Source organism: Ranitomeya imitator, chromosome 3 (assembly GCF_032444005.1).
Source record: "Ranitomeya imitator isolate aRanImi1 chromosome 3, aRanImi1.pri, whole genome shotgun sequence".
NCBI classification, from domain to species: domain Eukaryota; kingdom Metazoa; phylum Chordata; class Amphibia; order Anura; family Dendrobatidae; genus Ranitomeya; species Ranitomeya imitator.
In genome coordinates, this window is record NC_091284.1 from 378,449,757 (window position 1) to 378,738,114 (window position 288,358).

Sequence of the window (288,358 nt, forward strand, 5' to 3'; positions counted from 1 at the left end):
AAACCATAAAGCCCAATATAGTAATGCAAGCGCCCCAGAGTCCTGGTTCGTTGCAATAATGTTGTTCTTCCACCAGGGGGAGTGATGTTATGTCTGAAGGAAATGAAGGAGATCTGCTGTCCAGGTATCACAGCCACACACACACTTCACACGCCAGTCCACCAGGGGGAGCTAGGGGTTCTATTAGGCCACTCCTCACATAGGGTAAAACTGGAGGGTTGGTGAGGAAGTTAGTCAGTATCAGAAGGAGGAGAGGAGAGTTCCTGGCTGGGGACCGACGAGAATAGGTCTCCCAATCGAGCTGGCTGGGGTGATCCCTGGTCAGATCCAGACTGAAGTCTGAGGAGGAAGGAAAGAAGGACCCGGAGCTGCGCCTGCAACCCATGCGGCAGCATCCTAAGAAAGGACAAGAAAGGAATTGTGCTGTAGTGAGTGAGAAAAGAAGTCATAGCAACAGGAGTGAAACATCAGTGGGAGACCAGCTAGAAGCAGGCTGCCTCCATCTGAAGCGCAGATCTGGTGGCCAGAATACCGAGGGAGTAAAGAGCTCTATACCGTTACTTCAGAGTCTGGCAGGGCAGTTGATTCCAAGTTGGCTGTCCGACCTTTATACCTAAGAAGACACGGTGGCAACTTGTGGGGGTTGGGGCATCTCTAGGATCCCTATAAATAAGCCTCAGGCCATCAGTCATATGGGTTTTGTCCTATCCGTACCATCTGGGGGACAGAGAGAGAGAGAGAAGTAACAACAGTGAGGACCTTATGGTAGCTTATGCAAGTAGGGACCTACTACATTACTGTGCGCAAGGGGAAGGCTATTGAATTCCTCCTGGACAAGGGGACTCTGGATTTGCCTTCAGACCGGCCGGACTCTACCCACCCTGTGGTCCCTACTCTGGACTGTGGATGCCGAACCTTCAGTAAAAGGTAAAGAGACTGCAACCCTGTGCCCTCGTTTTCACTCTGCCTTACACCATCCATCACCTACACTCTGGGAGGCCCTGGGGTCATACTTCACCTGTGGGAAGGTATACCATATAGCTGCCATAACATCACCCCAGCAGACCCCTAAGCAGCGTCGGTCACCCTGACCGAATACCACAGGTGGCGTCACGAACATTATCCCTTTAAAGACCTTTCCCCATCTCATCAACGGACCTCCCGAGGGCCACGGACAGGGTCAGCCGCCGTGACATCCCCATCGACTACAGAAGTTCCCGGTACCGAGTACCCCATTGCCCTACGGGTGGGGGGGTTCCAACAACTTTGGCGTCACGAACAGGATCTACTTAAGCCTGAAATTCGGGTCATGTGCGCCTAACAACTGTGCCAGAGCTGTATTGAACTGTGATTTATTGCCAGGACTGTGTATTGCCATTTCCCGCCAAATCTGCCGCCATTACTGCACCATGAAGAGCGCTGGAGAAGAAGGAGGGCGTGGAGTTGTGGGTGTGAACGAACTGAGAAGCGCGAAAAACAATGGCCCCCCAATCTAAATATTTCTGTACCTTTAGGATGTGTCCGTCAGCAGCCAAGGTCCGCCTCCTGATTCTCCATGGCGGGCGGGGACAGCAAAAACGAAACCGCTCTCCAGAAGAGGAAGGAATGGAGCTGGAGATCGGTGGGAACCTCCGATAAAGAATGGCTCCACACCGACTCCCGTCACCGGAAGACTACACCGGCATGCCACCACTGGAGAGAGTGGACCCCTGGGAGCTGTCAACAGGAGCTCCGTTGCCCGCACCGGCTCTGGCGCTGAACCCAGAGGAGTGGAGTGGCGCCGGAAGAACCACTCCATGTGCTGGTGCTCAGTGTCTCGACGTTCCGGGATCCTACCTTCCTCCCGCCTGTGCCCCGATCACCACTGCGACTGCTGGAACCCTGAGGACTCCGTCACCAGGCCCCGAACTCCGCGAGCATAACCTGGGATCCTTCCCATGGGGAGAATATCGGCGGCATCTGATTGCGGAATACAAGAAGGAGGTTGAACAGGAGGCCCGAGGAGAACTGCTATGCGAATCTCTACTGAAGTGGGGTGTTGTGGTGGTATACCAACCCCAGAAAGAAAAGGGATTTATTCAGGAGATCGGGTCATCGGTGAGAGTCCATGTCACCCGGGATGGGGTGGAGTCCTGCCTGTGCAGAGACAACGCGGATTCCGTCCTAAGCCCCTGGAATGCTGTGACCTATCGCCGGTACCAAAAAGGAAGCAGTTGGTGGGCTCGGGATGTGCAGAGGTGCACAGCTCTGTTGGCAGTGTCTGAAACCCTGGCGGTTGAACTTACCGCTGACACGGCTGCAGTAACACCCGCTGTAACTTGCATCATCCATCAGGCCACTCAGACTTTTATTGCTGCGCACGACCTGACCGTGCATGAAAGACAGGCTCACGGTGTATACCCGGCTCCGGGAGTGATCTTGGATTGGGACCATCCTAAGCCACAGAGGGCTACGTGTCAGGTAAAGCCCTGGTGGAGACCACCAGAATAAACCTCGGAAAACCACAACCTGTAAATAGTTCCTTTAAAACTTTAACTGTTCTTTTGCTTTAAAACCCGTCCAGGGTTAACACTTAAAAGGATCCCTTTGTTTACCCGGGATCCCTATTGTTTCAAGTTTTCATCACTGTTACATAAAAGAACATTGGAATCATCAACTGTGCATGATTAGAACTTGGTTGTAAATAGTTTGCACCTTCTTAAAGGTGCTCTCTACTGGTTTTACAAGAAGGAAGACTTTGCGAAGAAATTGTCCCTGAGGATTTCGTGAAAGTTTCTATTGTCTTAAAGTTTAAGTGACTTACTGATTGTTTGCACTACCTCAGGAAAAAGACTTGTTTTCCCTCTTAAAGGGAATGTTCACTTGTTGCACCTTGCTAAAGAGTGATAATGTTGCCTTAAGAAGTTAGATAGTCATAATGTTTTTACATAGTGATAGTATGTAGTTAAGTAATGATGTACTTTGAATAAAATTGAGGACAAAAGGCCATAAAGTGAACCCGTAGGGGTTAGTGAGTCCTCTGGAAAGCCATAGATAGATGGTTAATAAACTTTGCACTTAAAGAAGAATAACGGTTTTATGAAGAGAATGTTAATTTATTATTGTAGGATAGCACTTAGTAGATAATAGATAGAATACCTGTATGGGTAATTGTATTTCATAGTTAGATAATAATTGTTTTCGTAGCGTGCGCAATGTAAAATAAGTTATTGTTTGCAACGTTCAAGTGTTCTCACCTCCCATAAAGGGAAGCATTGTTAAATTAATTTGTTCATAGCATTTCAAAAATTTTGCATGTCTTTTGCTGATGTACTGTTGTTTTCTTTTTAACGGGGGGGGGGGGGGGGGGGAGGGGTGCAGCACCCCAGAGTCCTGGTTCGTTGCAGTAATGTTGTTCTTCCACCAGGGGGAGTGATGTTACGTCTGAAGGCAATGAAGGAGATCTGCTGTCCAGGTATCACAGCCACACACACACTTCACACGCCAGTCCACCAGGGAGAGCTAAGGGTTCTATCTATTAGACCACTCCTCACATAGGGTAAAACTGGGGGGTTGGTGTGGAAGTTAGTCAGTATCAGAAGGAGGAGAGGAGAGTTCCTGGCTGGGGACCGATGAGAATAGGTCTCCCGGTCGAGCTGGCTGGGGTGATCCCTGGTCAGATCCAGACTGAAGTCTGAGGAGGAAGGAAAGAAGGACACGGAGCTGCGCCTGCAACCCATTGGCAGCATCCTAAGAAAGGACAAGAAAGGAATTGTGCTGTAGTGAGTGAGAAAAGAAGTCATAGCAACAGGAGTGAAACATCAGTGGGAGACCAGCTAGAAGCAGGCTGCCTCCATCTGAAGTGCAGATCCGGTGGCCAGAATACCGAGGGAGTAAAGAGCTCTATGCCGTTACTTCAGAGACTGGCAGGGCAGTTGATTCCAAGTTGTCTGTCCAACCTTTATACCTAAGAAGACACGGTGGCAACTTGTGGGGGTCGGGGCGTCTCTAGGGTCCCTATAAATAAGCTTCAGGCCATCAGTCATATGGGTTTTGTCCTATCCGTACCATCTGGGGGACAGAGAGAGAGAGAGAAGTAACAACAGTGAGGACCTTATGGTAGCTTATGCAAGTAGGGACCTACTACGTTACTGTGCGCAAGGGGAAGGCTATTGAATTCCTCCTGGACAAGGGGACTCTGGATTCGTCTTCAGACCGGCCGGACTCTACCCACCCTGTGGTCCCTACTCTGGACTGTGGATGCCGAACCTTCAATAAAAGGTAAGGAGACTGCAACCCTGTGTCCTCACTATTCACTGCGCCTTACACCATCCACCACCTACACTCTGGGAGGCCCTGGGGTCATACTTCACCTGTGGGAAGGTATACCATCTAGCTGCCATAACATCACCCCAGCAGACCCCTAAGCAGCGTCGGTCACCCTGACCGAATACCACAGGTGGCGTCACGAACATTATCCCTTTAAAGACCTTTCCCCATCTCATCAACGAACCTCCCGAGGGCCACGGACCGGGTCAACTGCCGTGACAACCCCATCGACTACAGAAGGACCCGGTACCGAGTATACGGTGTTCATTTTAGGACATGGTCACAAATCAAAGTCAAACATCAGAAATACTCTGTCTGATACCTCATTCTGATACCTGAGTCTGATACCTGAGTCTGATACTTGACTCTGATACCTGAGTCTGATACCTGAGTCTGATACCTGAGTCTGATACCTGAGTCTGATACTTGACTCTGATACCTGACTCTGATACTTGATTCTGATACTTGACTCTGATACCTGACTCTGATACTTGACTCTGATACTTGACTCTGATACTTGACTCTGATACCTGACTCTGATACCTGACTCTGATACCTGACTCTGATACCTGACTCTGATACTTGACTCTGATACATGAAATTAGTAAAATTAGCTACAATTAGTACCTGGGATCACTTGAGCTTGTGGTGCAATCGTAAGGCCGACGGCTGTAGTGTCTAGACGCAGGATCCGTTTGTTTTTTTTCCGCCGGATCGGTTTTATTTTTCTGCCGGATCCGTTTTTTTACGCCAGATCCGATTTTTTTTATGTCGAATCTGTTTTTTTACGCCGGATCCGGGTGTTTTTACGTCGGATCCGTTTTTTTTTTCGCCGGATCCGTTTTTTTTGCCTGATCAGTTTATTTTTCCGCCGGATCTGTTTTTCTTACGCCGGATCCGTTTTCTTCGCTGGATCCTTTTTTTTACGCTGAATCCTTTTTTTTTCACCGGATCCTTTTTTTCTGCCGGATCTTTTTTTTTACGCCATATCCATTTTTTACGCCGGATCCGTTTTTTTTTTACGCCGGATCCGTTTTTTTTACACCGGATTATTTTTTTCGCCGGATCCGTTTTTTTTTTGCCTGATCCATTTTTTTTTACGCCGAATCCGTTTTTTTTCGCCTGATCCATTTTTTTCTTCCGGATCCGTTTTTTTTACGCCGAATCCGTTTTTTTCGCCGGATCCGTTTTTTTCTGCCGGATCTGTTTTTTTACGCCATATCCATTTTTTATGCCGGATCCGTTGTTTTTTTTACGCCGGATCCGTTTTTTTTACGCCGGATTTTTTTTTTTCGCCGGATCCGTTTTTTTTCGCTTGATCCATTTTTTTTACGCCGAATCCGTTTTTTTTCGCCTGATCCATTTTTTTCGTCCGGATCCGTTTTTTTACACCTGATCAGTTTATTTTTGCGCCGGATCCGTTTTTTTATGCCGGATCCATTTTTCTTCTGCCGGCAGAAAAAAACGGATCCGGCGTAAAAAAAACGGACCGGGCGTAAAAAAAACGGATCCGGCGTAAAAAACTTTTTTTTTACGCCGGATCCGTTTTTTCCACCGGCAGAAGAAAAACGGATCCGGCGGAAAAAAACAGATCTGGCGTAAAAAAACGGATCCAGCGTAAAAATAAACGGATCAGGCGTTAAAAAAAACGGATCCGGAAGAAAAAAATGGATCCGGCGAAAAAAAACAGATTTGGCTTAAAAAACGGATCAGGCGAAAAAACGGATTCGGCGTAAAAAAACCCGATCCGGTGTAAAAAAAACGGATCTGGCGTTAAAAAAAACGGATCCGGCGTAAAAAAAAATGGATATTGCGTTAAAAAAAACATCCGGCAGAAAAAACGGATCCGGGGGGAAAAAAACGGATCCGGAAGAAAAAAATGGATCCGGCGAAAAAAACGGATTCGGCGTAAAAAAAACGGATCCAGCGAAAAGAAACGGATTCGGCATAAAAAAAACGGATCCAGCGAAAAAAAACGGATCCGGTGTAAAAAAAAACGGATCCGGTGTAAAAAAAAACGGATCCGGCGTTAAAAACAAACGGTTCCGGCGTAAAAAAATGGATATGGCGTTAAAAAAAACATCCGGCAGAAAAAAAACGGATCCGGCAAAAAAAACGGATTCGGCGTATAAAACGGATCCGGCGTAAAAAAAACGGATCCAGTGTAAAAAAAAACGGATCCGGCGTAAAAAAAAAAAGGATCCGGTGTAAAAAACGGATCAGGCAGAAAAAAGACGGAGCCGGCAGACAAAAACGGATCCGGTGGACAAAAACGGATCCGGAAAAAAAACGGATCCTGCAGAAAAAAAAACGGATCTGGCGGAAAAAAACGGATACGGCCGACAAAAACGGATCCGGCAGAAAAATAAAACTGATCCGGCGGAAAAAAAAAGGATCGGCGGAAAAAAAACGGATCCTGCGTCTAGAGGCTACAGCCGTCGGCATTACCATTTGCACCACAAGCTCAAGTGATCCCAGGTACTAATTTTAGCTAATTTTACTAATTTCATGTATCAGAATCAAGTATCAGACTCAGGTATCGGAGTCAAGTTTTAGAGTCAAGTATCAGAGTCAGGTATCAGAGTCAAGTATCAGAGTCAGGTATCAAAGTCAAGTATCAGAGTCAAGTATCAGAGTCAGGTATCAAAATCAAGTATACGAGTCAAGTATCAGAGTCAGGTATCAAAGTCAAGTATCAGAGTCAAGTATCAGAGTCAGGTATCAAAGTCAAGTATCAGAGTCAAGTATCAGAGTCAGGTATCAAAGTCAAGTATCAGAGTCAAGTATCAGAGTCAAGTATCAGAATGAGGTATCAGACAGAGTATTTCTGATGTTATTTCTGATGTTTGACTTTGATTTGTGACCATGTGTGAAAGTCAGGTATAAGAGTCAAGTATCAGAATGAGGTATCAGACAGAGTATTTCTGATGTTTGACTTTGATTTGTGACCATGTCCTAAAATGAACACCGTACAAGTACCCCATTGCCCTACAGGGGCGCTCCAACAACATAAACACAGCCTTTCTGGCACAAATGAAAATAAAAAGTCAATGCATTATGGCTCCCGCCTTCTGGGACAAACACATGGCAGCGCTCTCTGCCCCCCCACCTTTGTAGTACATCCCTGCCTCCTTCCTACACACAACACTGACTGGCCTTGGGTTGCTGCTTTTTTTCTTTAGCAAAAAGATAAAAGTTTGCACCAAACACTCACACACGAATAAAGTTTGGTATTCAGACAAACCTCACATACATTAAAAAATGTCCCACTCATCCCAAACCTGGTATTCAGCGGAGGAGGCATACGCTTTCCTTGCTTCAGACACTGAGGGAGAGGTCCCACTTTATTTTTCCGACTTCTCATCTTCCTCCAGTGACACTGAACCGCCACATAGATGCCCCAGGATAGAAACTGAACCACCGCTCATTGCTTCTGACCCTGTATGAACCTCACCCCCTGAAGATTACGAGCCACTGGTTCCTGATTTTGTAGCGCAATCAGGAATCAAATTTGACACCACCAGCCTCACAGAAATAGTCTTTTTCAAAGTCTTTTTTTCTCTGAGGATTTTGTAAACCTCATGGTGGGCCAAGCAAATTTGTACGCCCAACAATTTTTGTCACAAAACAGCCAATCATCATTTTCTAACTGTAGACGCAGTAGAAATGATAACATTTTGGGACCTGGTTCTTCACATGGGGTTAGTGAAGAAGCCAGAACTTCAGCAATATTGGAATGTTGAGACGTTTTGTATAACACTCCAGTGTTCCAAATGGCCATGACCCGAAAACTATTTGTGACCATCCACAAATTTCTGCATTGCAATGATAATGCACGGTGTCCTCCCCGAGGTGACCTCAACTTTGACTTTCTTTTCAAGGTTCGGACTGTTATTGAGCACTTCAGCAACAAGTTTGCTGAGGTGTATGTGCCCCAAAGGTACATCTATGTGGATGAGTCACTAATTCACTTCAAGGAGAGACTCAAATAGCAACAATACCTGCCCAGTAAGAGGGACAGATGTAGAATTAAGCTCTAAAAACTGTGAGAGTACCTCAGGGTACACACACAGGTTTAAAGTTTATGTAGGGAATTACACCCGAATTCAACCCCCTGATTGTCTCCTTGTCCTGGGAGTGAGTGGGAGAATTGTGAAGAATTTCGTGCACCCACTGCTAGATCAAGGTTATCACTTCTATGTAGATAACTTTTATACTAGCATCCCATTCAAGTCCATCTCTGCGTGAGCTACCACAGCCTGCGGTATTGTCTGCAAAAATCAGAGGCCTCCCTAAAACGCTAATTGCGCAACTGCTCAGAAAAGGTGAATGCAGAGCCCAATGTAGCAACAATATAGTGGTGGTCAAGTACAAGGACAATAGGGATGTCATTTTCTTGGCCACCATATATGGTGAATGCAGCGCCCCAGCACTGTACGGTGTACCTCTACACAAGTCTGCAAACCGGACTGTGTACTGGGGTACAACAAGAACGTGGGAGGGAGTTGATTGCTCTGATCAAGTCCTCCAGCCGTACAGTGCCATGAGAAAGGCCAAAGTGTGGTACAAGAAGCCTGCACATCATCAGATGGCAATGTACAATGCTTTTGTGCTATTACAATGTGCAGGCCAGACCGGTATGTCATACCTTCAGCTCCAGGAGGTAGTGATCAAGGCCCTAATCTTTGGAGGTTGGAAAGAAGTAGGTCCCAGTACGTCCACAACTGAAGGTGCTCGTATCGTACCAGGTTAACATTTCCACCGAGAAGTCCCTCAAAGCATAAAAAAGGAAGGTCGCAGAAGAGGTGCCGAGTGTGTTACAGAAAAGGAATACGCAAGGACACCATTTATCAATGTGACACCTGCCCCAACAAACCTGGTCTGTGTATGAAAGAATGCTTCAGACTGTATCACACATACATGGACTATTAAATCAGATATCGATAATAATGCACAGTGTCAAATAAATTGTTGACACTTGTGCCCTTATACAGGAATTAAATCAAGAGGTCCAGTGCATGGAAACATGTGAAACATAGAAGAAAAGGAATGCACATAAAAGAACCAGGAATAACCAGAATTTTGTTTTAACAAAATTATGTTAAGAAATATACAAAAGTATTATAATCCAAAAAAAGGTGATTAGACAGTGAAAAATACCAAAAGAGTGGAACCCCAGGTCAGAGGAAAAAGAGGTAGTTTCAAGATGCCTGTTTATGATTCATCTATAGACCGGGTGAATGTTAGATCAGTGTTAAAAAGAAATAAGACCACTAGTAGACATTACAAAAGCAGTAGTTAAAGTATCCACTGGCAAAAAGAACATAAAGATGGTAAATAGTTACCTCAGACCTGCGGTACCACCACCCCTTAGTGCTTCAAGAAACTAAAAAGCCTAAACCATCCTCTGAATCACTACCCATAGTATTATCCTTCCACTACCAAACCTTATAATTGGCACAATGTAATTGGGAAGGTAATGTATTCCTAGTATTCACTCAACCCAGACTTGTCCATCAGAGACTGCAAGATAGAGAAGTGTGATTCATAAAACCACAGAACATGTTTCCGCTGCTCCAGAGTTCAATGTCAGTATGCTTATGCCTTACACCACTCATTCCGATGCTTGGCATTGTGCTTTGTAATGTAAGGCTTGAATGCTGCTGCTCAGCAATGGAAACCAATGATGTTGCATTCTATATCTACATGGCATCCATATGGATTCTTTCCACCACATGTAAATAGATTTATGTAAAATACCATTCACTTTCATTGTATAATAGTATTGCTTCTAAATTAAATGTGTTCAAAATTTGAAACAACTCCACAGTAAGTAAACATTTCAGTGAGCGAGATAAAATGATTAATTATAGGTCACTAAACCACTAGTGGGAAACTGGTACCGTAATTATCAGGTAATTGCCACACTTAAAAGGAGCAAATCGGACCTGTGGACCCTGGAGATCTGTGTTAATAATCCAGTTTGTTTCAAGTTGGAACCCCTGCATTAGACCTCTGGGATCTCCGAAGCTCTTGGCTGTCAGGCAAGGCTTGACTATCTTCCAGAGGAACACTTGTTGCAGGAGACATTGTGAGCTCTTGTCTGGTCTCGTCCTCGCATGGCGGTACTAGTACATCCATGGGATTACCGTCTCTGTGCGGCTGAGGACACCCTACTGTGTCATGGATGGTCCACCACTCATCATCGATTCCACCATCAGGCATGACAGATTCAGGAAGTGGAGTGGCACCTTCAGGCGACGATGGCGTAGAACAGACCTCAGACCGGCAAGGCCGCAGCATATTTCTGTGAAGTACTCTAGGGGCGGATGCCCCATTCTCAATCTGTACCTTGTAGACAGGGCCATTAGCATACACTCGCTCGATAACCTTGTACGGCTGTACTTCCCATCTCTCACTTAGTTTTTCCTTAGGGCGTTTCTCTCTGACTAATACTCGGTCTCCAGGTTGGAGTGGTAACTCTTGAGTCGGTTTGCGGCCGTATGTTCTTTTTCTTGCAGTTGCTGACCCACCAACCGCCGTATCGTTTGCAATCGTTGCCGATGCTCTTTTACCCATGAGGTGACAGTTCGCTCCATCAGCTCCTCTGGCTGTTTCAAATTCAGCTCGATGATCTCTCATCCAGCTCTTCCAAACAACAGTAGATAGGGGGTATAACCCGTGGTGGAGTGGACCCGATTGTTGTAGGTCCAGACCAATTCTGGCAGATTGTCTGGCCAACACGCCTTCTTATCCTCCTCCAACATTCTCAGCATTTGAAGTAAGGTTCTGTTGAAGCGTTCACAAGCTCCGTTGCCTTGAGGGTGGTAAGGGGTGGTCCGGGACCGCTCGATGCCATACATGTGATACAATTCTTCCATCACCTTGGAAACATGCACCTTGGTCGAAGTGGATGCGCTTTGGGCACCCATACACCCGGATGAAGTCTTGACAGATGGCTCGCGCCGCCGATTCCGCAGTCTGGTCTCTAGTTGGAGTGACTACTGCGAACTTAGAGAAATGATCGGTCATCACCAAACAGTATTGTAGCCCCCGGGCCGAGTGCCCCACGAGGAGATAGTCGATCATCAAGACTTCTAGCGGTTCCTTAGTTTGTATGGTCTGGATGGGTGCCCTCTGTTCAGTACTCTTAATGAGGCCACATACTCAACATTGCCAGAAAACCTCTTCCACCACAAGCTCCAACCGGGAGCAATACACATACCGCTGTAACCATTGGTAGGTCTTTGTGGGGCCGAAGTGCGCTCCGAATTCGTGGGCTTCTTTAGTTACTTCTTGAGCCATTCTTCCTGGGATAACCACTTGCCACCTTATTTCCATATCTTTTGGCTGTTGCCTCTTACGATATAGCGCTGACTCTCGCACCTCCAGTCTATCCCACTGATGTAACACACTCCTCATTTCAGAGTCCAGATCATCTCTCTTTTGTTTGCCAGGCTTCCGCTTTTGCGTTACCCACCATTTCATCTGTCTCAGCCCTCCTGAACGTGTCCCCATTCCTCATTGGTTCTCCCCAGGGACCGGGGTAATGCGCAGGCCTCCCTTCTTGACTGGGCTGCAACCATTGGGGGCTCAAACTTGCGAAAATCTGGGGTTTCCTCCTCTTCGAGTTGCTCATCAAGATTCCCCACTGGAGTCTCCACAGTCACTCTTGACAGCCCATCAGCATTTGCGTTTTCGGTAGCAGGGCGATAGCGGATGGTAAAGTCGAACTTGGCTAGGCGAGCCACCCACCGTTGTTCTAAGGCCCCCAATTTAGCATTCTCAGGGTGGGCCAGGGGATTATTGTCTGTTCGAACTTGAATCTTGGCACCTGTCAGGAAACCTGCAAACTTTTCTGTCATTGCCCACACCAGGGCCAGGAGCTCTAACCGGAAGGAGCTGTAATTGTGAGGGTTTCTTTTGCAGTCTCACAGGGACCTGCTGGCATACCCGATGACTCTCTCATGTCCATCCTGTATCTGAGAAAGTACTGCACTGAGTCCATGAAGGCGACCATCTGTGTACAACAGGAACGGTTGATCGAAGTCTGCGTAGGCCAAAATCGGGGCTGAAGTAAGGGCATTCTTTATAGCCTGAAAGGCCTCGTCTTGTTCCTGTGCCCAGGGGATGCGCTGGGTCTTCGGCACTCCAGCGGTCCCCCTCAGCAACTCATTGAGAGGACCCGCCACCTTCGCGAAGTCTTTAACAAACCGGCGGTAGTACCCCACGAGTCCCAGGAAGGCCTGGAGTTCTCTCACTGTTCGAGGGACTGGCCACTTCTGGATAGCAGCCACTTTTTCTGGCGACGGTAGAACTCCATCTTGTGACACTATGTGGCCCAGGTACTTGATCTCTCTCTTGAAGAGGTGGCACTTCTTTGGCTTCACCTTCAGGTTATGAGCCCGCAGTCTTCCGAGTACCTGTCCAAGCCGGGCAAGGTGTTCTTCAAATGAAGCCGAAAACACAATGATGGCATCCAGATAGATCAGGGTAGCCTCAAAATTTAAGTCTCCCAAACACTTTTCCATCAGCCGTTGAAATGTGCCTGGAGCATTGGAAAGCCCGAAGGGCATCCGGTTAAACTCGAACAGCCCCATAGGGAGGATGAAGGCAGTTTTCTCTTTGTCTTTCTCTGCCACGGCTACTTGCCAGTATCCACTTGCCAGGTCCAGGGTGGAGAAGTACATGGCTTTCCCCAATGCTGTCAAGGATTCTTCGATGCGGGGCAACGGATACGAGTCTCGAACAGTGCAGGCACTGAGTTTCCTGTAATGTACACAGAACCGGATGGTCCCATCTTTTTTCTTGACGAGCACCACCGGGGCTGCCCAAGGGCTCTGACTACTCTGCACCACTCCTGAATCCAGCATCTGCCTCAGTAATGTTTTCACCTCTTGATACATCTTGGGCAGGATTTGCCGGTATCGTTCTCGAATTGGACGAGCTTCCCCAGTCGGTATCTCATGCGTGATGGCTTCAGTACAGACGAAATCCTCGGTGTGACGGGCGAATGCGGCCTGGTTTTCCCACAGCATAGTTTCTATTGCTTGCACACGCTCAGGGCCCAGAGCCTTCACATCCACTTCCATTTGATCAAGGATGACCCGTCCACTCCACTCCGGGGATGGCGTCTCTTCGTCCCCCGCAGCAACTGCTATCGTCCACCCCACGCTTTCTTTCGGTGATAAAGACATCTCCTTCTGACTCACCACCTCACCCTTATGTAGGTACACCAGGGCCAGATCTGTCCCTCGTGGCAAGGTGACCTCCCCGGGGCCCACGTTCAAAGCTCTTATGGGGACATGTCATCGTTGGACCACAGCTATCGTACGGGCTATCATGACTTCTTGGTCCACTCCTCCGCCTACCACAGGCTGAACAACCACTTCCAACTCGTCAAGGTTGCGGTGAGTCCCCACTGGAAGGTATACTATAGTTTCTTGCTCGGGAGGTAGGATTACAGGTTCTTTACCAGGAGCCCCGATGACCCCTACCGTCTGATACGATGGCACACTCTTCTGCGTCCCACAGACGCGGATCAGTCGTTGAAGGGCTTCTTGAGTAGGCTTATGTGTAGTAGCCTTCTTCCAATATCCAGGTCCCCGTTTGGTAAACATAATCTGATCGAGTTCACGTAGGATGTTCATTCCCAGTACTACAGGCATATCTTCCTTGATGGGCTCAGGGACTAGCAGGATCCCTTTTCTCCCAACGTCTTGCACACAGATTCGAATATTCATCCACACGACCCCTGTGACCAGGATCGGTTGTTGGTTGGCAGCAAACAACCGGATCAATGTCTCTTTTTCTGGCTTGGCAGGGTCCTGGAAATGCTGCTTGAAATACACTTCTGGCATCGTTGTCACTTGTGACCCGGTATCTATCAGGCAATCCACTAGAACTCCTTCGAATTCAGCACATAGGATGGGGCTCCCAGCAATCAAGTGTTCGTTATGATATGGAGCGGCCTCTCTCCTCGCCTCCCCTGCAGAGTGCCGCACTACTGCAGGGGTTGGTAGTTTAACGGCGGCTTCCGCTGGCCTTGAGTATAGTTACGACAGTCTCTGGCAAGGTGCCCCCTTCCTCCACATTCCCAGCATTGGATGCCTCCTCCTCGCCGGGGGGTACCTCGAGCCTGTCCTCGTGCCTCCGATGCCCGACGGGAGGGGGCTTGCTCCCACTAATCCCTTATCGGTCAGGCTGAAGTATGGTTGCATGAGTACGGTGGGTCAGACTGTTGTAGTTCCCGCACTCTTCGCTCCATCTGGGTCAGTTTCTCTTGCACGTTGACAAGGGACCGCTGCAAGTCTTGCACCACCTGGACCAGCACCTCCTGATGGTTTGGGTCCCCTCTGGTATTGGCGCCCTGGACACGCATCACCACAGATGCATAGCTTTCTTTTTTACTTCGGGTTACTGTTTCCGCCAGGATTTGATGAAACGTAAGAGCCGGATCTGCCCAGACCCGTTCTGACAGTGCTCGCCTCAAGGATGTGCTGTGCAGTCCCAGAATGAATTGCTCCCGGAGTATCCGATCTTTAGAGCCCATGCCGCCAAATCCATCCGCCTCCTTCCTCTGCTAACACTTCTTGCAGTGCTGTTGCATACTGAGAAATTCCTTCTTCTTCCCGCTGCAGCCTAGAGAAAAATTTGGCGCAAAGGTGTCCGGCGCTAGAAGTCTCGCCGTAGATCTCTTCCAGGAACTTCACTAGCTCCTTCAGGGTACTGCGGGTGAGTTCTGGTTGTAGGCAGACTTTTCTATGGGCTTCTCCCTCTAGGGCAGTTAACGCAATGTCCCCTTCAAGGTCTGGGCTGATGTTATAAATCTTCAGGGTGCTTTGCAGCCGGGACAGTGGCATATTCTTGCCGTCAAACTTTGGTAGCACACTAAATATGGTGCCCATAGGGAGTGTCCTTGCAGGGGTTCCACCAATGCCCACAGCATCTCCATTAACATTAGCATTCCCGCCATTGCTGTCTGCTGCCTCCATCTTGGTGACAGTACCCTGCTCGCAGCACCACTTGAAGCGATGGCCGGGGGACCACCACTGTGCAGGAAGACCACTGTACACTAGATGAGATGCAAACAACAATGGGATGATTTATTAGAAGGCAAGGAATGAAGGGAATGAGGAAGATGCAAACAGGGGTTTACAATGGCAAAAGACAATGTACATGTGTAATCTTTCCTGTAAAATAGCATGGTGCTACAACTATTACAGACCCAGAATATGTCTCACAAGCAAGTTTAAACAATTAACAAATAACGATGCTACTCTATGTATAACCTCCCTGGCCTTTACTAAGCAGGCCACACGGCTCCCGTGTACTGGCTACTGAAGCCTACACTAGGCCTTAACAGGTGCACCAAACAGGAACAGACTCACGGTGATGTTGGGGACTCAGGTCCAGTCCCAGGGGGCCCCCAGAAGTCCAATATGATGGTGTGCACGGCTTTCTGTCAGCTCTGTGAAATATGGTCTTCTCCTTGCTTCTGGATCCAGGTATGCTCCTGGAAACTGTAAGTCCCTTTCTCAGTATCTTCGTAGCTTCACAAACTAGCACAGAACAGTCACCTTTGCTGTACCCGGAAAAGTCTTGCAAATTTCACAAGTAAACTTCATCCCAAGCTGTGGGACCTTTCCTGTAGCAAACAGCACACAGTTCTCTCTCTCTAGCAGCTTCAGCTCACACACACAGTTCAGGCTCAACTCCTCCCCTCATCCTAGGGCAGTTTATCTTCACCGTCTAGCAGGGGGAAGCAGGACATTCCATCGTACCAGACAAGGGGGTGCTGTCTCTTAAAGTGACAGCGTGTTACTGTCCATAACAGCACTACCCTCTTACACAGTCACTGCACTCTTAGGCCAGTCTCACACGTCCAGATAATTCCGGTACTGGAGAAAACGGTACCGGAGTTATCCGTGTCCATGTGTCCATGTGCTCATGTAGGCCATCCGTGTGGGATCCGTGTGATGTCTGTGAGTACGTTTTTAGGGTCAGTGTGCTGTACGTGTGCTGTATGTGTGTCCGTGTATTGCAACAATTTTTACAATTTTAACCCTATGACAGGAAAAACGCACACGGATGGCACACGGACAGCATCCGTGTGCGGTACATGTTTACACGGACCCATTGACTTTAAAGGGTCCGTGTGATCCGTGCACTCCCACGAACACTGACATGTCTCCGTGTTTTTCAAACGGACACACGGTCCATGAAAACACGCTGACATCTGCAGAGACACATTTACTTTATGTGTCTATGTGAGTCAATGTCACCGGTCCGTGAGGAAACTGTCACCACACGTACCGGAGCCACTGATGTGTGAAATCGGCCTTAGCTTGTGGATTAAGCTGCCTTTCGTGAAATGATGGTGTGCGATCAGCCTCGTTGGAAGATACCAACCTGCCATTATTTGTTGCAGAAAGGAGAACCTGATCTCGGCATCAGACTGGGGTGTCTGGAGCCCACAGAAGAAATTGGCTTTGGTTTTAGACCACATAGTGACCAAATGATCATAAATAATATCACAATACTAACAACACTTATTACCAATGGTTACATTATACACAGGAGCACTGTATATAGTATATAGTGTATACTGTAAGTGCACAGGTAATATAGTGACTCACCAATGACATTATACACAGAAGCTCTGTATGTAGTGTACAGGTAATAAAGGGATCGCCAGCGATATTATACACAGGAGCCCTGTACATACAGTAGTATATAGTGTATATACAGTTAAGTCCATATATATTTGGACAGAGACAACATTTTTCTAATTTTGGTTATAGACATTACCACATTGAATTTTAAACAAAACAATTCAGATGCAGTTGAAGTTCAGACTTTCAGCTTTCATTTGAGGGTATCCACATTAAAATTGGATGAAGGGTTTAGGAGTTTCAGCTCCTTAACATGTGCCACCCTGTTTTTAAAGGGACCAAAAGTAATTGGACAATTGACTCCAAGGCTATTTCATGGACAGGTGTGGGCAATCCCTTTGTTATGTCATTCTCAGTTAAGCAGATAAAAGGCCTGGAGTTGATTTGAGGTGTGGTGCTTGCATTTGGAAGGTTTTGCTGTGAAGTAAACATGCGGTCAAAGGCGCTCTCCATGCAGGTGAAACAAGCCATCCTTAAGCTGCGAAAACAGAAAAACACCATCCGAGAAATTGCTACAATATTAGGAGTGGCAAAATCTACAGTTTGGTACATCCTGAGAAAGAAAGAAAGAAAGCACTGGTGAACTCATCAATGCAAAAAGATCTGAGCACCCACAGAAGACAACAGTGGTGGATGATCGCAGAATAATCTCCATGGTGAAGAGAAACCCCTTCACAATAGCCAACCAAGTGAACAACACTCTCCAGGAGGTCGGCGTATCAATATCCAAATCTACCATAAAGAGAAGACTGCATGAAAGTAAATACAGAGGGTTCACTGCACGGTGCAAGCCACTCATAAGCATCAAGAATAAAAAGGCTAGACTGGACTTTGCTAAAAAAAATCTAAAAAAGCCAGCACAGTTCTGGAAGAACATTCTTTGGACAGATGAAACCAAGACCAACCTCTACCAAAATGATGGAAGAGAAAAGTATGGCGAAGGCGTGGTACAGCTCATGATCCAAAGCATACCACATCATCTGTAAACCACGGCGGAGGCAGTGTGATGCTTGGGCATGCATGGCTGCCAGTGGCACTGGGTCACTAGTGTTTATTGATGATGTGACACAGGACAGAAGCAGCCAAATGAATTCTGAGGTATTCAGAGCCATACTGTGTGCTCAGATCCAGCCAAATGCAGCCCAACTGATTGGTCGTCGTTTCATACTACAGATGGACAATGACCCAAAACATAAAGCCAAAGCAACCCAGGAGTTTTTTAAAGCAAAGAAGTGGAATATTCTTGAATGGCCAAGTCAGTCACCTGATCTCAACCCAATTGAGCATGCATTTCACTTGTTAAAGACTAAACTTCAGACAGAAAGGCCCACAAACAAACAGCAACTGAAAACCACAGCAGTGAAGGCCTAGCAGAGCATCAAAAAGGAGGAAACACAGCGTCTGGTGATGTCCATGAGTTCAAGACTTCAGGCAGTCATTGCCAACAAAGGGTTTTCAACCAAGTACTAGAAATTAACATTTTATTTAAAATTATTTAATCTGTCCAATTACTTTTGGTCCCTTTAAAAAACAGGGTGGCACATGTTAAGGAGCTGAAATTCCTAAACCCTTCATCCAATTTTAATGTGGATACCCTCAAATGAAAGCTGAAAGTCTTAACTTCAACTGCATCTGAATTGTTTTGTTTAAAATTCATTGTGGTAATGTCTATAACCAAAATTAGAAAAATGTTGTCTCTGTCCAAATATATATGGACCTAACTGTATGTCCTGACCTCATGTACTGCCCTCATGTCCTGGCTCCTTGTCCTGGCCTAATGGCCTGGCCTAATGCCTTGGCCCCATGACCTGCCCTCATGCTTTGGCCCCATGCCCTGGCCTTATGTCCTGGTCCCATGCCCCTGGTACTGGCCCCGTATCCACAGAAAAAGAGAAAAAAAAACCTTCCTACCTACCTGTGGTCTTGGAGACACACGGAATCCTCTCCCTTCCGATCCGGTGCAGTCGTGCTAAAATTGCCGATGACCTATCAGAGGCCGATGGCTGACATCAGGGCGCCTGTCGAGGTCACTTACATTGGCTGCCTGTGACAGGTACACAGACGTTAACCTCTGATAGGTCAGCTGCTATGTTAACTATTGCGGTGCAGACTTTCTGCACCACAATACATTGCAACTGAATGTGCGTCTTGGTATTGCAGAAAATGCAGAAATGTTTATTTCTAAATTTTGTGCAGTTATATTGGTTTACCTGGTGAAAATAAACAAGTGAGATGGGAATATATTTGTTTTTTATTAAGTTGCCTAATAATTCTGCACAGTAATAGTTACCTGCACAAACAGATATCCTCCTAAGATTATTATTATTATTATTATTATTATTTATTGTTATAGCGCCATTTATTACATGGTGCTTTACATATGAGGAGGGGTATACATAATAAAAACAAGTACAATAATCTTAAACAATACAAGTCATAACTGGTACAGGAGGAGTGAGGACCCTGCCCGCGAAGGCTCACAATCTACAAGGGATGGGTGAGGATACAGTAGGCGAGGATAGAGCTGGTCATGGTCAAGAGTTCAATAATGTTTCATATTAATAATAAAAAGCTACTTTGTTTTCACCATCGTCAGCTGAGTGCTTACATTGCATATGCTCAAAACACTGGCCTCTAAATGAGGATGTACACAATCTCAGGGGTATAGGATTCCCATCATTAAGGCCTCATTTACTCGTCCCTTTATTATAAAAAGGACATGTTCCAACCATAAAAGAAACATACAGAATGGCCCAAATTCATCAAAGCAGAATTCTGACATAAAAAACTTTAATAAGCCAAATAATTTTGGCGCATTCCCTAGCACCGGAACCGGGCGGTATTGTAAGTAAGTATGGTAAGTATACATGCTCCTGGCCACATTGTGACTAGACATGCACAGCTTTGCTCAACACAAATGTAGAGCTACGCTGCGCACGTTTTGTCATAATATGGCCAGGAATATGCATATCTCATGTTTGCAATCACATGCACACAGTGAGGATTCACATAGTGAATGGCACTTTCATGCCAACCTTTTTGGAAGTGCATTTGAACAGCAAGGTTGATTGCTGTTGAGGGGAACTAGGAAAAAAAAAAAAAAAATCTCTATAAATCTTCAGCAGAGCGAGTGTGAGCGAGCTGAGTGTGACCAGAGCGTAAGTGTGGACGGCGGTAAGTGTGACTTGTGATTCAGTGAAGAGGTATTTGGAAAGCCTTTAACAAATACCTGTGTGAATTGGTGTGAGTTGCTGAATTGGGGGTAGCTATATTCATAAGGGTTAACTTAGGGTGGGGGCTCATAGTTAAGGGTTTATAAGGGGCAGCTGTTTGGGGCTCAAGTCCTTTTTGGAAGTGCATTTGAACAGCAAGGTTGATTGCTGTTGAGGGGAACTAGGAAAAAAAAAAAAAAAATCTCTATAAATCTTCAGCAGAGCGAGTGTGAGCGAGCTGAGTGTGACCAGAGCGTAAGTGTGGACGGCGGTAAGTGTGACTTGTGATTCAGTGAAGAGGTATTTGGAAAGCCTTTAACAAATACCTGTGTGAATTGGTGTGAGTTGCTGAATTGGGGGTAGCTATATTCATAAGGGTTAACTTAGGGTGGGGGCTCATAGTTAAGGGTTTATAAGGGGCAGCTGTTTGGGGCTCAAGTCCTTTTTGGAAGTGCATTTGAACAGCAAGGTTGATTGCTGTTGAGGGGAACTAGGAAAAAAAAAAAAAAAATCTCTATAAATCTTCAGCAGAGCGAGTGTGAGCGAGCTGAGTGTGACCAGAGCGTAAGTGTGGACGGCGGTAAGTGTGACTTGTGATTCAGTGAAGAGGTATTTGGAAAGCCTTTAACAAATACCTGTGTGAATTGGTGTGAGTTGCTGAATTGGGGGTAGCTATATTCATAAGGGTTAACTTAGGGTGGGGGCTCATAGTTAAGGGTTTATAAGGGGCAGCTGTTTGGGGCTCAAGTCCTTTTTGGAAGTGCATTTGAACAGCAAGGTTGATTGCTGTTGAGGGGAACTAGGAAAAAAAAAAAAAAAATCTCTATAAATCTTCAGCAGAGCGAGTGTGAGCGAGCTGAGTGTGACCAGAGCGTAAGTGTGGACGGCGGTAAGTGTGACTTGTGATTCAGTGAAGAGGTATTTGGAAAGCCTTTAACAAATACCTGTGTGAATTGGTGTGAGTTGCTGAATTGGGGGTAGCTATATTCATAAGGGTTAACTTAGGGTGGGGGCTCATAGTTAAGGGTTTATAAGGGGCAGCTGTTTGGGGCTCAAGTCCTTTTTGGAAGTGCATTTGAACAGCAAGGTTGATTGCTGTTGAGGGGAACTAGGAAAAAAAAAAAAAAATCTCTATAAATCTTCAGCAGAGCGAGTGTGAGCGAGCTGAGTGTGACCAGAGCGTAAGTGTGGACGGCGGTAAGTGTGACTTGTGATTCAGTGAAGAGGTATTTGGAAAGCCTTTAACAAATACCTGTGTGAATTGGTGTGAGTTGCTGAATTGGGGGTAGCTATATTCATAAGGGTTAACTTAGGGTGGGGGCTCATAGTTAAGGGTTTATAAGGGGCAGCTGTTTGGGGCTCAAGTCCTTTTTGGAAGTGCATTTGAACAGCAAGGTTGATTGCTGTTGAGGGGAACTAGGAAAAAAAAAAAAAAATCTCTATAAATCTTCAGCAGAGCGAGTGTGAGCGAGCTGAGTGTGACCAGAGCGTAAGTGTGGACGGCGGTAAGTGTGACTTGTGATTCAGTGAAGAGGTATTTGGAAAGCCTTTAACAAATACCTGTGTGAATTGGTGTGAGTTGCTGAATTGGGGGTAGCTATATTCATAAGGGTTAACTTAGGGTGGGGGCTCATAGTTAAGGGTTTATAAGGGGCAGCTGTTTGGGGCTCAAGTCCTTTTTGGAAGTGCATTTGAACAGCAAGGTTGATTGCTGTTGAGGGGAACTAGGAAAAAAAAAAAAAAAATCTCTATAAATCTTCAGCAGAGCGAGTGTGAGCGAGCTGAGTGTGACCAGAGCGTAAGTGTGGACGGCGGTAAGTGTGACTTGTGATTCAGTGAAGAGGTATTTGGAAAGCCTTTAACAAATACCTGTGTGAATTGGTGTGAGTTGCTGAATTGGGGGTAGCTATATTCATAAGGGTTAACTTAGGGTGGGGGCTCATAGTTAAGGGTTTATAAGGGGCAGCTGTTTGGGGCTCAAGTCCTTTTTGGAAGTGCATTTGAACAGCAAGGTTGATTGCTGTTGAGGGGAACTAGGAAAAAAAAAAAAAAATCTCTATAAATCTTCAGCAGAGCGAGTGTGAGCGAGCTGAGTGTGACCAGAGCGTAAGTGTGGACGGCGGTAAGTGTGACTTGTGATTCAGTGAAGAGGTATTTGGAAAGCCTTTAACAAATACCTGTGTGAATTGGTGTGAGTTGCTGAATTGGGGGTAGCTATATTCATAAGGGTTAACTTAGGGTGGGGGCTCATAGTTAAGGGTTTATAAGGGGCAGCTGTTTGGGGCTCAAGTCCTTTTTGGAAGTGCATTTGAACAGCAAGGTTGATTGCTGTTGAGGGGAACTAGGAAAAAAAAAAAAAAAATCTCTATAAATCTTCAGCAGAGCGAGTGTGAGCGAGCTGAGTGTGACCAGAGCGTAAGTGTGGACGGCGGTAAGTGTGACTTGTGATTCAGTGAAGAGGTATTTGGAAAGCCTTTAACAAATACCTGTGTGAATTGGTGTGAGTTGCTGAATTGGGGGTAGCTATATTCATAAGGGTTAACTTAGGGTGGGGGCTCATAGTTAAGGGTTTATAAGGGGCAGCTGTTTGGGGCTCAAGTCCTTTTTGGAAGTGCATTTGAACAGCAAGGTTGATTGCTGTTGAGGGGAACTAGGAAAAAAAAAAAAAAAATCTCTATAAATCTTCAGCAGAGCGAGTGTGAGCGAGCTGAGTGTGACCAGAGCGTAAGTGTGGACGGCGGTAAGTGTGACTTGTGATTCAGTGAAGAGGTATTTGGAAAGCCTTTAACAAATACCTGTGTGAATTGGTGTGAGTTGCTGAATTGGGGGTAGCTATATTCATAAGGGTTAACTTAGGGTGGGGGCTCATAGTTAAGGGTTTATAAGGGGCAGCTGTTTGGGGCTCAAGTCCTTTTTGGAAGTGCATTTGAACAGCAAGGTTGATTGCTGTTGAGGGGAACTAGGAAAAAAAAAAAAAAAATCTCTATAAATCTTCAGCAGAGCGAGTGTGAGCGAGCTGAGTGTGACCAGAGCGTAAGTGTGGACGGCGGTAAGTGTGACTTGTGATTCAGTGAAGAGGTATTTGGAAAGCCTTTAACAAATACCTGTGTGAATTGGTGTGAGTTGCTGAATTGGGGGTAGCTATATTCATAAGGGTTAACTTAGGGTGGGGGCTCATAGTTAAGGGTTTATAAGGGGCAGCTGTTTGGGGCTCAAGTCCTTTTTGGAAGTGCATTTGAACAGCAAGGTTGATTGCTGTTGAGGGGAACTAGGAAAAAAAAAAAAAAATCTCTATAAATCTTCAGCAGAGCGAGTGTGAGCGAGCTGAGTGTGACCAGAGCGTAAGTGTGGACGGCGGTAAGTGTGACTTGTGATTCAGTGAAGAGGTATTTGGAAAGCCTTTAACAAATACCTGTGTGAATTGGTGTGAGTTGCTGAATTGGGGGTAGCTATATTCATAAGGGTTAACTTAGGGTGGGGGCTCATAGTTAAGGGTTTATAAGGGGCAGCTGTTTGGGGCTCAAGTCCTTTTTGGAAGTGCATTTGAACAGCAAGGTTGATTGCTGTTGAGGGGAACTAGGAAAAAAAAAAAAATCTCTATAAATCGTCAGCAGAGCGAGTGTGAGCGAGCTGAGTGTGACCAGAGCGTAAGTGTGGACGGCGGTAAGTGTGACTTGTGATTCAGTGAAGAGGTATTTGGAAAGCCTTTAACAAATACCTGTGTGAATTGGTGTGAGTTGCTGAATTGGGGGTAGCTATATTCATAAGGGTTAACTTAGGGTGGGGGCTCATAGTTAAGGGTTTATAAGGGGCAGCTGTTTGGGGCTCAAGTCCTTTTTGGAAGTGCATTTGAACAGCAAGGTTGATTGCTGTTGAGGGGAACTAGGAAAAAAAAAAAAAAATCTCTATAAATCTTCAGCAGAGCGAGTGTGAGCGAGCTGAGTGTGACCAGAGCGTAAGTGTGGACGGCGGTAAGTGTGACTTGTGATTCAGTGAAGAGGTATTTGGAAAGCCTTTAACAAATACCTGTGTGAATTGGTGTGAGTTGCTGAATTGGGGGTAGCTATATTCATAAGGGTTAACTTAGGGTGGGGGCTCATAGTTAAGGGTTTATAAGGGGCAGCTGTTTGGGGCTCAAGTCCTTTTTGGAAGTGCATTTGAACAGCAAGGTTGATTGCTGTTGAGGGGAACTAGGAAAAAAAAAAAAAAAATCTCTATAAATCTTCAGCAGAGCGAGTGTGAGCGAGCTGAGTGTGACCAGAGCGTAAGTGTGGACGGCGGTAAGTGTGACTTGTGATTCAGTGAAGAGGTATTTGGAAAGCCTTTAACAAATACCTGTGTGAATTGGTGTGAGTTGCTGAATTGGGGGTAGCTATATTCATAAGGGTTAACTTAGGGTGGGGGCTCATAGTTAAGGGTTTATAAGGGGCAGCTGTTTGGGGCTCAAGTCCTTTTTGGAAGTGCATTTGAACAGCAAGGTTGATTGCTGTTGAGGGGAACTAGGAAAAAAAAAAAAAAAATCTCTATAAATCTTCAGCAGAGCGAGTGTGAGCGAGCTGAGTGTGACCAGAGCGTAAGTGTGGACGGCGGTAAGTGTGACTTGTGATTCAGTGAAGAGGTATTTGGAAAGCCTTTAACAAATACCTGTGTGAATTGGTGTGAGTTGCTGAATTGGGGGTAGCTATATTCATAAGGGTTAACTTAGGGTGGGGGCTCATAGTTAAGGGTTTATAAGGGGCAGCTGTTTGGGGCTCAAGTCCTTTTTGGAAGTGCATTTGAACAGCAAGGTTGATTGCTGTTGAGGGGAACTAGGAAAAAAAAAAAAAAAATCTCTATAAATCTTCAGCAGAGCGAGTGTGAGCGAGCTGAGTGTGACCAGAGCGTAAGTGTGGACGGCGGTAAGTGTGACTTGTGATTCAGTGAAGAGGTATTTGGAAAGCCTTTAACAAATACCTGTGTGAATTGGTGTGAGTTGCTGAATTGGGGGTAGCTATATTCATAAGGGTTAACTTAGGGTGGGGGCTCATAGTTAAGGGTTTATAAGGGGCAGCTGTTTGGGGCTCAAGTCCTTTTTGGAAGTGCATTTGAACAGCAAGGTTGATTGCTGTTGAGGGGAACTAGGAAAAAAAAAAAAAAAATCTCTATAAATCTTCAGCAGAGCGAGTGTGAGCGAGCTGAGTGTGACCAGAGCGTAAGTGTGGACGGCGGTAAGTGTGACTTGTGATTCAGTGACTTTGGAGTCAGGGAGTTTTCAGGGGAGGAATTACTGAATTGCTGTCTGATTTTTATTAATACTTTGTATTTATTATTTTTTTTTATTGAACTGTTCTGTCTGGTGCAATCCCCATTAGGAAATGTGCTCCACGATTGTTAATGCCATCCAGTGCACATCTTGCCACATGTATGCAGTCCTCGAGCAGCCGATCGAGGGTGCATACTGCTGTGCGAGATGTGAGCACGTTGTGCATTTGGAAACCCAGATTCTGACTCTAAATGTGCAGCTGGCAACACCGAGATCCATAGACAACATGGAGAGGAGTCTTCTGCTCACGGAGCAGACGCTCAATGGGACAGATGAGGGGGGGGATGGTGGGATGGAGCTGCAGGACAATGAAGTAGCAAGCTGGGTGACAGTTAGGAAGCGGGGTAGAGGGAAGAGTGCCAGGGAGGCTAGTCCTGATCTGGAACACCCCAATAAGTTTGCTAAGTTGGCAGATGAGGGGGGTGCCAGTATAGGGGTAGCACTGCTGCAGCCAGGCATGTCCTCTGAAAGCCGGAGGAGTGACTGCTCCAGTAAGGAGGGAAATAGGAGAGCAGGGCAGGCCAGACAGGTGCTGGTAGTGGGCGACTCAATTATTAGGGGAACAGATAGGGCAGTCTGTCACAAAGACAGGGATCGTCGAACGGTGTGCTGCCTACCTGGCGCTCGAGTCCGACACATCGCTGATCGGGTGGACAGATTATTGGGAGGGGCTGGTGAGGACCCAGCGGTCATGGTGCACATTGGCACTAATGACAAAGTTAGAGGTAGGTGGAAGGTCCTTAAAGATGATTTCAGGGAATTAGGCTGCAAGCTGAAAGCAAGGACCTCCAACGTGGTATTTTCCGAAATACTGCCGGTACCACGTGCCACGCCAGAGAGGCAACGGGAGATTAGGGAGGTTAATAAGTGGCTCAAGAATTGGTGTAGGAAAGAGGGGTTTGGGTTCCTGCAGAACTGGGCCGACTTCTCAGTTGGCTACAGGCTCTACGCTAGGGACGGGCTGCACCTCAATGGGGAGGGTGCAGCTGTGCTGGGGGAGAGAATGGCTAGAAGGTTGGAGGAGTGTTTAAACTAGGAATTGGGGGGGAGGGTATTCATTTTATAGGAGGGGAAGATAGTGCAGACAGAGTCCTGGGCACAAATAAGGAAGTTGGGGGTGGCGGTGGCATGGGGGGTGGGGTCAGAACAGTTAATAATTTAAGAAATAGAAGTACAGAGAGGAACATAAAGTGCATGTATACTAATGCCAGAAGCCTCGCCAACAAAATGGACGAATTAGAACTAATGTTGTTGGAGCATAATTATGACATGGTGGGGATATCTGAAACGTGGCTGGATGAGAGCCATGACTGGGCTGTTAACTTGCAGGGCTATAGCCTGTTCAGAAATGACCGTACAGATAAGCGAGGGGGAGGGGTGTGTCTATATGTAAAATCATCCTTAAAACCCATCCTGCGCGATAATATAGGTGAATTTAATGAAAATGTAGAATCCCTGTGGGTGGAGATAAGGGGAGGGGGAAAAAATAATAAATTACTGATAGGGGTTTGTTATAAATCTCCAAAAATAATGGAAGCAATGGAGAATATCCTCGTAAAGCAAATAGATGAAGCTGCGACTCAAGGAGAAGTCATTATTATGGGGGACTTCAACTACCCTGAAATAGATTGGGGAACAGAAACCTGCAGTTCCAGCAAAGGTAATCGGTTTTTGACAATTATGAGAGACAATTACCTTTCACAACTGATTCAGGACCCAACAAGAAGGGGGGCACTGCTAGACCTAATATTAACCAACAGGCCAGACCGCATATCAAATATAAGGGTTGGGGGTTACTTGGGAAATAGCGATCACAAAATAATAAGTTTTCATGTATCCTTTAAAAAGATGTGTAGTAGAGGGGTTACAAGGACACTAAACTTCAGGAGGGCAAATTTCCAACGGATGAGAGAGGATCTTGGTGCAATTAACTGGGACGATATCCTGAGACACAAAAATACACAGAGAAAATGGGAGACGTTTATTAGCATCGTGGATAGGACCTGTGCACAGTATATACCGTATGGGAATAAACATACTAGAAATAGGAGGAAACCAATATGGCTAAATAGAGCTGTAAGGGGCGCAATAAGGGACAAAAAGAAAGCATTTAGAGAATTAAAGGAAGTAGGTAGTGAGGAGGCATTAAATAAATACAGAAAATTAAATAAATTCTGTAAAAAGCAAATCAAGGCAGCAAAGATTGAGACAGAGAGACTCATTGCCAGAGAGAGTAAAAATAATCCTAAAATATTCTTTAACTACATAAATAGTAAGAAACTAAAAAATGATAGTGTTGGCCCCCTTAAAAATAGTCTGGGTGAGATGGTGGATGAGGATGAGGAAAAAGCCAATATGCTAAATGACTTTTTTTCATCAGTATTTACACAAGAAAATCCCATGGCAGACAAAATGTCTAGTGATAAAAATTCCCAATTAAATGTCACCTGCTTAACCCAGCAGGAAGTGCGGCGGCGTCTAAAAATCACTAAAATTGACAAATCTCCGGGCCCGGATGGGATACACCCTCGAGTACTGCAGGAATTAAGTACAGTCATTGATAGACCATTATTTTTAATCTTTAAAGACTCCATAATAACAGGGTCTGTGCCACAGGACTGGCGTATAGCAAATGTGGTGCCAATATTCAAAAAGGGAACAAAAACTGAACTCGGAAACTATAGGCCAGTAAGCTTAACCTCTACTGTGGGTAAAATCCTGGAGGGCATTCTAAGGGACGCTATACTGGAGTATCTGAAGAGGAATAACCTCATGACCCAGTATCAGCACGGGTTTACTAGGGACCGTTCATGTCAGACTAATTTGATCAGTTTCTATGAAGAGGTAAGTTCCGGATTGGACCAAGGGAACCCAGTGGATGTAGTGTATATGGACTTTTCAAAAGCTTTTGATACGGTGCCACACAAAAGGTTGATACATAAAATGAGAATAATGGGGATAGGGGAAAATATGTGCAAGTGGGTTGAGAGCTGGCTCAGGGATAGGAAACAAAGGGTGGTTATTAATGGAGCACACTCGGACTGGGTAGCGGTTAGCAGTGGGGTACCACAGGGGTCAGTATTGGGCCCTCTTCTTTTTAACATATTTATTAATGACCTTGTAGGGGGCATTCAGAGTAGAATTTCAATATTTGCAGATGACACTAAACTCTGCAGGGTAATCAATACAGAGGAGAACAATTTTATATTACAGGATGATTTATGTAAACTAGAAGCTTGGGCTGATAAATGGCAAATGAGCTTTAATGGGGATAAATGTAAGGTCATGCACTTGGGTAGAAGTAATAAGATGTATAATTATGTGCTTAATTCTAAAACTCTGGGCAAAACCGTCAATGAAAAAGACCTGGGTGTATGGGTGGATGACAAACTTAAATTCAGTGGCCAGTGTCAGGCAGCTGCTACAAAGGCAAATAAAATAATGGGATGCATTAAAAGAGGCATAGATGCTCATGAGGAGAATATAATTTTACCTCTATACAAGTCACTAGTTCGACCACACTTAGAATACTGTGCACAGTTCTGGTCTCCGGTGTATAAGAAAGACATAGCTGAACTGGAGCGGGTGCAGAGAAGAGCGACCAAGGTTATTAGAGGACTGGGGGGTCTGCAATACCAAGATAGGTTATTACACTTGGGGCTATTTAGTTTGGAAAAACGAAGACTAAGGGGTGATCTCATTTTAATGTATAAATATATGAGGGGACAGTACAAAGACCTTTCTGATGATCTTTTTAATCATAGACCTGAAACAGGGACAAGGGGGCATCCTCTGCGGTTGGAGGAAAAAAGGTTTAAGCATAATAACAGACACGGATTCTTTACTGTAAGAGCAGTGAGACTATGGAACTCTCTGCCGTGTGATGTTGTAATGAGTGATTCATTACTTAAATTTAAGAGGGGACTGGATACCTTTCTGGAAAAGTATAATGTTACAGGGTATATACACTAGATTCCTTGATAGGGCGTTGATCCAGGGAACTAGTCTGATTGCCGTATGTGGAGTTGGGAAGGAATTTTTTTCCCCAATGTGGAGCTTACTCTTTGCACATGGTTTTTTTTTGCCTTCCTCTGGATCAACATGTTAGGGCATGTTAGGTTAGGCTATGGGTTGAACTAGATGGACATATAGTCTTCCTTCAACCTTAATAACTATGTAACTATGTAACTATGTAACCTGAACAACCCCTTTAGGCTGTGTTCACACGCTGCAGATTTTTCTGCGGGTCCGCAGCGGATTTGGCCGCTGCGGATCAACAGCAGTTTTCCCAAAGTTTACAGTACAATGTTATCCTATGGGAAAAAAAACCAAAAACGCTGTGCACATGCTGCGGAAAAAGCCGCGCGGAAACGCTGTGGATTATTTTCCGCGGCATGTCAATTGTTTGTGCGGATTCCGCAGCGGGTTTCAACCTGCACCAATAGGAAAGTGCTGGTGAAAACCCGCGGAAGAATCCGCAGAATAAACCGCAAGAAAATCCGCAGTGGTTTTGCACTGCGGATTTTCCAAATCCGCTGCAGGAAAATCTGCAGCGTGGGCACATACCCTTAATGAATCAGGAGCATCTGACCACAGCCCGCCTCCTCATTTCTCTACCATGAACAATGCTTTACAGTTTGCACACATTATCATCGCTGTCCCCAATGGGGCTCACAATCTAAATTCCCTATCAGTATGTCTTTGGAATGTGGGAGGAACCCGGAGGAAACCCACGCTAACACGGAGAGAACATACAAACTCTTTGCAGATGTCCTCCTAAGGGTCCTCCTTAGTGGGATTTGAACCCAGGACTCCAGCGCTGCAAGGCTGCAGTGCTAACCACTGCGCCACCGTGCTGCCCTAGAAATAAATACAAGACCACCAATTGTGCAGTAAAAAACGATAATATCAGGGTATAATATAAGGTAGTACCCATCTTAATGATATAGCAGGGGTTGGGGCAACCCCCCATAGAATATAATGTATCCCCTTCATAGGGTATAATTCAGCCCCTCCATAGGATATGTGCCCCCTCATAGAATACAATGTAGACCCTCAGAGTATAATGCAGCCCCACAATCCTTTAGTATTATTGCCCCCTCCTAGGGTATAATGCAGGTCTCCCCTTAGAATATAATGCAGCCCCCTTAGTATAGTATAAAGTAACCCCCCATAGAGTATAATGTAGCCCCCTCATATAGTGTAATTCAGCCTCCTCATAGAATATAATGCAGCCCAACACATGATATACTGTAACCCCTTCATAGGGTATAATGCAGCCCCCCATAGAATGTAATGTAGCCCCTCCGGATATAGTATAATGCAATGCCCTCATAGAATATAATGTAGCCCCCCGCATATAGTATAAAGCAATGCCCTCACAGTATAATGCAACCCCCTCATAGAATATAATGTAGCCCCCTCATAGTATAATGCAACCCCCTCATAGAATATAATGTAGCCCCCTATATAGTATAATGCAACACCCTCATAGAATATAATGTAGCCCCCTCATAGTATAATGCAACCCCTTTATAAAATACAATGTAGCCCCCCCATATAGTATAATGCAACCCCCTCATAGAATATAATGTAGCCCCCTATATACTATAATGCAACCCACTCATAGAATATAATGTAGACCCTCAGAGTATAATCCAGCCCCAGTATTATGTCCACTCATAGAATATAAGGCCCTGCCCATATAATATAAAGTAACCCCCCCATAGAGGATAATGCAGCCCAACCATAGAATATAATGTAGCCCCCTCATATAGTGTAATGTAGCCCCACCTACAGAGTAATGAGCAACCCCCTCATAGGGTATCCTCATATGGTATAATGCAGCCCCACAATCCTACAGTATTCTGGCCTCCCACTAATATAGTATAATGCAACCCCTTAATAGATAATGTAGCCCCCCTCATATAGTATAATACAACTCCAAGCTGGCATTCACAGAAGCACTGATATGACAGGCATGTGGGTGTTCACCAGACCCCCAGCCAACATGGCAAGCCGTCAGCGATCCATTGCCGGCACTCTGTAAATACTGCTGTAAAAGTCACAGCATGTAACAAGTTAACAGCAGCAGGTGGAGTTTGGCCCTATGCATAGTTGTTAGACTCAGGTGGTCAAGTACCACAGCCATCATCTGATGGGAACCATGCAGGATCAGTTCCTGGGCCCGCAGTAAAGTCAGGGAGCTGGTATATAATGTAAGTATATATATATATATATTTTTATAAGTGGAGGAAGGAGAGGGTCTCGGAGGTGCCAGTGTATCAAGAAGATTAGCAGAGTGGTGTGATAGTCACAGAGTGCCAGTCCAGCTGGGGAAAAACAGCCACGCAGAGGAAGAGGGGGAAGGATCATCTCGCCACTCACATCCTGATTAAAATGGCAACATTTATAAAAAAAAAAAAAAAACACTGAAAGAAACCCAATTTGTTTCTGGCACAGAAAAGTGCCCTTAGTCATAGGATAGTGAACAAAGAATAAGCATGGCTACATATAAGGAACACTGACCAATCTTGGATAACCAGTGATTAAATGACAAGCGCAAACAGGTGAGACTAGAAACCATAGGCCGGCAGGAACAATACACAGAAAATTACATTCAAATTGATACATCAATTGTTTCTGTAGTTGATATCATTAGGAAACGTAGAATTTACACGTGGTGACCAACATGCTTCCCTGAGTGCAAGTTCTGTCTTCCAGTTACCACCATGTTTGGGACATAGTACTCTTTCCAGCCCAAAAAACGCAAAGTGGGATAAGTCAGCATTGTGAACAGAGACAAAATGCTTGCATGCCCCATGTTTGTTGCTTATATTAGCTATATGTTCCGCAATTCTCTGTTTTAGTTTCCAAATGGCTTTGTCCCCCATACAGGGCCGTATTTAGAGTTTCTGCTGCCCTAGGCACTTTTAGTGCTGCCTCCCCCTTTGGTGAGTATGACACTATCGGCAGTGACTTTGGCAAAAATCGCTGATGTGAAAGTCGCCTTTTGCAGCAGATCCGACAGTTTTTCCGCATCTGCCGCGTAATGGATCACTTAGGGCAACACTGCGTTCGGCCTCATTCATTCCCTATGGGACTTACAGACATGTGCGGCTCTTGCGGTTTTGCCGCCATCCGGCAAATGCGGTACTTGCAGCAATGAGAAAAAACACTACTAGCAGTGTTTTATGTATCATCGTAAGTGCAAAACCGCAATTGCCGCACATGTTCGCAAGTAGCCATCATTACCTGTCCCTGCACCTTGCTAGCTCATCCCTATCCAACCCTCCCTGACCTAAAACTACACTATAAAGCTTCAGAAAAGCAATTTATTAACTGCCATATTCCTATGATAATGAGGGCTCTAGGCTACGGCGTAGACTGGGACGGGCAGTCTCCGGGTCTCCATCCTCTCTGTGCACACCCTCAGTCCCTGCCTCACTGCCTGTGCACAGACCTCCCTCCACCGCACCCGGTAATCACCGCTCGCAGTAGCATACCAGCAGAGGTGTATCTAGGGTTTCTGGCACCCGGGGAAAGAATTCATTTTGGTGCCCCCCCTCCGCCAAGGACATATGTGATTTGCACACTCAGTCATGTGCCCACGAGCTCCTCTCCCTAATGCTCTCAATGTTCAGTGAAAAACTAAGAGAAGCAGAAGAGAAGCTCGATGTCACAGGACCATAAGAGTATGTGTCCACGTTCAGGATTGCATCAGGATTTGGTCAGGATTTTTCATCAGTATTTGTAGCCAAAACCAGGAGTGGAACAATTAGAGGAAAACTATAATAGAACCATATGCTCCACTTCTGTATTTATCACCCACTCCTGGTTTTGGCTACAAATACTGATGTAAAATACTGACCAAATCCTGATGCAATCCTGAACGTGGACACACACCCTAAGTCTGAAAAATCGCATATGAGTGACGTGTCCATGTGACGACTACTGGAACTTGCAGAGCTGAATCCTGACATCGCAGCTTCTGAATTCTCACAACGCATGCACTGCACTTTTAGGATTCTCCCTTGCCGGTGGACGGTCATGTCAGCACAAGTATGTGATTTGTAGACTTCTGACCACATTCTGACTAGATGTGCCCGGCCTCGCTCAGTTCATTTTCATTGACGGAGGTCACGCATGTCTAGTCAGCACGTGATCGCATTAATGTAAATCCCCAGCATGAGAGAATCCTGACAGCGTGCAGTGTGCACTGTGAGAATTCAGAAGTCTGCAGTCACAAAGAATGACTGCAGACTCATCACAAGCCTGGACATCCCCTTTAAAAGGGACTCTGTCACCTGAATTTGGAGGGAACAATTTTCAGCCATAGGGGCGGGGCTTTCGGGTGTTTGATTCACCCTTTCCTTACCCGCTGGCTGCAATATTGGATTGAAGCTCATTCTCTGTCCTCCATAGTACACGCCTGCGCAAGGCAAGATTGCAGATTGTGCAGGTACAGTATGTACTACGGAGGACAGAGAATGAGCTTCAATCCAATATTGCAGCCAGCATGCAGCCAGCGGGTATGGAAAGGGTGAATCAAACACCCGAAAACCCCACCCCTATGGCTGAAAATTGTTCCCTCCAAATTCAGGTGACAGTGTCCCTTTAAATCTCCTAACATATATAAAAACATGAGAATTAGTCAGTATCACAAATAACATTTACATCCAGGTACCTGATAGATGACGTCGCCTCTGGAGCCGTTCTCCTTTTCTTCATCTTGTCCAGATCCCATGATGAGTTTTCTCATCCACAGCCGTCTCTGCAGACTTCCATCTTCGCCGCTCTTTTGCAGAAAGTCTCCACATGACGCCCTTAAAGATACAAGTGTCATTATAATGCTCCCAAATAAAAAATTGCCCCTCACTATATTGTCTGCACAAAGTATGACCCCCACACTGTCCCTCTTATGGTACATGCTCTTCACACTGTCCTCTCCTTTCTATACCAGTCCCCTCTTCACACTGTCCTCTCACACTGTGTCCCCCTTATAGGGCCCAGTATTTATACTCCATATTTATACTCCATCCTCCCACACTGCGTTCATGCCTCCCCCATCCTCCCACCCTGCGTTCATGGCTCCCCCATCCTTCTCCCCTGCAAGCATGGCTCCCCCATCCTCCCACTCTGCGTTCATGGCTCCCCATCCTTCTCCCCTGCGTTCATGGCTCCCCCATCCTTCTCCCCTGCGTTCATGGCTCCCCCATCCTCCCACTCTGCGTTCATGGCTCCCCCATCCTCCCACTCTGCGTTCATGGCTCCCCCATCCTCCCACTCTGCGTTCATGGCTCCCCATCCTTCTCCCCTGCGTTCATGGCTCCCCATCCTTCTCCCCTGTATGCACGGCTCCCCATCCTTCTCCCCTGTATGCACGGCTCCCCATCATTCTCCCCTGTATGCACGGCTCCCCATCCTTCTCCCCTGTGTGCACGGCTCCCCATCCTTCTCCCCTGTGTGCACGGCTCCCCATCCTTCTCCCCTGTGTACATGGCTCCCCATCCTTCTCCCCTGTGTGCACGGCTCCCCATCCTTCTCCCCTGTGTGCACGGCTCCCCAACCTTCTCCCCTGTGTGCACGGCTCCCCATCCTTCTCCCCTGTGTGCACGGCTCCCCATCCTTCTCCCCTGTGTGCACGGCTCCCCATCCTTCTCCCCTGTGTGCACGGCTCCCCATCCTTCTCCCCTGTATGCACGACTCCCCATCCTCCCCTGTATGCACGGCTCCCCATCCTTCTCCCCTGTATGCACGGCTCCCCATCAGGGCCGTATTTGCCACTAGGCACTTGAGGGCACGTGCCTAGGGCGGCGGGATGCGGGGGGGGCGCCCTTGAGCTAGGTTTTTTCCTTTTTTTTTTTTTTTTTATTTTATAAAACTCCGGGGTCAAGTTTCCGCCCCCCCCTCCTCCCTCCCCCCTTCCCGCCCCCCCCTCCTCCCTCCTTCCCGCCCCCCTCCCTCCCTCCCTGAAGACGTAATACTCACCTTCCTCCAGCGGTGGCTGCAACTGCGTCTCAGCGCCGTCCTGTCTTCAGCGGTCACATGGTACCGATCATTAAGGGTGATGAATATGCGCATATTCATCACCCTTAATTAGCGCTACCATGTGACCGCTGAAGACAGGAAGGAAGACGCTGAGATGCCAGGAAGTTCTGTGCTGCGCGCCGGTGAGAGGTAAGTATGACAGGGAAAAAAGTGGGGTGCCGTGCACACAGGGGAGGAGGATGGGGAGCCATGCATACAGGGGAGAAGGATGGGGAGCCGTGCATACAGGGGAGAAGGATGGGGAGTCGTGCATACAGGGGAGAATGATGGGGAGCCGTGCACACAGGGGAGAAGGATGGGGAGCCGTGCATACAGGGGAGAAGGATGGGGAGCCGTGCATACAGGGGAGGATGGGGAGTCGTGCATACAGGGGAGAAGGATGGGGAGCCGTGCACACAGGGGAGAAGGATGGGGAGCCATGTACACAGGGGAGAAGGATGGGGAGCCGTGCACACAGGGGAGAAGGTTGGGGAGCCGTGCACACAGGGGAGAAGGATGGGGAGCCGTGCACACAGGGGAGAAGGATGGGGAGCCATGTACACAGGGGAGAAGGATGGGGAGCCGTGCACACAGGGGAGAAGGATGGGGAGCCGTGCACACAGGGGAGAAGGATGGGGAGCCGTGCATACAGGGGAGAAGGATGGGGAGCCGTGCATACAGGGGAGAAGGATGGGGAGCCGTGCATACAGGGGAGAAGGATGGGGAGCCATGAACGCAGGGGAGAAGGATGGGGAGCCATGAACGCAGAGTGGGAGGATGGGGGAGCCATGAACGCAGAGTGGGAGGATGGGGGAGCCATGAACGCAGAGTGGGAGGATGGGGGAGCCATGAACGCAGGGGAGAAGGATGGGGGAGCCATGAACGCAGGGGAGAAGGATGGGGAGCCATGAACGCAGAGTGGGAGGATGGGGGAGCCATGCTTGCAGGGGAGAAGGATGGGGGAGCCATGAACGCAGGGTGGGAGGATGGGGGAGGCATGAACGCAGTGTGGGAGGATGGAGTATAAATATGGAGTATAAATACTGGGCCCTATAAGGGGGACACAGTGTGAGAGGACAGTGTGAAGAGGGGACTGGTATAGAAAGGAGAGGACAGTGTGAAGAGCATGTACCATAAGAGGGACAGTGTGGGGGTCATACTTTGTGCAGACAATATAGTGAGGGGCAATTTTTTATTTGGGAGCATTATAATGACACTTGTATCTTTAAGGGCGTCATGTGGAGACTTTCTGCAAAAGAGCGGCGAAGATGGAAGTCTGCAGAGACGGCTGTGGATGAGAAAACTCATCATGGGATCTGGACAAGATGAAGAAAAGGAGAACGGCTCCAGAGGCGACGTCATCTATCAGGTACCTGGATGTAAATGTTATTTGTGATACTGACTAATTCTCATGTTTTTATATATGTTAGGAGATTTAAAGGGACACTGTCACCTGAATTTGGCGGGAACAATTTTCAGCCATAGGGGTGGGGTTTTCGGGTGTTTGATTCACCCTTTCCATACCCGCTGGCTGCATGCTGGCTGCAATATTGGATTGAAGCTCATTCTCTGTCCTCCGTAGTACATACTGTACCTGCACAATCTGCAATCTTGCCTTGCGCAGGCGTGTACTATGGAGGACAGAGAATGAGCTTCAATCCAATATTGCAGCCAGCGGGTAAGGAAAGGGTGAATCAAACACCCGAAAGCCCCGCCCCTATGGCTGAAAATTGTTCCCTCCAAATTCAGGTGACAGAGTCCCTTTTAAAGGGGATGTCCAGGCTTGTGATGAGTCTGCAGTCATTCTTTGTGACTGCAGACTTCTGAATTCTCACAGTGCACACTGCACGCTGTCAGGATTCTCTCATGCTGGGGATTTACATTAATGCGATCACGTGCTGACTAGACATGCGTGACCTCCGTCAATGAAAATGAACTGAGCGAGGCCGGGCACATCTAGTCAGAATGTGGTCAGAAGTCTACAAATCACATACTTGTGCTGACATGACCGTCCACCGGCAAGGGAGAATCCTAAAAGTGCAGTGCATGCGTTGTGAGAATTCAGAAGCTGCGATGTCAGGATTCAGCTCTGCAAGTTCCAGTAGTCGTCACATGGACACGTCACTCATATGCGATTTTTCAGACTTAGGGTGTGTGTCCACGTTCAGGATTGCATCAGGATTTGGTCAGTATTTTACATCAGTATTTGTAGCCAAAACCAGGAGTGGGTGATAAATACAGAAGTGGAGCATATGGTTCTATTATAGTTTTCCTCTAATTGTTCCACTCCTGGTTTTGGCTACAAATACTGATGAAAAATCCTGACCAAATCCTGATGCAATCCTGAACGTGGACACATACTCTTATGGTCCTGTGACATCGAGCTTCTCTTCTGCTTCTCTTAGTTTTTCACTGAACATTGAGAGCATTAGGGAGAGGAGCTCGTGGGCACATGACTGAGTGTGCAAATCACATATGTCCTTGGCGGAGGGGGGGCACCAAAATGAATTCTTTCCCCGGGTGCCAGAAACCCTAGATACACCTCTGCTGGTATGCTACTGCGAGCGGTGATTACCGGGTGCGGTGGAGGGAGGTCTGTGCACAGGCAGTGAGGCAGGGACTGAGGGTGTGCACAGAGAGGATGGAGACCCGGAGACTGCCCGTCCCAGTCTACGCCGTAGCCTAGAGCCCTCATTATCATAGGAATATGGCAGTTAATAAATTGCTTTTCTGAAGCTTTATAGTGTAGTTTTAGGTCAGGGAGGGTTGGATAGGGATGAGCTAGCAAGGTGCAGGGACAGGTAATGATGGCTACTTGCGAACATGTGCGGCAATTGCGGTTTTGCACTTACGATGATACATAAAACACTGCTAGTAGTGTTTTTTCTCATTGCTGCAAGTACCGCATTTGCCGGATGGCGGCAAAACCGCAAGAGCCGCACATGTCTGTAAGTCCCATAGGGAATGAATGAGGCCGAACGCAGTGTTGCCCTAAGTGATCCATTACGCGGCAGATGCGGAAAAACTGTCGGATCTGCTGCAAAAGGCGACTTTCACATCAGCGATTTTTGCCAAAGTCACTGCCGATAGTGTCATACTCACCAAAGGGGGAGGCAGCACTAAAAGTGCCTAGGGCAGCAGAAACTCTAAATACGGCCCTGCTCCCCATCCTTCTCCCCTGTGTGCACGGCTCCCCATCATTCTCCCCTGTATGCACGACTCCCCATCCTTCTCCCCTGTATGCACGGCTCCCCATCCTTCTCCCCTGTATGCATGGCTCCCCATCCTCCTCCCCTGTGTGCACGGCACCCCACTTTTTTCCCTGTCATACTTACCTCTCACCGGCGCGCAGCACAGAACTTCCTGGCATCTCAGCGTCTTCCTTCCTGTCTTCAGCGGTCACATGGTAGCGCTAATTAAGGGTGATGAATATGCGCATATTCATCACCCTTAATGATCGGTACCATGTGACCGCTGAAGACAGGACGGCGCTGAGACGCAGTTGCAGCCACCGCTGGAGGAAGGTGAGTATTACGTCTTCAGGGAGGGAGGGAGGGGGGGCGGGAAGGAGGGAGGAGGGGGGGGCGGGAAGGGGGGAGGGAGGAGGGGGGGGCGGAAACTTGACCCCCGAGTTTTATAAAATAAAAAAAAAAAAAAAAAGGAAAAAACCTAGCTCAAGGGCGCCCCCCCCGCATCCCGCCGCCCTAGGCACGTGCCCTCAAGTGCCTAGTGGCAAATACGGCCCTGCCCCCATAATACATTTTACAGGTCACACAGGCAATGCAGTATACCCCATATTTAGTGTCACAGTTCATAAAAGAAGCAATAGTATATGGAATGTTTGGAGGAATAGTAAATGTACGGGTTTTGTCCAGGGTGTAACGACATTTAGAGCCAGCACATTTATAGAAGCCCATGATATTTACCCAAGTTTGAGAACAAGAGGGTGACTTCAGCATGCTGGGAGATAGGAAACGTGCTAAGGTGAGACCCCTTCTTATTACTACTCTACACCCATGTGTGAGGATGGGACATAATATAGAATCTTGATTCAGGATGGGCAGATATTTAAGTACAAATTTCTTGATGTCATGAGTCGGACATTGGTGATCGTGATGAATGGATGGTTTTTTGGATAATAAGCCCGCCCTATGGTTTTGTGACACTTTTGTGAAGGTTTTTTTTAATGTTAAGAGTGACTGCAGTCCCAAGTGTTTAACCTGTTGCTAATACTAGTGCTTTTCTGATGGAAAACTTTGTAGAACAGATGCATCAGGCTCACATTTATTCACCTTGTGGAACTGCGTGGGTGACATGGTGAAGGTGAGAACTGCTTGAGAGGAGAATGGCGTTACCTGACATCTTTACGGTATAATGATGTCTCAACCCTGTTGGTTTTGGAGTTTCCCCTTGGTACAATCTGCAGAAGATAGCCAAATCTAAAAAAAAAAAACCACTCCAACTTCCAAAAATATTAAGCTTTGATGTTTATGAGTCTTTTGGGTTGATTGAGAACATAGTTGTTGATCAATAATAAAAATAATCCTCTAAATTACCACTTGCCTAATAATTCTGCACACAGTGTACTTACTTATTTTTTAGTAATGCAAATTTGGGGAAAATTCGGCAAAGGCAGCAAATTCAAATGCAAGCTTGTCTCTAGTTTAATATGTACACTGCATTTACTGTATGCACTGGATTGTCGCTGAATAAAGTGGCATTATATTACTTGTATTGTTTTGGAGCCTACAAGTGGTAGGAAACAGGCTCTTTGGATGCAGAGAGTCTCTGAAGGGTGGGGCATTGAGGAAGTCTTTGAAAGGAGAGGATAGATCAGATTAGCTACTATTTCTGCATTGTGTGGCTCCAGAGGTGGTGCAGCTGCTTCATACACAGAATCTCTTAGGTGAGTGTAATTCTGCACTGTAGCTCCAGAGATAGAAAGGGAAACTTACAGCAACACATCTATCATATACCACTTTGATAAAAAAAAAAATAACTAATTCAACGTTTGCCATGTTTGGTTGTTCTTACCTTTAAATGTTTCTTGATTATATTTTTACTTTTTTATTGTATGTGTTAGCTGATATGTAAAAAAAATATATAGTCACGTGGAAGTGTGTATTTTTAATCCAGTTATTCTGTGCATTGAAAGGTCTTTCATTTCCTTGCACTGCTTATATATGATGTAATTTTGTTATGGATTTACTGTTACTTCTGTACTATTATTTCGGACATAATGTAAAGTTATTGATCACTAGTGTTCAAAATTATTTTGACTAAATATTAGACACTATTGCATCCCATAGTTTTGTTTGCCCATGTTAAATGTGATTGTCATGCAGACAGAAAGTTGCTGGTGTTGTTCATGCAGATTAACCATTTCATGAGTGCAGGGTGTTGCGGGCCTTGATTTGCATTTGTCACCAGATTTTACTATACCACTTGCATCCACTACTAAAGCATTTATGCAGGACTATATGTTTTACTGTGGGCCTAAAAAACGAACAGGCGGGTTGTTGATACTTACCTGCCTGCTGTGTCCAGCGCCAATTTCTGCTGGGACAGCGTGGTCAAAGACTGCTACTGCCCACGATTCAGTGGCTTCCACTGACGTTACGTTGATAGAGAAGCGGCTACTTTTCTGCTCAACTCTGTACTGCCAATATCATGGCTAACTATGGGGAGCCAGCTGTTAATCAGCATGAAGTTGGCAGTCACGCCTGTGTCACTGCCGGGTAGAACAGGCAAGTAGTTAGCAACTACCTGCGTGTTAGTTTTTAAGCCCACAGTAAAAAAAAAAAAAATAGTCATGGATAAACCCTTTAAATATACAGTACTCATACTATATCTCTTGGACCAGAGGAGATAGGTGTACTAACTTTGAAAAGTCCATGTAAGATTGGCTATATCATCCTGAAAGTCCAGCTAGATGCATTATTCTGGGTCATGAAATGTGTCTAAAATGTATTATACAATTATTCAGACATAGGTTTTCTCAGTAAACTCACCATCATCAAGGGTAATAGAGCCATATACAGTGGCATGCAAAAGTTCCAGCAACCCTGGCCAAAATTACTGTTATTGTGAACAGTTAAGCAAGTTGAAGATGAAATGGTCTCTAAAAGGCCTAATGTTAAAGATGACACATTTCCTTTCTCTAACCTTGTGCCAAAACACAGTAGCCATGGGTTCTTCTAAACAGCTGCCTAGCAGTCTGAAAATAAAAATGGTGGAGGCCCACAAAAAAAGGAGATGGCTATTAGATGATAGCAAAGCATTTTAACGTTGCCCTTTCCTCAGTTCGAAATGTGATTAAGAAATGGAAGTTAACGTGAATAGTAGAGGTCAAGATAAGGTCTGGAAGATCAAGCAAAATTTTAGTGAGAGATGCTCATAGGATTGCTAGAGAGACAAATAAGAACCCCCACTTTACTGCAAAAGACCTTCAGAAAGATTTAGCAGACTTTGGAGTTTTTGTACATTGTTCTACTGTTCAGAGACACATGCACAAATATGGCCTTAATGGAAGAGTCATCAGAAGAAAACCTCTCCTGCATCCTCACCATAAAATTCAGCTTCAGAAATATGCAAATAAACATCTAAACAAGCCTGATGCATTTTGGAAACAAGTCCTGTGGACCAATGAGGTTAAAATAGAGCTCTTTGGCCACAATGATTAAACATTTGTGTTGAAAAAAAGGGCACAGAATTTTAGGAGAAAAACATCTCGCCAACCATTAGGCATGGGGGTGGATCAATCATGCTTTGGGGTTGTGTTGCAGCCAATGGCTCAGGGAACATTTCACAAGTAGAGAGAAGAATGGATCCAATGAAATTTCAACACCATCTGTAAAAAAGCTGAAGTTGAAAAGAAGATGGCTTCTACAAATGGATAATGATACTAAACACATGTCAAAATCCACAATAGACTACCTCAAAAGGCACATGCTGAAGGTTTTACAATTGCCCTCACAGTCCCCTTGTCTGAACATCATTGAAAATCTGCAGCTAGACCTCAAAATAGCTGCAGAAAGAATGAATGAAAATACCTCAAACAAGAATTGAAAGACTATTGGCTGGCTTCAAAAAGTGTTTGCAAGCTATTATACTTGCACAATGGGGTGCTACTAGGTACTAACCATGCAGGGTACCCAAGCTTTTGCATCAGCCGAGTCTTCTTTTTGCAATTTTTAAAATGTAAAAAATGACAATACTTTTTTCCTAAAATACAAAGAAAATGTGTCATCTTTAACTTTAGGCCTTTTAGGGTATGTTTCCACGGTCAGGAACCGGCAGCGCTTTAGATGCAGCACATGTCCGCTCTGTCCAAAGAGCTGCTGGCTTTTGAACGTAAGTGATTCTGCATGTGTTCATTGAACCGTGTGGAATCACAGTGCCCAATACATTGAATTGGGAAAATTGACATGCTGCGGTCTCGAAAAACGTGCCGCATGTCCGTCTCCCCAGGGAAGCCGGAGGCGTCTGTGCACACATGATGGACATGGGATTTATTCCAATCCCATCCACTATGCTGTAACATCTGGCTGCTATGGGTTGGATGCTGTGGATGTGCGTAGCGTCCAACCCGCAGCATTTATTGACCGTGGGAACATATCCTTAGAGGTAATTTCATCTTTAACTTGCTTAACTGTTCACAATAACAGTACAACAGTAATACCAGAGGTGCAAAAACTTTTATATAACACTGTAATAATCTATATTGTTTGTATTGTGAAATCTGGTGTCACACTCACTTTAATACGAAGTTCAGAATTTAATATTTTACAATGATTCATTCTAAAGGTGATTTTTAATTTCTTATTTATTTTTTAAGTTTTATTATTACACTCACCAATGTGGAAATTGCAACTCCAAATTGTAAAAGTCATGGAATTATAAAAATAAAAGGATCAATAGACACGTTTATGTTATGCAAATGATGAAAATATGGAACAAGGTTTTCAAAACATCTCAGTTTATTCAGTATGAGCACCATGCTCAGTAATACACACACTTACACACCCTGGCATTTTACCAATGTGGTTATTGACAGTTGTCTGAGGAGTGTTCAGTCATGCTGAATGCACTTGGACCCGCAAATCAGCAAGATCAGTAGCGTAGCTACCGAGGGGGGGGCAAAGGGTACGGGCGCCCCGGGCCTGGTGCTCAGAGGGGGCTCACCCAGAGCTACACTACTGTAACTGTTACCTTCTGCAGCAGAGCAGGGAGAATCGATCTCCCTGCTCTGCTGCCGGCCGCTCTGGGGCCCCTGAACAGGCGGGGGGACCGGTGCCAGCAGTGGGCCCCCCGCCAGTCATTGCAGGGTCAGCTGTACCGGCATTTAGCCGATACAGCTGACCGCAACGGTGATGGAAGGAGCACTGCTTTCCCCATCATCCCCCTGTCAGCGTCTGACGTCGCCGACGCTGACAGCGGGCACGGTGAGTCACTGTCCGGCACCCGCTGTCAGGAGATGAGCAGAAGCTCAGAGCAGCGCAGGAACCAGGAAGAAGAGAGGTGAGTATTTTTTTTTTATGGGGTGCTGCCTTATACTACAGAATCTGCCTATGGGGGGTGCTGTCTTATACTATAGGATCTGCCTATGGGGGTGCTATCTTATACTACAGGATCTGCCTATGGGGGGGTCTGCCTAATATTACAGGGTCTGCCTAATACTACAGGATCTGCCTATGGGGGGTCTGCCTAATACTACAGGGTCTGCCTATGGGAAGGTCTGCCTAATGCTACAAGGTCTGCCTAGGGGGGTCTGCCTAATACTACAGGGTCTGCCTATAGGGGGTCTGCCTAATACTACAGGGTCTGCCTATGGGGGTCTGCCTAATGCTACAAGTTCTGCCTATGGGGGTCTGGAAACACATGGGCTACTTGCACATTGAACAAGTCTGTAGGATCCTGTTCACACACCACCAAGAAACTTGAAGACACAAAAGAGCACAGTGAGGTCAAAAATACTCCGTTGTAAAAAAAAATCACAGTAATAAGCAAGTGCTAGTCAAAAGATGGAAAAAACAGGGTATTTAGTTGATACGTTTTTTGCAAAAAAATGTATACTAAGCTGCTCCACCAATCGCCACAGGGTCTGACTATGGGGGGGTCTGCCTAATACTACAGGGTCTGCCTATGGGGGGTCTGCCTAATACAGGGTCTGCCTGTGGGGGTTCTGCCTAATACTACAGGGTCTGCCTATAGGGGGTCTGCCTAATACTACAGGGTCTGCCTGTGGGGGGTTCTGCCTAATACTATAGGGTCTGCCTATAGGGGGTCTACCTAATACTACAGGATCTGCCTATGGGGGGTCTGCCTAATACTACAGGGTCTGCCTAATACTACAAGGTCTGCCTATGGGGGGTCTGCCTAATACTATAGGGTCTGCCTATAGGGGGTCTGCCTAATACTACAGGGTCTGCCTATGGGGGGTCTGCCTAATGTTACAGTGTATGCCTATGGGGGTCTGCCTAATATTACAGGGTCTACCTATAGGGGGTCTGCCTAATACTACAGGGTCTGCCTGTGGGTGGTTCTGCCTAATACTACAGAGTCTGCCTATGGGGAGTGCATTATACAATATAGAGTAGGCCTATGGGGAGTACATTATACTATAATGAGGACTATCTGGTATATTATACTATATTGTGGACCATCTGGTGCATTATACTATATTGAAGCTATCTGGTGCATTATACTATATGGAGGCTATCTAGAGGGGCACCATACAGTGCGGGGAATACAGTGTTGGAGCCATCAAACAGTTTGGAGGCTACTAAGGGGTCAGTATACTGTGTGAGTGGTACTATACAGTGAGGGGGCATTATACTGTGTATAAGAGAGCATCATACTGTGTATAGGGCAGCTGTACAGGGGACAGACTCGGGACATTATTAAATGTAAAGTGGGCACTTATTGTTATAGAGGAACTCAAGTTACTGTGACTATCAAAAGGAGCACACAGGGAAATATTACTTTCTAGGGGGCAAAATATGGGCACTGTTTTCTAGGGCACTTGCACCCAGCATTGCTATATTGTAGAGGGGTGCTTTAGAATTTAGAGGGCACAAAGAACCACACAGCAGGTGCAGTAATAGGGACACATACAGCAGCAGCGGCTCAGTATTGGGGTATCAGGTGCAGTAATAGGGACACATATGGCAGCAGCGGCTCAGTATTGGGGTATCAGGTGCAGTAATAGGGTCACATACGGCAGCAGCAGCTCAGTATTAGGGTATCAGGTGCAGTAATAGGGACACATACAGCAGCAGCGGCTCAGTATTGGGGTATCAGGTGCAGTAATAGGGACACATATGGCAGCAGCGGCTCAGTATTGGGGTATCAGGTGCAGTAATAGGGACACATATGGCAGCAGCGGCTCAGTATTGCGGTATCAGGTGCAGTAATAGGGACACATACGGCAACAGTGGCTCAGTATTGGGGTATCAGGTGCAGTAATAGGGACAGATACGGCGCCAGCGGCTCAGTATTGGGGTGTCAGGGGCAGTAATGGGGACACATACGGCAGCAGCGGCTCAGTATTGGGGTATCAGGTGTAGTAATAGGGACACATACGGCAGCAGAGGTTCAGTATTGGGGTATCAGGTGCAGTAATAGGGACACATACGGCAGCAGGAGCTCAGTATTGGGGTATCAGGTGCAGTAATAGGGACACATACGGCAGCAGAGGTTCAGTATTGGGGTATCAGGTGCAGTAATAGGGACACATACGGCAGCAGCGGCTCAGTATTGGGGTATCAGCGGGATGAGGAGTTTGTGCAGGTTGGGAAGAGATGATGATGGGGCTGGAATGTGAGAAGTGAAATGTGTCTTTGTTGTATTCTCTGCAGTCGAGTCGTTGCTGGAAGGAGTTGTCATGTCGGTCTGGGCCAGATGGAAAAGACGGGAAAATTGACGACTCAATCAGAAAGAACGTCAGCAGTAAGACATATCTGTAACTGTGCTGTGATCTCTTTATATGTTCTGTAGGGCTGATATCTACCACTGACCATAATGGCGGTAATATTCATGTTGGTCTTTGTATAGAGATTATCTTCAGTAACAGCGCGGTCATCTGCTGAGGTTCTCCTCCACTATTAGGTGCACAGCTCAGCGTTACATTGATTTATTTGTGGAACCAGTGGTATGGCCAGTTTTCCCACTGTATCCCATAAGAAGTTTTTCAAAACAATGCTAGGCCGCATGTTGCTCATGCTACTGTGAGCGCTTGGCCTAAACGTACTATCATTGCCTGCAGTGTCTCATGACTTCTCTTCCATTGAGCACATCTGGGACATCATTAGTTGTCAGTCACAAAGGGAAGTGCCAGCTGAAGATTTTGATGATTTACATGCTCAAGAGCATTCAGTGTAGCAGAACATTTCTCTTAGACGACCATTAAACCCCTAAGAACAGTGCAATTTTTCATTTTTGTGCTTTAGTTTTTTCTTCCCTTTAACTCACAATAACTTTTTTTATTTTTCCATCAACCTAGCTGTGTCAGGACTTTTTTTTTTTGAGGGATAAGTTGTACTTTTGAATTCCACCATCAATTTTATCATGAAAAGTGGGAAAAAAATCTAAATGTAAAATAGCAAAAAAAATGCAATTTCACAATGGATTTTTTTTTTACTTACAGCATTTGTTTTATTGTGAAAAAGACCAGGTAGTTTGTTTGTCCAGGTCAGTATGATTGAAGCCATACCAAACATGTATAGTTTTAGTTTTATAAGTGGTGCTATAACAGCAATGCCACAGTATTGCTGGATACTCCTATGAACAGGGCCGAGTATGTTGGTGCCCTTGGCAGATAAAGCAAATTGCGCCCTCCTTTCACTTCCAACATCCAAACCATGCAAACTACCAGTAATAAGGGCTTATACTATGATAATACATTATTTCTTTGCTTGAATATTTAATTAGTTAGATTTTCTGAAATCAGTCACATGTAAGCAACGGTTGATTAAGCCTACCAGTGCTCCATTCATTAATTTAGGAGTTCCAAAAACGAGCTAAGCCCAACGCTCGGCAGCAGTGCCATTGCTCGAATGGAGCGATAGAACCGTGGTTCTCAGGATTGATGGGGGTCTTAGTGGTAAGACCCCGATAAATCTGAAAGTTATTCCTTATCCTACAGATAGGGGATAGCTTTCAAACTTGAGAATACCTCTTTAAAGAAAAGGGGGCAGAGATAGATGGAAAACAAGCAAACACTGCAATAGATTTGTACACTAAAACTAGGGCTGTATTCCCTACAAGGCACTATCATTTGTATGTACAGCCATTTTGTGCTGAAAGATTCCCTTTAAAGGGACTCTGTCACCTGAATTTGGAGGGAACAATCTTCAGCCATAGGGGTGGGGGTTTTGGGTGTTTGATTCACCCTTTCCTTACCCGCTGGCTGCATGCTGGCTACAATATTGGATTGAAGTTCATTCTCTGTCCTCCGTAGTACATGCCTGCACAAGGTAATCTTGCCTTACCAGTCGCTCACGGTCCTATTTCTTTCTGCTCCAAACAGTCATGTCGACATTCCTCCACCTCTTATGTGCTGCCCCTCAATCAATGCGACTGCACATCACCAGCACGCTTTTTACATGTCAGCGGCAGGCTCCACATTGACTGCTGCTAACACACTGTGCTTCTGCCTCCTTCTGCGTTTTTAGCAACCATTCTCTGTATGGGGTGGCCCTATAGCCACAGGTATACCACCAATCTCACTCTCTGTATCAGGCCGGGGTCACGTGAACGACGATTCTTTCATGCAAGAGAATTTTGCCAATTTTGCCAATTACACTCAGATCAAACTACAGTTAGGGCCAGAAATATTTGGACAGTGACACAATTTTCGCGAGTTGGGCTCTGCATGCCACCACATTGGATTTGAAATGAAACCTCTACAACAGAATTCAAGTACAGATTGTAACGTTTAATTTGAAGGGTTGAACAAAAATATCTGATAGAAAATGTAGGAATTGTACACATTTCTTTACAAACACTCCACATTTTAGGAGGTCAAAAGTAATTGGACAAATAAACATAACCCAAACAAAATATTTTTATTTTCAATATTTTGTTGCAAATCCTTTGGAGGCAATCACTGCCTTAAGTCTGGAACCCATGGACATCACCAAACGCTGGGTTTCCTCCTTCTTAATGCTTTGCCAGGCCTTTACAGCCGCAGCCTTCAGGTCTTGCTTGTTTGTGGGTCTTTCCGTCTTAAGTCTGGATTTGAGCAAGTGAAATGCATGCTCAATTGGGTTTAGATCTGGAGATTGACTTGGCCATTGCAGAATGTTCCACTTTTTGGCACTCATGAACTCCTGGGTAGCTTTGGATGTATGCTTGGGGTCATTGTCCATCTGTACTATGAAGCGCCGTCCAATCAACTTTGCAGCATTTGGCTGAATCTGGGCTGAAAGTATATCCCGGTACACTTCAGAATTCATCCGGCTACTCTTGTCTGCTCTTATGTCATCAATAAACACAAGTGACCCAGTGCCATTGAAAGCCATGCATGCCCATGCCATCACGTTGCCTCCACCATGTTTTACAGAGGATGTGGTGTGCCTTGGATCATGTGCCGTTCCCTTTCTTCTCATCATTCTGGTACAGGTTGATCTTTGTCTCATCTGTCCATAGAATACTTTTCCAGAACTGAGCTGGCTTCTTGAGGTGTTTTTCTGCAAATTTAACTCTGGCCTGTCTATTTTTGGTATTGATGAATGGTTTGCATCTAGATGTGAACCCTTTGTATTTACTGTCATGGAGTCTTCTCTTTACTGTTGACTTAGAGACAGATACACCTACTTCACTGAGAGTGTTCTGGACTTCAGTTGATGTTGTGAACGGGTTCTTCTTCACCAAATTAAGTATGCGGCGATCATCCACCACTGTTGTCATCCGTGGACGCCCAGGCCTTTTTGAGTTCCCAAGCTCACCAGTCAATTCCTTTTTTCTCAGAATGTACCCAACTGTTGGTTTTGCTACTCCAAGCATGTCTGCTATCTCTCTGATGGATTTTTTCTTTTTTTTCAGCCTCAGGATGTTCTGCTTCACCTCAATTGAGAGTTCCTTTGACCGCATGTTGTCTGCTCACAGCAACAGCTTCCAAATGCAAAACCACACACCTGGAATCCACCCCTGACCTTTTAACTACTTCATTGATTACAGGTTAACAAGGGAGACGCCTTCAGAGTTAATTGCAGCCCTTAGAGTCCATTGTCCAATTACTTTTGGTCCCTTGAAAAAGAGGACGCTATGCATTACAGAGCTATGATTCCTAAACCCTTTCTCCGATTTGGATGTGGAAACTATCATATTGCAGCTGGGAGTGTGCACTTTCAGCCCATATTATATATATAATTGTTTTTCTGAACATGTTTTTGTAAACAGCTAAAATAACAAAACTTGTGTCACTGTCCAAATATTTCTGGCCCTAACTGTATGTCAAAGTGTCAGCTTACTGTGATCCGATTCTCTTGGATAAGATCACATGTGAGAAACTGGAGAGCAAGATTTCTCCATCTTCTCAATTGTCTGTGTCTGAGTAAATCAGACTGCACTCTGATGTCATCATCGGAGTGCACTCTGATGATTTCCTGCACCCATAGACTTGAGTGCGTGCGGTGATCCGGTTTGCACATCATGCTGCGACTATTTCTCATGCCGAATTGGCATAAAAAAAAAATGCAGATCAGCATTAGTCCGATGTATACGCTCTTGTGAGCGAGCAGTTGCAGATGACAAATCCACTGTGCTGGTCAATTTCCACTTCAGATTTTCTCAACAGCATGTAGGTAAGATTTAGAAAATCAGATCAGTAGGAGTCCAACATCGAGCACCCCCACCAATTCCCTTGGCACTGGGAACTAAGGAATTTGCTCCTCAGACCGTGTGGGATCATCATAACATAGAACCAGACCCCAATCAGAGGAAATAAAACATTCACACTCCTTATCTATGAACTGTTCCAATATTTATGGAAGTAACTGTTTGTCACTCACATAATGGTAATTCTGCTTCACGTCACCTGTCTTATCTATGGCATTTTTCTGTGCTGTGTTGTGCATAAATATGTGATTCTTCAGAATTTCTATTAAGTTACCGTCACATTAAGCGACGCTGCAGCGATCCAGACAACGATCCCGATCGCTGCAGCGTCGCTGTTTGGTCGCTGGAGAGCTGTCACACAGACAGCTCTCCAGCGACCAACGATGCCGGTCCCCTGGTAACCAGAGTAAACATCGGGTTACTAAGCGCAGGGCCGCGCTTAGTAACCCGATGTTTACCTTGGTTACCAGCGTAAAAGTATAAAAAAACAAACACTACATACTTACATTCCGCTGTCTGTCCCCCGGCGCTCTGCTTCCTGCACTGACTGTGAGCGCCGGCCGGAAAGCACAGCGGTGACGTCACCGCTGTGCTCTGCTTTCCGGCTGGCCGGCGCTCACAGTGCAGAGAAGCACAGCGCCGGGGGACAGACAGCGGAAGGTAACTATGTAGTGTTTGTTTTTTTTTACTTTTACGCTGGTAACCAGGGTAAACATCGGGTTACTAAGCGCGGCCCTGCACTTAGTAACCCGATGTTTACCCTGGTTACCAGTGAAGACATCGCTGAATCGGCGTCACACACTGGACTTTCTGCACCGACCAACGATGTCACAGCAGGATCCAGATCGCTGCTGCCTGTCAAACTGAACGATATCGCTAGCCAGGACGCTGCAACGTCACGGATCGCTAGCGATATCGTTCAGTGTGACGGTACCTTTAGTCTATGCCTGATAAAGAGATCTGAGTAGTCTCGAAAGCTTGCAATTTGTTACCATGTTTTCAGGTAGCCATTAAAAGGTATCAACCACTGAGGACTCAATTCTAAATATTTTTTCATCAATATAAACATATATGGATTGATTTTTGCATGATGAGTTGTAACTTTAAATGGTGTTATTTTGGGGTACATCATTTATGACCTCATTTTATTTTTCATTTTTTAATAGGAAGCATACCCACCCATTTTATTTTACGTCCATGTTTAACTGACAAGCAACCTAATAGGTCAGGGACAGAAGTTAATTCTTGATGCTGGATCGTAACTCGTGTCACCTGTGCTCTGCCCCTCTGAACTTAATAAATGACATAGTAATCCCTACAGATCTAGTTACCTGAGAGTCATAAAGGAAATAAATGCGCAAAGCAACAGTGAAACATAGAAGTCATATAATATGAACTCACCCAGTGCAGAGAAAAGAAAACCAAGGAATTTGTAGGAATAATGTATTTTAGAAATAAAAGCAGTGTTCCCGATGAACCAACCATATATGAGCGAATTTTAATTATTGATATAATTTACCTAAATGATAGGATAGGACCTCTCATGGTAGACAGTATAGGTGCAAATCTCATCAAACCCTTTTAGTGGTGTGATGAAATGATTATTTACAACCATAAGGTCATATTAAAATGTGACGGATTTGTTACAGGATTTCTGATGAACTAACACAATTCCAGATTCATGATGCAGAACAGTATTCTGGTACTAAAAACAATATTGTGAACCCGGAGAAAGAGAAGTGAAGGCAATGTTACTCTGCTCAGCGAGACCTGGAACCATTAGGATTTTTAAGGTGTGCTTGGAGAAAGCAGCAATATGGGTACGATAAGCAGGCAATTTAGGAAAGCAATTGGGAATGATTTCTTTATGAAAGCTGGGATATCAGCATCACAAAGTTTTTGAAATGTTAAAGAAATGCCCTTTTAAGATTTCCACCAAAAATGTTAAAGTGTTTATGTGTTATTTTATACATTTATTTGTTATAGTGATGATGCCATTTTTCAATTCACTTTAGTTTAAATGGCATGCAAGATGGCTGCACTTCCTGTTTTCACTTAACAAAATGGCCGCCACAGCTTGAACTGAAATAGTTACATAATAAACACGCTAGTCTTTAGTAATTGCCCTAATTTTCTAATTAAACTAATGTTTGACCAAATAAAATTTTGACCAAAAATCCTCTTATCCTTATATTAATTTTAGCCCCTAAATAACTAGACATGTTTGGGCCTTGATAAGCTTTCTTTTCATCATCTTTTTTTTCCCATCATTGTATTGTAAGAGCCATAGCCTTTTTAATTTTCTGACAATTAAGTTGTGCAAGGGGTTGTTTTTTAATGAGTTACATTTTGGGGTAGTAAAAGAGGACCTGTTACGTGTCCATAAAATGGGGTTGTTGCATTGCCAAAATCCAATCCCAAATTGTTTCAGCAATCCTTGGCAGTCACATATACCTTGAGTCTTGCTCAGGGACACAGTTTTTATGTCTATGGGAGCATGTATGTTAATTTGCAACAAGTACATGCTGAAGATTTATATACATCACTTTGAATTAAAGGGTTAAACTACAAATTATGTACAGGACAATGAAGCTTAAAACAATGTTTTCTTAGGGACAGTTGATACTCTTATTAGGGTAACTGCTTTATTCCAGCAGGAATCAACTTTTAGACATATGTGTTTCACTGAAACACTGCATAGCAAGCTGCAGCTGCATCCCCCTCCTACCTTTATTTTATTTGATGCTTTGAAATTAGAGCATTTTTGGTGATGGGGGGGTTTATCAGAAACTGCAGGCTGTAAGCTGTCTACTGATGTAAAAAAATATATACATGTAGCTTGTATATCTATCTTTCGGATCCTTAAATGCCTCTAAGTTGCATGTTATCAATTCCCTAGGAAAAACAGCAAGGATGACACCTTGAGGATCTTATTGAAGAGCAGAGCGTATGTCCTTATGTCAACTATTTTAAGGGAACCTACCAGTAACACTAACTTTGCACAATCAGAGTCAATGCAGGACAAGGTTAACTACAGTCACATATACACTTTACAGAAAAGCAGATGGTCTTATTATTATTATTATTATTGTAATATGTCTTACGCTTGAGTGACAGGTCTCTCCTCATACACGCAGGCAGGGAGAGACTTGCACTCCACGGCAGCGGATTTGGAGACACCACCGAGGACCCGCTTGTCTGACTACTCCGTCGTGCGTCTCAGACCCTGGCAGCTTTCAAAGTATGTTTTTCCCTGAAATACTGCAGCGTTTCAGAGTGAAACATATCTTGCTGAGTTCATGCAGCCAGTACCTGAAAGATGCTGTCTGTGGATCAAGCAGCATGTATCATCTGTTAGGTTCCCTTTAATTTACCAAATGTTGATTTAAAAGGGATGTTTTAAAGATGCTTGTTTAATATGACTATGTAGCTCTTTAAAAAGATATATGAAGTCCTTTATGACCCCAAAGTGCTACTTCAGCAAAGAAAAATCACATTTAGAAGTTCAGTTAGATGTGAGTTGTAACGATACACTTACAGCTCCTTAGCCTATGTTGTATTCCTAAAGTAGCAGCCTATTCCCCTGGCTTAGTGACAGTGGCCAGTGACCAGATCTAATGACCTGTCGATCAGCCGGTAGAGGGTGCTGCTACTTGGAAATGCAGAGGAGGTTGAGGAGCTGTAAGTGCATTGTCAAGCCCCAATGTGCTTCTAGACTGAACATCAAAAATGTGATTACTCGCTACCGAAGCGACAGTTTGGGATCATCATAAAGGGATCCACTGGTTTAACTTTAAAAAAAGGCTACACAGTCAAATAAATGGTTTAGCGTGAGGGTTAAATTTTATGACTGGTTCCTTTTGAGATATATGAACTTTATACAAGGATTCCCCACACTCTGGATCCCAATATATGTCAGTGCAGGACTCAATCAGCAGCTCTCACTCTGGCAGATCCGAGCTGTCCCATAGCAGACATAGTCAGGATCTATGTTGTAGTGGCAGATGCAAGGGAAATGTATATGTGACATATGTTCCTCTAAATCACCTATTTGTCAGGGATGTGAATAGCTTGATCTGCAGTGATCAAACTGTACACAAAATTTCAATCCTTCCTAGGGGGTCCATAAATCATATATTATGCAGCCAATTCTGCATAGTTCATCTAATATTGCAGCGAAGATGTTGCTTCAAAATATGATTATTGGACAGAATAGTCAATGTAGTCAGAAGATAACTGTAACCACTCATGATGATGCTGGTGGCTTCGATATGTGTTTGAGAAAAGCACTATAGGTGCTGCCGAGACATATTTCTTTCCTCTTTGTCACATTTATCAGATTATTTTCTAAAGTACAGAAAAGTACAATTGTATGATAAAAATACAATAAAGCTTGTAATATAAAAGAACTAATACAATAATGCTACATTTGGTGACATCAAAAACCACCAACATCTGCTCCTCCACAGTTGTCAACTTACGATTTAGTAATAAGCACGTTAACACATATGTTCCCACCCAGACACAACATCCTGCCATTTACTTCTAGACTACAATTTAATCTTTTCACAGAGGTATAAAATGCCTGAAGGCGCTTTGCAGAGCATAGCAGTTTGAAAAGCTTTACTAATGTGCTTTGCTTTCAGAAGCTCGGAATTCCAGTGTATGCAGACTTGTTAGCAATTAGTTAATTACTAGCTTTAGAAAGTCATATATTTCTAATCACAGACTAGCAGTTACACATGTGCCCATACACACTAACAACTGTTTGGCCAACAGATATTCCTCACGACTATCCTGTAGTCATGAACTTTGAGAAGAAAAACCTGCTACCAGACAGCTATATTGTGCTAACAAATGACTGGTAAAGTTAAAATCCAACATACCTGATCTTCCTTGCCCCCGATAACTGCATTTGGGATGGAATCAAGATAAACCCATACACATGGAATAGTCATCAGGTTCAACTTACTTACCTCTAATGTCTATGGCCACCTTTAGGCTGGAGCTAAACATTGGGTCACAAGGCCAAAGTTGTTGTTTTTTTGCCACGGCTACACTGCACAGGTGAATGGGTTGCATAGCAGTCCCTAGGTACCATGACTGGGTCCAACAGTCGCAGTCCTGATACTCAAGGAGACACAATGCGACCCCATTCACCTACATTACTTCACAATGTGGCAGCAACTCAGAGTGATCTTTGGCAGTTTTACTTTTTCAATGTAGAATTGGCTGGAATTGAGATCGGACGCCATGTCGCGTTTGGAGAGCCCCTGATGTTAGGGCTAGCGGAGCGCACAAAATAATAAGATAGATTAAGGTGCGTTCGCAGCCCGGGGTCCACCGTGCAGGGATGGAACCTGCTGCCAAGTAATGACGGACTATATGGCGGTACAAAGGGTTAACTTCACCCTGTGTGAAGGAAGCGGTTAAGTCACAGGGCCGCGGTACCGCACACAAGAACGCAAGCAAGGAGTCACCAAGCTCTGTCCCAAGACTTGGGATCCGAGTCCGACTAGACTACTTGCGCTCGACCGCTAATGGGGTGTCAGCGTAACCAAAGTAATAATAAATGATGCACGAGAGTGCATGCGGTGCCGCACTGGCGGACACCACTAACCACCCAGGCTTGGGTCAGGAAAGCGCTGTGAAAGCGCACGGCGCGCACTGGCGGTCACAGCAATTAGACGCTGTATGGTGTGTAACGTGCTGGTAGCTGAGTCGGGTGCTAGATAGCAATCACCCACCTTCCGCGAACAGACATCCAATAGGGAGGGGATTTTAATGAACGACTTTCACTCACAACACACACGTTTAATGTACACTAGTGCATGGCCGTGTGGTCATGCGCAGCTTACATAGCTGCAGCACATTCAGGACCTTCCAATAAAGGACCAATGGGAACCGCTGCAGCATCTGAGCATGTGACCCTCGATCTCCAATGGGAGATCTCACCCTGGGCATGCTCAGAAGGGAAAAAGCAGGACTTAGATCCCAAAAGCGTCTGCTCGCCGCTGCCCAGCACTGGCTTCAATGGCAGAAGCAGGCAAAGCAGCAGTAACCCTATGTACAGAGTGAGACTGAGCAAGACGCTGGGACCGACGTCTCCGCTGAGCAGACTCCACTGTGGCTGGAGAAGAATGGGAGACCGCAGCAGAGATGGTTCGAGATTCCCCCTGTGCAGAGGCGGGAACTCAACACCTGATGTGCCTAAACAGTAGAAACCCTCCACAAGTGACCCCATTTTGGAAACTAGATCCCCCATGGTACTTATCTAGATCTGTGGTGAGAACCTTGAATGCCCAAGTGCTTCACAGAAGTTTAGAATGCAGAGTCATGAAAATAAAAAATATTTTTTTTTCCACAAAAAAGATTTTTTAGCCCCCAAGTTTTTATTTTCACAAGGGTAACAAGAGGAAATGGACCCCAAAAGTTGTTGTCCAATTTGTCCTGAGTATGCTGGTACCCCATATGTGGGGGTAAACCACTGTTTGGGCGCACGGCAGAGCTCGGAAGGAAGGAGCGCCGTTTTGGAATGCAGACTTTGATAGAACGGTCTGCGGGCGTTATGTTGCGTTTGCAGAGACCCTGATGTACCTAAGCAGTAGAAACCCCCCACAAGTGACCGCATTTTGGAAACTAGACCCCCCCAAGGAACTTAGCTAGATGTGTGGTGAGAACTTTGAATGCCCAAGTGCTTCACAGAAGTTTAGAATGCAGTCATGAAAATAAAAAATATTTTTTTTCCACAAAAAAAGATATTTTAGCCCCCAAATTTTTATTTTCACAAGGGTAACAGGAGAAATTGGACTGCAATAGTTGTTGTCCAATTTATCCCGAGTACGCTGATGTGCCATATGTAGGGGTAAACCACTGTTTGGGCGCACGGCAGAGCTCGGAAGGGAAGGAGCATCGTTTTGGAATGCAGACTTAGATAGAATGGTCTGTGGGCGTTATGTTGCGTTTCCACAGCCGCTGATGTACCTAAACAGTAGTAACCCCCCCACAAGTGACCCCATTTTGGAAACTAGACCCCCCAAGGAACTTATCTAGATGTGTGGTGAGAACTTTGAATGCCCAAGTGCTTTACAGAAGTTTAGAATGCAGAGTCGTGAAATTAAAAAAAAAAATGTTTCCACAAAAAAGATTTTCCAGCCCCCAAGTTTTTATTTTCACAAGGGTAACAGGAGAAATTGGACCCCAAAAGTTGTTGTCCAATTTATCCCGCGTACGCTGATGCCCCATATATGGGGGTAACCCACTGTTTGGGCGCACGGCAGAGCTCAGATGGGAGGGAGCACCATTTGACTTTTTGAGCGCAAAATTGGCTGTCGTGTTTGGAGACCCCCTGATGTACCTAAACAGTGGAAACCCCCCAATTCTAACTCCAACCCTAACCCCAACACACCCCTAACCCTAATCCCAACCCGATCCATAATCCTAATCACAACCCTAACAATAATCACAACCCTTACCCCAAAACAACCCTAATGTCAACCCTAACCATAACCCTAATCAAAACCCTAAATCCAACAAACCCCTAATCCTAATCTCAACCCTAACCTCAAACCTAACCCTAATCCCAATACACCACTAATCCCAACCCTAACCTTAACCCTAATCCCAAACCTATCCCTAATCCCAAGCGTAACCCTAATGCCAACCCTAACCCTAATACCAACCCTAATCCAAACCCTAACCCTAATCCCAACTCTAACCCTAACTTTAGCTGCAACCCTAGCCCTAACTTTAGCCCCAACCCTAGCCCTAACCCTAACCCTAAATTTATCCCCAACCCTAACCCTAGCCCTAACTTTAGCTCCAACCCTAACCCTAGCCCTAACTTTAGCCCCAACCCTAACCCTAAGGCTACTTTCACACTTGCGTCGTTTGGCATCCGTCGCAATCCGTCATTTTGGACAAAAAACGGATCCTGCAAATGTGCCCGCAGGATGCGTTTTTTGCCCATAGACTTGTATTGCCGATGGATCGCGACGGATGGCCACACGTCGCGTCCGTCGTGCACTGGATCAGTTGTGTTTTGGCGGACCGTCGGCACAAAAAAACGTTCAATGTAACATTTTTTTGTACGTCGCGTCCACCATTTCCGACCGCGCATGCGTGGCCGTAACTCTGCCCCCTCCTTCCCAGGACATAGATTGGGCAGCAGATGCGTTGAAAAACTGCATCCACTGCCCACGTTGTGCACAATTTTCACAACGTTGGTCGGTATGTTGGGCCGACGCATTGCGACGGCCCCGTACAGACGCAAGTGTGAAAGAAGCCTAACCCTAAATTTAGCCCCAACCCTAACCCTATATTTAGCCCCAACCTTAACCCTTACCCTAAATTTAGCCCCAACCCTAACCCTAGCCCTAACTTTAGCTCCAACCCTAACCCTAGCCCTAACTTTAACCCCAACCCTAACCCTAGCCCTAAGGCTACTTTCACACTTGCGTCGTTTGGCATCCGTCGCAATCCGTCATTTTGGACAAAAAACGGATCCTGCAAATGTGCCCGCAGGATGCATTTTTTGCCCATAGACTTGTATTGCCGACGGATCGCGACGCATGGCCACACGTCGCGTCCGTCGTGCACTGGATCAGTTGTGTTTTGGCGGACCGTCGGCACAAAAAAACGTTCAATGTAACATTTTTTTGTACGTCGCGTCCACCATTTCCGACCGCGCATGCGTGACCGTAACTCTGCCCCCTCCTCCCCAGGACATAGATTGAGCAGCAGATGCGTTGAAAAACTGCATCCGCTGCCCACGTTGTGCACAATTTTCACAATGTTGGTCGGTATGTTGGGCCGACGCATTGCGACGGCCCCGTACAGACGCAAGTGTGAAAGAAGCCTAACCCTAAATTTAGCCCCAACCCTAACCCTATATTTAGCCCCAACCCTAACACTAACCCTAAACTTAGCCCCAACCCTAACCCTAAATTTAGCCCCAACCCTAACCCTAAATTTAGCCCCAACTGCTTTCTCCTGCCGGCCGGCAGATGGCGACAGATGGCGGGCGCACTGCGCATGCGCCCGCCATTTTGTTTCCCAAAGAAGACGCCGGCGGCCAGGAGAAGAAGCAGGAGGACCCAGCGACATTGGTGAGTATAATAGGGTCCCCGTATCCCCCTATTTCTCTGTCCTCTGATGTGCGATCACATCAGAGGACAGAGAATTACACATCGCTTTTTTTTTTTTTGCGACCGCCGGTAAACAGTTAATTACCGGCGATCGCAAAACAGAGATCGGTATAACCGACCCCGATCATGTTCTTTGGGGTCTCGGCTACCCCCGGCAGCCAAGACCTCAAAGATCCTCCCGCTTTTGGTCGGCGGGCGCACTGCGCATGCGCCCGCCATTTCTTTGCCGGAAAAACATGGCGGCGCCTATCGGGAGCCACGAGGAGCACTGGGGGAGATAGGTGAGTATCGGGGGGCTATCGGGGACCCCTTTTCTCTGTCCTCTGATGTGCGATCACATCAGAGGACAGAGAAATTAAAAGGGAAATCGCGTTTTTTTTTTTTTGCGATCGCCGGTAAACGGTTAATTACCGGCGATCGCAAAAGCGGGGTCGGTAAAAAAAACCCGAATCATGTTCTCTGGGGTCTCAGCTACCCCTGGCAGCGGAGATCCCGGAGAAAATCGGACTCTGGGGCTGGCTATTGGAGCATTATTCAATTCTAGTGAACAGGTCCACCCCCTTGGCATCTAAGAGAATACAAAATTGGAGGAGCCAGATGTATATTACAGCTGTTACATCTCACTTTAGACCTAGACGGCATGGATTGAGTGTCCGTGCAATAGAATACAAATATCCTAGTCTAAAGTTGTGGGGTGACAGCTTAACATTCACATCATTTACATCCTCTATGTACAACCACATAGGACATGTTCTGGTTTAGGCATATGTTATACATGTTTTGATTTTTTTTTTTTTTTTAACTGATAATGCCATTTACAAGAAATTGTGGAAATTTGTGCTTTATACTAAAGCCAGGTTCCCTGCTTTAGATTAATATTATTTCAATAAGTGCATATATGAAAAACAACAAAGCAGACCTGCAGGGACGATGTCACCCGGTGTCACCGTGATGTGTTTTTAATTTATAAACAAGGTAAGCGTGCCTTGTTCCAACTGAGCTTCCTTTTGTGTCCCTCCGGTGCCATTATTACTGTGTGCTTTGCCAACCTCTCGTCACCATGACAATGTCACTAGGATCATAGGCTGCTACTGGAAAAACAAGGGATGGCAACCACCGGGAAATGTCCCTACAGTGACTACATAGATTTGTTTGTCTTTCAGTTATTGGAAATTGTGAAATAGGTCTGTTTACATGTTACATTTTCATACAGTCGCAAAGAGGTATTTCTTCCCAAAAAAATCACCAGTATATATGAATACTAGCCTTGTGTTAGATTTCCTGTTCATTTACAGTACAGACCAAAAGTTTGGACATACCTTCTCATTTAAAGATTTTTCTGTATTTTCATGACTATGAAAATTGTACATTCACACTGAAGGCATCAAAACTATGAATTAACACATGTGGAATTATATACTTAACAAAAAAGTGTGAAACAACTGAAATTGTGTCTTATATTCTAGGTTCTTCAAAGTAACCACCTTTTGCTTTGATGACTGCTTTGCACACTCTTGGCATTCTCTTGATGAGCTTCAAGAGGTAGTCACTGGGAATGGTCTTCCAACCATCTTGAAGGAGTTCCGAGAGATGCTTAGCACTTTTTGGCCCTTTTGCCTTCACTCTGCGGTCAAGCTCACCCCAAACCATCTCGATTGGGTTCAGGTCTGGTGATTGTGGAGGCCAGGTCATCTGGCGTAGCACCCCATCACTCTCCTTCTTGGTCAAATAGCTCTTACACGGCCTGGAGGTGTGTTTGGGGTCATTGTCCTATTGAAAAATAAATGATGGTCCAACTAAACGCAAACCAGATGGAATAGCATGCTGCTGCAAGATGCTGTGGTAGCCATGCTGGTTCAGTATGCCTTCAATTTTTAATAAATCCCCAACAGGGTCACCAGCAAAGCACTCCCACACCATCGCACCTCCTCTTCCATGCTTCACGGTGGGAACCAGGCATGTAGAGTCCATCCGTTCACCTTTTCTGCGTCGCATAAAGACACGGTGGTTGGAACCAAAGATCTAAAATTTGGACTCATCAGACCAAAGCACAGATTTCCACTGGTATAATGTCCATTCCTTGTGTTCTTTAGCCCAAACAAGTCTCTTCTGCTTGTTGCCTGTCCTTAGCAGTGGTTTCCTAGCAGCTATTTTACCATGAAGGTCTGTTGCACAAAGTCTCCTCTTAACAGTTGTTGTAGAGATGTGTCTGCTGCTGGACTCTGTGTGGCATTGACTGGTCTCTAATCTGACCTGCTGTTAACCTGCGATTTCTGAGGCTGGTGACTCGGATAAACTTGTCCTCAGAAGCAGAGGTGACTCTTGGTCTTCCTTTCCTAGGGCGGTCCTCATGTGAGCCAGTTTATTTGTAGCGCTTTATGGTTTTTGCCACTGCACTTGGGGACACTTTCAAAGTTTTCCCAATTTTTCGGACTGACTGACCTTCATTTCTTAAAGTAAAGATGGCCACTCATTTTTCTTTACTTAGCTGCTTTTTTCTTGCCATAATACAAATTCTAACAGTCTATTCAGTAGGACCATCAGCTGTGTATCCACCAGACTTCTGTACAACACAACTGATGGTCCCAACCCCATTTATAGGGCAAGAAATCCCACTTATTAAACCTGACAGGGCACACCTGTGAAGTGAAAACCATTCCCGGTTACTACCTCTTGAAGCTCATCAAGAGAATGCCAAGAGTGTGCAAAGCAGTCATCAAAGCAAAAGGTGGCTACTTTGAAGAACCTAGAATATAAGACACAATTTCAGTTGTTTCACACTTTTTTGTTAAGTATATAATTCCACGTGTTAATTCATAGTTTTGATGCCTTCAGTGTGAATGTACAATTTTCATAGTCATGAAAATACAGAAAAATCTTTAAATGAGGTGTGTCCAAACTTTTGGTCTGTACTGTATGTCTTAGCTTATTTGTGTATGAAAAACTCCAGTGTCATTACAGATTCCAATAACCCAGCTAGTCAAAACTATGAAGAGCAAAAAAATGACAAAAAGCATGCTAATTTGTCAATTGTTGACTGCTGAATAAAGTTTTGTATTCTTGACTGAAAGGCGGAAGGCAAATAACAAATCATCTTTTATTCTCATACTCTATATGGAAAAAAGTATTTGAAAAGACCTCTTAGGGTTTTTTATCAGAAGTTTTGAAGCAGAAAACACGAGAAAGCCATGAGACGTTTACAAACCATCAGTTTTCTCTTCTGCTTTAAAAACTCCTGGAAAAAACCTTGATGTTAATGAGTCGCCCACCAGTGCCGTGGGGTACCCCGTACTGGGACCGGTGTTCACAGGAGGATGTCACGGGGGCGACCCAGTCCGTGGCCCTGGGCGCCCATGTAAAAGGGAAATTGAATAAAGTTTATGTTCCTGATGCCACCTGTGGTATTCGGTCAATGGGGACCGACGCTGCTTTAAAGGGACACTGTCACCTGAATTTGGAGGGAACAATCTTCAGCCATGGAGGCGGGGTTTTTGGGTGTTTGATTCACCCTTTCCTTACCCGCTGGCTGCATGCTGGCTGCAATATTGGATTGAAGTTCATTCTCTGTCCTCCATAGTACACGCCTGCGCAAGGCAAGATTGCTTTGTGCAGTCATCTACTACGGAGGACAGAGAATGAACTTCAATCCAATATTGCAGCCAGCATGCAGCCAGCGGGTAAGGAAAGGGTGAATCAAACACCCAAAAACCCCGCCTCCATGGCTGAAGATTGTTCCCTCCAAATTCAGGTGACAGTGTCCCTTTAAGGGTTCCTCTGGGGTGATGTTATGGCAGCTAGATGGTATAACTTCCCACAGGTGAAGTATATCCCCAGGGCTCCCGGTATGTAGATGGAAGATAGTGAATGGTGCGACAGTCCAGGGTACCAGATCACAGGGCTGGCAGGGTCTGGTCGTCTTGGAAGCGAATCCAGAGTCCCCTTTACCAGGTGGAGTTAAAAGCCTTCCTCTAGTGTGGTGGTGTTGTAGTCCCTTACTGCCCATGGCTTCAGATAAGGTCCTCACAGCTTCAGATAAGGTCCTCACAGTTCTTCACTCTGTCCCCCATATAGGATAGCACAATACCTGTATTATTATATTATTATTATTTATTTATATAGCACCATTGATTCCATGGTGCTGTACATGAGAAGGGGTTACATACAAGTTACAAATATCACATACAGTAAACAAACTAACAATGACGGACTGATACAGAGGGGCGAGGACCCTGCCCTTGCGGGCTTACATTCTACAGGTATGACATGTAACTCGAACCTTTTACAGGGACTCTATCACGCTCCAGCCTCTATGTGTTACTGTGTCTTCAGGTCTGTGTGGCGGACAGGTAACTTGCAATTCAGCTGTCCTGCCAGTTTCTGATGTAAGTCTTAGAGTCCCTAAGAACCTCGGTGTTCCGGCTACCGGTTATCTGCGCTTTGCCAGGGAGACAGTCTGCTTGCTGCTGTCCTCCCCCTGGTGTCCTCGCCTATGCCTCACTCTCCTTTACTCTCACTGAACGATGTTCTTTCCTTCTGTATGTCTCTTTCTCCAGGGGCTGTAGCACTTCAGACTACACGGCCCCTTCAGACCTTCTGACACTCTATGTCAGTCTGCTCCCTTCTGTATCTCTGACAATCTGACCTACCTTTCCCTCCAAACCACAATATATATGGGGAGTCACCTAGGAATAGGATCAAAAGCTCCCCCTTGTGGCCTGGAGTGTGAACATGTTGTGTGCATTGTGATTACCTGATGAGAGTTATCCTTCATCGCTTCCAAGCATAACATCACTCTCCCCGTGAGGAAAGCAATGCTACTGTGACGACCAGGACCCTGGGACGCCACATTAACATACCCTCTGGGTAAATGGAAATATGGAGGTTATTTTGAGGCATTCAAAAACAACAAGTTTTTAAGTGGAAGCTATTTTGCTAAATTCTACTTATTTGGGGAGTATTTGAAGGACTTTTTCTTTTCCTGAAGCTGTTTTGAAGAGTTTTTGAAGTATTTTGGAAGAATATTTGTTTCTGACTCAGATTTAGCATTTCTGATTGGACAGTAACAAGTTTAGACTAGATTCCATCAGGAGCCGCTTCAAAGTAGTGATAAAACAGTCTTTTTGTTCCACCAGGAATTTTTCAAAACCTGAAGCGGAAAAAAATGCTTAAAAGACTTAAGATATAACCAGCAAATTGTTTTACAATAGAAATGTCTAGCAAGAGTCTTAAGTGGTGGTAAATGAATCCTGCTTGAATTGTCAGGTATCAGTGAGGTCTGACTGCAAGGACCCTCAAATGAATGAGGCTATACTTTTGTTCCCTGCACTATGGGAGGCCAGGATATTTTCTGTGAAAGGCGTACAACAAAAGAATTCCACCTGCTTCATTCTTGTGATGGTTGGTGGTCCCAAGGGTCTGACCCCTACTAAACATAGTGATATTCATATCCGAGAATAAGTTGGAAATACTTCTTTAATATATTTAACATGAAATGTACAAGCCGCATTGTACTTGAAGCAAGGCGTCTTGATAACTCTGAGTAACCTTCCTGCTCTTTTAAGTCTAGAAGAAAGGAATATACTACATCTGTACATTTCTTTTTTGTTTGCTTTAACATTTTCCTATGACTACAGCAAGAATCCTGTACAGTATCCTGAGGATATGGACAGGAATTCAGTATAATGCATAGAACTACTGTAATATCTACGGGTCACCAACAGAGGAAAGAATTGAAATAGCGGTGGTGTATGAGGACATAACCCATGGTGTATGAACACAAACTTTCTAAATTCTCTGTCATTTATCTTTACTACATATGTGTCATCATAGGAATTTATAGATGATCCAATCATCTATAGGTTGCCATCCACCCAAACATCAAAACTAGAGTTTGACTTACAGAGTTAAAGGTAACCTATTAGCAGGTTTTACTACAACAAAGCAATCATCCGTCTTTGTATTCCAAAGTAATCCTCTACTTTTTTGCTAATGAGCCACAAGCGCCCTTTATAGCTGTCCATCCTCTTTCAAAATTCCTGTCATCATTTGCTCCCTGATTTCTGATTGATAGGTCACTCTGATATCAGTGACCTGCCTCTCTCACCAGAAATTTTGTGCTGACACCCTCACTCCCGATCCTGGTCGTCTTAGGCTTCTTTCAGACTTCTGTCGGTACGTGGCCGTCAGTAAGCATCAGCGCGACGTACCGACGGACGTTGAAGTTTTTTAGCACAACGTGGGCAGCGGACGCAGTGTTTCAACGCGTCCGCTGCCCATTGTGAAGTCCCAGGGAGGAGGGGGTGGAGTTCTGGCCGCACCTGCGTAGTTTAACCCCTTAGCGACCGCCGATACGCCTTTTAACGGCGGCCGCTAAGGGTACTTAAACCACAGCGCCGTTAATTAACGGCGCTGTGGAAAAAGTGAATAGCACCCCCCAGAGGCCGATATTCTCTGGGGTCTCGGCTGCCGGGGGTAGCAGAGACCCCAGAGAACATGATTCGGGTTTTTTTTAACCCACCCCGCATTTGCGATCGCCGGTAATTAACCGTTTACCGGCGATCGCAAAAAAAAAAAAAAAAACTCGATCTCTTTTTAATTTTTCTGTCCTCCGATGTGATCGCACATCGGAGGACAGAAAAAAGGGGTCCCAGGTAGCCCCCCAATACTCACCTATCTCCCCCGATGCTCCTCGTGTCTCCCGGTGGGCACCGCCATCTTCAAAATGGCGGGCGCATGCGCAGTGCGCCCGCCGGCCTGCCCCGCGAGAATCTTTGGGGTCTCGGCTGCCGGGGGTAGCCGAGACCCCAAAGAGCATGATCGGGGTCGGTTTTACCGACCCCTGTTTTGCGATCGCCGGTAATTAACTGTTTACCGGCGACCGCAAAAAAAAAAAAAAAAAAAAGTGAAGTGTAATTCTCTGTCCTCTGATGTGATCGCACATCAGAGGACAGAGAAATAGGGGGATTCGGGGACCCTACAATACTCACCTGTGTCCCTGGATCCTCTTGCTGCTCCTCCTGGCCGCCGGCAGAAGAAAATGGCGGGCGCATGCGCAGTGCGCCCGCCATCTGTCTCCATCTGCCGGCCGGCAGGAGAACAGCAGTTGGGGCTAAAATTAGGGTTAGGGGTAGGGTTAGGGGTAGGGTTAGGGTTAGGGGTAGGGGTAGGGGTAGGGGTAGGGTTAGGGTTAGGGGTAGGGGTAGGGTTAGGGCTAGGGCTAGGGTTAGGGCTAGGGTTAGGGTTAGGGCTAGGGTTGGGGCTAAATTTAGGGTTAGGGTTGGGGCTAAATTTAGGGTTAGGGTTGGGGCTAAATTTAGGGTTAGGCTTCTTTCACACTTACGTCGGTACGGGGCCGTCGCAATGCGTCGGCCCGACATACCGACGCACGTTGTGAAAATTGTGCACAACGTGGGCAGCAGCTGTAGTTTTTCAACGCATCCGCTGCCCAATCTATGTCCTGGGGAGGAGGGGGCGGAGTTACGGCCACGCATGCGCGGTCAGAAATGGCGAATGCGACATACAAAAAAACGTTTCATTGAACTTTTTTTGTGCCGACGGTCCGCCAAAACACAACTGATCCAATGCACGACGGACGCGACGTGTGGCCATCCGTCACGATCCGTCGGCAATACAAGTCTATGGGCAAAAAACGCATTCCGCGGGCACATTTGCAGGATCCGTTTCTTGTCCAAAACGACGGATTGTGACGGAATGCCAAACGACGCAAGTGTGAACGTAGCCTTAGGGTTGGGGCTAAAGTTAGGGCTAGGGTTGGGGCTAAAGTTAGGGTTAGAGCTGGGATAAGGGTTAGGGTTTGGATTAGGGTTGGTATTAGGGTTAGGGTTGGCATTAGGGTTACGCTTGGGATTAGGGTTAGGTTTGGGATTAGGGTTAAGGTTAGGGTTGGGATTAGGGGTGTATTGGGATTAGGGTTAGGTTTGAGGTTAGGGTTGAGATTAGGATTAGGGGTGTGTTGGATTTAGGGTTTTGATTAGGGTTATGGTTAGGGTTGACATTAGGGTTGTTTTGGGGTAAGGGTTGTGATTATGGTTAGGGTTAGTGATTAGGATTATGGATCAGGTTGGGATTAGGGTTAGGGGTGTGTTGGGGTTAGGGTTGGAGCTAGAATTGGGGGGTTTCCACTGTTTAGGTACATCAGGGGGTCTCCAAACACGACAGCCAATTTTGCGCTCAAAAAGTCAAATGGTGCTCCCTCCCTTCTGAGCTCTGCCGTGCGCCCAAACAGTGGTTTACCCCCACATATGGCGCATCAGCGTACTCGGGATAAATTGGACAACAACTATTGCAGTCCAATTTCTCCTGTTACCCTTGTGAAAATAAAAACTTGGGGGCTAAAATATCTTTTTTGTGGAAAAAAAAATATTTTTTATTTTCACGACTCTGCATTCTAAACTTCTGTGAAGCACTTGGGCATTCAAAGTTCTCACCACACATCTAGATAAGTTCCTTGGGGGGTCTAGTTTCCAAAATGGGGTCACTTGTGGAGGGTTTCTACTGGTTAGGTACATCAGGGGCTCTGCAAACGCAACATAATACCCGCAGACCATTCTATCAAAGTCTGCATTCCAAAACGGCGCTCCTTCCTTCCGAGCTCTGCCGTGCGCCCAAACAGTGGTTTACCCCCACATATGGGGTACCAGCATACTCAGGACAAATTGGACAACAACTTTTGGGGTCCAATTTCTCTTGTTACCCTTGTGAAAATAAAAACTTGGGGGCTAAAAAATCTTTTTTGTGGAAAAAATTTTTTTTTTAGTTTCACGGCTCTGCATTATAAACTTCTGTGAAGCACTTGGGCATTCAAGGTTCTCACCACACATCTAGATAAGTTCCATGGGGGGTCTAGTTTCCAAAATGGGGTCACTTGTGGGGGATTTCTACTGTTTAGGCACATCAGGGGCTCTCCAAACGCGACATGGCGTCCGATCTCAATTCCAGCCAATTCTACATTGAAAAAGTAAAACGGCACTCTTTCTCTTCCAAGCTCTGCGGTGCGCCCAAACAGTGGTTTACCCCCACATATTGGGTATCGACGTACTCAGGAAAAATTGCACAACAACTTTAGTGGTCTAATTTCTCCTGTTACCCTTGTGAAAATAAAAATTTGTGGGCAAAAAGATCATTTTTGTAGAAATAATGCAATTTTTTTTTTCACGGCTCTACTTTATAAACTTCTGTGAAGCACATGGGGGTTCAAAGTGCTCACCACACATCTAGATATGTTCCTTAAGGGGTCTAGTTTCCAAAATGGGGTCACTTGTGGGGGGTTTCCACTGTTTAGGCACATCAGAGGCTCTCCAAATGCGACATGGCGTCCAATCTCAATTCCAGCCAATTCTACATTGAAAAAGTAAAACGGCGCTCCTTCACTTCCAAGCTCTGCGGTGCGCCCAAACAGTGGTTTACCCCCACATATGGGGTATCGACGTATTCAGGAGAAATCGCTCAACAACTTTTGTGGTCTAATTTCTCCTGTTACCCTTGTGAAAATAAGAATTTGTGGGCGAAAAGATCATTTTTGTGTAAACAAAAGCGATTTTTTATTTTCACGGCTCTACGTTATAAACTTCTGTGAAGCACTTGGGGGTTCAAAGTGCTCACCACACATCTAGATAAGTTCCTTAAAGGGTCTAGTTTCCAAAATGGTGTCACTTGTGGGGAGTTTCCACTGTTTAGGCACATCAGGGGCTCTCTAAACGTGACATGGCGTCCGATCTCAATTCCAGCCAATTCTGCATTGAAAAAGTCAAACGGCGCTCCTTCACTTCTAAGTTCTGCGGTGCGCCCAAAAAGTGGTTTATCCCCACATATGGGGTATTGGCGTATTCAGGAGAAATTGCATAACAAAATTTATGGTTACATTTCTGTTTTTACACTTGTGAAAATAAAAAAAATGGTTCTGAAGTAAGATGTTTGCAAAAAAAAGTTAAATGTTCATTTTTTCCTTCCACATTGTTTCAGTTCCTGTGAAGCACGTAAAGGGTTAATAAACTTCTTGAATGTGGTTTTGAGAACCTTGAGGGGTGTAGTTTTTAGAATGGTGTCACACTTGGGTATTTTCTATCATATAGACCCCTCAAAATGACTTCAAATGTGATGTGGTCCCTAAATAAAAATGGTGTTGTGAAAATGAGAAATTGCTGGTCAACTTTTAACCCTTATAACTCCCTAACAAAAAAAAATTTGGTTTCCAAAATTGTGCTGATGTAAAGTAGACATGTGGGAAATGTTATTTATTAACTATTTTTCGTGACATATCTCTCTGATTTAAGGGCATAAAAATACAAAGTTTGAAAATTGCAAAATTTTAAAAATTTTCGCCATATTTCCGTTTTTTTCATAAATAATCGCAAGTAATATCAAAGAAATGTTACCACTAACATGAAGTACAATATATCACGAAAAAACAATCTCAGAATCAGCGGGATCCGTTGAAGCGTTCCAGAGTTATAACCTCATAAAGTGACAGTGGTCAGAATTGCAAAAATTGGCCTGGTCATTAAGTACCAAATTGGCTCTGTCACTAAGGGGTTAAAATGCAGGACCCGACTTACGCAAAAACGTTCCCTTGAACTTTTTTCGATACGACGGCCCCCCCAAATACCGACGCATCCAGTGCACGACGCATGGAAAGTGTGTCCATACGTCGCGATGCGTTGGTAATACAAGTCTATGTGCAAAAAACGCATCCTGTGGGCAACTTTGCAGGATGCGTTTTTTACACAGAACGACGCATTGCGACGTCTTGTAAAAGACGGAAGTGTGAAAGTAGCCTTAGAGGAGGTGGCCATCAGGAGTGCTACTGTCTGAGCGAGATTTCTGGAGTGGGAAGCAAGTCAGAGTGAAAGGAGCAAAGGACAGTTGCAGTCAGGGAAAATAAGAAAGAGGACAGAGAGCAAGTACAAGGCCAAGCCTCCTGCACTTGAGGCTCATTAGCAGATTAATTGAGTAGAGGATTACTTTGGAACGCAAAGGAGTACAAAAATGAAGGTATGGACTGATTCTGGATTACAGTGACTTAACAGATGTGTTTGGTTTGTGGCCAGCGTCGGACTGGAGCACCTTGGACCCTCCAGAGAAAATCGTTCTTGGGGCCCACTATGTTGCTACATAGAAATAAAGACAAGACCACCGATTGTGCAGTAAAACACGCTAATATTGGTATAATATAAGGTAGTACAGTCTTAATTATGTAGCAGGGGTAGCCCCCTCACAGAATATAAAGTAGCCCCCTCATAGAATATAATGCAGCCCTCATATAGTATAATGCATCCCCCTCATAGAATATAATGTAGCCCCCCTCATAACCCTCTCTACCACCTCCATCGTTGTTCTCCCCCTCCACCCCATTATTGTTCTAATCACCACCTCCATGATTGCCTTCTAACCACCACTCCATCATTGCCCTTTCCAACCACCTCCATCATTGCCTTTTCCCCCACTACCCCATCATTGCCCTTTCCACCACCCCATCATTGCCCTTTCCTCTACATCTATCATTGCTTTCTCCCCCACCACTCCCATCATTGCCTTCTTCCCCACCACCTCTATCATTGCCTTCTTCCCCACCACCTCTATCATTGCCTTCTCCCCCACCACCCCATCATTGCCCTTTCCACAACCTCTGATTGTTTTCTCCCCCACCACCCACATCTGCCCAATCCACCACCTCCATCATTGCCTTTTCCCCCACTATGCCATCATTGCCCTTTCCACCACCTCTATGATTGTTATATTCCCCACTACCCACATCATTGCCCATTCCACCACCTCCATCATTGTCTCCTGTCCCACCACGCCATCGTCCTTTCCACCACCACCATCATTGCCTTTCCCCCAGCACCCCATCATTGCTTTCTCCCCCACCACTTCCAACATTGCCCTCTCCATCTCCTCCATCATTGCCTTTTCCCCCACCACCCCCCTAATTGCCCTTTTAACTACCTCTATCATTGCCTTCTCCCCCTGCACCCCATCATTGCTTTCTCCCCACCACTCCCAACATTGCCCTCTCCATCTCCTCCATCATTGCCTTCTGGCAATTAAGGCGAACAGGTAACTTGGAGTTCAGCTGTCCTGCCGGTCTCCGGTGTAAGTCGTAGAGGCCCTTACAACCTCAGTGTTCCGGCTACCGGTCTCTGCGCCTCAGAATGAGGCAGCCTGCTCTTGGCTGGTCTCCCACTGGTATCCTCTCCTGTGCTTCGCTCTCCTACACGCTCACTGCAATATCTTCGGCTTTCTGTATGTCTCTTTCCAGGAGCTGCAGCACTGTGGCTACACAGCTCCGTACACCCTCTTCTGCCTCAGACTGCTCCAGTCTGTTTCCTGGCAAGAACTGACTAACTTACCCTACAAACTACAATATATATGGGGAGTCACATAGTAAATAAGATCAAAAGTTCCCCCTGGTGGCCTGGAGTGTGAATGTGTTGCATGCTGGTGTTTACCTGGTGACAGTTATCCCTTCTTGCCTCCAAACGTAACATCACTCTCCCCGTAAGGAAAGCAATGCTACTGTGACGACCAGGACCCTGGGGCGCCACACAAAAGTCATTTGATTATCACAGGATGCCATTGGGCAACAACAGAGCCGCATGCCTGCCCCCATCGTGACATTACCGCCCTCCTGATGCGATAGCATCGGGCCTCAATTTAGTTACCACATAATTGACACTGGTCAGAGTTGTACAAATTGGCCTGGACATGAAGGTGAAAACAGGCATGGGGGCTGAAAGAGTTAATGAAATAGAGGGACTTTATTACAGGATAGGGAGATATTTAAAAAGGGGCCAAAATGGGGGCAATTATTAAAGGGGCCAGGATGGAGGACATTATTAAAGAAAGAGGCAAGGAGAGGGAACATTTTTAAAGAAAGGGTCCAGTATGGGGACATTATTTAACAAAGGGATATCATTAAAGGAAGTAGTAAGGATCATCAACATTATTTTAGATGGGGGACATTATTACAGGCTAGGGGCTAGGATGGAGGACACTATCACAGGACTGGGGACATTACTACAGGGTAGGGGAACATTATTACAAGATAGGGGCCAAGATGGAGGACATTATTACAAAACGGGAGACATTATTACTGGGTAGGGTCCAAAACCGAGGACATACATTATTATTATTTTATGGTAGCAAGTGTGGGATATAATTTTTATAGAAGGCCAATTGGTGGAGATTATTACTGTAAGAGGCCAATATTACTGAATGGGTGCCAAAATGGGGGACACTATTACTCCACAATATGGGATATTAGCAACATTCTCCATTGAGGCCCATACATTTTTCATTGATGGAGCCACAAATTGGGACGTTCCAATTGAATCAAGGCAGAAAAGGTAGATTGTCACATAGTGACAAGGGACTGTGGGCGCCTGCCTCATCCCTCAAGCTAGGCGCGCCCTAGGCATCCCTGTCCTCTACATTACCCTGGATGATGGAGATGCCGGGGTCTCATACCTTGCTATGCTCCTATATTACCCTTATCTGTTCCCTCCCCCACCCAGGGAGGGGTGAGGCCGAAGTGTATAGGGAAACACTGACCAGACAGACAAGAGTAAACAGACAGGGATAAAAGAAAACTACAGTTATACAAATACACTCACAAGACAACAGAGTGGAAAATGAGAGGAAAAGGAAGGAAGAAACCAAATGAGAGAGGATAAGGGTAAACATGCAAACCAACTCCACACAGCAATCTCCTGAAAAACTCTCCAACCGCCTACTCGAAACACTGAACTCTCTCCTTCAATGCCAAACCAGGTAGTTGTAACTATCACTGGCAAGGTCAGAAGCAAAGAGGAGTGTTATTATACCTGCTGTAAGTAACAAACTCAGATCAGCTGATACAACCCAAGACAGAGAACTCCAGGAGCCCAACTGATACGGTTGTCTGTACAGTGGGGTGTGCAGTAGAACATGAGGCACTCAAGCTGGCAGAACCATTAAAGGCATGGAGTGTAGCAGAAGAGCCCTTGTACAGCTCTATCTCTTCTGTCTCTATGAAGATTGAAATTTAAGATGTCCTCCTGGCATAGGCTGTGGCAGTTTCCTGGCTGATTGAAGATTAAGGGAAGTGGGACCTAGGCTAAAGGCAGTGCAGCCTAGGAAGTAGACCTCTCCTCACGTCGCTCAGGATGTTTTTTTTTTCTCCTTCCTTCTTCACAGAAAGGAGAGGAACTCCTCCCCGAAGCTTCCCTCAGCAGCTTCTAGAGGATTCTGTAGGAAACCAGGCTGAGAGAGTGTTATGTGACCAAAATTCTTGCACCTTTACACTTTGCACAGTAGATGGCAGTATAGGACAGTTTATCGAATAAACCACATAACAGGACATAGGTTTTTGGTAACCACTAGGGTTGAGCGAAACGGGTCGTTCATTTTCAAAAGTCGCCGACTTTTGGCAAAGTCGGGTTTCATGAAACCCGATCCGACCCCTGTGCGGGGTCGGCCATGCGGTACGCGACTTTCGCGCCAAAGTCGCGTTTCAAAGACGCGAAAAGCGCCATTTCTCAGCCAATGAAGGTAAACGCAGAGTGTGGGCAGCGTGATGACATAGGTCCTGGTCCCCACCATCTTAGAGAAGGGCATTGCAGTGATTGGCTTGCTGTCTGCGGCGTCACAGGGGCTATAAAGGGGCGTTCCCACCGACCGCCATGTTACTGCTGCTGATCTGAGCTTAGGGAGAGGTTGCTGCCGCTTCGTCAGAAGCAGGGATAGCGTTAGGCAGGGTCCATTAACCACCAAACCGCTTGTGCTGTAGCGATTTCCACTGCCCAACACCACCTTCGGTGTGCAGGGACAGTGGAAGCTACATTTTTTTTTCCCTCAGCGCTGTAGCTCATTGGGCTGCCCTAGAAGGCTCCCTGATAGCTGCATTGCTGTGTGTACGCCGCTGTGCAAACCAACTGCTTTTTTCAAAGCACAAATCCTCTTGTTCCTTCCTTTCTGCACAGCTATCTTTTTTGTTTGTCCACACTTTTTATTTAATTTGTGCATCAGTCCACTCCTGATTGCTGCCTGCCATACCTGGCTGAGATTACTGCAGGGAGATAGTAATTGAAGGACACTCCCTGTTTTTTTTTTTTTTTTTGTGGGAGATTAAGATTGACATTTCTGCTAGAGTGCCATCCCTGTCTGTGTCATCTCTCACTCAGTGGGCCATAGAAAGCTTATTTATTTTTTTGCTTGATTTTGGTTCTAAAATCTACCTGAAAAAATCACTACATCAATCAGTGGGAGAAAAATATTGGCCTCAGGGCTTGTGTGCCACTCCTGACTCCTGTGTGCATCATCACTCACTCAGTGGGCCATAGAAAGCCCATTTTTTTTTTTTTTTTTTTTGCTTTATTTGGGTTCTAAATTCTACCTGAAAAAATCAATAAATCAATCAGTGGGAGATTAATATTGGCCTTTGGGCTTGTGTGCCAGTCCTAAGCGTGCCATCTCTCTCTCTCAGATAGTGGGCCATAGAAAGCCTATTTATTTTTTATTTTTTTTTAATGGGTTTATAAATTTTCCCTGGAAAAAAAAAAAAAGTGGGAGATTAATATTGGCCTCTGGGCTTGTGTGCCAGTCCTGAGCGTGCCATCTCTCTCACAAATAGTGGGCCATAGAAAGCCTATTTATTTTATTTTTTTTGGTTTTATAAATTCTCCCTTAAAAAAAAGGGAGATTAATATTGGCCTTTGGGCTTGTGTGCCAGTCCTAAGCGTGCCATCTCTCTCTCAGATAGTGGGCCATAGAAAGCCTATTTATTTTTATTTTTTTTTTAATGGGTTTATAAATTTTCCCTGGAAAAAAAAAAAAAAAGTGGGAGATTAATATTGGCCTCTGGGCTTGTGTGCCAGTCCTGAGCGTGCCATCTCTCTCACAAATAGTGGGCCATAGAAAGCCTATTTATTTTTTTTTTTTTTGTTTTATAAATTCTCCCTTAAAAAAAAAGGGAGATTAATATTGGCCTTTGGGCTTGTGTGCCAGTCCTAAGCGTGCCATCTCTCTCTGTCTCTCAGATAGTGGGCCATAGAAAGCCTATTTATTATTTTTTTTATTGGGTTTATAAATTTTCCCTGGAACAAAAAAAAAAAAGTGGGAGATAAATATTGGCCTCTGGGCTTGTGTGCCACTCCTGACTCCTGTGTGCGTCATCTCTCACTCAGTGGGCCATAGAAAGCCTTTTTTTGTTTTGTTTTCTAAATTCTTCCTGAAAAAATCATTTTATTCTATTTTTTTTTTTCCTAAAGTCTCCCTGAAAAAAACAAAAAAAAAAACAAATCAGTGGGAGATTAATATTGCCCTTTCTGCTTGTGTGCCAGTCTTGACTCCTGGGTGTGCCATCTCTCTCTCTCTCTCCAATTGTGGGCCATAGAAAGCCTATTTATTTTTTTAGCTTGATTTGGGTTCCAAAATCTACCTGAAAAAATCACTACATCAATCAGTGGGAGATAAATATTGGCCTCTGGGCTTGTGTGCCACTCCTGACTCCTGTGTGCGTCATCTCTCACTCAGTGGGCCATAGAAAGCCTTTTTTTGTTTTATTTGTTTTCTAAATTCTCCCTGAAAAAATCATTTTATTTTATTTGGTTTCTAAATTCTTCCTGAAAAAATCATTTTATTCTATCATTTTTTTTTTTCCTAAACAAATACCGTTAGTTTGTTTACGTTTTTAAAACAATGAGGAAGTATGGTGGAAGAGGTCGTGGCCGGGGGCGTTCATTGTCAGCTGGTAATGAGGGTAGTGGTAGTGGTGGAGCATCAGCTGGTCGTGGGAAAAAAAATATTGCACCTAAGTCTGGAGCTGTGGAGCCAGGTTCGTCGTCTGGCTACACAAGGCCTCGAACGCTCCCTTTTCTGGGAGTAGGAAAACCGCTTTTAAAGCCGGAGCAGCAAGAGCAAGTTTTGGCTTATCTTGCTGACTCAGCCTCTAGCTCTTTTGCCTCCTCTCATGAAACTGGTAAATGTCAAAGCAGCGCGTCGTTAGTGGATGTTCACGGTCAGGGACAAGTCGCTTCCTTGTCCTCTTCAGCAAAAACAACAACAGAGAAGAATGCAGCAGGCGACACAACGGGTTACTCCATGGAGCTCTTTACACATACCGTCCCTGGCTTAGAAAGTGAAGCAGTTAACAGTCCATGCCCATTACAAGTTGAATCTGACATGGAGTGCACTGATGCACAGCCACAGCCAGACTACTATGCTGGTCCTTTGACTCAGACCACAACATTGCCCTCGCAGGGTGCTGATCAAGAATCAGACCCTGATGAGACTATGTTGCCCCATCACGAACGCTATACCACCGACCGACACGGTGACACAGACGAAGTTGCACACGAGCTACAAGAAGAGGTAATAGATGACCCAGTTCTTGACCCCGATTGGCAGCCATTGGGGGAACAGGGTGCAGGCGGCAGCAGTTCTGAAGCGGAGGAGGAGGGGCCGCAGCAGGCATCAACATCGCAACAGGTTCCATCTGCCGGGCCCGTATCTTGCCCAAAACGCGTGGCAAAGCCAAAACCTGTTGGAGGACAGCGTGGCCATCCGGTTAAAGCTCAGTCTGCAATGCCTGAAAAGGTATCCGATGCTAGAAAGAGTGCAGTCTGGCATTTTTTTAAACAACATCCAATTGATCAGCGCAAAGTCATCTGTCAAAAATGTTCAACTACCTTAAGCAGAGGACAGAATCTGAAAAGTCTCAATACAAGTTGCATGCATAGACATTTAACCACCATGCATTTGCAAGCCTGGACTAACTACCAAACGTCCCTTAAGGTTGTAGCACCCTCGGCCAATGAATCTAGTCAGCAACGCAACATCCCTTCCGGCAGTGTAGGGCCACCATTTTCCGCACCACCTGCAGTATCTGTGCAGGTTTCTTTGCCAGGCCAAAGCAGTCAGGGTCAGGGAATCACCAGTTTCGTAGTAGGAAACACTGCATCTAGGGCACCGGTGGCAACAATACCATCTCCCACCGTCTCTGTCTGCCATGTCCACCGGCACCCCCGCTAGTTCCACGATCTCCAGCTCTCCAGTCCAGCTCACCCTACATGAGACTATGGTTAGAAAAAGGAAGTACTTAGCCTCGCATCCGCGTACACAGGGTTTGAACGCACACATAGCTAGACTAATCTCGTTAGAGATGATGCCCTACCGGTTAGTTGAAAGCGAAGCTTTCAAAGCCCTGATGGACTACGCTGTACCACGCTACGAGCTACCCAGTCGACACTTTTTTTCCAGAAAAGCCATCCCAGCCCTCCACCAGCATGTTAAAGAGCGCATCGTCCATGCACTCAGGCAATCTGTGAGCACAAAGGTGCACCTGACAACAGATGCATGGACCAGTAGGCATGGCCAGGGACGTTACGTGTTCATCACGGCACACTGGGTAAATGTGGTGGATGCAGGGTCCACAGGGGACAGCAAGTTTGGGACAGTTCTGCCTAGCCCACGGTCTAGGAAACAATTGGCTGTAGCCGTTCGCACCCCCTCCTCCTCCTCTTCGTCCTCCTGCAGAAGCGAGAGCTCGTCCACAGACCGCAGTCGCACAACCACTCCATCCGCAGCTGCCACTGTTGCACACCAGGTCTCCCATTATGGGGCAGCTACTGGCAAACGTCAGCAGGCTGTATTGGCTATGAAGTGTTTGGGCGACAACAGACACACCGCGGAAGTTCTGTCCGAGTTCTTGCAGAAAGAAACGCAGTCGTGGCTGGGCACTGTAGATCTTGAGGCAGGCATGGTAGTGAGTGATAACGGAAGGAATTTCATGGCTGCCATCTCCCTTTCCCAACTGAAACACATTCCTTGCCTGGCTCACACCTTAAACCTGGTGGTGCAGTGCTTCCTGAAAAGTTATCCAGGGTTATCCGACCTGCTCCTCAAAGTGCGTGGACTTTGCTCACATATCCGCCGTTCGCCCGTACACTCCAGCCGTATGCAGACCTATCAGCGTTCTTTGAACCTTCCCCAGCATCGCCTAATCATAGACGTTGCAACAAGGTGGAACTCAACACTGCACATGCTTCAGAGACTGTGTGAACAGAGGCGGGCTGTTATGTTTTTGTGGGAGGATACACATACACGGGCAGGCAGTAGGATGGCAGACATGGAGTTGTCAGGTGTGCAGTGGTCGAAGATTCAAGACATGTGCCAAGTCCTTCAGTGTTTTGAGGAATGCACACGGCTGGTTAGTGCAGACAACGCCATAATAAGCATGAGCATCCCCCTAATGCGTCTGCTGATGCAAAGTTTGACGCACATAAAGGATCAGGCGTCTGCAGCTGAGGAAGAGGAAAGCCTTGATGACAGTCAGCCATTGTCTGGCCAGGGCAGTGTACAGGACGAGGTAGCGGGCGAAGAGGAGGAGGAGGACGAGGAGGATGATGGGGATGATTATATTTTTAATGAGGAAGCTTTTCCGGGGCCACTGGAAATTGGTGGCGCGGCAAGGCCGGGTTCTGGTTTTTTGAGGGACACAAGTGACGTGGATTTGCCTGAAACTGCCCCTCAACCAAGCACAACCGCAGATTTGAGAACTGGAACTTTGGCCCACATGGCGGATTATGCCTTACGTATCCTCAAAAGGGACACACGCATAACTAAAATGATGAATGATGACGATTACTGGTTGGCCTGCCTCCTTGATCCTCGCTATAAAGGCAAATTGCAAAATATAATGCCACATGAGAACTTGGAACTAATATTAGCAACCAAACAATCAACTCTTGTTGACCGTTTGCTTCTGGCATTCCCTGCACACAGCGCCCGTGATCGTTCTCACACAAGCTGCAGGGGCCAGCAGACCAGAGGAGTTAGAGGGGCAGAAATCAGAAGTGGCGTTGGCCAGAGGGGTTTTCTGACCAGGTTGTGGAGTGATTTTGCTATGACCGCAGACAGGACAGGTACTGCAGCATCAATTCAAAGTGACAGGAGACAACATTTGTCCAGTATGGTTACAAACTATTTTTCATCCCTTATCGATGTTCTCCCTCAACCGTCATTCCCATTTGATTACTGGGCATCAAAATTAGACACCTGGCCAGAATTGGCAGAATATGCATTGCAGGAGCTTGCTTGCCCGGCAGCTAGTGTCCTATCAGAAAGAGTATTCAGTGCTGCAGGTTCAATACTAACAGAAAAAAGGACTCGTCTGGCTACCCAAAATGTAGATGATCTAACCTTCATTAAAATGAACCACAACTGGATTTCGAAATCTTTTGCCCCACCTTGCCCGGCTGACACCTAGCTTTCCTATGAAAAGGTCTTGCCTGTGGACTATTCTGAATGCCTTTTCCAATCTCTTAATTTTCTGCACCTGATTGTCCAGCATACGACATGTTTACACCTCACTAAATGGCCAAACTCCCCACACGGGGCCGTGGTATCGACACTTGGCGACAGCACCCGTGAGAGTGCAGTTTGTCTGAAGAGGTGGGTGAGCCCGCTTTTGGTCGACGGCACTGCCACTGGGTCCCTCCTAGTACAATAAAGTGTCTCTGGCGGTGGTGGTGCGCACCCAACGTCAGACACACCGTTGTAATATGAGGGGCCCTGGGCCTGTACCGCCGGCCACAAGACAGTTTCCCCCCACCCCAGCTCAAACAGTGCTCTACCACTTGCAAAATTATCTCACAGCTCCACCAATGTTTAGTCTATGCGCTGACATCCTTCAATGCCTGCCACTGACAATACCATTGTATTGACATTTTTGTTATGTTAGGCCTTCGATGCCTGTCTGTGGTCACTCCTTCCACTAGGCCTCCACTGACCACACCACTGCTGCCCGTGTACCCCTGTAACCAATTTAAAATTGCCTACAGCCATGTGTTATTATTTTAGGCCTTCGATGCCTGTCTGCGGTCACTCCTTCCACTAGGCCTCCACTGACCACACCACTGCTGTCCGTGTACCCCTGGAACCAATTTAAAATTGCCTACAGCCATGTGTTATTATTTTAGGCCTTCGATGCCTGTCTGCGGTCACTCCTTCCACTAGGCCTCCACTGACCACACCACTGCTGCCCGTGTACCCCTGGAACCAATTTAAAATTGCCTACAGCCATGTGTTATTATTTTAGGCCTTCGATGCCTGTCTGCGGTGACTCCTTCCACTAGGCCTCCACTGACCACACCACTGCTGCCCGTGTACCCCTGTAACCAATTTAAAATTGCCTACAGCCATGTGTTATTATTTTAGGCCTTCGATGCCTGTCTGCGGTGACTCCTTCCACTAGGCCTCCACTGACCACACCACTGCTGCCCGTGTACCCCTGGAACCAATTTAAAATTGCCTACAGCCATGTGTTATTATTTTAGGCCTTCGATGCCTGTCTGCGGTCACTCCTTCCACTAGGCCTCCACTGACCACACCACTGCTGCCCGTGTACCCCTGTAACCAATTTAAAATTGCCTACAGCCATGTGTTATTATTTTAGGCCTTCGATGCCTGTCTGCGGTGACTCCTTCCACTAGGCCTCCACTGACCACACCACTGCTGCCCGTGTACCCCTGGAACCAATTTAAAATTGCCTACAGCCATGTGTTATTATTTTAGGCCTTCGATGCCTGTCTGCGGTGACTCCTTCCACTAGGCCTCCACTGACCACACCACTGCTGCCCGTGTACCCCTGGAACCAATTTAAAATTGCCTACAGCCATGTGATATTATTTTAGGCCTTCGATGCCTGTCTGTGGTCACTCCTTCCACTAGGCCTCCACTGACCACACCACTGCTGCCCGTGTACCCCTGGAACCAACATCAGAAAATATAAAAATAAGTATTTTGCTTATAAAAAAGAAAATACTGGAGAGATATCAAATGCAGACATTTTAACATTAAAAACAAACACATACAACAAAAATCTGATACAGTACTAAAAATGGCCACCAGCTACAATAACTTTCTCCTGCAAGTAGTTAACTGAAAGGTTTTTTCAATTTTAAACACAGATATGGCATCCACCGAGTGTTGTCCTGTCGCGTCTTCTTTATATTATTGCCAAGAAGATGCAAAACAATGAAAATAATAAAATCATTATTTACAAAAAAAATAGAGTAAGTCAAAACCACATTGCAAATAAACATTCATTACAAATAAAGAAGCAGGGCGCGTCCGAGGGTGAGTATATACCTAATAAGAATATAATCACCCTCGGACGCGCCCTGCTTCTTTCCGACAGCCTTCCTTCCTAAGAATCAGCCCTTCCGTGGTGTAGAGAGAGGGTTTGTTACACTCCAAGGTGTTCCCCAGGTTGCCTTTCCTGAGCTTCGATCTTCCGGCTCTCGTTTAGTAGTTGTTGGAAACTACGCTGCATTAGGCCTACAAATTGGGTATGGGGTGTAGAGAGATGGTGTGTTACACTCCAAGGTGTTCCCCAGGTTTCCTCTCCATTGCTTCGATCTTCCGGCTCTCGTTTAGTAGTTGTTGGAAACTACGCTGCATTAGGCCTACAAATTGGGTATGGGGTGTAGAGAGATGGTGTGTTACACTCCAAGGTGTTCCCCAGGTTTCCTCTCCATTGCTTCGATCTTCCGGCTCTCGTTTAGTAGTTGTTGGAAACTACGCTGCATTAGGCCTACAAATTGGGTATGGGGTGTAGAGAGATGGTGTGTTCCACTGTAGAGAGATGGTGTGTTCCACTCCAAGGTGTTCCCCAGGTTTCCTCGCCAATGCTTCGATCATCATGCTCTCGTTTAGTAGTTGTTGGAAACTACGCTGCATTAGACCTACAAATTGGGTATGGGGTGTAGAGAGATGGTGTGTTCCACTCCAAGGTGTTCTCCAGGTTGCCTTTCCTGAACTTCTATCTTCAGGCTCTCATTAAATTGTGGTTAAACGGAACAACTGCATTTGGCGTACTAGTTGGTTTGGGGCCTACTATCGGTGTCTGCCGCTCCTTGCTGTTCTCCTGGTTTCCTGTCCTGAAATTCCGTTTTCAGGCGCTCGTTAAGTAGTTGTTAATGTTAGACTGCATTTGGCCTACTAGTTGGGTTGGGGCCTACTATCGGTGTCTGCCACTCCTTGCTGTTCTCCTCCACTGAACAAAGCTGTGCCGCCTGTTTACTACTGTTGCCAATTTTGAACTGCATTTCGACTACTTACTGATTTGGGCCTACTCTCTGTGTCAGCCTCTCATTCCAGTTGTCCTCCACTGCAATGCCCCCTGATTAGTCCTGTGTTACCAATTTTGAACTGCATTTAGCCCACTTTATTCTTTGGGCCTATATCTGTGTTTCCTCCTCATCCTGCCCATTGCCCAGCCAGTGATAGATGAGTCTGCTGGTACATTGACCCATAACGCAACATTTCCCGTGCACGCTACACTGCAAGATTGTGACCCTGCTGAAAGTCAGGTCCCCCTTCCCGCATACCATACCACCTTACACGGGGACAAACAGGAAGGTGCAGATGAAAGTGCAGGTTCCTTCATCAGGTGGGGGGAGGAATACTAGTTGGCGACGTCACTGGCACAGGGCCTCTCATGGTACGCAAAAGTGTTGCTGCCGGTGGGAGGCGCCCCCGCCGTGCAAACACACCGCTGTACTTTGAGGGGCCCTGTGCCAGTGCCAATGCCAACGAGTGGGCCCCCCCTGCTTGCTCAGGTTCACAGCACTTGCAAAGTTGAAATACTTACCTCTCCCTGCTCCACTGCCGTGACGTGGTCCAGATTTCCTGGGCCCACTAATTACTTGAACCAGCCCTACCCACCACAACTTTAGCCAAATGACCCCCAATTTCAAATGCCTTCCAATTATTATAAGGTAAATTACGCTTGACAAGCTTCATTAAGAAGAATGGATGGTTTTGACATTAAAATGGGCACTCTAGGTGTTTTCCTGGCCCCCACTCACTGCCGACTATGCTGCCCCATTGACTTGCATTGGGTTTCGTGTTTCGGTCGATCCCGACTTTACGTCATAATCGGCCGATTTCACTCGACCCGACTTTTGAGATAGTCGGGTTTCGCGAAACCCGGCTCGACTCTAAAAAGGTCAAGGTCGCTCAACTCTAGTAACCACCCCACAACTAGATTTTGCAACAGACAGTAGGAGGTACTGGGAAACTACAATGGTGTATGTAAATGTTACTACTGCACAGGGGCAACCAAAGAGGATGTACGTATTAATATCGTATGAGAACTACAAAGGGGGTAATTTCTACTGTGAGGGGATCACAAAGACAGACATCACTGATGTAATATATATACAGCTTTGGCAAAAATTAAGAGACCACGGCAAAATGTTGTTTGTCTCATTTTTCTCTTTATAGGTATATTTTTGAGTAAAATGTAAATTGTCCTTTTATTCTATAAACTTCTGACAACATGTCTTTGAATTTCAAAGCATTAAATGTTGTATTTATTTTCAGAAAATGAGAAATGGTCAAAATAACAAAAAACTGCAGTGCTTGCAGGCCTCAAATAATGCTAAGAAAACAAGTTCATAATCATTTAGAAACAACAGCACTAATGTTTTAACTCAGGGAGAGTTCAGAAATCAATATTTTGTGGAATAACCATGATTTTTAATCACAGCTTTCATGCATCTTGTAATGCTTTCCACCAGTCTTTCACACTGCTTTTGGGTGACCTTATGACACTTCTGGTACAAAAATGGAAGCAATTCTTCTTTGCTTGATGGCTTGTGACTATCCATCGTCCTCTTGATTACATTCCAGAGGTTTTCAATGGGGTTCAGGTCTGGAGATTGGGCTGGCAATGGCAGGGATTTGATGTGGCCGTCCTTCATCCAAACCTTGATTGACCTAGCTGTGTGGCATGGCGCATTGTCCTGCTGGAAAAACCAGTCCTCAGAGTTGGGGAACATTGCCTGAGCAGAAGGAATCCACTGTTTTTCCAGGATAATCTTGTATGCGGCTTGATTCATATGTCCTTCGCAAAGATTAACTTGCCCAATTACAGCCTTGCTGAAGCATGGCCAGATCATCACCAATCCTCCACCAAAATTCACAGTGGTTGCAAGACACTGTGGCTTGTACGCCTCTCCATGTCTCCGTGTAACCATCATACGACCAGGTCAGGGGCGGACATACCGCATGTTCAGCCGGTGCGGCTGCACAGGGGCCCGGAGGAGGAGGGGGGCCCTACAGGACGGCTAATAATGAGGGCAATCTGGCCAGTTTATCTGGCTCCGAGGCTCCGGAGGGCCCCTGGCCAGATTGCCCTCATGTGCTGCGGGCATGGAGCCATTCGTCCAGCTCTTCCTGTCTCTCACACTGCAGCGCGGCCGGGCGCTGCTGTGCCAGAGAGGACGCTGCCAGTGACTGTGATCCAAGGAGAGATAGGTGCGTGTGTCATTGTATCCACGGAGTGCAGGGGACTTGATGATTCTGCAATCTTCTTCCTGTACAACTTCACTTCAACTCAGACAACACTCCTGCCCTGCATGTGCTGAAGCCAATCAAAGGACAGTGAAGTCACATTATAGTCCCAGGAGAATGTGCTGGGGGAGGTAAGGAGAGAAGGGGGCTCCTCCCTCTGCATTCACTTTACTGAGCGTGCCATAACAAAGAACGGCCAAATTGCTGCCATAGAAAAACTTTACATCCAAAGCTTTGTAGCAGTCATATGCAGCATGGCCAGGCTCCTTCTAGGAGGCGCAGCAGCTGTGGAGGAGGCTGGCAGCAGGTCCTCAAGGAGAGCTGTGTGCAGGGTCTCTCCAGTGCTATAGGTGCAGGGGTCGTCCACTGCAGAGCATCCCCTCTGCGACCTGCTGCTGCACCCATATGGCAGCAATGGAACCAGGGAATAAGATGCGCAATAAATGGGATTTTACTATCTGTCCATATATCTGTCTATCTATCTATCTCATCATCTATCTATATATTATCTATCCCATTTCTATCTATTATCTAGCTATCGTCTATTATATATCATCTATCTATTATCTTTCTATATATTATCTACTTATTATTTATCTATATATTTATTTATTAATTTATTATCTATCTAACATCTATCTATTCTATCTAAATATTATCTATCCATGTATCTACCCCCAACAATGACAGCTCCTGGTGTTTTTGGGATCTTGGGCAATGGAGACTCACTGGACCAGCTATGAGACTCACACTAAAGCCGGGATCACACATGCGAGAAACACGTCCGTGTCTCGCATGTGAAATCCAAGCTCTGGCGCCGACACTGTGGAGCGTAGCGTGCGGACACATAGCAACACATGGAGCCGCACGCTCCGCTCCGAAGTACCGGCACCAGAGCTTGGATTTCACATGCAAGACATGGACGGGTTTCTCGCATGTGTGATTCCGGCCTAAAGGTCTCTGTGCACATTAGAGAGAAATCAACACAATTTGATCATTCTTGCAGGTCCAAGAGAGCAATAAATGTATAACCGGACCTCCCGAATCTCCCCAGAGGTGGAGAAAAGGATCAGGCTCTTTGAACGTCAACTACTGATCCTCTTCCTCTCCTGTGAGATAATCCACTATCAGTGTCTGGTAATGACTTAATGGCTTACTCCCCACTCCTATTGGAAGCCCGTACGTTGCCCGTACGGGTGGTGGAGGAGGAGGAAATGATGGACGTGGTGGAATGAGCAATGATGAGGGTGGTAGTGGAAAGGACAATGATGGTGGAAAGAGCAATAATGGGGGTGGTGGGGAGGAGGAAATGGTGGAGGTGATGGAATGGGCAATGATTGGGGTGGTGGAATGGCAATGATGGGGTGGTGGGGGAGAAAGCAATGATGGGGGTGGTGAGGGAGAGGACAATAATGGTATGTGGAGGGGCAGGACAATGAGGGGTGTGGGGGATTGAGATGGGAGGAAAGGGGATTTATAATGAATTTAGGAACAGGGGGAGGTGGAGGAAGATGTTATTATCGCTTATTATGTCTAAACCAGCCCGTTAGTATATAGTGTACTCACTTATGTATAGCACAGTCACTTAGTATAGTGTACTCGATTATTATGTATAGTGCCATCCCTCAGTATATAGTGTAGTCACTTTTTATGATGCCATCCCTTATTATATAGCTTCCTCTGCTGTTATGTACAGTGCTTTCTCTTACATAGTGTATTCTGGTTATTCACAGCGCCCTCTTTTATTACACAGTCCCCTCTCTTTTTAGATATAAAATGACTGCTGATGGAGGAGCCGGTGACCAGACGATCAGTCCATCAGCTCCTCCATTAGAAAGGAAGCTTTCCCATGCTCTATCAGCCATCATTGCATTATACAGCTAGCAAGACAGGACAGTATGTAAAAAAAACGGGGCTTTATATAATTCCATATGTAAGGGACGGTGCTGTACCTAACAAGAGAGGGCACTGTATAATAAGGGACGGCAATAAACATAATGAAGGAGACTATGTAATATATGTATGTATGTGTAGCTGTATATATATATATATATATATATATATATATATATATATAATGTAGCTTTGTCGCCATAGATGTTGAGGGGCCCAGACACATTTCTTGCACAGGGGCACCAAGCTGTCAGTGTCCGCCCCTGGACCAGGTATTGGGCAAAGCTGAAAATTCTACTCATCAGAGAAGATTACCTTACTCCAGTCCTCTATGGTCCAATCCTTATGGTCTTTGGCAAACTTCAGCCTGGCTCTCCTTTGCTTCTCATTGATGAAAGGCTTTTTTCTAGCCTTACATGACGTGAGTCCTGCCTCTAGAAGCTTGTTACGAACTGTTCTTGCCATGCACTTCACCCCAGCTGCCTTTTGCTATTCCTTTTGTAGGTCACTTGATGTCATCCTGCAGTTGCTGAGTGACTTTCAAATAAGATGATGGTCATCCCGGTCAGTGAAGAGTCGTTTTTACTCTCTGCCAGTCTGTAGCTTTGTTGTTCCCAATGTCTGCTGCTTGATCTTGTTGTAATGGACTGCCGTCTTAGAAATTTTAACCACTTCCCGACCTTTGACGCCACGTAGGCGTCATGAAAGTCGATGCCAATCCGACCTGTGACGCCTATGTGGCGTCATGGAAAGATCGCGTCCCTGCAGATCGGGTGAAAGGGTTAACTCCAATTTCACCCGATCTGCAGGGACAGGGGGAGTGATACTTTAGCCCAGGGGGGGTGGCTTCACCCCCCCGTGGCTACGATCGCTCTGATTGGCTGTTGAAAGTGAAACTGCCAATCAGAGCGATTTGTAATATTTCACCTAAAAGACTGGTGAAATACTACAATCCAGCCATGGCCGATGCTGCAATATCATCGGCCATGGCTGGAAACACTGGTTTCCCCCCCCCCCCACCGCCACCGATCGCCTCCCCAGCCCTCCGATCTATGTTCCGCTCCGCTCCGCCGTCCTGTCCGCTCCCCCGTCCTCCTGCCCGCTCCCCCATGCTCCGATGCCACCCCCCGTCCTCCGATCCACCCCCCTTGCTCAGATCTCCCCCCTTGTACTTACCGGGCCTCCCGGTGTCCATCTGTCTTCTCCCTAGGCACCGCCATCTTCCAAAATGGCGGGCGCATGCGCAGTGCACCAGCCGAATCTGCCGGCCGGCAGATTCCTTCCAGGTATATTTTGATCACTGTGCTATAACCTATCACAGTGATCAAAATAAAAAAAATAGTAAATAACCCCCCCTTCATCACCCCCATAGGTAGGGCCAATAATAAAATAAAGAAAATATATATTTTTTCTTTTTCCACTAGGGTTAGGGTTAGAACTAGGGATAGGGCTAGGGTTAGGGTTAGGGCTAGGGTTAGGGTATTTGCACACGGTGCCGATTTGGCTGCGGATCCGCAGCAGATTGGCCGCGGATCCGAATTCGTAGCAGTTTTCCATCAGGTTTACAGTACCATGTAAACCTATGGAAAACCAAATCCGCTGTGCCCATGGTGCGGAAAATACCATGCGGAAACGCTGCGTTGTATTTTCCGCAGCATGTCAATTTTGTGCGGATTCCGCAGCGTTTTACACCTGTTCCTCAATAGGAATCCGCAGGTGAAATCCGCACAAAAAGCACTGGAAATCCACTGTAAATTCGCAGGTAAAACGCAGTGCCTTTTACCTGCGGATTTTTCAAAAATCGTGCGGAAAAATCTCAAACGAATCCGCAACGTGGGCACATAGCCTTAGGGTTGGGGTTGGAATTAGGGCTAGAGTTGGAAATAGGGTTAAGACTAGGCTTGTGGTTAGAGTTATGGATAGGGTTAGGGGTGTGTTGGGGTTAAAGTTGTGGTTAGGGTTGGGATTAGGGTTAGGGTTGGGATTAGGGTTAGGATTAGGGTTAGGATTAGGGTTAGGGTTGGGATTAGGGTTACGGGTGTGTTGGGGTTAGGGGTGTGTTGGGGTTAGGGTTGTGATTAGGGTTATGGCTACAGTTGGGATAAGGGTTAGGGGTGTGTTGGGGTTAGTGTTGAAGTTAGAATTGAGGGGTTTCCACTGTTTAGGCACATGAGGGGTCTCCAAACGCAACATGGTGCCACCATTGATTCCAGACAATCTTGCGTTCAAAAAGTCAAATGGTGCTCCCTCCCTTCCGAGCCTCAACGTGCGCCCAAACAGTGGTTTACCCCCACATATGGGGTATCAGCGTACTCACGACAAACTGGGCAACAAATATTGGGGTTCAATTTCTCCTGTTACCCTTGTGAAAATAAAAAGTTGCTTGTTAAAACATCTTTTTTGAGGAAAGAAAAATGATTTTTTATTTTCACAGCTCTGCGTTGTAAACTTCTGTGAAGCACTTGGGGGTTCAAAGTGCTCACCACATATCTAGATAAGTTCCTTGGGGGGTCTAGTTTCCAAAATGTGGTCACTTGTGGGGGGTTTCTACTGTTTAGGCAAATCTGGGGCTCTGCAAACGCAACGTGACACCCGCAGACCATTCCATCAAAGTCTGCATTTCAAAAGTCACTACTTCCCTTCTGAGCCTGACGTGTGCCCAAACAGTGGTTCCCCCCACATATGGGGCATCAGCATACTCAGGACAAACTGGACAACAACCTTTCGGGTCCAATTTCTCCTGTTACTCTTGTGAAAATAAAAAATTGCAGGCTAAAAAATAATTTTTGATGAAAGAAAAATGATTTTTTATTTTCATGGCTCTGCATTATAAACTTCTATGAAGCACTTGGGGGTTAAAGTGGTCACCTCACATCCAGATTAGTTCCATGGGAGGTCTAGTTTCCAAAATGGGGTCACATGTGGGGGAGCTCCAATGTTTAGGCACACAGGGCCTTTCCAAACGCGACATGGTGTCCGCAAACGATTGGAGCTAATTTTTCATTCAAAAGTCAAATAGCACTCCTTCCCTTCCGAGCCCTGCCGTGTGCCCAAACAGTGGTTTACCCCCACATATGAGGTATCAGTGTACTCAGGAGAAATTGCCCAATAAATTTTAGGATCCATTTTATCCTGCTACCCATGTGGAAATGAACAAATTGAGGCTAAATGAAATTTTTTGTGAAAAAAAAGTACTTTTTCATTTTTTCGGATCAATTTGTGAAGCACCTGGGGGTTCAAAGTGTTCACTATGCATCTAGATAAGTTCCTTGGGGGGTCTAGTTTCGAAAATGGGGTCACATGTTGGGGAACTCCAATGTTTAGGCACACAGGGGCTTTCCAAATGCGACATGGTGTCCGCTAACGGTTGGAGCTAATTTTTCCTTCAAAAGTCAAATGGCGCTCCTTCCCTTCCGAGCCTTGCCATGTGCACAAACAGTGGTTTGTGGCCACATATGAGATATCAGTGTATTCAGGAGAAATTGTCCAACACATTTTAGGATCCATTTTATCCTGTTGCCCAAGTGAAAATAAAAAAATTGAGGCTAAAATAAATTTTTTGTGAAAAAAAGGACTTTTTCATATTTACGGATCAATTTGTGAAGCACCTGGGGGTTCAAAGTGCTCACTATGCATCTAGATAAGCTCCTTGGGGGGTCTAGTTTCCAAAATGGGGTCGCTTGTGGGGAAGCTCCAATGTTTAGGCACACGGGGGCTCTCCAAACGCGGCATGGCGTCCGCTAAAGATTGGAGCCAATTTTTCATTGAAAAAGTCAAATGGCGCTCCTTCCCTTCAGAGCCCTGTCGTGCGCCCAGACAGTGGTTCCCCCCCACATATGAGGTATCGGCGTATTCAGGACAAATTGTACAATAACGTTTGGGGTCCAGTTTCTCTTTTTACCCTTGGGAAAATAAAAAAATTGTTGCTAAAACATCATTTTTGTGACTAAAAAGTTAAATGTTCATTTTTTCCTTCCATGATGCTCCTGCTGCTGTGAAGTACCTGAAGGGTTAATAAACTTCTTGAATGTGGTTTTGAGTACCTTGAGGGGTGCAGTTTTTAGAATGGTGTCACTTTTGGGTATTTTCAGCCATACAGACGCCTCAAACTGACTTCAAATGTGAGGTGGTCCCTAAAAAAATGGTTTTGTAAATTTTGTTGTAAAAATGAGAAATCGCTGGTCAAATTTTAACCCTTATAACTTCCTAGCAAAAAAAATTTTTGTTTCCAAAATTGTGCTGATGTAAAGTAGACATGTGGGAAATGTTATGTATTAACTACTTTGTGTCACATAACTCTCTGGTTTAACAGAATAAAAATTCAAAATTTGAAAATTGCGAAATTTTCAAAATTTTAGCCAAATTTCCATTTTTTTCACAAATAAACGCAAACATTATTGACCTAAATTTACCACTAACATGAAGCCCAATATGTCTCGAAAAAACAATCTCAGAACCGTTAGGATCCGTTGAAGCGTTCCTGAGTTATTATCTCATAAAGGGACACTGGTCAGAATTGCAAAAAACGGCCAGGTCATTAAGGTCAAAATAGGCTGGGTCATGAAGGGGTTAAGGATGGAGGCAATGTGAAGCTCACTGTATCCCTCTGCTAGTAAAGAAGAAATTGAGCCTTTCTTTTCCTCACTCAAGAATTTTTCTTTTCAACTCCTTTGGCATGGTTAGTAACATAGTTATTAAGGTTGAAGGAAGACTTTAAGTCCATCTAGTTCAACCCATAGCCTAACCTAACATGCCCTAACATGTTGATCCAGAGGTTGGCAAAAAAAAACATGTGTCAAATAGTAAGCTCTATACTGGGGGAAAAATTCCTTCCCGACTCCACATACGGCAATCAGACTAGTTCCCTGGATCAACGCCCTATCTAGGAATCTAGTATATATACCCTGCAACATAATGCTTTTCAAGAAAGGCATCCAGTCCCCTCTTAAATGTAACCCCTTCCCAACCCATGACGCCACGTAGGCGTCATGAAAGTCGGTGCCAATCCGACCCATGATGCCTATGTGGCGTCATGGAGGGATCGCGTCCCTGCAGATCGGGTGAAAGGGTTAACTCCAATTTCACCCGATCTGCAGGGACAGGGGGAGTGGTACCTTAGCCCAGGGGGGGTGGCTTCACCCCCCCCATGGCTACGATCGCTCTGATTGGCTGTTGAAAGTGAAACTGCCAATCAGAGCGATTTGTAATATTTCACCTAAGAAACTGGTGAAATATTACAATCCAGCCATGGTCGATGCTGCAATATCATCGGCCATGGCTAGAAACACTGATGTGCCCCCCCCACCGATCGCCCCCCCAGTCCACCGATCTGTGGTCCGCTCCTCTCTGTCCTATGCTCCGCTCCCCTGTCCTCCTGTCCGCTCCCCCCATGCTTCTATGCCACCACCCGTGCTCCAATGCCCCCCCGTGCCCCGATCTCCCCACCTTATACTTACAGAGGCACCCGGTGTCCGTCCGTCTTCTCCATGGGCGCTGCCATCTTCCAAAATGGCGCGCGCATGCGCAGTGCGCCCGCCGAATCTGCCGGCCGGCAGATTCGTTCCATGTACATTTTGATCACTGTGATAAAACCTATCACAGTGATCAAAATGAAAAAAAAAAAAAAAAGTAAATGAACCCCCCCTTTATCACCCCCATAGGTAGGAACAATAATAAAAAAAAGAAAAAAAATTTTCCACTACAGTTAGAACTAGGGTTAGGGTTTGGGAATGTGCACATGTATTCTGGTCCTCTGCGGATTTTTCCGCAGCGATTTTTATAAATCCGCAGTGCAAAACCGCTGCGAATTTATCGCGGATTTACCGCGGTTTTTCTGGTGATTTCACTGCGGTTTTCTATTGGAGCAGTTGTAAAACCGCTGCGGAATCCGCAGAAAGAAGTGAAATGTGCAGAATGTAAACCGCTGCGTTTCCGCGCAGTTTTTTCGCATCGTTTTTTCGCATTTTTTCCGCAGAGTTTTCCGCATCGTGTGCACATACCCTTAGAATTAGGCTATGTGCACACGGTGCGGATTTGGCTGCGGATCTGCAGCGGATTGGCTGCTGCGGATTCGTAGCAGTTTTCCATCAGGTTTACAGTTCCATGTAAACCTATGGAAAACCAAATCCGCTGTGCCCATGGTGCGGAAAATACTGCGCGGGAATGCTGTGTTGTATTTTCCGCAGCATGTCAATTCTTTGTGCGGATTCCACAGCGTTTTACACCTGTGCCTCAATAGGAATCCGCAGATGAAATCTGCACAAAAAACACTGGAAATCCACGGTAAATCCGCAGGTAAAACGCAGTGCCTTTTACCCGCGGATTTTTCAAAAATGGTGCAGAAAAATCTCACACGAATCCGCAACGTGGGCACATAGCCTTAGGGTTAGGGTTGGAATTAGAGTTAGGGTTTGAATTAGGGCTAGGGTTGGAAATAGGGTTAAGATTAGGCTTGTGGTTAGGGTTATGGTTAGGGGTGTGTTGGGGTTAGGGTTGTGGTTAGGGGTGTGTTGGGGTTAGGGTTTGGATTAGGGTTAGGATTATGTTTAGGGTTGGGATTAGGGTTAGGGGTGTGTTGGGGTTAGGGCTGTGGTTAGGGGTGTGTTGGGGTTAGGGTTGTGATTAGGGTTATGGCTAGAGTTGAGATTAGGGTTAGGGGTGTGTTGGGGTTAGTGTTGAAGTTAGAATTGAGGGGTTTCCACTGTTTAGGCACATCAGAGGTCTCCAAATGCAACATGGCAAAGTAGACATGTGGGTAATGTTATTTATTATCTATTTTGTGTCACATAACTCTCTCGCTTAACAGAATAAAAATTCAAAATTTGAAAACTGCAAAATTTTCAAAATTTTAGCCAAATTTCCATTTTTTTCACAAATAAACACAAAAATTATCGACCTAAATTTACCACTAACATGGAGCCCAATATGTCACAAAAAAACAATCTCAGAACTGCTAGGATTCGTTGAAGCGTTCCTGAGTTATTACCTCATAAAGGGACACTGGTCAGAATTGCAAAAAACGGCCAGGTCATTAAAGGGAACCTGTCACCCCGAAAATCGCGGGTGAGGTAAGCCCACCGGCATCAGGGGCTTATCTACAGCATTCTGTAATGCTGTAGATAAGCCCCCGATGTTACCTGAAAGAGGAGAAAAAGACGTTAGATTATACTCACCCAGGGGCGGTCCCGCTGCTGGTCCGGTCAAACTGGTGTCTCTGGTCCGCTGCGGCGCCTCCCATCTTCATTCCAAGACGTCCTCTTCTGATCTTCAGCCACGGCTCCGGCGCAGGCGTACTTTGTCTGCCCTGTTGAGGGCAGAGTAAAGTACTGCAGTGCGCAGGCGCTGAGCCACTCTGACCTTTCCGGCGCCTGCGCACTGCAGTACTTTGTTCTGCCCTCAACAGGGCAGACAAAGTATGCCTGCGCCGGAGCCGTGGCTGAAGATCAGAAGAGGATGTCTTGGAATGAAGATGGGAGGCGCCGCAGCGGACCAGAGACACCCATCCGACCGGACCAACAGCGGGACCGCCCCTGGGTGAGTATAATCTAACGTCTTTTTCTCCTCTTTCAGGTAACATCGGGGGCTTATCTACAGCATTACAGAATGCTGTAGATAAGCCCCTTATGCCGGTGGGCTTACCTCACCCGCGATTTTCGGGGTGACAGGTTCCCATTAAGGTCAAAATAGGCTGGGTCATGAAGGGGTTAAGTAATGAATCACTCATTACACCATCATACGGCAGAGAGTTCCATAGTCTCACTGCTCTTACAGTAAAGAACCCGCATCTGTTATTATGCTTAAACCTTCTTTCCTCCAGACGTAGAGGATGCCCCCTTGTCCCTGTCTCAGGTCTATGATTAAAAAGATCATCAGAAAGGTCTTTGTACTGTCCCCTCATATATTTATACATTAAAATAAGATCACCCCTTAGTCTTCATTTTTCCAAGCTAAATAGCCCCAAGTGTAATAACCTATCTTGGTATTGCAGACCCCCCAGTCTTCTAATAACCTTGGTCGCTCTTCTATGCACCCGCTCTAGTTCAGCTATGTCTTTCTTATACACCGGAGACCAGAACTGTACACAGTATTCTAAGTGTGGTCGAACTAGTGACTTGTATAAAGGTAAAATATGTTCTCCTCATGCGCATCCATGCCTCTTTTAATGCATCCCATTATTTTATTTGCCTTTTTAGCAGCTGCCTGACACTGGCCACTGAATGTAAGTTTGTCATCCACCCATACACCCAGGTCTTTTTCATTGACGGTTTTGCCCAGAGATTTAGAATTAAGCGCATAGTTATATATCTTATTACTTCTACCCAAGTGCATGACCTTACATTTATCCCCATTAAAGCTCATTTGCCATTTATCAGCCCAAGCTTGACCCCTGTGGTACCCCACTGCTAACCGCGACCCAGTCCGAGTGTGCTCCATTAATAACCACCCTTTGTTTCCTATCCCTGAGCCAGCTCTTAACCTACTTACACATATTTTCCCCTATCCCCATTATTCTCATTTTATGTATCAACCTTTTGTGTGGCACCGTATAAAAAGCTTTTGAAAAGTCCATATACACTACGTCCACTGTGTTCCCTTGGTCCAGTCCGGAACTTACCTCTTCATAGAAACTGATCAGATTAGTCTGACATGAACGGTCCCTAGTAAACCCGTGCTGATACTGGGTCATGAGGTTATTCCTCCTCAGATACTCCAGCATAGCATCCCTTAGAATGCCCTCCAGGATTTTACCCACAGTAGAGGTTAAGCTTACTGGCCTATAATTTCCGAGTTCAGTTTTTGTCCCCTTTTTGAATATTGGCACCACATTTGCTATACGCCAGTCCTGTGGTACAGACCCTGTTATTATGGAGTCTTTAAAGATTAAAAATAATGGTCTATCGATGACTGTACTTAATTCCTGCAGAACTTGGGGGTGTATCCCATCCGGGCCTGGAGATTTGTCAATTTTAGTGATTTTTAGATGCCGCCATACCTCCTGCTGGGTTAAGCAGGTGACATTTAGGGTATGTGCACACATTCAGGTTTTTTCACGTTGTATTCGCGTTTTTTCGCGATAAAAACACGATAAAACCGCATTAGAAACTGCAAAAAAAACGCATCGCGGAAAAAAAAGCAGCATGTTCATTAATTTTGCCTTTTTTCACGTTTTTCCTGCTATTCTATGCATTTGGAAGAAACGCAAGACGAAACGCATCAAAAACGCATCAAAAATGCACAAAAAACACATCAAAAACACACAAAAAATGCAAAAAAAACGCATGTGGATTTTTGGCAAAAATGTCAGGTTTTTGTCTGGAAAATTTCTGCCAGAAATCCTGACGTGTGCACATAGCCTTAATGGGGAATTTTTTGTTATCACTGATCATATTGTCTGCCATGGAATTTTCTTGTGTAAATACTGATGAATAGTGTTGAGCGATACCGTCCGATACTTGAAAGTATCGGTATCGGATAGTATCGGCCGATACCCGAAAAGTATCGGATATCGCCGATACCGATATCCGATACCAATACAAGTCAATGGGACATCAAGTATCGGAAGGTATCCTGATGGATCCCAGGGTCTGAAGGAGAGGAAACTCTCCTTCAGGCCCTGGGATCCATAGTGAGGTGTAAAATAAAGAATTAAAATAAAAAAATATTGTTATATTCACCTCTCCGGCGGCCCCTGGAAAATCACCGCGAGGAACCGGCGTCCGGCAGGCTTCTTTGTTCAAAATGAGCGCCTTTAGGACCTGCGGAATGACGTCGCGGCTTCTGATTGGTCGCGTGCCGCCCATGTGACCGCCACGCGACCAATCAGAAGCCGCGACGTCATTCCACAGGTCCTAAAGGCGCTCATTCTAGGAATTTATCTCAGGAATGACGTCGCGGCTTCTGATTGGTCGCTTAGCGGTCACATGGGCGGCACGCGACCAATCAGAAGCCGCGCCGTCATTCCGCAGGTCCTAAAGGCGCTCATTTTGAACAAAGAAGCCTGCCGGACGCCGGTGACTCGCGGTGATGTTCCAGGGGCCGCTGGAGAGGTGAATATAACAATATTTTTTATTTTAATTCTTTATTTTACACCTCCGATACCGATACCCGATACCACAAAAATATCGGATCTCGGTATCGGAATTCCGATACCGCAAGTATCGGCCGATACCCGATACTTGCGGTATCGGAATGCTCAACACTACTGATGAAAAAAAGTCATTTAGCATATTGGCTTTTTCCTCATCCTCATCCACCATTTCACCCAGACTATTTTTAAGGGGGTCAACACTATCATTTTTTAGTTTCTTACTATTTACGTAGTTAAAGAATATTTTGGGATTATTTTTACTCTCTCTGGCAATGAGTCTCTCTGTCTCAATCTTTGCTGCCTTGATTTGCTTTTTACAGATGTTATTTAATTTTTCGTATTTTCTTAATGCCTCATCACTACCTACTTCCTTTAATTCTCTAAATGCTTTCTTTTTGTCACTTATTGCGCTCCTTACAGCTCTATTTAGCCATATTGGTTTCCTCCTATTTCTAGTATGTTTATTCCCATACGGTATATACTGTGCACAGGTCCTATCCAGGATGCTAATAAATGTCTCCCATTTTCTTTGTGTATTTTTATGTCTCAGGATATCGTCCCAGTTAATTGCACCAAGATCCTCTCTCATCCGTTGGAAATTTGCCCTCCTTAAGTTTAGTGTCCTTGTAACACCTCTACTACACATCTTATTAAAGGATACATGAAAACTTATTATTTTGTGATCACTATTCCCCAAGTGACCCCCAACCCTTATATCTGATATGCGGTCTGGTCTGTTGGTTAATATTCGGTCTAGCAGTGCCCCCTTCTTGTTGGGTCCTGAACCAGTTGTGAAAGGTAATTGTCTCTCATAGTTGTCAAAAACCGATTACCTTTGCTGGAACTGCAGGTTTCTGTTCCCCAATCTATTTCAGGGTAGTTGAAGTCCCCCATAATAATTACTTCTCCTTGAGTCGCAGCTGCATCTATTTGCTTTACGAGGATATTCTCCATTGCTTCCATTATTTTTGGAGATTTATAACAAACCCCTATCAGTAATTTATTATTTGTCCCCCTCCCCTTATCTCCACCCACAGGGACTCTACATTTTCATTAGATTCACCTATATCATCACGCAGGATGGGTTTTAAGGATGATTTTACATATAGACACACCCCTCCCCCTCACTTATCTGTACGGTCATTTCTGAACAGATTATAGCCCTGCAAGTTAACACCCAATCATGGCTCTCATCCAGCCACATTTCAGATATCCCCACCATGTCATAATTATGCTCCAACAACATTAATTCTAATTCATCCATTTTGTTTGCGAGGCTTCTGGCATTAGTATACATACAGTTTATGTATCTTTCTGCACCTCTATTCTTTCTTAAATTATTAACTGTTCTAACCCCACCGCCCATGACACCGCCACCCCCAACTTCCATATTTGTGCCCAGGTCTCTATCTGCACTATCTTCCTCTCCTATAAAATGAATACCCTCCCCCCCAATCCCTAGTTTAAACACTCCTCCAACCTTCTAGCCGTTCTCTCTCCCAGCACAGCTGCACTTTCCCCATTGAGATGCAGCCAATCCCTAGTGTAGAACCTGTAGCCAACTGCAAAGTCGGCCCAGTTCTGCAGGAACCCAAACCCCTCCTTCCTACACCAATTCTTGAGCCACTTATTAACCTCCCTAATCTCCTGTTGCCTTTCTGGCGTGGCACGTGGTGCAGGCAGTATTTCAGAAAATACCACCTTGGAGGTCTTTGCTTTCAGCTTACAGCCTACCTCTAAGGCCGGCGTCACACACAACGTAAAACAATACGGTCCGTATATTACGCTGAAAAGTCCCGAAAATAGTGGTCCGTAGCTCCTCCGTAGGCAGGGTGTGTCAGCGTTTTTTGCGCATTGCATCCTCCGTATGTAATCCGTATGGCATCCGTACTGCGTGGTTTTCTCGCAGGCTTGCAAAACCGACATACCGCTATAGAAGTGATCCATCTGTCCCCCAAAAAAAAAATATATATATACTGTCTATATATATATACAGTTAGGTCCATATATATTTGGACAGAGATAACATTTTTCTAATTTTGGTTATAGACATTACCACAATGAATTTTAAGCAAAACAATTCAGATGCAGTTGAAGTTCAGACTTTCAGCTTTCATTTGAGGGTATCCACATTAAAATTGGATGAAGGGTTTAGGAGTTTCAGCTGCTTAACATGTGCCACCCTATTTTAAAAAGGACCAAAAGTAATTGGACAATTGACTCCAAAGCTATTTCATGGACAGGTGTGGGCAATCCCTTCGTTATGTCATTCTCAATTAAGCAGTTAAAAGGCCTGGAGTTGATTTGAGGTGTGGTGCTTGCATTTGGAAGGTTTTGCTGTGAAGTAAACATGCGGTCAAAGGAGCTATCCATACAGGTGAAACAAGCCATCCTTAAGCTGCGAAAACAGAAAAAAAAACATCCGAGAAATTGCTACAATGTTAGGAGTGGAACAATCTACAGTTTGGCACATCCTGAGAAAGAAAGAAAGCACTGGTGAACTCATCAATGCAAAAAAACCTGGGCACCCACGGAAGACAACAGTGGTGGATGATCGCAGAATAATCTCCATGGTGAAGAGAAACCCCTTCACAACAGCCAACCAAGTGAACAACACTCTCCAGGAGGTAGGCGTATCAATATCCAAATCTACCATAAAGAGAAGACTGCATGAAAATAAAAACAGAGGGTTCACTGCACGGTGCAAGCCACTCATAAGCATCAAGAATAAAAAGGCTAGACTAGACTTTGCTAAAAAACATCTAAAAAAGCCGCACAGTTCTGGAAGAACGTTCTTTGGACAGATGAAACCAAGATCAACCTTTACCAGAATGATGGAAAGAGAAAAGTATGGTGAAGGCGTGGTACAGCTCATGATCCAAAGCATACCACATCATCTGTAAAACACGGCGGAGGCAGTGTGATGGCTTGGGCATGCATGGCTGCCAGTGGCACTGGGTCACTAGTATTTATTGATGATGTGACACAAGGCAGAAGCAGCCGAATGAATTCTGAGGTATTCAGAGCCATACTGTGTGCTCAGATCCAGCCAAATGCAGCCAAACTGATTGGTCGTCATTTCATACTACAGATGGACAATGACCCTAAACATAAAGCCAAAGCAACCCAGGAGTTTATTAAAGCAAAGAAGCAGAATATTCTTGAATGGCCAAGTCAGTCACCTGATCTCAACCCAAATGAGCATGCATTTCACTTGTTAAAGACTAAACTTCAGACAGAAAGGCCCTCAAACAAACAGCCTCCTGAAAACCACCGCAGTGAAGACCTGGCAGAGCATCAAAAAGGAGGAAACACAGCGTCTGGTATGTCCATGAGTTCAAGACTTCAAGCAGTCATTGCCAACAAAGGGTTTTCAACCAAGTATTAGAAATGAACATTTTATTTAAAATTATTTCATTTGTCCAATTACTTTTGGTCCCTTTAAAAACAGGGTGGCACATGTTAAGGAGCTGGAACTCCTAAACCCTTCATCCAATTTTAATGTGGATAACCTCAAATGAAAGCTGAAAGTCTGAACTTCACCTGCATCTGAATTGTTTTGTTTACCACAATTAATTTTAATGTCTATAACCAAAATAAGAAAAATGTTGTCTCTGTCCAAATATATATGGATCTAACTGTATATATATATGTCAGTAGACACATATATGTATATATATTAATATTTATTCCAGCGCTATACAGCTTGAAAGCCGGTAATTCAATTACCGGCTTTTTCTTTCTCCTTCCTAAACCCGACATGATTTGAGACATGGTTTACATACAGTAAACCATCTCATATCTCCATTTTTTTTGCAGATTCCACACTACTAATGTTAGTAGTGTGTATCTGCAAAATTTGGCCGTTCTATCTACTAAATTAAAGGGTTAAATGGCGGAAAAAATTGGCGTGGGCTCCCGCGCAATTTTCTCCGCCAGAGTAGTAAAGCCAGTCACTGAGGGCAGATATTAATAGCCTGGAGAGGGTCCACGGTTATTGGCCCCCCCCCTGGCTAAAAAACATCTGCCCCTAGCCACCCCAGAAAAGGCACATCTGGAAGATGCGCCTATTCTGGCACTTGGCCACTCTCTTCCCATTCCCGTGTAGCGGTGGGATATGGGGTAATGAAGGGTTAATGCCACCTTGCTATTGTAAGGTGACATTAAGCCAAATTAATAATGGAGAGGCGTCAATTATGACACCTATCCATTATTAATCCAATTGTAGTAAAGGGTTAAATAAAACACAAACACATTATTTAAAATTATTTTAATGAAATAAAAACAATGGTTGTTGGAGTATTTTATTCTACGCCCAATCCAGTCACTGAAGACCCTCGTTCTGTAACAAAAAAAACATAATAAACCAACAATATCCTTACCCTCCGCAGATCTGTAACGTCCAACGATGTAAATCCATCTGAAGGGGTTAAAATAATTTGCATCCACGAGCTTTGCTAATGCAATGATGCTCATGGCTGCAAAAACCCCGGAAAATGAAGGTAAAGTAGGTCAATGACCTATATTTACCTTCATTTGCGGTGAGGCGCCCTCTGCTGGCTGTTCCTAGATCGTGGGAACTTTCCTAGAAAGCTCCCAGGCTCGAGTTCATATGAGGACAACCAGCAGAGGGCGCCTCTTCCGCAATTTAATCCTTTAATTTAGTAGATAGAACGGCCAAATTTTGCAGATACACACTACTAACATTAGTAGTGTGGAATCTGCAAAAAAAATGGAGATATGAGATGGTTTACTGTATGTAAACCATGTCTCAAATCATGTCGGGTTTAGGAAGGAGAAAGAAAAAGCCGGTAATTGAATTACCGGCTTTCAAGCTGTATAGCGCTGGAATAAATATTAATATATATACATATATGTGTCTCACTGACCTATATATATATATATATACCTATTCTATGTGTACACATTTATTCTACCTATTCTACTGTAAGCTGTCAGTGTGATTTTACTGTACACCGCACTGAATTGCCGGCTTTTCTCTCTAACACCGCTGCGTATTTCTCGCAAGTCACACTGCTTGTCCGTGTGTAATCCGTATTTTTCACGCTTCCATAGACTTTCATTGGCGTATTTCTTGCGCAGTACGGTGACAAACGCAGCATGCTGCGATTTTGTACGGCCGTAGAAAGCCGTATAATACTGATCAGTTTAATACGGCAGATAGGAGCAGGGGCATAGAGAATAATTGTGCCGTATGTTTTGCGAGTTTTACGGACGTAGTTTCTGCGCTCTTACGTCCGTAAAACTCGCAAGTGTGACGCCGGCCTAACTTTGTCATTTGTGCCAATGTGCACCATGACCGCTGGGTCCTCACCAGCCCCTCCCAGTAATCTGTCCACCCGATCAGAGATGTGTCGAACTCGAGCGCCAGGTAGGCAGCACACCGTTAGACGATCCCTGTCTTTGTGACAGATTGCCCTATCTATTCCCCTAATAATTGAGTTCCCCACTACCAGCACCTGTCTGGCCTGCCCTGCTCTATTTCCCTTCTTACTGTAGCAGTCACTCCTCCGGCTTTCAGAGGACATGCCTGGCTGCAGCAGTGCTACCCCTGTACTGGCACCCCCCTCATCTGCCAACTTAGCAAACTTATTGGGGTGTGCCAGATCAGGACTAGCCTCCCTGGCACTCTTCCCTCTACCCGGCCTTCTAACTGTCACCCAGCTTGCTGCTTCACTGTCCTGCAGCTCCATCCTACCATCCCCCGTCATCTATCCCATTGAGCGTCTGCTCAGTGAGCAGAAGACTCCTCTCCATATTGTCAATGGATCTCAGTGTTGCCAGCTGCACATTTAAGGTACCTTCACACTAAACGACGCTGCAGCGATACCGACAACGATCCGGATCGCTGCAGCGTCGCTGTTTGGTCGCTGGAGAGCTGTCACACAGACCGCTCTCCAGCGACCAACGATGCCGGTAACCAGGGTAAACATCGGGTTACTAAGCGCAGGGCCGCGCTTAGTAACCCGATGTTTACCCTGGATACCATCCTAAAAGCAAAAAAAAACAAACACTTCATACTTACCTTCTGCTGTCTGTCCCCGGCGCTATGCTTCTCTGTACTGACTGTGAGCATAGAGGCCGGAAAGCACAGTGGTGACGTCACCGCTCTGCTTTCCGGCCGCTGTGCTTACAGTGAGTGCAGGAAAGCACAGCGCCGAGGACAGACAGCGGAAGGTAAGTATGAAGCGTTTGTTTTTTTTTACTTTTAGGATGGTATCCAGGGTAAACATCGGGTTACTAAGTGCGGCCCTGCGCTTAGTAACCTGATGTTTACCCTGGTTACCAGCGAAGACATCGCTGAATCGGTGTCACACACGCCGATTCAGCGATGTCAGCGGGAGAGCCAGCGACCAAAGAAAGTGCTGGCCCTCTAGCCCCGACCAACGACATCACAGCAGGATTCTGATCGCTGCTGCGTGTCAAACTGAACGATATCGCTAGCGAGGACGCTGCAACGTCACGGATCGCTAGCAATATCATTCAGTGTGAAGGTACCTTTAGAGTCAGAATCTGGGTTTTCAAATGCTCAATGTGCTCACATCTCGCACAGCAGTATGCACCCTCAACCGGTTGATCAAGGACTGCATACATGTGGCAAGATGTGCACTGGATGGCATTAATAGTGGAGCACATTTCCTAATGGGGATTGCACCACACAGAAACGTTAAATAAAAAATAAATGCAAAGTATTAATAAAATACAGACAACAATTCAGTAATCCCTCCCTTGGAAACTCCCTGAATCCAAAGTCACTGAATCACAAGTCACACACTTACCGCCGTTCACACTTATGCTCAGGTCACACTCATCTCGTTCACACTCGCTAAGCTGAAGATTTAAACAGATTTTTTTTTCTTTTTTTCCCTCAGCAGCAATCCACCTTGCTGTTCAATGCACTTCCAAAAGGTTAAAAGTTATTTTTTTTCTTCCTATCACATTTGGGATATTATTAGCACTTGTTTTGCCATTCAGCTTGTCCTATTGCAAGAGGATTGTGAACACCACAGCAGTGTTTTTATACTTTCCTTCATTAAATAAGATTTGGTTCAGATGATCACCTAGTCAGAAGCACATTAAGTAGAATGAGGTGTACTTTGGTTGTAATTCAACTGACACTGGAATGGAATGGCTGTCAGACATGTAGAGAAGCTGATTTTTATAAAACTGTGCAGTGGTCTCTTATTTTTTTGCCAGAGCTGTATATATATATACAGTATATACACTGCTCAAAAAATAAAGGGAACACTGAAATCCCACATTCTAGATATCACAGAATGAAATATTCCAGTTGTAAATCTTTATTCATTACATGGTGGAATGTGTTGAGAACAATAAAACCTAAAAATGATCAACGTAAATCACAACTAATATCTCACGAAGGTCTGGAGTTGGATTGATGCTCAAAATCAAAGTGGAAAATGAAGTTACAGGCTGATCCAACTTCAGTGGAAATGCCTCAAGACAAGGAAATGATGCTCAGTAGTGTGTGTGGCCTCCACGTGCCTGTATGATCTCCCTACAACGCCTGGGCTTTCTCCTGATGAGGTGGCAGATGGTCTCCTGAGGATCTCCTCCCAGACCTGGACTAAAGCATCCGCCAACTCCTGAACAGTCTGTGGTGCAATGTGACATTGGTGGATGGTGCGAGACATGATGTCCCAGATGTGTTCAATCGGATTCAGGTCTGGGGAACCGGCGGGCAAGTCCATAGCTTCAATGCCTTCATCTTGCAGGAACTGCTGACACACTGCAGCCCCATGAGGTCTGGCATTGTCCTGCATTAGGAGGAACCCAAGGCCAACCGCACCAGCATATTGTCTCACAAGGGGTCTGAGGATCTCATCTCGGTAAATAATGGCAGTCAGGCTAACTCTGACGAGCACATGTAGGGCTGTGCGGCCCTCCAAAAAAATGCCACCCCACACCATTACTGACCAACTGCCAAACTGGTCATGCTGAAGGATGTTGCAGGCAGCAGATCTCTCTCCACGGCGTCTCCAGACTCTGTCACGTCTCTCACGTGCTCAGTGTGAACCTGCTTTCATCTGTGAAGAGCACAGGGCGCCAGTGGCGAATTTGCCAATCCTGGTGTTCTGTGGCAAATGCCAAGCGTCCTGCACGGTGTTGGGCTGTGGGTACAACCCCTATCTGTGGTCGTCGGGCACTCAGACCATCCTCATGGAGTCGGTTTCTAACAATATGTGCAGACACATGCACATTTATGGCCTGCAGGAGGTCATTTTTCAGGGCTCTGGAAGTGCTCCTCCTGTTCCTCCTTGCACAAAGGCTGAGGTAGCAGTCCTGCTGCTGGTTTGCCCTCCTACGGCCCCCTCCACATTTCCTGGTGTACTGGCCTGTCTCCTGGTAGCGCCTCCAGCCTCTGGACACTACGCTGACAGACACAGCAAACCTTCTTGCCACAGCTCGCAATGATGTGCCATCATGGATGAGCTACATTGCCTGAGCCACTTGCGTGGGTTGTAGAACCTGTCTCATGCTACCATGAGTGTGAAAGCACAAACCACATTCAAAAGTGACCGAAACATCAGCCAGAAAGCATTGGCACTGAGATGTGGTCTGTGGTCCCCACCTGCAGAACCACTCCTTTATTGAGTGTGTCTTGATAATTGCCAATAATTTCCATCTGTTGTCTATTCCATTTGCACCCCAGCATGAGAAATTGATGGTCAAACTGTGTTGCTTCCTAAGTGGACAGTTTGATTTAACAGAAGTTTGATTTACTTGGAGTTATATTCTGTTGTTTAAGTGTTCCCTTTACTTTTTGGAGCAGTATATATATATATATATATATATATAATTGTCTAAGGGTTTTTCCGTCTGTCTGTCTGTCTGTCTGTCCTGGAAATCCTGCGTCTCTGATTGGGCGAGGCCGCCAGGCCTCGACCAATCAGCGACGGGCACAGTATCGACGTAGAAATCCTGCGTCTCTGATTGGTCGAGGCCGCCAGGCCTCGACCAATCAGCAACGGGCACAGCGACGATGATGTCAGAAAGGACGTAGAAATCCCACGTTTCTGATTCAGCGACGGGCACAGTATCAACGTAACATAGTAACATAGTAACATAGTAACATAGTTAGTAAGGCCGAAAAAAGACATTTGTCCATCCAGTTCAGCCTATATTCCATCATAATAAATACCCAGATCTACGTCCTTCTACAGAACCTAATAATTGTATGATACAATATTGTTCTGCTCCAGGAAGACATCCAGGCCTCTCTTGAACCCCTCGACTGAGTTCGCCATCACCACCTCCTCAGGCAAGCAATTCCAGATTCTCACTGCCCTAACAGTAAAGAATCCTCTTCTATGTTGGTGGAAAAACCTTCTCTCCTCCAGACGCAAAGAATGCCCCCTTGTGCCCGTCACCTTCCTTGGTATAAACAGATCCTCAGCGAGATATTTGTATTGTCCCCTTATATACTTATACATGGTTATTAGATCGCCCCTCAGTCGTCTTTTTTCTAGACTAAATAATCCTAATTTCGCTAATCTATCTGGGTATTGTAGTTCTCCCATCCCCTTTATTAATTTTGTTGCCCTCCTTTGTACTCTCTCTAGTTCCATTATGACGTAGATGTCATAATGGTTGCCATGGCGACGATGATGTCAAAAAGGTTGCCTCGACTAATCAGTGATGGGCACAGTCTGCCGCGAATTCTGGAATCATCATTGTCCATATACTATACAGTTTTTCCGTCTGTCTGTCTGTCTTTCTGTCTGTCTTTCTGTCTGTCCTGGAAATCCCAGGTCTCTGATTGGTCGACGCCGCCAGGCCTTCGACCAATCAGCGATGAGCACAGTATCGACGTAGAAATCCCTCGTCTCTGATTGGTCGAAGCCGCCAGGCCTCGACCAATCAGCGACGGGCACAGCGACGATGATGTCATAAAGGACGTAGACATCCCACGTTTCTGATCCAGCGACGGGCACAGTATCGACGTAGATGTCATAATGGTTGCCATGGCGACGATGATGTCATAAAGGTTGCCTCGACCAATCAGCGACGGGCACAATCTTCCGCGAATTCTGGAATCATCATTGTCCATATACTACGGGGACATGCATATTCTAGAATACCCGATGCGTTAGAATCGGGCCACAATCTATCTGGAATCATCATTGTCCATATACTACGGGGACATGCATATTCTAGAATACCCGATGCGTTAGAATCGGGCCACAATCTAGTCTATATATATAATTGTCTAAGGGTTTTTCCGTCTGTCTGTCTGTGTGTCCTGGAAATCCCGGCTCTCTGATTGGTCGAGGCCTGGCCTGGCACAGCATCGATGTAGAAATCCCGCGTCTCTGATTGGTCGAGGCCACCAGGCCTCGACCAATCAGCAACGGGCACAGCGACGATGATGTCATAAAGGACGTAGACATCCTGCGTCTCTGATTGGTCGAGGCCGCCAGGCCTCGACCAATCAGCAACGGGCACAGCGACGATGATGTCATAAAGGACGTAGATATCCTGCGTCTCTGGTCGAGGCTGCCAGGCCTCGACCAATCAGCAACGGGCACAGCGACGATGATGTCATAATGGTTGCCATGGCGACGATGATGTCATAAAGGTTGCCTCGACCAAGCAGCGACGGGCACAGTCTGCCACGAATTCTGGAATCATCCTTGTCCATACACTACGGGGACATGCATATTCTAGAATACCCGATGCGTTAGAATCGGGCCACAGTCTAGTATATATATAATTGTCTAAGGGTTTTTCTGTCTGTCTGTCTTTCTGTCTGTCTGTCTGTCTGTCCTGGAAATCCCGCGTCCCTGATTGGTCGAGGCCGCCAGGCCTCGACCAATCAGAGACGGGCAAAGTATCGACATAGAAATCCCGCGCCTCTGATTGGTCGAGGCCTGGCGGCCTCATTTCAGTGACGGGCACAGCGACGATAATGTCATAAAGGACGTAGACTTCTCGCGTCTCTGATTGGTCGAGGCCTGGCGGCCTCGACCAATCAGCGACGGGCACAGCGACGATGATGTCATAATGGTTGCCATGGCGACAATGATGTCATAAAGGTTGCCTCGACCAATCAGCGACGGGCACAGCGACGATGATGTCATAATGGTTGCCATGGCGACGATGATGTCATAAAGGTTGCCTCGACCAATCAGCGACGGGCACAGTCTGCCGCGAATTCTGGAATCATCATTGTCCATATACTACGGGGACATGCATATTCTAGAATACCCGATGCGTTAGAATCGGGCCACAATCTATATATATAATTGTCTAAGGGTTTTTCCATCTGTCTGTCCTGGAAATCCCGCGTCTCTGATTGGTCGAGGCCGCCAGGTCTCGACCAATCAGCGACAGGCACAGTATCGACGTAGAAATCCCGCGTCTCTGATTGGTCGAGGCCGCCAGGCCTCGACCAATCAGCGACGGGCACAGCGACGATGATGTCATAAAGGACGTAGACATCCCGCGTCTCTGATTGGTCGAGGCCTGGCGGCCTCGACCAATCAGCAACGGGCACAGCGACGATGATGTCATAAAGGACGTAGAAATCCCACGTTTCTGATTCAGCGACAGGCACAGTATCGACGTAGATGTCATAATGGTTGCCATGGCGACGATGATGTCATAAAGGTTGCCTCGATCAATCAGCGACGGACACAGTCTGCCGCGAATTCTGGAATCATCATTGTCCATAAACTACGGAGACATGCATATTCTAGAATACCCAATGCGTTAGAATCGGGCCACAATCTAGTATATATATATAATTTTTTTTTTCTTCCTGTCAATATAGGGGGAATTAAAGGGTATTATTAGTGTGCAGGGCACCAGGGTGGTATTACTGCACGTTTCTTCTTCATCTAGAACTGTGTAGAGGTAGGGGAAAAAGTGTGGAGGGTGCTATAGAAGTGATCAGTTATAGATGTATGTGATTTAACATATACATTATACAGTATACAGAGCTCTATATAACTGTCAGTGGTGGTAATTTTGGTGTTAAGGCCCCGTCACACATAGCGATGCTGCAGCGATACCGACAACGATCCGGATCGCTGCAGCGTCGCTGTTTGGTCGCTGGAGAGCTGTCACACAGACAGCTCTCCAGCGACCAACGATCCCGAGGTCCCCGGTAACCAGGGTAAACATCGGGTAACTAAGCGCAGGGCCGCGCTTAGTAACCCCATGATTACCCTGGTTACCATCGTTAAAGTAAAAAAAAAAAAACGCTACATACTTACCTATCGCTGTCTGTCCTCGGTGCTCTGCTTCTCTGGTCTGGCTGTGAGCACAGCGGCCGGAAAGCAGAGCGGTGACGTCACCGCTCTGCTTTCCGGCTGACCGGCGCTCACAGCCAGACCAGAGAAGCAGAGCGCCGGGGACAGACAGCGATAGGTAAGTATGTAGCGTTTGTTTTTTTACTTTTAGGATGGTAACCAGGGTAAACATTGGGTTACTAAGCGCGGCCCTGCGCTTAGTTACCCGATGTTTACCCTGGTTACCAGCGAAGACATCGCTGAATCGGCGTCACACACGCCGATTCAGCGATGTCAGCGGGACCTCAACGATCAAAAAATGGCCCAGGCCATTCCGACACGACCAGCGATCTCACAGCAGGGGCCTGATCGCTGGTACGTGTCACACATAGCGAGATCGCTACTGAGATCGCTGTTGCGTCACAAAACTTGTGACTCAGCAGCGATCTCGCTAGCGATCTCGCTATGTGTGACGGGGCCTTTAGTACTTTAGTTTTTTTTTATAATGATCAGTATTGTGCTATTAGCTGATAACAGTTACTATTTGTTGGTTATATGTGGTCCTACCATGGTGTGGTGGTATTGATCCCTTGTATGTGATATGAAAAAATTTTCAAGGAAAAATGGCTGAAAATCCTTCAAACAAGAATTTAACGACTCTTGGCTGGTTACAAAAAACATTTACAGGCTGTGATATTTCCAAAAAGGGTGCTACTGGTTGCCCAATCTCTAGCAACTGCCCATTTTCCTTTACGTAATTTTTGAAATGAAAAAGATGACTATATATATTTTTTGCCTAATACAAAGGAAATGTAACATCTTTAATTTTAGACCTTTTAGAGATCATTTCATCTTCAACTTGCTTAACTGTTCACAATAACAGCAATTTTGAACAGGGGTGCCCAAACTTTTACATGCCACTGTATGTCTGTATGGGATTTAAATCGTTACAAGACCCGGCCCTTACATCTGACCAATAATGCTGGTGAAGGCCCAGGTCCAAATATTGCACTGGGGCCCACAGGACTCTACTTACAGCACTGCTTACTGGCGTTCTCAAAAGTGTCTACATTCATTACTAAAACAAAAATGGATTTGAGTGAAAATTCGCTCTAAAGTTATGGCTTCTAGGTATGTATTTTGCTGCCTGCTATCAACAGTGATCCATTGTCAACTCTTAACGGATATTCATATAATTCATACATTTTCTCTTCCTCCAGGCTTCTTTCCAACGTCTTATATTTATCTCATCATCTTTAGTCAACTTAATTTCTTGTTTCTTATACCATATGAACAATGCATTTCTAAGAGGGAAGGAAGTCAGAGGGGCATACTGCTGGAAGCTCAGCGGGCTCAGGCTGGATGGGGAAGGCTGAAGAACAACTGGGAGGATCAAAGAGTAGAATAACACAGGCTTTATGTGCTCTAGAAGATTGTGCAATTATATCACATTTTCAGTCAAACAACAGGTACACTTTCATGCTATTATCACAAGAAACTATATCACTTCAAAAACACATTTTCTAGGAACTGACATTTTCAGGACTGACCAAGAACCAGAATGACTGTGGGGATGTAATAAACTTTATAGACCTATAGCAACTGGGCTTCCATAAATAACTGAAACAACACAAGTTCAACCTTTGATGGGTGGGGTTTGGCCACAGCTTTTATTCCAACATCATAACCTTATAAAAACTTGTACTTTGGTGCCATAGGTAGAACACCCTTAGCCCGGGATGCTGGCAGTGTGGAACTCCATACCTTTTAAAAAATCATGGTACTTATTGACTGCAATAAGGAGCGAGTGCACCTCCTACACCTTGCTCTGACCCCAACCCAAAAGAAGTAACGCCTGTTTGATGCCATCTTGAATTCCTGATAAAAAAAAATATCCAGGCTTATATAATTTAAGTGTGCTTTCAATAAGCAACTATTATCCCCTTCTAATTGTCTGTGGCGAACCACTACTCCGCCTCTAGTCCTTTCATACCAAGAAATGCAGGTGTTCAACGTTCTCATCGCTCATTGCACAGCTGCTGCAACCCTGGCATCTTGCCATACTAGCGTAGGGATGACCTCAGACCAGACCACTATCAATACAGGAAAAAATGTTTAAAACAATCCAAATCTATCTTCATCAGAGGCAACAGTTCGTCCAGCCTAACAAAACCTATATCATTATGCCCTGTGTGCAGTACTAAAATTATTGGACTTTGAGCATTTCTGCTGATTTTGACTGCCTCCATTAGCACCTGCGACCATCGTAGGCCATGTATCCCTTTCCAGCGAATGTCTGGTGCTTGAAAACCAAGGCTCTGGCTGCCTGGATGGCATTCAGCCCTTTTGGCAGCCCAAATGGTATGCAAATTTCCTATGAAACAAACCTTTGGTCGACTTATGGGATATAAATATTATTTACCAAGAACTGGTCAAATGTATCTGGTGTAGCAGTTGGACCTCCATCTACCTATGCACCTCAGCTGCCCCCATAATAACCACACAAGCAGTCTCTGTTGCTTCCCCTATACAGCAAGCTTGATTACCATAATCTTTAGGATCATGACCCGCCAAGGAAAGACATCTTTTGAACATGGCGTCAAATTGTAATTTGGTTAGAGGTGAACCACATAAATGTATACAAATAACGGCGGGGACTGTTTAATGTTAGCAAAATCACTAGATTACCATACCAGATTACCATAGATTACCATTACCATTACCATACATTACCATACCAAGATTACCATAATCTTTAGGATCATGACCCGCCAAGGAAAGACATCTTTTGAACATGGCGTCAAATTGTAATTTGGTTAGAGGTGAACCACATAAATGTATACAAATAACGGCGGGGACTGTTTAATGTTAGCAAAATCACTAATCAGCTTAACCAAACAAAATGGTTCATATCACTATCCAAGATCCCTTGACAGATTGGTCAGTTTTGAACAGGCGATACTCAGCATGTTATGATTAACAATTATTTCTTCCTTTGCCAAATGTTTTAGTTATGTTTTAGCTGGGGCTGTTAATTCACTAACCCTAAGCGCCCCAACGAATGCTAGCGAAAATGCTGCACTAAACAATTTGATTTCATATTCTGTAGCGTAGATCCTTGGGAGGTCATAATCAATTTTTCCAGTAATTGTATCGTTAGCGGCAGTCTATGTTCCTTGGAAAATAATTTCTTATGCAGCCTTTTAAAAAATGTTAATCAAAAACTGGTTACCCACATTCTCCAAACCTCTGAGCTGAAAATTAAGGCTACTCCTTATATTATATGCTGTGCTACTGATCCTCAAACATTTGCACCTCGTAAGTTAAATAGTTCAAAGTAATTTCCAGGCAGATCGGATCTGATGTGTGGGCTGTGAGATTTCCTATACATCTAACCCACTCCTCCCATGCCTTACCATATATCGTCCATGGAGAAGGAGCCACGGAACTCCTGTCAATGGCATTAATATCCCGTGACCACTTCCCAGAGGGTCTCTGGGCAAGGGAAGCCCATTGTGTCCCCCTGAGCAAATTGGTCCCGAAAAACCTGAAATTCAAATAAGGACAATGCGATACGTAAAATATTCTTAACTTAAGGAACATGTCACACTTTAAACCACGAATAGTGCAGCACCATCTGTCTATTAAGGCACAGAACTGGAAGAGTGGAGGACAACCAATTACTAGCATGCACCACACTAATGTTATTGCACCAAAAACAAACTTTTTGGTTTGCCATTAATTTACCCCATATCTAAATTGCTACCACAATAGGAAACAATTCCAGCAGTGTCAAATGTTTTGCCCTATCCTGTGTCCCTCCAGGACTGTGGCAATGTATTCACAAACCAATGGGTCCCAAAAATCACCCTAAAACCAGAGGAACCAGCTGCATCTGTGTATAATGAAATATCATTATTGTCTCTCTCCTCCTTGCATCTGTCTGAGTGTTTGGATAATTTGGGGGGGTCACTGTAGCAACCAGTTATTAACTTAAGGAGACGTGTTACTTTCGCAGCATACTTTGAATCTTGCGACTTTCTCTTAAAGGATTTCCTTTAATCTGAATAATCAACAACATTGTGATAAAGACCCTGGAGGGGTCGAAAGGAAGTGTAAGTGTAAGTTAGTGTGATAAATGTCACCAATCCTAATGAAGTGTGGGGATCAACATATCGCATACCAATGGACAACAAGTATGAAAGCAAAAGAAATGTGCGAATACAGGGATCACCAACTAATGATCAATAACAAATCTTTATTCAAAACATAGACCAGCCAAAACATAGATGATTAAACCCATTTAAAAAGCACAACTGGCTGTAATCTGTAGAATGTAAGCCCGCAAGGGCAGGGTCCTCGCCCCTCTGTATCAGTCCGTCATTGTTAGTTTGTTTACTGTATGTGATATTTGTAACTTGTATGTAACCCCTTCTCATGTACAGCACCATGGAATCAATGGTGCTATATAAATAAATAATAATAAATAATAATAATAGACATGATCGGGTCATGATAAACAAGATCTCTACTGTTCTTTAATACATGTATAGTTATACATAATCGTAAGACATCCACTAGGATACCACATAATACACCAATTTGTGTGGACAGTTAATAGAAAACCGGTATAAACTGACTATCTGACCTGCAGTCAGGACAAATGAATACAATGATCATGTGAACAACATGAGAGATCTTGACATGTAAAATAAAAAAGAAACACCTATTGTCACAAAAAGATAGTCACCTGTGAATGGGTGTCTGAATGAATAGTGGGAAGGGAAATACCCATTAGTTGGTGATCCCTGTATTCCCAAACTTGTTTTGCCTTCATACTTGTCATGTAACTTTTTGCAATTTTTCGAAACAATTTTATATGCTTGCGTTATCGAATAAAAACTTTGCATCACCTGAATCAAGAGTGTGTGGTGAAATCTCTCTCGTCTTGGTCTAGGGGTCGCGTACCCCATTCCACATGCACCTCACCAAACGACCAAGTGCACGCCAATCGTTTAGTATCTGATAGGGCCAGTAAAGCACCAGGTCCAGCTGTCCTGATCAGCGCAACTGACAGGTCAAATGGTACACAATAATACACAGAAATACCATAATTACCGTAACTGATTTTTATCAAGGGTATTACAATGATGTATGAGACAAAATTTTTCTCTATTCTTTTTTTATATGACCCATAATGCTGAAATTAGAAGATTAGTAAGCCGAGGGGAATTAAACTGGCCCACCATTCTGCCTATAGCGAAGACTTTTTCTATTAAACTCTCTGAGTTGTCAATAGCTGATTTTAATATTTTTTTGCATAGCTTGAGGACCAACACAAATTACACTGGATAAAGAACCGTATTTAAAACCGACTCTAAATTCAGACGCATCCTTAGTTTTGGGATACAGGGTGAGCCATGGATCCATCGCAATGATGCTCACTGGCGTCATATGGGTTATTATTAACGTGAGGCTTAGTTGACTGTGTCTGTAATCTTGTGCATTTATCTGCAGCATGGTTTGTGCCCTATTGTCGGTTGCAGGGCCGGACTGGCCATCTGGCAATTCTGGCAAATGCCAGAAGGGCCTGTCTGGTTGTGGGCTGCCTTGTCTGCTACGTTGTTAACAGAATCAGTGTTCTCAAGACACCCATATGGTTAACAGTTGTGATGGAGCACAAAGTCGCTGACTCCGTCACTTACCCCAGCAGGCCACAGGTATCATTAGAAATATTAATTTTGTAGTTAATCTTGCTATCCTTCATCCAGGGTAATATTTGTAATATATCTCCATCTGGTGCTTGGAAAGGGGGACAACATGGGCCTGTGTGATTGCAAATTAAGTCCCAGTCCTAACCTGGTCGGTTGTGACTGCTTCTATGGCCAGAATAGCCTGAACTGCAAGGAGTGCAGGAAACGTTATCATCTGAGTTTGGTGGTGCCCTCTATCTTGAGGGTCAAGACTTTCTGGAAGACCAGGATGCCCTTGATGGATGGCGGGACGAGTAATGGTCGTGTCTGGTAATGACGCTGTCTGTGTTCTGAGTAACTCATCATGAGAAGTAATGTTCCCAACCACCACCGCGGGATACATGGTGTGGCTAAGGCAGAGTCATAGCGGTAGGCTGAGATACAGTAGGTGGCAGGATGGGTGCATGAGCAAGCACTGTGGCGGCTTCAGCATGCTGGGCTGGGGATTGCACAGGGGGTGTGTATGGGGATGCAAGTTCCCCTGTAATGGGGGGGGGGGGTTGGTTAATATCATTAGCAGCAAAGGGGGAGTTGGTTAACATTATTATTTACATCATGTGGAGTCCTCCCCATTTCACTTGGGGATTCCTTTCCTTTTCCCTACCCTATGTTTATTTCCTTCCCCTTTCTCTCATTTCTACCTGTTTAAAATGGAAAATACCAATAAAAACGTTTGAAAACATCATGTGGAGTCCTGACTAACTGCATGGCCTGGCCACCCATGGTTAATTTGGCCACAGGCCTGCAGTTTATGCAGTTTATTATGTGAAGGGAATAGGGGAATGATTGAAGGGAAGGGAAGATGGCAGCTGCAGCGTGTCTGCTAGAGGGGGCGGAGCCACATTCCTGGCATTTACAGTCATAGCCTCTGTTCATGGACAATACACAGGGTTTCCAGAAAACCTCCTCAGGGGCGTCGGCCATGGCAGATCAAAGATGTCTGTGGAGTTAACAGCCTGGGTTCTCTAACAGTACATTGCCTTACAGGCCTGGGAGAGCTCAGCACCTCCTGAGTGAACGCCCATGCCTCCATGCGTTCCCTATTTGCTCAGTTTATTGTAATGATAAGTGAGAGGGGTCCGCTGACACTTCATGTTAGAGGCCGTACAACGATTGAGTTCCCTCTCTCATAATCCTCTCCTTAAACTGTGCCACCAGGGGATCAGCCATGCTTGCTGGTACCTGTGGTTTTATTTGCAGTCTCCTTGTTCCACTGTATGCAGGGAGAAAAGTGGTGGAACCCGCATAGGAAAGGGTTTATAAAGGGGAACCTTCCTATTAATACATCACCCGAAAAGGCAATCACTGAAACCCTGCAGACAATCTCCATTAACCTTTTACATACCAACAGTGTTGGACTGGGGTGACAAGGGCCCACCAGTAACATTGACTTTGGGGGGGCCCATTTTTCACATGCATGCAAATATTATACTACCTTCGTTCACAAATGTACCTTTATCTCTCTATAATAATAAGCTGGGTAGCATGGTTAATGAATGATGAGATGCTGCTTTTTTTCTGTACAGAGTGAATCAAGTGAATTATGCCAAGTACTGCCCATACAGTGGGGTTGGGGGCCCAGATCTACACAGGGGCCCACCGGGGGACTCCCCTGTTACCCTACGGGCCAGTCCGAGCCTGCATTCCAACACACCCCACAGTCAGTAAGGCATTTCCTATGCTGATCTGCCATATCCAGACTGATCAATTGTAGTTATCAAATAATATTTGTGTGTTCCACATTAGTCAACTCAGTGAGGTTGAAGATGACGTTCATAATAGATATCAAGTATAAATTGCTCCTTGGCATGTGCAGTAGTCTGAGTATCTGTTCTTAGCTCATTGCTGCCAAAATTAAAACAGCAGCAGAGTCTTTATCAAAGATTACAAAGGGGGCAGATTCTTGTACCCTTAATACAAATTTGTGTAGCAGTAAATAATCCAGGAAAATTCGGGGGATGTCTGGAGTATAAAGTGGCGGAATTCATTGAAATGAGTGGTTGTTACCACCCTACTTGGGGGCATTCCCGAGTGGGATTGTGGCTCTCCTGGAGAGAAGTAGGCATGGGCATAAACGTCCCTATTTTGCCAGTGGCAATCTTGGTATTTATGGGACATTCACATGTTTTGTTGGAAGTGGAATTGGGGCAGTTGCAGGTTTTAAAATACACAACATAATTTTCATTACACCGACTGTATTTGGTACTCTGCAGCATTATTTGGGCCCTGTACGAGTCATATCTTGTATTTTTATTTAGCACTGTGCCATTGCATTATTCATTTATATTATTTTAATTTGACACTATGCATGGAAAAGTTACTCCTTTCAGGGCCCAGGGGTGGGGTGCAGCTTTCTCCTTTCTGATCTTTGCTGCGGCCCTGTAATTTCTGTGTAGGCTTCTGCCTAGTACGGCCCCTAAATTGATTCAGATGATAGACCAGATTTCTACATGACTCAGACCCCAGACTTTATAGTTAATAACACTAATTCAACACGTGTCTTAAACATTAAAGGGGAACTTCATACATAATTCAATAACCAATCTCATATTGTAGATACAAGACTAAGAAGAGATCCCACAAGATAATAATAATAATAATAATAATAATAATAATAATAATAATAATAATAATAATAAATATATTTTTGTTAAACAATATTTAAAAAAACAAGATAAAAATGCAAGAAAAATAGCAGGAATGCCGTATACAGGGGGCACCGAGCATCAATATCCAAACATAGTATAACAATAATAATGGTAGCAGCACAAGGAAAAAACCTAAACAAGGTACATCCCCCTTGCTGGTGGCAAAACGCACGTTGGGGTGAGGGGATGTCTGGAGCACCACAATAGGTAAAATTCTGTCATTAACCCGCAATATATGTATGTGTAACACCCCAGGGTCCTGGTTGTTACAGTGGCATTGCTTTCCTCATAGAGAGAGTGATGTCACGCTTGGAAGATCTTTTTATCAGGTAAACACAAGCATACAACATGTTCACATTCCAGGCCAGAAGGGGGAGCTCCCCTACATATATATTCTGGTCTGGAGGGAAAGTTAGTTAGTCTGTCAGAGAGACAGAGAAGAGAGCAGTCAGACAGTGAGTGTCAGAAGGGCTGAAGGGGCCATGCAGCCAAGAGGGTGCTGCAGCTCCTGGATAGAGAGAATACAGAGAGAAGAACAGATTGTAGTGAGCATGCTGGAGAGCGAGGCAAATGATAGGAAAGATCTGGGGAGAATAGCTGCGACTGAGCTACCTCCCTGCAGAGTGCAGAGACCAGTAGCCGGAAGACCGAGGTTGTGTCGACTCCAAGTGGCACAGCAGAAACGGGCAGGACAGCTGATTGCAGGTCACCTGTCCGCCCTAACACCTGAAGACACAGTGGCGCATAGAGCCTGGGTCGTGATAAAGACCCTGTAAAAAGGCTCAAGCCACCTGTCATACAGGTTAGTGTACTACCCTTTAAGGAGGACAGAGAGAACAAGTGAGGACTTTGTGTGAGGCCTAAGGCAGCAAAGCCCATTGATTTACATTGTACTGTACATCGCAGTGCGGATCTGCAGCGTTTCTGCGTGGAAAAATCCGCTGCGGATCCACAGCAAATCCGCATCGTGTGCACATAGCCTAAGGCTATGTTCACACGCTGCAGATTTTGCTGCGGATCCACAGTGTTTCCGCAGCTGTGGGTCCGCAGCGGTTTCCCATGCGTTTACAGTACAGTGTAAACCTATGGGAAATGCAATCTGCAGTGCACATGCTGCGGAAAAAAACACGCGGAAACGCAGCGGTTTACATTCCGTAGCATGTCAATTCTTTGTGCGGAATCCATAGCGGTTTTACACCTGCTCCATAATAGAAAACCGCAGGTGTAAAACCGCAGTGGAATCCGCACAAAAAATGCAGTAAATCCACGATAAATCCACAAGAAAAACGCCATGTTTTTGCCCTGCAGATTTATCAAATCTGCTGCGGAAAAAAACGCAGTGGACCATTTCTACATGTGCACATACCCTTAGTCTTGTAGCTACAATATGAGATTGGTTGTTGAGTTAATAACACTAGTTTAGACTAATCGTCTAAATTAAGTATGATCACAGTCAAGACAGCTTAATAAATATAGACCATGTCAAATTAATCAGACATCAAGACAGACTCCAAAATTGATAAGATGCAAGACCAGACCTGAAATCAGCCCCCAAACTTAACAAGACACTAGACTCCAAATGAGTCTCCTGATCAGACATCCTTAAGTGCTTACCTCTACCTGTTCTTTGATGCCTTGGTGCTGGATGTCATCAATTCCCACTGCAGTTGTTATCGATTGAACTAGAAGAAGAGCCCTGATGACCAAGCTCGCAATCTTAGTCTGAGCATTCCAAATTGAAAGTATTGAACAGGTGCATAAAACACACGAGTGGAGGAGACTAGCCTGTGGATATGCAGCGTTTTCTTTCTATTCTTCAGTGTTGCTCATATTCTATTATTCTATTTTAGAATAAAATGAATGAAAGGCCATACGGTGTCAGTAAATGTTATTCTTGCTTCAAAAAGAAAAATACTATGGTCCTTTTAAATGGTAGAGTGGCCTTGGGTACCCCTAGACACCAGGGTCCTGGTACTTCTACTAACTCCGCACCAACATTACTATTGTCAGGATCCCTTAATGTTAGCTAATAATAGATTTACTTCACTAGCTCCAAATATTAATACACTACTCAACATTGAAATTGCAACACCAAGAAGGAAAAAATGGAAATGATGGAAAACACAGGATCAATAGACATGTTAATATATGAAAATTATGAATAAATGGAAATAACATTTTCAAAATATCAGATGTGCTCGACGGGAGACAAGTCTGGAGATGCTGCAGGCCATGGTAGCATGTTAATACCAAGAAGGCTGCTCACAGTTGCACGAGCAACATTGTGACCTGAAGTTGTGTTTAAAAACAGCTCCTGGGACTCTTAGAAGAAATGGTTGTACCACTGGTTCCATGATTGATCCATTCTGTACTGCAAATATAATTGGATGTCACATACCAAGCCTAAGAAAACTTGGCACCCAAAGTAGATTACACTAAATAAATGATTTAATATGCAATCCAAGAATAAAGGTTCCCAAACATTTCGGTCTACATTATACCTTCCTCGGTGTGAATATTGTCCATTTGAAAAAATATCAGATTGTGTTTTATCCCTTGGGTCAGCTAGGAAGCACCGGAATGGATGTCTATCCTTTTTAGCAATGAGTCCCGCTTTTGTTTTTGATGCAGTAATAGCCAGAAATTGGTCTGGAGATTAGGTGGGCAATGTCTCTAAGGGGTCTTCACGAGGGAACATCACACCAGCCTGCTCATGGGGTTATTGTATGGAGTGGCATAATGCACAGTAGCTGGAACCCTCGTTATTCCAGGTACACTAACAGCTCAGCGTTACATTGATTTAGTTGTGGAACCAGTGATACGGCTATTTCTCCAACATGTCTCTGGTGACTTTTCTCAACACAACAATACTAGGCCACATGCCACAAATTTTCCTTCTTGCTCTTACAATTTCAGCGGTGAGGAATGTATGTATTGTAAAACTAGACTTTTAGTGTTTTACATTGTGTGTAATATGAAATACTTTACCAGTACAGAAGAAACTAAAATATGATTACAAGTCTTTCATGTTTGCTATCATCAAAATAATGTCATTATTGGTTAAACACATACAGTATGTACATTCACATGATATAGTAGATTTTATAAATTTGTCTCCAACTCTCTCCTGTATACATTGCTTCCTAAATATTTCAACTGTATTTATACTAATTGTATGCATTTTTATCGACAGATCCTTATTCTACAACAATGGAAGAAAAAAGAAACCAGATCGGTTTGTTACAAGGTATGTCTTAACTGGACACTGCATTTATTACAAGTAGAAATTAATGTTACTACTATTTTAAATGGAAGATTCAGTAATTGTTTCTTATGTATATAGATTCATTTTAGATCCTTATTTAACTTCTGAATGTACAGTATATATCAGGCTATGTCAGTAATTATTATGGCTTCACAGTTGGTAATTTATGAGTAAAGAGTTGGGGAAACAATTTATCTTGCACTCCACCGGCCACACAGCAGAAGAAGGGCCATCTCCACACTATCCTGTCAACCAAACAGAACATTTTCAAGGCTAATGTCAGTCAGATATACTCCTTTGCACAAAAGAATGCACCTATTATGTCCTTCCTACATGCCAACCTTTATTGCCTGTGGCAGACCACAACTCCCTCACATGAATGTGCAATCTTTGTGACAGTAAAGACTGATACCACAGTAGCGGAATGCTGTGCCAAGCGCTTTTTAGTTGTCACAGAGCAAGAAGGCTTTTTGATAAGGCTACGTTCACATTAGCGTTGCGCGCCGGTGCGTCGGCGACGCAACGGCGACGCAACGCACCAAAAACGCGCGCAAAAACGCTGCGTTTTGCGACGCGTGCGTCGTTTTTTGACGAAAATCGGACGCACGAAAAATGCAACTTGTTGCATTTTCGTGCGTCCGACGCTAGCGTCAAACGACGCACATGTCGAAAAACGCTAACAAAAAAACGCACGCGTCCCCTATCTTAAACATAGGGGCGCGTCACCGCTGCGTCGCCGCTGCGTCGCCGACGCAACAGCGACGCACATTAGCGTAACGCTAATGTGAACGTAGCCTAAGACACTGGCAGACACCATGTGTTTGTTACACTGGATGAAGGATAAGTAAGTGCACAACAACAGGAATAGGGAAGGGGGAGCCCAAACACTAGGGAAAAAGGAAGTGGAGACCTTTAGGCAGATCTAAAATCACCCTGTCTGCCCTAATATAGGTTCTAAACCTATGGCTGAGCAGGAACCTAATCCTTTCCTGACCCTAGCGATAGGCCCTACATAGGGAGGGGATAGGGTGACACTAGTCAGTCCCTACTAAAACTAAAGACAGAGAGGGTAGACGAATAGGGGGAATAATCAATCGCAAGCGATATAGTGGTATAGTAATCTAATACTTAAACAAAATAACCAATACCTAAACATAATACTTTATTGACTAATAAAAACCTTGTTGACAAATTACCACAAACCCACACCCTAAACAAACAATACCACAAGCTCCTGGTCCACCCTATTACTCCCTAGTATGCCCTTCCTGACAGAGGAGGTTGGCACCCTAACTTGAACGCAAAATGGCGCCCCCACTCATCGACAGCTTGCCCTAGATGCACACTATTGAACCCTAAAAATTAACAACACTACAGCCAATACACACAAATAAACCGGTTCAAAATAAAGCGTGGCATACAGGAAAAATAAAAATAAAAATAGGGAGTAATCCAATTATAAAGGTGATACCTTAGCCAATAAAAGCAATGTCTTACTATTTTCAAAAAGGAGCCAAAAAACAATAAGCATTAACAAACATGACTTCAAAAGTGGATATTCAGATAAGCAAACAAAAGTATACAACAGTATAGGGTAACGAATGATGAAAACTTCAAAGGCCTAGACTAACTAGCCCTTGCAAAAACCCTATTACAACTACCCCTGCCTGACAGTGGAGGTTGGCACCCTACAAATGAATGTCAGTGGCACCCCCGCTCCTGTCGGCTGACCCTTGATCACCCTACACACTTACCCTCTCACCTCTCAAAAATAAAGGTGGTAAGGGAACCACGTGTGCGTGAGAAAAATAAAGGGGAAAAAGGGGGTGCAATGGACAGTAGTAGTCTCGGGGAAAAAGGGGGTGCAAAGGACAGTAGTAGTCTCAGATTAATATGTTCAAGGAGGGGGGGAGGAGGGCCTAGCTGTAAATGCTGCGCCCCCACATAAGGGCAATGGGGTACTTGGTACCGGGTCCTTCAGTTCCTTCAGCGGAAATGTCACGGTGGCCCGACCCGGACCGTGGCCCTATAATGGGCGCCCACTTAAAAGGCAGAGTTCGTAGATAACGGTAGTGTTCGTGACGCCACCTGTGGTATTCGGTCAGAGTGACCGACGCTGCTCAGGGGTCCGCTGGGGTGATGTTATGGCAGCTAGTTGGTGTACCTTCCCACAGGTGAAGTGTTTCCCCAGGGCTTCCCAGAAGTGTAGATGGTGATGGTGGAGGGTGCAAGGCACGGTGAATAACGAGGACACGATGGGTGCAGTCTCTTTACCTTTACTGAAGGCTTCAGCATCCACAGTCCAGAGTGCCGGATGACAGGGTAGGCAGGGTCCGGCCGGTCTGATGGCAATTCCAGAGTTCCCCTTATCCAGGTGGAAATCAGTAGCCTTCCTACTAGCGCTCGTGCGTTGTAGTACCCCCCTGCTGAGCAACTCGATAAGGTCCTCACAACTTTTGTGGATGTTATGTTTCTTTCTCTCTGTCCCCCAGATGGATAGGTCAAACCCGTATGACGGTGGTGGCCTGAGGCTATTTTATAGGGACCCTAGTGTCGTCCCTCCTCCGCGTTGCCACCATGTCTGCTTAGGTGTTTAGGTCAGACAGCCAACTTGGAATTGACTGCCCTGCCGGTCTCTGAAGTAAAGCGTAGAGTCTATTACTCCCTCGGTGTTCCGGCCACCGGCCCGCGCTCCAGAAGGATGTTGCCAATCTTAAGGCAGAACTCCTCCCGGTGTTATCTCCTTGTGCTGTGATCTCGTTTCTCACTCTCCACAATATACTTCGCTTTGTGTCCTTTCTTAAGATGCTGCTACAATGAGGTGCAGGCGCAGCTCCGTAACGTTCTATCTCGTGCTCTGTCTCTCCCACCCCTGACAGGGACCTCTGTCTGCAGCTCGGATGTTCCCCTTCTCCCCCTGTCTGCCTGACAGGTCTTCTCTGGGTCGAACTCAGGTAGCTTTCTGACTAACTTCCTATCCAACCCACCAGTTTTACCCTAATGTGAGGAGTGGCCGAGTACATAGAACCTTTGCTCCCCCTGGTGGACTGGAGTGTGAAGTGTAGTGTGTGTTTTGTGATACCTGGCAGGGTGAACTCCTTTGGTGTCATCAGACGTAACATCACTCCCCCTGGTGGGAGAACGACACTACTGCAACGACCAGGACTCTGGGGCGCTGCATAAAGAGGAAAAATCAAACTGGGTACATAACATAAAACATTAGGATGAATATCAATATCAGATGTTATATGATACAGTGTTATGTCAATCTCCAAAGGAAACCACAAAATGGCCCTTTTTAATTATGCCATACAGCAATTATACGGCTGACCAAACAAAAAGGTATTCCCTCATCGAAGGTAAATGATTAGAAATTGCACCTTTCCTTTATTGCACAACGCCCATGAAATGCATGAAGCCTCATTAAACAGCGTGCTCCTATCTGGGGTACAAACGATAAAAAGACACCTCGAAGGCAGCAATAAAGAGTTTTAGCCTACATGATAAACCAATAGGAGCACATCAAGTGAAACCTCATTAGGAAAAGGACAGACCCCAGTCACTGTATAGATTATTCCACTGGTACAGTGTCATATTGGTCTCCACAGTAGCCCTTTAAGTCATGCCATAGATCAATATTACGGTTGACCAAGCCCAGAAATGTTCCCCCATATAAAACAAAAGGTTCAATATCACAGCTTCCCCTTATTGCACAGTTCCCACCAAATACAGAAAGTCACATTGAACAACAAAAATCTTATCTGGAGTCCACATGATAGACAGACGCCTCAACGCATTTCCCTTCCATGATGACAGTTCGTCAGGAGGCTAATGGATAAACCGATGTAAAAAGATGCAGCATACGTGTTATGAAAGGCAATTCAGTACTACAATGGACATAGCGGTCAGAGCACATACAGTGATCTGACAATAACCCAAAATCATAGAACGAGCTCTGAGACGTGGGAACTCTGCAGACCGCAATCCCTAATCCTCTCCAAACAACACTAGAGGCAGCCGTGGATTGCGCCTAACTCTGCCTATGCAACTCGGCACAGCCTGAGAAACTAACTAGCCTGAAGACAGAAAATAAGCCTACCTTGCCTCAGAGAAATACCCCAAAGGAAAAGGCAGCCCCCCACATATAATGACTGTGAGTTAAGATGAAAAGACAAACGTAGAGATGAAATAGATTCAGCAAAGTGAGGCCTGACTTTCTTAACAGATCGAGGATAGAAAAGGTAACTTTGCGGTCTACACAAAACCCTAAAGAAAACCACGCAAAGGGGGCAAAAAGACCCTCCGTACCGAACTAACGGCACGGAGGTACACCCTTTGCGTCCCAGAGCTTCCAGCAACAAATAAGACAAGCTGGACAGAAAAAATAGCAAACAAATAGCAAAGAAGAACTTAGCTATGCAGAGCAGCAGGCCACAGGAATGATCCAGGGAAAAGCAAGTCCAACACTGGAACATTGACAGGAAGCCAGGATCAAAGCATTAGGTGGAGTTAAGTAGAGAAGCACCTAACGACCTCACCAGATCACCTGAGGGAGGAAACTCAGAAGCCGCAGTACCACTTCCCTCCACCAACAGAAGCTCACAGAGAGAATCAGCCGAAGTACCACTTGTGACCACAGGAGGGAGCTCTGCCACAGAATTCACAACAGTACCCCCCTCTTGAGGAGGGGTCACCGAACCCTCACCAGAGCCCCCAGGCCGACCAGGATGAGCCACATGAAAGGCACGAACAAGATAGGGAGCATGGACATCAGAGGCAAAAACCCAGGAATTATCTTCCTGAGCATAACCCTTCCATTTAACCAGATACTGGAGTTTCTGTCTAGAAACACGAGAATCCAAAATCTTCTCCACAATATACTCCAATTCCCCCTCCACCAAAACCGGGGCAGGAGGATCAACAGATGGAACCATAGGTGCCACGTATCTCCGCAACAATGACCTATGGAATACGTTATGTATGGAAAAAGAATCTGGAAGGGTCAGACGAAAAGACACAGGATTAAGAACCTCAGAAATCCTATATGGACCAATGAAACGAGGTTTAAACTTAGGAGAGGAAACCTTCATAGGAATATGACGAGAAGATAACCAAACCAGATCCCCAACACGAAGTCGGGGACCCACACGGCGTCTGCGATTAGCGAAACGTTGAGCCTTCTCCTGGGACAAGGTCAAATTGTCCACTACATGAGTCCAAATCTGCTGCAACCTGTCCACCACAGTATCCACACCAGGACAGTCTGAAGACTCAACCTGTCCTGAAGAGAAACGAGGATGGAACCCAGAATTGCAGAAAAATGGCGAAACCAAGGTAGCCGAGCTGGCCCGATTATTAAGGGCGAACTCAGCCAAAGGCAAAAAGGACACCCAGTCATCTTGATCGGCAGAAACAAAGCATCTCAGATATGTTTCCAAGGTCTGATTGGTTCGTTCGGTCTGGCCATTAGTCTGAGGATGGAAAGCCGAGGAAAAAGACAAGTCAATGCCCATCCTACCACAAAAGGCTCGCCAAAACCTTGAAACAAACTGGGAACCTCTGTCAGAAACGATATTCTCTGGAATGCCATGTAAACGAACCACATGCTGGAAGAACAATGGCACCAAATCAGAGGAGGAAGGCAATTTAGACAAGGGTACCAGATGGACCATCTTAGAAAAGCGATCACAGACCACCCAAATGACTGACATCTTTTGAGAAACGGGAAGATCAGAAATAAAATCCATAGAGATATGTGTCCAAGGCCTCTTCGGGACCGGCAAGGGCAAAAGCAACCCACTGGCACGAGAACAGCAGGGCTTAGCCCGAGCACAAATCCCACAGGACTGCACAAAAACACGCACATCCCGCGACAGAGACGGCCACCAAAAGGATCTAGCCACCAACTCTCTGGTACCAAAGATTCCAGGATGACCAGCCAACACCGAACAATGAACCTCAGAGATAACTTTATTGGTCCACCTATCAGGGACAAACAGTCTCTCCGCTGGACAACGATCAGGTTTATTAGCCTGAAATTTTTGCAGCACCCGCCGCAAATCAGGGGAGATGGCAGACACAATTACTCCTTCCTTGAGGATACCCGCCGGCTCAGACAAACCCGGAGAGTCGGGCACAAAACTCCTAGACAGAGCATCCGCCTTCACATTTTTAGAGCCCGGAAGGTACGAAATCACAAAGTCAAAACGGGCAAAAAACAGCGACCAACGAGCCTGTCTAGGATTCAACCGCTTAGCAGACTCAAGATAAGTCAAGTTCTTATGATCAGTCAATACCACCACGCGATGCTTAGCTCCTTCAAGCCAATGACGCCACTCCTCGAATGCCCACTTCATGGCCAGCAACTCTCGGTTGCCCACATCATAATTTCGCTCAGCAGGCGAAAACTTCCTGGAAAAAAAAGCACATGGTTTCATCACTGAGCAATCAGAACCTCTCTGCGACAAAACAGCCCCTGCTCCAATCTCAGAAGCATCAACCTCGACCTGGAACGGAAGAGAAACATCTGGTTGACACAACACAGGGGCAGAAGAAAAACGACGCTTCAAGTCTTGAAAAGCTTCCACAGCAGCAAAAGACCAATTGACCAAATCAGCACCCTTCTTGGTCAAATCGGTCAATGGTTTGGCAATACTAGAAAAATTGCAGATGAAGCGACGATAAAAATTAGCAAAGCCCAGGAACTTTTGCAGACTTTTCAGAGATGTCGGCTGAGTCCAATCATGGATGGCTTGGACCTTAACAGGATCCATCTCGATAGTAGAAGGGGAAAAGATGAACCCCAAAAATGAAACCTTCTGCACACCAAAGAGACACTTTGATCCCTTCACAAACAAAGAATTAGCACGCAGGACCTGAAAAACTGTTCTGACCTGCTTCACATGAGACTCCCAATCATCCGAGAAGATCAAAATGTCATCCAAGTACACAATCAGGAATTTATCCAGGTACTCTCGGAAGATGTCATGCATAAAGGACTGAAACACTGATGGAGCATTGGCAAGTCCGAATGGCATCACTAGATACTCAAAATGACCCTCGGGCGTATTAAATGCAGTTTTCCATTCATCTCCTCGCCTGATTCGCACCAGATTATACGCACCACGAAGATCTATCTTGGTGAACCAACTAGCCCCCTTAATCCGAGCAAACAAATCAGATAACAATGGCAAGGGATACTGAAATTTAATCGTGATCTTATTTAGAAGGCGGTAATCTATACAAGGTCTCAGCGAACCATCCTTCTTGGCTACAAAAAAGAACCCTGCTCCTAATGGTGACGATGACGGGCGAATATGCCCCTTCTCCAGGGATTCCTTCACATAACTGCGCATAGCGGCGTGCTCAGGCACGGATAAATTAAACAGTCGACCTTTTGGGAGTTTACTACCAGGAATCAAATTGATAGCACAATCACAATCCCTATGCGGAGGTAGGGCATCGGACTTGGGCTCATCAAATACATCCCGGTAATCAGACAAGAACTCTGGAACCTCAGAAGGGGTGGATGACGAAATTGACAGAAATGGAACATCACCATGTACCCCCCTGACAACCCCAGCTGGACACCGACATGGATTTCCAATCTAATACTGGATTATGGGCTTGTAGCCATGGCAACCCCAACACGACCACATCATGCAGATTATGCAACACCAGAAAGCGAATAACATCCTGATGTGCAGGAGCCATGCACATGGTCAGCTGGGTCCAGTATTGAGGCTTATTCTTGGCCAAAGGCGTGGCATCAATTCCTCTCAATGGAATAGGACACTGCAAGGGCTCTAAGAGAAACCCACAACGCTTAGCATACTCCAAGTCCATCAAATTCAGGGCAGCGCCTGAATCCACAAATGCCATGACAGAATACGATGACAAAGAGCAGATCAAGGTAACGGACAGAAGAAGTTTTGACTGTACCGTACCAATGGTGGCAGACCTAGCGAACCGCTTAGTGCGCTTAGGACAATCAGAGATCGCATGAGTGGAATCACCACAGTAGAAACACAGCACATTCAGACGTCTGTGTTCTTGCCGTTTAACTCTGGTCAAAGTCCTATCGCACTGCACAGGCTCAGGTTTAATCTCAGGTAATACCGCCAAATGGTGCACAGATTTACGCTCACGCAAGCGTTGACCGATCTGAATGGCCAAAGACATAGACTCATTCAAACCAGCAGGCATAGGAAATCCCACCATGACATCCTTAAGGGCTTCAGAGAGACCCTTTCTGAACATAGCTGCCAGCGCAGATTCATTCCATTGAGTGAGCACGGACCACTTTCTAAATTTCTGACAATATACCTCTATCTCATCCTGACCCTGACAAAGAGCCAGCAAATTTTTCTCTGCCTGAACCACTGAATTAGGTTCATCGTACAGCAATCCGAGCGCCAGGAAAAACGCATCGATATTACTCAATGCAGGATCTCCTGGCGCAAGAGAAAATGCCCAGTCCTGAGGGTCGCCGCGCAAAAAAGAAATAACAATCAAAACCTGTTGAACTGGATCACCAGAGGAGCGAGGTTTCAAGGCCAGAAATAATTTACAATTATTTTTGAAACTCAGAAACTTAGTTCTATCTCCAAAAAACAAATCAGGAATAGGAATTCTTGGTTCCAACATAGCTTTCTGATCAATAGTGTCTTGAATCTTTTGTACTCTTGCCGAGAGCTGATCCACAAATGAAGACAGACTTCTAATGTCCATCGCTACACCTGTGTACTGAACCACCCAAATGTCTAGGGGAAAAAAAAGGCAAAACACAGTGCAAAGAAAAACAAATGGTCTCAGAACTTCTTTTTTCCCTCTATTGAGAATCATTAGTACTTTGGGCTTCCTGTACTGTTATGAAAGGCAATTCAGTACTACAATGGACATAGCGGTCAGAGCACATACAGTGATCTGACAATAACCCAAAATCATAGAACGAGCTCTGAGACGTGGGAACTCTGCAGACCGCAATCCCTAATCCTCTCCAAACAACACTAGAGGCAGCTGTGGATTGCGCCTAACTCTGCCTATGCAACTCGGCACAGCCTCAGAAACTAACTAGCCTGAAGATAGAAAATAAGCCTACCTTGCCTCAGAGAAATACCCCAAAGGAAAAGGCAGCCCCCCACATATAATGACTGTGAGTTAAGATGAAAAGACAAACGTAGAGATGAAATAGATTCAGCAAAGTGAGGCCTGACTTTCTTAACAGATCGAGGATAGAAAAGGTAACTTTGCGGTCTACACAAAACCCTAAAGAAAACCACGCAAAGGGGGCAAAAAGACCCTCTGTACCGAACTAACGGCACGGAGGTACACCCTTTGCGTCCCAGAGCTTCCAGCAACAAATTAGACAAGCTGGACAGAAAAAATAGCAAACAAATAGCAAAGAAGAACTTAGCTATGCAGAGCAGCAGGCCACAGGAATGATCCAGGGAAAAGCAAGTCCAACACTGGAACATTGACAGGAAGCCAGGATCAAAGCATTAGGTGGAGTTAAGTAGAGAAGCACCTAACGACCTCACCAGATCACCTGAGGGAGGAAACTCAGTAGCCGCAGTACCACTTCCCTCCACCAACAGAAGCTCACAGAGAGAATCAGCCGAAGTACCACTTGTGACCACAGGAGGGAGCTCTGCCACAGAATTCACAACACATACGGTAGTCATGACATCCTGGTTGCAGGAATAGGGGGAAACACTTAGTGTGAGGAAGACCACCGAGATGTCATGCCAGCAATCCTCCAAGGGTCCCCAGGGAAGATGTTAACTGATAGAGCTTCCAACAAGATAGACAAGTATGAGCTAACACCCACATGATGCTGCAAAAATTGAATGCATTTAAACCTTCAGCACAGGAGTGTGATTAGCAGCAGAAGGTGGAGGTAACTATTGGGTCCTAGAGAGAGAAGGATATCGCTCGATAACAGAGATGCAAAAATCAAGAAGGTGATTGAGCTAAACGCAAAGACCTACTACTGCCGGATCCAGGATGACTGTCTGTCACACCTGACACACCCGTTACAGTCTTAGAACAGCTGACATTTTATTTACAGCAACATTAAAAGCAAAGCCACAGAAATAATTAAAATTCCTAAAAAAATTAAAGAATTAACACAGCAAAAAAGGACAACAGTATTTACCTTCCCCGGTCAGAGAAACTAGTGGTCGGAGATTAATAAATCATCACTTGAGAAAACAAACATCACTCCTCATCTATTCAGTGCTGCGGTTATCCTTCTACACTTTGAGATCACATCACTCTTCTGGCACTAATTATATACAGTTAATCAGACCAATTTTTTACTTAAAATTAAAAGCAAAGCCACAGAAAGAGTAATTACAATTCCTCCAAAAATTCAAAAATTACCATGGTAAAAAAGGGCAACAGTATTTACCTGCCCAGGTCACAGAAACTAATGCAGCAAACCTCCTTAGTAAATGGATTTTATTTACAAGTCTTCCAATAAGGAGGCAATATTCTTGAAAACTTTGTAGAACTTAAAAAGGCCAATTCTGACATCCAACACAGCTTCCTCTTCCCAATAGTAGAATGTAGTCTGCCTAGCAGAGGCGTAGCTAGGGTTTTGGTTCAGGGGGGGCGATGCTTCTGGTGGGACCCTAACCAGGTAACTTTGATTATAACTGATGCGCCCTAATAGTGGAGGAGAACTTCAGCAGATGACCGCGCTATTATTGAAGATGATCTCTATATAAAGACCAACATGGATATTACCGCCATATGGTCAGTAGTAGATACCAGTCCTACAGAACATGTAAGAGATCACAGCACAGTTACAGATAATGTCTTACCGCTGACGTCCTTTATGATGGAAACGTTCACTTTTCATGTCTTTTCCATCTGGCCCAGACCGACATGACAACTTCTTCCAGCCAGGACTCGTCTGCAGAGAATACAGCAAAGACACATTTCACTTCTCATATTCCAGTCCCATCACCATCTATTTCCAACCTGTACAAACTCCTTATCCTGCTGATACCCCAATACTGAGCTCCTGCTGCCGTATGTGACCCTATTACTGCACCTGATACCCCAATACTGAGCCGCTGCTGCCCTATGTGTCCCTATTACTGCCCCTGATACCCCAATACTGAGCCGCTGCTGCCGTATGTGTCCCTATTACTGCACCTGATACCCCAATACTGAGCTCCTGCTGCCGTATGGGTCCCTATTACTGCACCTGATACCCCAATACTGAGCTCCTGCTGCCGTATGTGACCTTATTACTGCACCTGATACCCCAATACTGAGCCACTGCTGCCGTATGTGTCCCTATTACTGCCCCTGATACCCCAATACTGAGCCGCTGCTGCCGTATGTGTCCCTATTACTGCACCTGATACCCCAATACTGAGCCACTGCTGCCGTATGTGTCCCTATTACTGCACCTGATACCCTAATACTGAGCCGCTGCTGCCGTATGTGTCCCTATTACTGCACCTGATACCCCAATACTGAGCCGCTGCTGCCGTATGTGACCCTATTACTGCACCTGATACCCCAATACTGAGCCGCTGCTGCCCTATGTGTCCCTATTACTGCCCCTGATACCCCAATACTGAGCCGCTGCTGCCGTATGTGTCCCTATTACTGCCCCTGATACCCCAATGCTGAGCCGCTGCTGCCGTATGTGTCCATATTACTGCCCCTGATACCCCAATACTGAGCCGCTGCTGCCGTATGTGTCCCTATTACTGCCCCTGATACCCCAATACTGAGCCGCTGCTGCCGTATGTGTCCCTATTACTGCACCTGATACCCCAATACTGAGCCGCTGCTGCCGTATGTGTCCCTATTACTACACCTGATACCCCAATACTGAGCCGCTGCTGCCGTATGTGTCCCTATTACTGCCCCTGATACCCCAATACTGAGCCGCTGCTGCCGTATGTGTTCCTATTACTGCACCTGATACCCCAATACTGAGCTGCTGCTGCCGTATGTGTCCCTATTACTGCACCTGGTACCCAATACTGAGCCGCTGCTGCCGTATGTGTCCCTATTACTGCACCTGATACCCCAATACTGAGCCGCTGCTGCCGTATGTGTCCCTATTACTGCACCTGGTACCCAATACTGAGCCGCTGCTGCCGTATGTGTCCCTATTACTGCACCTGCTGTGTGGTTCTCTGTACCCTCTAAAGTAATGCCGGGTGCAAGTGCCCTAGAAATTAGTGCCCACATTTTGCCCCCTAGAAAGTAATATTGCCCTGTGTGCCCCTTTGATAGTCACAGTAACCTGTGTTCCCCTATAACAATAAGTGCCCACTTTACATTTAATAAATGTCCTCAGTCTCCCCCCTGTACAGCTCCCCTATACAAAGTATAATGCCCCCTAACTGTATAGTACCACCCACACAGTATACTGACCCCTTATTAGCCTCCAAACTGTTTGATGGCTCCAACACTATATGATGGCCCCCTCACTGTAATCCCCACACTGTATGATGCCCCTTCACTGTGTGATGGCCCCATAGATAACCTCCATATAGTATAATGTGCCAGATAGTCCTCAATATAGTACAAGGCAGCACCCCATAGGCAGACCCTGTAGTATAAGACAGCACCCCTATCGGCAGACCCTGTAGTATAAGACAGTACCCCATAGGCAGACCCTGTAGTATAAGACAGTACCCCATAGACAGCCCTTGTAGTATAAGACAGTACCCCCCATAGGCAGACCCTGTAGTATAAGACAGTACCCCCATAGGCAGACCCTGTAGTATTAAGCAGCACCCCCATAGGCAGATCCTGTATATAAGGCAGCACCCTCCCCAATAGGCAGATCCTGTATGTAAGGCTGCACCCCCCATAGGCAGATCCTGCAAATAAGGCAGCACCCCCCCCCAATAGGCAGATCATGCATATAAGGCAGCACTCCCCCCCAAATAGGCAGATCATGCATATAAGGCAGCACTCCCCCCATAGGCAGATCATGTATATAAGGCAGCACCCCCATAGCCAGATCCTGTATTTAAGGCAGCACCCCCCCAATAGGCAGATCATGTATATAAGGCAGCGCCCCCCCAATAGGCAGATCCTGTAAATAAGGCAGCACACCCCCCAATAGGCAGATCCTGTAAATAAGGCAGCACTCCCCCCAAATAGGTAGATCCTGTAAATAAGGCAGCACACCCCCCCAATAGGCAGATCCTGTAAATAAGGCAGCACTCCCCCCCCAAATAGGCAGATCCTATAAATAAGGCAGCACTCCCCCCCAATAAGCAGATCATGTATATAAGGCAGCGCCCCCCCCAATAGGCAGATCCTGTAAATAAGGCAGCACTCCCGCCCCAATAGGCAGATCCTGTAAATAAGGCAGCACTCCCCCCCAAATAGGCAGATCCTATAAATAAGGCAGCACTCCCCCCCCAAATAGGCAGATCATGTATATAAGGCAGCGCCCCCCCAATAGGCAGATCCTGTAAATAAGGCAGCACACCCCCCCAATAGGCAGATCCTGTAAATAAGGCAGCACTCCCCCCCAAATAGGCAGATCCTATAAATAAGGCAGCACTCCCCCCCCCCATAGGCAGATCATGTATATAAGGCAGCGCCCCCCCAATAGGCAGATCCTGTAAATAAGGCAGCACTCCCGCCCCAATAGGCAGATCCTATAAATAAGGCAGCACTCCCCCCCCAAATAGGCAGATCATGTATATAAGGCAGCGCCCCCCCAATAGGCAGATCCTGTAAATAAGGCAGCACACCCCCCCAATAGGCAGATCCTATAAATAAGGCAGCACTCCCGCCCAAATAGGCAGATCATGTATATAAGGCAGCGCCCCCCCAATAGGCAGATCCTGTAAATAAGGCAGCACACCCCCCAATAGGCAGATCATGTAAATAAGGCAGCACTCCCCCCCCCAAATAGGCAGATCCTGTAAATAAGGCAGCACCCCCACCCAAATAGGCAGATCATGTATATAAGGCAGCGCCCCCCCCAACAGGCAGATCCTGTAAATAAGGCAGCACTCCCCCCTCAATAGGCAGATCCTGTAAATAAGGCAGCACTCCCCCCCAATAGGCAGATCCTGTAAATAAGGCAGCACTCCTCCCCCCAAATAAGCAGATCATGTATATAAGGCAGCGCCCCCCCAATAGGCAGATCCTGTAAATAAGGCAGCACTCCCCCCCCTCAATAGGCAGATCCTGTAAATAAGGCAGCACTCCCCCCCCAATAGGCAGATCCTGTAAATAAGGCAGCACTCCCCCCCCAAATAAGCAGATCATGTATATAAGGCAGCGCCCCCCCAATAGGCAGATCCTGTAAATAAGGCAGCACCCCCCCCAGTAGGCAGATCATGTAAATAAGGCAGCACTCCCCCCCCAAATAGGCAGATCCTGTAAATAAGGCAGCACCCCCCCAAATAGGCAGATCATGTATATAAGGCAGCGCCCCCCCCCCAACAGGCAGATCCTGTAAATAAGGCAGCACTCCCCCCCCAATAGGCAGATCCTGTAAATAAGGCAGCACTCCCCCCCCTCCCCAATAGGCAGATGCTGTAAATAAGGCAGCACTCCCCCCCAATAGGCAGATCCTGTAAATAAGGCAGCACTCCCCCCCCCAATAGGCAGATCCTGTAAATAAGGCAGCACTCCCCTCCCCCAAATAAGCAGATCATGTATATAAGGCAGCGCCCCCCCAATAGGCAGATCCTGTAAATAAGGCAGCACCCCCCCCCAGTAGGCAGATCATGTAAATAAGGCAGCACTCCCCCCCCCCAAATAGGCAGATCCTGTAAATAAGGCAGCACCCCCCCAAATAGGCAGATCATGTATATAAGGCAGCGCCCCCCCCCAACAGGCAGATCCTGTAAATAAGGCAGCACTCCCCCCCAATAGGCAGATCCTGTAAATAAGGCAGCACTCCCCCCCCTCCCCAATAGGCAGATCCTGTAAATAAGGCAGCACTCCCCCCCAATAGGCAGATCCTGTAAATAAGGCAGCACTCCCCCCCCCAATAGGCAGATCCTGTAAATAAGGCAGCACTCCCCTCCCCCAATAGGCAGATCCTGTAAATAAGGCAGCACTCCCCCCCCCCCCCACCCCCAATAGGCAGATCCTGTAAATAAGGCAGCACTCCCCCCCAATAGGCAGATCCTGTAAATAAGGCAGCACTCCCCCCCCAATAGGCAGATCCTGTAAATAAGGCAGCACTCCCCCCCAATAGGCAGATCCTGTAAATAAGGCAGCACTCCCCCCCCCAATAGGCAGATCCTGTAAATAAGGCAGCACTCCCCCCCCCCAATAGGCAGATCCTGTAAATAAGGCAGCACTCCCCCCCCCCCAATAGGCAGATCCTGTAAATAAGGCAGCACTCCCCCCCCAATAGGCAGATCCTGTAAATAAGGCAGCACTTCCCCCCCCCCTCAAATAAGCAGATCATTTATATAAGGCAGCACTCCCCCCATAGGCAGATCATATAAATAAACAAATGCTCACCTCTCTTCTTCCTTGTTCCAGCGGCGCTCCCTGCTCCCGCTCATCCACTGACAGCGGGCGCAGGACAGTGACGTCATTGCACCCACTGTCAGTGTGGGGGATGATGGGAGATGGAGCGCAGCGCAGCGCTCCTTCCCTCATCAATGCGGTGAGCTGTATCGGAAAGGAAATGTGGATCCAGCTCCAGGAATAAAATGTAAAAAACTTTATTAGTTCACATTAAAATGCTGCTGAGACATGACCGGCATAGTGAATAAAGGAGAGCAACCAGCACCCGACTGGACGCGTTTCGAGCAACAAATGTGCCCTTAGTCCTCAGTATGCTGATAGAAACACAGGTTGCAATAAGTATGTTCACAGCAGGTGAGTACAATTAAAATGGACATGTGAGATAAATACAAACGTGATAAACTCAACATAGTGAACAAATTAAAACTACTTGACGAAAAGGTTGACAGAAAAATATATAAATAAAGAAAGTGCGATTACATAGAAAAAATGAAAATGATAATAAGGAAAGAAAAAAAAAAACAAAAAAAAAAACCCACAAGATTTGTTAGCAATGGAGCATAATCTCCTTTCTAAGATTTAACCCTGAAGGGGCTCTGGTATTGAGTCTGAAAATCCAGAAAGCCTCCCTATCACGCAGTTTTTTTTCCCGATCACCACCGCGTATATCTTTATGTATTTGCTCAATGGCAAATGTCTTAAGATGCATAGTTTGCCTGTCATGATTATTAATAAAGTGGTTAGATACATTGGATACATGTCGAAGTGTGGGATGTACTATATCATAAAGATGTTCTCTGAATCTTTCTCTGAACTTCCTAATAGTAGATCCAACATAGAACAATTTACATTCAATACATTCTACAATGTAAACCACATGATCAGAGTTGCAATTAAGAAATTTTTTTATGGGAAAAGTGGTTAAATTTTGTGAGCAATTAAAAAATGCGTTTTTTTTCATGTAAGCACAAGTTTTACAGGAGTGCGAACCGCACTTGAAACAACCTGTGATGGACAAACAATCTGCATGATTTTTAGTTTTTTTGGAATGTAAAAAACTAGGCGATAAAGCATTCCCCAATGTTGGGGCTCGTCTTGATACGATTCTGATGCCGTCTTTCAAGATAGAATCCATGATATGGTCATCTCTGAGTAAATTTAGATTACGTGTAACAGTTTGGGAGACAGATTTGAAAAAAGTACTATAAGTAAGAACCAGCACAGGCTGTGCTGAATGCGCATTGCGAAGGGAATTTATGTTGGACACAGTATTTATTTGAGTGCAACTATCAATTACTGTAGGTTCAATGAGTTCTGACCTCTGTCTGGAATCAGCGATGTTAAAGGCTCTGTTCAAAGTCCAATTAGGATATTTTCTGTAGTGAAGCCGCTGTTTGATAGTTGTTTTTTCACGGCTGAATGAGGATTCAAGACTGCAATTTCTACGTGCTCTCAAGGCTTCACCTAAAGGAATCGACTGAATGGTATGTGGGGGATGGAAACTTTTAGCATGTAAAATGGTGTTACCTGCAGTTTCTTTTCGATATGTGTGACTTCTGATGTTTTCAGAAGGAATACCCTCAAGGCAAAGGTCCAGAAAATTAATACGATTTTTATTCCATAAATAAGTGAATTTTAGATTAAACGGATTGTTATTGATATAAAAAATAAAATTAGATATGGATTCCTGATTACCTTCCCACACAAGCAATAAATCATCAATGTATCTAGAATACCATTTGATGTTGTCCAAAAAAGGATTATTGTGGGAATAAATATAATGTTCTTCCCACCATGACATTGTTAGATTGGCGACTGAAGGGGAAAATTTAGCACCCATTGACACGCCACTGGTTTGAATGAAAAATTTGCCATCAAATAGAAAATAATTATGTGATAACAAAAAAGATAATACTGATAAAATAAAAGACTGAAAATCATGAGAAAAATTACTGTACTTGAACAAATGAAATTCAACCGCTGTAAGTGCAACCTTGTGTAGAATGGAAGTGTACAAAGAAGAAACATCAGAAGTTAGCCAAGACCATTGCTGATTCCATAAAACCCCTTTAAACATATTCAAAACGTCTCTAGAATCTTTAAGATAGCCTGGGACACGTTGTGCCAATGGTTGTAAAATGGTATCCAACCATTCCCCAAGGTGTTCACTGTATGAGCCTATACCCGAAACAATAGGTCGCATGGGAGGTGGAATGACACCTTTGTGGGTTTTCGGTAGCGCATACAATATAGGAATGATAGGGTTATCAACAAAAAGATGTTCAGATTGTTGTCTGGTAAGAAAACCCAATTCAAAACCATTATCAATAAGCTCCTTGATCAATAACATGAATGCAGAAGTGGGATCTGATTTCAACACACTATATATTTCACTTTCTGCAAGCATGTCGTGAATGGCTTTAAAGTAATCAACTTTATCCAAAATGACCACCGACCCTCCTTTATCGGACATTTTGATCACTATGTCTGAATTAGCTCTAATTTTCACAAGAGAATCCCGTTCACTTCTGGACAAATTGGATTTTTCTGAGAAACAGGCTGTTTCATTGATAAGATGACAAATGTCTCTTTCCACTGACTCCTGAAAACGATCCATGGCCTCCGTTCTGGACTGGATTGGATAAAAAGTGGGATTTTTTATCCTGAAGGATGGAATAGAATTTATGTCCTTCACTAGCGATTTTTCAGAGTCCATGTCCAAAAGCATGGTAAGTGTGAACTGTTCACAAAAATCTTTTTTGGAAAAATCATTGGGAAGAAAAATATTTGTAGGATTAATTTCCTTATCATGCTCTTCATAAAAATGTCTTTTGACTGTTAAATCTCGAACAAATTTATTGATGTCCTTTAGAGTTGCAAAAACATCCAGTTCCTTATTGGTGGGTGCAAAATTCAAACCGCGGGATAACAATTTGATATCAGCATCAGAAAAAACAGTAGATGACAGATTGAGGACATTTAATGAAAGGTTCTGTTCTGGCTCCTGAGACGATTCTGAAAGATGGTGGGAGCGCTTGGAATGTTTCGTTCCGCCCCTCCTGGAGCGTTTCTTGATCCGTTTTTTGAAGAATACGACTTGGATTTATTTTTCCGATAATAACGTGATTGAGTTTTAACCCCTTTCTGACATCGGACGTACTATCCCATCCATGTGGGGTGGGCCCCTATGACCATGGACGGGATAGTACGTCCAGCGCGATCGGCGGCGCTCACGGGGGGAGCGCCGCCGATCGCGGCCGGGTGTCAGCTGCCTATCGCAGCTGACATCCGGCACTATGTGCCAGGAGCGGTCACGGACCGCCCCCGGCACATTAACCCCTGGCACACCGCGATCATCTTTGATGTGCCGGCAGTGCAGGGAAGCACCGCGCAGGGAGAGGGCTCCCTGCGGGCTTCCCTGAGCCCCCCGCAGCAACGCGATGTGATCGCGTTGCTGCGAGGGTCTTACCTCCCTCCCTCCCTGCTCTAGCCCCGGATCCAAGATGGCCGCGGATCCGGGTCCTGCAGGGAGGGAGGTGGCTTCACAGAGCCTGCTCAGAGCAGGCACTGTGAAGGCTGCAGCGCTGCTTGTCAGATCAGTGATCTGACAGAGTGCTGTGCAAACTGTCAGATCACTGGTCTGTGATGTCCCCCCCTGGGACAAAGTAAAAAAGTAAAAAAAAAAAATTTTCAAATGTGTAAAAAAAAATAAAAAAAATATTCCAAAATAATGAAAAAAAAAAAAAATATTATTCCCATAAATACATTTCTTTATCTAAATAAAAAAAACAAAACAATAAAAGTACACATATTTAGTATCGCCGCGTCCGTAACGGCCCGACCTATAAAACTGGTCCACTAGTTAACCCCTTCAGTAAACACCGTAAGAAAAAAAAAAAAAAAACGAGGCAAAAAACGACGCTTTATTATCATACTGCCGAACAAAAAGTGGAATGACACGCGATCAAAAAGACAGATATAAATAACCATGGTACCGCTGAAAACGTCATCTTGTCCCGCAAAAACGAGCCGCCATACAGCATCATCAGCAAAAAAATAAAAAAGTTATAGTCCTGAGAATAAAGCGATGCCAAAATAATTATTTTTTCTATAAAATAGTTTTTATCGTATAAAAGCGCCAAAACATAAAAAAAATGATATAAATGAGGTGTCGCTGTAATCGTACTGACCCGAAGAATAAAACTGCTTTATCAATTTTACCAAACGCGGAACGGTATAAACGCCTCCCCCAAAAGAAATTCATGAATAGCTGGTTTTTGGTCATTCTGCCCTCACAAAAATCGGAATAAAAAGCGATCAAAAAATGTCACCCGAAAATGTTACCAATAAAAACGTCAACTCGTCCCGCAAAAAACAAGACCTCACATGACTCTGTGGACCAAAATATAGAAAAATTATAGCTCTCAAAATGTGGTAACGCAAAAAATATTTTTTGCAATAAAAAGCGTCTTTCAGTGTGTGACGGCTGCCAATCATAAAAATCCGCTAAAAAACCCGCTATAAAAGTAAATCAAACCCCCCTTCATCACCCCCTTAGTTAGGGAAAAATTAAAAAAATGTATTTATTTCCATTTTCCCATTAGGGCTAGGGTTAGAGTTAGGGCTAGGGCTAGGGTTAGGGCTAGGGCTAGGGTTAGGGCTAGGGTTAGGGCTAGGGTTAGGGTTAGGGTTAGGGCTAGGGTTAGGGTTAGGGCTAGGGTTAGGGTTAGGGCTAGGGCTAGGGTTAGGGCTAGGGTTAGGGTTAGGGCTAGGGTTAGGGTTAGGGCTAGGGCTAGGGTTAGGGCTAGGGTTAGGGCTAGGGTTAGGGCTAGGGTTAGGGCTAGGGCTACAGTTTGGGTTGGGGCTAAAGTTACAGTTAGGGTTTAGATTACATTTACGGTTGGGAATAGGGTTGGGATTAGGGTTAGGGGTGTGTCTGGGTTAGAGGTGTGGTTAGGGTTACTGTTGGGATTAGGGTTAGGGATGTGTTTGGATTAGGGTTTCAGTTATAATTGTGGGGTTTCCACTGTTTAGGCACATCAGGGGCTCTCCAAACGCGACATGGCGTCCGATCTCAATTCCAGCCAATTCTGCGTTGAAAAAGTAAAACAGTGCTTCTTCCCTTCCGAGCTCTCCCGTGTGCCCAAACAGGGGTTTACCCCAACATATGGGGTATCAGCGTACTCAGGACAAATAGGACAACAACTTTTGGGGTCCAATTTCTCCTGTTACCCTTGGGAAAATACAAAACTCGGGGCTAAAACATATTTTTTGTGGGAAAAAAAAAGATTTTTTATTTTCACGCCTCTGCGTTATAAACTGTAGTGAAACACTTGGGGGTTCAAAGTTCTCACAACACATCTAGATTAGTTCCCTGGGGGGTCTAGTTTCCAATATGGGGTCACTTGTGGGGGGTTTCTACTGTTTAGGTACATTAGGGGTTCTGCAAACGCAATGTGACACCTGCAGACCATTCCATCTAAGTCTGCATTCCAAATGGCGCTCCTTCCCTTCCGAGCTCTGCCATGCGCTCAAACGGTGGTTTCCCCCAACATACGGGGTATCAGCGTACTCAGGACAAATTGGACAACAACTTTTGGGGTCGAATTTCTCCTCTTACCCTCGGGAAAATACAAAACTGGGGGCTAAAAAATAATTTTGGGGGGAAAGATTTTTTTTTTTATTTTTACGGCTCTCCATTATAAACTTCTGTGAAGCCCTTGGTGGGTCAAAGCGCTCAGCACACATCTAGATAAGTTCCTAAGGGGGTCTACTTTCCAAAATGGTGTCACTTGTGGGGGGTTTCTACTGTTTAGGTACATTAGGGGCTCTGCAAACGCAATGTGACACCTGCAGACCATTCCATCTAAGTCTGCATTCAAATGGCACTCCTTCCCTTCTGAGCCCTCCCATGTGCCCAAACAGTGGTTCCCCCCACATATGGTGTATCATCGCACTCAGGACAAATTGGGCAACAAATTTTGGGGTCCAATTTCTCCTGTTACCCTCAGGAAAATACAAAACTGGGGGCTAAAAAAATAATTTTTGTGGGAAAAAAATTTTGTTTTATTTTTACGGCTCTGCATTATAAACTTCTGTGAAGCACTTGGTGGGTCAAAGTGCTCACCACACCTCTAGATAAGTTCCTTAGGGGGTCTACTTTCCAAAATGGTGTCATTTGTGGGGGGTTTCAATGTTTAGGCACATCAGTGGCTCTTCAAACGCAACATGGCGTTCTATCTCAATTCCTGTCAATTTTGCTTTGAAAAGTCAAACGGCGCTCCTTCCCTTCCGAGCTCTCCCATCCGCCCAAACAGTGGTTTACCCCCACATATGGGGTATCAGCGTACTCAGGACAAATTGTACAACAACTTTTGGGGTCCAATTTCTTCTTTTACCCTTGGGAAAATAAAAAATTGGGGGCGAAAAGATAATTTTTGTGAAAAAATATGATTTTTTATTTTTACGGTTCTACATTATAAACTTCTGTGAAGCACTTGGTGGGTCAAAGTGCTCACCACACCTCTAGATAAGTTCCTTAGGGGGTCTACTTTCCAAAATGGTGTCACTTGTGGGGGGTTTCAATGTTTAGCCACATCAGGGGCTCTCCAAACGAAACATGGCGTCCCATCTCAATTCCAGTCAATTTTGCATTGAAAAGTCAAATGGCACTCCTTCGCTTCCGATCTCTGCCATGCGCCCAAACAGTGATTTACCCCCACATGTGGGGTATTGGCATACTCAGGACAAATTGTACAACAATGTTTGGGGTCCATTTTCTCCTGTTACCCTTGGTAAAATAAAACAAATTGGAGCTGAATTAAATTTTTTGTGAAAAAAAGTTAAATGTTCATTTTTATTTAAACATTCAAAAAATTCCTGTGAAGCACCAGAAGGGTTAATAAACTTCTTGAATATGGTTTTGAGCACCTTGAGGGGTGTAGTTTTTAGAATGGTGTCACACTTGGGTATTTTCTATCATATAGACCCCTCAAAATGACTTCAAATAAGATGTGGTTCCTAAAATAAAATGGTGTTGTAGAAATGAGAAATTGCTGGTCAACTTTTAACCCTTATAACTCCCTAACAAAAAAAAAATTTGGTTCCAAAATTGTGCTGATGTAAAGTAGACATGTGGGAAATGTTACTTATTAAGTATTTTGTGTGACATATCTCTGTGATTTAATTGCATAAAAATTCAAAGTTGGAAAATTGCGAAATTTTCATAATTTTCGCCAAATTTCCGTTTTTTTCACAAATAAACGCAGGTACTATCAAAGAATTTTTACCATTGTCATGAAGTACAATATGTCACGAGAAAACAATGTCAGAATCACCAGGATCCATTGAAGCGTTCCAGAGTTATAACCTCATAAAGGGACAGTGGTCAGAATTGTAAAAATTGGCCCGGTCATTAACGTGCAAACCACCCTTGGGGGTAAAGGGGTTAAAGTTCTCATTGAATGCAGGTGGATCAATGTCTCGACTGGATGGGCGCACCGATGTGTCAGACGATTCAGGATCCGAAGAGGAGAATGTGACTTGACTACGACGTGTGAATGATGATTCACGATTGCGTTTTTTGAGAATAGATCTGGGTGTGACTGGTTGTCTCTCCCACCTGCCCCATTCATAAACCTGGTCATTGGTATAATCAAATAAATCTCTGTTAAATTTTCTTTTCTTTACCAAAATTATAGATTCCTCCAGAGATTGTAACTTGGTTTTAAAAGTCCTCATATTCCTGATTGGTGACTATCGACTTGTATGATGTCAGTTCTTTGTCCAAGTCATTGCGATGATGGGTGGGGGGCCCACTGCTGGCACCGGCCCCCCCCCCCCCCCCGCCTGCCCAGGGGCCCTATAGCGGCAGAGCGGGGAGATTGATTCTCCCTGCCCTGTCGCAGAATGTATCTGTATCGGCGCGCTGTGCACGCCGATGCAGTTACAGTAGCGTAGCTCCGGGTGGGCCCCCTCAGAGCGCGGGGCCCGGGGCGATGGCTGCCTCTGCCCCCCCGGTAGCTACGCTACTGCTGCCTAGGCATACAGTATCACATGCACCCTGCTACTCCAAAAGTTGCAGTTTTTTGCACTGGTCCCAGTCACAATTCCTTTTATACACACACTATCTTCAGCAGTCAACTTTTCTATCTGTCCCATCCATGCATATTGCGCATCTTGTCTGCGAACACAGCCCCGACAGTCAACCTCCACCTCACCTGGTCTCAGGACAGCCATATACTAGTTATTGTCACTTACCAGACTATGGCAAGACTAGCTTCTCAGCCCTGTGTCACTGCTCATCTGCTACTGACTAGTGAGTTGCCCGCCAGTACTGGGTCTGGTGTTCACAGGGGGATGTCACGGTGGCGGTGACCCGGTCCATGGCCCTGGGCACCCATGTAAAACAGAAATTGAATAAAGTTTATGTTCGTGACGCCACCTGTGGTATTCGGTCAGTGGGGACCAATGCTGCTTTAAAGGGTCCTCTGGGGTGATGTTATGGCAGCTAGATGGTATAACTTCCCACAGGTGAAGTATATCCCAGGGCTCCCAGTGTGTAGATGGAAGATGGCAAATAGTGTTCCCTATGTAATCCGTTGGCAAGCTGTGGTCGCGTATTTTGCGCATGTAATGTTGCGTATGTAATCCGTATGACATCCGTACTGCGTTTTTTCCATGCAACCTGACAAAATGGACATTTAACGGTTTTGGAGCCTGAAATTATTTGAAATCAGCATCAGCAACCCTATTTAAGGCCTCTACAACAGGTGGCACTCTCCCATATGGCCATTTTGTGTTTGTGCATCTGTTGGTGTGTTGTGGTAATGTTTGCACCATGTCTGACCTACTGCACTTCACCCCAACTCAGCGTGTGTTATTTAACTGGGTCTTGTCGCGTCGGTTTGGGCAGCCATACCCTGTGATTGTTTATCCGTGAAGGAGAAGAAGATTGTGGGTGCATCCTCTTTTGACCCAACACCTCACCAAAGGCCATTTCCAGAGGCTCTTTACAGCTCTGCGTGCACATCCTGATAAGTTCTACCTATACTGTCGAATGACAATACCAACATTTGATATCTTGTTGGAGACAGTACGTCCAGGACTCACGTATCAGGACACCAGGATGCGAAAAAGCATATCCGCAGAGGAGCGTCTTCTCCTTACCTTACGGTATGTATTCAACATCCTCACATGCTGTATGTTGATGATGTTTTTCTTTAGGGTTGTTTGCTAGCAGGTCTTTTGAACTATATGTGTAAATTAGGGCATAAGCACATCCAAAATATGTATTTGTAATGTTCTACTTATGTACCCTAGGTACATTTTAAAAAAATTCAGTGTTATTCCTGTGTTTTCCAATCTACAACATACTTGTGCTTCTTCATGTTTTGTGTTAACTATTGTTACCTACCTAATATTATTTTTTCTGTCCTTTCAGCTTCCTGTCAACTGGATTGTCTTATGCGGGACTACACCTGGAGTTTCTCATTGGGCGGTCCACGATTTCTGGCATTGTGCGCTCAACATGTAGTGAAATATGGGCTAAACTCCAGGAACTTTACATGCCTGAGCCAAAACTGGATGATTGACTCAAAATAGCCCGTGGATTCAATGACACTTTTGACTTCCCACACTGCATTGGAGCCCTGGATGGGAGACCTATGAGGGTGCGTAAGCCGCCGAACTCTGGCTCCCAATTCCACAATTATAAGCAGTTTTTCTCAGTAGTTCTGTTAGCTGTAGTTGACAGTAACTACAGGTTTATAATTGTAGATATTGGGGCCTATGTGCAAACTGGAGACTCTAGGGTCAATTAGTCCATTATGGGTCGGCGACTACGTGAAAACCAGTTTGACCTTCCACCACCACGACAACTCTCAGGCTACAATGCTGAAGCAGTGCCATATGTTCTTGTGGGAGATGAGGCCTTCCAATTGACAAGGCATGTCATGAGGCCATATCCCAGGTGCAACCTGGACCACCGGTGGCGTGTTTTTAATTTGAGGCTTTCCAGGGCGCATAGACTGGTGGAGTGTGCCTTTGGGATTCTGTGTGCCAAATGGTGTGTCCTCCAGTCTGCCATTCAGCTGAGTGAGGCTACTATTAATGAAGTAATTAAAGCGTGTGTTCTTTTGCACAATTTTACTAGATTTCATGATTGCTCCTCATCTGCTATTGGTGAAGAACTGTTGCCCAATGTGAGTAGGCCTACACCCCATGGCCCTCCTCCGCGCCGTCCCCTTTCTGGACTAAAAGTGAGAGATATTTTCACAAATTATTTTGTTTCTCCTGGTGGTACTCCCTGGCAGGATTATGCTGTTTCTCAGTTATGATTTATTACTTTATAACTATATTATCTGCATAAAAGAACATTTTACTTTAAATACTGAACTCTGTGTGTTGTATTTACTTAATTACCAGATGGTTATGAACAGAGCATATGTGTGTGATGTATAAATGATTGTCACACAAACGTCAATTGGCTTTTTACTATATATTTTAATTATAGCAAAAGCCTTTTGGTGTGAACGTAAAACCATATTTTTTTCTTCTGGATTTGTCTCCAAATTTTGTTTTTGGGTTTTTGTTTTTATCAACAACATAACAAAGTGCTATTACTGCACAAACTAAACAAAAACATGGTTATGCGGCAAAAAGCCGAACACAATGAAAGAGTTGTTACAGATTTCTGATTGTTGATGGAGGTGATGGCGGAAGCTCAGGGTCCTGCTCAGGTGGCCTTTGTTGGGCCAATTGTCCTTCACCCTGTGTGGATGCTGTATGGGCCGGATCCAAATACAGGCCTTGATCATATTGGCCAGTTGGGTATTGCCCATAAGGGAATTGACCCTGGCCCTCATGTTAGTGGTAATATGGCCTTGACTCATAGCCACCCCCAATATGGCCATGTCGTACAAACCCAGGTTGGGACCAGCCTCCAGCACTGGGTCTGGACAAGTGGCCATATTGGGAAGGTTGATGGTAGGCTGGCATATGGTACTGAGGTTGCCTTGGTGGGTCTTGGGTGGGAAGGGGTTTAGGTGTAGGCACATGTGGAGGAGGTGCTTCAAATCCCTGTTGAGCATGCACCTGTTGAGATCTTGGCAGCCGCAGGACATTGTGTGATGAGAGCTGCCAATGCTCAATAAATTCAAACAACTCATATGGGTCATTTGGGGGGTGCATGCATCAATAAGGATATGAAGACACTCTCTCACACATAGCCTCACCTCACGGGGTAGGGGACGTAGGTCGTAGGTATCGGGCCAGGCTCCTCGCATATGACTCCTCCCGCTCATCCTGAGTAGCCCTTGGAGATAGTTAAGGACCCCAGCATCCACATTCCTCCGACTTTCTTGGAGATCTCTCCTTCGGCGGGCACGCCTTGAAATGACAGCAGCCTGTGGGGACATCTCCAGTGGCACAGTAGGGCTGCTGCTGTTTCCAGGATCATCCTGGCTTCCTTGTACTGCTGCTGCTGTGGGTGGTGGGGCCTCATTTTGGGCAGTTGCTGCTGGAGCTTGATGGCCAGATGAAGAGGATCCTGGAGGGATGCACCTTGAAGGAGTAGAAGATGGGACAGCCACCTCTTCACCTTCCCCAACTGGATCAATCACAACCTCAGAGTCAGATCCTGTCTCCCTCTCAGTGAGGTTGGACTGTGTTCTGTTATGAAAGTATGGGAAAGAAAAAAAAAATTAATGTCTGACCATTGAAAACATACGTGTAATGTGTTGTGAGGTGTGTACTTACGGTCTGAGATCCATACTGGGATCCAAAAACGACAGTCTGTCATAATAGATATATATTTTTTTTTTGGGCCAGAGCTGCTGCCCCACTCCTAGCCCGCTGCTGCCTTTCCCTCCTATCCTGATCTCTTATGCTCCGCCATCTTGTCATAACATCTTCCACTGCAAGGAAAGAGAGTAAAATAATGTGTTAGGCCATTGTGCACAGTGGTAACACAAGGTGTAATTGCTTACACAGATTGTAGTGTAGCCTAGGAAGCTGCATTTGTTTAATCTAAACTTTTAAAAACAAACAAGGGGATCATCAGAGAATGTAAGGCCACAAGGACAGAGTCCTCTCCCCTCTATACCAGTATGACATTTTTCAGTTGTTTACTGTAAGGCCAGTCTCAAACGTCCAGATAATTCCGGTACCGGAGAAATCGGTACCGGAGTTATTCGTGTCCGTGTGCTCACGTGGCACATCAGTGTGGCAGCCGTGTGCCGCCTGAGGACCACACGGACCTTGCAGGAGAGACTGCACTGTCCCTTGCATGTGGTGCTGAAGTCGGCATTCATCCCTTCTGTCCTGCTCGGCTGAAAGCAGCGCTTGCAAGAGATAAGGGATGAAAAATCAAGGTTTTTTTTGTTTAAAATAAAGTTTGGGGTCACCTCCCGTCTCTCACTCCCCGTGCGCCCGCCAGCTTGCAGAGAATTACTCACCCAGCTCCCGCAATGCCTCCTCTCAGCGCCGGCAGCTTGTCCTGTGTGAGCGGTCACGTGGTACCGCTCATTACAGTGATGAATATGCGGCTCCACCCCTATGTGTGACTGCTCACACAGGACTAGCTGCCTGCTTTGAGAGGAGGCGTCGCAGGAGCTGGGTGAGTATTTCTCTGCAAGCGGGCGGGCGCACGGGAGGTTAGAGGCGGGAGGTGACCCCAAACTTTATTTTTAACAAAAAAAACAACTTGATTTTTCATCCCTTCTCTCCTGCAAGCGCTGCTTTCAGCCGAGCAGGACAGAACGCATGAATGGCGGTTTCAGCACCACACACAGGGGACAGCACTTACTGTAGCGCTATTCCGTGTGGTCCTCAGGCGGCACACGGACAGCATCCGTGTGTGGTACGTGTTTACATGGACCCATTGACTTTAATAGTTCCGTGTGATCCGTGCGCTCCCACGAACACTGACATGTCTCCGTGTTTTGCAAACGGATACACGGTCCATGAAAACACGCTGACATCTGCAGAGACACATTGATTTTAATGTGTCTACATGAGTCAGTGTCTCCGGTACGTGAGGAAACTGTCATCACACGTACCAGAGCCACTGACGTGTGAAACCGGCCTCAGGGACATCTATAATAACCCTGTATGTAACCCGTTTCTCATGGCCAGTACCATGGAATTAATGGTGCTGCAATAAATAAATATCTAGAATAAACAACATATTTAAATGTGATTAAAATCACTTAGGTACTGCAGTTTCACATAAAAATTAATGTAAAAACATGAGTGTACTTACTTATTTGGCTCTGGACCTCACATGGCCGCTGATCATAATTTGGGAATAGGGACCCACATATGCTCCTCCATGCAGCCTCTTTTCTTGCCCGGTTAGCATAGTTTGTATCCCTTTGGTCCCAAATTTCGGGCCTTTCCTGGACCAGGATGATAAGCATGTCCACATTTATTATAGTAGCCATGCTGCTTCAGACTCCGTGGAGGCGTGCGGCTGACTTCCGGGATGTCTGTCTGGCTTTTTCAGCTAATTAGCATGTCTAGGCTTCCTGATTGAGGCCTTGGCACATTTCCTGTCACCTGCCAAAGTCTAGTGTATTTCTCGCTAGTCACACGCATGGTCCGTGTGCATTTTGTATTTTGCGCGTCCCCATAGACTTGCATTGGCGTATTTTTTGTGCAATACTCTGACAAACGCAGCATGCTGCGATTTTCTACGCCCATAAAATACAGCTGAGAAATATACGGCAGATAGGAGCTGCCCCATAGAAAATCTTTGGTCAGTGTGCAATGCGTAGTTTTTGCGCCTCTCATACGTCAGTAAAACTCTCTAGTGTGACGCCGGCCTAATTCTGTCCTGTGTGATACTGACTGCTGAGCTGTGTATCTAATCCTATCCTGTGTGATACTATCTGCTGAGCTGTGTATCTAATCCTATCCTGTGTGATACTGAGCTGTGTATCTAATCCTATCCTGTGTGATACTGAGCTGTGTATCTAATCCTATCCTGTGTGATACTGAGCTGTGTATCTAATCCTATCCTGTGTGATACTATCTGCTGAGCTGTGTATCTAATCCTATCCTGTGTGATACTGTCTGCTGAGCTGTGTATCTAATCCTATCTTGTGTGATACTGTCTGCTGAGCTGTGTATCTAATCCTATCCTGTGTGATACTGTCTGCTGAGCTGTGTATCTAAACCTATCTTGTGTGATACTGTCTGCTGAGCTGTGTATCTAATCCTATCCTGTGTGATACTGTCTGCTGAGCCGTGTATCTAATCCTATCCTGTGTGATACTGTGTGCTGAGACATGTATCTAATCCTATCCTGTGTGATACTGTCTGCTGAGCTGTGTATCTAATCCTATCTTGTGTGATACTGTCTGCTGAGCTGCGCATCTAATCCTATCCTATGTGATACTGTCTGCTGAGCTGTGTATCTAATTCTATCCTGTGTGATACTATCTGCTGAGCTGTGTATCTAATCCTATCCTGTGTGATACAGTCTGCTGAGCTGTGTATCTAATCCTATCCTGTGTGATACTGTCTGCTGAGCCGTGTATCTAATCCTATCCTGTATGATACTGTCTGCTGAGCTGTGTATCTAATCCTATCCTGTGTGATACTGTCTGCTGAGCTGTGTATCTAATCCTATCCTGTGTGATACTGTCTGCTGAGCTGTGTATCTAATCCTATCCTGTGTGATACTATCTGCCGAGCCGTGTATCTAATCCTATCCTGTGTGATACTATCTGCCGAGCCGTGTATCTAATCCTATCCTGTGTGATACTGTCTGCTGAGCTGTGTATCTAATCCTATCCTGTGTGATACTGTCTGCTGAGCTGTGTATCTAATCCTATCCTGTGTGATACTATCTGCTGAGCTGTGTATCTAATCCTATCCTGTGTGATACTGAGCTGTGTATCTAATCCTATCCTGTGTGATACTGTCTGCTGAGCTGTGTATCTAATCCTATCCTGTGTGATACTATCTGCTGAGCTGTCTATCTAATCCTATCCTGTATGATACTGTCTGCTGAGCTGTGTATCTAATCCTATCCTGTGTGATACTGTCTGCTGAGCTGTGTATCTAATCCTATCCTGTGTGATACTGTCTGCTGAGCTGTGTATCTAATCCTATCTTGTGTGATACTGTCTGCTGAGCCGTGTATCTAATCTTATCCTGTGTGATACTGTCTGCTGAGCCGTGTATCTAATCCTATCCTGTGTGATACTGTCTGCTGAGCCGTGGCTCTAATCCTCTCCTGTGTGATTCTGTCTGCTGAGCCGTGTATCTAATCCTCTCCTGTGTGATACTGTCTGCTGAGCTGTATATCTAATCCTATCCTGTGTGATACTGTCTGCTGAGCTGTGTATCTAATCCTATTCTGTGTGATACTGTCTGCTGAGCCGTGTATCTAATCCTATCCTGTGTGATACTGTCTGCTGAGCCGTGTATCTAATCCTATCCTGTGTGATACTGTCTGCTGAGCCGTGTATCTAATCCTCTCCTGTGTGATACAGTCTGCTGAGCTGTGTATCTAATCCTATCCTGTGTGATACTGACTGCTGAGCTGTGTATCTAATCCTATCCTGTGTGATACAGTCTGCTGAGCTGTGTATCTAATCCTATCCTCTTGTGATACTATCTGCTGAGCTGTGTATCTAATCCTATCCTGTGTGATACTGAGCTGTGTATCTAATCCTATCCTGTGTGATACTGACTGCTGAGCTGTGTATCTAATCCTATCCTGTGTGATACAGTCTGCTGAGCTGTGTATCTAATCCTATCCTCTTGTGATACTGTCTGCTGAGCTGTGTATCTAATCCTATCCTGTGTGATACTGAGCTGTGTATCTAATCCTATCCTGTGTGATACTAACTGCTGAGCTGTGTATCTAATCTTCTCCTGTGTGATACAGTCTGCTGGGCTGTGTATCTAATCCTATCCTGTGTGATACTGTCTGCTGAGCTGTGTATCTAATCCTATCCTGTGTGATACTGACCTGTGTATCTAATCCTATCCTGTGTGATACTGTCTGCTGACCTGTGTATCTAATCCTATCCTGTGTGATACTATGCTGAGATGTGTATCTAATCCTATCCTGTGTGATACTGTCTGCTGACCTGTGTATCTAATCCTATCCTGTGTGATACAGTCTGCTGAGCTGTGTATCTAATCCTATCCTGTGTGATACAGTCTGCTGAGCTGTGTATCTAATCCTATCCTGTGTGATACTGTCTGCTGAGCTGTGTATCTAATCCTATCCTGTGTGATACTGTCTGCTGAGCCGTGTATCTAATCCTCTCCTGTGTGATACTGACTGCTGAGCTGTGTATCTAATCCTATCCTGTGTGATACTGTCTGCTGAGCTGTGTATCTAAGCCTCTCCTGTGTGATACTGTCTGCTGAGCCGTGTATCTAATCCTCTCCTGTGTGATACTGACTGCTGAGCTGTGTATCTAATCCTATCCTGTGTGATACTGTCTGCTGAGCTGTGTATCTAATCCTATCCTGTGTGATACTGTCTGCTGAGCTGTGTATCTAATCCTCTCCTGTGTGATACTGACTGCTGAGCTGTGTATCTAATCCTATCCTGTGTGATACTGAGCCGTGTATCTAATCCTATCCTGTGTGATACTGTCTGCTGAGCTGTGTATCTAATCCTCTCCTGTGTGATACTGACTGCTGAGCTGTGTATCTAATCCTATCCTGTGTGATACTGAGCCGTGTATCTAATCCTATCCTGTGTGATACTGAGCCGTGTATCTAATCCTATCTTGTGTGATACTGGGCGCCCCCTGCACTCTGTGTCAGAGGGTGGTCTGTGTCGGCACGGTAATAAATTATGTTATTTCCAGCTTTACAGAAGGACGATATCACCATAGAAATGATAAGGATAATAGGCCTCAGTTACCACAGCTGTCTACAAGGAAAACTGCTGCTGATAGCAACCAATCACAGCTCAGATTCTTCCAAACAGCTCTGGTGAAATGAAAGATGCTTAGTGATTGGTTGCTATGTGGAGTGGGTGTGGCTCATACACACACACATACATGCTTAGTGATTGGTTGTCGATACATACACACACAGAGACACACACACATAAATACACTCATTTTTATATATATAGATAATATAACATGTAATACATTTAGATACTTTATCGATATTTTCTCAATTTGAGTGAGTGATTTTTTCAAAACTTTCCAAGAGCTAAGTTATTCAGCTGCATAACTATCTGCTAGGTGTCAAGAAACTTTTTATTAGCTGATAAAACGGATTATTTTGGAGAGCAATAGTAAAGAAAGGAGAAAAGTTCCAGCACCAGGCGTCTCTTCATGAAAATCTTCAATATTTTATTTTGATGTCAAGAATAAAAAATCATGCGGGGACGCAGCCCTTAAATACCTGACGCGTTTCAGACAAAGTTCTTAAGCATGATTTTTTTATTCTTGACATGAAAATACAATATTGAAGATTTTCATGAAGAGACGCCCGGTGCTGGAACCTTATTCCTTTCTTTGCTATTGCTAATGAGTTGTATCCAGCCTCTTGTTCCTGGCACCTGTGTACATCCGGATTCCGCTGATCCCCTTCCCTGCTCATAATAATATGTTTGATTATTTTCTACTTACATAATAAAAGCAGGATACAAAAACATATAAAAATATAAGGAACAAGACAAATGATTAAGTTATTTCCCGTGCAGAGTATATATCACCTAGAATAATTTATCATCTCTTTTTCAGCGTTCCTTTTCCTGTGGATAGGAATTGTAGCTTCTGTAGCTCAGGATATGACTTCAGAAACCGCTACTGGAACACCAGACGCAACAGGTACAACTACATGCTCTAAGGCTTTAAAGGAAATGTACAATATGCTTAAAAACTTGTCCACAGCCACCAATACAGCTAGAATAAGTAACTAACCCATTGTCCCTATCCTCCCCATTGGGCTTCTATTTCCTTTGGATGCAATGGTGACGTCACATGTACCCAATATGACTGCCAGGGAGATTAGGAACATGGTGCTGGAAAGGCAGGAAGTATGTAAGGCCAGTCTCACACGTCCAGATAATTCCGGTACCGGAAAAATCGGTACCGGAATTATCCGTGTCTGTGTGTCCGTGTGCTCACGTGGTACATCAGTGTGGCACACGTGCGGCATCCGTGTGCCGCCCGTGTGCCGACTGGGTACCACACGCACCGTTCAGGAGACAGCGCTACAGTTAAGCGCTGACCCCTGCATCTGGTGCTGAAGCCGCCATTCATTTCTTCTCTCCAGCATCGTTCGCTGGAGAGAAGACATGAAAAATCTTTTTTTTTTTTTTGGGATGTTTAAAATAAAGATCCCTGTCCCCAACCCCCTCCCACCCCCTGTGCGCCGCCCCGCTGTTAATAAAATACTTACCCGGCTCCCTCGCTGGCGCTGCTTCCTGTCCTCGCTGCAGCTTCTCCTGTATGAGCGGCCACGTGGTGCTGCCCATTACAGTGATGAATATGCGGCTCCACCTCCCATAGGGGTGGGGCCGCATATTCATCACTGTAGTGGGCGGCACCACTTGACCGCTCATACAGGAGAAGCTGCGGCGAGGACAGGAAGCAGCGCCAGCGAGGGAGCTGGGTAAGTATTTTATTAATAGCGAAGGGGGGGGGGGGCGCACAGAGGGTGGGAGGGAGTTGGGGACAGGGATCTTTATTTTAAACACCTCCAAAAAAAAAAAAGATTTTTCATATCTTCTCTCCAGCGAACGATGCTGGGGAGAAGAAATGAATAGCGGCTTCAGCACCACGCTGGGGGGACAGCACTTACTGTAGCGCTGTCTCCTGCACGGCACACGGACTGCACACGGACAACATCCGTGTGCGGTACGTGTTTTACACGGACCCATTGACTTTAATGGGTCCGTGTAATACGTGCGCTCCCACGAACACTGACATGTCTCCGTGTTTTCCAAACGGACACACGGTCCGTGAAAACACGCTGACATGTGCAGAGACACATTGATTTTAATGTGTCTACGTGAGTCAGTGTCTCCGGTATGTGAGGAAACTGTCACCTCACGTACCGGAGCCACTGACGTGTGAAACCGGCCTAAGAGAGCATACATTAGTTATTTATTTCAACCACAATTGTGGCTGTAGGCAGTTTACGGAAATTCCCTTTATAGGGAATCTGTCAGTGGTATTAACCCTCCTAAGGGCTCGTGCACACAGCTATAGATGCTCTCATCCGAGATAATCGGGATGATTATGCAACGAAGTCTGATCAATCTCTGGTCAGACTTTGATCGGCGTGTCAGCATAGTGCGATCTGAATATCAAATCAAACTTGGACATACAGTGATTTTTTTTTTTTGATTAGACAGACTCTGTCAGAGGGAAACAAAAATTGGACATGCGCACGCCCCATACACTAAAATTGGTCCAGGTGCGATCCAATGTTTTGTTGGATCACAATTGGACCGTTAATACAGACGTTTGCACGAGACCCAAGTCGTCTACATTGGCATCCAAGTGATAGATAGTTGAATAAAGAGAACTGATGTCTTATTCCCAAGAAATGCACATTTTTCTTGTATATACGGTAAATGAGCTGTGAAAGGGAACCCGTCATGCAAAAATAACACAATTGACCTGTAGATATGGGATTAAGCTGCATTATAAACCTGCCTGGGGCCCGCACTTAGAGCCTTCTGCCGGGAGGAAATTAACTTTATTCCTCCTGCAGAATTCGGGTTCCAGTCATGGAGGTGGCGCCAGAGCGGGTTAAGTGACCACTCTATGTATAGACGGCGGCGGTAACTGCGCTCTTGGTGGAGCGCCCCCACATCCGGGCAATGGGGTACTCGGATCTGGGCCCTTCGGGTCTCAGCGGGGATGTCACGGTGGCTAGACCCGGTCCGTGGCCCTTTGAGGGGCGCCAAATAAAAGAGACAGTTTATAAGATAGTGTTCGTGACGCCACCTGTGGTATTCGGTCAGGGTGACCGACGCTGCTTAGGGGTCCGCTGGGTGATGTTATAGCAGCTAGATGGTATACCTTCCCACAGGTGAAGTATATCCCCAGGGCTTCCCAGAGCATAGTTGGTAGATAGTGGACAGTGCAAGACGCAGTGAATAACGAGGACACAAGGGTGCAGTCTCTTTACCTTTACTGAAGGCTCCAGCATCCACAGTCCAGGGTAGGGACCACAGGGTAAGCAGAGTCCGGCCAGTCTGAAGGCAAATCCAGAGTCCCCTTGTCCAGGAGGAATTCAATAGCCTTCCCCTAGCGCACAGTAACACATTACGTCCATACTTGCATAAGCTACCATAAGGTCCTCACTGTGGTTACTCCTCTCTGTCCCCCAGATGCTGTGGATAGGACAAAACCTGTATGTATGGCCTGAGGCTTTTTATAGGGACCCTAGAGACACCGCGGCCCCAACAAGTTGCCAACCATGTCTTCTTAGGTATAAAGGTTGGACAGCCAACTTGGAATTAACTGTCCTGCCGGTCTCTGAAGTAACGGCATAGAGCTCTTTACTCCCTCGGTGTTCTGGCCACCGGATCTGCGCTTCAGAAGGAGGCAGCCTGCTTCTCTCTGGTCTCCCACTGATGTGTCACTCCTGTTGCTATGACTTCTTTTCTCACTCACTACAGCACAACTCATTTTGTGTCCTTTCTTAGAATGCTGCCGCATGGGTTGCAGTTGCAGCTTCTTGTCCTTCTCCCTTCTCAGACTTCAGTCTGGATCTGACCAGGGATCACCCTAGTCAGCTCGACCGGGGGACCTTTCCTCGTCGGTCCCCAGCCAGGAACTCTCCTCTCCTCGTTCTGACTAACTTCCTAACCAACCCACCAGTTTTACCCTGTTTGAGGAGTGGCCTAATAGATAGAACCCTTAGCTCCCCCTGGTGGACTGGAGTGTGAAGTCTGTGTGTGTGTGTGTGTGTGTGGCTGTGATACCTGGACAGAAGATCTCCTTCATTGCCTTCAGACGTAACATCACTCCCCCTGGTGGAAGAATAGCATTACTGCAACCAACCAGGACTCTGGGGCGCTGCATTGGCACTGAATGACAGCTCTCTCAGCAATCAGTGCCGGGGGCACGGTTACAGTCGCCACTTTCTATACACTGAGCAGTGACTGAACCCACGCCAGCGCCACTTCCACCATGAACGCTGCCGGGAGGAGTAAAGGTAATTTACTTCTGGTAGCGGGTCTCCATGTGCAGGCACCAGGCAGGTTCAGGACGCTATTAACCTGCAGATTAACCCCATATCTCTGCTCTGGATTAATAGCATTTTTGTTCACATTGCAGGTTCCCTTTCAGGTACGTCTCCACGGGGCCATATTGTCGGCGGTTTGGACTGAGAGGAAACCCCAATCCGCCCAAAGCGCCACCCCCTTCTGTACGCGTGGTGATTCCGGATGTGTTCATTGCACACATCCGGAATCTCTGCACCCCATACATAGGACCCTGTTATTTACCTTGCGGAGATGGAGCATCGCCACAAGGTAAACAGACATGCTGCAGTCTAAAAAGATGCGCCGCATGTCTGGAAATGCAGGGCCGCCGGATGCGTGGAGATGAGATTTCATAAAATCCCCTCCACTATGCTGTAACATGTGGATGCTGCGGGTTGAACGCTGTGGCTGCACGCAGCGTTCAATCCACAGCTAATCCGGATGTAAACCCTTAAGATCTATGGGCAGGACACAGATCTGCATGAGAATCTGCCTCCAGATCTTATTTTAAATAAAAGGAGGAGTTACTAGTTAGTGACATGTAATGAATGATAGTCTGCTCTCCTGATCTACTGTACATCTCTGGACACAGATTCTCAGGGAAATCCATGTTTGGCTTATAAATGTAGCAGCTCATTTACCGTACATATAAGAATAACGTGGATTTCTCTGGAATAAGACATGGGATCACAGATATCAAGGCATCACTATATTCAGCATCCTATGACCTATCTGCGTATATAAACGGCTTTCGAGGGTTGATCCTACTGACAGATTCCCTTTAAGAAAAACATAATATAAAGAATATGTTGTATACTTTGCATGAACTATAGAGTACCACATAGTATTAATACTCTAAATGACTAGTTATGGAAGCAGACCCGCTCTGATCTATCTCACATATGCTTTCATTGTGTTTTAGGTACTCCACCCATGGCAAATACTAATATGGCAGAACATTCAGCTCATACTATAGCAACACAGGATCCTGTGAGTGTATTTTGTTCATTATGTTGTATGGAAACTGAAATTTGATGTCATAAACCAGTAGAGAATTCAGAAGAATGAAAAGAGACACCAATCATCATCAGTTATCTCTCAGATGTACAGTTTGCTCATTCTGCAGTCAGCTATATATAGTGATAGACAGAGGCTGTAGAAGGCAAACATTCAAAAACTTTTAAGGTAACCCAACTGAAAAAATATACCCTCAGCCAAAATATATGTATTTAGGTAAAAAAAAGAGGCCCCCTTTTCCTCTCCGCTTTGTTAGCAAATCCAAGCTCCACACTTGGAGTGCTAAGTATACTCGTGTGCAATATGTTATATACATACAGTACAGACCAAAAGTTTGGACACATTTAAAGATTTTTCTGTATTTTCATGACTATGAAAATTGTACATTCACACTGAAGGCATCAAAACTATGAATTAACACATGTGGAATTATATACTTAGCAAAAAAGTGTAAATACAACTGAAAATACAGGTCCTTCTCAAAAAATTAGCATATAGTGTTAAATTTCATTATTTACCATAATGTAATGATTACAATTAAACTTTCATATATTATAGATTCATTATCCACCAACTGAAATTTGTCAGGTCTTTTATTGTTTTAATACTGATGATTTTGGCATACAACTCCTGATAACCCAAAAAACCTGTCTCAATAAATTAGCATATCAAGAAAAGGTTCTCTAAACGACCTATTACCCTAATCTTCTGAATCAACTAATTAACTCTAAACACATGCAAAAGATACCTGAGGCTTTTATAAACTCCCTGCCTGGTTCATTACTCAAAACCCCCATCATGGGTAAGACTAGCGACCTGACAGATGTCAAGAAGGCCATCATTGACACCCTCAAGCAAGAGGGTAAGACCCAGAAAGAAATTTCTCAACAAATAGGCTGTTCCCAGAGTGCTGTATCAAGGCACCTCAATGGTAAGTCTGTTGGAAGGAAACAATGTGGCAGAAAACGCTGTACAACGAGAAGAGGAGACCGGACCCTGAGGAAGATTGTGGAGAAGGACCGATTCCAGACCTTGGGGAACCTGAGGAAGCAGTGGACTGAGTCTGCTGTGGAAACATCCAGAGCCACCGTGCACAGGCGTGTGCAGGAAATGGGCTACAGGTGCCGCATTCCCCAGGTAAAGCCACTTTTGAACCATAAACAGCGGCAGAGGTGCCTGACCTGGGCTACAGAGAAGCAGCACTGGACTGTTGCTAAGTGGTCCCAAGTACTTTTTTCTGATGAAAGCAAATTTTGCATGTCATTCGGAAATCAAGGTGCCAGAGTCTGGAGGAAGACTGGGGAGAAGGAAATGCCAAAATGCCTGAAGTCCAGTGTCAAGTACCCACAGTCAGTGATGGTGTGGGGTGCCATGTCAGCTGTTGGTGTTGGTCCACTGTGTTTCATCAAGGGCAGGGTCAATGCAGCTAGCTATCAGGAGATTTTAGAGCACTTCATGCTTCCATCGGCTGAAATGCTTTATGGAGATGAAGATTTCATTTTTCAGCACGACCTGGCACCTGCTCACAGTGCCAAAACCACTGGTAAATGGTTTACTGACCATGGTATTACTGTGCTCAATTGGCCTGCCAACTCTCCTGACCTGAACCCCATAGAGAATCTGTGGGATATTGTGAAGAGAAAGTTGAGAGACGCAAGACCCAACACTCTGGATGAGCTTAAGGCCGCTATTGAAGCATCCTGGGCCTCCATAACATCTCAGCAGTGTCACAGGCTGATTGCCTCCATGCCACGCCGCATTGAAGCAGTCATTTCTGCCAAGGATTCCCGACCAAGTATTGAGTGCATAACTGAACATTATTATTTGATGGTTTTTTTGTTTGTTATTAAAAAACACTTTTATTTGATTGGATGGGTGAAATATGCTAATTTATTGAGACAGGTTTTTTGGGTTATCAGGAGTTGTATGCCAAAATCATCAGTATTAAAACAATAAAAGACCTGACAAATTTCAGTTGGTGGATAATGAATCTATAATATATGAAAGTTTAATTGTAATCATTACATTATGGTAAATAATGAAATTTAACACTATATGCTAATTTTTTGAGAAGGACCTGTATGTCTTGCATTCTAGGTTCTTCAAAGTAGCCACCTTCTGCTTTGATGACTGCTTTGCACACTCTTGGCATGAAAATACAGAAAAATCTTTAAATGAGAAGGTGTGTCCAAACTTTTGGTCTGTACTGTGTATATATGTATATATATATATATATATATTATATATATATACACATATATATGTATGTTTATATATATATATATATAAACAATGCTACTCACTTTGGAGCGATCTGAGGTATCCCATGAACCGTTTCTATTTAACCCCTTTCCGATGTTGAGCATAATAATATGCTTTGCAAAAAAGAAAAAAAAGAGCAAAAAAAAGAGCATGAACCACACGTCCCAAAATCATACGTTGATCTAAAGCCGCTAGGCAAAAATTATATAACTGAATATGAGGTTTTCAGTTTAACATTCTGATCAGACTGTATGAAGCCCACTGCCACTTCATGGCAAACCTCGTAGTGGGTCCTATCGCCCTAACGGAGCGGAGCCATGCGGCGCCCACCGCCACAGCGGCCATGCACCAGCAGGGCAGACGGCCTGTTGCCCCACAGCACCCATGCTGCAAGACTGAGCCCCCATGACTCCAGACCGCGCCGCCCCACCAGCACAAAGCCACAGCAACAATGGCCGCCACACAGCACCAGCACCAAAATGAAAGGAGCACTTAAACTCACCATCCTCCAGCTCTTCAGTGAGAGACAAAATGGGCTAAACCCTTACTATGCAGTCTCCTGCTTACTAAAATCACCTGAGCCAAATGGGAGGAGTGCTGGTCCAAGAAGAAGACTAGAACATGCTTTGCAAAAAAGAAAAAAAAGAGCATGAACCGCACATCCCAAAATCATACGTTGATCTAAAGCCGCTAGGCAAAAATTAATATAACTGAATATGAGGTTTTCAGTTTAACATTCTGATCAGACTGTATGAAGCCCACTGCCACTTCACGGCAAACCTCGTAGTGGGTCCTATCGCCCTAACGGAGCCGAGCCGTGCGGCGCCCACCGCCACAGCGGCACTGCACCAGCAGGGCAGACGGCCTGTTGCCCCACAACACCCATGCTGCAAGACTGAGTCCCCATGACTCCAGACCGCGCCGCCCAACCAGCACAAAGCCACAGCAACAATGGCCGCCACACAGCACCAACACCAAAATGAAAGGAGCACTTAAACTCACCTTCCTCCAGCTCTTCAGTGAGAGCCAAAATGCCCATGTCGGAATCCCTCCCTTTGATGTGGGCTGGAATTTTTTGAATAGCTGACATGTGCCTCTTACAGCCGCGGGTGGAATCGCAGTCCACCCACAGCTGTTAATCTGTTAAATGCCGCTCATAAATCTCTGACAGCGGCATTTAACTTGCGCTTATTAGAAGTGCGTTGGAAAACCTGCCCATCGGTAACCCCCGTCACATGATCGCGGGCCACCGATGAGTCAGCATGACAACCAGAGGTCTCCAACAGACCTCTATGGTTGTCATAGCCAGATTGCTATGAGTGCCGTCCGGTGGTCGGCGCTCATAGCAAGTGAGCAATTCTGCTACACACAGGCGATCTGATCATCGCCGGTATCTAGCAGCGGCGATCAGACACCTACATCTTCTAGTCTCCCATGGAGACTATTGAAGCATGCAAAAAATTGAAAAAAAGGTTTTTAAAAATATTAAAAAAATAAAAAAAGTAAAAGTTCAAATCGACCCCTTTTGCCCCATTCAAAATGAAACAATAAAAAATCAAATATACGCATATTTGGTATCTCCGAGATCAGAATCGCACGATCCATCAATATAAAAAAATAATTAACTTGATCACTCAACAGCATAACCAGAAAAAAAAATAAAAATGGCTCAATTAAATTTTTTGGGTCACTACTACATTGCAATAAAATGCAATAATGGGCAATCAAAAGATCATAAGATCAAAAGATCATATCTAGAGCAAAATGGTATCAATAAAAATGTCAGCTTGGCAAGCAAAAAATAAGCCCTCACCCAGCCCCAGATCACGAAAAATGGAGACACTACGGGTCTCGGCGCCATTTTTTTGTTACCAAAGTTTGGATTTTTTTCACCACTTAAATAAAAGAGAACCTAGGCATATTTGGTGTCTATTAACTCATAATGACCTGGAGAATCATAATGGCAGGTCAGTTTTAGCGTTTAGTGAACATGGTGTAAAAAAATCCAAAAAACAACTATGTAATTGCACTTTTTTTGCAATTTCACCACACTTGGAATTTTTTTCAAGTTTTCCAGTACAAGATATGTTAAACCCAATGGTCTTTCAAAAGCACAACTTGTCCTTCAAAAAACAAGCCCTCACATGACCATTGTGACTGAAAAATAAAAAAGTTATGTCTCTGGGAAGAAGGGGAGCAAAAAACAAAAACGCAAAACGAAAATACCTCGCGTCAAGAAGGAGTTAAAGTCTGGCTTTTTGATTTAAATCCTCATAAACCACATCACAGGAAACTCTAATACAGCCTTTGTTCAACACAAAGTAAAACAAAAAGCAACAAGTCCATACAACAGTACTGGCTAACCTGCCTGGCTTAGAGTCCAGCTTCTTAGTTCTTTAGCACAGGCACTCAGTCCAGGAGATCTGCACACCTCCATACACACAGCCATGTGATGCACAACTCAATTTGCTTTGGAGGTAGAAGTGTCTCCCCTTCATTCTTGGGTCCCTGTGCGGCTGCACAGATTGCACCAATGATACATCTACCCCATTGATTTAAGCGGGCACCATGTAAGACTACATTTCCCCTGCAATACCTCAGTGAATACTGTTACAAATACATTTCTGTTATATTGGAAACATGTAATAATAATTGTTTGTAGGAGCTAGAATCCAAACCAGTGTCTAGATTAAATGAACTTCATGACTACTCATGTAGAAGTGCTAGATGGAGTAATAATTGTAATGACTTTCAGAACTCCTAGTAACAGTAATGTTTCTTTATCTCCCCTACCAGGAATCCACTGATACCATGTTAACAGTGAGTACAACAACCGTTAGAGCTTCAGCTATAGCTGCTGGAAAGCTGCAAAAATTGGGGCTATTCTTTACTCCATTAGAATAATTAAAAAATAAAGGTCCTATGGTGTACATTAGAAGTGAGAAATGTGTTGTAATAATTATTACATTGTTTCCCTAAAAAAGACCTGGCCCCAAAATAAGCCCTAGTATGATTTTTTTCCGGCTTTCTGGAGTATGCTGAAAATATAAGCCCTAATTCAAAAATAAGCCCTAGTTGTGGTTCAACAAGAAAGTGCCCAGGCAGCTAAAAAAGTGAAAGAATACAGAATACAGTAGGACCCTCCACTTGCCAACTCTACTGTAATTGTTTGGTGTCTGGCGAGTGCGATTCTTTTTGGGGTAAACCATTATTAGCAATCAATCCAAGTGCATAGAGAATAATAATTGTAAATTTAAGTAGGCAATGTAAACCATAATAACTACGGTATGTACCCACCAATGCACTATAGGACTTGCATATATGGTTCTGCACCATGAAAACAGCAGATCATATAAGAAAATCACAAATGAACCAGTAATAGTACTAACACAAAATGGATTATCAACATTTAGATAAAATACTATTTATTTTAAAATGCAAATGAAGTATAAATATATTAATTAGCCAATAGATGGTACCACATAACAACAAATAAGACCTACAATTTCCAGTATGATACTACATCTATTTGTCATATACATGTTAGGTCAAATTCCTTTTGGTCTTATCATTATCATTTGATGAATACTCCACTCAGGGTTACTATGGCAATTATATGTTCATACCTTTCCCTATTTGTTTATGTGGTGTCATCTACTGGCTAATTGATATATTTATATTTTAATTAGCATTTTTCAATAAATTATACTTTATCTAAAAAATGTTAATACATTTTCTTTTTGGGGATTGTTGTTCATGGAATATAAGACATTTCCTGAAAATAGGCCCTAGCTCATCTTTTGGAGCAAAAAATAATAATAGACCCTGTCTTATTTTTGGAGAAAATGGTATTATGTTCTTTCTATGTTGAAACATTGGCATAAGGTGGCTATACATTAGTCAGGAATCGTCAGTGGCTGACAACTCACGTCAGTTTGTGCTAAACCTGTCAACTCTTGCAACATTCAAGGATTCAATTCAAGAAGGTTGGAAAGTGCGGCTTGTATTTCCTGTATTACATATGTCATAATATTGATTGGCTGGAATGTGGTATACTAGGGATCCTCAACCCTTGGCTCGGAAACTACATATGGCTCGTGGGCCCCAAAAGTGCTGCTCATGACTGTCTGCCAGTCTAGTACATTAGCACCACATTTAGCAAAGCGGCTGTGAAAAGAAGGGCTCCAGATGGAGGCTTTTTGAGTAGCTTTGGCCAGAAGAGCAGATCTGGATCTGCATATACAGTGCTTCAAGAAGTATTCATACCTCATTTCCACAATTTTTCACTCTACACCCACAAACTTAAATGTTTGCTATTGGAATTTTATGTGATCTAAGCACACAAAGTAGCAAGTATTTGTGAATTGTAAAGAAATTAATACTTGGTTTTCTACATATTTTAAAAATATTAATCTGAAAATTGTGACATTCATTTGTATTTAGCCCACCTTAGTCAATACTTTGTAGGACCACCTTTTGCTGCAATTACTGCTGCAAGTCTTTTGGAGTATGTCCCTGCCAGCTTTGCACATCTAGAGGCTGACATTTTTGCCCATTCTCCTTTGCAAACTAGCTCTAACTCAGTGAGATTGGATGGAGAGCGTCTGTACACAGCAATTTTCAAGTCCTGCCACAGATTCTCAAATGGATTTAGCTCTGGACTGTGACTGGGGCATTCAAACAGATTAATATACTTTGATCTCAACATTCCATTTTAGCTCTAACAGTATGTTTAGGGTCATTGAAACTGGAGCGTAGATTTACATTCCAGCAGGACAAGTCTTTTGCAGCCTCTAACAGGTTTTCCTCCAGGATTGTCCAACATCAACATCATCTATCACCTAGACTACTGGAGGAAAAAAGAAGGAGCACTGATCCAATATTTAAAAATTCAATACAAATAGTTTATTATATTTATAACATAACATACATACATAAACTATGGATAACATAATATTAAGGGACATAGCACAAAAACCAAATATTGCACAATGGACATCACTTGGTCATGTTCAGACTGGATGGACTACAAAATATTAGCTCCCTAGGTGAAAGCAATATATCTATAAGGCATTAATGAATATCTACCGTAAATGCTCACCAAACTATAAATGTCCATCCGTTAGCCTAATAGCCAAACTGACCAAATATAGCAGGCTGTCTGACTGGCTACATAACCATGCCTACATGCCATAAATAAATCCTTAAACAGCCACCATTGCCCTATATAAATATAACAGATATCATGCGGGCAAACCATATATCAGACCATACCTGTGGACATGATGACAGTGACGCCCGTGCAATAAAACGCCTCGACGCGCGTTTCGCTGTCTGACACAGCTTCGTCGGTGGGTACAGTAGCCTTAGGTAAGTCCCCTCTTATAGCCCGCACATAATTACCTTAATTGGCCGCATGCACATTGGCGCGCATTCACCATGATGCGGCGCCATGGAGAGCGCGTCGCTCAAGGCACCCAGCATCCGGTAACGTGACCGGGTCATGTGACCCGCCCATCACCTGGACAACAGGCCGTCGTGAAAGAGCGCCGTCTCACCATAGCAACGCAGCGCATGCGTAGAAGCGCGCTCACATCGCCAACAACTATATATAGAAGCTGGATCACCACTGCCACTTACCAGCCACAGTAAGTAGATACAAATGAATACATTTGAGTTAATTACAGCGGTGATCACAATAGGCTATGGACCAAACATATACAATGATATAAATATGGTAACGATTGCAATCACAAAGAACATCATTAAGAATATACATAATCTACAGCTGTGATATATAGATATTACAAAGAAGAGCAGTATAAAAAATAAGTGATAATTGTACTACCATCTAATGATATATACAATGACACCATATATCTTCACTTGACTACAATGTGATGATACTCACAAATATGTAGTCAAACACTTAATACATAACCTATCTATGAAATATATTTAAAGTGACAGTGCATAATATTAAAAATAAAGTGCAAAAAAAGCCTAGAGGCACTTTATTGCACTTCTTTGTAATATCTATATATCACAGTTGTAGATTATGTATATTCTTAATGATATTCTTTGTGATTGCAATCGTTACCATATTTATATCATTGTATATGTTTGGTCCATAGCCTATTGTGATCACCGCTGTAATTAACTCAAATGTATTTATTTGTATCTACTTACTGTGGCTGGTAAGTGGCAGTGGTGATCCAGCTTCTATATATAGTTGTTGGCGATGTGAGCGCGCTTCTACGCATGCGCTGCGTTGCTATGGTGAGACGGCGCTCTTTCACGGGGGCCTGTTGTCCAGGTGATGGGCGGGTCACGTTACCGGATGCTGGGCACCTTGAGCGACGCGCTCTCCATGGCGCCGCATCATGATGAATGCGCGCCGATGTGCATGCGGCCAATTAAGGTAATTATGTACGGGCTATAAGAGGGGACTTACCTAAGGCTACTGTACCTCCCGACGAAGCTGTGTCAGACAGCGAAACGCGCGTCGAGGCGTTTTATTGCACGGGCGTCACTGTCATCATGTCCACAGGTATGGTCTGATATATGGTTTGCCCGCATGATATCTGTTATATTTATATAGGGCAATGGTGGCTGTTTAAGGATTTATTTATGGCATGTAGGCATGGTTATGTAGCCAGTCAGACAGCCTGCTATATTTGGTCAGTTTGGCTATTAGGCTAATGGATGGACATTTATAGTTTGGTGAGCATTTACGGTAGATATTCATTAATGCCTTATAGATATATTGCTTTCACCTAGGGAGCTAATATTTTGTAGTCCATCCAGTCTGAACATGACCCAGTGATGTTCATTGTGCAATATTTGTTTTTTGTGCCATGTCCCTTAATATTATGTTATCCATAGTTTATGTATGTATGTTATGTTATAAATATAATACACTATTTGTATTGAATTTTTAAATATTGGATCAGTGCTCCTTCTTTTTTCCTCCAGTAGTCTTATGATAGTTTGGAAGGGATCCCTTGGAATATAGTGAGGTATTTGATTGGTATTATGACTTATCATCTATCACCTATGAGCATCTTCCTTGTCCCTTCTGAAGAAACACATCCCCACAGCATGATGCGACCACCACCATGTTTGATGGTGGGGATGGTGTTTTTGGGCCGATGAGCAGTATTAGCTTTCCACCACACTTAGCATTTTGCATTTAGCCAAAAAAGTTCTACAGTGGTCTCATCTGACCAGAACACCTTCTACATGCTAGCTGTGTCCCCCACATGAGTTTTTGGAAACTGTAAATGGAACTTCTTCTAGTTTGCAATAGGCTAATCTCATTCAATTAAAAATCAAAATTCTATATATATGTTCTCTGAGGAAGAGACAGACGTCTCTGAAACACGTTGGTTATTGGTCCTTACCTCGTACACATCTTCCAATCACAACAGCGGTCACGTGACTCACAACGTCACACAGGTCCTACAGACGAGCCACGCTCACCGCTTGCACCACATGCGGCGCTTGTCCACCTGGATTCCGCTTTCTATTTCAAGTCTCGGAAGGAATGGCTTCCACCGGCGGGGGCATCTATTCGCTATAATCCCAGCAGATTATAATTCGCAGCAGATTAGTTGGCTGTTTGACACTTTGCGTCACTTTTTTATACATTTTTAAAAATCAAAATTGAATTAAAATCAATAAATCACAATGGCGCTGAACACGTGTGCCAATAAGTGCAGCAGCAGGCAAACCGGCTAGTATGGTGTGTGAGACTGCCAAAAAATCCAAAATCAATCATGTAAAAGGTTGCCGCGCTTCAGGCACTTACTGATCACTGTATAGTCCTGTGCAGGGAAAATCCACTTGCGTGGCGGTTTCCTCCCTACTGTCCAGAAATGTTCGTGCTGGGAGCGTCCTCCCTAAGGTTGCAATCCCCCGTTTAGATCCGCTGCTGTATCCCAGTGGTAGCCTCGGCCGATGGCGCCGCTGTCAGAGTAGCGTGGTGAGCGGGGGGCGTCGTCAAGCGGTGACGTCACTTGTCCGTGTAAGACGGACGTGTGTAGGGGCCAATCCCGACGCGTTCCGAGGGAACCGTCCCTTGCTTTTTTACTTAGTTAAATCAGGGTTTTCGTTTACTTTTTTCTCTTGTAGGTTTCAATAGCGTTACACGTGTATCTTTTCTTTACACTTCACAAATGCTTGGTACTTTGTGCTGGTATGTCACATAAAATACCAATAAAATAAATTTCAATTTGTGGAAAAAATGAAAAGTTTGCAGGGTATGAATACTTCTTCAAGTCAATGTTTTGCAAAGGGGTGGCAGGAGGCCATAAATATTGTAATCTGGAGATAGGGTGATAAGATAAGGTCAGGTCATATTATGATAATTATAGTTTATAGACTCAGCCCATCTTCCCACCTTATTAAAGGGGGTTTCTACCCAGTGATAATGTTTAGTCACCAGTGATGAATACTAACAGAGCGGAATGTTCAGATTTGGCTTTATTAGGTGGTTCAAGCAGTTGCCACGTGACCATAAGTATGCTTTTTACTAGATTAATATCCATTTCTCTAAAAAAGGTTGTCTGGTCTAAGTCCCCAAGTCAGGCCTGACTGCACAACACCTTTAACTTAGGCTCTGCTTACATGGACTAGCTGACTGCGATTAGTCGCCTTTAGAAGGATCCTTTTCACTTGTGATCAGAAGCCTGTTTAAACTGAAATATTATTGTGATACAAATGATCTTAAAGGGGTTGTCCACATTTATCACACTTTGTCACTCTATGTGACTGCAGACTTGATGATTTTCCATGGCCGAGACCAAGTGGCCATATGTGATATGCATATATTAGGCGACATTCTGAGACGCATCTGGCCTCGTTCAATACAAGTATATTGAGTGAGGTTATGCAGGCTAGTCAGAATATGGCTGTAAGCATACATCCTCCATATTTACAGTCACGTGACCGCCCGCTTCCGCCGGTGCTGGAGAATCCTTACAGCTTGTGTAGTCATATAGAATGCAGAGTGCAGACTTTGGGATAAGCTTGGACCACCCCTTTACGGGTATGTCCACATGGTCAGCAATTGGCAGCGCTTTGGATACAGCACATGTCCACTCAGCCCAAAGCGCTGCCGGCTTTTGAACGCAGGTGATTCCAGATGTGTCCAGTACATTGTACCGGTGAAATTTATCTTGCGGAGACGCGAATCAATCCCTAGAAACCATAGCTTCTATTCCACAAATGAGCTCCTGGTGCAGGACTGGCTGGAGGACTGGCCACTTTAAGAAGAAGAAACTTTAATTATGATAACTCGTAAGCCCCAGTAGGCAGCCGGCAGTCAGTTCTGGACCAGGGAAGGAAAAAGGTCAAGGAATTATAAAATATTTTAATTGAAACTTGTTTCTGGGCTGGGAACACTCATCCAGACCCGGACTGAAATACAAGCAAATAGCAGCCGAGAACAGGCCGCAGGTAGGCTCTTCGGATGCCCCTGATACATCCTTGTGCTGCAGAGCTCGACCAACTGCTGCAGCCTCGTTACAGGGGCGAGAGAGCAGAGCGCGCTCTGTCCACCTACAACGAATGTCCTGACGTGCCAACATCAGCGCGGTGGGCGGGCGGCCGGATGAGTGGGCGCCGCCGGCCCGCGGCCCACTATTAATGGACACATCGCAGCCCAGCGGGAAAATGCCCGGTGGGGCAGATTATCAATCCGGGCCTGCTTGCTAACATATCTTATCTATCAATGTACCATAGGCAGTACCCTGTCTCTTGTATAACTGCATTGGAGAGGACTGTTACAAAAATGGATCGCTATCTGGAAATGATGCCAGTTCAACATGTCCTACTTACTGCGCGGTAAGTGACCTAATTTTCTAAAAGCTTAGGGAAAAAAAGTCAAATATTGAAAATCCAACAGCCATTGATTATTTGCACAGACATCTGCACCTAAAGGACGCTATACAGTGGAGATGATGTATTAAGGGTGTGCGGCATCTTCCTGAAGCATGGCAAACCTTGTAATCCGCTAGATAATAAGCTAGATGCAATAAGGAAACCAACATGTCTGAGAAAGCCATAGAGAACATTCTGCGCTAATAGGCCCAGAGGACTCATTGACAACCAGGGAACATTACACATTTTATTTCATATTTTATTGTATCCACTTTAGCTATTTTTCATTTCAAGTATTTAACTCCTTCACGACATGCACTGTATAAGTATGGCGCAACTCGGAAGAGGGCGTATAGAGTATACACGGCAGGTCATGGCTGCCTGTTACAGACAGGACCTGCCTCTAACATTGTTAACCTGTTAAAGGGAACCTGTCACCCCATTTTTTCAATATGAGCTAAAAATAGCGTTAAATAGGGCCTGAGCTGTGCTTTACAATAGTGTCTTTATTGTCCCCTGATTCCCCACCTTTGTTGCCAAAATACCTTAGTAAAGTCGCCAATTTTGCCTGTCAATAACGCTGGTCCGGTCAAATGGGAGTTGTGAAATCGCTGTTTCTCCCCCACCTCTTGCTTTTCCCTAAGAAATTTCTTCCTGGCGTTGGCGTAGTGTTTCGCGCCTGTGCAGTAAAGTCTAATTTCGCGCCTGCGCATTATGCTTTGCCCAACTGTGGACATAGCATACAGCACATCACTGCGCATGCGCGGCTCTTCACTATAAACTGTGTGCCCCAGAAGTCCAGAACAACACAATATGCATATGATGACTTCCGGGGCACAGAAGTTACGGTGGAAAACCGCGCATGCACAATGATGTATTGTATGCTTGCCAACAGTTGGCCAATACATACTGCGCATGCGCAAGAATCGAATGCACTGCGCAACTGCAAAAAAACAGCGCGATCTGTGCTATTCACAGATTGAGTTATGTCAGACACGCCGAGGAGCGGAGGGAGAAACAGTGATTTCACAACACCCATTTGACCGGACCAGCGTGATTGACAAGCGAAAATGGTGACTTTACTAAGGTATTTTGGCAGCAAAGATGGGGAATCAGGGGACAATAAAGACACTATTGTAAAGCACAGCTCAGGCCCTATTTAACGCTATTTTTAGCTCATATTGAAAAAACGGGGTGACAGGTTCCCTTTAAATGGCGCTGTCAAACTTTGCCCCCATCGTCTCGCCTGTGACGTGACTGCGAGTCGGCGTTGAATTACTATGACAGCCAAGGGTCTGCTAAAGACGCCCATACTAATTATTATGGAGTTCCTTTGAAACGCTACCTGTGGCTGGGCTTTGAAGGACACCATCATTTTTGCTATAAGAAACAATGCTAAAGCATGGCTGTATATAGCATAACCGATCAGATGATCACAGCTTCAAGTCTCCAAGGCGACTAACATATGCTGCTAAAACACCCAAAATGTTTTAAAAAATAAACATAAAAATTCAAATCACACCCCTTTTCACCCATTAAAAAGAAAATACCGCAACTAAAATAATTATGCACATAAGTGGTATCGACACATTCAGAAAAGTCAAATTTATGAAAATATAAAAATAACCTGTTCGGTAAACAAGGAAAAAAAAAATCAAAAACTCTAAAATTATGGGGGTTTTTCTTGCTGCAATTCCACAAAAAATGCTGCAACAAGCGATGAAAATGTCACATATATCCCAAAATGGTATCCATGAAAACGTGGTCTCGCCCTCACACAACTCTATCAACAGAAAAATAAAAAGCGTTACAAGTCTCGGAAAATGGTGACCCAACTCAAAACATTTTTTTTTTTTTTTTTGCAAACTTCTGACTTTTTTTCCCCACTAAAATAATTAAAAAAAACTGGACATGTTTGCAGTCACTGTAATCGTACTGATTAGAAGAATCATACTGCGAGGTTATATTTACAACAAAATGTACCCCTTAAAAAAAATTACCAAAAACAATATCAGAATTGCGGGGGTGTTTTCAATTTTTTTCCCCACTTGGAATTTTTTCCCGTTTTCTAGTACACTTTGTGACAAAAACGAATTGTGTCATTGAAGCGTACAACTCGTCTCGCAAAAAACAGCTTGCATATTTCTATGTGGGCAATAAAATAAAAAAGTTATGGCTCTGGGAAGAGAGGCAGGAAAAACTAAAATATAAAAATTGAAATTGGCCCCCGTCGTGAAGGAGTTAAAAAGACCGTAAACTTTCCAATTGTTGACAAAAATCCTTTCAATACACATACTACTACAGCCTAAAACACATTCGAGAAGTCGGCTGACTGTCTGGTGAATATAGGGCCTCATGACTTTCCCTCGACAAATCAATCATGACTTTCCCTCGACAAATTATTCCCTAATGTGTACAACCTCGTTTGTAATCAACACATACACTATCTTGTTTGATGAAAGATAAGATTCACATATATATATGTTCTCATCAGATATGTACAACTATAAGAAGAATTTTAGATGTTTTCATTCTTTTCCAATTACTTTTCAAGGTTGGTGAAAAACATGTATTTGAATGACAAGTCACCTTGCAATATATTTCCTATACTATATTGTCTGAAAGTGAATCTTGCTACCGCTATGTACTTCACTAGTAATGTAGTTCAAGAGGTTATCTGGGACTTACAGGCAGGTTGTTGCTAAATAAGAATACATGTAAAATGTGCATTCCCCATCGGGGCTTACCTCCGAACCCCACCACAAAACGGGATTCAGGCATATGTGTAAGAGTATGACTGGGACGGTCATGTATTTCTCCCTTAATAAGAAAGCGGTTATCAATTGTGTTTAAGAAAGTGTGTTTTATTATACATAGAACCTTATAGGCACCAATGTGCATAGTTAATGTAATGCAATGTAATTGGGATTACATGTGCGGTTTCATTAAATTTTACAAGTTTTTAGGGATGTGGATTACTCAAGTGGGTTTTCATGAAGATATAATGTACTGTTGTATTAGATATAGGGAAAGGATAAGGATTAGGTATAGGACATACTTTAGAATAAAGGTTTATCTTTAGATATAAGATAGGACTGGGAACAGTGCAGTGGTGGGCACTATAGATTCAGGAAGTAGAGAGTGTAGACATTTGGACTCACTCAGCTGCGGTTGAGGTAGGTACAGGAAGTGGTATTGCTGCAATATCCAAGTAAGTTTATTCAAACTTCATGAACTGCTGCTATATGTGCTGGAGCATGCTTCCAAGCTCACATCAACGCAACTAATAGCCACGATGACACATATCTCCCCTCAAGGACTCATCCGGCGGCCATCTTACAATAGGTAAAGTATAGGAATGGTTAAAGTGTTTGGCGAGCAGCTCTAACATGGGAGGGGCAAAGGTAGTTCAAAAGGGGAACACTTCCTGCTTGAGATGATGAGATTAGATAAAAGGGTAGAAAGCAGAAGTTCAAGGCCAGAGGGCAAGATAGAATATAGACGATGTGGGCAGCATGAGAACGGTCGTAACAAACTTTAGTGGACCTTCTCAGGATGTCCGGAGCCTACTGCTCAAACTTGGCATGGAGGAGCATGCTTTCCTCTCTTGCCAGGATGAAAATCACGGGAGTTACAGAGTCCAGTGGAGTATCCCAGGGGGCAGAGATGCCAGCGCGGAGAAGGTTGGCCCAGTCTGAAAATACTGTGGATATGACATTATAATGTGCTGTTACAACAAATGAACTGGGACTGCTCAGTAAAGTTAAACTGTTTGAAAAGGACAGAGTGTCTCCTGTCAACTTTGCGGCTGGTCCAGGAACCGAAAACTGTGAGACTTCTGTCCAAAACGTGACTTTTTTACAATTAACTCAGAGCACAAGAGAAAAGGGACATTATTTAATGTGGGGTGTCAGGGTGTGGTAACACAGCAGCCCCTCACCCATGACTACTGCCCTGTGCACCTTACATATGTGCCAATGAGGCTACAGACTATAATGGTGCCAGCAGAGTGAACGTGCATTTTGACATGCATAATTTTGGGGCGTATAGGCCTACTGGAGGTGGACACCCAGACGCAGTCTACTACAAGTGCTTCTCACTAAATAAGAATATCATCAAAAAGTTAATGAATTTCAGTTCTTCAATACAAAAAGTGATATATAATATTATATAGAGTCATTACAAACAGTGATCTATTTCAAGTGTTTATTTCTCTTTATATTGATGGTTATGACTTATAGCTAATGAAAACCCAAAATGCATTATCTCAGTAAATTAGAATATTATATAACACCAGCTTGAAAAATGATTTTAAAATCCAAAATATTGGCCTACTGAAATGTATGTTCAGTAAATGCACTCAATACTTGGTCGGGGGTCCTTTTGCATCAATTACTGCATCAATACGATGTGGCATGGAGGCGATCAGCCTGCAGCACTGCTGAGGTGTTATGGAAGCCCAGGTTGCTTTCATAGCAGCCTTTAACTCGTCTGCATTGTTGGGTCTGGTGTCTCTCATCTTCCTCTTGACAATACCCCATAGATTCTCCATTGGGGTTAAGGTCAGGCGAGTTTACTGGACAATCAAGCACAGTGATACTGTTGTTTTCAAACCAGGTATTGGTACTGTTGGCAGTGTGGACAGGTGCCAAGTCTTGCTGGAGAATGAAATTTCCATCTCAAAAAGGCTTGTTGACAGAGGGAAGCATGACGTTTCTCTAAAACTTCCTGGTAGATGGCTGCGCTGACTTTGGTCTTGATAAAAGACAGTGGACCTATACCAGGAGATGACTTTGCTTCCCAAACTATCACTGACTGTGGAAACTTCACACTAGACCTCAAGCAGCTTGGATTGTGGCCTCTCCACTCTTCCTCCAGACTCTGGGACCTTGATTTCCAAATTAAATGAAAATTTTACTTTCATCTGAAAACAACACCTTGGACCACTCAGCAACAGTCCAGTTCTGTTTCTCCTTGGTCCAGGTAAGATGCTTCTGGCGTTGTCTATTGGTCATGGGTGGCTTGAAACAGGGAATGCAACACTTTTAGCCCATGTCCTGGATATCCCTACGTGTGATGGCTCTTGAAGCAATGACTCCAGCAGCAGTCCACTCCTTGTGAATCTCCCCAAATTTTTGAATGGCCTTTTCTTAACAATCCTTTCAAGGCTGCGGTTATCCTGGTTGCTTGTGCACCTTTTTCTACCACACTTTTTCCTTCCACTCAACTTTCCATTAATATGCTTGGATACAACACTCTGTGAACAACCAGCTTCTTTAGCAATGACCTTTTGTGGCTTACCCTCCTTGTGGAGTGTGTCAATGACTGCCTTCTCGACATGTCAAGTCAGCAGTCTAAGGCTAGTTTCACACTAGCGTTCGGCAGGGCTGCGGATGGCAGCCTTCTTCCTCCGTTAAGCCCTGCCCACCGCCGCGTCTCTTCCTTCAGCTCCGCCTACGTCTGCATGCGTCCTACGTACCCTATCTTTAGCATTGGGTACGGAGGCCATGTGGATGTATGCGGATGCCTCCGCATGCATCTTTTTGACGCTGCGCTGACCGCAACAAAATGCAACATGTTGCGTTTGACACAGATCAGCACAGCGTCAAAATGACGCATGCGGAGGCATCCGCATACATCCGGATACCCTGCTTAACGGAGGAAGAAGGCTGCCATCGGCAGCCCTGCCAAACACTAGTGTGAAACTAGCCTAAGGGACCTGTTTAAACGCTTAGGAAGCCTTTGCAGGTGTTTTTTGTTAATTATTCTAATTTACTCAGATAATGAGTTTTGTGGGTTTTTTTGGCTGTAAGCCATAATCATCAACATTCATAGAAATAAAAACGTGAAATAGATCATTCTGTTTGTAATGACTCTATATACACTATGTTCCAAGTTATTATGCAAATTGGATTTAAGTGTCAAATATGTAATAGTTTTGTTTTTTAAATAAACTCGTGGATGGTATTGTGTCTCAGGGCTCAATGGATCACTGAAATCAATCTTAAACAAATGTGACAATTAGTTTTCCAGGTAATAATTAAGGAAAAACTACTTAAAAATGATGTTCCACATTATTAAGCAGGCCACAGGTTTCAAGCAATATGGGAAATAAAAAGGATCTCCCTGCTGCTGAAAAGTATTAAATAGTGCAATGCCTTGGACACGGTATGAAAACATTAGATATTTCACGAAAACTTAAGAGTGATCATCATACTGTGAAGAGAGATTTGTGACTGAAACAGACAGAGTTCATGCAGATAAAGGCATAATGAGGAAGGTTTCGGCCAGACAAATTCATTGGATTAAGAGAGCAGCTGCCAAAAAACCATTACAAAGCAGCAAACAGTTATTTGAAGCTGCTGGTGCCTCTGGAGTCCCTCGAACCTCAAGGTGTAGGATAATAAATAATAATAATAATCTTTATTTTTATATAGCGCAAACATATTCCGCAGCGCTTTACAGTTTGCACACATTATCATCACTGTCCCCGATGGGGCTCACAATCTAAATTCCCTATTAGTATGTCTTTGGAATGTGGGAGGAAACCGGAGTGCCCGGAGGAAACCCACGCAAACACAGAGAGAACATACAAACTCCTTGCAGATGGTGTCCATGGTGGGATTAGAACCCAGGACTCCAGCGCTGCAATGCTATCCACTGAGCCACCGTGCTGCCCTTCAAAGGCTTGCTGTGGTGCAGAAATCTACTATTCGGCCACCCCTAAACAGTGTTCACAAGCAGAAAAGGTTGCAGTGGGCCCAGACATACATGAAGACTAATTTTCAAACAGTCTTGTTTACTGATGAGTGTCGGGCAACCCTGGATGGCCGAGATGGATGGAGTAGTGGATGGTTGGTGGATGGCAACCATGTCCCAACAAGGCTGCGACGTCAGCAAGAAGGTGGAGGAGCCATGTTTTGGGCCAGAATCATGGGGAAACAGCTGGTAACGCCCTTTAAGGTTCCTGAAGGTGTGAAAATAACCTCTGCAAAGTATATATAGTTTCTGACTGACAACTTTCTCCATGGTTTAAAAAGCAGAAACGTTCCTTCAGGAGCAAAATCATCTTCATGCATGACAATGCACCATCTCATGCTGCAAAGAATACCTCTGAGTCATTGGCTGCTATGGGCATAAAAGGAGATAAACTCATGATGTGGCCACCATCTTCACCTGACCTCAACCGTACAGAGAACCTTTGGAATGTCATCAAGCAAAAGATCTATGAGGGTGGGAGGCAGTTCACATCAAAACAGCAGCTCTGCGAGGCTATTCTGACTTCATGCAAAGAAATAAAAGCAGAAACTCTCCAATAACTCACAAGTTCAATGGATGCAAGAATTGTGAAGGTGATATCAAAGAAGGGGTCCTATGTTAACATGTAACTTGGCCTGTTAGGAGGTTTTGGAGTTAAATAGCTTTTTTGTTCAGTGAATGTGACCTCCTAATGCTGCAAATTCCACAAATTAGCATTTTCAGTTCTTTAAAACATATCAAATGTTTAGAAATTCTACTGTGCCTAATAATTTGGAACAGTGCATTTTGAGTTTTTATTCATTTTGGAGATTATACTGTTATCATTGGGAGGTTTCTTCAATAAAATTCGATGTATAATCTAACAGGTGATGACTTTTATTAGATTGACCGTCATTTGCACCGACCATTTAGGAAAATCCGAGAAAAATGTCATTTGCATAATATTTGGGAACATGGTGTAATATACGAGTTTCACTTTTTGTACAAGAACTGAAATAAATTAACTTTTTGATGATATTCTAATTTAGTGAGATGCACTTGTATATCTGAGTGTCCATCTTAAATAGGCATAGACCCTCGAAAATGATGCATCATCATCATCATCGCCAGAGTGCACATTTGCTCTGCTGGCACCATTACAGTGTACGGCACCATTGGCGCATATGTCCAAATCTCGTTTTGCGGGGTTCAGACGTAATCCCCGACTGGACCACCAAGCAGGTGCCGGAATGCAATGCCAAAGCACCCTAAATAATTTTCTATATGCAGTTTTATCAATTGCAATACTGATCATGTAGTTTATGCCATCAAGTGCTCTGATTGCAACATTTTCTATGGGGGATACACCACTAGACCTCTCAAAAAACGCTTTCTGAACCATTTGAATGACAGACTGCACTACAGGTCGTCATGTTTCAAATGCAGCCAACCACTTCATTAATTATCATGCACATAGTACTGCATTCTTTCCAGGGTTTGCCATTTAGAAACTGCAGAAACGTAAAAGGGGTGGAGACTTTCTCTTAGGGCTAGCGGAACGCACCAAGTAAATTTAGATGTTTTATTGTTATTGATGCGTTCGCAGTCCGGGGTTTACCATGCAGGAGAACCTGGTGCTAGCAAATGGTGGCACTATATGGCGGTATGGACTAGCTCTGTTATTTTACAGAGTAGCCGTGAAAGCAATGCACTGCACCCTGTTAGACTTCACAGAGATACATGCTATCTGCCCAACAGAGAGCAGTCAGTGGTCATGCATGCACACAAAACTCCTTGCCGGAGGTGCCAGCATTCTAGGGGCTTATTTCAGCCAGGTCCCTGAATACATACAAACACACAATCTCCTCGCCGGAGGTGCCTGCATTCTAGGGGCTTATTTCAGCCGGGTCCCTGAACACACTCTTACATGACCACACTGGCGCAATGCACATAACTAAGAAAGATACTAACACATGGCCGTGCGGTCATAAGAGCCTTAAATAGCTGCAGCAAGTACAGGACCTTCCTAGAAGGACCAATGAGAGGCTGCTACAGAGCCTGAGCACCTACAGGACCTTCCCGGAGGACCAATGGATTTAGCTGCAGTATCTGAACATGTGACCCTCGATCTCCACTGAGAGATCTTACTCTGGGCATGCTCAGAACGAGAAAAGCAGGACTTAGTCCTAGAAGTGTCTGCTCGCCGCTGCCCAGCACTGGCTTCAATGGGAGAAGCAGGAAAAGCAGCAGTAATCCTTTGAACAGAGTCAGACTGAGCGAGACGCTGGGACTGATGTCTCCGCTGAGCAGACTCCACTGTGGCAGAAGAAGAATGGGAGACCGCAGTGGAGATGGCCCTGTGCAGAGGCGGGAACTCGACCCCTAACACTTTCGTTATCTTTTTACTGTCTAGGAAGGCATATTGGATTTTAAATCTCCATACAATTGGCTTGAATATTTAAAGAGATATTACGTGTCATTTCTAATTTAGTTTGATGTATATTTTTTTTGCACACGGCTTTTTTTTCTTAAGTTTCTCTAATATTTGCCCAGTTCTATATCGTTTATTTTTTAGTTTGTTTTTTTATTTTTTGTTTTTATAGCATATTGAAGTCACTTGTATACATTCTGATTTTGTTGGGTTAATATTTCTTTCTTAACAGCAGCATTGGTTTTCTCCACCCTCGTCTCATGGTGTGTTTCATTTGTGGTAATGTCCCCAATAACCCCTCTCTTGTGCAAAAATGAAGAACTGTTAACTTGTGGGAGTCAGGAGTGGAATTGAGATTCACATTTTACAGAAAGGAACAGAGAAAGATTTGGATAATGCTATAAAAGTATATTTGAAGGGGTTATTTGAAAAATATGTTTGTGCTCTTGTTGAAATTGCAACAGACTGTGTGTTATTGCAGTCAGACTATTCAAGTTAATGGGAGTGTGCTATTTCCAGAAAAAAAGTCATTTACTTTTAATTTTAAATAGTCCCTTAAAAGGGGAATTGTGTGCTTATATAAAATAGTAGTAAGGCAAACTGGGAAAAGGAAGCGTGCACAATAGGGCTTTAAATGTTAAAACAACACATAAACCAACATGGATCTGCTCACCTGGTGGTGTTGCAACAAAGCAACATGTAACAAACGCATAGATCAGCTGCTGCAAGACACTAGTCCAAAGGACTTAGAGAAAGAACATATCCTGGTGATGTGTGATGTGTCACTGGATGCGCTGCTGATAATAGAATTCCACGAATGTTTTCCTTCGATATTTTATTTTAACAGGTTTACAAAGTCAACGCGTTTCGAGGTCAACGCAGGACCTCTTCATCAGGACAAAAACCTAGTCTTTGTGGAATTCTATTATCAGCAGCGCATCCAGTGACATTTCACCCGGCTATCTACTATATAATTGTCTAAGGGTCACTTCCGTCTGTCTTTCTGTCACAGATATTCATTGGTCGCGGCCTCTGTCTGTCATGGAATCCAAGTCGCTGATTGGCAAAACGCCCACGACCATTGCCACGACCAATCAGCGACGGCCACAGTCCGGTGGCAATATGGCCGCTCTTTACTCCCCGTAGTCAGTGCCCGCTCCATACTCCCCTCCAGTCATTCAGTCAGCCTCACACAGGGTTAATGCCAGCGTTACCGGGGCATGGTGTAACGCACTCCGGTTACACAGCTATTAAACCTGTGTGACCAAGTTTTTACTATTGATGCTGCGTATGCAGCATCAATAGTAAAACGATCTAATGTTACAAATAATAATAATAATAATAAAAAACGTTATTCTCACCCTCCGACGTGCGTGCTGTCCGCCGGCAGGTTCCGGTGCTAAGGATGCTATGGCAGAAGGACCTGCCATGACATCACGGTCATGTGACCGCGATGTCATCACAAGTCCTGCACGCCTGCATGAGAAGGACCTGCCATGACGTCACGGTCATGTGACCGTGACATCATCACAGGTCCTGCGCTCATAGTCATACCAACCCTGGCACCGGAAGCTGCCGCGTGCACCGTACACAGGAGCCAGGACTAAGGTGAGTATATGTTTATTTTTTATTTTATGTCACTGGCCAATATACTACATTACTGGGCAATATACTACATGGCTGACCAATATACTACATACTACGTGGCTGTGCAATATACTACGTGGCTGGGCAATATACTACGTGGCTGGGCAATATACTACGTGACTGTGCAATATACTACCTGACTGGGCAATATACTACGTGTCTGGGCAATATAATACGTAGCTGACCAATATACTACATACTACGTGGCTGTGCAATATACTATGTGGCTGGGCAATATACTACGTTGCTGGGCAATATACTACGTGGGTGGGCAATATACTACGTGGCTGGGCAATATACTACGTGCCTGGGCAATATATTATGTGGCTGGGCAATGTACTATGTGGGTGGGCAATATACTACGTGACTGGGAAATATACTACGTGGCTGGGCAATATACTACGTGACTGGGCAATATACTGGGCAATATATACTATGTGGCTGGGCAATATACTACGTGACTGGCCAATATACTACGTAGCTGGGCAATATACTACGTTACTGGGCAATATACTACGTCGCTGGGCAATATACTACGTGACTGGGCAATATACTACGTGGCTGGGCAATATACTACGTGCCTGGGCAATATACTACATGGCTGGGCAATATACTATGTGGCTGGGCAATATACTACGTGACTGGGCAATATACTACGTGGCTGGGCAATATATACTATGTGGCTGGGCAATATACTACATGACTGGGCAATATACTACGTGGCTGGGCAATATATACTATGTGGCTGGGCAATATACTATGTGACTGGCCAATATACTACGTAGCTGGGCAATATACTACGTTACTGGGCAATATACTACGTCGCTGGGCAATATACTACGTGACTGGGTAATATACTACGTGGCTGGGCAATATACTATGTGGACATGCATATTCTAGAATACCCGATGCGTTAGAATCGGGCCACCATCTAGTGTTCTTATATAAAACTAGATGGTGTCCTGATTCTAACACATCGGGTATTCTAGAATAGGTATGTATGTACGTTGCGCTTAGCACAGCCACGTAGTATATAGCACAGCCACGTAGTATATAACACAGCCACGTATTATATAACACAGCCAGCCATGTAGTATATAGCACAGCCACGTAGTATATTGCACAGCCACGTAGTATATAGCAGCCACATATTATATAGCATAGCCCACGTAGTATATAATACAGGCCACGCAGTATATAATAACATAGCCCATGCAATATATAACACAGCCCACACAGTATATAACACATCCCATGCAGTATATAACACAGCCCACGTAGTATATAACACAGCCCACGCAGTATATAACACAGCCCATGTAGTATATAGCAGTGTGGGCACGATATCCCTGTTAAAAAAAATAAAAAATAAAAATAGTTATATACTCACCCTCCGGCGTCCACCGAAGCTGTCCCGATGCGCGTGATGCTGCCACCAGCTTCCGTTTCCAGTGATGCATTGTGAAATTACCCACATGACATAGAGGTCTCGCGAGACCGCTAAGTCATGTGGGTAATTTTGCAATGCATCACTGGGAATGGAAGCTGGCGGCAGCATCGCGCGCATCGGTGGACGGCGGAAGGTGAGAATAGCACAATTTTTTAACATTATATCTTTTTACTATTGATGCTGCATAGGCAACATCAATAGTAAAAAGTTGGTCCGGGAAGGAGCGACACACTGGCACTGACTTGAGGAGAGTAGGGAGGGGCCAATTCGCGGCCGGATTAAGCCTGTTGCTGATTGGTCGCGATCGGCAGGCCGTGACCAATCAGCAATGCGGGATTTCCATTACAGACAGACAAACAGACAGACAGGCGGAAGTACCCCTTAGACGATTATATAGATAGATAGAGACAAGTACATTGTCTGAGTGCTCCATACATAATACCACTATAACTAAAACATAATTGTTATTCATTTTCATTACTTTCCATAGCTTTGTGCAACACAGTTGTTTTTATGCTGCCAGTGCTAATTGTTGAATGTAAATCACTAATGTACACATTACTAATAATTCTCATTCATTTTCTTCTTCTTATTATTATTATTATTATTATTATAATCCACATTTTTTTTACATTTTAAAAAGATCTTAAGCATTGTAATTAGAAAACTACTGATAGGGCTATTATTTGAATTCTATCATATCTGTCTGACATCCATTGATAGCTGATGGTGGGATACAGTCACTTTATTACAAATGATGAGAACTTTTTTCTTCTTGTTATTCCAGATGTTACGTCACAACAGTTCTGCTTATGAGTCAAAGTGTGATCCACATTGCTACCATCACCTGTGTAATGATTCAGAACAAACTGGATGCACTATACACTGCTGCAATTCATCAGAATGCACACTTAACAGTGGTATGAAAGCAACTGTAGAACTATATATGCAGATATAATCATGTGTATGTAAAACAATAGACAAAAGCTTAATAGAAATGGTAGCCAAAGAGAATTTCCCACTAGTAGAACTTAGTGTATTTATTTGGGCAATCCCCATAGTCCAATAAAACTTTAAATTTAATAAAAGCTGCAAATTTAATGGATGGTACATGACTCTGGATAAGGCTGACCTCAAAAACTCCCAAGAAGGGGCTTCCAACTCACGGTCTGGTACCATCACCCCACTGAGCATCACAAAAAAAATAACGAGACACCTCCCAATTAACTATAATGCGCGCCTTATTAATTCCTTTCACCAACCATGCACGGTTCCATGTGAGACACGCTACAATGTCAGACCAGACAAGCACCACACTCGTATGGGATGACAAGAACCTAAGGCAATTACACTTATCATGGATCAAATCCCTAAAAGCCCTAGAACTCAAATCATTCTCAACTGCATGCAGCAAAAGAATATCAGGTGGTCTATCTAAAACAATACGAAATCGAAATTCAGGCAAAACCCTGCTCCAGAGCATAACCCTAACCCCAATCTGACGAACCAAAGTAACTTCTCTGGCAAGACCCAATTGTCTCCTGTCTGCCTCATATCACCACAAAAGGCACCCAAATAAACATAAGAATGTCCTAACACCAAGAACAAAAGGGAGGTTCCTGAAATACAACAACAAAAAACAGCAGGGGAGGGTGTGTAACTACATGAATCAAAGAAAACAGTGAAGAGTATACATTCAAAGGACATCATCATTAAATATTACAACAGTCACAACAAATGAGGCCTAACATGGAACCAATATCTAGCTGACTCCCACTGGCCAATCTTGCGCACAGCATGCACACCCAAACTCCAACGTGCTGCTTCTGCAGCAGCCCTGATCTGAAAAGTATGGGACTCAAAATCTGCACCATTTAAACCACACCGATTCAAGCAACGATGATATACACTCACAAACTGATAAACCAACAGTGCAGACCCAACCTGATGCATTAACAAAGAACCAGGCTCAGAACCTCTTACTTCCAAAAATGACAAGACACATCTAAGCAGACACTCTCCCATTCCTTGCACTCCTCAAAGCTCAACAACGCAGCCCTTGACAAAAAGATCCATCTTTGAACGCCTTAAATGACACCATACCACATCTGTTTCACAGACTACATCCTTGAATATTAACCACCATGATACTTCGCATTCTTAGGCTACGTTCACATTAGCGTTACGCTAATGTGCGTCGCTGTTGCGTCGGCGACGCAGCGGCGACGCAGCGGCGACGCGCCCCTATGTTTAACATAGGGGACGCGTGCGTTTTTTTGTTAGCGTTTTTCAACATGTGCGTCGTTTTCGACGCTAGCGTCGGACGCACGAAAATGCAAAAAGTTGCATTTTTCGTGCGTCCGATTTTCGTCAAAAAACGACGCACGCGTCGCAAAACGCAGCGTTTTTGCGCGCGTTTTTGGTGCGTCGCGCGTTGCATCGCCGACGCACCGGCGCGCAACGCTAATGTGAACGTAGCCTTACTTACAAGTTTCGCCCACCCGAAAAGATTAGAAAAAAGCCAAGACAAATGCTGCCCAAACAAAACAACACTCATATTTACACACCTTTTTAAAGCAATTTAATAACTTACTCAAAATCAGGAAGGATACTGGGCGATGTTAATCCTTCACCACTCGACTCTACCAAAATGTGCTTCATGAACCAAAAAAATCTTTTGGAACATCCTTCCAACCTATTAACTTAACTTAAAGAAAAACACCAATTCCGCTATAATGTCGGAAGCAACGGTGAACAGCAAACTCTCTTCAAATGCTTTCCTGATCATATAAAATAACATATAATCCCTGTCAACCCAAGAAACTTGCTCCGCTACCGCAATCATAAGGTTCTGCCACTGACGCCAAGCTGCCATATACTTTGTCAAATGTGTGGCAAGACCGAATTCCTAACCAATGTCATGGCTGAACTGAAACCAGATCCCACAAAAGATGGGGCCAAACAGTTTCTCGCTGCTCTGCCTCTGGTGCCAGCACGCAAAACCACTGCCACTGGAAGCGAGACAAAGCATCAGCTATTGAATTCTGTGTACCAGACACATGGGCAGCACAAAACCATACTTTAAATTCTAAGCACTTTGAAACAAGGGTACACAATAAAGCTACCACTGGTGGCAATCCTGCCAACATGTTATTTATACTATGAGCCACGCTTAAATTGCCACACATAAAATGCATTTTTTTTATCTTAAGCTCATAGCCCCAAACTTCCAAAACCACCACAATAGGAAACATTTCCAGCAAATCCATGTTCCTAATCACACACAAAGCTCTCCATGTAGCCAACCATTTCCCAATGACCACATTGGATACTACTGGCTTTAACTACATTGATCGTCCTAATATTATATAACTGCAAGAACTCAGCCCAAACCTTCAGATCCACTTTATGCTACCCATTCCAACAAGATGCTGAGGGTGCTTAACATCCGCTGTAGATTGTGCTATCCTGTGCGAAAACTCTACCCATGGGCAAAATTCTGCAAGCAAATTACGTTTTCTTAACAGAGATTGCATCTCCTACAGTCCAAGTTTTTTGGCTTGCAAGGCCTCCTATACTTTGATCTTCAGATCCAACAATTTGTCGGCTTGCAAACGGCAGTACATATTGACAAACTCAGAGTCAATCTCAATGCCCCAAAACTTCAATACTGTTGATGGTCTCTCCGTCTTTTCTGGAATATGGAGACACGGGGGTCAGCAGATGACCTAGTCTGCTATCTGAAAACGAATGGACCACGGATCATCCCACCGAACTCTGGCTCTCCTTCAGGCTAAAGACTCACTGGCTTTGCCCTTTCCCTCTTAAAACATTTGGTATGGCTGTGGGATCCCCTACATCTGGAGCCTTCACGCTTAATTTTGAATGATGATACAAAACAACACTCTTTTTCATTGAATTGCCACCACACACCTTTTCTTGTACCGGAAGAGGATGCTGCAGTACTTGTGACACCTCCAGAATGCCCAGGAAACTACTGCGATAACAATTTTGGGGCTGTTATTAGGTGCAACCATAAGCTAATATCCTTATGGTCTCAGCCCAAATTTGGTCGAACCACTTTTCTCTGCCTAAATTGTTCATCAGAACACAGCTGTACTGTACTAGCATAAGTGTGGTAAGCATTCCCGATTAAAAGTCTAAATAGCAAACCATAGCCGAACAAATATTAGGTGCCTTTTTGCCTATCACACTAGCCAATATGGTAAATGCTAGCAACCAGTTACATGTTCAAAGAATGAGGTGATAATGTCTCTGTCTTTGTTGCTCTCATCCTGCTTAACTCTACCAAAATTACATTTTTCCATTGGTAATAGGGAAAAGAAATCTAAATATATACATCCTACCAGATTTTCTCTCTCATTTATTGCTTCAAATGAGCTCCCATTGGACCCTTAAAACAGACAAACATCTCCCCTAGCTCTGTTGTTTAAGCAACCAAATCTACCATGCTGCTTGAAGTAGACACAAGAGTGACGGGGGCTTCCAAAGTAACACTAACACTTGAAAGAGGTTCCGCTGAGATGGAAATTCCAGCTGTGGGAACACTACCTTGCCAAACACCGCTAGGAACTGCACCAGCCACTGCAGATAACTAAACCCTAACAATCTGAAACAATTCTGCAGCCATGTTCTGCAAATTCTCCCTACTACCATTGACCAAACTTGAGCTCATCATACCACCACAACTAGCACTTACCCTTGAATGGACATCTACCACAGTCATAAGCATTGCACGCAAACCTTGTGTCTTAGCAGGGTGACTACGAGGGACCTTCAAAACAGCCATCACGTGTCCTCCATGTCGATCTTTGCTCTGATCCCCACTGCCCATTGACACTTGGCCCTCTTCTTTTGATGCAGACTCAGGCCCAGGGACATCGCCAGGAGAAATTGGTATAGTCAACCCACAGCCTGATCTGGTCATGCTGGTGTGAGTTGCTCGCCATCCAGGCAAAGCAGAAGGAACTCCAGCTGCACGTCTGCAGCTAGCGCTCCTGGAAACACCCTGCTGCTCCTTGACCCTGTTGTGCCGCTCCCTGTTGTGAATTCTGTGGCAGAGCTCCCTCCTGTGGTCACAAGTGGTACTTCGGCTGATTCTCTCTGTGAGCTTCCGTTGGTGGAGGAAAGTGGTACTGCGGCTTCTGAGTTTCCTTCCTCAGGTGATGTGGTGAAGTCGTTAGGTGCTGCTCTATTTAACTCCACCTAGTGCTTTGATCCTGGCCTCCAGTCAATGTTCTAGTATTGGACTTGCTTCCTCTAGGATCGTTCCTGTGGCCTGCTGCTCTGCATTAGCTAAGTTCTGCTTTTGTTATTTTTGTTTTCTGTTTTTTCCTGTCCAGCTTGCTTATCTTGTTTTTCTTGCTTGCTGGAAGCTCTGGGACGCAGAGGGTGTACCTCCGTGCCATTAGTCTGTACGGAGGGTCTTTTTGCCCCCTTTGCGTGGTTATTTGTAGGGTTTTGTGTTGACCGCAAAGTTACCTTTCCTATCCTCGCTCTGTTCAGAAAGTCGGGCCTCACTTTGCTAAATCCATTTCATCTCTACGTTTGTCTTTTCATCTTAACTCACAGTCATTATATGTGGGGGACTGCCTTTTCCTTTGGGGTATTTCTCTGAGGCTAGGTAGGCTTATTTTCTATCTTCAGGCTAGCTAGTTTCTCAGGCTGTGCCGAGTTGCATAGGGAGCGTTAGGCGCAATCCACGGCTGCCTTTAGTGTGGTTGGAGAGGATTAGGGATTGCGGTCAACAGAGTTCCCACGTCTCAAAGCTCGTTCTATGTTTTTGGATTATTGTCAGGTCACTGTATGTGCTCTGACTTCTATGTCCATTGTGGTACTGAATTATCTAATCATAACAGTACTGGAGGCCGAAAGTACTAATGATTCTCAATAGAGGGAAAAAAGAAGTTCTGAGACCATTTTTTTTTCTCTGCACTGTGTTTTGCCTTTTTTTTCCCCTAGACATTTGGATGGTTCAGGACACAGGTGTAGCGATGGACATTAAAGGTCTGTCTTCATGTGTGGATCAGCTCACGGCAAGAGTACAAAAGATTCAAGACACTATTGATCAGAAATCTATGTTAGAACCTAGAATACCTATTCCTGATTTGTTTTTTGGAGATAGAACTAAATTTCTGAGTTTCAAAAATAATTGTAAACTATTTCTGGCTTTGAAACCTCGCTCCTCTGGTGACCCAGTTCAACAAGTTAGGATCATTATTTCTTTTTTATGTGGCGACCCTCAGGACTGGGCATTTTCTCTTGCGCCAGGAGATCCTGCATTATGTAATATTGATGCGTTTTTCCTGGCGCTCGGATTGCTGTACGATGAACCTAATTCGGTGGATCAGGCAGAGAAAAATTTGCTGGCTCTGTGTCAGGGTCAGGATGAGATAGAGGTATATTGTCAGAAATTTCGAAGGTGGTCCGTACTCACTCAATGGAATGAAGGTGCGCTCGCAGCTATTTTCAGAAAGGGTCTCTCTGAAGCCCTTAAGGATGTCATGGTGGGATTTCCTATGCCTGCTGGTCTGAATGAGTCTATGTCTTTGGCCATTCAGATCGGTCGACGCTTGCGTGAGCGTAAATCTGTGCACCATTTGGCGGTATTATCTGAGCATAAACCTGAGCCTATGCAGTGCGATAGGACTTTAACCAGAGTTGAACGGCAAGAACACAGACGTCAGAATGGGCTGTGTTTCTACTGTGGGGATTCCACTCATGCTATCTCTGATTGTCCTAAGCGCACTAAGCGGTTCGCTAGGTCTGCCACCATTGGTACGGTACAGTCAAAATTTCTTTTGTCCGTTACCTTGATCTGCTCTTTGTCATCTTATTCTGTCATGGCATTTGTGGATTCAGGCGCTGCCCTGAATTTGATGGACTTGGAGTATGCTAGGCGTTGTGGGTTTTTCTTGGAGCCCTTGCAGTGTCCTATTCCATTGAGAGGAATTGATGCTACGCCTTTGGCCAAGAATAAGCCTCAGTACTGGACCCAGCTGACCATGTGCATGGCTCCTGCACATCAGGAGGTTATTCGCTTTCTGGTGTTGCATAATCTGCATGATGTGGTCGTGTTGGGGTTGCCATGGCTACAAGTCCATAATCCAGTATTAGAATGGAAATCCATGTCTGTATCCAGCTGGGGTTGTCAGGGGGTACATGGGGATGTCCCATTTCTGTCTATTTCGTCATCCACCCCTTCTGAGGTTCCAGAGTTCTTGTCTGATTACCGGGATGTATTTGATGAGCCCAAGTCCGATACCCTACCTCCGCATAGGGATTGTGATTGTGCTATCGATTTGATTCCTGGTAGTAAATTCCCAAAAGGTCGACTGTTTAATTTATCTGTGCCTGAGCACGCCGCTATGCGGAGTTACGTGAAGGAGTCCTTGGAGAAGGGGCATATTCGCCCGTCATCGTCACCATTGGGAGCAGGGTTCTTTTTTGTGGCCAAGAAGGATGGTTCGCTGAGACCTTGTATAGATTACCGCCTTCTAAATAAGATCACGGTTAAATTTCAGTACCCCTTGCCGTTGTTATCTGATTTGTTTGCTCGGATTAAGGGGGCTAGTTGGTTCACCAAGATAGATCTTCGTGGTGCGTATAATCTTGTGCGTATTAAGCGAGGCGATGAATGGAAAACTGCATTTAATACGCCCGAGGGCCATTTTGAGTACCTTGTAATGCCATTCGGACTTGCCAATGCTCCATCAGTATTTCAGTCCTTTATGCATGACATCTTCCGAGAGTACCTGGATAAATTCCTGATTGTTTACTTGGATGATATTTTGATCTTCTCGGATGATTGGGAGTCTCATGTGAAGCAGGTCAGAACGGTGTTTCAGGTCCTGCGTGCTAATTCTTTGTTTGTGAAGGGATCAAAATGTCTCTTTGGTGTTCAGAAGGTTTCATTTTTGGGGTTCATTTTTTCCCCTTCTACTATCGAGATGGACCCTGTTGGGGTCCAGGCCATCCATGATTGGACTCAGCCGACATCTCTGAAAAGTCTGCAAAAGTTCCTGGGCTTTGCTAATTTTTATCGTCGCTTCATCTGCAATTTTTCTAGTATTGCTAAACCATTGACCGATTTGACCAAGAAGGGTGTTGATGTGGTCAATTGGTCTTCTGCTGCTGTGGAAGCTTTTCAAGAGTTGAAGCGTTGTTTTTCTTCTGCCCCTGTGTTGTGTCAACCAGATGTTTCGCTTCCATTCCAGGTCGAGGTTGATGCTTCTGAGATTGGAGCGGGGGCTGTTTTGTCGCAGAGAAGTTCTGATGGCTCGGTGATGAAACCATGCACCTTCTTTTCCAGGAAGTTTTCGCCTGCTGAGCGAAATTATGATGTTGGCAATCGAGAGTTGCTGGCCATGAAGTGGGCATTCGAGGAGTGGCGTCATTGGCTTGAAGGAGCTAAGCATCGCGTGGTGGTCCTGACTGATCATAAGAACTTGACTTATCTCGAGTCTGCCAAGCGGTTGAATCCTAGACAGGCTCGTTGGTCGCTGTTTTTTGCCCATTTTGACTTTGTGGTTTCGTACCTTCCAGGCTCTAAGAATGTAAAGGCGGATGCCCTGTCTAGGAGTCTTGTGCCCGACTCTCCGGGTTTATCTGAGCCGGCGGGTATTCTCAAAGAGGGAGTAATTGTGTCTGCCATCTCCCCTGACTTGCGGCGGGTGCTGCAAAAATTTCAGGCTAATAAACCTGATCGTTGCCCAGCGGAGAAACTGTTTGTCCCTGATAGGTGGACGAATAAAGTTATCTCTGAGGTTCATTGTTCGGTGTTGGCTGGTCATCCTGGAATCTTTGGTACCAGAGAGTTAGTGGCTAGATCCTTTTGGTGGCCATCTCTGTCGCAGGATGTGCGTTCTTTTGTGCAGTCCTGTGGGATTTGTGCTCGGGCTAAGCCCTGCTGTTCTCGTGCCAGTGGGTTGCTTTTGCCCTTGCCAGTCCCGAAGAGGCCTTGGACACATATCTCTATGGATTTTATTTCAGATCTTCCCGTCTCTCAAAAAATGTCAGTCATTTGGGTGGTTTGTGATCGCTTCTCTAAGATGGTCCATTTGGTACCCTTGTCTAAATGACCTTCCTCCTCTGATTTGGTGCCATTGTTCTTCCAGCATGTGGTTCGTTTACATGGCATTCCAGAGAATATCGTTTCTGACAGAGGTTCCCAGTTTGTTTCGAGGTTTTGGCGAGCCTTTTGTGCTAGGATGGGCATTGACTTGTCTTTTTCCTCGGCTTTCCATCCTCAGACTAATGGCCAGACCGAACGAACCAATCAGACCTTGGAAACATATCTGAGATGCTTTGTTTCTGCTGATCAGGATGACTGGGTGTCCTTTTTGCCTTTGGCTGAGTTCGCCCTTAATAATCGGGCCAGCTCGGCTACCTTGGTTTCGCCGTTTTTCTGCAACTCTGGGTTCCATCCTTGTTGCTCTTCTGGGCAGGTTGAGTCTTCGGACTGTCCTGGTGTGGATACTGTGGTGGACAGGTTGCAGCAGATTTGGACTCATGTAGTGGACAATTTGACCTTGTCCCAGGAGAAGGCTCAACGTTTCGCTAATCGCAGACGCTGTGTGGGTCCCCGACTTCGTGTTGGGGATTTGGTTTGGTTGTCTTCTCGTCATATTCCTATGAAGGTTTCCTCTCCTAAGTTTAAACCTCGTTTCATTGGTCCGTATAGGATTTCTGAGGTTCTTAATCCTATGTCTTTTCGTTTGACCCTTCCAAATTCTTTTCCCATCCATAACGCCATAGGTCATTGTTGCGGAGATACGTGGCACCTATGGTTCCATCTGTTGATCCTCCTGCCCCGGTTTTGGTGGAGGGGGAGTTGGAGTATATTGTGGAGAAGATTTTGGATTCTCGTGTTTCAAGACGGAAACTCCAGTATCTGGTTAAGTGGAAGGGTTATGCTCAGGAAGATAATTCGTGGGTCTTTGCCTCTGATGTCCATGCTCCTGATCTTGTTCGTGCCTTTCATATGGCTCATCCTGGTCGTCCTGGGGGCTCTGGTGAGGGTTCGGTGACCCCTCCTCAAGGGGGGGGTACTGTTGTGAATTCTGTGGCAGAACTCCCTCCAGTGGTCACAAATGGTACTTCGGCTGATTCTCTCTATGAGCTTCCGTTGGTGGAGGAAAGTGGTACTGCGGCTTCTGAGTTTCCTTCCGCAGGTGATGTGGTGAAGTCGTTAGGTGCTGCTCTATTTAACTCCACCTAGTGCTTTGATCCTGGCCTCCAGTCAATGTTCTAGTATTGGACTTGCTTCCTCTAGGATCGTTCCTGTGGCCTGCTGCTCTGCATTAGCTAAGTTCTGCTTTTGTTATTTTTGTTTTCTGTTTTTTCCTGTCCAGCTTGCTTATCTTGTTTTTCTTGCTTGCTGGAAGCTCTGGGACGCAGAGGATGTACCTCCGTGCCGTTAGTCGGTACGGAGGGTCTTTTTGCCCCCTTTGCGTGGTTATTTGTAGGGTTTTGTGTTGACCGCAAAGTTACCTTTCCTATCCTCGCTCTGTTCAGAAAGTCGGGCCTCACTTTGCTAAATCCATTTCATCTCTACGTTTGTCTTTTCATCTTAACTCACAGTCATTATATGTGGGGGGCTGCCTTTTCCTTTGGGGTATTTCTCTGAGGCTAGGTAGGCTTATTTTCTATCTTCAGGCTAGCTAGTTTCTCAGGCTGTGCCAAGTTGCATAGGGAGCGTTAGGCGCAATCCACGGCTGCCTTTAGTGTGGTTGGAGAGGATTAGGGATTGCGGTCAACAGAGTTCCCACGTCTCAGAGCTCGTTCTATGTTTTTGGATTATTGTCAGGTCACTGTATGTGCTCTGACTTCTATGTCCATTGTGGTACTGAATTATCTAATCATAACAGTTCCCTAGCACCAATAGCACCATGGCTCCTGTCCTTTCTGCTGGTATGCTCCTGTCTCCTGCCTGCCGCAAATCTCCTGGCATCTCATGCTGTTGAACGCTGCGCAGGCAGCACTTCCCGGGTTCATGGCCAGCTCAGGTAATGACGCTAACTGCGTCATCACACCAACCCCATGCCGGAAGTGGAAGATCCACGTCACTCACCTCCTCCCTGGTTCCCAGCTGGCGCTGTGGATTCCTTTGGGAGAGCTGCGCTGGTGGTGAAGACAGAGGCACCACTGGCGTCCCTGTAGTGTCTCTGCTGGGGCTCAGGATCCTGTGTCTTCAACAAGAAATCACATGAGGGCTGAGTCTCTCTGGAGGATGAAACCTCCTCGAGTGCTTTGAAGGTACCAGTTCTGAAGTCTCCTTGCTTACTCTTCTGGCCGTAGTCCACCTCTCCATCTGGCTCTGAAGCCACTGCTGGCCACTTTGTCCTGCCAAATACCTCATCTCTTGAAGCAAGGCCTCCATTTTCACAGATGTAAGTCCACGATGTAAGTTTGTAGTTCAGGTGAAAATGTTAGTCCGATGTCCATGTATAGAATCTCTGCCCCCTTCGTGACCATAACCCATGTACCCCCACATTAGTCCCTCCTACTAACCAATCCAAAAAGACCCTCAAACTACCTCACTTCTCATTCCCCTCCCTCCACATTTATCGAGACCAACCACTCCCCAAAAAATAACCCCTCATGCACCAAACTGGGCCTAGCATCCCTCCTGAGTCATGGAACCATCCCCTAAACCCCGTGGGGGGCATGCAGTCACGGCTATTCCTTTATACATAATTTGCAGGAAGGGATAACATATAAGCAAGGATTATGTGAAACCTAAAGGTTCATTTACACAACACAATTATGTTGAAAATGCATTCCTAGGAACGATCATTTGACGATATACATGCAATCTAAAAAGGCTGCTGATTACCTGACAAATGAACAAAATGCTTGTTTGTATGGCAAAATGATCTTTTGATTGTTCTTTCCTTTGGTTGTTCTTGGCATCATTCTATGTAAACAGGATCTGTGCTGTCAAGAACAATGACAGACTATTTGCGCAGAGCAAACTACTGTGGTGTGAAAAAGTGTTTGCCCCCTTCCTGATTTCCTATTCTTCTTAAGGCCCCTTCACATTAAGCGACGCTGCAGCGATACCGACAACGATCCGGATCGCTGCAGCGTCGCTGTTTGGTCGCTGGAGAGCTGTCACACAGACAGCTCTCCAGCGACCAACGATCCCGAAGTCCCCGGGTAACCAGGGTAAACATCGGGTAACTAAGCGCAGGGCCGCGCTTAGTAACCCGATGTTTACCCTGGTTACCAGCGTAAAAGTAAAAAAAAAAAAACACAACATACTTACCTACCGCTGTCTGTCCCCGGCGCTCTGCTCTGCACTCCTCCTGCTCTGGCTGTGAGCGTCGGTCAGCCGCAAAGCAGAGCGGTGACGTCACCACTCTGCTTTCCGGCCGCTGTGCTCAGTCAGTGCAGGAGGAGTGCAGAGAAGCTGAGCGCCGGGGACAGACAGCGGTAGGTAAGTATGTAGTGTTTTTTTTTTTTACTTTTACGCTGGTAACCAGGGTAAACATCGGGTTACTAAGCGCGGCCCTGCGCTTAGTTACCCGATGTTTACCCTGGTTACCAGTGAAGACATCGCTGGATCGGTGTCACACACGCCGATCCAGCGATGTCCACGGGAGATCCAGCGACGAAATAAAGTTCTGGACTTTGTTCAGCGACCAACGATCTCCCAGCAGGGGCCTGATCATTGGTCGCTGTCACACATTACGATTTCCTTAACGATATCGTTGCTACGTCACAAAAAGCAACGATATCGTTAACGATATCGTTATGTGTGAAGGTACCTTTAAATATTTCAGATCACCAAACAAATTTAAATATCAGAGTAAGATATCACCCAAATGAGTTTTTAAATACAGGTCTTAATTATTAAAGGAAAAAGACATTCAAATCTACAGGGCCCTGTGTGAAAAAGTGATTGCCCACTAATAACTGGTTGGACCAGCCTCTTACCAGCAACACCTGCAATCAAATGTTTGCGATAACTGGCAATAAATCTTTTTATTTTGCTCTGGAGCAATTTTGTCCCACATATCTTTGCAGAATTGTTGTAATTCAACCACATTGGATGGTTTCCGAGCATGAACTGCCTTTTTAAGGACATGCCACAGCATCTCAGTCGGATTAAGGTCAGGACTTTGATTAGGCAATTCCAAAGTCTTAATTTTGATTTCCTTACACCATTCAGAGGTGGACTTGCTGGTGTGCTGGATCATTGTCCTGCTGCATAACCCAAGTGCCAGTTTGAGGTCATGAACAGATGGCCAGATATTCTCCTTCAGGATTTTTTGGTAGACAACAGAATTCATGGTTCCAGTTACCAAAACATGTCTTCCAGATCCTGAAGCAGCAAAACAGCAACAGACCATCACACTATTACCACCATATTTTACTGCTGGTATCCATTTCTGAAATGCTGTGTTACTTTTACACCAGATGTAATGGGACATACACCTTCCAAAAAGTTTAACTTTTGTCTCGTCAGTCGACAGAGTCTTCTCCCAAATGTCTTGGGGATCATCAAGATGTTTTCTGGCAAAACTAATATGACCCATCATGTTCTTATTCCTTAGTAGTGGTTTTTGTCTTGGAACTCTGCCTTGCAGGCCATTTTTACCCAGTCCCTTTCTTATGGTGGAGTCATGAACACTGACCTTAACTGAGGCAAGTGACGCCTGCAGTTCTTTGGATGTTGTTCTGTGGTCTTTTGTGACCTCTTGGATGAGTCGTTGCTGTACTGTTGGGGTAAATTTGGTCTGTCAGCCACTACTGTGAAGCTTCACCACTGTTCCATGTTTTCACCATTTGTGGATAATGGCTCTCACTGTGGTTCGTTGGAGTCTCAAAGCTTTAGAAATGGCTTTATACCCTTTTCCAGACTCATAGATCTCAATTACTTTGTTTCTCATTTGTTCCAGAATTACGTTGGATCTAGGTGTGATGTCTAGCTTTTGAGGACCTTTTGGTCTACTTCATTTTGTCAATAGGTCTTATTTAATTGATTTCTTGATTGAGAACAGTTGTGGCAATATTCAGGCCTGGGTGTGACTGGGCAATTTGAACTTTGTTTCCCAAATATGTGTTAAACCACAGTTAATTTATTTTTTAAGGGAAGGGGGGGGGGGGGAATCAGTTTTTCACACAGGGCCTTATAGGTTTAGATTTCTTTTTCCCTTAATAATAAAGACCTTCACTTATAAACTGCATTTTGTGTTTACTTTTGTTATCTAATATTTAAATTTGGTGATCTGAAACATTTTAAGTGGGACAAACATGCAAAACAATAGGAATTCAGGAGGAGGGCAAGCACTTTTTCACACTACTGTATATCAGATCGTTCAGTGTGCATCTGAAGTGGGATCAACCTGTGAACACAGGCTATTAAATGACCGCCGACCAGCAAACATGTTTGTCAGTGGTTGTTTAACGCTGCACAGTGTAAATGGACCTTTAGAGACTGTCAAGTAGTCCATACCTTAGGTTGTGTATGCCTATAAAATGTTTGTCTGTTAAAATATCAAGCATATTTAACAGCTCCCTCGCAATCCTACATTGGTAAGTGATTCAGATATAAACAGATCATATACTAATAAATACACATTGTTCAGTGTAATTATTTGTATATCAATTCTTTAGTGATGCCTACAGAACCAGACCTACTGAATATATTGATAACTAAAACCCAGAACTTGCCCCAAATGTTCCAGATTTACTGAAATGGTTTAGAATTTTGTCCATACTGTAGCTGCAAGAAATATATTTATTTTAGGAGTATATAGAATGCTTTAATAGTGAAACTTCTCACATCATCCTTGGCATCTTTGGTCAACGTGGACAAGATTAATTGCATCTAACCATCAAAAGCTTAGAATAGAAACTAGTATTTATATCATCAGATGCCCTTACAGTTTATTTTAATCCTAAACCTCTATTTAATGTTACAATCTAATATTTCTAATATACTTTAATTAAAAAGTCCCTATTGTTCCATCACTACTCTATCCAAATGCATAATATTTTTTTAGGCTTCCTGTGTGATGACACTTAATTTTAGAATCCCAGTGCATGCTCAAAAGAGTCGTCATTAGGGGGCAGAGACTACTGTCACTCCCGCATCCCCTACCCACACCCCGAAACAAAGCCTCATTAGTGACATCAGATGTCAATTCCAATGGATGCTTAGTAGGATCTTGCCACTGTGCAGTGTTCATCTCAGTGCAGTGAAAATGTGCTCTCTCTCCAGCTTTGATGAGAAGTGATGAACCGGCACAAAAACAGCACATCAGTGCGCGTTGTAAGGAGAGAAAAAACGAGCAGAGACCAACGCCGCAAGTGACCTTCTTTATCCTAATATGCTTGGTGCAAATTTGGTGTGGTTAAGAGTTTCAGTGCACCAACCCAACTCTGTGATTTCCTGTATCTCTGCTCCTGTCTTCATTGATTGACAATACTGGCTTTGCAGGAAGCAGCATTGTTTCCATTGAAATTTTGCGCATGCGCTGAGTGTGCAAGCCGGGCACCTGCACAAGATGTAACAAAGAGAGAAGACTGGATAAAAGATTTTTCTGAGCATGCACAAAATTTCAAGGAAGTCTAGGAAAAGGGAACATGAATCACCTTCTCTTCCTCCTGCATACAGGGGAAGGACAAATTTGGCCACAGCATCTAAGGGGATAAACTGCAGAGATCAGTGTTCTCAGAGTTTAAAGAAGCGCTCCCACTAACATTATTATTCTTTAAATGAATGTAGTAATGTAGGGTGAGTGTATGTATGTATGTATGTATGTGTATGTATATTAGTATACTCACCTACCACTGCTCTCTCTGGGATCCAGCGCCATTCTCCTGCGCTTCTCAGTGATGTCACCACAAATGAGACCTGCCAACTCACTCTATGCTCTATGCATGAGCCGGAAGTCACTGTTATAATGAAAGCCTATGGAGCCTTGTTCTGATACTCCATAAACTTACTTTGCAAAAGTAACTTTTGGATCACGCAGAGCACAGTTGTAAAGCAGGTGATCGGATGCAACACACAGAGGGACACGAGGAGCAATCAATTAGCTATTTATTTCCTCAGATATGGCAGGAAATTGCAGTAATTATGAAAACAGTTAACAAGGTGAAACTGAATAATGAAAAGTAAATTGTACACTATAGGGCATATAATGAGCTCACTTGAAACGTTAGAGAAGCTTCTTGAGGATTATGCTTATGTCCCTCAAACCAGGGTAAAATACCCGTTCCTGTGAGAGCTACTGTGCAGCCTCCTCCCACAGTGATTTCTTCTGCTAGGCCCCAAGCCCTCCTGACATAGTCTACCAAAAGCACATTGGGCATCCTATGCGTCAATTGACCCCTTCCCTGTCCGCTGCCCCAGCCCATGCCAACCTCTGTATCGTACATCAGTGCTCGAAGTGATGGCCCAATTCACTCATGTCTCCTGTTCACCACAGCAAGCATCCCCTTCTGGGAGGAGTCTCCTTAGAGATCTTCAGAGCTTGACCGACGTCAGGTGTCTTCCAGGTCTGAGTGAAAGAGGGCTGGGCTCTGGCTCTTGACTGGCGTCGTCTGGGCTCTGGGTCTTGACTGGTGCAGGTCTGGGTTTCGGCCCTTGACTGGCATGGTCGGGACTCTGGGTCTTGACTGGCGCACATCGGGAAATCGGGTCTTGAACGGCGTAGTCAGGACTCTGGGTCTGACCTTTTGCAACTGGACAACAGCCTGCTTGTGCACGTTTCCTGCTGAGGCCTGTCAGTCTGGTGGCAGCATCTGCACCTATGCACGTCTGAACCACTCTCTCCTTTGACACCACAGCGGGAGATTCAAATCCCACGCAGCACCGGCTGATCCAATGAGCGGTGCTGTGCGGGATTTGAATCCCCCGCCAAAGTCGTGCGGCACCACTCATTGGCTAGCGCCGCTGATCTCCCGATGGAATAGCTGTGCCATTTTTGTCACAGCTTCCGGCAGCAGTGTATTGCCGTATAGCGACACAATCGCCGGAAGCTGTGACAGAGCCGATTGGCAATTATATATTAGATGGATTATAGGCTTACAGGTGAGGATTACTTTGATTTTGATTTTTATGTTAATAAATGGGAAAAAGAGGGGATTTGATTAGTATTTTGTTCAATTAAAGGACTTTTTTCTGTTTGTCTTTTTTTTCTTTTCACTACAGGGTTAGTAATGGGGGTGGCTGAAAGATACCTCTCCATTACTAATCTCTGGGCTTGATGTCAGCGGACATAAGCCAGCTGACATCAAACCAAAACCATTACTCCTCTTGCCATCGCACCAGGGCAAGTGGAAAGAGCCGAGGTTAAGCACCAAAATTAGCGCATCTAATTGATGCGCCATTTCTGGGGCAGCTGAGGGCTGATGTTATTAGTCTGAGGGCCCCTTCCCAGCCTATTAATATTAACCTAGTCTGTTTAGCCTTTGCTGGTTATCTATAGGGGGAACCCAACATTTTTTTGTGGTTTCCCCCATTTTAATATCCAGTAAAGGCTATGCAGACAGTTGTGAGCTGATATTAATAGCCTGGGAAACTTCATAGAAATTGGCCCATTCCCAGAAAAATAACACCAGCCTCCAGCTGTTTGCTTTACTTTAGCTGATTAGTAAAAATAAGGAAGATCCCCACTATTTTTGTACAGTAAGGTACTGCATGCACTGCATTAATTATCTTACTGACATATTTCTCACTATGCATAGGCACCAGCTTGTGAATACTCTCATCAGTGCTTGCCTGCTCTCACTGCTATCAGCAAGACTAGACGTACGCTGATGAGAGTAGTAGTCATCAGCTAATGCGTGACCGGCAGTAATCTTTTCACTGCCGGTCACAGCTGCTGGCTCAAATGCTGTCATCCATGTGACAGTGTGGGAACCGCAGCACTGTGGCGGTACCGTCAGTAAGGTTACCTCTGATCAAAGCCGGTGTTTTCCGCACTGTCATATAGATGACAGTGTGGGAACCGCCAGATGTTCGGGCCACCATTCATTTGAATGGGGTCCGGGATCAAATTCGGATACCTTTCTGGTACTTGAACTGAAATTTTTTTTTACAAACTTCAGCCAAAATCGATGGACCTGAACATCCATGGGTCCTCACATGCCTTCTAGTGACTTCTCTTCATATGCTGAGAACTATATTTTACTATTACATTCACTGCGATGTAGGTTCTGCAGACACTGCCCCTTACATTTCAGGGCTGGTATGTTTCAGCAAAACACTGGCTCCTTCAGGGGGATCAGGACACTAAAATAGAGATGAACTTATTGTAAATAGTTACATTTTTCACATTACTCATTATTAACCTTATTGCGCCCTAGAAACCAGTACAGCTCCAAGTACACAGGTGATGACTACAGCCACTTCTACCACGACCACAGCTACCACTACTACAACAACAATTGTATACAGTGTAAGTATTAAGAGTTATTAACATTAAGAAAGTATTCTCTTTCCTTTTGATTTCGCAAAATAAATACCATCCTGCCATCAAAGTTCTAGTACCTGTTATTAAAGGTGTTGTCGCAACTACTTAAATGGTTAAAATTACAAAGTGCTTGTAGAAAAAAGAAAGGAGGAAAGAAGAAAATAACAACCCTTTAACTTCTACCTGACAATATGCTATATTTTGTGGGTACTTCCCGTCAATGGACGTACCAGTACATTATGGAGATTATGCAGGCACAGGAGATATGCCCGCACAATCTCGGCCAGAAGCTCGGCTTAACTGATAGCTGAGCTCCTCCTGTAACAGCCAAGGCTGGTGGCAGCACCATCTTGGTTATTTAACCCTCGAAATGCTGCAATCAATAGCAATTGTGCCATTTAGAGTGTTATGAGAAGGATTAGGCTCCCTCTCTCACCACATTGGCACCCCATCAAAGCGACTGGTTGTTATGGCAGCCGGAGTCTTGGTCTGCAAAGCACGGTGGCCTATTAGGCTCTACTATAAGCAGGGTCTAAAAAGCTTTTGTCATTGTCAAAATGACAGCCATAGTGCATTTCCAGGCATGTGTATTGCAATGCATTAGGGTACCGTCACACTATAACATTTCGATCGCTACGACGGTACGATTCGTGACGTTCCAGCGATATCGTTACGATATCGCTGTGTCTGACACGCAGCAGCGATCAGGGATCCTGCTGAGAATCGTACGTCGTAGCAGATCGTTTAGAACTTTCTTTCATCGCTGGATCTCCCGCTGTCATCGCTAGATCGGTGTGTGTGACACCGATCTAGCGATCTATCGATGCGATCCAGCGATGCGTTCACTTGTAACCAGGGTAAACATCGGGTAACTAAGCGCAGGACCGCGCTTAGTTACCCGATGTTTACCCTGGTTACAAGCGTTAAACTAAAAAAAAACAAACAGCACATACTTACATTCTGGTGTCCGTCAGGTCCCTTGCCGTCTGCTTCCCGCACTGTGACTGCCGGCCGTAAAGTGAAAGCAGAGCACAGCGGCTGTGCTTTCACTTTCACTTTACGGCCGACAGTCACTGAGTGCGGGAAGCAGACTGCAAGGGACCTGACGGACACCAGAATGTAAGTATGTGCTGTTTGTTTTTTTTTAGTTTAACGCTTGTAACCAGGGTAAACATCGGGTAACTAAGCGCGGTCCTGCGCTTAGTTACCCGATGTTTACCCTGGTTACCCAGGGACCTCGGCATCGTTGGTCGCTGGAGAGCTGTCTGTGTGACAGCTCCCCAGCGACCACACTACGATTTACCTACGATCACGGCCAGGTCATATCGCTGGTCGTGATCGTAGGTAAATCGTATAGTGTGACGGTACCCTTAGTGTGGTGATCAGATAAATTAATTAATCCAGAATTGCACCAGAATGGAAACTGAAGGTAACTGGATACAGTCACTGTAAACAATGTTTGTGCTTGTTTTCACTCTCACCCCTATAATCCTTCACTTTCTGCTAACTCTCCTAATCCCTACATCTAGTAAGGAACTGTTCATCTCTTCTTCAATCCTCCCCATCCATCTCACCTCCTCCTCAGAACTGTTCCTCAACATATAATCCTCTGTCTCCAAACACAGACAGCCCCCTCATGCCTTCTCCTGCTTTCACCTGCTAAGACTTTCTCAATATTGCTCCAAATCCTGGTACTCCTCACCACATTCCCACAGACATTTCTACCTCCCATCCGCGCTCTGTCACAACTTTCTGTAACCTCTCTAACCTTATACCCATTTGCCCAACCCTCGCTTCTCCAGTCCCACTAACAGGAGCTCTATGTAATACTCGCTCTGTCTGCAATAAAATTTCCTACATCAATGATCTTTTCATTACTCACAAACTTTGCTTCCTCGTCATCACCGAAACCTGACTCACCCCCACTGACACAGCCTCTCCTGCTGCACTCTCGTATGGTGGACTCCACCTTTCCCACACCCTCCGCCCCAACAGCAAGCATGGTGGAGGAGTTGGTTTTCTCCTGTCAGATAACTGCTCCTTCACCCACATCCCACTGCCACCCTCTGTTACCCTCCCTTCCTTTGAGGTGCAGTCTGTGTGCAGCATCGATTCCCCCTCCAACATCCAAATGGCTGTCATTTGCCACCCGCCAGGGCCAGCCCCCACTTTCTTCATCCACTCTACCACCTAGCTTCTTCATTTCCTTTCTGCTGAAATCCCCACTATCATCATGGGTAAATTCAACATCCCATTGACACTTCCCTCTCAGCTGCCACTAAACTTCTATCTCTCACTTCCTCCTTCGGCCTCAATCAATGGTCTTCTGCAGCCACTCACAAAGATGCCCACACATTGAACCTCATCTTCACCCGCCTCTGCTCCCTATTTAACCTCTCTAACTCACCTCTACCTCTTTCTGACCACAACCTATTTAAATTTTCTTCCCTCACCACTCCTTGTCCACAATCCCCTCTCCACAAACTTGCACACCCTCGCAGAAATCTTAAACACTTCAATCTCCACTCACTGTCTGAATCCCTCCTCCCTCTTACAGACATAAGTTCCCTACACAATGCGGATGCCGCTACTGCTCTATATAACACTGCAATAGTTGTAGCTCTGAAATCGGTTGCCCCTCTCACACATACCAAAGCTCACAAAGTCAACAGACAGCCCTGGCACACCAGCCTGACCAAAGAACTGAGACCGGTTACAAGGGTTGCTGAGAGAAGATGGAAAAGATTCCACTTCGACGAGCACTTCACCGCATTCAAAAAGTCCCACACTACTTTCAAGGCCACACTCGTTGCAGCAAAACAAACCTACTTTTGATCTCTCACGTCCTCCCTTTTTCACAACCCTAAACAGCACCCCATGCCTCTCTACTCATCTCAGCTGAAGACTTTGCCTCATTTTCAAGCAGAAGATTGATAACATCAGAGATAGTTTTGGTTGACAACCCCCAGAGCCCTTCCTCTTAACTGCTCAGCCCTCCTCCTCCAAAACCAACTTCTTCACCATTACAGAAGATTGACTCTCCACTCTACTCTCAAGATCACATTTCACCACCTGTGCATTGACCCGATCCCATCCAACTTCATCCCAAACCTCACCACAGTCTTCATCCCAAACCTAACCCATCTATTCAATCTGTCATTAACAACTGGTGTTTTCCCCTCAAGCTTTAAACATGCCTCAATCACACCTTTCCTTAAAAGGCCTCTCTTGACCCATCCTTTGCATCTAACTATCACCCCATATCACTTGTCTCCTATGCCTCAAAACTACTGGAACAAGACATCCATCTTGAACTGTCCTCCCACCTCTCTTCTTGCTTCCTCTTCGACCGCTTACAATCTGGCTTCCGGCCGCATCACTCCACTGAAACTGCCCTAACTAAATGACCTTTTAGCCGCCAAAACCAAGCAACACTACTCTGTCCTTCTCCTCCTAGACCTGTCCTCTGCCTTTGAAACAGTGGACCATTCCCTATTATTACAGACCCTCTCATCTCTTGGCATCACTGACTTGGCCCTATCTTGGATCTCATCATACCTAACAGACCGGACATTCAGCGTCTCCCAATCGCACACCACCTCCTCGCCTCGCCCCCTATCTGTCGGAGTCCAGCAAGGTTCAGTCCTAGGGCCTCTGCTTTCTCCATCTACACCTTCAGCCTTGGACAGGTCATAGGATCTCACGGCTTTTAATATCACCTCTATGCTGCTGACACACACATATCTACATCTCTGGACCAGACATCACCTCCCTATTGACCAGAATCCCACAATGTCTGCCTGCTATTTCATCCTTCCTCTCTGCTAGATTTCTAAAATTTAATATGGACAAAACAGAATTCATCATCTTTCTCCCATCTCACTCGACTCCCCCAACAGACCTATCCATTAAAGTAAATGGCTGCTCTCTCTCCCCAGTTCCACAAGCTCGCTGCCTCGAGGTAATCCTTGACACTGATCTCACCTTCAAACCACATATCCAAGCCCTTTCCACTTCCTGCTGACTTCAACTCAAAAATATTTCCTGGATCTTTACATTCCTAAACCAAGAATCTGCAAAAACCCTAGTCCATGCCCTCATCATCTCCAGCCATGACTACTGCAACCTCTTGCCCTGTGGCCTCCCCTCTAACACTCTTGCACCCCTCCAATCTATTCTAAACTCTGCTGCCGACTAATCCACCTGTCCCCCTGCTATTCCCCAGCCTCTCCTCTCAATCCCTGCACTGGCTCCCCATTACACAAAGACTCCAGTTCAAAACTCTAACCATGATATGCAAAGCCATCCACAACCTGTGTCCTCAATACATCTATGACCTAGTCTCCCGATACTTACCTGCACTTACCTGCACTTACCTCCCATCCTCCCAAGATCTCCTTCTATACTCCCCTTTCCTCTCCACTTCCCACAATCGCATACAAGATATCTTCCGCTCATCACCCCTACTCTGGAACTCTTTACCCCAACATTTCAGACTCTCGTCTACCATGGAAACCTTCAAAAAGAATCTGAAGACCTACCTCTTCCGACAAGCCTACAACCTGCAGTAACCACCGATCAACCAAACCACTGCATGACCAGCTCTACCCTCGCTTACTGTATCCTCACCCATCCCTTGTATATTGTGAGCCCTCGCGGGCAAGGTCCTCTCTCCTCCTGTATCAGTCGTGACTTGTATCGTTTAAGATTACTGTACTTGTTTTTGCTATGTATACCCCTTCTCACATGTAAAGTGCCATGGAATAAATGGCGTTTTAACAATATAAGTAAATTAGTCCTATAGAGGGACTAAGTTAAAAAAAAACCCACAGAACGTAAGGACAAAAAAATTGTGAAAAAATATTAAGGCAATAAATATGCATATTTATGTAAAACTAAAAATAAACCGTTACAGTGAACACAATAAAAAATTTGAAAAAAAAACCAAAAACATCATTTGAGGGGGATCTCTGCTGTTTTGTCACTTAGGGGCTCTGGAAATTCTTGGTAAATCCCGAGTCCTGCAGTTTGGCCAAACAGTACTCTGCAGTCTCATTTGGGGTATTGCTATGCTCAGGTGAAATTGTGTAACAAATCATGGAACCATTTTAACCTATTATTATCTATTACCTAATGTGAAAATGGAAAATCTGTGGCTAAAACAACATTTTATTGGTTAAAAATTGTAATTATTTTTCTCAACTTACAGCAGTATAACATTTTGTGAAACACCTGTGGTGTCAATATGCTCACTGCATCCCTAGATAAATTTATCGAGGGGTGTAGTTTGTAAAATTGGGCCACTTTTTGGGGGTTCTGCTCTTCTAGCACCTTATGGGCTCTGCCAACGTAACACCTACAAACCATTCCAGCCAAATCTGCACCCAAGTATGGTGTTCCTTCCCGTCTGAGCTTTGCACTGTGGTGTAAAAGTAGTTTCTGACCACATATGAGGTAAACTCAGGAGACATGGTGTAATAAATTACCAGTATGTTGTCCATTTTCTTCTATTATACCTTTGAAAATTAAAAACTTGGGATGAAAACATAACAGTGAACAAATTTAATTTTACATTTTCACAGCCCAATATTATACAATTCTGTGAATCAGCTGTCGGTTTTTATTGCTCACTGCGCCCCTGAAAAAATTCCTTGAGAGGTGTAGTTTTCAAAACAGGGTAACTTGTGGCAAGTTTCTGACATTTTGTCATCTCAGGGGCTATCCCAATGTGACATGGCATACACAATCTATTCTAGTAAAAATTGCACTCTGAAAGTCAAACATTGCTCCTTCCCATGCGAGCCCTGCCGTGTGCACAAACAGTAGTTACTGACCACATATGGGGTATCAGGGAACTGAGGAGAAATGGCACAACAAATGTTGTGGGCCAGTTTTGCTTGTTACCCCTGTGAAAATGGAAAATTTTGGGCAAAACAACATCTATGTGGAAATAAAGCATAATTCACAGCCCAATATTATAAAATTTTGTGAAGCACCTGTGGGTTTAAGATACTCATCACACCCCTAGATGAATTTATTGAGGGTTTGGTTTCCAAAAAGGGGTCACTTTTGGAGTGTTTCTGCTGTTTTGTTACCTCTGGGGCTTTGCAAATATGACATGGCATCTGCAGCCTGTTGCAGCAAATTTGCACTCCAAAATTCAAATAGCGCTCTTTCCCTTCCAAGCCCTGCCGTGTGCCCAAACGGTAGCTTCTGACCACATATATTTGAAAACTCAAGAGAAATTGCACAAAAATAATGCGGCCCATTTTCTCTTGTTAGCCTTGTGAAAATGAAATATTTAGAACTAAAACAATATTTTCATGGAAAAAAGTCATTTTCATTTTCATGGCCCAATGTAATAGAATTCTGCAAATCACCTGGTTTAAAATGTTCACTTCACCCCATGTAAATTCCTTGAGGGGTGCAGTTTTGAAAGTGACGTAACTTGTGGGGCTTTCTGCTTTGTTTGATACCTCACTTCTTGATTAAACATTTTTCCTCTCCAAAAAGGTGAATGGACCATAGACTTCACTCTCTATGTGAATGAATTTAATTAAAGCACCACTCCAGCATTTTTTTTTTTGCATTGCTGGAGAGGTTCTTCAAATGTAAGGCCCCTGCACTTCACCTTTACTTACCCGCCTCCATCTTCACCTTCTATCGCAGTCTCTCATGTTGATCTCAGCAATGTGTGACCTGCTGGATCGCTCCAGTGTTTGCTGGAGTTAGCCGGAGGTCACTTTTCAATACAAGCTTATGAGAGCCTCGTTCTGGCCTCATTCTGGCTCTCATAAACGTGCATTGCGCGCTTGTGACTTTTACCTCTGACTTCCACTTCGGTCAGAAGATGGCGCAGTGTTACCGGAGAGGTGCCAATAAAAGGTGAAGACAGCGGCAGGTAAGTATAAGACTATGGTCAGAGACCTCGGCTTAGAAGCACCATTCCAGCACTGAGAAAAAAACAAAACCGCTGGAGTGGTGCTTTAATAGTACGACTCTTTCATTACCCTTTATCATATAAAGCTGGAGTCTGTCTGGAGAGGAGTATGGAGTATCTGGTGTGCCTCTTATTCCAAAACTGTAATTCAGCAGGCTAATAGTAGCTCTGGCCCTGCTTCTAGATCAATTAGAGAACCCACCATGTGTTTTCTTCTCAGCCCCCAACTTTTGCATACATACTATATCAATTTTCATATAGACAGTATGCGCAATGTCTATGTCCTTTTTGTGATAATATGAAGTCTTGTATTGTCCTTTAGGATAAGAAATGTCGATCATTTAAGTGTGATGGGACGGACTGCTATAAAACCCAGACTACAGCCCAAACAAAGCAATGTCAAGTTGGAATAAATCATTGTGAGGTAATTTATGCATCACATATTCTACAATCTTTGTTTTAAACACATACTGTATATCGCATCAGGCACAATAGAAAAAAATGGCAATTATAAATTTAAAATGCTTTAAATGTCCCACCTAGATGACCAGTCTATGCAGATTAATTTCTTAATCTGTTCATATATTAGATGGAGATCTATTTTTATGACCAGAAAGAGGATAAAACCGTTTTCAATGGCCACAGTAAGTTATTTAGTTGGCCTTCAGATATGACCTAATTGGACTTAAAATCTATATATATATAGCTGAGTGTGTGTGTATGTATCAAGCCACGCCCACTCCACTGCTGCTGCACTATGAGGCTGTGTATAGAGAAGAGTGAGGCACTGTAGGTGGAGGCTGTGTATAAGGCCACATTCATACGTTCAGTATTTGGTCAGTATTTTACCTCAGTATATATAAGCTAAAACCGCGAGTGGGAGAAAAATAAAGAAGTGGTGACTTGTTTTTGATATACTTTTCCTCTGATTGTTTTACTCCAAGTTTTAGCTTACAAATACTGAGGTAAAAATACTGACGAAATAACGTGTGAACAAGGTCTAAAGGAGAAAAGTGTGGTGCTGCAGAAGAACAAGTAGGCTGTCACTGTGCATACAATACGCTTTATTGCAATTAGTGCAATTTCTCTCAGGATCAAGTGTTTCCAATTGTATATGGAAAAGGAGTGTGAGGTGTTGCCGGAGGAGGCGACTATGAGGGTATGTGCACACGTCCGGATTTTTAGCGTTTTTTTTTGCGGAATTTCGCAATAAAAACGCTATAAATCCGGTAAAAAAAAACGCTAACATTATGCATCCTATCTTTTAGAATGCATTCCGCATTTTTTGTGCAGATGTTAGCGTTTTTATCCGCAAAAAAAAACGCATTCCGCAAAATGAACGGACATGCTCATTCTTTTTGCGGATTTTTTGCGGATTCCATAGCAAAAATGACATTCAGGAAAAAAAAACGCAAAAAATCAGCGCAAAAAAAAACGCGCAAATTCCGCGAGAAATCCGCGCGAAAAAAAAAAACGCGAATTTCTGACAGAATTCTCAGGATTTTGTCAGGAAAAAAACCTGACGTGTGCACATACCCTAAAGGTGAAAAGCTGTGCTTTATGTGCAATATAATCATTAGAATTTGTTATAACTAACCACAGTTGGTTACTATGCCTGGGCAACGCCGGGCTCTTCAGCTAGTATAGAATAATAATGAAAGTTGCACGTTTTTAACCGTATAATTGCCAGAGTTGGGGTTTAGGAACCTCCATGTTCTCTTTGTTTTCAGTAAAGCTTCCTCCTCCTCCTTATGTCCACACAAGACCAGTGAAGCTTGGGTTGACTGTTTGGCTACGTTCAGTAGCTCAGTATCCATGTCAGCCTTCTTTTCTGGTTTGGAATCAGATTTAAAGTGAATCATATCAGCAGGATCTCACGCCCCAAACTATTTACATGTGTATGTAGCTCTTTCACAGACAAGTCCAGCAATGCCTTTACATGACTGGTCTGTTCCTAAATTACTGAGAAATCGGAAGGTATTGGTGTAGTAGACTTTGAAAGCGCTACATGCACATATAAATATTTTGTACTTTGAAAACCTGCTGATAGATTCCCTTTAACAGAGAATTGGACTGACTCACTTACTGAAATAGGCTGGTCGGTCAGCCTCCATCATCACGTCACTGGTCACATTTCAACACAGCGAGGCGGGAAGAATCTCTCATGTGCTGAAGCTAATGAAGATGTGTAGGCTTCGGGACATCAGGACCAGCACTGTTAAAGGCAAAAAATAAGTAATAAAGGGGTTAGATAAGGCTACTTTCACACTTCCGTCGTTTGGGCTACGTCGCAATGCGTCATTTTGGAGAAAAAACACACCCTGCAAAGTTGCCCGCAGGATGCGTTATTTCTCCATAGACTTGCATTAGCGACGCATTGCCACACGTCGCATGCGTCGCGCGATGGATGCGTCGTGCATTGGCGGACCGTCGGCACAAAAAAAGTTCAATGTAACATTTTTTGTGTGACGTGTCTGCCATTTTCGACAGCGCATGCGCGGCTGAAACTCCGCCCCCTCATCACAATGGGCAGCGGATGCGTTGTAAAACTGCATCCGCTGCCCACGTTGTGCTAAATTTAGCACAACGCCCGTCGGTACGTCTGGCCGACGGTTTGCGACGGCCCCGTACCGACGGAAGTGTGAAAGTAGCCTAAGACCACAAAAAGGTATTTTGTTGGCTGGGAAATATGATCTAACAGGTTGTAATAATGTAGTATAACTGAAAGTTGAACCTTTCACAAGATATCAATGCCTGTGTCAAAAGTCTTGAAACATCCCTGGGCATGCGCAGTGCACAGATGAAGCATGGGACAGTACACCCAGCTCCACTGTACATTCCCAGGGTGGCACCGTGAAGCCAAGTCTTGCTCAGCCAAATAGTGGGGAGGACATCAGTAACTAATAGGATGATTACAGTATCTGATGCTGGAGTGAAAGAACACACCGACCAGGGACACATATACCGTTGGTGCAAGCTGTATAGCTCAAGATGTAAAAGGGTCCACATCTACCACCAAAGCAAGTGGAATTGTGCATTATGATAAGCTATTGGACTAAATAAACACTGTACTGAGAACTTGGGTAACACTTTCTTAAAAGGAATCTGTCACCAGGTGTAGAGACATAGACCCAGATTCTTATCATTTCAATAATATCACTGTTTTCTCAGCAGGAAATTAGAGGACTAACAAACCTGCTGCCATGTAGTCCTCCATATTCATGAGCTCTGTATAACCCCACCCCCACCACTGATTGGCAGATTTCTGCCTATACACAGTGTACACAGAAATCTGCCAGTCAATCGTGGGGGCGGGGTTATGCAGAGTTTAGTATTCAGAAAACTGGTAGATCTACATCAGAGAAAACAGGGACTTTACCAAAACTGCAGCAAGCAGTCTAGTAAGTGTCACATCACAGCAATCAGGGTCTCTTTACCCTACGTCATGCTTCTCTCTGGAGTAGGAAAAACCCGGTCACAGGTTCCCCAAAGATGAGATGTAACACTATCCTAGATATACTGCTACAGCATAAACCTATATGCATGCAATATAATTAAACAATATAATATAAGCAATATAATTAAACAATTTCTTTTTTTTTCCATACAGTTGCAAAAAATTGTGAAAAACAGTGTTGTCTCTTATGAGGCGGGCTGCAGCAATACCTGTTCCACCAGCACTAAATCCTGCGCTACCATCACTAATGCTGACTGTTTCCAGGAATGCTGTAATGCTACAACCACTGCATGCTGTATGAAGCTAGACGGACAGGTGCACTTTAACACTGCTTCTCTCCTTCGGAAAGGATCGATCTGGAAGATATTCACTTGTGCCTTCATTGTTATTTTTATCTCTCGCTTCATTTCCTCTTCACATGCATGAATCTGAATTTTCTTATTTAAGTGGTGGTACATATTTGAGAATATTTTTTTTTCTGACTTAAATGCGTGCAAATTTGGCTAAAAATCATTTTTGCGATTGGGTTTCATGAAAAATTCTGCACTGTTTGCATTATATAACTACGATTGTCCGACAGGGAGTTTATAACTTTCTTATGTGTCTAGTTCTCAGCTCCTCTCATCTGATTTATGAACACAGACCACATCAAAGTTGAATCTGCAGGGTAATAAAAAGACCACATAAGCCAAACAGTGCACTTTTTTTCAGAAAACGCATGATTTTTTAGCCCCAAATATATGCATTTAAGTCTAAAATATGTCCCCGGAGGTGAGCAACCCGTTTAATGTGCAACGTGGCTGAACTTTCCGAAGAATTTGTGCTTCGTTTGTTTTGTCCTAAGCCTAAAGATAAGCCTAGACTAACTTTCCTCATACATACTGTAATATTTAGATGTTGCTGGATTCGGTGTCTTATCAACTGAAATGTATTTATACACCTAGAAATATATAAAAAAAGATCAGAACATTTTATTGTCTTCAGCCCTATGTAGCACTTTGGCTTCCTTCAATGATTTGACTCGTCTCCTGAAATAATACAAACAAGTTTCTTATTTTTCGAATGATAAAACACACTTGACCATTAGGAGCAGCTAATATAAGAAGGATAAAAATTAAAAAAAAAGGATGCAGAATTTACACTTCATAATTCACGATAAAGGCTATATATATTATTCGCTAATTAACTATCCTTTAAAGTGAGTGTGTTGTCAAAAAAATGACCTATTGCTTGCTGTTTGATCTTTTTTTTTTTTCAAATCATAATCTGTATTTTTTAATAAAAAAATAGAAATCTTACAATTTTCAATTTGGTCAAAGAGGCTATTTTAGACAATTAAATCCTGTTCTTTACTAAAGAGTTTTCAGAAGCCTCATTATCATCATAGACAGGATTACAATGACATGTAACACTTCAATACACAGCTGATTAACATATGATTCACCATTCACAACTCATCCTACCTTTACAATCATCTTTGCACGCTCTCATTAGATGCTTTAATACAAAATATAGGGTCTGAGCCAAACTATTGCTGCTAATGTGCATGTGAATTTCCTGAAAGAACAGGAAATATGGGTTCAGAATAGCCCTAATGGCCAGTGTGAAAATTGCAAGATTTATCATTTTTAAACATAGGTCATGATATGAAACATTATCACTCATTTTTTATCAAATAGATTTAAACATAAAAATCCGATTCGGACAGAGGGTCGTTTCTGATGACATATTCCTTTTAATGAAGTGGAATGTGGTTCGTTACAACACAGCTAATTAATAAAGGTGATAAGCGTACTACTGTAATGGATCAAGTACATGGCATAGTTCAAGAGCAATGACTCATACAAGAAAGTAAGAGAGATGTTCATCCATGACAAGCTGGTAAAGAATAAGGACCCCTATCTCACCATTAACCCCTTTACCCCCAAGGGTGGTTTGCACGTTAATGACCGGGCCAATTTTTACAATTCTGACCACTGTCCCTTTATGAGGTTATAACTCCGAAACGCTTCAACGGATCCTGGTGATTCTGACATTGTTTTCTCGTGACATATTGTACTTCATGATAGTGGTAAAATTTCTTTGATAGTACCTGCGTTTATTTGTGAAAAAAACGGAAATTTGGCGAAAATTTTGAAAATTTCGCAATTTTCAAACTTTGAATTTTTATGCAATTAAATCACAGAGATATGTCACACAAAATACTTAATAAGTAACATTTCCCACATGTCTCCTTTACATCAGCATAATTTTGGAACCAATTTTTTTTTTTGTTAGGGAGTTATAAGGGTTAAAAGTTGACCAGCAATTTCTCATTTTTACAACACCATTTTTTTTTAGGGACCACGTCTCATTTGAAGTCATTTTGAGGGGTCTATATGATAGAAAATGCCCAAGTGTGACACCATTCTAAAAACTGCACCCCTCAAGGTGCTCAAAACCACATTCAAGAAGTTTATTAACCATTCAGGTGTTTAATAGGAATTTTTGGAATGTTTAAATAAAAATGAACATTTAACTTTTTTACACAAAAAATTTACTTCAGCTCCAATTTGTTTTATTTTACCAAGGGTAACAGGAGAAATTGGACCCAAAAAGTTGTTGTCCAATTTGTCCTGAGTACGCTGATACCCCATATGTGGCAGTAAACCACTGTTTGGGCGCATGGGAGAGCTCGGAAGTGAAGGAGCGCTATTTGACTTTTCAATGCAAAATTGACAGGAATTGAGATGGGACGCCATGTTGCGTTTGGAGAGCCACTGATGTGCCTAAACATTGAAACCCCCCACAAGTGACACCATTTTGGAAAGTAGACCCCCTAAGGAACTTATCTGGATGTGTGGTGAGCACTTTGACCCACCAAGTGCTTCACAGAAGTTTATAATGCAGAACCGTAAAAATAAAAAATCATATTTTTTCACAAAAATTATATTTTTGCCCCCAATTTTTTATTTTTCCAAGGGTAAGAGAAGAAATTGGACCTCAAAAGTTGTTGTCCAATTTGTCCTGAGTACGCTGATACCCCATATGTGGCAGTAAACCACTGTTTGGGCGCATGGGAGAGCTCGGAAGGGAAGGAGCGCAGTTTGACTTTTCAATGCAAAATTGACAGAAATTGAGATGGGACGCCATGTTGCGTTTGGAGAGCCACTGATGTGCCTAAACATTGAAACCCCCCACAAGTGACACCATTTTGGAAAGTAGACCCCCTAAGGAACTTATCTAGAGGTGTGGTGAGCACTTTGACCCACCAAGTGCTTCACAGAAGTTTATAATGCAGAACCGTAAAAATAAAAAATCATATTTTTTCACAAAAATTATATTTTTGCCCCCAATTTTTTATTTTTCCAAGGGTAAGAGAAGAAATTGGACCACAAAAGTTGTTGTCCAATTTGTCCCGAGTACGCTGATACCCCATATGTGGCAGTAAACCACTGTTTGGGCGCATGGGAGAGCTCGGAAGGGAAGGAGCGCCGTTTGACTTTTCAATGCAAAATTGACAGGAATTGAGATGGGACGCCATGTTGCGTTTGGAGAGCCACTGATGTGCCTAAACATTGAAACCCCCCACAAGTGACACCATTTTGGAAAGTAGACCCCCTAAGGAACTTATCTGGATGTGTGGTGAGCACTTTGACCCACCAAGGGCTTCACAGAAGTTTATAATGCAGAGCCATAAAAATAAAACAAAATTTTTTTCCCACAAAAATTATTTTTTAGCCCCCAGTTTTGTATTTTCCCTAGGGTAACAGGAGAAATTGGACCCCAAAAGTTGTTGTCCAATTTGTCCTGAGTACGCTGATACCCCATATGTGGGGGGGAACCACCGTTTGGGCGCATGGGAGGGTTCGGAAGGGAAGGAGCGCCATTTGGAATGCAGACTTAGATGGAATGGTCTGCAGGCGTCACATTGCGTTTGCAGAGCCCCTAATGTACCTAAACAGTAGAAACCCCCCACAAGTGACACCATTTTGGAAAGTAGACCCCCTAAGGAACTCATCTTGATGTGTTGTGAGAGCTTTGAACCCCCAAGTATTTCACTACAGTTTATAACGCAGAGCCATGCAAATAAAAAATATTTTTTTTTCCACAAAAATTATATTTTAGCCCCCAGTTTTGTATTTTTCCAAGGTTAGCAGGAGAAATTGGACCCTAAATGTTGTTGTCCAATTTGTCCTGAGTACGCTGATACCCGATATGTTGGGGGGAACCACCGTTTGGGCGCATGGGAGGGCTTGGAAGGGAAGGAGCATCATTTGGAATGCAGACTTAGATGGATTGGTCTGCAGGCGTCACATTGCGTTTGCAGAGCCCCTAATGTACCTAAACAGTAGAAACCCCCCACAAGTGACCCCATATTGGAAACTAGACCCCTCAATGAACTTATCTAGATGTGTTGTGAGAACTTTGAACCCCCAAGTGTTTCACTACAGTTTATAACGCAGAGCCGTGAAAATAAAAAATCTTTTTGTTTTCCCACAAAAATTATTTTTTAGCCCCCAGTTTTGTATTTTCCCAAGGGTAACAGGAGAAATTGGTCCACAAAAGTTGTTGTCCAATTTGTCCTGAGTACGCTGATACCCCATATGTTGGGGTAAACCCCTGTTTGGGCACACAGGAGAGCTCGGAAGGGAAGGAGCACTGTTTTACTTTTTCAACGCAGAATTGGCTGGAATTGAGATCGGACGCCATGTCGTGTTTGGAGAGCCCCTGATGTGCCGAAACAGTGGAAACCCCCCAATTATAACTGAAACCCTAATCTAAACACACCCCTAACCCTAATTCCAACGGTAACCCTAACCACACCTCTAACCCTGACACACCCCTAACCCTAATCCCAACCCTATTCCCAACTGTAAATGTAATCTAAACCCTAACCCTAACTTTAGCCCCAACCCTAACTGTAGCCCCAACCCTAACCCTAACCCTAGCCCTAACCCTAGCCCTAACCCTAGCCCTAACCCTAGCCCTAACCCTAACCCTAGCCCTAACCCTAGCCCTAACCCTAACCCTAGCCCTAACCCTAGCCCTAACCCTAGCCCTAACCCTAACCCTAGCCCTAACCCTAGCCCTAACCCTAACCCTAACCCTAGCCCTAACCCTAGCCCTAACCCTAGCCCTAACCCTAGCCCTAACCCTAACCCTAGCCCTAACCCTAGCCCTAGCCCTAACCCTAGCCCTAACCCTAACCCTAATCCTAGCCCTAACCCTAGCCCTAATGGGAAAATGGAAATAAATACATTTTTTTTTATTTTTCCCTAACTAAGGGGGTGATGAAGGGGGGTTTGATTTACTTTTATAGCGAGTTTTTTAGCGGATTTTTATGATTGGCAGCCGTCACACACTGAAAGACCTATTTTATTGCAAAAAATATTTTTTGCAATACCACATTTTGAGAGCTATAATTTTTCCATATTTTGGTCCACAGAGTCATGTGAGGTCTTGTTTTTTGCGGGACGAGTTGACGTTTTTATTGAAAACATTTTTGGGCACGTGACATTTTTTTATCGCTTTTTATTCCGATTTTTGTGAGGAAGAATGACCAAAAGCCAGCTATTCATGAATTTCTATTGGGGGAGGCGTTTATACCGTTCCACGTTTGGTAAAATTGATAAATCAGTTTTATTCTTCGGGTCAGTACGATTACAGCGATACCTCATTTATATCATTTTTTTATGGTTTGGTGCTTTTATACGATAAAAACTATTTTACAGAAAAAATAATTATTTTTGCATCGCTTTATTCTCAGGACTATAACTTTTTTATTTTTTTGCTGATGATGCTGTATGGCGGCTCTTTTTTTGCGGGACAATATGACGCTTTCAGCGGTACCATGGTTATTTATATCTGTCCTTTTGATCGCGTGTTATTCCACTTTTTGTTCGGCGGTATGATAATAAAGCGTTGTTTTTTGCCTCGTTTTTTTTTTTTTTTCTTACGGTGTTTACTGAAGGGGTTAACTAGTGGGACAGTTTTATAGGTCGGGTCGTTACGGACGCGGCGATACTAAATATGTGTACTTTTATTGTTTTTTTTTTTTATTTAGATGAAGAAATGTATTTATGGGAATAATATTTTTTTTTTTTTTTTCATTATTTTGGAATATTTTTTTTTATTTTTTTTACACATTTGGAAAATTTTTTTTTAACTTTTTTACTTTGTCCCAGGGGGGGACATCACAGATCAGTGATCTGACAGTTTGCACAGCACTCTGTCAGATCACTGATCTGATAGAAGTGCAGGCTGCTTCACAGTGCCTGCTCTAAGCAGGCACTGTGAAGCCACCTCCCTCCCTGCAGGACCCGGATCCGCGGCCATCTTGGATCCGGGGCTCGAGCAGGGAGGGAGGTGAGGAGACCCTCGCAGCAACGCGATCACATCGCGTTGCTGCGGGGGGCTCAGGGAAGCCCGCAGGGAGCCCCCTCCCTGCGCGGTGCTTCCCTGCACCGCCGGCACATCGCGATCATCTTTGATCGCGGTGTGCCAGGGGTTAATGTGCCGGGGGCGGTCCGTGACCGCTCCTGGCACATAGTGCCGGATGTCAGCTGCGATAAGCAGCTGACACCCGGCCGCGATCGGCCGCGCTCCCCCCGTGAGCGCGGCCGATCGGCTATGACGTACTATCCCGTCCAGGGTCAGATAAGCCCAGGGCACCTCGACGGGATAGTACGTCTAAGGTCACAGAGGGGTTAAAGGGGTTCTCTGGTGAAAACAAGTTATCACCTCTCCACAGGACCTACACCAACTGATAAATTGGGGAATTTTTATTCCCATTATGAAATGGTGTGGTAGAGCAGACATGACACCCAGGTAGATAAATATGTAATTTGGATGAAATATGAATGATAATATTCCTGAGAATAATGGATGCAGCATGTATTTAGTTACAATTTATTATTATATACAACTCACTGTCATTTCTATTATAATGTATACAAAAAAACTTACATTTCAATAGTATAAAGACTTATAATTATATTGACGACAATGTATATTTTAACAATATAAGCAAGCAAATAAAGACGACAAAATGTATAGTGGCACATATTTTTATATGTATTATAGTCTTGATTTAACAGCTATTCATATTATAACCTTCTTAGGTCCCATGGCTAAACTCGGAGACCGGAATTAACTATAGCATTTACTTTATCATGTGTTCAAAGTTTATTACACATTTAGCAAGAAGAAAAATAAGATTGTGGCTTTCCAAAAAAAATGAAGCAATTAAGGAAGTCTTTCAGCAGAAAATGACTGTTCAAACCAAGCACAGATGAACTCTTAGCATGGCCAAACAAATCAAAGCACCATCGCAACTACTTGATTTGCATCTATCCCACTTTTTGGCTGGACTGCTCTGGTATACAGGAGCCACGTGAGGGTAGAGATAGATATAAAAAAAAAACAAGTAAGTGGGAAGGTGCACTGAACTGCTCAGCCATCTTAAGGGTGTACTGAGTTCCTGTGCTTAGTTTGAACAGTTATTTTGTGCTGGCAGATTCCCTCTAAATATGTTGTCTGGCACCTTAGGGTAGATCATCAATGTCTGATCAGTGGGGGTGTGACACCCTGCTCCCCCAGTGATCAGCTGTTACTGGTGTTAATGGAACTGCTCAGTTATGGAGCTGCACAGCTCCATGAACAGAATATTGGTTGCAGCTGGGTACTGCACATCCACCCCCTAGTGATTTGAATATGGGCCAGATGTGCAGTAAACGGCAGCGGCCACTATACAGTTGATGGAGCTGTGCAGCTCCGTAACTGATAAGTTCTGGCACCTAATACGCGTCGGTGCCTGGTGTTGCACTCCCACCGATCAGACATTGATGACCTATTCTATGTCCAGGACAACACCATTAAAGAAAATTGTTGAATTTGCAACTGTAACATGTACCGTACTTTATGAGTTCTAATGTACTTGTAAGATCATTCAGGTACAAAAACAGTAAAATAGTAAGAGTGTTCGCAATTGGGTGGCACTAAAATAAAAAAAACTGAAAAAAAACCCATGACTAACCTTACTATTTATTTAATTTCTTTTAAAATGTATTTGTTTTGTAATGCCATCAGTTGAAATGATCCATTATAAGTGGATACTGTATGTTCTCAGAGTTTATAATAAACACTATATTGAAATTCAGTCTACAAAGGACTCATTTACATAACCGCATTAATCTGGAGAGCGTTACGACAGCACTTACATTTTTATGTCTATTCAAAACCTGATGACCGCTGTATCTGTTTCCTCAACTAAAATCCCTATTTTAATGATCCCACATTCAAAATGGCTGCCACATTGGCATAAAGCAGTAGTAAAGCTGAACCATGCATCAACATCCCAGGAAAGCAAGGTTTAGACTTAGCACTGTGCTCTCCATGCCACTTCGATGGCCATCTTGGATAAAATTGGTCTGGAATGCTTATATCAGTAGATAAGGCAGAAGGAGGCATATGGAAAGTACCAATTTGAGTGACTATGTATGACAAATGCATAGCCACTTTCAGTGCCAAGGTAGAAGGTCGTTCTAACCTTAACAAGCTTCAGCAATCACCAGACTAAGTGACCATTGTTACTTCCAGATATATGTCTATGGCAAGGAGGAATTCCGACAAGCCTACAACCTGCAGTAACCACCGATCGACCAAACCACTGCACGACCAGCTCTGCCCTCATCTACTGTATGCTTACCCATGCCTTGTAGACAGGGCCAGCGTCAGCACCCGGCGCACCTGGGCAAATGCCGGGGCCCTAGCGAGAGAGGGGGGCCCACTCACGCTGTCATAGATACAGCTGGGAGAGCAGAGCAGGAGAACATGCTCTCTCCGCCCACAAAGTCACTGCTGGCTGCCTTCTCTTAACCCCTACGTGCCAGCTCTGACACAAAGATCTTCTCACTCAGTCAGTGCAGCCAGGCAGGCACACATAGGGGTTAAGAGAAGGCAGCCAGTGTGACATTGTTTGTGGGCGGAGAGAGCACGTTCTCCTGCTCTGATCTCCACCCCTGGCTGGCTGCAGTGCTGCTGAACTTATCAGGCAGATTCCAGAGGAGCTCCTACCAGTGCCTGAGTGAGTGGCGCTGCTATATACTACATGGGCAGCTGGGCTGCTATATACTACGTGGGCTGGGCTGCTATATACTACGTGGGCTGCTATATACTACATGGGCTGCGCTGCTATATACTACGTGGGCTGCTATATACTACATGGGCTGCTATATACTACGTGGGCTGCTATATACTACGTGGGCTGGGCTGCTATATACTACGTGGGCTGCTATATACTACATGGGCTGCTATATACTACGTGGGCCAGGCTGCTATATACTACATGGGCTGGGCTGCTATATACTACGTGGGCTGTGTTATATACTACGTGGGCAGTGTTATATACTGCGTTGGCAGTGTTATATACTACGTGGGCTGCTATATACTACGTGGGCAGAGCTTTATGCTACTGTGTGGCTGTGCTATATACTACTATGTGGGCAGTGCTGTATACTACTATGTGGGCAGTGCTGTATACTACTGTGTGGACTGTGCTATATACTACTGTGTGGGCTGTGCTATACACTATTGTGGGCTGTGCTATATACTACTGTGTGGGCTGTGCTATATACTACTGTGTGGGCTGTGCTATATACTACTGTATGGGCTGTGCTGTATACTACTGTGTGGGCAGTGCTGTATACTACTATGTGGGCTGTGCTGTATACTACATGGCTGTCCTATAAACTACGTGGGCCGTGTTATATACTATGTGGCTGTGCTATATACTATATGGGCTGTTATATGATACGTGGGCTGTGCTATATACTACGTGGCTGCGTTATATGCTACGTGGGCTGTTATATACTACATGGCTGTGTTATGTACTACGTGGGCTGTGTTATATACTACATGGCTGTGTTTATATGCGATCATGAATCGTGGTATGTGTTAAAGGGGGGGCCCACTGAGACTCTTTCGCCCGGAGCCCTCAAAAACCTGGAGCCGGCCCTGACTGACAGCATTACAGACTGCTGTAGATAAGCCCCCTGATGCCGGTGGCCTTAGCATATAGGAGAATTTTGAGGTGACAGGTTCTCTTTAAAAAAAAAAGACACAGCCGGAAAAAAGTATTTTCATATTCTTAATTTCACCATACAGTATTCTGTAATGCTGTAGATAAGCCCCGATGTATCCTGAAAGATGAGAAAAAGAGGTTATATTATACTCACCTGGGGGCGTTCCAACTGCGGTCTGGTCCGATGGGCGCTGCGGTCCGGTCTGGGGCCTCCTATTTTCTTACGATGACGTCCTCTTCTTGTCGTGATGCTGTGGCTGCGGCACAGGAGTACTTTGTCTGCCCTGTTGAGGGCAGAGCAAAGTACTGCAGTGCGCAGTCTCTGGACCTCTCTGACCTTTCCCGGCACCTGCGCACTGCAGTACTTTGCTCTGCCCTCAACAGGGCAGACAAAGTACGACTGCGCCAGAGCTGCGGCGTGAAGACAAGAAGAGGACGTCATGGAATGAAGATGGGAGGCCCCGGAGCGGACCACGACGCCCACCGCAGCGGGATCGGCCCTGGGTGAGTATAATCTAACCTCTTTTTCTTATCTTTCAGGTTACATCGGGGGCTTTTCTACAGTATTCCAGAATGCTGTAGATAAGCTCCTGATGCTGGTGGGCTTTGCTTAACTTCCATTTTGCGGGTGACAGGTTCCCTTTAGCATCTCAACCCCCTGTTTGTGGAATATAGTCCAAATCCCAATTCTCTATCAGAGATAAAGAGTAAATAGATATTTTCACCTCGCATATATCCCGTGAATACAAATATCCTTCTATCAGAAAAAATTATTAATCTGCCACATTTTATTTCATGGGTGATATAGATGAATAAAAAAAGGGAACAGTGTCACCATTTATAGCTTCTTTCCTATTCCCTTTTTCCTCCTTTAACCGCAGTTGAAGGAGTTCGGGTCCCAATATAATCCCTGTCAGTCCCTAGTTTTGGCTGACCCTGGTACTCCAATGACTCTCACCCTTACAAGGGTAGTCCACAGCTAGCCCTTTCCCTAGCCAGCCCTGGACTGACCCTGTGTGCCTCCCAACGTGTTTCTTCAGCAATGTGATTCATCAGGGGATTGGCACCTTAGTCCTTATTAGGAGCATCTGGGCAGCATCTCCCTTCAGTTGGGAGAGAAAAGGAAATGGCAACAGTATTCATCAATTCACCACCCCTCTTAAGTAGCATGTGTCATTAATGTGATAGTTAAGACGCTTGGTCTACACATTATAAGTTCATCAACGTATAGTCCCATTAGTTATTCATTTACCCAGGGGTGTAGACAATCAAATAAATTAGTCCCAATAACATCTCTCACTTGTTCTTTTTCCCTAGTCTCAATTCCATTGTATGCGAGCAGAAGATCCACATGTAGTGAGTTCTCCTGTGTCTCAGGCGTTCATTTCCGGGTTGTTGGACCGCAAGAGCGTTCCATTTACCTCATTTCCGGTCCCTGGAACGAATTTCCTCCACCGGAACGCAGGGACAATTCATATACCTCATTTACGGTACATGGAACGCATGCCCTCCACCGCACCACTTCCAGGTCGTTCACATGCGCTCCATCTGTACTTATATCATATTCCCCCTTTCAATTTTCAGATCGCTTTGCCTTCCAGCATTCTTTTTTTTTTTTTTAAACTCTTTTTATTGAAAGATTCCACAAAATAATATAACAGGCATGTGACATTGCAGTGTAAAATCAGAGTAATCCATCAAATCATCATTCACAATATCAATGATAAAATCATACTTTCAATGACAAAACAAATAAATAAAATACCGTAAGTAAAATAGAACATTAAACACAATGTATTCTCAGCAGCATTGCACCATCAACCAAGAAGTTCTTTATCAAGGTTCTGAGTATGTAACAGTTCAGGTTATAATAAGCAAATATTCTTGAGTCCACATAGAGCATCACGTTCATGCACTGAAAAAGAGAAACCTCAGGGATTATATCTCGCGGTTGAAGAAATCATGGCACCAGGGGCTAGGTGAGTCAGGGGTGAATTGCACCACCTTTTCCAAATTCTATGAAATTTCTGGGGACAGCCTCTGTTCCTATATAATATGTTCTCATATGGAATTATATCGTTCACTAATTTTTTCCACTGATTGATTGAAGGAGACTTAACGTCCATCCACCTCAGCGCTATCGCTTTTCTAGCCATAAACAGATCCTCTCTGACCAATATTCTGTCATAATGTAAGCCCTCCCCCATCCATAATAAAGAATTATAGTGGGGGTCTCATGGACACACAGGCCCTGAATGAAGGCTGTTTGCCGATCTGTGGTGTTTTTATGAGGTAAATTTACAATAAGGAGTTAGCTGTGGTAACTATGCCATGAGCGGTTTAAACTGGTTATTTCCAGCTGTTTGGCGCTGGAAATAACGGTTTCTCATTGGTGGACTGTGGTTTGGCGGGCTTTTTATGGGTTATAAAAAGCCCTGTATTTTGGATTTTACCTCACTCATCGGTTACCTGAAGAAACCGAAGATACCTGGAGAAGGATGGAGAGCCTGTTACAGCAGATCCTGTCGAGGGCCGGCCATGAGGACGGGGCGGACTGGCTTAGGAGCTGCCTTGCTGTAAAACCTTTACTGGCAGCTTCCGACGCCACCCCCCTTACTCCGGTGCCGCTGCCCCCGGTATGCCCGCTGAGTCAAGTGGGAGAGCTGGCGGCGGACCATTCCAGCCGGGGGAGGAAGAAGACGCCCCGGAGATCTTACTCACCGCCGCAGCATCCGACAAGGTCCGGCAGCCGTGCACCGGATGTACGTAGGAGGTCCCACCGACCATCCTCCACGAAGTCTCGCAGCCCGGCACGAGATTCCCAGAGCGGCCACCGGGCGGCGCTGGTGGCACCGGAGACGCCGCATCAAGCTGCCTGCAGGTTACCCGCCCCCCGCGGCCGTAAAAGCGCTGCTGGGGCATCGGCCTGTCAGGCAGCAGCTTCTACCACAGCACCGGTCTCCAGCTTGCAGCCGCAGGCACCTCCTATCATCGCCCAAGAAGTGGACTCGGATGATGGGCAGAACTTGGATTCGCCGGCTCAACCACAGCAGTACTTGCCCTGTCCTCAGGGCTGGAGTACTGGCTCCTCAGCAGATCGGACGACCGGAGGACTTCATTCAGGAAGGGGTGAGATGCTTAATGTGCCCCTGTCTGTTCCTCATCATCAGCTTAGGGATATTATTAAAAGTGTTCTGTCAGAATCTTTGGGGGGAGCTGTTAACCCTCTCCCATCCTCCTTAATTAGTTCTAGTATTGACTGTAACCCTCCCCCCCAGAACCCCTTTAAAGAGGCATTGACCTGTGACCTTACCCCATTGGGTTTCCATTTGAGCTCCGTAACTAAAGAGCTCATTTGGAATAATAGTGATATAGATTTGTTCTCTCTTCTTCCCAGGAAAGAACAGCTGAGTAGATCTGAGAAGAAAGAGGATAAATCTGAGGTAGATGATTTTAAACGCGGCTCTCTGAAGTCCTTTAACAATTGGATTCAGGCCTTTTCAATCTACTCAGCCGTTTTGGGAGAGAAGTTTCCTAATTTATGCAGTAAATTGTTTCAGCATATTGACATTATTTTAGAAGCGTACCGCAATTTTGGAGGTATGGCATGGCTTCATTACGATGAAGCTTTTAGACAAAAATTAGCGGTGCACCCAGACGTTAATTGGGGGGTAAAGGATGTAGGTTTGTGGATTAACCTTATGTTGCCACAAAGACACTACACAAGTAAACAACCAGTTTCTAGTTTAGCCAAGAAGGGAGTTTGTTTTGCATTTAATGAGTCGGCTTGTAGGTGGAATAACTCATGCAGATTTCGCCACGAATGCTCCTTCTGCGGTCACCCACACCCCATGTCTAAATGCTTTCGTAAGCAATCCTCTCAATCAGCTCCCAGAGATCCTATTCCAAAAAGCTCAGACTCCGGTGAGACTGGGAGAAATGCTTTGGTGGCTAAGCATTTACCCAAATCGGGAGAGCAGTAATCTGTTACTTTCAGGTTTTTCTATAGGTTTTGAAATACCGCAATTTAAAGGCCCTGGATGCGTCATGGTAAAAAATGTATCCTCTTTGAATTTTCATCACGAAGTGGCCAGAAAAAAGATTAATGAAGAGTTAAAATTGGGTCGGATTTCAGGCCCCTTTTCTTGTCCTCCTTTTTCAAATTTTCGGATCTCTCCATTAGGTATTGTCCCTAAGAAGGAACCTGGTAGTTTCCGTATGATCCACCATTTATCTTATCCCAGTGGTTCCTCCCTTAATGATGAGGTGGACAAAGCTTGTTCTTCAGTCACTTATTCGTCCTTTGACTCTGCTATCGATTTACTTAGAAAGTTTGGCAGGAACGCATTAATGGCGAAATCTGATATAAAGTCCACATTTAGATTGCTCCCCGTTCATCCATCTGGTTTTAATTCCTTAGGTTTCCATTTTGAGAATCAATATTTTTTTGACAGATGTCTCCCCATGGGGTTTTCGTTATCCTGTTTTTATTTTGAAAATTTTTCGTCCTTCTTACACTGGGTTTTGGATTATAATGTTCAGGATGCCGGTATTCTCCACTATCTGGACGATTTCCTTTTTGTCGGCCCCCCTCATTCGGGTAATTGCCTTGCAACACTAAATAGCTTCATTGATATGTGCAGCACCTTTGGGGTACCTCTGGCACATGATAAAACTTGCCTTCCCACGGAAATTATTGAATTCTTGGGCATCACCTTGGATTCCACCAAAATGGAATGCAGGTTGCCTGAAGAAAAGATTTTTAAACTACGCGAAGCTTTGAAAAGATTTTTGTTAAGAAAGAAAGTGACTTTGAAGGAGATGCAATCTCTATTAGGGCTTTTAAATTTTGCTTTACGCATCATTCCTGTGGGCAGGGTTTTTTCCAGACGGCTTTATGACGCAACAATAGGTTTTTCCTCCCCGGAGTCCCACATTAGGGTGTCATCGGATTTGAAAGAAGATGCCAGGATTTGGCTGTCGTTTCTAGCTGAATTCAATGGCAAATCCTGTTGGCAGTCCCCTTTTGTTTTGGCGGACGATTTGAATTTTGCATTTTCAGCCAATGGTATTTTGGGCTGCGGAATTTTGTTTGCTACGCATTGGTTCGCCCACCCATGGCCTGAGTCTTGGATGTCCAACCAATTGACAGCTAGCCCCTTGGTCTTGGAAATTTTCTCTATTTTTGTAGGTTTGCGACTGTGGGGCCATCAGATGATGAACGCCAGGATACTAATTCTTTCCATCAATAAAGGCGTTATTTTTTCAATTAACACCCTTTCATCCAAGAACGTGTGGGCCGCTAGGATTTTGAGACAGATAGTTTTGACTTGCCTGAAATTTAACATCTGGTTGAGAGCCAGGTTTGGGACAAGTGTATTAACATCAATTACGGATTCCCTATGTAGTCAACAATGGCAAATGTTTCGCCAACAGGTGCCCAACGCAGACGTGGACGCGACGCCTTGCCCTCAGGAGATTTGGGACATAGTGCTGAACTAATTCCTCACTTTATTGAACATTCTTTGTCCGCGCGATCATGGGCTGATTATTCAGCTGCATGGCAGCAGTGGATTTCATTTTGTAGTATGAACAATTTTGATTTCAGTGTCTCTAGCCCTATTTCCGGTTTAAGATTTGCGGAATTTTTATGTCAGAAGGGCTTATCTTATTCGGCGGTAGCAAAGTCACTTGCTGGAGTTTCATTTTTTCTGAAATTATTTGGCAAAATGCCATTGACTGGCCTATTTCCAATTAGACAATTTTTGAAGGGTTTCAGGAGAGTTAAATTCAAGCCGGACTCTAGACGCCCTATTTCACTTTCTTTATTGAGAGATCTTTGCTCTGCTCTTCAGTCGGTTTGTCTTGATTCTTTTGAGACCCTTTTGTTTTCTTCAGCTTTTGCTTTGGCATTTTTCGGCGCTTTAAGAGTCGGGGAGTTAGTCTCATCTAAAAAATCGGAACCTTCGGGGCTTATGGCCTCGGACGTGACTTTGTACGAGTCCCATTTATGTTTATTTGTTCGGCGATCAAAGACTGATCAAATGGGTAGGGGTATTAGGTTGAGAATTAATGCTTTGCCGGAACAGAACTTTTGCCCAGTTCTTAACACCAGGAATTGGTTGTACATTAGGCCCTGCGTTTTGGGCCCTCTATTTGTTCACGGGGATGGCACTCCTGCAACCATTTTTCAGTTCAATGCGGTTTTTAAAAAATGTTTACGGTTATTAGGTAAAGAGCACTTAAGGTTTACATCGCATTCCTTTAGAATAGGAGCAGCAACTGAGGCGGCAAGATCTGGCCTTCATGATTCTGAAATAATGAAGTTGGGCAGGTGGGAATCGGGTAGGTTTAGACTTTATGTGCGCCATGATTTATATGACAATTAACTTTAAGTTTGCTTTCAGGTCCCAGGGTTGTCTGGATTCTAGGACATTCCTTTATATATTGGGCGCAGAAGAGAGCTTTTCATCGTTCCTACTCTGAGAATCTTTCATTCAGACATGAGACTGTGCAAATTTTTTGGCACAGCGTTCGAGGCATGTCTTGGGATAGACTAGTTACTGAATTTAACAAGTGTTGTTTTTATCTTCCTCACCCAGATTTGGTGATTTTGCACTTAGCCGGGAATGATCTTGGAAAAATCAAGACTCTTGACTTAATTGCTACTTTGAGAGCAGACGTTATTTTTCTTAAGCAATCTTTTCTCTATACGTCGTTTGTTTTTTCTGAGATCATTCCTAGGTTGTTATGGAATAAGGGTTCTTTGTCCTTTTTGGAGAAGATAAGAAAAAGAGTGAACAGAGAGATGGCAAAATTCTTCCCCATGGTTAATGGGTTTTCCTTCAGGCACGAAGATTTGGAGGGTTTTTTACCTGGGCTTTACAGAAATGATTTGATTCATCTTTCAGATATAGGTTTAGATATATTTAATTTGAATATTCAGACAATGGTGGAAAAATGGCTGTGGCTTAGTGGGGGGGCCATGTCTCCTTGAGCCATGGCGTTTGGAAAATCGCCCTTATTGGGTGGATTGGTCATTTACGGTGGTTTTTTAAAAACTGGTGGTTAATTTAAAAGTTAAGTTTTAAAGTTAAACTGGTATGTGATTGGATCTTTAAGTAACTCAAAAATAAATGACACGGCCATTATTTCCAAACATTGTCTGGTTTCTTTATTTACTTGATTGAATGGGCCTTGTGTGGCCATGTAAGCCCTCCCCTGTCCATAATAAAGAATTATAGGGGGGGTCTCATGGACACACAGGCCCTGAATGAAGGCTGTTTGCCGATCTGTGGTGTTTTTATGAGGTAAATTTACAATAAGGAGTTAGCTGTGGTAACTATGCCATGAGCGGTTTAAACTGGTTATTTCCAGCTGTTTGGCGCTGGAAATAACGGTTTCTCATTGGTGGACTGTGGTTTGGCGGGCTTTTTATGGGTTATAAAAAGCCCTGTATTTTGGATTTTACCTCACTCATCGGTTACCTGAAGAAACCGAAGATCCCACCCTCCCTCCCTTATTTTAAGTCTTTACCTGTCGTGATCATTTATTTTGTGGGGAAATCGCCCTTATTGGGTGGATTGGTCATTTACGGTGGTTTTTTAAAAACTGGTGGTTAATTTAAAAGTTAAGTTTTAAAGTTAAACTGGTATGTGATTGGATCTTTAAGTAACTCAAAAATAAATGACACGGCCATTATTTCCAAACATTGTCTGGTTTCTTTATTTACTTGATTGAATGGGCCTTGTGTGGCCATGAGTCCACATTTCTTCATCCACAACACCGAACACACACAGCTCTGGACTACAATCAACCGGTATCCCAAGTATCCTTTCTGGTGTAAAAATCACATCATTCCAATATCTTCTTATGCTTCTACAATCCTAAATGAGATGCCAAAAATCCGCTCCCTCCTCCCCACATCTATGACATTCATCATTCACTCGTCTACCGAATTTATGCAATCTACTCGGGGTCAAATATAATTGGTGGAATATATTAATGGAATATGATATGTTTTTTGCAGCTGGAGACACCATCGTATGCGCTTCCAGTGCTTCAATCCACTGGTCATCAGTGATAGAGGGGATTAGGTGACTCCATTTAACCTCCACAGCCAACTGGGTGGAAGCAATTTTGGAATTTAAAAGAAGGTATACAGGGAGGAAATCACACCTGTAGGTCCCTGAGTTGACAATATTCCTATTAGTGGATAGCTAGATATTCACATTCTAGGAAGCGGGAATTGGTACATTATGGCATGTCTCAACTGCAGATATCTATAAAAATCTCTGTGAGGGATTCCACATTTTATATGAAATTGTTCAAATGATAATAAAATTTGATTTTCAAAAATCTACTTGATCGTTCTTATATTATATTGTGTCCAGAAACCTGGGTCTTGTAAGTTTTGGAGATGCAAACATTCAGGATTATCCCATATCTAAGTCTCCCCGACCTGGTCAGAAAACTTTAAAATACATTTACTTTCCCGCCAAACCTGTATTGGTAAACTATGTGCTGACAGCAAGCCCCGAGGTGGTCTGTATGAGCCCTCCAATATTGCCTATGGTGTGTGTCCCCCCAGAAAATGAATGAGCTGAGCCTCTGCATTATTAAGTTTATCATGGATTAGCCAATATTTTAAGTATCGGAGTTGGCCATCTAGATAATAAAGAATGAGGTCAGGTACCGCATATCCACCCTCTCTTTTGGGCCTCTGTAAGGGACCAGCCTTCCAGCATTCTATTATATTATTTCCATTTTAGGGGTCTATGTCTTGCAAAGATATATATAACTTTGGTATTTTATCGTTATTATTATCCTATCATCCCTTAGGGCTTTAAGAGCAAAGTACTGGAGCTAGGATATTTCTTTTATATAATCGCCATATTTTTAAAATAGCCTTTTTAAACCATTATAAACAAATATCTAACAATGGGATTAATGGTAGGAGACCCTTACGTGGAGATATTGAATGTCGAATATTTTCTTCAGTGAAAAAAGGGGTATTTTAACAAAGATTTCTGATACAGTATGAGTATATTCTATATAAAGCAGCAAAATTTAGCTGTTCATTAAGCCCATTTGGGGCAACTGAAGGAAATGATAAACTGAAGGAACAAATAGAAATTACTAAGACATTTTCAACAGAAGCTGATTTTGGAGGAAAGGAGAGTAAATTACAAGGGAATATTGAACGATTTCAATATCATCTAAAAGAGAGGAAACATAAGCAGTACCTTAGAGATCTGCAAGACTGTAAAGATAACAAAGCATATGTATTCCTTAACTATAAGACATTATCTGTGGAGCAAGAAACAGACATCTCCTCTACAGGTACTGGTCTATCCGATTCAGAATCCAGATCTAAATCTGAAAGAGGGAGAAATAGAGGACGAAGAAGAGGTCGAGATTCCAATAGAGGGAGGTATTTCTTGGGACAAGAACCCCGTTTTTTAGACCTAGGGTACCCCCTAAGAAACAGAATAAATCGGGGGAGAAATCAGTACCCGAATTAGATAATCAAATTATCATCATCTCCTCTAGACAACTTAACAGGAGTGAAATTATAATTTTGAGTAAGGGCCTCTCTTTTATTCCTTCATCAGATCCTAATCTATTTGAGACCATAAAAGATGTACACTTATTTGCTAGAAAATTAAGGTGCCAACATTTTTTCTTAAAACAAGACAAGAAAACCAGTGAAATTTTAGACATCCACGTGGACTTGCTCCCAGACGTTAGACGTCTAGATAGTGTCAGGGACCCAGGCGCGACCTCCACGAGTTTAGGTCCTTTTTTAAACACTTGGGGGTTCAAAGCTCTCACAACACATCTAGATAAGTTCCTTAGGGGGTCTACTTTCCAAAAAGGTGTCATTTGTGAGGGGTTTAAATGTTTAGGCACATCAGGGGCTCTCCAATTGCAACATGGTGTCCCATCAATTCCAGTCAGTTTTGCATTGAAAAGTAAAACAGCGCTCCTTCCCTTCCGAGCTCTGCCTTGCGCCCAAACAGTGGTTTACCCCCACATATGGGGTATCAGCGTACTCAGGAAAAATTGCACAACAACTTTTGGGGTCCAATTTCTTCTCTTACCCTTGGGAATATAAAAAATTGGGGTGAATAGATCATTTTTGTGAAAAAATATGATTTTTTATTTTTACGGCTCTCCATTATAAACTTCTGTGAAGCACTCGGTGGGTCAAAGTGCTCACCACACATCTAGATGAGTTCCTTAGGGGGTCTACTTTCCAAAATGGTGTCACTTGTGGGGGGTTTCAATGTTTAGGCACATCAGCGGCTCTCCAAACGCAACATGGCGTCCTATCTCAATTCCAGTCAATTTTGCATTGAAAAGTCAAAAGGCACTCCTTCCCTTCCGAGCTCTGCCATGCGCCCAAACAGTGGTTTACCCCCACATATGGGGTATCAGCGTACTCAGGACAAATTGCACAACAACTATTGGGGTACAATTTCTTCCGTTACCCTTGGGAAAATAAGAAATTGGGGGCGAAAATTCATTTTTGTGAAAAAATATTATTTTTTATTTTTATGGCTCTACATTACAAAGTTCTGTGAAGCACTTGGCGGGTCAAAGTGCTCACCACACATCTAGATAAGTTCCTTAGGGGGTCTACTTTCCAAAATGGTGTCACTTGTGGGGGTTTCAATGTTTAGGCACATCAGTGGCTCTCCAAACGCAACATTGCGTCCCATCGCAATTCCAGTCAATTTTGCATTGAAAAGTCAAATGGCGCTCCTTCCCTTCTGAGCTCTGCCATGCGTCCAAACAGTGGTTTACCCCCACATATGGAGTATCAGCATACTCAGGACAAATTGCACAACAACTTTTGGGGTCCAATTTCTCTTACCCTTGGGAAAATAAAAAAATTGGGTCCGAAAAGATCATTTTTGTGAAAAAATATGATTTTTTATTTTACGGCTCTGCATTATAAATTTCTGTGAAGCACTTGGTGGGTCAAAGTGCTTACCACACATCTAGATAAGTTCCTTAGGGGGTCTACTTTCCAAAATGGTGTCACTTGTGGGGGGTTTCAATGTTTAGGCACATCAGTGGCTCTCCAAATGCAACATTGCATCCCATCTCAATTCCAGTCAATTTTGCATTGAAAAGTCAAATGGCGCTCCTTCCCTTCCGAGCTCTGCCATGCACCCAAACAGTGGTTTACCCCCACATATGGGGTATCCGCATACTCAGGACAAATTGTACAACAACTTTTGGGGTCCATTTTCTCCTGTTACCCTTGGTAAAATAAAACAAATTGGAGCTGTAGTAAATTTTTTGTGAAAAAAAGTTAAATGTTCATTTTTTTTAAACATTCAAAAAATTCCTGTGAAACACCTGAAGGGTTAATAAACTTCTTGAATGTGGTTTTGAGCACCTTGAGGGGTGCAGTTATTAGAATGGGGTCACACTTGGTTATTTTTATATAGACACCTCAAAAATACTTCAAATGTGATGTGGTCCCTTAAAAAAATGGTGGTGTAAAAATTAGAAATTGCTAGTCAACTTTTAACCCTTGTAACTCCCTAACAAAAAAGTAGATATGTGGGAAATGTTACTTATTAAGTATTTTGTGTGACATATCTCTGTGATTTAAGGGCATAAAAATTCAAAGTTGTAAAATTGCGACATTTTCAAAATTTTCGTTTTTTTCACAAATAAACGCAGGTAATATCAAATAAATTTTACCACTATCATGAAGCCCAATATGTCACAAGAAAACATTGTCAGAATCACCTGGATCCGTTGAAGTTATAACCTCCTAAAGGGACAGTGGTCAGAATTGTAAAAATTGCATGAGAATGTCAGTGCCTCACTGACTGTGCCTGTGAGACTCAGCTTAGAGCTGGATTTCACAGGCCACCGTACTCAGAAATCATCACATGACCTCAATGTATTATGGTAACCATCGGGACCCGGCGATTCTTATTGAGGGGGTCCAATGGTTACTAAGGGGGCCTTGTAACAACTTAAATACCACTGTCACATTTGATGGTGGTATTTAAGGGGTTAATCAGCCCCGATCGGTCACAAAACTGGCTGTGGCCGATACCGCAGGGTGTCAGCTGTCATGTACAGCTGACACCAGCGGGAATTGCCGCTGTCAGATGGTGAATCAGTACCTACCTGCTGTGGCTTCTTCAGCAGACTAAAGATGGCTGCTGCTGCACAGCCAGATAATGGCCAAGGGCCTATTGTGACACGTCAAGTGTTTCATGGACACATTCCATCTACTGCAGGCAGCGCACCTGGCTGCTACAAACCATTAGAATACTCAGACAGGTGAAGATAGGCAGCTCATTCAAAGACCACCCCAGACCATTTTTTTTAAACACACATGCACAAAATTAAGAAGTAAGTGGTCCAAAAGAGGGAGACAATGTTTTACAAAACACATCATAGCATCAGGAATGTGGTAGGAATGGAATAACTACACATGGGATACTTGAATTAAAACAATAAGTGTCATGATCCATACAAGGGTTTATTAGTGTCTGCCCTTTTTTTGGACGGATCATGTCAAGGGTTAACTTTGCTCTGCCTCATTCTGGGTTCGGGTTTCCTATTTAGCTCCCTTGAGTCTTGCTGGCAGTGTCAGCTATAGTTCTGTCTTTGGCTGGTGAACCTGACTCTAGAAGCCCTTAGTTTGTCCCGCTGTGAACCCTGACTTGTCCTGTGTCTGTTATCTCCCTCTGTCTGCCCTTTCCCTGTGTTTGTCTGTTCTGCTTGATTCTCTGATTCTGACTTCCTGGCTTGGCTATTGACTCTGTTTTGATTTGTCCCTATTGTACAGTATTTTGCCCGTCCTGGTTTACTGATCTCTTGCTACGTCCTGACTATCCTTTCTTTTTAAATCCTTTTTGTGCTGACGTGCTATCTTGTGCCCTGACTCGGCTTTTCTGACTACTCTCTTGCCACTAGATGGCATCTGTTCTGCTGCTCAGTGTGTGCAGTCTCGCTTCCCTATAAAGCTCCCCCTGGTGAAGGTTGCATTGTACTGCAGCTGCATGACAATAATTACTGATGGCAAGGAGGCTGGCCTTGTAGGAGGTGTGTGTGCAGCAATGTAACAAAGGCCAAATGCATTATTGCAGTTTATTACACCTAGATCAAAAACAAAAAAGTCCACTAAATATCAGAAAAGGCCTGTGAAGTTCAAGCAACACTTCTTTGAATACTAACTGACAAAACGTTATTTCTTGAGCACCATAATCAGTAGATAGGGCTCAAGAAATCTAAAAGAAGTGATGACAACCCATTATTTATTTTAAAACTGTATTCATTTTTATTAATTTATCACATAAAGTATTGCAGATTTTAAAAAAATTTTTTTTAGACATTTAGACAATATGATCTTGGGTGATAAAATGCTACTAGTAACCACAGATGTGGAAGCACTATATACATTCATTAAACATCAGGATGGAATTAGAGCAGTTAATTGGTTTCTTCAAACTAGTGGCATTGATATGCCTATGGTGGATTTTCTGATGACTCTGCTGGAGTTTATCTTGACCCATAATGTGTTTACTTTCAAGAAGAGGATATATCTGCAGCTACAAGGTACTGCAATGAGGGCTGCATGTGCTCCTCATATGCTAAAGTTTTCTTGGGATACTGGGAGCGTGAATTATTTTTAAGCAAATCCATTTCTGGTATCGACAAGATCCAGAAGTGGATTCGCTATAGACGATATTTTTTTTCATTTTTGAGGGAAGTGTCCAGGATTTGGAGGAGTTAATGAGCAAACTCAATGACAACAGATATACCGTAATATTAACCCCTTAGCGACCGCCGATACACCTTTTAACGGCGGCCGCTAAGGGTACTTAAACCACAGCGCCGTTAATTAACGGCGCTGTGGAAAAAGTCCATAGCGCCCCCCAGAGGCCGATTTTCTCCGGGGTCTCGGCTGCCGAGGGTAGCCGAGACCCCAGAGAACATGATTCGGGGGGTTTTTAACCCACCCCGCATTTGTGATCGCCGGTAATTAACCGTTTACCGGCGATCGCAAAAAAAAAAAAAAAAAAAAAAAAAGCGATCTCTTTTTAATTTCTCTGTCCTCCGATGTGATCGCACATCGGAGGACAGAGAAAAGGGGTCCCAGGTGGCCCCCCAATACTCACCTAGCTCCCCCGATGCTCCTCGTGTCTCCCGGTGGGCGCCGCCATCTTCAAAATGGCGGGCGCATGCGCAGTGCGCCCGCCGGCCGGCACCTGGAGAATCTTTGGGGTCTCGGCTGCCGGGGGTAGCCGAGACCCCAAAGAGCACGATCGGGGTCGGTATTACCGACCCCTGTTTTGCGATCGCCGGTAATTAACTGTTTACCGGCGACCGCAAAAAAAAAAAAAAGTAAAGTGTAATTCTCTGTCCTCTGATGTGATCGCACATCAGAGGACAGAGAAATAGGGGGATTCGGGGACCCTAGCATACTCACCTAGGTCCCTGGATCCTCTTGCTGCTCCTCCTGGCCGCCGGCAGCAGAACATGGCGGACGCATGCCCAGTGCGCCCGCCATCTGTCTCCATCTGCCGGCCGGCAGGAGAACAGCAGTTGGGGCTAAAATTAGGGGTAGGGTTAGGGGTAGGGTTAGGGTTAGGGGTAGGGTTAGGGGTAGGGTTAGGGGTAGGGTTAGGGGTAGGGTTAGGGTAGGGTTAGGGGTAGGGTTAGGGGTAGGGTTAGGTTAGGGGTAGGGTTAGGGGTAGGGTTAGGGGTAGGGTTAGGGGTAGGGTTAGGTTAGGGGTAGGGTTAGGGGTAGGGTTAGGGTTAGGTTAGGGGTAGGGTTAGGGGTAGGGTTAGGTTAGGGGTAGGGTTAGGGGTAGGGGTAGGGTTAGGGGTAGGGTTAGGTTAGGGGTAGGGTTAGGGGTAGGGTTAGGTTAGGGGTAGGGTTAGGGGTAGGGTTAGGTTAGGGGTAGGGTTAGGTTAGGGGTAGGGCTAGGGTTGGGGCTAAATTTAGGGTTAGGGTTGGGGCTAAATTTAGGGTTAGGGTTGGGGCTAAACTTAGGGTTAGGCTTCTTTCACACTTACGTCGGTACGGGGCCGTCGCAATGCGTCGGCCCGACATACCGACGCACGTTGTGAAAATTGTGCACAACGTGGGCAGCAGCTGTAGTTTTTCAACACATCCGCTGCCCAATCTATGTCCTGGGGAGGAGGGGGCGGAGTTACGGCCACGCATGCGCGGTCAGAAATGGCGGATGCGATGTACAAAAAAACGTTTCATTGAACGTTTTTTGTGCCGACGCTCCGCCAAAACACAACTGATCCAGTGCACGACGGACGCGACGTGTGGCCATCCGTCACGATCCGTCGGCAATACAAGTCTATGGGCAAAAAACGCATCCTGCGGGCACATTTGCAGGATCCGTTTCTTGTCCAAAACGACGGATTGCGACGGAATGCCAAACGACGCAAGTGTGAAAGTAGCCCTAGGGCTAGGGTTAGGGTTGGGGCTAAAGTTAGGGCTAGGGTTGGGGCTAAAGTTAGGGTTAGAGCTGGGATTAGGGTTAGGGTTTGGATTAGGGTTCGTATTAGGGTTAGGGTTGGCATTAGGGTTACGCTTGGGATTAGGGTTAGGTTTGGGATTAGGGTTAAGGTTAGGGTTGTGATTAGGGGTGTATTGGGATTAGGGTTAGGTTTGAGGTTAGGGTTGAGATTAGGATTAGGGGTGTGTTGGATTTAGGGTTTTGATTAGGGTTATGGTTAGGGTTGACTTGGGGTAAGGGTTGTGATTATGGTTAGGGTTAGTGATTAGGATTATGGATGAGGTTGGGATTAGGGTTAGGGGTGTGTTGGGGTTAGGGTTGGAGCTAGAATTGGGGGGTTTCCACTGTTTAGGTACATCAGGGGGTCTCCAAACACGACAGCCAATTTTGCGCTCAAAAAGTCAAATGGTGCTCCCTCCCTTCTGAGCTCTGCCGTGCGCCCAAACAGTGGGTTACCCCCACATATGGGGCATCAGCGTACTCGGGATAAATTGGACAACAACTTCTGGGGTCCAATTTCTCTTGTTACCCTTGTGAAAATAAAAACTTGGGGGCTACAAAATCTTTTTTGTGAAAAAAAAATATTTTTTATTTTCACGACTCTGCATTCTAAACTTCTGTGAAGCACTTGGGCATTCAAAGTTCTCACCACACATCTAGATAAGTTCCTTGGGGGGTCTAGTTTCCAAAATGGGGTCACTTGTGGGGGGTTACTACAGTTTAGGTACATCAGGGGCTCTGCAATCGCAACATAATGCCCACAGACCATTCTATCAAAGTCTGCATTCCAAAAAGGCGCTCCTTCCCTTCCGAGCTCTGCCGTGCGCCCAAACAGTGGTTTACCGCCACATATGGTGCATCAGCGTACTTGCGATAAATTGGACAACAACTATTGCAGTCCAATTTCTCCTGTTACCCTTGTGAAAATAAAAACTTGGGGGCTACAATATCTTTTTTGTGGAAAAAAAAATATTTTTTATTTTCACGACTCTGCATTCTAAACTTCTGTGAAGCACTTGGGCATTCAAAGTTCTCACCACACATCTAGATAAGTTCCTTGGGGGGTCTAGTTTCCAAAATGGGGTCACTTGTGGAGGGTTTCTACTGGTTAGGTACATCAGGGGCTCTGCAAATGCAACATAATACCCGCAGACCATTCTATCAAAGTCTGCATTCCAAAACGGCGCTCCTTCTTCCGAGCTCTGCCGTGCGCCCAAACAGTGGTTTACCCCCACATATGGGGTACCAGCATACTCAGGACAAATTGGACAACAACTTTTGGGGTCCAGTTTCTCTTGTTACCCTTGTGAAAATAAAAATTTGGTGGCTAAAAAATCTTTTTTGTGGAAAAAAAAAATATTTTTTATTTTCACGGCTCTGCATTATAAACTTCTGTGAAGCACTTGGGCATTCAAGGTTCTCACCACACATCTAGATAAGTTCCATGGGGGGTCTAGTTTCCAAAATGGGGTCACTTGTGGGGGATTTCTACTGTTTAGGCACATCAGGGGCTCTCCAAACGCGACATGGCGTCCGATCTCAATTCCAGCCAATTCTACATTGAAAAAGTAAAACGGCACTCTTTCTCTTCCAAGCTCTGCGGTGCGCCCAAACAGTGGTTTACCCCCACATATTGGGTATCGACGTACTCAGGAGAAATTGCACAACAACTTTTGTGGTCTAATTTCTCCTGTTACCCTTGTGAAAATAAAAATTTGTGGGCAAAAAGATCATTTTTGTAGAAAAAATGCAATTTTTTTTTTTCACGGCTCTACGTTATAAACTTCTGTGAAGCACATGGGGGTTCAAAGTGCTCGCCACACATCTAGATAAGTTCCTTAAGGGGTCTAGTTTCCAAAATGGTGTCACTTGTGGGGGGTTTCCACTGTTTAGGCACATCAGGGGCTCTCCAAACGCGACATGGCGTCCAATCTCAATTCCAGCCAATTCTACATTGAAAAAGTAAAACGGCACTCCTTCTCTTCCAAGCTCTGCGGTGCGCCCTAACAGTTGTTTACCCCCACATATTGGGTATCAGCGTACTCAGGAGAAATTGCACAACAACTTTTGTGGTCTAATTTCTCCTGTTACCCTTGTGAAAATAAGAATTTGTGGGCAAAAAGATCATTTTTGTGTAAACAAAAGCGATTTTTTATTTTCACGGCTCTACGTTATAAACTTCTGTGAAGCACTTGGGGGTTCAAAGTGCTCACCACACATCTAGATAAGTTCCTTAAGGGGTCTAGTTTCCAAAATGGTGTCACTTGTGGGGAGTTTCCACTGTTTAGGCACATCAGGGGCTCTCTAAACGTGACATGGCGTCCGATCTCAATTCCAGCCAATTCTGCATTGAAAAAGTCAAACGGCGCTCCTTCACTTCTAAGTTCTGCGGTGCGCCCTAACAGTGGTTTACCCCCACATATGGGGTATTGGCGTATTCAGGAGAAATTGCATAACAAAATTTATGGTTACATTTCTGTTTTTACACTTGTGAAAATAAAAAAAATGGTTCTGAATTAAGATGTTTGCAAAAAAAAGTTAAATGTTCATTTTTTCCTTCCACATTGTTTCAGTTCCTGTGAAGCACGTAAAGGGTTAATAAACTTCTTGAATGTGGTTTTGAGAACCTTGATGGGTGTAGTTTTTAGAATGGTGTCACACTTCGTTATTTTCTATCATATAGACCCCTCAAAATGACTTCAAATGTGATGTGGTCCCTAAAAAAAAATGGTGTTGTAAAAATGAGAAATTGCTGGTCAACTTTTAACCCTTATAACTCCCTAACAAAAAAAAATTTTGTTTCCAAAATTGTGCTGATGTAAAGTAGACATGTGGGAAATGTTATTTATTAACTATTTTTTATGACATATCTCTCTGATTTAAGGGCATAAAAATACAAAGTTTGAAAACTGCAAAATTTTAAAAATTTTCGCCATATTTCCGTTTTTTTCATAAATAATCGCAAGTAATATCGAAGAAATGTTACCACTAACATGAAGTACAATATGTCACGAAAAAACAATCTCAGAATCAGCGGGATCCGTTGAAGCGTTCCAGAGTTATAACCTCATAAAGTGACAGTGGTCAGAATTGCAAAAATTGGCCTGGTCATTAAGTACCAAATTGGCTCTGTCACTAAGGGGTTAAACTGACATTTAAATACAGAAGATCGGTAGAATTTTTGGATCTATTGATTTCTACCAAACCAAATGGGCACTTCATTACAAATGTCTTCAGAAAACCAACAGCCACAAACTCAATCTTGGAAGCAACATCCTCACATCCCAAATGCACAATCCAAGGAATACCAGTGGGGCAATTCCTTAGAATAAGAAGAATCTGCTCTGAAGATGAGGATTTCCTATTACAATCAGAGGAACTGTCTGCACGCTTTAAAGCTAGAGGATATAGCCAGCGTAATATTAAAAAGGGTTCCAAAGAGCAAAAAACTCGGCAAGAAACTCCCTTTTATATAAAAATCACCTGGCAAACTCTCGAAAAAAACAACTGAAAATGAGGTGCGATTAATTACTGATTTTCACTCTCAATGGTATAGCTTTAAACAAATTGTTAGCAAACATTGGAATATTTTATACACGAATCCTATTTTGAGGAAAATGTTACCACCAAATCCATGTATTGTAGCCAGACGATCAAGAAATCTTGGGGACCGTCTTATCCATTCTCACTATGAACCTAAACAACAAACTAAAAGGGAAGACAATAGTAATGTTTTTTTCCCTTGTGGACTCTGCAAAGCTTGTGCTAATTTGGAAAAAGGGAAGGAATTTAAAAACCATGATGGATCCAGAATTTATTAAATCTGTAAACACATCACTTGCAGTTCCAAAGGGGTAATTTACCTAGCAGAATGTCCCTGTAGAAAGATTTATGTTGGCCTCACCAGTAGGGAACTTACACTGAGGACTAGAGAGCACTGTCTTGATATTGTGAAGGCAAAAAATATTACTACTGATTCAGATTTAAAAACCCTTCCAAGACATTTTAAAAAATTCCATCAGTGTAACACTAATCTTCTCAAAGTCTGTGGTATAGATTTGGTGACGTTGGGATTTAGAGGTGGTGATTTGGCAAAACAGTTAGCCAAGAGAGAGTTGGTGGATTTTTCAGCTTGGGTCCTTGACACCACATGGCCTTAATGAGAATTTTGGTTTTGGGGCTTTCTTATAGCTCAGTAGTTTATCTGGGAGTTTTCATAATATAAAGATCATTTTAGATTTGGTTTTAAATCTGTGATTTTAATGGTTTGTTTTTAATTTTCTTAGAGTGTGTCTATTTACTGGACGTCACTCTCGCGTTGGAGTTTCTGAGTCGATCTGAGATTTGGTCCCTTGCCTGATAATCTTGAAATAAAACTTTGTTTAAAATGGATCCCTTGAAACCCGTATATATTAATGAAGATGGCAAGAAGAAAAATGAGGAAGAGGAGTAAAGAAATAAAAAAGAGACTTAAAACATAATTTATTTTTTTTTCCCCTGCCGCTCATAGCTTGAGGGCGGATGTCACTAAATCTTATATCACGTTTGATTCATATGTTTTAGCAAAATTTTAATATTAGTTCACTTCATTGGAATAATATATGGAATTTTTTGTCTTATGATATATTTTATCTAGTTTAATAGCAATGTATGATGATATAAGTTCACTTTGCTGTTTATTAAAATGAGCACTAGAAATTAACACTGTAACACTGTGGATATATTAAATAGTACCTCACGATTTTAGTTTTCTTCCTTGATTGTTAAAATACTTTCAGTCTCTTTGGGGTATGATAAGTTTAGTTTATACCCCCAAAAATATCATAAATATATGGAGTAAATGTAGGGTTATTTTTTCTTATGTATGCATAGGTCTACTATGACAGTGCGCATGTTGGAGTCGAGCATTCATTTATCTTCATTTGATTAGTAGATCAAAAAGTGGCCACCATCTTTTCCTGCCCCAGTAGGAAGTGCAGAGATGAGATCGTGGGATCACTGTCGATGAGTTATAATTACAAAATGTAATGCAGTACTTATACCTGCGCCATAAAATCATAGTATCATATATATATGCATTAGTTTTTTTTTTAATTTATTGATTTATTTTTAAATTTTTTCTCTTTCCTCGCTCTTGCGCATTCACGAATTTGTAGTTTTTCATAATGACTTATGCTGATTTAAGTAACATCTGTTGAGGAGAGCCATAACATCAAATACGTAATTAACCTCAAGACATAAGAGGTTGAGAGAAGTGACCCATAATGTGTATTGTTTAACCTTACTTAAGCTTTCTCTGATCAAAGTGAGACCCTAAAGATGGCTGCCATTTCCTGTATCAGCATACCATGTGCTGATATCCAAGATAATGCCCACCCTGATGACCTCATGGATCCACCCACAGTGACGCCCACCTTGATGACCTCATGGGCCAACCCACCCTGATGACCTCATGGATCCGCCCATGGACTTGCTCATTGCCCAATCCACTAACCAATGGAATGCATCCGATCACTCCCATTTTAAAGCTAATCGAGACCCCCTTACAGGGGTTATATAAATCAGTGTCCTGACTAAATAAAGCCCCTTGGAGCTGAGCCATAGATTGATCAAGGAGAGTTTACATCTGACTGTGTGTTGTCATATGTTATTTCTTTGGTGCACACCTGATCAATATCCATTAGGCCAGGAGTAGGCAACTGAAGTGAAGTGAACATTTTATTAATTGTTCAACCTAACATATTTGGCATCCAACGTAGGGCCAGCAGAGGAAGAGCCCTGAACCCTGAGGACCGGCGAGTGGAACAGCAGGACACGCTGAATACCCCGAACCTGGAGACTGATCACCTCCTTATCAGAACACGGTAAGTCTGCTGATTTTTATAATCTGTAGTCCTTGCCTGTGTCCTTCGGGATATCCTGTGCAGTTTGCCTGACCGTGTCCATTTTTCACGGTATCTGTAAGACGGCAGAAGGGTCTCTTCGCTGCTGGTCATTTAATTGCAAGAACCGTCACATGTTTTAGTTGCCTACTGCCTGTTACATGTTGTGAAGAGGGGAGATGACTGGTAGTTAAGAGAGCAAGTGGATTTTTCAGCGTTTAAAAAAAAAAAAAAAGAAAAGCAAATTTTTTTAAAAAAAATTATTGTCTGTGGTACAGTACACGGTTGTCGCCTGTGATACGATTTTCAGTTCTGTATAGGAGAGACTAGGACCTGGAGTGAATTGACTCAGCCTAGTAGGGGCCCGTAAACTTCGAGTGAGTTGACTCAGTTCGGCGCCTAATAAATTGTGTAGCGGCCCGTAAACTTCGAGTGAGTTGACTCAGTTCGAGCCTAATAAATTTAGTTTTGCCTTGTGACTTTGAGTGAATTGACTCAGCACGGGGCCAGGTAATTTAGGAGTAATTTGATTAAATAGGGAATTTTTGGTTTGTAAAGTACAGAATACGGAAGTCAGACAGGGACCACGTGACAAGAAGGAATAGGAACTGAGTGCTGCATACTCAGTTCTCTTTAGAATCTCAGGTTTGAGTCATCTCCCCCGTCTTGTTTGTTTGGTGTTTGTTATCTTGATAGAGATATAGATATCTATAGAAAGATGGAGAAAGTAATGCAGTTCTGCCGTATTGGCACTAAGCCAAATTCAGATGGCAAGATAGACCCGTGTTCATTAGTGTTGACTCATGAAGGGAAGAGTCATGTTAAACAATGTAAAAAGCTTATGAAGTTGTGTGGAATGCCAGAAGGGGGAGGTTACAGCCCCTGGAGTGGAAGATTGTCTTGAAAGAAATAAAAGGTATCCTTGAAGATAATGGATTGTTGTCTACTGCTAGGACATGAGAAAGAGTCTCTGAAAGTTTGTATAAAGAAAATTGGGTAGAACAGCAAAGGAATAAAAAGAAAAGAGTTTTGAGTTATGTGTATTACAAAAATATATCCTGTGAGCGGCCACCACCGTATAATGGTGGCCCAGAGCCATGTGCCAATTCTGGTGGCAGCCATTTTGTTGATGGGCCATGTGCTTATTCTGATGCAGCAGCCATTTTATGGATGGCAAATGTGTTAATGATGGCAGTAGCCATTTTGTGGATGGCAAATGTGTTAATGCTGGCTGAAGCCATTTTGTGGATGGCAAATGTGTTAATGCTGGTGGCAGCAATTTTGTGGATGGCAAATGTCTTAATGCTGGCAGCAGCCATTTTGTGGATGGCAAATGTGTTAATGCTGGCAGCAGCCATTTTGTGGATGGCAAATGTGCTGCTGGTGGTGAACATCTTAGTCTAAGGCTACACACCACATCACCAAATCCTTGTTACCCAGTAATGACCACTAACGGCCAATACTATATTCCTTTGGGAAGTGAACAGGCTTTACCCATGTTTCCTGTCTCAGTGGTTTCCAATGGGGCACCGACCCTTTCCCCTATCACTCCTGTCGTGAATCCATTTATCCTCCCACCTGGATCGTCCCTGGCACCGACCCTTTCTATTGTCACTTCCACTGCCAATTTAGCCGCACACCCACATGAGATGCTCCAAGCAACGGCCTATCCTCCCAATGCTTCCGCTACAGCAGCACTCTCACACAGTCTACCTAACTTTATACCCGGTACCTCACAGGCTCTCTTGCAGCCAAGTGCACAACTGTGTGGGACGGTGGCAACTGTATCAAGGGGGGCTCAATCTGGGAGGGGGATACCAATAGCACAGGAAGCACAAAGGGGAGGGAATGTTGGCAACCTATTTTTGAAAAAGAACTTCCTGAGGGACCCTTGTTAGTGGTGGGAAAGGGTGACATAACAACAATGGAAACGGACGGTAATTGCTGATGCTACCAATTCTTGGTTAGAGCACAATGGAGGTGTAGCTAGAGCTATAGTGGAAGCAGGAGGGGCAACTATTCAAGCTGACAGTCAAATCATTGCTAAGTCACGTGGTCAGATAGCTGTTGGGGACATAGCGGTTACTAAATCTGGCAATCTTCCATGTAGAATGATCATACACGCTGTGAACCCTACTTTTGACCCTATTCATCCAGACTTCAGTGCTCAACAACTTCGTGCAGCAATAACTCACATTTTAGAGTATGCGAATATTAGTGAGCAAATTGAGACCTTGACAATTCCTGCCATTGGTGTTGGCATTTTCGGTTTCCCTGTTCATGCATGTACAAGGGAAATTGTTGGAATTATAATAAACAAGTGTAGCCCCCCAAGGCATTTGCTGCCTCTCTGAAGTCAGGTTAATTAGTAATGAGGACAGGACTGTTAAAGCTTTTAAGACTGCCTGCGTCACCTGGACCCCACACCATGATGCTGGAGCTGCCCAAATAGAGCCCCTCATTCCAGGACTGTTACCTCCTCCTGCTCCTCATACACAAGGGATTACATCTGTACTCCCGCTGCCATCTCTACTCCCGCCTCAGGTGCCACCACCAACAGTGCCAATGCTTATGTCTGAGGAGCCCACCCTCTATGTCAAGTTTACACCCCAGCAAGCTGCTACTCTGTTGAACCAAGTTCCAGATCCAGAAAGACAGCCGATTCCTTTCTACAGAAGCATGCTTCAAATCCAAAGGAATTACTCAGCCACGTGGCAAGATCTCATTTCTCTGGCAAATCTCAAAGCGGGCGATGCATATTGGCCTGTTATGGAAATCGCGTTCAATGATGCCTGACTTGCCAGTGACACTACATGGGACTCTGGTATTGAGTTCTGCCAACAACTTAAGAAATGGGCCTCTGATGAGTTGGCTGACCTATCACATATTGTCGCCAATGGATTCCAGATGCCTCGAGGCTGATGCAGCCATTGTACGATGACTTCAAGACGTCAGCATTTTCAATATGTACCAAATCCGTGGAAGCTTTCTACGCTCTTAAACAGGCCATGCAGCCTGCATCAGCTTTTGGAATCCCAAATTCTGATATCATCTTAAGACATCTGGTTCTCTTAATGGCTCCACACAACATAAAAGCTATTTTTGAAACCTAAACGTCTGTTGCTGCAGCATCATATGAGACTCCAATGTTCGCTTTTGGTTCCGGATAATGTCACTCTTGTCTGCTGCACCATCCTCAACCCATCCATGCTGCTTCCTCTTTGCAGGGGGGATGTGGATGATGATGCTAATGCTCTCGGTGAAGATGCTTCTACACACTCAGAGGAGGATCATGACTGTCTTGAACAAATGCAGGAAGAAGTAGCCTCCCAAAAAAATGTGTCTGAAGACCCATTCCTGTTGTGATCCGGTGACCTTGGAGCAGCATGAAAACTTTCACTGGAGTAGGTGGTAACTATACTGACCGCAAATCCTGATCTTAACACCGCAACTAGAAGTAGCCGTGGGGTGTACCAAACAAACCCTAGACACCTCGTCACAGCCGGAGGACTAAATACTCCTATAGATGGAAATAGGAATACTACCTTGCCTCAGAGCAAAACCCCAAAGGATAGGCAGCCCCCCACAAATATTGGCTGTGAGTAGGAGAGGAAAGACAAACACAGGCAGAAAACAGGATTTAGCACAAGAGGCCACTCTAGCTAAAATAGGAAAGGATAGGACAGAGTTCTGTGCGGTCAGTATTAAAACCCTTCCAAAAATATCCACAGCAGATTATACAAAAAAGTCCTCCATCTAACTAAAGACGTGGAACGTATATCTGCAACTCCAGAGACTCCTAAACTCAGAGCAGGAATACAATCAAAAAACAAGCACACAGCTTGTGTGCCATAGAAAAAGAAACAGACACTTATCTTTGCTGAATTGGCAGCTAAGCAGGAGAAGCCAGACAGAGATCCAACACTTCCCAAGAAACATTAACAACTGGTAAGGACTAATGAGTCCTGCAAACCTAAATACCCCAGTCAGAATTGCGATCAGCAGATACACCTGTCCAGGACTGCAGCCCAGAGACTACTGCATTACCACCTACAACCACCGGAGGGAGCCCAAAAGCAGAATTTACAACAGTACCCCCCCTTGAGGAGGGGTCACCGAACCCTCACCAGAGCCCCCAGGCTGATCAGGATGAGCCAGATGAAAGGCACAAACCAAATCAGTGGCATGGACATCAGAGGCAAAAACCCAAGAATTATCCTCCTGGCCATAACCCTTCAATTTGACAAGGTACTGAAGCTTCCGCCTCGAAAAACGGGAATCCAAAATCTTCTCAACAACATATTCCAACTCCCCATCAACCAACACAGGGGCCGGAGGATCAACAGAGGGAACAACGGGCTCCACATATTTCCGCAATAAAGATCTATGGAAGACATTATGGATAGCAAAAGAGGCCGGAAGCACCAGTCGAAAAGACACCGGATTAATAATCTCAGAAATCCTATAAGGACCAATAAACCGAGGCTTAAATTTAGGAGAAGAAACCTTCATAGGAACATGACAGGAAGACAACCAGACCAGATCCCCAACCCGAAGCCGGGAACCAACACACCGACGACGGTTAGCAAAACGTTGAGCCTCCTCCTGAGACCACACCAAATTGTCCACCACATGAGCCCAAATCTGCTGCAACCTGTCAACCACAGAATCCACACCAGGACAGTCAGAAGGCTCAACCTGCCCAGAAGAAAAACGAGGATGAAAACCAAAATTACAAAAGAAAGGCGAAACCAAAGTAGCCGAACTAGCCCGATTATTAAGGGCAAACTCGGCCAATGGCAAGAAAGCCACCCAATCATCCTGATCAGCAGACACAAAGCATCTCAAATAAGTCTCCAAAGTCTGATTAGTTCGCTCGGTCTGAGCATTTGTCTGAGGATGAAACGCAGAAGAAAAAGACAAAGCCTATCACAAAAGGCCTGCCAAAACCTAGAAACAAACTGGGAACCTCTGTCGGACACAATATTCTCCGGAATACCATGCAAACGGACCACATGCTGAAAAAACAACGGAACCAAATCCGAAGAGGAAGGCAATTTAGGCAAAGGCACCAAATGAGCCATCTTAGAGAACCGGTCACAAACAACCCAGATAACCGACATCCTCTGGGAAACCAGAAGATCGGAAATAAAATCCATAGAAATATGCGTCCAGGGCCTCTCAGGGATCGGCAATGGCAAAAGCAATCCACTAGCACGGGAACATCAAGGCTTGGCCCGTTCACAAGTCCCACAGGACTGCACAAAAGAACGCACATCACGCAACAAAGAAGGCCACCAAAAAGACCTACCAACCAAGTCTCTGGTACCAAAAATGCCAGGATGACCAGCCAACACGGAACAGTAAACCTGAGAAATCACTCTACTAGTCCATCTGTCAGGAACAAACAGTTTCCCCACAGGACAGTGGTCAGGTTTGTCAGCCTGAAATTCCTGAAGAACTTCCGATTGCCGACATCATAATTGCGTTCAGCAGGCGAAAACTTACGGGAAAAGAAGGCACACGGTTTCATTAAGGAACCAACAGGATCCTTCTGAGACAAATTGGCCCCTGCCCCAATCTCAGAAGCGTCAACCTCAACCTGAAACGGAAGTGAAACATCCGGTTTGCGCAACACCGGAGCAGAAGTAAATTGACGTTTAAGCTCCTGAAAGGCAGGGACAGCCGCAGAGGACCAATTCGCCACATCAGCGCTTTTCTTCGTCAAATCGGTCAAGGGTTTAACCACGCTGGAAAAATTAGCAATGAAACGGCGATAAAAATGTGCAAAACCCAAAAATTTCTGAAGGCTCTTCACGGATGTGGGCTGAATCCAATCATGAATGGTCTGAACCTTAACCGGATCCATCTCTATAGACGAGGGAGAAAAAATAAAGCCCAAAAAAGAAACCTTCTGCACCCCAAAGAGACAGACCCTTTCACAAACAGGGCATTGTCACGAAGGATCTGAAATACCATCCTGACCTGTTCCACATGAGACTCCCAATCATCGGAAAAAATCAAAATGTCGTCCAAATATACAATCAAGAACTTATCAATATAAGTCCGGAAAATATCATGCATGAAGGATTGAAAAACAGATGGAGCATTAGTGAGCCCGAATGGCATCACAAGGTATTCAAAATGGCCTTCGAGCTTGTTAAACGCAGTTTTCCATTCATCACCCTGCTTAATACGAATAAGATTATATGCCCCCCGAGATAAAGAGGAAAGAGAAGACAAAGCAGACTGAAGAAAAAAAAATGGCTCAACACCTTTCTTCCCTTCTTCTGAGATGCATTTAACTCATTATGGGCCAGTTGTACTGTTATGATCCGGTGACCTTGGAGCAGCATGAAAACTTCACTGGAGTAGGTGGTAACTATACTGACCGCAAATCCTGATCTTAACACCGCAACTAGAAGTAGCTGTGGGGTGTACTTAACAAGCCGTAGACACCTCGTCACAGCCGGAGGACTAAATACCCCTAAAGATGGAAATAGGAATACTACCTTGCCTCAGAGCAGAACCCCAAAGGATAGGCAGCCCCCCACAAATATTCAAGCAACCACTGTCCTTATAATGTAGCTGGCACTTCCCAACTCATACTAACCACTCAGAACGATCGGACTGACGTAAAAGACAGCCGAAACAAAGAAGAGATCCAGAAGATAATTAAATCAAGGCTTTATTAATAAAAAACATATCCAGTGCCATAGTGCACAAGCACCTAAACAGGAAATGGGATGCCAAGTTGTAAAAATTGCTATAAGCATATATAGCCGCACAGTATGGAGCAGATGCCGCACATACACTCAATGTATAACACTAGAGTTGCTTAAGCATACTAACAGTGAGACCATAATAAGCATGTATAATTACAAGAGACAAATGCCATATCTACCTGCGGCTGACCCAGCGTCCCACCTCACCCCAACGCACGTTTCGCATCCAGCTTCTTCCGGGGGCGTGTCTGGGGCGGGTAAGTGCAGAGTTTTTTATCGTGCATAAACACCATTTAACTACGGGGCTGGAATCATGTGATCGCCGAGGGTTGCCAGGTAACACCAGACCATCAGCGGCGCCTGCGTCATTCTATCCCCATATCCTAGATGAAAACGTCACTTCCGGACCGGCGCTCAGTGGAACGCCTGTGAAACGCAAGCGGTCCAGTGCAGAGCGCCCCCGGAAATGAATAGGATGGGAGGACGACGCATGCGCACAGCCTGGGAAACACTGCCAGCACAGAGAAAGTGCATAAGTGACTACGGATAGGAAGGTGCCGTTTAGCAGGAACCACTGCATGGCTCATACCCGGCCCTAATAAGACCCAGCAGAGCCAGACAGCGGCTACTCCGAATGTCCCTCAGCGTGTTACATACAGGAAGGGGGTCATAGGGAAACCGACAAGAGCTGAAAGGAACCAAAGTGAATAGATAAAGTGCTCCAGTGCGCATCTAAATTCTATTCAGAATTATATATAATCAGCCAAAGTGATATATTGTGAACATGAGACAACATTGAAGACGCTGCCTAGGCATTTTAAGAGGTACCATGACGGACAAGCCAGGGGCCTGAAAATAAAGGGCATTGACCAGATCAACACAAATATACGAGGAGGGGATATAGGTAGGAGTCTATCTCAATTGGAGAGTAAATGGATCTACAGACTAGGGACTATGACACCACAGGGCCTTAATGAGAGCCTTGGATTTGCTTCTTTTTTATAATATTCCGATTGAACTTTATGTAGGGTATGATCATCCTTCATGTGATCTTTTATGGTACCCATGATACATTCTTTTATGGGATGGGTTAGGGTTTTTTCTGATTGTGCTTGGTTTATTTATTTATTTATTTATTTTTATTTTTAATAATAAAAAATGTTGTATTTTATGATTTTAACGTCTTCTTTATTGGTTTATAGGAACATGTGATCTCTGACTATTGCCTTCCTTATTTTTCTATTATGATATACCGCATTGGGATTATGCCCTCCTTATCTTGGTAGACGTCTGTGGAATGAAGACATCGGAGGATGTGAGACCGGATACTGGCCTTTCGAGAATTAAAGAGCTGCAAGATGATACAATATGGACATTTTCCGTTATCATGATTTATTCTTTTGTGGTTTGGGTTTTTAAATCATTATGTCCATATAGAGGGTTTTTACCTTGGATGTGTATCTCTCCGTATGGGTTTATCCACGGCCTTTTTGGGTATTCCATTCATCACCTTGCTTAATACGAATAAGATTATATGCCCCCCGAAGGTCAATCTTCGTAAACCAACTAGCTCCCTTAATCCTAGCAAACAAATTGGTAAGCAAAGGTAAAGGGTATTGAAACTTGACCGTGATTTTATTCAAGAGGCGATAATCAATACAGGGTCTCAAGGAACCATCTTTTTTAGCAACAAAAAAGAACCCCGCTCCCAACGGTGAAGAAGATGGCCGAATATGCCCTTTCTCCAAAAACTCCTTAATATAGCTCAGCATGGCGGTATGTTCAGGCACAGACAGGTTGAAAAGTCGACCCTTAGGAAACTTACAGCCTGGAATCAAGTCAATAGCACAATCGCAGTCCCTGTGCGGTGGAAGGAAACTGGACTTGGGCTCATCGAATACATCCTGAAAATCAGACAAAAACTCTGGAATTTCAGAAGAGGAAGAAGAGGAGATTGACATCAAAGGAACATGATTATGAACCCCCCGACAACCCCAACTAGTCACAGACATGGACTTCCAATCCAACACAGGATTATGTACCTGCAACCACGGAAAACCCAGCACGATAGCATCATGCAAATTATGCAACACCAGAAATCGACAATCTTCCTGATGGGCTGGCGCCATGCGCATGGTCACCGGTGTCCAAAACTGAGGCTTATTTTTAGCCAAGGGTGTAGCATCAATGCCCCTTAAAGGAATAAGGTTCTGCAAAGGCTGCAAGGGAAAACCACAACGCCTGGCAAACTCAAAGTCCATTAAGTTCAAGGCGGCGCCTGAATCCACAAACGCCATGACAGAAAATTATGACAATGAGCAGATCAAGGACACAGATAACAGAAATTTAGGTTGTACAGTACTGATGGTAAATGAACTAGCGATCCTCTTTGTCTGCTTAGGGCAAACTAAAATGACATGAGAAGCGTCGCCACAATAATAACACAACCTATTCTGACGTCTGAATCCTTGTCGTTCCGTTTTAGACAGAATCCTATCACACTGCATTGGCTCAGGAGTCTGCTCTGAGAACAACGCCACAGCGCGCACAGTTCTACGCTCCCGTAAGCGCCGGTCAATCTGAATGGCCAGAGACATAGAATCACTCAGACCGGAAGGCGTGGGAAACCCCACCATAACATCTTTAACGGATTCAGAAAGACCCTTTCTGAAAATTGCCGCCAAAGCATCATTATTCCATTTAGTTAACACAGACCATTTTCTGAATTTCTGACAATACAATTCTGCCGCCTCTTGACCCTGAGACAGGGCCAACAAGGTCTTCTCAGCTTGATCCACAGAATTAGGTTCATCATATAATAATCCTAAAGCCTGAAAAAAGGAGTCTACATTAAGCAAAGCCGGATTCCCGGATTCCAGGGAAAACGCCCAATCCTGCGGGTCGCCACGCAGCAGGGAGATGACGATTTTAACCTGCTGAATGAAATCACCGGAGGATCGAGGTCTCAAAGCAAAAAACAGTTTACAGTTGTTTTTAAAACTCAAAAATTTGGACCTGTCACCAAAACACAAGTCAGGAGTAGGAATCTTCGGTTCTAAAACAGGAGTCTGAACAATATAATCAGAAATCCCCTGTACCCTAGCAGCAAGCTGGTCTACACGAGAAGCTAATTCCTGAACATTCATGCTAGCACAAGGTTCCTCAGCCACCCAGAGATAAAGAGGGAAGAGAAGATAAAGCTGACTGAAGAAAAAAAAATGGCTCAACACCTTTCTTCCCTTCTTCTGAGTTGCATTTAACTCATTATGGGCCAGTTGTACTGTTATGATCCAGTGACCTTGGAGCAGCATGAAAACTTCACTGGAGTAGGTGGTAACTATACTGACCGCAAATCCTGATCTTAACACCGCAACTAGAAGTAGCCGTGGGGTGTACCTAACAAACCCTAGACACCTTGTCACAGCCGGAGGACTAAATACCCCTATAGATGGAAATAGGAATACTACCTTGCCTCAGAGCAGAACCCCAAAGGATAGGCAGCCCCCCACAAATATTGGCTGTGAGTAGGAGAGGAAAGACAAACACAGGCAGAAAACAGGATTTAGCACAAGAGGCCACTCTAGCTAAAATAGGAAAGGATAGGACAGAGTTCTGTGCGGTCAGTATTAAAACCCTTCCAAAAATATCCACAGCAGATTATACAAAAAAGTCCTCCATCTAACTAAAGACGTGGAACGTATATCTGCAACTCCAGAGACTCCTAAACTCAGAGCAGGAATACAACCAAAAAACAAGCACACAGCTTGTGTGCCATAGAAAAAGAAAGACACTTATCTTTGCTGGATTGGCAGCTAAGCAGGAGAAGCCAGACAGAGATCCAACACTTCCCAAGAAACATTGACAACTGGAAAGGACTAATGAGTCCTGCAAACCTAAATACCCCAGTTAGAATTGCAATCAGCAGATACACCTGTCCAGGACTGCAGCCCAGAAACAACTGCATTACCACCTACAACCACCGGAGGGAGCCCAAAAGCAGAATTCACAACACATTCCCACATGCTGACCTGACATTCTTCACTGATGGTTCCAGATTTGCAGATGAAACAGGAAGGTTCCATACGGGATATGCCGTGGTTACACATGACCAGGTCATCTCAGCTGGATCCCTACCACCGCACATGTCTGCACAAGAAGCGGAACTTAAGGCTTTGACGTTGGTTTGCCAGGAAGCGACGGAGAAGGTGGTCAACATCTACACGGATTCAAGATATGCTTTCAGAGTGGCTCATGACTTCGGCAGTATCTGGGCAGCCAGAGGATACCTAACGTCCAGTGGAACTCCTGTAAAACATGCTGCTACCATACAAGAACTTGTGGCCACTCTAGATCTACTTTCGGAGGTTGCAGTGATCAAGATCAAAGCTCACGGGAGATTGGATTCTCAAGAAGCAAGGGGGAACTTCTTTGCTGACAAAACAGCAAAAACTTATGCTGCGGATCCATTTGGGAAAGAGAAAGCAGCGGTGTACGTGTCACAAGACACTGAAGAAGGGCCTAAAGGCTCTCCTATGAGGATTATCCATCTACATCAAGACAAGACATCAGATGATGTAAAGAAGTCACGGCAAGAAGGAGGAGCTAAAAAGGATGAAGATGGAGTCTGGAGGGTGAACAAAAAGCTCTGTCTACCCCGTAATCTGTACTCCTCGGTGACAGAATGGGCACACGGTATCACCCACAGAGGCAAGAATCAGATGAATGACCTGATTTGGAAGACTTATATGGCACCTGGAATCTCTACTGTCACCCAAAATATTGCAAGTCCTGCCTTGTGTGTGCAACATGCAATCCAGCACCGCCTCAGAAAGTTACTCAGAAACATTTGGCTAAACCACTCTATCCCTTTCAGAGAATTCAGATCGATCACATTCAAATGCCAAAAGTAGGGAAGTACGAGTATGTACTCGTAGTGACTGACATGTTCTCAGGATGGCCCGAAGCCTATCCAGTAACCAACATGACTGCCAGAGTGACTGTTAAGAGACTGATGACTGAAGTAGTATGCAGATATGGGGTCCCAAAGGTAATTGAGAGTGACCAAGTACCCACATTCATTGCAGCACTGACTAAGGAACTATGGACATTGGTGGGAGCTGATTTGGGTTTACATACTCCATATCACCCACAGAGCAGTGGGAAAGTAGAAACGCTGAATGGCACCTTGAAAAATAAAACACTGAAAGCCAGTTAGGAGGTCAGACTTGGATAGACATTTTGCCCGTTGCCTTATACTCAGTCAGAAACACTCCAAGGGGTCCCACTAAACTCACACCACACGAGATTCTTTTTGGGGGGCCTCCAAGGTTGGGTCAATATTTTCCACAACAGCTAGCCTTAGGAAGTGATACTCCTGTAAATGATGTAATTGCCCTTACTAAAAAACTGTCAGTAACACATGTACAAGTTTTATCATCCATTCCAGGTCCAGATTCCAGTGAAGGTACCCATATTTTCCAACCTCGTGACTACGTGCTGGTAAAGAAGTGCATCAGAAAGACATCCCTGGAGTCGAGATTTGAGGGTCCCTACCAAGTGCTACTGACTACTCCTACTTCGGTCAGGGTTGCTGAGCACCTCCTGGATCCATCTCTCACATTGTAAACTTGTTAGACAGTTAGGGACAGAGTAGGATCTGACCTGCTTGTCAAAGTCCAGCTACAATGGGAGGTTTTCCACAAGGGAAAACTTGTCTCAAACTGGTGAAAACTCCAATTTCCCCCTCCCGGGCGAGACGGTCGGATCTAGGATGTGTTACATCAGGGTGAGTCACATGTGTATTTTATGTAACCATGGACATGGGAGATTGGAGAGTAATAGATCTAGCAGGTAGGAAAGTCCCGAGGACACGGGTAGCGTGCTCTGATATACCTCCTGATATATCCATAATTGGTCACTCATTCTCTGGTGTCTATAGCATCCGTATTGTCATGAAGCCTCTGATGTCATAGTGACACTTAACACCGTTGGGTTAGGGAACCACGGTGGGATCAAGATAAAAAAAGGGTTAATAAAGTATTTAGGGGGGACTGTTGAGGAGAGATCAAATACTTAATTAACCTCAAGACATAAGAGGTTGAGAGAAGTGACCCATAAAGTGTATTGTTTAACCTTACTTAAGCTTTCTCAGATCAAAAAGCAGCGCCCCAGAATCTTGGTTCGTTGGCAGTAATGTCGTTCTTCCACCAGGGGGGAGTGATGTTACGTCTGAAGGCAATGAAGGAGATCTGCTGTCCAGGTATCACAGCCACACACACACTTCACACGCCAGTCCACCAGGGGGAGCTAAGGGTTCTATCTATTAGGCCACTCCTCACATAGGGTAAAACTGGAGGGTTGGTTAGGAAGTTAGTCAGTTCAGGAGAGGAGAGGAGAGTTCCTGACTGAGGACCGACGAGGAAAGGTCTCCCGGTCAAGCTGGCTGGGGTGATCCCTGGTCAGATCCAGACCGAAGTCTGAGGAGAAAGGAAAGAAGGACACGGAGCTGCGCCTGCAACCCATGCGGCAGCATCTGTTGTGAATTCTGCTTTTGGGCTCCCTCCGGTGGTTGTAGGTGGTAATGCAGTTGTCTCTGGGCTGCAATCCTGGACAGGTGTATCTGCTGATTGCAATTTTGACTGGGGTATTTAGGTTTGCAGGATTCATTAGTCCTTGCCAGTTGTCAATGTTTCTTGGAAAGTGTTGGATCTTTGTCTGGCTTCTCCTGCTTAGCTGCCAATTCAGCAAAGATAAGTGTCTGTTTCTTTTTCTATGGCACACAAGTTGTGTGCTTGTTTTTTTATTGTATTCCTGCTGTGAGTTTAGTAGTCTCAGGAGTTGCAGATATACGTTCCACGTCTTTAGTTAGATGGAGGAATTTTTTGTATAATCTGCTGTGGATATTTTTGGAAGGGATTTAATACTGACCGCACAGAACTCTGTCCTATCCTTTCCTATTTTAGCTAGAGTGGCCTCTTGTGCTAAATCCTGTTTTCTGACTGTGTGTGTCGTTTTTCTCCTACTCACAGCCAATATTTGTGGGGAACCACTCAGAACGATCGGACTGACGTAAAAGACAGCCGAAACAAAGAAGAGATCCAGAAGATAATTAAATCAAGGCTTTATTAATAAAAAAACATATCCAGTGCCATAGTGCACAAGCACCTAAACAGGAAATGGGATGCCAAGTTGTACAAATTGCTATAAGCATATATAGCCGCACAGTATGGAGCAGATGCCGCACATACACTCAATGTATAACACTAGAGTTGCTTAAGCATACTAACAGTGAGACCATAATAAGCATGTATAATTACAAGAGACAAATGCAATATCTACCTGCGGCTGACCCAGCGTCCCACCTCACCCCAACGCGCGCTTCGCATCCAGCTTCTTCTGGGGGCGTGTCTGGGGCGGGTAAGTGCAGAGTTTTTTATCGTGCATAAACACCAATGAACTACGGGGCTGGAATCATGTGATCGCCGAGGGTTGCCAGGTAACGCCAGACCATCAGCGGCGCCTGCGTCATTCTATCCCCATATCCTAGATGAAAACGTCACTTCCGGACCGGCGCTCAGTGGAATGCCTGTGAAACGCAAGCGGTCCAGTGCAGAGCGCCCCCGGAAATGAATAGGATGGGAGGACGACGCATGCGCACAGCCTGGGAAACACTGCACGCACAGAGAAAGTGCATAAGTGACTACGGATAGGAAGGTGCCGTTTAGGAGGAACCACTGCATGGCTCATACCCGGCCCTAATAAGACCCAGCAGAGCCAGACAGCGGCTACTCCGAATGTCCCTCAGCGTGTTACATACAGGAAGGGGGTCATAGGGAAACCGACAAGAGCTGAAAGGATCCAAAGTGAATAGATAAAGTGCTCCAGTGCGTATCTAAATTCTATTCAGAATTATATATAATTAGCCAAAGTGATATATTGTAAACATATAGAAGTATTAGTGCAAATATAAAAGTGACAAGTGCATGATATAAATGTAATTTTTAATAAAGTGCAAGTATTACTATCATTATAAAAAACATTAAACATATCAAAATATCCTCTGCCCTAAAAAAGGCAGAATAATTATAATAAAGATATAAAAAATATATATGTAAAAAACCCACCCTGTATACCCTCCTAAATGTATCCTCTCTGATCTCCATCTATCTATATACCCAAAAAGGTCGTTGATAAACCCATACGGAGAGATACACATCCAAGGTATAAACCCTCTATATGGACATAATGATTTAAAAACCCAAACCACAAAAGAATAAATCATGATAACGGAAAATGTCCATATTGTATCATCTTGCAGCTCTTTAATTCTCGAAAGGCCAGTATCCGGTCTCACATCCTCCGATGTCTTCATTCCACAGATGTCTACCAAGATAAGGAGGGCATAATCCCATGCGGTATATCATAATAGAAAAATAAGGAAGGCAATAGTCAGAGATCACATGTTCCTATAAACCAATAAAGAAGATGTTAAAATCATAAAATACAACATTTTTTATTATTAAAAAAAAATAAATAAATAAACCAAGCACAATCAGAAAAAAACCCTAACCCATCCCATAAATGAATGTCTCATGGGTACCATAAAAGATCACATGAAGGATGATCATACCCTACATAAAGTTCAATCAGAATATTATAAAAAAGAAGCAAATCCAAGGCTCTCATTAAGGCCCTGTGGTGTCATAGTCCCTAGTCTGTAGATCCATTTACTCTCCAATTGAGATAGACTCCTACCTATATCCCCTCCTCGTATATTTGTGTTGATCTGGTCAATGCCCTTTATTTTCAGGCCCCTGGCTTGTCCGTCATGGTACCTCTTAAAATGCCTAGGCAGCGTCTTCAATGTTGTCTCATGTTCACAATATATCACTTTGGCTGATTATATATTATTCTGAATAGAATTTAGATGCGCACTGGAGCACTTTATCTATTCACTTTGGTTCCTTTCAGCTCTTGTAGGTTTCCCTATGACCCCCTTCCTGTATGTAACACGCTGAGGGACATTAGGAGTAGCCGCTGTCTGGCTCTGCTGGGTCTTATTAGGGCCGGGTATGAGCCATGCAGTGGTTCCTGCTAAACGGCACCTTCCTATCCGTAGTCACTTATGCACTTTCTCTGTGCGGGCAGTGTTTCCCAGGCTGTGCGCATGCGTCGTCCTCCCATCCTATTCATTTCCGGGGGCGCTCTGCACTGGACCGCTTGCGTTTCACAGGCGTTCCACTGAGCGCCGGTCCGGAAGTGACGTTTTCATCTAGGATATGGGGATAGAATGACGCAGGCACCGCTGATGGTCTGGTGTTACCTGGCAACCCTCGGCGATCACATGATTCCAGCCCCGTAGTTCATTGGTGTTTATGCATGATAAAAAACTCTGCACTTACCCGCCCCAGACACGCCCCCGGAAGAAGCTGGATGCGAAACACGCGTTGGGGTGAGGTGGGACGCTGGGTCAGCTGCAGGTAGATATGGCATTTGTCTCATGTAATTATACATGCTTATTATGGTCTCACCGTTAGTATGCTTAAGCAACTCTAGTGTTATACATTGAGTGTATGTGCGGCATCTGCTCCATACTGTGCGGCTATATATGCTTATAGCAATTTGTACAACTTGGCATCCCATTTCCTGTTTAGGTGCTTGTGCACTATGGCACTGGATATGTTTTTTATTAATAAAGCCTTGATTTAATTATCTTCTGGATCTCTTCTTTGTTTCGGCTGTCTTTTACGTCAGTCCGATCGTTCTGAGTGGTTAGTATGAGTTGGGACGTGCCAGCTACATTATAAGGACAGTGGTTGCTTGAATATTTGTGGGGGGCTGTGTTATGTTTGCTAATGACAGGTGTTATGAAGGCAATCCAGAAACACAGTGTGCTTAGCGATCAGAGCGCACACAGAGATCTGACAAATACCCAAAAATACAAGAACGAGCTCTGAGACGTGGAAACTCTGTAGACTGCACACCTGATCCTATCCTAAACACAACTAAAAGCGGCTGTGGATTGCGCCTAACAACTACCTAGGCAACTCGGCACAGCCTAAGAAACTAGCTAGCCTGAAGATAGAAAAATAGGCCTGACTTGCCCCAGAGAAATTCCCCAAAGGAAAAGGCAGCCCCCCACATATAATGACTGTGAGTAAGATGAAAAGACAAAACGTAGGGATGAAATAGATTCAGCAAAGTGGGGCCCGATATTCTAGGACAGAGCGAGGACAGTAAAGCGAACTTTGCAGTCTACAAAAAACCCTAAAGCAAAACCACGCAAAGGGGGCAAAAAAAAACCCACCGTGCCGAACTAACGGCACGGCGGTACACCCTTTGCGTCTCAGAGCTTCCAGCAAAACAAAAGACAAGCTGGACAGAAAAAAAGCAACAAAAAAGCAAAAAGCACTTAGCTATACAGAGCAGCAGGTCACAGGAACAATCAGGAGAAGCTCAGATCCAACACTGAAACATTGACAAGGAGCAAGGATAGCAGCATCAGGCGGAGTTAAGTAATGAAGCAGTTAACGAGCTCACCAGAACACCTGAGGGAGGAAGCTCAGAAGCTGCAGTACCACTTGTGACCACAGGAGTGAATTCAGCCACAGAATTCACAACAGTACCCCCCCCTTGAGGAGGGGTCACCGAACCCTCACCAGAGCCCCCAGGCCGACCAGGATGAGCCGCATGAAAGGCACGAACAAGATCGGAAGCATGAACAGCAGAGGCAAAGACCCAGGAATTATCTTCCTGAGCATAACCCTTCCATTTAACCAGATACTGGAGTTTCCGTCTAGAAACACGAGAATCCAAAATCTTCTCCACAATATACTCCAATTCCCCCTCCACCAAAACCGGGGCAGGAGGCTCAACAGATGGAACCATAGGTGCCACGTATCTCCGCAACAACGACCTATGGAATACATTATGTATGGAAACGGAGTCTGGGAGGGTCAAACGAAAAGACACAGGATTGAGAACCTCAGAAATCCTATACGGACCAATAAAACGAGGTTTAAATTTAGGAGAGGAAACCTTCATAGGAATATGACGAGAAGATAACCAAACCAGATCCCCAATACGAAGTCGGGGACCCACACGGCGTCTGCGATTAGCGAAAAGTTGAGCTTTCTCCTGGGACAAGATCAAATTGTCCACTACCTGAGTCCAGATCTGTTGCAACCTATCCACCACAGAATCCACACCAGGACAGTCCGAAGACTCAACCTGTCCTGAAGAGAAATGAGGATGGAACCCAGAATTGCAAAAAAATGGAGAAACCAAGGTAGCCGAGCTGGCCCGATTATTAAGGGCGAACTCAGCCAACGGCAAAAAGGACACCCAATCATCCTGGTCTGCAGAAACAAAACATCTCAGATATGTTTCCAAGGTCTGATTGGTTCGTTCGGTCTGGCCATTAGTCTGAGGATGGAAAGCCGAGGAAAAGGATAGGTCAATGCCCATCCTACCACAAAAGGCTCGCCAAAACCTTGAAACAAACTGGGAACCTCTGTCAGAAACAATATTCTCAGGAATGCCATGCAACCGAACCACATGCTGAAAGAACAAAGGTACCAAATCAGAGGAGGAAGGCAATTTAGCCAAGGGCACCAGATGGACCATTTTAGAAAAGCGATCACAGACCACCCAAATGACTGACATCTTTTGAGAAACGGGAAGGTCAGAAATGAAATCCATCGAAATATGTGTCCAAGGCCTCTTTGGGACCGGCAAGGGCAAAAGCAACCCACTGGCACGAGAACAGCAGGGCTTAGCCCTAGCACAAATCCCACAGGACTGCACAAAAGTACGTACATCCCGTGACAGAGATGGCCACCAGAAGGATCTAGCCACTAACTCTCTGGTACCAAAGATTCCAGGATGACCAGCCAACACCGAACAATGAAGTTCAGAGATAAGTTTATTAGTCCACCTATCAGGGACGAACAGTTTCTCTGCTGGACAACGATCAGGTTTATTCGCCTGAAATTTTTGCAGCACCCGCCGCAAATCAGGGGAGATGGCAGACACAATGACTCCTTCCTTGAGGATACCCGCTGGCTCAGATAAACCCGGAGAGTCGGGCACAAAACTCCTAGACAGAGCATCCGCCTTCACATTTTTAGAGCCCGGAAGGTACGAAATCACAAAGTCGAAGCGGGCAAAAAATAACGACCAACGGGCCTGTCTAGGATTCAAGCGCTTGGCAGACTCGAGATAAGTCAAGTTCTTATGATCAGTCAATACCACCACGCGATGCTTAGCTCCTTCAAGCCAATGACGCCACTCCTCGAATGCCCACTTCATGGCCAGCAACTCTCGATTGCCCACATCATAATTACGCTCAGCGGGCGAAAACTTCCTGGAAAAGAAAGCACATGGTTTCATCACTGAGCAATCAGAACCTCTCTGTGACAAAACCGCCCCTGCTCCAATCTCAGAAGCATCAACCTCGACCTGGAACGGAAGAGAAACATCTGGCTGACACAACACAGGGGCAGAACAAAAACGACGCTTCAACTCCTGAAAAGCTTCCACAGCAGCAGAAGACCAATTAACCAAATCAGCACTCTTCTTGGTCAAATCGGTCAATGGTTTGGCAATGCTAGAAAAATTACAGATGAAGCGACGATAAAAATTAGCAAAGCCCAGGAACTTTTGCAGACTTTTCAGAGATGTCGGCTGAATCCAATCCTGGATGGCTTGGACCTTAACTGGATCCATCTCGATAGTAGAAGGGGTAAAGATGAACCCCAAAAATGAAACTTTCTGCACACCGAAGAGACACTTTGATCCCTTCACAAACAAAGAGTTAGCACGCAGGACCTGAAAAACCATTCTGACCTGCTTCACATGAGACTCCCAATCATCTGAGAAGATCAAAATGTCATCCAAGTAAACAATCAGGAATTTATCCAGATACTCACGGAAGATGTCATGCATAAAAGACTGAAACACAGATGGAGCATTGGCAAGTCCGAACGGCATCACTAGATACTCAAAATGACCCTCGGGCGTATTGAATGCAGTTTTCCATTCATCTCCTTGCCTGATTCTCACCAGATTATACGCACCACGAAGATCTATCTTAGTGAACCAACTAGCCCCCTTAATCCGAGCAAACAAGTCAGATAACAATGGCAAGGGATACTGAAATTTAACAGTGATCTTATTAAGAAGGCGGTAATCAATACACGGTCTCAGCGAACCATCCTCCTTGGCTACAAAGAAGAACCCTGCTCCCAGTGGTGATGACGATGGGCGAATATGTCCCTTCTCCAGGGACTCCTTCACATAACTGCGCATAGCGGCGTGTTCGGGCACGGATAAATTAAATAATCGACCTTTAGGGAATTTACTACCAGGAATCAAATTGAGAGCACAATCACAATCCCTATGCGGAGGTAGAGCATCGGACTTGGGCTCTTCAAATACATCCTGATAATCAGACAAGAACTCTGGGACCTCAGAAGGGGTGGATGACGAAATCGACAAAAATGGAACATCACCATGTACCCCCTGACAACCCCAGCTGGATACCGACATGGAATTCCAATCCAATACTGGATTATGGGTTTGTAGCCATGGCAACCCCAACACGACCACATCATGCAGATTATGCAACACCAGAAAGCGAATAACTTCCTGATGTGCAGGAGCCATGCACATGGTCAGCTGGGCCCAGTATTGAGGTTTATTCTTGGCCAAAGGTGTAGCATCAATTCCTCTCAATGGAATAGGACACCGCAAAGGCTCCAAGAAAAACCCACAACATTTAGCATAATCCAAATCCATCAGATTCAGGGCAGCGCCCGAATCCACAAACGCCATGACAGAAAACGACGACAAAGAGCATATCAAGGTAATGGACAGAAGGAATTTGGACTGTACAGTACCAATGACGGCAGACCTAGCGGACCGCTTAGTGCGCTTAGGACAATCAGAAATAGCATGAGTGGAATCACCACAGTAGAAACACAGACCATTCAGACGTCTGTATTCCTGCCGTTCAACTCTAGTCATAGTCCTATCGCACTGCATAGGCTCAGGTTTAACCTCAGGCAGTACCGCCAAATGGTGCACAGATTTACGCTCGCGCAAGCGTCGACCGATCTGAATGGCCAAAGACAAAGACTCATTCAAACCAGCAGGCATAGGAAATCCCACCATGACATCCTTAAGAGCCTCAGAGAGACCCTTTCTGAACAAAGCTGCCAGCGCAGATTCATTCCACTGAGTGAGTACTGACCATTTCCTAAATTTCTGACAATATACTTCTATATCATCCTGACCCTGGCACAAAGCCAGCAAATTTTTCTCAGCCTGATCCACTGAATTAGGCTCATCGTACAGCAATCCGAGCGCCAGGAAAAACGCATCGACACTACTCAATGCAGGGTCTCCTGGCGCAAGAGAAAATGCCCAGTCTTGAGGGTCGCCGCGCAAAAAAGAAATAATAATCAAAACCTGTTGAATAGGATTACCAGAAGAATGAGGTTTCAAGGCCAGAAATAGCTTACAATTATTTTTGAAACTTAGAAACTTAGTTCTATCTCCAAAAAACAAATCAGGAATAGGAATTCTTGGTTCTAACATAGATTTCTGATCAATAGTATCTTGAATTTTTTGTACATTTATAACGAGATTATCCATTGAAGAGCACAGACCCTGAATATCCATGTCCACACCTGTGTCCAGAATCACCCAAATGTCTAGGGGAAAAAAAAAAAGTGAACACAGAGCAGAAAAAAAAAAAAAATGATGTCAGAACTTTTTCTTTCCCTCTATTGAGAATCATTAGTTGGGCTCCTTGTACTGTTATGTTTGCTAATGACAGGTGTTATGAAGGCAATCCAGAAACACAGTGTGCTTAGCGATCAGAGCGCACACAGAGATCTGACAAATACCCAAAAATACAAGAACGAGCTCTGAGACGTGGAAACTCTGTAGACTGCACACCTGATCCTATCCTAAACACAACTAAAAGCGGCTGTGGATTGCGCCTAACAACTACCTAGGCAACTCGGCACAGCCTAAGAAACTAGCTAGCCTGAAGATAGAAAAATAGGCCTGACTTGCCCCAGAGAAATTCCCCAAAGGAAAAGGCAGCCCCCCACATATAATGACTGTGAGTAAGATGAAAAGACAAAACGTAGGGATGAAATAGATTCAGCAAAGTGGGGCCCGATATTCTAGGACAGAGCGAGGACAGTAAAGCGAACTTTGCAGTCTACAAAAAACCCTAAAGCAAAACCACGCAAAGGGGGCAAAAAAAAACCCACCGTGCCGAACTAACGGCACGGCGGTACACCCTTTGCGTCTCAGAGCTTCCAGCAAAACAAAAGACAAGCTGGACAGAAAAAAAGCAACAAAAAAGCAAAAAGCACTTAGCTATACAGAGCAGCAGGTCACAGGAACAATCAGGAGAAGCTCAGATCCAACACTGAAACATTGACAAGGAGCAAGGATAGCAGCATCAGGCGGAGTTAAGTAATGAAGCAGTTAACGAGCTCACCAGAACACCTGAGGGAGGAAGCTCAGAAGCTGCAGTACCACTTGTGACCACAGGAGTGAATTCAGCCACAGAATTCACAACAGGGCTGCCTATCCTTTGGGGTTCTGCTCTGAGGCAAGGTAGTATTCCTATTTCCATATTTAGGGGTATTTAGTGCTCCGGCTGTGACGAGGTGTCTAGGGCTTGTTAGGTACACCCCACAGCTACTTCTAGTTGCGGTGTTAAGATCAGGATTTGCGGTCAGTATAGTTACCACCTACTCCAGTGAAGTTTTCATGCTGCTCCAAGGTCACTGGATCATAACAGTACAACTGGCCCATAATGAGGTAAATGCATCTCAGAAGAAGGGAAGAAAAGTGTTGAGCCATTTTTTTTCTTCAGTCTGCTTTGTCTTCTCTTTCCTCTTTATCTCTGGGTGGCTGAGGAGCCTTGTGCAAGCATGGATGTTCAGGAATTAGTTTCTCGTGTAGATCAGCTTGCTGCTAGGGTACAGGGTATTTCTGATTATATTGTTCAAACTCCTGTTTTAGAGCCGAAGATTCCTACTCCTGATTTGTTTTTTGGAGACAGGTCCAAATTTTTGAGTTTTATAAACAACTGTAAACTATTTTTTGCTCTGAGACCTCGATCCTCTGGTGATTCCATTCAGCAGGTTAAAATCGTCATCTCCCTGCTGCGTGGCGACCCGCAGGATTGGGCGTTTTCCCTGGAATGTAGACTCCTTTTTTCAGGCTTTAGGATTATTATATGATGAACCTAATTCTGTGGATCAAGCTGAGAAGACCTTGTTGGCCCTGTCTCAGGGTCAAGAGGCGGCAGAATTGTATTGTCAGAAATTCAGAAAATGGTCTGTGTTGACTAAATGGAATAATGATGCTTTGGCGGCAATTTTCAGAAAGGGTCTTTCTGAATCCATTAAAGATGTTATGGTGGGGTTTCCCACGCCTTCCGGTCTGAGTGATTCTATGTCTCTGGCCATTCAGATTGACCGGCGCTTACGGCAGCGCAGAACTGTGCGCGCTGTGGCGTTGTCCTCAGAGCAGATTCCTGAGCCAATGCAGTGTGATAGGATTCTGTCTAGAACGGAACGACAAGGATTCAGACGTCAGAATAGGTTGTGTTATTATTGTGGCGACGCTTCTCATGTCATTTCAGTCTGCCCTAAGAGGACAAAGAGGATCGCTAGTTCATTTACCATCAGTACTGTACAACCTAAATTTCTTTTATCTGTGTCCTTGATCTGCTCATTGTCATCATTTTCTGTCATGGCGTTTGTGGATTCAGGCGCCGCCTTGAGCTTAATGGACTTTGAGTTTGCCAGGCGTTGTGGTTTTCCCTTGCAGCCTTTGCAGAACCTTATTCCTTTAAGGGGCATTGATGCTACACCCTTGGCTAAAAATAAGCCCCAGTTTTGGACACCGGTGACCATGCGCATGGCGCCAGCCCATCAGGAAGATTGTCGATTTCTGGTGTTGCATAATTTGCATGATGCTATCGTACTGGGTTTTCCGTGGTTGCAGGTACATAATCCTGTGTTGGATTGGAAGTCCATGTCTGTGACTAGTTGGGGTTGTCATGGGGTTCATAATGATGTTCTTTTGATGTCAATCTCCTCTTCTTCCTCTTCTGAAATTCCAGAGTTTTTGTCTGATTTTCAGGATGTATTCGATGAGCCCAAGTCCAGTTTCCTTCCACCGCACAGGGACTGCGATTGTGCTATTGACTTGATTCCAGGCTGTAAGTTTCCTAAGGGTCGACTTTTCAACCTGTCTGTGCCTGAACATACCGCCATGCGGAGCTATATTAAGGAGTCTTTGGAGAAAGGGCATATTCGGCCATCTTCTTCACCGTTGGGAGCGGGGTTCTTTTTTGTTGCTAAAAAAGATGGTTCCTTGAGACCCTGTTTTGATTATCGCCTCTTGAATAAAATCACGGTCAAGTTTCAATACCCTTTACCTTTGCTTACCGATTTGTTTGCTAGGATTAAGGGAGCTAGTTAGTTTACGAAGATTGACCTTCGGGGGGCATATAATCTTGTTCGTATTAAGCAGGGTGATGAATGGAAAACTGCGTTTAACACGCTCGAAGGCCATTTTGAATACCTTGTGATGCCATTCGGGCTCACTAATGCTCCATCTGTTTTTCAGTCCTTCATGCATGATATTTTCCGGACTTATATTGATAAGTTCTTGATTGTATATTTGGACGATATTTTGATTTTTTCCGATGATTGGGAGTCTCATGTGGAACAGGTCAGGATGGTATTTCAGATCCTTCGTGACAATGCTTTGTTTGTGAAAGGGTCTAAGTGTCTTTTTGGGGTGCAGAAGGTTTCTTTTTTGGGCTTTAATTTTTCTCCCTCGTCTATAGAGATGGATCCTGTTAAGGTTCAGGCCATTCATGATTGGATTCAGCCCACATCCGTGAAGAGCCTTCAGAAATTTTTGGGTTTTGCAAATTTTTATCGCCGTTTCATTGCTAATTTTTCCAGCGTGGTTAAACCCTTGACCGATTTGACGAAGAAAGGCGCTGATGTGGCGAATTGGTCCTCTGCGGCTGTCTCTGCCTTTCAGGAGCTTAAACATCGATTTACTTCTGCTCCGGTGTTGCGCCAACCGGATGTTTCTTTTCCATTTCAGGTTGAGGTTGACGCTTCTGAGATTGGGGCAGGGGCCGTTTTGTCTCAGAGGGATCCTGTTGGTTCCTTAATGAAACCGTGTGCCTTCTTTTCCCGTAAGTTTTCGCCTGCTGAACGCAATTATGATGTCGGCAATCGGGAGTTGTTGGCTAAGAAGTGTGCGTTTGAGGAGTGGCGACATTGGCTTGAGGGAGCTAAGCACCGTATTGTGGTCTTGACCGATCATAAGAATTTGAATTACCTCGAGTCTGCCAAACGGCTGAATCCTAGACAGGCTCGATGGTCCTTGTTTTTTTCCCGTTTTGATTTCATGGTTTCGTACCTTCCGGGTTCTAAGAACATTAAGGCTGATGCCCTCTCTAGGAGTTTTTCGCCTGATTCTCCTGAGGTCTTAGAACCGCTCGGTATTCTGAAAGAAGGGGTGGTCCTTTCTGCCATTTCTCCTGATTTACGACGGGTTCTTCAGGAATTTCAGGCTGACAAACCTGACCACTGTCCTGTGGGGAAACTGTTTGTTCCTGACAGATGGACTAGTAGAGTGTTTTCTGAGGTTCACTGTTCCGTGTTGGCTGGTCATCCTGGCACTTTTGGTACCAGAGACTTGGTTAGTAGGTCCTTTTAGTGGCCTTCTTTGTCGCGTGATGTGCATTCTTTTGTGCAGTCCTGTGGGACTTGTGCGCGGGCCAAGCCTTGTTGTTCCCGTGCTAGTGGGTTGCTTTTGCCATTGCCGGTCCCTGAGAGGCCCTGGACGCATATTTCTATGGATTTTATTTCCGATCTTCCGGTTTCCCAGAGGATGTCGGTTATCTGGGTTGTTTGTGACCGGTTCTCTAAGATGGTTCATTTGGTGCCTTTGCCTAAATTGCCTTCCTCTTCAGATTTAGTTCCGTTGTTTTTTCAGCATGTGGTTCGTCTGCATGGTATTCCGGAGAATATTGTGTCCGATATAGGTTCCCAGTTTGTTTCTAGATTTTGGCGGGCCATTTGTGTTAGGCTGGGCATTGATTTGTCTTTTTCTTCTGCGTTTCATCCTCAGACAAATGGTCAGACCGAGCAAACTAATCAGACTTTGGAGACTTATATGAGATGCTTTGTGTCTGCTGATCAGGATGATTGGGTGGCTTTCTTGCCATTGGCCGAGTTTGCCCTTAATAATCGGGCTAGTTCAGCTACTTTGGTTTCGCCTTTCTTTTGTAATTTTGGTTTTCATCCTCGTTTTTCTTCTGGGCAGGTTGAGCCTTCTGACTGTCCTGGTGTGGATTCTGTGGTTGACAGGTTGCAGCAGATTTGGGCTCATGTGGTGGACAATTTGGTGTTGTCTCAGGAGGAGGCTCAACATTTTGCTAACCGTCGTCGGTGTGTTGGTTCCCGGCTTCGGGTTGGGGATCTGGTCTGGTTGTCTTCCAGTCATGTTCCTATGAAGGTTTCTTCTCCTAAAATTAAGCCTCGGTTTATTGGTCCTTATAGGATTTCTGAGATTATTAATCCGGTGTCTTTTCGACTGGCGCTTCCGGCCTCTTTTGCTATCCATAATGTCTTCCATAGATCTTTATTGTGGAAATATGTGGAGCCCGTTGTTCCCTCTGTTGATCCTCCGGCCCCTGTGTTGGTTGATGGGGAGTTGGAATATGTTGTTGAGAAGATTTTGGATTCCCGTTTTTCGAGGCGGAAGCTTCAGTACCTTGTCAAATGGAAGGGTTATGGCCAGGAGGATAATTCTTGGGTTTTTGCATCTGATGTCCATGCCGCTGATTTGGTTCATGCCTTTCATCTGGCTCATCCTGATCGACCTGGGGGCTCTGGTGAGGGTTCGGTGACCCCTCCTCAAGGGGGGGGGTACTGTTGTGAATTCTGCTTTTGGGCTCCCTCCGGTGGTTGTAGGTGGTAATGCAGTTGTCTCTGGGCTGCAGTCCTGGACAGGTGTATCTGCTGATTGCAATTCTGACTGGGGTATTTAGGTTTGCAGGATTCATTAGTCCTTGCCAGTTGTCAATGTTTCTTGGGAAGTGTTGGATCTTTGTCTGGCTTCTCCTGCTTAGCTGCCAATTCAGCAAAGATAAGTGTCTGTTTCTTTTTCTATGGCACACAAGCTGTGTGCTTGTTTTTTGATTGTATTCCTGCTCTGAGTTTAGTAGTCTCTGGAGTTGCAGATATACGTTCCACATCTTTAGTTAGATGGAGGAATTTTTTGTATAATCTGCTGTGGATATTTTTGGAAGGGTTTTAATACTGACCGCACAGAACTCTGTCCTATCCTTTCCTATTTTAGCTTGAGTGGCCTCTTGTGCTAAATCCTGTTTTCTGACTGTGTGTGTCTTTTCTCTCCTACTCACAGCCAATATTTGTGGGGCGCTGCCTATCCTTTGGGGTTCTGCTCTGAGGCAAGGTAGTATTCCTATTTCCATCTTTAGGGGTATTTAGTCCTCCGGCTGTGACGGGGTGTCTAGGGCTTGTTAGGTACACCCCACGGCTACTTCTAGTTGCAGTGTTAAGATCAGGATTTGCGGTCAGTATAGTTACCACCTACTCCAGTGAAGTTTTCATGCTGCTCCAAGGTCACCGGATCATAACAAGCATCCTAAGGAAGGACACGAAGGGAATTGTGCTGTAGTGAGTGAGAAAAGAAGTCCTAGCAACAGGAGTGGAACATCAGTGGGAGACCAGCTACAAGCAGGCTGCCTCCATCTCCAGCGCAGATCCGGTGGCCAGAATACCGAGGGAGTAAAGAGCTCTATGCCGTTACTTCAGAGACTGGCAGAGCAGTTGATTCCAAGTTGGCTGTCTGACCTTTATACCTAAGAAGACACAGTGGCAACTTGTGGGGGTCGGGGCCTCTCTAGGGTCCCTATAAATAAGCCTCAGGCCATCAGTCATACGGGTTTTGTCCTAGCCGTACCATCTGGGGGACAGAGGGAGAAAAGTACCAACAGTGAGGACCTTATGGTAGCTTATGCAAGTAGGGACCTACTACGTTACTGCACGCAAGGGGAAGGCTATTGAATTTCTCCTGGATAAGGGGACTCTGGAATTGTCTTCAGACCGGCCGGGCTCTGCCTACCCTGTGGTCCCTACTCTGGACTGTGGATGCTGAACCTTCAGTAAAAGGCAAAGAGACTTCACCCCTGTGTCCTAGTTATTCACTTGGACCATCCACCACCCACACTCTGGGAAGCCCTGGGGACATACTTCACCTGTGGGAAGGTATACCATCTAGCTGCCATAACATCACCCCAGCAGACCCCTAATGTTGTGAATTCTGTTGTCGGGCTCCCTCCTGTGGTCATGAATGGTACTTCGGCTGGTTCTGTCCATGGACTTTCTCTGGTGGCTGTGGGTGTTTCTGAGTTTCCTTCCACAGGTGACGAGGTTAATTCATTAGCTCGCTGCTCTATTTAACTCCACTTAGATCTTTGCTCCATGCCACCTGTCAATGTTCCAGTATTGGTCTAGTTCACTCCTGGATCGTTCTTGTGACCTGTCTTCCCAGCAGAAGCTAAGTGACTGCTTGTTTTTCTCTGCTTGCTATTTTGATTGTTGTCTTGCTTGCTGGAAGCTCTGGGACGCAGAGGGAGCGCCTCCGCACCGTGAGTCGGTGCGGAGGGTCTTTTTGCGCCCTCTGCGTGGTCTTTTTGTAGGTTTTTGTGCTGACCACAAAGCTACCTTTCCTATCCTCAGTCTGTTCAGTAAGTCGGGCCTCACTTTGCTTAATCTATTTCATCTCTGTGTTTGTATTTTCATCTTTACTCACAGTCATTATATGTGGGGGGCTGCCTTTTCCTTTGGGGAATTTCTCTGAGGCAAGGTAGGCTTTATTTTTCTATCTTCAGGGCTAGCTAGTTCCTTAGGCTGTGCCGAGTTGCATAGGGAGCGTTAGGAGCAATCCACGGCTATTTCTAGTGTGGTTGATAGGATTAGGGATTGCGGTCAGCAGAGTTCCCACATCCCAGAGCTCGTCCTATATTATCAGTAACTATCAGGTCATTCCGTGTGCTTTTCACCATCAGGTCCATTATTGTCCTGACCACCAGGTCATAACAGTACAGGTGGCCCAAAGTACTAATGCATCTCAATAGAGGGATAAGAGAAGTTCTGAGACCATTTTTTTTTCTTTGCAGTGTGTTTTGTCTCTCTTTTCCCCTTTACATCTGGGTGGTTCAGAACACAGGTGTAGACATGGACATTCAAGGTCTGTCCTCTTTGATGGATAATCTCACTATAAGTGTACAAAACATTCAAGATTTTGTGGTTCAGAATCCGATGTCAGAGCCTAGGATTCCTATTACTGATTTGTTTTTTGGTGATAGATCTAAGTTCTTGAATTTCAAAAATAATTGTAAATTGTTTCTTGCCTTGAAACCTCGCTCCTCAGGTGACCCTGTTCAACAAGTAAAGATCATTATTTCTTTGTTACGTGGTGACCCTCAAGACTGGGCATTTTCCCTTGCGCCAGGAGATCCGGCATTGCGTGATGTTGATGCGTTTTTCCTGGCGCTTGGATTGCTTTATGACGAACCTAATTCAGTGGATCAGGCAGAGAAAATCTTGCTGGCTCTGTGTCAGGGTCAGGATGAAGCGGAGATATATTGTCAGAAGTTTAGAAAGTGGTCTGTGCTCACTCAGTGGAATGAATGTGCCCTGGCAGCAATCTTCAGAAAGGGTCTCTCTGAAGCCCTTAAGGATGTCATGGTGGGATTTCCCACGCCTGCTGGTCTGAATGAGTCTATGTCTTTGGCCATTCAGATCGATCGACGCTTGCGTGAGCGTAAAGCTGTGCACCATTTAGCGGTACTATCTGAGCATGGGCCTGAGCGTATGCAATGTGATAGGACTTTGACCAGAGCTGAACGGCAAGAACACAGACGTCGGAATGGGCTATGTTTTTACTGTGGTGATTCCACTCATGCTATCTCCGATTGTCCTAAGCGCACTAAGCGGTTCGCTAGGTCTGACACCATTGGTACGGTACAGTCTTAATTTCTATTGTCCATTACTCTGATTTGCTCTTTGTCATCCTATTCTGTTATGGCATTTGTGGATTCAGGCGCTGCCCTGAATTTGATGGACTTGGAGTATGCTAGGCGCTGTGGTTTTTTCTTGGAGCCCTTGCAGTATCCTATTCCATTGAGAGGAATTGATGCTACGCCTTTGGCCAAGAATAAGCCTCAGTACTGGACCCATTTGACCATGTGCATGGCTCCTGCACATCAGGAGGATATCCGCTTTCTGGTGTTGCATAATCTGCATGATGTGGCCGTTTTGGGGTTGCCATGGCTACAGGTTCATAATACAGTATTGGACTGGAAATCTATGTCTGTGTCCAGCTGGGGTTGCCAGGGGGTACATGGTAATGTTCCATTTTTGTCTATTTCGTCTTCCACTCCTTCTGAAGTTCCAGAGTTTTTGTCGGATTATCGGGATGTATTTGATGAGCCCAAAGCCAGTGCCCTACCTCCTCATAGGGATTGCGATTGTGCAATTAATTTGATTCCTGGTAGTAAGTTTCCTAAGGGCCGATTGTTCAATTTATCTGTGCCAGAACACGCCGCTATGCGGAGTTATATAAAGGAATCCTTGGAGAAAGGCCATATTCGCCCGTCGTCATCACCGTTAGGAGCAGGGTTCTTTTTTGTGGCCAAGAAGGATGGTTCTTTGAGACCTTGTATTGATTACCGCCTTCTCAATAAAATTACAGTCAAATTTCAGTATCCTTTGTCGTTGCTGTCTGATTTGTTTGCTCGTATTAAAGGGGCTAGTTGGTTCACCAAGATAGATCTTCGAGGGGCGTATAATCTTGTGCGTATTAAACAAGGCGATGAATGGAAAACAGCATTTAATACGCCCTGTCACGCCCTACAGACGTGTCTATCAGGTGGACCCACTGGACCGCAAATACAGCGGTTACTGATACCAGGAAGGGAGAACCAGACCAGGAAAGCAGGTTCAAACGCTTTATTGTACAGTAATACAAACACTAGGGGAGACATCCCAAAGGAAGGCCACAGGGCCACAACACCAGAAAGCCTCTAAGGAGACCAAGGCTTGGAGTGACCCCTATACAGGGATTTCCCCTAGACCACGAATAGAGGGTCCGATGAGGCAGACACCTGTGTTAAACCGACCTAGGAGGGAGGAAGAAATGAATAAACAAAACAGGGCTGAATGTGGAACTTGGAAGCAGGAAGAAGACTGCAGGGAACCACACAGGATACTGGACTCCGGATGCTGTGGAGACCAGACTCGATCCTAGGGAAAAAGGAACACAGAGTAAGACAGGCAAATTGGACTGATAAGCCTAGCAGGATAAAGCCCCCGTCACACACAGCGAGATCGCTAGCGAGATCGCTGCTGAGTCACAAGTTTTGTGACGCAACAGCGATCTCAGTAGCGATCTCGCTATGTGTGACACGTAGCAGCGATCAGGCCCCTGCTGTGAGATCGCTGGTCGTGTCGGAATGGCCTGGGCCATTTTTTGATCGTTGAGGTCCCGCTGGGTAGCACACATCGCTGTGTTTGACACCTTACCAACGACCTCGCTGACAGGACGTCCCATTGAATCGTCATGAAATAGGATCGTTCTACAGGTCGCTACAGGTCGCCGCATCGCTGCTGCGTCCTTGGTGAGATCTCACTGTTTGACATCTCACCAGCGACCACATAGCGACGCTTGAGTGATCCCTGACAGGTCGTATCGTTGTCGGAATCGCTCAAGCGTCGCTATGTGTGACGGGGCCTTAAGACATGGAGCAGCAACTTCAGGATAATAGAAGTTGCCCAGGCGGCGTCCAGGAGTGACTGAGATCCTTATATACCTCCAGCCTCCAGGTGATAGGCCGGGAGGAGGGTCAGTGAGTAGGGAGGGGCTGACCCTTTAAGAAGCCAGAGAGCTCACCTGCCCGCCCCCTATGCACTCCCTAGGAGAGGGAGAGAAAGGAGGAAGTGCAGCAGACATGGGAGCAAGGACCCGGGCAGCATGTCTGCAGGGACGGACCCCGGAGCGCCGGCGGACGACCGGAGCGTGACCCTGCTGGCTAAGGACAGGACCAGAAGAGGTAAGAGCAGGCGGGGAAGAGAAAGAAGGCGCCCCGGACTGCGAGGTGGTGACACGCCCGAGGGCCATTTTGAGTACCTGGTTATGCCATTCGGGCTTTCCAATGCTCCATCAGTATTTCAGTCCTTTATGCATGACATCTTCCGAGAGTACCTGGATAAATTCCTGATTGTGTATTTGGATGATATTTTGGTCTTTTCGGATGATTGGGAGTCTCATGTGAAGCAGGTCAGAATGGTGTTCCAGGTCCTTTGTGCGAATTCCTTGTTTGTGAAGGGGTCAAAGTGTCTCTTTGGAGTTCAGAAGGTTTCATTTTTGGGGTTCATTTTTTCCCCTTCTACTATCGAGATGGACCCTGTTAAAGTCCAAGCCATTTACGATTGGACCCAGCCGACATCTGTGAAGAGCCTGCAAAAGTTCCTGGGCTTTGCTAATTTTTATCGGCGCTTCATCACTAATTTTTCTAGTGTTGCTAAACCGTTGACTGATTTGACCAAGAAGGGTGCTGATGTGGTCAATTGGTCTTCTGCAGCTGTAGAGGCTTTTCAGGAGTTGAAGCGTCGTTTTTCTTCTGCCCCTGTGTTGTGCCAGCCAGATGTTTCACTCCCGCTTCAGGTTGAGGTTGATGCTTCTGAGATTGGAGCTGGGGCTGTTTTGTCGCAAAGAAGTTCTGATGGCTCGGTGATGAAGCCATGTGCTTTCTTTTCTAGAAAGTTTTCGCCTGCTGAGCGCAATTATGATGTTGGTAATCGAGAGTTGTTGGCCATGAAGTGGGCATTCGAGGAGCGGCGTCATTGGCTTGAAGGAGCCAAGCATCGCGTGGTGGTCTTGACAGATCACAAGAATTTGACTTATCTTGAGTCTGCCAAACGGTTGAATCCGAGACAGGCTCGATGGTCGTTATTCTTCTCCCGTTTTGATTTTGTGGTTTCGTACCTTCCGGGCTCTAAGAATGTGAAGGCTGATGCCCTGTCAAGGAGTTTTGTGCCTGACTCTCCGGGTGTTTCTGAGTCGGCGGGTATTCTCAAAGAGGGGGTAATTTTGTCTGCCATCTCCCCTGATTTGCGGCGGGTGCTGCAAAAATTTCAGGCTGATAGACCTGACCGTTGCCCAGCGGAGAAACTGTTTGTCCCTGATAGATGGACTAGTAGAGTTACAGTTAGGGCCAGAAATATTTGGACAGTGACACAAGTTTTGTTATTTTAGCTGTTTACAAAAACATGTTCAGAAATACAATTACATATATAATATGGGCTGAAAGTGCACACTCCCAGCTGCAATATGATAGTTTCCACATCCAAATCGGAGAAAGGGTTTAGGAATCATAGCTCTGTAATGCATAGCGTCCTCTTTTTCAAGGGACCAAAAGTAATTGGACAATGGACTCTAAGGGCTGCAATTAACTCTGAAGGCGTCTCCCTCGTTAACCTGTAATCAATGAAGTAGTTAAAAGGTCAGGGGTGGATTCCAGGTGTGTGGTTTTGCATTTGGAAGCTGTTGCTGTGAGCAGACAACATGCGGTCAAAGGAACTCTCAATTGAGGTGAAGCAGAACATCCTGAGGCTGAAAAAAAAGAAAAAATCCATCAGAGAGATAGCAGACATGCTTGGAGTAGCAAAATCAACAGTTAGGTACATTCTGAGAAAAAAGGAATTGACTGGTGAGCTTGGGAACTCAAAAAGGCCTGGGCGTCCACGGATGACAACAGTGGTGGATGATCGCCGCATACTTAATTTGGTGAAGAAGAACCCGTTCACAACATCAACTGAAGTCCAGAACACTCTCAGTGAAGTAGGTGTATCTGTCTCTAAGTCAACAGTAAAGAGAAGACTCCATGACAGTAAATACAAAGGGTTCACATCTAGATGCAAACCATTCATCAATACCAAAAATAGACAGGCCAGAGTTAAATTTGCAGAAAAACACCTCAAGAAGCCAGCTCAGTTCTGGAAAAGTATTCTATGGACAGATGAGACAAAGATCAACCTGTACCAGAATGATGGGAAGAAAAAAGTTTGGAGAAGAAAGGGAACGGCACATGATCCAAGGCACACCACATCCTCTGTAAAACATGGTGGAGGCAACGTGATGGCATGGGCATGCATGGCATTCAATGGCACTGGGTCACTTGTGTTTATTGATGACATAAGAGCAGACAAGAGTAGCCGGATGAATTCTGAAGTGTACCGGGATATACTTTCAGCCCAGATTCAGCCAAATGCTGCAAAGTTGATTGGACGGCGCTTCATAGTACAGATGGACAATGACCCCAAGCATACAGCCAAAGCTACCCAGGAGTTCATGAGTGCCAAAAAGTGGAACATTCTGCAATGGCCAAGTCAATCTCCAGATCTAAACCCAATTGAGCATGCATTTCACTTGCTCAAATCCAGACTTAAGACGGAAAGACCCACAAACAAGCAAGACCTGAAGGCTGCGGCTGTAAAGGCTTGGCAAAGCATTAAGAAGGAGGAAACCCAGCGTTTGGTGATGTCCATGGGTTCCAGACTTAAGGCAGTGATTGCCTCCAAAGGATTTGCAACAAAATATTGAAAATAAAAATATTTTGTTTGGGTTATGTTTATTTGTCCAATTACTTTTGACCTCCTAAAATGTGGAGTGTTTGTAAAGAAATGTGTACAATTCCTACATTTTCTATCAGATATTTTTGTTCAACCCTTCAAATTAAACGTTACAATCTGCACTTGAATTCTGTTGTAGAGGTTTCATTTCAAATCCAATGTGGTGGCATGCAGAGCCCAAATTGCGAAAATTGTGTCACTGTCCAAATATTTCTGGCCCTAACTGTATCTCTGAGATTCATTGTTCAGTGTTGGCTGGGCATCCTGGAATCTTTGGTACCAGAGATTTGGTGGCTAGATCCTTTTGGTGGCCGTCTTTGTCACGGGATGTGCGTTCTTTTGTGCAGTCCTGTGGGACTTGTGCTCGGGCTAAGCCCTGCTGTTCTCGTGCCAGTGGGTTGCTTTTGCCCTTGCCGGTCCCGAAGAGGCCCTGGACGCATATTTCTATGGATTTTATTTCGGATCTCCCTGTCTCTCAAAAGATGTCGGTCATTTGGGTGGTTTGTGATCGCTTTTCTAAGATGGTCCATTTGGTACCTTTGTCTAAATTGCCTTCCTCTTCTGATTTGGTGCCATTATTTTTCCAGCATGTGGTTCGTTTACATGGTATCCTGGAGAACATCGTTTCTGACAGAGGTTCCCAGTTTGTTTCGAGGTTTTGGCGATCTTTTTGTGCTAGGATGGGCATTGATTTGTCTTTTTCCTCGGCTTTCCATCCTCAGACAAATGGCCAAACTGAACGAACTAATCAGACTTTGGAAACATATCTGAGATGCTTTGTTTCTGCTGATCAGGATGATTGGGTGTCCTTTTTGCCGTTGGCTGAGTTTGCCCTTAATAATCGGGCCAGCTCGGCTACTTTGGTTTCGCCGTTTTTCTGCAATTCTGGTTTCCATCCGCGTTTCTCTTCAGGGCAGGTTGAGTCTTCGGACTGTCCTGGTGTAGATACTGTGGTGGATAGGTTGCAGCAGATTTGGACTCATGTGGTGGACAATTTGACATTGTCCCAGGAGAAGGCTCAACGTTTCGCTAACCGCCGGCGTTGTGTGGGTCCCCGACTTCGTGTTGGGGATTTGGTTTGGTTGTCGTCTCGTTATGTTCCTATGAAGGTTTCCTCTCCTAAGTTTAAGCCTCGTTTCATTGGTCCGTATAAGATTTCTGAGGTTATCAATCCTGTGTCATTTCGTTTGGCCCTTCCTGCTTCTTTTGCCATCCATAATGTGTTCCATAGGTCGTTATTGCGGAGATACGTGGCGCCTGTGGTTCCATCCGTTGATCCTCCTGCCCCGGTGTTGGTTGAGGGGGAGTTGGAGTATGTGGTGGAGAAGATTTTGGATTCTCGTATTTCGAGACGGAAACTCCAGTACCTGGTCAAGTGGAAGGTTTATGGTCAGGAAGATAATTCCTGGGATTTTGCCTCTGATGTTCATGCTGCCGATCTGGTTCGTGCCTTTCATTTGGCTCATCCTGGTCGGCCTGGGGGCTCTGGTGAGGGTTCGGTGACCCCTCCTCAAGGGGGGGGGTACTGTTGTGAATTCTGTTGTCGGGCTCCCTCCTGTGGTCATGAATGGTACTTCGGCTGGTTCTGTCAATGGACTTTCTCTGGTGGCTGTGGGTGTTTCTGAGTTTCCTTCCACAGGTGACGAGGTTAATTCGTTAGCTCGCTGCTCTATTTAACTCCACTTAGATCTTTGCTCCATGCCACCTGTCAATGTTCCAGTATTGGTCTAGTTCACTCCTGGATCTTTCTTGTGACCTGTCTTCCCAGCAGAAGCTAAGTGACTGCTTGTTTTTCTCTGGTTTGCTATTTTTCTGTCCAGCTTGCTATTTTGATTGTTGTCTTGCTTGCTAGAAGCTCTGGGACGCAGAGGGAGCGCCTCCGCACCGTGAGTCGGTGCGGAGGGTCTTTTAGCGCCCTCTGCGTGGTCTTTTTGTAGGTTTTTGTTGATGGGGAGTTGGAATATGTTGTTGAGAAGATTTTGGATTCCCGTTTTTCGAGGCGGAAGCTTCAGTACCTTGTCAAATGGAAGGGTTATGGCCAGGAGGATAATTCTTGGGTTTTTGCATCTGATGTCCATGCCGCTGATTTGGTTCATGCCTTTCATCTGGCTCATCCTGATCGGCCTGGGGGCTCTGGTGATGGTTCGGTGACCCCTCCTCAAGGGGGGGGGTACTGTTGTGAATTCTGCTTTTGGGCTCCCTCGGGTGGTTGTAGGTGGTAATGCAGTTGTCTCTGGGCTGCAGTCCTGGACAGGTGTATCTGCTGATTGCAATTCTGACTGGGGTATTTAGGTTTGCAGGATTCATTAGTCCTTGCCAGTTGTCAATGTTTCTTGGGAAGTGTTGGATCTTTGTCTGGCTTCTCCTGCTTAGCTGCCAATTCAGCAAAGATAAGTGTCTGTTTCTTTTTCTATGGCACACAAGCTGTGTGCTTGTTTTTTGATTGTATTCCTGCTCTGAGTTTAGTAGTCTCTGGAGTTGCAGATATACGTTCCACATCTTTAGTTAGATGGAGGAATTTTTTGTATAATCTGCTGTGGATATTTTTGGAAGGGTTTTAATACTGACCGCACAGAACTCTGTCCTATCCTTTCCTATTTTAGCTAGAGTGGCCTCTTGTGCTAAATCCTGTTTTCTGACTGTGTGTGTCTTTTCTCTTCTACTCACAGCCAATATTTGTGGGGCGCTGCCTATCCTTTGGGGTTCTGCTCTGAGGCAAGGTAGTATTCTTTAGGGGTATTTAGTCCTTCGGCTGTGACGGGGTGTCTAGGGCTTGTTAGGTACACCCCACGGCTACTTCTAGTTGCAGTGTTAAGATCAGGATTTGCGGTCAGTATAGTTACCACCTACTCCAGTGAAGTTTTCATGCTGCTCCAAGGTCACCGGATCATAACAAGCATCCTAAGGAAGGACACGAAGGGAATTGTGCTGTAGTGAGTGAGAAAAGAAGTCCTAGCAACAGGAGTGGAACATCAGTGGGAGACCAGCTACAAGCAGGCTGCCTCCATCTGCAGCGCAGATCCGGTGGCCAGAATACCGAGGGAGTAAAGAGCTCTATGCCGTTACTTCAGAGACTGGCAGAGCAGTTGATTCCAAGTTGGCTGTCTGACCTTTATACCTAAGAAGACACAGTGGCAACTTGTGGGGGTCGGGGCCTCTCTAGGGTCCCTATAAGCCTCAGGCCATCAGTCATACGGGTTTTGTCCTAGCCGTACCATCTGGGGGACAGAGGGAGAAAAGTACCAACAGTGAGGACCTTATGGTAGCTTATGCAAGTAGGGACCTACTACGTTACTGCATGCAAGGGGAAGGCTATTGAATTCCTCCTGGATAAGGGGACTCTGGAATTGTCTTCAGACCGGCCGGGCTCTGCCTACCCTGTGGTCCCTACTCTGGACTGTGGATGCTGAACCTTCAGTAAAAGGCAAAGAGACTTCACCCCTGTGTCCTAGTTATTCACTGCGCCTTGGACCATCCACCACCCACACTCTGGGAAGCCCTGGGGACATACTTCACCTGTGGGAAGGTATACCATCTAGCTGCCATAACATCACCCCAGCAGACCCCTAATGTTGTGAATTCTGTTGTTGGGCTCCCTCCTGTGGTCATGAATGGTACTTCGGCTGGTTCTGTCCATGGACTTTCTCTGGTAGCTGTGGGTGTTTCTGAGTTTCCTTCCACAGGTGACGAGGTTAATTCGTTAGCTCGCTGCTCTATTTAACTCCACTTAGATCTTTACTCCATGCCACCTGTCAATGTTCCAGTATTGGTCTAGTTCACTCCTGGATCGTTCTTGTGACCTGTCTTCCCAGCAGAAGCTAAGTGACTGCTTGTTTTTCTCTGGTTTGCTATTTTTCTGTCCAGCTTGCTATTTTGATTGTTGTCTTGCTTGCTGGAAGCTCTGGGACGCAGAGGGAGCGCCTCCGCACCGTGAGTCGGTGCGGAGGGTCTTTTTGCGCCCTCTGCGTGGTCTTTTTGTAGGTTTTTGTGCTGACCGCAAAGCTACCTTTCCTATCCTCAGTCTGTTCAGTAAGTCGGGCCTCACTTTGCTTAATCTATTTCATCTCTGTGTTTGTATTTTCATCTTTACTCACAGTCATTATATGTGGGGGGCTGCCTTTTCCTTTGGGGAATTTCTCTGAGGCAAGGTAGGCTTTATTTTTCTATCTTCAGGGCTAGCTAGTTCCTTAGGCTGTGCCGAGTTGCATAGGGAGCGTTAGGAGCAATCCACGGCTATTTCTAGTGTGGTTAATAGGATTAGGGATTGCGGTCAGCAGAGTTCCCACGTCCCAGAGCTCGTCCTATATTATCAGTAACTATCAGGTCATTCCGTGTGCTCTTAACCATCAGGTCCATTATTGTCCTGACCACCAGGTCATAACACCCTAAGCAGCGTCGGTCACCCTGACCGAATACCACAGGTGGTGTCACGAACATTATCCCTTTAAAGACCTTTCCCCCATTTCATTCAACGGACCTCCTGAGGGCCACGGACCGGGTCAGCCACCGTTACATCCCCACCGACAATAGAAGAAGGGCCTGGATCCGAGTACCCCACGGCCCTACGGGGGTGCTCCAAACTTGAGACCCTAAAGATGGCTGCCATTTCCTGTATCAGCATACCATGTGCTGATATCCAAGATAACGCCCACCCTGATGACCTCATGTATCCACCCACAGTGATGCCCACCTTGATGACCTCATGGACCAACCCACCCTGATGACCTCATGGATCCGCCTATGGACTTGCTCACTGCCCAACCCACTAACCAATGGAATGCATCCGATCACTTCCATTTTAAAACTAACCGAGCCCCCCTTACAGGGGATATATAAATCTGTGTCCTGACTAAATAAAGCCCCTTGGAGCTGAGCCATAGATTGATCAAGGAGAGTTTACATCTGACTGTGTGTTGTCATATGTTATTTCTTTGGTGCGCACCTGATCAATATCCATTAGGCCAGGAGTAGGCAACTGAAGTGAAGTGAACATTTTATTAATTGTTCAACCTAACACAGCTTCATTTTGTATCCATTTATTTGATTGATAAAAATGGGTTCACATACGGCAATGTTGTGCCATGTTCAGTACATCTGAAAACCTATTTTTAATTATATTAGGTAAGGTTTGGGGAGATCTGTTATCTATACCTATGTAGGGAGGTGTGCTGATTGCCGTAGCATTTGTTATGTTCTTGCTACGATTAAACTTCCCTGTTATGTAGTATCTAGAGCGATTTAGTTGTCAACGCATGCGCAGTAGAACTCAGCAACAGTCGCATCATTGCTTTTTATATTTCCCTGCCATTGGTGGATTTTGCATTGTGCATCTGTAGTGCACATATTCTGGTAAATTCTTTCTACGAATTGATGTAGGGAAGGATGTGGTGCTGTCGTTTGCTACGGTTTTGTTAAAATTACCGTAGCTTCTTTTTCATGTAGTATTTAAAGCGATGTAGTCGCTGGTGCATGGACATTATAACTTAGCAACAGTTGTGTCATGGAGGTGTATATCCCCTCAGACGATACTTTCATTACGCATGCGCAGTACATATTTTGAGAAACTCTTTCATTGGCGCATACGTAGTATAACTTAGCAACAGTTGCGTCATGGATGTGTAAATCCCCTCGGCTGATCCTTTCATTACGCATGCGCAGTACATATTTTTAGAAACTCCTTTCATTGGCTCACATCCGCATTTAAGCACACACCTCTTCATCTAAGACATGCCCCCCGAGGAAGCAGGGAGGCAAAACGTACGCGTCGGGGCGTGAGGTCTGCGATTTTGGCAGTGGAACATGTATCGGACAAATAAGATATTCAGGTAACAAGTTGATTATAAATTCAAAAACATATTTGTTACCCTGCATGTCGGGATGCATAAGTTAGGACTATTATGTATGGAGACAGCTGTATACCCTTTAGGGAACTAGACACTATAAACCATATACTGTCTCTAATCTTATGTATATGGGTTGAAATTCATGGAGGGAAAAATGGTAACAAAATTCTCATTGGGGTCTGTTACAAACCCCCAAATATAACAGAAAGCATGGAAAGTCTACTTCTAAAGCAGATAGATGAAGCTGCAACCCATAATGAGGTCCTGGTTATGGGGGACTTTAACTACCCGGATATTAACTGGGAAACAGAAACCTGTGAAACCCATAAAGGCAACAGGTTTCTGCTAATAACCAAGAAAAATTATCTTTCACAATTGGTGCAGAATCCAACCAGAGGAGCAGCACTTTTAGACCTAATACTATCTAATAGACCTGACAGAATAACAAATCTGCAGGTGGTTGGGCATTTAGGAAATAGCGACCACAATACTGTGCAGTTTCACCTGTCTTTCACTAGGGGGACTTGTCAGGGAGTCACAAAAACATTGAACTTTAGGAAGGCAAAGTTTGAACAGCTTAGAGATGCCCTTAATCTGGTAGACTGGGACAATATCCTCAGAAATGAGAATACAGATAATAAATGGGAAATGTTTAAGAACATCCTAAATAGGCAGTGTAAGCGGTTTATACCTTGTGGGAATAAAAGGACTAGAAATAGGAAAAACCCAATGTGGCTAAACAAAGAAGTAAGACAGGCAATTAACAGTAAAAAGAAAGCATTTGCACTACTAAAGCAGGATGGCACCATTGAAGCTCTAAAAAACTATAGGGAGAAAAATACTTTATCTAAAAAACTAATTAAAGCTGCCAAAAAGGAAACAGAGAAGCACATTGCTAAGGAGAGTAAAACTAATCCCAAACTGTTCTTCAACTATATCAATAGTAAAAGAATAAAAACTGAAAATGTAGGCCCCTTAAAAAATAGTGAGGAAAGAATGGTTGTAGATGACGAGGAAAAGGCTAACATATTAAACACCTTCTTCTCCACGGTATTCACGGTGGAAAATCAAATGCTAGGTGAAATCCCAAGAAACAATGAAAACCCTATATTAAGAGTCACCAATCTAACCCAAGAAGAGGTGCGAAACCGGCTAAATAAGATTAAAATAGATAAATCTCCGGGTCCGGATGGCATACACCCACGAGTACTAAGAGAACTAAGTAATGTAATAGATAAACCATTATTTCTTATTTTTAGTGACTCTATAGCGACAGGGTCTGTTCCGCAGGACTGGCGCATAGCAAATGTGGTGCCAATATTCAAAAAGGGCTCTAAAAGTGAACCTGGAAATTATAGGCCAGTAAGTCTAACCTCTATTGTTGGTAAAATATTTGAAGGGTTTCTGAGGGATGTTATTCTGGATTATCTCAATGAGAATAACTGTTTAACTCCATATCAGCATGGGTTTATGAGAAATCGCTCCTGTCAAACCAATCTAATCAGTTTTTATGAAGAGGTAAGCTATAGACTGGACCACGGTGAGTCATTGGACGTGGTATATCTCGATTTTTCCAAAGCGTTTGATACCGTGCCGCACAAGAGGTTGGTACACAAAATGAGAATGCTTGGTCTGGGGGAAAATGTGTGTAAATGGGTTAGTAACTGGCTTAGTGATAGAAAGCAGAGGGTGGTTATAAATGGTATAGTCTCTAACTGGGTCGCTGTGACCAGTGGGGTACCGCAGGGGTCAGTATTGGGACCTGTTCTCTTCAACATATTCATTAATGATCTGGTAGAAGGTTTACACAGTAAAATATCGATATTTGCAGATGATACAAAACTATGTAAAGCAGTTAATACAAGAGAAGATAGTATTCTGCTACAGATGGATCTGGATAAGTTGGAAACTTGGGCTGAAAGGTGGCAGATGAGGTTTAACAATGATAAATGTAAGGTTATACACATGGGAAGAGGGAATCAATATCACCATTACACACTGAACGGAAAACCACTGGGTAAATCTGACAGGGAGAAGGACTTGGGGATCCTAGTTAATGATAAACTTACCTGGAGCAGCCAGTGCCAGGCAGCAGCTGCCAAGGCAAACAGGATCATGGGGTGCATTAAAAGAGGTCTGGATACACATGATGAGAGCATTATACTGCCTCTGTACAAATCCCTAGTTAGACCGCACATGGAGTACTGTGTCCAGTTTTGGGCACCGGTGCTCAGGAAGGATATAATGGAACTAGAGAGAGTACAAAGGAGGGCAACAAAATTAATAAAGGGGATGGGAGAACTACAATACCCAGATAGATTAGCGAAATTAGGATTATTTAGTCTAGAAAAAAGACGACTGAGGGGCGATCTAATAACCATGTATAAGTATATAAGGGGACAATACAAATATCTCGCTGAGGATCTGTTTATACCAAGGAAGGTGACGGGCACAAGGGGGCATTCTTTGCGTCTGGAGGAGAGAAGGTTTTTCCACCAACATAGAAGAGGATTCTTTACTGTTAGGGCAGTGAGAATCTGGAATTGCTTGCCTGAGGAGGTGGTGATGGCGAACTCAGTCGAGGGGTTCAAGAGAGGCCTGGATGTCTTCCTGGAGCAGAACAATATTGTATCATACAATTATTAGGTTCTGTAGAAGGACGTAGATCTGGGGATTTATTATGATGGAATATAGGCTGAACTGGATGGACAAATGTCTTTTTTCGGCCTTACTAACTATGTTACTATGTTACTATGTTACTATGTATATAGAAGTAATCGAAAATTGTATTTTTTTGATATTTGGTAATGATCTTTTCCTTTCCATGTGCCTCCTTATGGCCGTAATTAAATAATGAAAATATAGATTTTCTGTAAACTTTAGATTGATGTGGCAGATGTTATAGCACCACCTAGTGGTAAATTTTATGAAAAGCACTGACATGCACTTCATTCTGGCAGCAAATAATGAAAATTTAGATTTTCCATAAAGTTAAATTGACGTGGTAGATATTATAGCATTATTCAGTGGCAAATTCTGACATTTCATGAAGTGGACTAATAAGCACTGAGCACGTTATCTCCAACCAAAGTTTTGCTACATTTTTTATCTGCCATTTTTAACAAATTTGAGTGAATTAATCTGCTAAAATTTATGCCCTCTGAGGACCTTTGTTTTTCCAGTGACCTTTTTTTGAAAAATCTGTTTGTAATACTTTATGTGATAAATTAATAAAAACGAATACAGTTTTAAAATAAATAATAGGTTGTGATCACTTCTTTTAGATTTCTTGAGCCCTATCTATTGATTATGGTGCTCAAGAAATAAGGTTTTTTCAGTTTATTACACCTGTAGCAAGCAATAAAACCCTAGATAGATAGATAGATAGATAGATAGATAGATAGATAGATAGATTACATTACAGATTGAATACAATACAATGCTTTGCATGCTTAATTGAAAACAATGCACACATGAGCTATAGCAGAGTTGGTCAAGTTGAACCAAAATGCATTTGGCATTTGAAATGTGCAAACTTGACCCTGAAAAAACAAAATAAGGGAAAAAGAAGCAACAATAAAATTAACATTACAGGCCGAAAACACAACTTGCTTTGATTTCAATTGAATCGGTTTTTGGAAACCGGATCAGAGAAGGAGTGCACCATTCCCCGATATATTGCAATACCAGGTCAATGCGTGGCGTGGACCGAGCAAGCTCTTTTTCCAGCTCCCTGCTTTGAAAATCCATTTAACATATGGTCCCCAGATTGGGGAGGTATCAGATATTAAACTGATAAGAACAGGTGTTTTGATTGAAGCCACATCTAAGGCTCTGAAAAATGTGACCAAAGTCACACCAAAACAGCGCACAAGGCGAGGATTTCTGTGGACCTTTCCCAGAGGAGAATGTCCCCAATAAACCATCCCTGTCCCTACGAGCCAGAAGGCCACAGCGAGGGTCAGGGATCTTTAATGCTGTCCCTAGCCATTTTCGTGCTCCCTGCATCAGGGCTGGCTGCAGGTTTTTGAGGGCCCCGGGCGAAAGAGTCTCAGTGGGCCCCCCTTTAACACATACCACGATTCATGATCGCATATAACACAGCCCAAGTAGTATATAGCACAGCCACGTAGCATATAACAGCCCATATAGTATATAGCACTGCCACAAATTATATAACACAGCCCATGTAGTATATAGAACAGCCATGTAGTATATAGCACAGCCCACATAGCATATAACAGCCCATATAGTATATAGCACAGCCACTTAGTATATAACACGGCCCACGTAGTTTATAGAACAGCCATGTAGTATATAGTACAGCCCACGTAGCTTATAACAGCCCATATAGTATATAGCACAGCCACATATTATATAACACAGCCCATGTAGTATATAGAACAGCCATGTAGTATATAGCACAGCCCACGTAGCATATAACAGCCCATATAGTATATAGCACAGCCACATATTATATAACACAGCCCACGTAGTATATAGAACAGCAATGTAGTATATAGCACAGCCCACGTAGCATATAACAGCCCATATAGTATATAGCACAGCCACATAGTATATAATACGACCCATGTAGTATATAGCACAGCCAACGTAGCACATAACAGCCCACGTAGTATATAACACGGTCCACGTAATATATAGCACAGCCATGTAGTATATAGAACAGCCATTTATTATATAGAACAGCTGTGTAGTATATAGCACAGACATGTAGTATATAGCACAGCCTCCCTCCCCCCAAGAATGGCCCCAT

The 288,358-nt window shown here is 44.6% G+C and overlaps 1 protein-coding gene and 1 non-coding gene across 2 annotated transcripts; one reads left to right on the forward strand and one right to left on the reverse strand.

The window, feature by feature from the left end:
* Window positions 1-40,380: 40,380 nt before the first annotated feature.
* Window positions 40,381-212,339, forward strand: LOC138669989 (uncharacterized). Its single transcript, XM_069756922.1, has 10 exons — window positions 40,381-40,431; window positions 120,718-120,771; window positions 154,008-154,094; window positions 158,412-158,479; window positions 163,565-163,588; window positions 170,513-170,614; window positions 183,704-183,836; window positions 201,262-201,353; window positions 208,631-208,732; window positions 211,919-212,339. The coding sequence occupies exons 2-10, from the start codon at window positions 120,735-120,737 to the stop codon at window positions 212,189-212,191; spliced, it is 918 nt and encodes a 305-aa protein (XP_069613023.1). The 5' UTR covers window positions 40,381-40,431; window positions 120,718-120,734; the 3' UTR covers window positions 212,192-212,339.
* Window positions 212,340-287,234: 74,895 nt separating this feature from the next.
* LOC138673312 (U2 spliceosomal RNA) lies at window positions 287,235-287,426 on the reverse strand. The gene has a single exon (XR_011319954.1). It is a non-coding gene; the product is annotated as a U2 spliceosomal RNA (small nuclear RNA).
* Window positions 287,427-288,358: the final 932 nt, after the last annotated feature.

Coding starts and splice junctions, on each gene's coding strand:
- LOC138669989 (XM_069756922.1), top strand. CDS start 120,735: ATGGAAGAAAAAAGAAACCAGATCGGTTTGTTACAAG. Junction 163,589..170,512: donor CCACTGATACCATGTTAACA/GTGAGTACAACA, acceptor AATGTACCATAG/GCAGTACCCTGTCTCTTGTA. Junction 183,837..201,261: donor AGAATGCACACTTAACAGTG/GTATGAAAGCAA, acceptor ATTGCGCCCTAG/AAACCAGTACAGCTCCAAGT.